General features: G+C 43.4%; 1 protein-coding gene across 2 annotated transcripts; it reads left to right on the top strand.

Moving 5' to 3' along the window:
- The first annotated feature begins 75,736 nt into the window (after positions 1 to 75,736).
- ATXN10 (ataxin 10) lies at positions 75,737 to 218,446 on the top strand. Of its 2 annotated transcripts, none has more exons than XM_040345790.1 (11): positions 75,737 to 75,912; positions 102,390 to 102,575; positions 108,288 to 108,370; positions 141,006 to 141,102; positions 143,633 to 143,797; positions 150,957 to 151,037; positions 153,563 to 153,728; positions 153,812 to 153,920; positions 156,713 to 156,882; positions 157,048 to 157,049; positions 161,223 to 161,235. In XM_040345790.1, the coding sequence occupies exons 1-11, from the start codon at positions 75,776 to 75,778 to the stop codon at positions 161,227 to 161,229; spliced, it is 1,203 nt and encodes a 400-aa protein (XP_040201724.1). In that variant the 5' UTR covers positions 75,737 to 75,775; the 3' UTR covers positions 161,230 to 161,235. The 2 variants fall into 2 exon arrangements, with proteins under 2 accessions (XP_040201724.1, XP_040201723.1); XM_040345789.1 differs by lacking the exons at positions 157,048 to 157,049; positions 161,223 to 161,235 and adding exons at positions 188,780 to 188,843; positions 217,948 to 218,446 and having other exon boundaries at positions 75,738 to 75,912.
- The last annotated feature ends 21,229 nt before the right edge of the window (positions 218,447 to 239,675 follow it).

The following is a 239,675-nucleotide window of genomic DNA, read 5'->3' as shown; positions in this document are numbered from 1 at the left end:
TGAGAACTGAGCAATGGCTGAGAGGCTGAGCCATGTGCCGATCCAGGCTTTTGGATTGATCCTGACCATATGGTCGTGATTGTTCCTCAGCCAGGCCTCAGCCCGCTGTCAGCTGAAAACAAGTCACAGGAGTGCAGAACGAACTGCACTCTTATGATCCACAGGAGAAGTACAGCCAAACAAGCTTTGGCTGTACTTCAGCTTTCAGGCCTAGGTTCCTTCCTTCCAGTTAGAAGGAAGGATCTGGGAGTAATATGGGACTGTGGATCCAGTAAGAGGGGACAGCTACTCTATTACCTATTGAAACAAAAAAATGAAGCATTTAATTTTAAGTGGACCCAGCATTAGATATATTTTTGCTAGTGTATGCATATGTAATGTGTACGTGTATACTGTATATTATATCTCACAGAGGCCAAAGTATTCCCCCTGACAATGCGTTTCTCTTCATCTTTGGGCATCATCCAGAGCCACCATCTCTTTCCTGGAATAAATGGTCAGTTTGAAGATGACACATTTGAGCAAATATAGGTGGCTGTGCAGTTCTTGGCTTTATTCACAAATTGTCTGACACAATTTAAACTTCGCTGTAGCCTCCCAGTATGTGACTTGCTACAATGTTACAATATCGCAGTTTGATCACTGGGGGGAGAGGAGACTGAGGAAATGCTTCCTCCTTCCTGCAGTTGAGGCCGCGTACACACGATCAGTCAAAACCAATGAAAACGGACTGAAGGACCGTTTCATCGGTCCAAACCGATCGTGTGTGGGCCCCATCGGTCAGTTATCCTTTGTTCAAAAAAAAGAGAACTTGCTTTAAAATTTGACCGATGGACGCCTAACCGATGGGTCAAAACCGATCGTTAGTATGCAAAAGCATCGGTCAAAAGGCCGCACATGCTCAGAATCAAGTCGACGCATGCTTGGAAGCATTAAACTTCGGTTTTTTTTAGCACGTCGTGTGTTTTACATCACCGCGTTCTGACACGATCGTTTTTTTAACCAATGGTGTGTAGGCACATCAGACCATCAGTCAGCTTCATCGGTTAACCGATGAAATGGTCCTTCAGTCCGTTTTTATCGGTTTTGACTGATCGTGTGTACGCGGCCTGAATGATGGCATCAACTTAGCCTAAGCAAAGTCTAGTCAGCATTTTTATTGATACTGGTTTTGTATATTGTCACATGAAAGATATTAATGCAGACTTGTAAAGTACCGGTAATTGAAAAGTCTAATTTAAGTGAACCTATAAACCCCCATCCCTCAAACGCCTCAACCCCTCTCACACACACCACAAAAATGCTTCAATGGTTGTCATCATCACTTTTTGTACCCTGGTATGTTTTACAAATGTACCTTCAGAGAGTCATGAAGGATTTATCTTTTAACAATAAAAAACAATGATAACTGTGCAGAAATGTATGTTGGACATATTACAGCATGTAAAACACAGAAATTAATTATATCTGTTTGGTTTAAATATGACACTTCCAGAAAACCCTTTTACTGACTTTTTCAAAAACCGTGTTGACATCCCCTCCTCCTTCATAGCATTTTTAATATTTTTTTACTGATTTTTTTTTTTTTACAAAAGTACAAATGAGCTTTAAAGTAGAAGCCACTATTTTGCCGATTAAGGATTTTATTTTATTTTCGTGAGTATAATTTATGTCCATTAAATAACATTTTTGTAACGCTTCCGCATTGTGTTTTTCTAATACATAATTGTGTATTACTTTTGTATGTTATTTCACACAGGATACTTTTGTAAATTGGATGTTTCTTTTTGGAAGTTGAGATATTCCAGTGATGGCATTAAATAAAGAACACCGGTTGTTTGATTACTGAATGTAGAGTCATAGCAATGCATTTATTCACAATAAAGCAAGTACATTTGTAGTGCTACCTCCATATAAGCTACTGGATAGGATGGTTTCTCTTTCTGGGAGGCAACTATCTAGACAGAGGTGCTCTCTCTCGTACTCCCTCTGTGCTATAAGGAAGAACTTTTCTGGGCAGTTTAATATAAATTATCTCTCTACTCCTCCTACTGTACAGTTAATATCTGGATCTGTAGTGTAAGGAGTCTATGCATCCCATTATATAGCTATTGTTCCAAACTACAACTCCCAGGAGTCTCAGCTCTCTGCATAGAAGTCTATGGCCCGGATTCAGAAAGAAGATACGACGGCGTATCTCCTGATACGCCGTCATATTTCTGAGTCCGGCCGTCGTATCTATGCGCCTGATTCATAGAATCAGGTTACGCATAGATATCCCTAAGATCCGACAGGTGTAAGTGACTTACACCGTCGGATCTTAGGCTGCAATCTCGCGCTGGCCGCTAGGTGGCGCTTCCGTTTGTATACGCGAGGAATATGCAAATGAGGAGTTACTCCGATTCAGAAACTAACGACCGCCCGACGCTTTTTTTTACGTCATTTGCGTTCAGCTTTTTCCAGCGTATAGTTACCCCTGCTATATGAGGGGTATGTGCGGCGTATCCTATGTTACGTATGGCCGCCGTTCCTGCGCCGAGTTTTGAATTTTTTACGTCGTTTGCGTAAGTCGTTTGCGAATACGGATGGACATAGTTTACGTTCACGTCGAAACCAATGACGTCCTAGCAACGTCATTTAGAGCAAAGCACGCTGGGAAATTTTACGGACGGCGCATGCGCAGTTCGTTCGGCGCGGGGAAGCACCTGATTTAAATTTTACACGCCCCCTAACCGCGGAATTTGAATTCCGCCGGGGGATTTACGATACGCCGCCGCAAGTTTACAGGCAAGTGCTTTCTGAATAAAGCACTTGCCTCAAAAACTTGCGGCGGCGTAACGTAAATGAGATCTAAAGATCCGCTCACCTATCTGAATCTGGCCCTATGGGTTTGTCTCCTTCTCCTATTGCTGTAGCCAGCACCTGACTACATATCCCCCCCCCCCTAACACTCTTGGGTAACCAAAGAGGAACCAAAGTCTTTTAAGCACATAGCATCCATACCATCAAATTAACTGGAACAAGTTACTTAAGATGAACATCAATTAGCATGTACATAGACCTAAATAATTCTCATTGACACCTGAGATCAACAAGAGAACCTCCAATCAATTAGTGGGGGGGTCGAGGTTATCCTGTGTATTGGGCATTGATGTAGGAATGGCACACCTGGGCGTGTCAGGGGGTGAGTGCATCATTAGTATATCGCGTCATGTAGATGACCTATTCTGAGCTTTCTCCCAAGGTTTGATAAACCAGTCTGTTTGAGAGCTGAATAGCTCGCTTGGTTCGTGCTTCCTGCGATACACTAAGTTCAGCATCATCTATTTCTGTTGTTACCTCTGTGTAGCCTTGATCAGTTTCTTCTTTTGGTGACATTATGAGGTCCTCTGGGGCCTCTAATGGCTTACTTAAAGGCGTAAGCTCTGGCAACCAAGATCTGGGGACCACCAAGTTTGTTTCTTTGGTTAGACCATATGAAGTATTCTCTTTGGGAAGAGAGGGCCACAGCCAGTCTATGCCTATCTCTTGCTCCTCACCGTCTATGTTTAGAACAGTGTCTTGAGACTGAGTTAGTGGGTGGGGTCTGCAAGAAACCTTCTAGTAGGGCTACCATCAGCTTGTGAGGACTTCCGAATTGCTTCTGCTATGGGCAAGAGATGATTCCAGTTTTTGTTGCATTGACTTCAGGCATTGGAGGCCCCCATAGCTTTTACATATGCTGTTTTCAAATTCTATCCTAACCAATCTACATATCCTTAGTGAGGTGTTATTGATGTCTGATCTAACAAAATACCAAAGGCCAGATCAACAGGTAGTCTTGACTTTGGAGATGGCCCATGGGTATGACTTTGGTTAGTAAAGCCTTGCACTAAATACACCTTAGGCAGGAGTGACAGTAGCCCTCAAATTCAGCTCAAATACAAGGCCAAAAGAAGCCTCTGTCTCTGACTAGCCTGAAAGTCCTCTTTAGGCCTAGGTGACCATGGTCATCATGTAAAACTGTTAATACAATCTCTGTGTTTTTCCGGTAGGAACCACTTCAGTAGACCACCCTGTCTCTCAACTGCAATCGATTCCACACTCTGTGGACTAATATGGGAAATAATTCTGCGCTGCCCTTCAGATAAGCAGCTAACACAGCAAATAGACAAATAGCAAGGAAATTAAATGAAAAAAGTATAGAGCTAATCAAATAACTTAATAACCATAAACATGAATAAACAAAAAATGCTGATGTGATAAACATAAAACATAAAACAGTGGTATACAATAGTGATGCACTGATGAATACACAATTAAATGTCTATAATATGAAGAGACACAATAGTAGTGCACAAATAGACAATTGAATGTCTTGTGACAAAACTCCATTGTATGAAAAAGTTTAAAACTCTGTGAAGACTTCAAGCAGAAACACATGTTGAAGGTAAACAAATGGTGAAGTGAAGAAAACCACCACCGATAGGCAGAAAGCTTATCAGAACGTTTGAACCCGAGACCCTATAGGTCAAACAGGCTTTATGTGGTAAAACCACAGTTGGAACTGGACAATCTTGTACACTCCAAATGGCTGAACCAGGGATAACTGGACATCAGCAGGGTGGAAATAGCCACAGAGGGGAAGGTTGTCCTTACAGGATAGTCTCGTGAAGAGTAGTGGTCCAGGAAGTCCCATGGTTTTGTGGAAGGATGTATATCAAAAAATAGGAGAAATGGGCCACATAGTGTAACTCTGTATTAAGTTTAAAGGTTTAATGTAGTAGGAACACTTACATTTAAGAAGACATTAAAATTAAGGCAAGAACATCTAAGGCCCCGTACACACGACCAAACATGTATGCTGAAACTGGTCCGCGGGCCAGTTTCAGCATACATGTTCGGTCGTGTGTAGGCGCGAGCGGGCCGAATTCCAGCAAACATTTGCCCGCCGGGCCTTTTCCCAGCGGGCAAATATTCCTGGACGTGTTTTAAAACCGTCCGCTGGAATCCTGCCTGCTCGGACATGTACGGTCGTCAGTACAGACCTACCGTACATGTCCGAGCGCCCGCCGTCCATCGCATGCGTCGAATGACTTTGACGCATGCGTGGAAGCCTTTAAATGGCAGGCCCGCCCACGTCTCCGCGTCATCGTCGCGGCGACGACGCGGACACGCCCCGCGTATTGTTTACGCGCGGACTTCTGTACGATGGTTAGTACAACCATCGTACAGAAGCCCTCTGGCAGGCATGTACGGTGAAAACGGTCCGACGGACCGGTTTCATCGTACATGTTTGCTCGTGTGTACCGGGCCTAAAGGATTAATTTCAGTAAGGAGCCGCTGGATAATTTGGGGATCGACGTATTAAGTTACCAAGTTCTCTTGTCTAGGGGTCAGTGGCGGCCCGCCCCCCCTCCTGTAGGCACAAAAAAAAAATATATATATATGTATATATATTTTTTTTTTCAGTGGCCCCTTTAAGAAACTTGAAAAAAAAATTCCTTTACTTAAAATTTTTTTGAGCGCCGGCCACCATTGCCCTATGAAGCGCCACGTCAATGCAATCTTTAGATTGCATACATGGTGCTTCATATGCGGACTTTTCAATCCCCGCCTATCGAGCGCATTGCAAAGCGCTGATGAGCTTTCCGTCCCCGTGACAGTGCTTCTATGGGCGCTGGGAGGCGGGAGCATTGTTACTTCCGGCCATTCGTCTTTCAGACGAAAAGCGGAAGTGACGTCACGCGGCAGCTCACATCACTTCATACAACCTGAGCGGAACAGCTAGGTAAGCCGATGGATGCCTGGGTAGTGTCACGTCACGGCTGATGACTTTGGGGGCGATCAAGCCAATCCTGCACTGCTTGATCCCCATCCACCTCGGAGCCTGTTATTGTAGTTAGACTGCTGGGACTTGTAGTTCTCTGGCTGATGCCACTTCACACTGCAGCCCACTGATTACTTCCTGGTCTCCCCTTGTTTGGAACTTATTTCCTAACCCTTATGGGACTAATCTCCCTCATATTTATATATGCTGCTTGTCGCTTGCATTATTCGACTTACTTACGAATCTGACCAGCTTGTATCTGTTGTGGTGCGTGCCTTTGGATTGATCCATCAGCTGTTTTACCATCAGGACCGCCTGTAAAATCTGGATACTTTACTTATTTACCATAATCAGTTCCTCCTACCAGTCTCCACATTTAACCCTATCCATTATCATGGATGAAAATCTATAGCTCCTGAAGAAGCACTCAACTGCGAAACATGTAGAGCTTATGTGAAAAATTCACCAATACTTACGTTAGCCATCAACAAGTGTTGATGTCTTCATTTGGATCAGTATTGGTTTTGATATTTCTGTTTTGTTAAATTATTACAAAAATATTCTGTGATAATTATTGTCTTTTTAATGTAATTTTTGAATGCCTACTGTAATGTTGATTCAATAGCCCATTTTTGGGATTGCATCAATAAAAAATGTATTCTGTGTTAACGACTAGTGCCTGGAAAGTCCAATTTTTCCTCCAACAAAAAACCCTCCTATTACAATTTGGGACATGGCACTGTACTATTCTAGGACACCCATAGCCCATCCTATGGTTTGTGTACTTTTATTTTCTTGAATTCTGAATTTTAGTAAATCAACCACTATTAGTCTGATTTACTTTACTCCTTCGCTTTGTCCAGCAAGCCATAAAGCCCAGAAGTCATACTTTGATATCCTGAGCTGTGTGTACCTTGGCTTTTCATACTAGTACAACTAATGTCCTATAGATGGCACTGTTGCCCTGAATGCTGCTTGCATACATTTTTCTAAGACAATCCTGGTGACACCTTAAAGAATGTATTTGTATCTTTTTTCATGAACAAAATTATAATTACTTTTTAAAGAACTCATTTATTATAAACAATAATGTTTTTTTTTTCTTTTTCTTAAAGCCTCACTTTTTCTAATGTAAAAAATATTTCAGAACCAAAAGATGTCTGTGGCTATTAAGTAGCTGGTAGAACTTTTGTAACAAATTGAGTCATTTCACTGACTTGTATTGTTTCTAAAATTAGGAAAAAACTGTTTTAGTTAAAATGAGTAGCACGCAATTAAAAACATTAAATTGTGATCTTTTTGGTAAATCGCCATATTGAATTTACTGTATTACTTACCTTTATTATTATTACTTACTTACTTATTACTATTACTTACTTATTTTATTACTTGCCTATATTACTGACCTTTTAGCAACTTTAAGTCTGCCTGAATATATTTCTGACTTGCCATATTAGATATGAAAGCACAAATAGAAAAAGATGTATCTGATACTAAGTCCACTATAGGTTAGCCTTCAAGTGCCTCTTTGGTTGCAATAGGTAAAGGAGTCCCTGCTCAATCCTACTGGATTCACATTTCCTTACTATTTAAGAACTGCACAGGCACTGAGCCTCTACTGACAGAAATATGTAGGCTACTATTGCTGGTATTCATTTACAAATGCTTGTTGCTTGGTAGTCATGCTGATCCAATGTCTCAGGCCTCGTACACACGACCGAGTTACTCGTCGGGCGAAACACATCATTTTCCTCGTCGGGTTCCTTGTTAGGCTTGTCGAGGAACTCGACAAGCTTGCTTTGCGTACACACAGTCAAGACAAAATCTCCTCGTTCTCAAACGCGGTGACTACAACACATACAACGGCAGGGGAAGTTCGATTCCACTTGCACAACTCTTGGGGCTGCTTATGCTAATCTCATGTGTTTGCGTGTTAAGTAAAAGTTTTGTAAGAGACTATTTGCACTTTTTAGTCTGTTACAGCTTTAAAAATGTGTTCTCTCCATTACAAATGCTACTTTTACTCCCGTCTCATACTTTATTATGAGCAAGCGCGGGTTTCTTAGCATACACACGCTCGAGTTTCTCGTCGGAAACCAGCCCGACGAGGAACTCGACGAGCCAATTTGACCGTCGAGGAAAAAGAGAATTTGCTCTCTTTTTGGCTCGACGAGTTCCTCGACAGTTTCCTCTATGAAAAATGTACACACGACCAGTTTCCTCTGCAAAAAAACTCTCCCACCAAGTTTCTTGATGGATTCTGCCTAGGAAACTGGTCGTGTGTACGAGGCCTCAGTCACTGATCTGGAACAAGTGAGTTACATGGTCCTTTATACCCATAAGAACCAGATATTTTTCTTCACTCGGCACCCAAGTGTAGCACCAGGCGAACGAAAGGAAGGTAAAAACAGCCGGTGGGACTGCCATAAAGGTGATGGTTTTGCCTTGACTTAGTTGTTTTCCATGAGGAGTGTTAAATATTGGTTTTAATAGTTTTATGCTGTGTTGAGCCCTGATGAAGGAGAATTGATGTTGCCTCTGAAATGTGTTGGCTGCTTTATATGACTTTTTTTACCATTTAAAATGATCTTTTATCTGATTTTGGTCTGGTGGTCCTTTCTATATTTCTATGCAGGCACAATTTGACTGTCTGTAGGCCCGATAAACACAGACCTATATGCTCAGCAACTAACAGAGATCCGATTTCTAGCCCGTCCCCCAACTTAAATCGCCCTCAGGCTGGTGGACCAAAGCTGTCTGTGACAAGAGATGATCTCTGACCATTTTGACAAACGCTCATCTCACCTCTATGGTTTCTCTAAGATCCAGTTTACACAACTGTTGGCTTCAGGTCACCAATTAACAATACAAAACAGCTGACTATCATGGAAAACGTGAGCAAACCAACATCTAGAGAAACTAGATGTTAGCGTTTGAATGCTTAAAATACTGCTGAGTCCATTTTCAGTCTAATATTCTAGAAGGCCAATTCCCGCTGCAACATGAACTGCTTATTAAAGAGTGCCAAACATGCAGCGGTATACAAACTGGAAGTGTCTGTTTGAACATACTTAAGATTGTATAGACTCCGGAGATGTAGTCTCCTGTTTATCAAGCCATTGCTCTGGCCACAAACCTTCCTTCTTAAACCCCATTTAATGCCCAGTATATGCTTTGGATTTGTTTAAATGCGATGGACCCAATAGGCACCTCCCCTTTTCAGCACCTCGACCAGCCAAGCCACATAAATCCTAAGTACGATATTCCAGTTTGTTACCCATAAATCCCAGCTAGTGCCTTGGAGACCATTACGGTGTCTCTACGATGTCTGATTATTGTATGTCCCTGAACCAAATTTGACGATGTTTGGTTCGTTGACCTAGAAAGGAATGTGGACCAGGCTCTAGAGTTACAGGCTAATTGCCTATCATTAAGGGGAAATAAGCCCAAAATAAGTTTGGATGAAGGTTGTACAGACTAAGATATTTCAACAACTTTGTTTATTTTTATGTTCTTAGAAAGTCTCTTTTCCTAGATTTTGGCTCATTGCCCGTTACGTCCACCATAACCTTGTTTAAAGATTTACTTATTTATTTCAATTATAGAATGCTGACTTTTCTACAGTGCCTTATGAAGTACATATAACCATTCACATTAGTCCCTGCTGCCAAATGAGCATACAATTTTATGTCCCAACTACAGTATATGATCACTTACAGTCCCATTAACTTCTACCACGTTTCAAGCTCACACATTAAGATGCTGTCTAGGGTCAAATCCATGTTTCTGTGCTACTGAACCTTCAGCCTGAGCCTCAAACACATTTTTTTGACATATGAATCTGAAAATAACACAGTACTTCTGTGGCCTTGTGTATTAACAATCCTCAAACCTGCCCCTTGTCAAAACATTTTTGGACCCCCCCCTATGAAGCCTTTGGAAGCCACATTCTAAATACAGGAAGTTATCAGCACATTGTATTGTTCTCCTGTGGCCTCATACTTGTTACCTAATTCCTGGATATTGCTTTACCTGGTTTCAGATACCTGCTGTTAAACCAGGTTGCCTACCCTTTAAATTCCTGCTTGCTACCATGGGCCTGTTAACCTATGGTTAGGCAATCATCTTCTCAATCAGCCCTGTACTTATCCCACCTATGTGGTAACTACCAGTAACCATCTTCTCAACCAGGGCTGTACATACCCTGCCAGTGAGGTATCTCTAATGTCCAGCCTTACCAGTCATGCTCCAACGAGCTATCCACCCCTTGTTTATTGAACAGTGGCAAACTGACGCACCTGTAAGGGCCTTGTTGGCCTTTAGGCCTAAGTTGACAGCCCAGGCTATCCCTCATGCATTTGGGTGTGGGGTGTAAAATACTGAAAATTACATAAGGACAGCGATACATGACAAGCAATTCCACAGCTTTCTCAAAGGCCGTCACAATAACAGAGGCAGGGTGAACAAATCCCCTGAGGGTCAGGAGGCCCGAGCATGAGAAAATATTTGTGAATGGGGCTGAGGCCTCTTCATCGTGTGAATGCAGAGGCTTAAAGATTAGTAGCCATCTCCAAACAAGAAGCTTGTAGCCCCAACAACAAGCGTATCATCTTTCTGTCAACAGCCGTCACTGCGATTTCCTTCTCCAGTCACCCTGAGCTGTGACCTCCGCTTTGTGAGGGTCATGCTCTGACAGGGATTAACACCGACTACTGAGCATTGGAGCAGACCAGACGAAATAAACAGTGGAGGGCATAGGACAAGGGGGACTAACTACTGCTGCAAGCTAAACAGCTCCAGTCAAATAGAATAGCAGCATATTGTTCTTCTTTACTGGTCAAAACTCTTATTTTTACTGGAATGCCTCCTGCAGGACTAAATATGTTCCTTTCTTCTTTTTTTTTTTTTTTTTGCCTAGATATTTATGGTCTTATTCAGAGATTTATTTAGAGATTGCCATTTTAACATTTTGCTAAACCTCTGTGTATAAGTACTGCTTGGACTGTTAGTGCAAAAAAAAGTGCATTTTTTTTTTGTTTTCTTATTTTCTTTTTTTTTTTTTATAATATTAAATTGTGTTTTTTTATTTTTTTACATTTTGATCACTTTTATTGCTGTCACAAGGAATGTAAACATCCCTTGTGACAGCAATAGGTGGTGACAGGTACTCTTTATGGAGGGATCGGGGTCTAAAAGACCTCCGAGCCCTCCTTTGCACTTCAAAGTATTCAGATCGCCGAAAACGGCGATTCTGAATACTGTGTACTTTTTTAAATCCGGCGTCATTGGCAGCCGAGAAACCCGGAAGTGACGTCATGACGCCGCTTCCGTGGTTTCAATGCGGAGACTGAATCAAAGCCATTTACGGCTTAGTGTCAGTCTCCGCCTGAACACAGAACGCGGCGGATGGAGGATCGGGTCTCCCGGTGGGACGGGAGACCCGGTCAGAGCGGCGAAAGGCGGCGGGAGGGGGGGGATGTCCCCTCCCGCTCCTCCGGCATAACAACCGAGCGGCTTTTAGCCGCATCGGTTGTTATGTTTGGATAGCCGATCGCCCGCTCTAAACAACGGTACCGGGATGATGCCTGCGGCTATAACCCCCGAACGCCGAGGACGCATATATGCGTCCCGTCGGCGTGAAAGGGTTAAGAGGTACGTGCTGACAAAAAAAAATGTTTTAAAGGGTGAACCTCGTTAATCGCGTGATAAAAAAATTGACGGCGTTAAAATGGGTTTGTGTTAACGCCGTTAATAACGCGTTTAACTGACAGCACTAATATATATATATATAGATAAGAGCCTGGTCAAACCCCAATCATCTGAACCATATAGACACAAATCATATTTGATAAGAAAAGATTTATTGTTAGAAAAATAGGGTCTAAATATTTAACAAATGCTAAAACCAATCATGTTTCTATTCTAACGTGATTGGTTTTAGCATTTGTTAAATATTTAGACCCTATTTTTGTAACAATAAATCTTTTCTTATCAAATATGATTTTTGTCTATATGGTTCAGATGATTGGGGTTGGACCAGGCTCTTATATATATATATATATATATATATATATATATATATATATATATATATATACTATACCTATCCATCATGCATCATTAAAATCCCACACCACATTCTGTCATAGGAAACATTTCTAAACCTTACTTATTGAGGGATTCGGATGCAGATTTTTTTTTTGTCTTTAATCAGTGTTTGCTCTATAACATATCTATATAGGACTAAATGTAGATGTTGTAGGAGCATAAAGGTTTTGGCTGTAATTTACGAAAAAAGATGGGTCTCTTGGCTTTATAGCTGTCCCAAAATAGCCATTAAAATAGGATGTGCCCTTTCTACTTATTTCACGATTGGTAGGCGGACTTGGCAAGGTGGACCCTCTTATGCCCCGTACACACAATCGGAAATTCCGACAGCAAAAAGTCCGATGTGAGCTTTTGAACGGAAATTCTGACCATGTGTATGCTCCATTGGACTTTTGCTGTCGGAATTTCCGCCAGCAAAAGATTGAGAGCTGGTTTTAAATTTTTAAGACGGAAAATATTCCTATCTGAAAATCTGATCGTCTGTAGCAATTCGGACACGCAAATTTCCTACGCATGCTCTGAAACAATTTGACGCATGCTCGGAAGCATTGAACTTAATTTTCTCGGCTCGTCGTAGTGTTGTACGTCACCACGTTCTTGATGGACGAAAGTCCAGAGAACTTTTGTGTGACTGTGTGTATGCAAGCCAAGCTTGAGCAGAATTCGGTCGGAAAAACCATCCAAGGATTTTCCAACGGAAAATCCGATTGTGTGTACGGGGCATTACTCTTTGTTCTCCATTAAGATTGAGCCCCTGGCAACTGCTCTTCAGTCTTCTCTTGAGGTGGTCAAAATGGGAAGAGGACATCCCGCATTTGCAGGGTGAGGGCTGAGAGAATATGTGGGACTATCCCTTCACCCATCTTGTATTGGCTAGGGATAGACTTATATACATTTCATGTTTTTGCAAATGATTTACTTTATAACAGCCAAACTGGCCACTATTTATCCTTCTATCCTTCTTGACAGAGTGCTCGCGGTGCTTGTATGCCTCAGCTGCCATTGGCCATATCTTCTGGCCAGAGTTTTTTTTCTCAGAAAATAGGTGCAGGAACTTAACCACGACCCCGTTCAGATTTCAAAAACAGTAGAAGGGTCTTAAAGGGGCATCAAATACCAGGATTGCATTATATACAGAGTGCAGAGTTCAGGGGGTTACACACAGAGTGCAGAGCTGTCACTTGTAAACACAGAAACCAGACTTCTGTGTTTACAAGTCACTGTGGTAAGCAGGCACCAAAGGGTCTGAGCCAGAGGTGGTGGAACTGAGTTCCCCCTGAAAAAAAGCCCTGCTTCTGGCACTTCCAGGTGGTCCAGGAGTTCTGGTCGATTGTATTACTGATACTGTAGCATTGTCATTAACATATATCCTTTGGGATTAATGAAGGGGGTTGCGCTTGAAAGGGCTCTGAGAACCCTACTAAGTATTCTCCTGTTCTGTGCTCACAAAGCCATAATTCTCCACTGGGAAAAGGCAAACATACCCACTCTGAGCTTCTGGAAAAGTCTGCTGAATAAAATGAAACTATTTTTACAAAGGGGCTTATTTAAGTACACGTGGCCAAAAACTTTGATAAGATTTGGCATTATTGGCTTTCCACCCCTTCCACCAATGCCTAGGTGTACCCATGTTTTTGATAACTGTCTGAATGCTGCTGTATCCTAAATGTGAATGTTTTGGGTCCTTCTATATACCATAGACCTTATTTTGTTTTGTGGCCCCCTGCTTTCACCATCATATACTGTTTACATGTTCCTGCAATCCTGAAATTCTAAGATCTGGAATACAAATTTAGTTATCTATAGTTAATTTTTTTTCATAAACAGACGAAGGAGGACTAGAATCTCTTTCATGTTTTTATTGCCAATTCCGATTGAGGTTTTTTTTTTCTCTCCTGGTGGCAAACTTGCCACTAATGAGGTGGATGAAGAAGCCACCCCCCTTCCACGCTGAGACATTGTATTCTCCTGCCGCTGTCAAAATACATTGGTCAGTGGCTGCAACTGATTGACTGATAGGATCATGACCACCGGCCACACGCGATCACGGGCACGAGAGGAAGAACAGGTACGTGTGTGTGTGTAAACACACACATCCCTGTTCTGTGAGGAGAGGAGAGTAGATGCAGATTGTGAGTTCCGACTTACTAGTAACAACAATCTGTCATCTCTTATAGTGAGTCCCCTCCCCCCACAGTTAGAACACACACTAGGGAACACAGTTAACCCCTTGATCACCCCCTAGTGTTAACCCCTTCCCTGCAATGACATTTATACAGTAATCAGTGCATTTAAATAGCACTGATCGCTGTATAAATGCTAATGGTCCAAAAAATTTGTCAAAAGTGACTGATGTGTCCGCCATAATGTTGCAGATCGCCGGCATTACTAGTAAAAAAATTATAATAAAAATACCATAAATCTATCCCCTATTTTGTAGATGCTATAACTTTTGCACAAACCAATTAATATACGCTTATTGCAATTTTTATTACCAAAAATATGTAGTAGAATACATATCGGCCTAAACTGAGAAAAAAAAATTGCTCTTTTTAAAGAAAATTGAGGATAAACAAAAAGTACTTTTTTGTTTATAGCGCAAAAAAATTAAAACCGCAGAGATGATCAAATACCACCAAAAATAAGCTCTATTTGTGGGGATAAAAAGGATGTCAATTTTGTTTGGGTACAGCGTTGCACAACCGCGCAATTGTCAGTTAAAGTGACGCAGTGCCTTATCGCAAAAAATGGCCTGGTCATTGAGCAGCCAAATTTCTCGGGGCTCAAGTGGTTAACCAACCAGAATTCACTGTAAAACCAGACCAATGCAGCATATATTCTGATGGGTTACTGTGGTTAAGAATTTGCACTGAAGATATTTCTAAACTCTTACATTGAGCTTCCCTTTTTTGCTATTTTTTGTTCTAAATATAACACATTTTTGTTGTTTGTATCTATGGAGGAGAAGCACTGTCACCTTAGGCTGCTTGCTCCTGATTTGGACTAGAGAACATATCCCACCTTTATCATTTCATAACATACTGGAGGTCTGTAGTCCACAGAGGTGAACTGGGCAGGACTGGTAACAGGACTTGGGATTTCAGTGCAGCAGAGCCTGCCTTGTCAGCTCACTATAGTAAGTAAGAGGCTCAATGGATTTCTGGCAGATCAACTGGTATTTTCCATTCTTGCAGTGTTTTAAAGGGACAAAACAGGGAAAATGGGCATGCACTGCAGAGATGTACAATACTGTACCTGTATACTGTACATTTTTTAAATATACACAGACATACATTGTAACACATTGATAAGCCTATTAATAAAAAGCTGTTAACCATCATATTAAAGACAAAAAAGAAGACCATTATTTCCCGTGTTTCTATTTTCAATTGATTTCCTTCACCTAATTGCAAAAATAACACAGACACCACAAATCCAAAGGATAATTTTAATGCTACATTTATACATTGCTACATTTATAGTTGATCTTTGATTCATCACATACCAGGAAACAAACTGTATATACTATATGCACTGTACATATAATGTATATTTTATTTTTGCAACAATGACATTTTGAGTAAAATTCCAGGACGTCCTGAGGTTTTCTGCACAATATCTGCACATGGTTACATTTTATTCACAGCCAAGTTTAACAGTTTTTCTGTGGTTGAAGCAAAACAAGGCATAAATCTGAGCAAATCCTAGGATACAGTTTTATTAGATGCAAGTGAAATGTGTTAATGCCATAGACATCTTGAATTACAAATGCAGAGGACCACGCACTATGTTGGTTTACAGTGACAGCCTGTTGGTGAGGGTGGAAAGAAAACTGCGTGGGCAGCAAAGGTGTGAAATAGGATGTAAAGGTCATTCAGCATGTATTCAACTCAGATTGTTGTGCTGGGAAGGCATCATTTTTAAAAACAGTTGTCCGCCAATGGCAGCCCCTCTGCACCAATGGCAGCCCCTCTGCACCAATGGCAGCCCCTTTAAAGCCTAGACAGTCCACATCATATTCTGTTTCTACCAGAATCATTGGTTGTTTCTGGTCTTAAAGACTGCAGATACAGTCAGGTCCATAAATAGCGGGACATCGACACAATTCTAATCTTGTTGTCTCTATACACCACCACAATGGATTTAAAATGAAACAAACAAGATGTGCTTTAACTGCAGACTTTTAGCTCTTTGAGGGTATTTACATCCAAATCAGGTGAACAGTGTAGGAATTACAACAGTTTGTATCTGTGCCTCCCACTTTTTAAGGGACCAAAAGTAATGGGACAGATTAACAATAATAAATCAAACTTTCACTTTTTAATACTTGGTTGCAAATCCTTTGCAGTCAATTGCAGCCTGAAGTCTGGAATGCATAGACATCACCAGACGTTGGGTTTCATCCCTGGTGATGCTGGTGATGCCCACGCCATGACACTACCACCACCATGCTTCACGGATGAGGTGGTATGCTTTGGATCATGAGCAGTTTCCTTTCCTTCTCCATACTCTTCTCTTGCCATCTCTCTGGTATTAGTTGATCTCGGTCTCATCTGTCCATAGGCTGTTGTTCTTGAACTGTGTAGGCTTTTTTAGATGTTGTTTGGCAAACTCTAATCTGGCCTTTCTGTTTTTTTAGGCTCGCCAATGGTTTACATCTTGTAGTGAACCCTCTGTATTCACTCTGGTGAAGTCTTCTCTTGATTGTTGACTTTGACACACATACACCTACCTCCTGGAGAGTGTTTGTGATCTGGCCAACTGTTGTGAAGGGTGTTTTGCTCACCAGGGAAATCCACCACAGTTGTTTTCCGTGGTCTTCCGGGTCTTTTGGTGTTGCTGAGCTCACCGGTGCGTTATTTCTTTTTAAGGATGTTCCAAACAGTTGATTTGGCCACACCTAATGTTTTTACTATGTCTCTGATGTTTTTTTTTGTTCAGCCTAATGATGGCTTGCTTCACTAACAGTGACAGCTCTTTGGATCTCATATTGAGAGTTGACAGCAACAGATTGCATATGCAAATGACAGACTTGAAATGAACTCTGGACCTTTTATCTGCTCCTTGTGAATGGGATAATGAGGGAATAAACACACACCTGGCCATGGAATGTCATGGACATGCAATAATGTCTGGCAGCTTACCTTCTTCTCATGTCTCCATCAGAGGCCTGACTCTCTTCTGGCTGCCTTTTTATCACCTCTCCTTCCTGTATGGCCCCACCCCAGGCCACCCCAGGAAGTCTATATTAACTGTTGCACTGCAGGTCTGCTTTGCTGTTAAACCGTGTTGTTAGCTTAAGTTCCTGTCTGCAGTGTGCTACGTTTACCTTCCTGTGTACCGTTTTTGGCTCGTCCCTGACTTTTCCTGTTTGCCTGTGACCCTGACTTTTTGCCTGTCCCTCAGTTACCCTTGTCTGCCTGTTGCCCTGACCTCGGCTTACCCATCACTATCGCTTGTTCTGGTTGCTGCTTCCCCTCTCTCCCTGCGGAGCATGACCTAGGGGATCCCAGGGGTCGCGACCTGGATCCAGCTGCGGCGAAGGCCATTCTCACCACTAGAGGCTCTGGTGAACACAAAGTTGGATCTTAGACTCCGCGCCCTGGGGAATCTTGGGTTCATGCTTCCTCTCTGATTTCAGCAGTCGGCTATAGGGTTCACTACCCTGTGGTGCATCCCTGACCCCAACAGGGTGCACTTGTCACCTGGCCACATGTGACCTGACATGGAACAGCTGAGCAGCCAATTGTCCCATTACTTTTGGTCCCTTAAAAAGTGGGAGGCACATATACAAACTGTTGTAATTTCTACACCATTCACCTGATTTGGATGTAAATACCCTCAAATTAAAGCTGAAAGTCTGCAGTTAAACACGTCTTGTTCGTTTCATTTCAAATCCATGGTGGTGGTGTATAGAGCCAAAAAGATTAGAATTCTGCTGTTTTCAGTCTAAAAAGCCTATGTGTGAGCAAGGAGATTCCAAAACCAGGAGCTCTGTAAATATCAGTACTATATGGACAGGAATACAGATCCTTTTGTCAGATCCCAAATATGTATTTTTCAGTTGTGGATTATGCAATTTGCCTACATTTGGGTTTAAAGTATATATAAAGCCAAAACATATTTTTTTTTTCATTTAGGATCAAGCAGGGAAGGGTCAAAACTCCAGTCAGTTTTTTTCTTTTTAGCTATTGTTGGCACATTGAGAGATTTAATTACTTAATTGCCACATGGGGCCCTGGGGACCTCTGGGCCCTTTAATAAAAAAAATTATATATAAAAAAAAGGAATACAAAGAAAAAAGAAAAAGAAAAAAAAAATTGTATACATTTTTTTTATATAAAAAAAGGGGGTTGCCATCCGGGGCCCTGGGGACCTCCGGGACGCTGGGGACCTCTGGGCCCTTTAATAATAATAAAAAAAAAATATATATATATATATATATATATATATATATATATATATATATATATATATACAGTATATATATATAAAAATTAAAAAAACATTTATAAAAAAAGGGGGGGGGTTGCCACATGGGGCCCTGGGGACCTCTGGGCCCATTAATAATATATATATATATATATATATATATATATATATATATATATATATATATATATATATATATATATATAAAGAAAAGGAACAAAAAGAAAAAAAAGAAGTAAAAAAATATATAAAATAAAATGTAATTTTTTTTATATAAAAAAAGGGGGTTGCCATCCATGGCCCTGGGAACCTCCAGGCCCCTGGGGACCTCTGGGCCCTTTAATAAAAAAAAAAAAAAAAAAATATATATATATATATATATATGTATGTATGTATATATATATATATATATATATATATATATATATATATATATATATATATATATATATATATATAAATAAATATTTTTTTATAAAAAAAAGGGAGGTTGTCATCCGGGGCCCTGGGGACCATGGGCCCTTTAATAATAATAAAAAAAATATATATTAATTTTTTTTTTTATAAAAAAAAGGGGGGTTGCCATCCAGGGCCCTGGGGACCTCCGGACCCCTTACAAAAAAAATAAAAAAAGGGAGGTTGCCATCCGGGCCCCTGGGGACCTCCGGGCCCCTTACAGGTGTACTGCCTGTACCCCCCCCGATGGCAGCCCTTGCTCCAGGGAGACTCTGCAAGTCAATCAAAACACCCTGTAAATGAAAGTCTATTGGTCAAGATCTTCTAGTTTGGCTGTTGCAAGAAAGTAAGCATTGACAAGGAAGCTAGTAAGCAATTTAGCAACCCCATAAGTTATTACTGCTGTATTAGGCCCCTTTCATTGGCACCTGCCGACATCCGATCCGATCCTGTCTGCTAAAAACAGACAAATGGGGATCTGTTCCTCATCCATCTTGCAGATCAGATGTCAGATGGAAATGAACAGTGGCCCGTGTCCGTGTCTGCTTTGCATCAGCAGAGCAGACACAAACCTGTCACCTGCCTGCTCAGCTGGGATTATCAGCTAGGGATCATCAGTGTGAAAGGGCCCTTATGCTTTATAGATTATGAGTTTATTAATTCTGGGCTCCGTAATAAATGCATACTTTCCCATGTTTGTGTCCTTAAAAATTCTGTAAGTAAAGGAAAATACTCGTTGACAAAAAAAAAAAAATCCAGTGTGCTTCTTACTTCCTGTTTGATCTGACAACTCTGCCTATCATGTTCTAAAATCGTAAAGTAGCTGGAGTTCTGCTGCATTACAGAACTCCTCCCCTGTCTAATCTCCATAACATAAAGGGTAGATATTTTGTGGTCCAGCAAATCAGAACTCGCATGGCTGACAATGTAGCTTGGGATTTCAGTGCACAAGAGTCAGCGTTGTCAGATTACAACAGGAGGTTAGGATAAGGTGACCAGATTTTTAAACTGAAATCCGGGGACATATTTTTTTTTTTACTAGTAATGGCGGCAATCAACGACTCTCTGCCCATCACCGCCACCGCCTGCTTCACAGTCTGTCAAGTCTTACTCTCTGGCCTTGTCTTCCGCCAGGGAAGGTAAGGAGATAAGCAGGCAGGCGGCTGGCTGGGACTTGAGCCAAGGCAGAAGAACATGCGAGCGGAGCTGAATGGGCATGCACCTGAAACTGAAGAAATATTCCCTCCGCTCCGACCAACACATGATCATCAGAAAGGGGCACAGATAATGGAAAAAATACACCCCCCTAAGCTGGTAGAAGCTAGTAGAAGCGGTGGAGCAGGGGGGTGTAATTCAGATATTTTTTTTAATTCTGCACTGACTGTCTTTGAAATTGCCCCAGCCCCTGTTCAAATCCAATCCGGGGACTTAACCAGGGACAGACTTGGTCTGGGGACAGTGTGGTCAATCCGGGGACTGTCCCTGGAAACCGGGGATGTCTGGTCACCCTAGGTTAGGAGCTCACTGAACTTCTGGAATCAAGAAAAAAAAATTATTATTGTCTTAAACCCATCACTCCATGGTGAGAATTGCTAAGTTTCAGGTCTAACACCACCTTTAGGAATTTGAAGTACCCCTAATGTGAATAAAATCACTGACTCTTGGTATTGTCTGTTGGGAGGTGTGTTGGTATCCCCCTCTATTAAAGCATGGATTATCTTTAAAGCATCTTTTATCAATGTAAAAAATATTATTATTTTACATATTTTTTTGTTTTACTCCTTCCATTGCAGCCAGCGCTGAGGAAATCACACATCATTTCATATCCAATCTCCCGGCTTCTATGTTCCAAATTGCAGGTCCCGCACACATACTTTCCTTCTCTAATTGGCTTCCATAAAGCATGTACTGGCTGGTTTTACAGAAAGACTGAAGGCGAAATGACAATTCAGACAATTTCCTGCAGGCAGAAGCAGCCTATTGTCATTCCTATTGCAAAATATGATCTATAGGAAAAAAAGACTATTCAGCCCTTTCACATTTCTGCAACCTTATGTAACTAAAAGAAGAAATGAAAACACATTTTCAAAGCGGTATTACTTACACTGGTCATGATATACAGTACCTAACAGTGGTTAATTACATTTCAATGGATTTGTTCTGTAATGTTGAAGATGTTCTGCCACTCAACCAATTGGCTTCCTGAGTTCCAATGATGCAAGTACAGGAAAATACCTGGTGACCGTGCCAGAAATCCAATAAACTCCTAACGTCCTAGCTAGGCTGACAACACAGTGTCCTGCCTGCTGAACTACAGAACTCCATCTATTACCACCCCATGTCCCACTACACATAGATACAATACATTGATTTATTTCCCAAAAAATGAATGCAGCTGTCTTATGCCGCGTACGTACGACTGCTTTTCGGGTTCTAAAAAAATGACGTTTTTTTTAACGTCATTAAAAACGATTGTGTGTGGGCTTTAACGAACGTGAAAAACCTGCGCATGCTCAGAAGCAAGTTATGAGACGGGAGCGCTCGTTCTGGTAAAACTACCATTCGTAATGGAGTAAGCACATTCATTAAGCTGTAACAGACAGAAAAGCGCGAATCATCTTTTACTGAAAAGGAAATCAGCTAAAGCAGCCCAAAGGGTGGCGTCATCTGAATGGAACTTCCCCTTTATAGTGGCGTCGTACACCAGGCGGATCCGTTGCAGCTCCGCCAGCTCAGCGGGAGATCTCTCCGTGGATCTCTGCTGAGCCGGGGGATGACAGGTCCCTCTTCGCTCACTGAGCAGGGAGGGGCTTGTCCAGCGCCGCTGTCTCGTATGGAGAGATCTGATGAAAACAGACAGCATATCTGTTTTCATCAGATCTCATCCGATCCGCCATGGGTGGATGGCGACGTATCGCCATCCGTCTGATTTTAGCGGATCAGGTTGGATGTCAGCGGACATGTCACCGCTGACGTCTGATGCTACATATGGAGCGGCCGTTCAGGTCTGCCAACAAAACTGACAGGCAGAGTTGAATGGTCCGACCTTGTAAAAGGGGCCTATAAAAGTTTTTTGGGTGTACAGATCTGAGAACATACAGCAGGTATGGTACATAAGATAATGCCTGCGAGGACTGCAATTCACAGAATTTAAGCATAACTGTTAAAGAAGATTTAAACACTGCCACTAAAATCTAATATATGCTTAAGGTAAAATTCAAGCCTAAACCTACCTAGTCTTGAAAATGTTCCCTTCCCACTCCTAACATATGCTGGCTAAGATGTGGAAAAAAGATGTAAAAATATACTATTTTCAGCCCACTCATGATCTTGTTGCCTTGTGTCAGGCTGTCAGCCAGTTGTGGCTGCAGGGGAGAGGAGATAACACTTGACAGCAGCTGGGAACTCCCTGAGTGGTGATACCACCAATATACTCTCATGTTCCAGCCATTGTCAGTACTCCCTCTTCTTCCCTGCAGCCACTGCTGGTTGGCAGGGGAGCCAGATTATGTGACCAAAGCAGAGCAGTCTCAAAATAGTTAAGTATATACACAGGGTAGCCAGCATCGGTGCTAGGAGGGGGTAGGAAAAATGTTTAGTACTAGTTAGGTTTAAGTTGCAATTCTACTTTAACATGATAATATCAGTAGGAAAGACTTTTTTTTTTTTTTTTTTTTTTTTAGTTTTTGTGACAATAGAAGCTGGTTCTACTCATATAAGGATCCTTGCGCACTTTGTGTTATGAGGTGATAACGCTCTGTCTCCCTAAATCTCCTGCTTTAACATCATCTTAATACATGTTCCCCCAAGGAAACTGTTAGTTTCTGTGCTGATAAACAATGCACAGGCATATTTCACTGTAGTCAATTATTAAATATTGTATTATATTCTGTGAAAAAACAATTGCAATTAACGAAGAAATATGTCCTGTAAAAATACACATGCATTCTGTTATTACTGTAGTGCATGTGGACATGGGCAGGCTATATAACGACTGCAAGACTCTTCAGCAGAATTTAGATGTAACAAAACAGAACATTTTGCTATCTACAGTACATGACATTTAGACCTGCCAGTGCTCAAAAGCCTTAGGCTCTGTTCACACCTAGGCGATTTGAATCGTGGATGGAATCGCCGCGATTCTGCCCGCTATTCCAGAATTGGGCAAAACACGGGACGCATTTACGATGCCATTATTTTTTACTGGCACCCCAATTGTTATGGAATTTTTCAGCGATTGTTGAGTGCCAAAATGTTCTACAATCGTGGCAAAAGTCGCAACGCCAAACGCTCGTTTACATGAGCTTTTTTGGAATGATTTTGGAGCGAAGGGAGGCCCATTCAAATGAATGGTGCTGCTCCAAAAACGCTCCACTAAAAGACACAGAAGTGCTTAAAAAAACACACTCCAGCAGTTTTTCGCTGCGCTACGCCAGGGTTGCCAACTTTCAGTAAATTTACGAACAGTTTGTAAAATCTGTACTTGTTGCATCTGTCCTTGAATTTCGATGCACGTCCGTAACTGACGTTCATGGACAGATGCAACAATTATGGATTTTATAAACTGTTTGTAAATTTACTGGAAGTTGGCAACCCTGCGCTACGCTCAGGTGTAAATGGAGCTTTACACTAATCTCTACTTAGACGGTTTATCAGCAGCACTCCCTATGCTTTCCCTATTGCAACAAAAGTGCATTGTCAATATGGCTACTATTATCTTTTATAGTGAGGGGTCTGGCTTATCCAAAAGCCTAAGGCCTCGTACACACGATAGGTTAAACAGAGGACAACGGTCTGATGGACCGTTTTCATCGGTCAAAACCGATCGTGTGTGGGCCCCATAGGTTATTTAACGATCGGTTAAAAAAAAGCCAACTTGCTTTAAATTTAACCGATGGATTCCTAACCGATTGGTCAAAACCGATCGTTAGTAGGCACAACCATTGGTTAAAAATCCACGCATGCTCAGAATCAAATCGACGCATGCTTGGAAGCATTAAACTTTGTTTTTTTCAGCACGTCGTTGTGTTTTACGTCACCGCGTTCTGACACGATCGTTTTTTTAACCGATGGTGTGTAGGCGTGACGAACCATCAGTCAGCTTTATCGGTTAACCGATGACAACGGTCCATCAGACCGTTCTCATCGGATGGACTGATCGTGTGTACGCGGCTTTAGGCCCCTTTCAGATGGGCATTCTGATCAGTTCCGCCTATTAGTTTTTCAGGAGGACCTGATCGGAAGATCCATTAATCCCTATGGAGAGGTGGGTGATAATCGTCTTGTGTCCATTTACACCTGCTTACCACCAGGTCCGACCAGGCCCATTAAAATAAAAATATAGAGGATTCCCTTTTAGGCAGAGTGGATCGAAGATAGCCAGACAGCAGAGTTTGTTTACTCTCAGCCACTCATAGAGGAGAGCAGACTCTGTCCATATCCACGTTGCAGATACTTGGCAGACACGGATGTGTCATCCGCCCGCTCTGCTCCAATCAGCAGGGGATCAGCTCACAGATCCCCTTCTGATTGCAAAGGAATCTGCCCTGTGTGAAAGTAGCCTAAATCCTCTTCTAAGCCAGCTGACCTAAGTTCAAAGCCCAGGCAGTGCATTACTTCTTCTATGGTAAATTCCCCCATTATTTGGATGGGTCTGCGAACACTAAGGCCCGGATTCAGAAACATCTGCCTATCTTTAGGCGGGCGTAGCGTATCTCAAATACGCTACGCCGCCGTAACTTTGAGAGGCAGGTCCTGTATTCCGAAAAAACTTGCGCCTAAAGTTACGGCGGCGTATCGTATATTGGCCGGCGTAAGCCCGCGTAATTCAAAATAGGCTGGTAGGGGGCGTGTTGTATGCTAATTAGCCGTGACCCCACGTAATTGACGTTCTTAACGAACGGCGCATGCGCTGTCCGTGAAAATATCCCAGTGCGCATGCTCCAAATTACGCCGCAAATAGTCAATGCTTTAGACGTGAACGTAACTTACGCACAGCCCTATTCGCGTACGACTTACGCAAACGACGTAAACGCAAAATTCGACGCTGGCCCGACGTCCATACTTTTTTTTTTTTTTTTTTTTTTTTTTTTTTTACACTTCAGACTCCGACCTCATAGAGTATGCGTATATACGCTCATGTTCTGTTTGCCAGCCCTTAGCGTCTCTAATTTTGGTTTCGCATCATTAGTGTAACTCTTTACCATTTATTTGCTTTATTTATTTATTTATTCATTTTTTTCGATATTTATATTATTATTATTTTTTTTTTTTTTTTTTTTTTTTTTCCTTTTTTTAATAATATGTAATTTGAAAGTTACATTTGTATCCTCTTCCCCACCCCTCCCCCCCCTTCCCTATCCCCTCCCTTCATCCCCCTATCTCACCATAATTAATCTCGAGTTAATCTCTGATGCCACCGAGGTTTCCCTCTTTTTTTTTTTTTTTGAGGTGTTATCTTAGCTCTCTTCCCTTAATTTTTCAGCATAGCTCCAAGATTTCTTAAAAATCCGCCAGTTATCCCATTTCTTATCTTGTGCTATGTTATTGCCTTCCAATCCCTCTCTCAGTTCTTCCATTCTATATGTTTCTTCCACTGAGTCAATCCATTCCCACATAGAAGGGCAGTCCACCTCCTGCCATTTTCTTGGTATTAGCCTCTTGGCTGCATTCAGTAGGTGTGGCTCCAAGCTTTTTCTGTATTTTTTAATTCCTTCCTCTCCCCCATGGAACAGTACCACCCAGGGGTCCATCTTGATTTTCATCTTTGTGATTTCTTCTATGCACCCCAGGATTTTTTCCCAGTATTCCACAACTTTTGGGCACTTCCACCATAGGTGGGCCATGTTTCCCGGTTGACCACATCCCCTCCAACAGTCTCCCATTTGTCCATCTCTAAATTTAGATAGTTTGTCTGGTGTCATATACCACCCAGTGATGCATTTATAACTCATCTCCGCGGTACGACTGTCTACCGCCGAGGAGTGTACCAGAGTCAACATTTTATCTATTGTGACCCTATCTCTTTGTGACCCAAGTTCCCTCTCCCATTTTTCAACGAATGGAGGAATCATTCGCCCGTCCACTTTCAGCAAGATCTTGTATAGTTTTGAAATAGATCCCTTAACCCTCTCCGTTGTACATATTTTTTCTAGTTCGGTCAGTTGTTCCCCTGACCTTATTGGGTGTGGCAGAGTATGAATAAAGTGGTCTAGCTGCTGATACCTCCACTCGTTAATTTCTATATCATTTTTTCTCTTTTTTAATTCTTGTAGTGACATTAGGTGCCCGTCTTTAATTACATCTCTTAATTGGATAGTATCCTTTTTTATCCAATTTCCTCCAATCTGTGTTTTACCCGGTGCAAAATAATCATTATTTTTTAATGCTAATAAGGGTGAGTTATATTCCTTTTCTAATTTTTTATATAATGTGTCCCAAATTTTTAGTGCGTTTTTTGTTATCTCATGTGTATTCTTATCAAGTGCCCTAAATTGGGGCGGGTTCCAAATGATCTTGTCCAACCTTGTTTTTGACAGTTCGTTTTCAATTTTGACCCACCTTTTTTCTTTACTGGCTCTGGCCCACTCCACCACCCTCGCCATCATCACTGCGTCGTAATAAGTTTTAATATCTGGTACCGCTAGTCCCCCTTTTTTTTTGGGTTGTCTTAGGGTCTGGAGAGAAATTCTATGTTTCCTGTCTTTCCAAATAAAATTCATAATCTGTTTCTTTAAAGCTGAGAGAAGTATTCCAGGCAAACTTATAGGTATCATCTGAAACCTGTAAGTAATTTTTGGAAGTATAACCATTTTACAATAGTTAATTCGTCCTATCCAAGATAATGGTCTATTTTTCACCTTCCCTATTTCTTTCTTAATTTCATTTAACAGGGGGATAAAGTTTATCTCGTACATTTTTTTTGTTGATTTTGCTAAATAAATACCCAGATACTTAAGTTCTTTTACCCACGAAAATCGGTGCTTCATTCTGAGATCCTTCTCTTCCCGCCTGTTTATATTTATGTTCAGGATTTCGGTTTTGGCTTTGTTGATTTTAAAATTTGATATTTCTCCATACTGCGTACATAAGTCTAGTAGCTTTGGGATTGAAATTTTGGGGTTTGTCAGATAGAAGAGGACATCATCTGCGAACGCAGAGAGTTTGTATTCTTCCTCTCCTATTTGAACTCCTACGATATCGGGGCAGTTACGCACCCTGGCCAACAGAGGTTCTAAGGAGAGCACGAACAGAAGTGGCGATAGGGGACACCCCTGCCTTGTTCCATTTTTCATTTTTAATGCTTGGGAGAGACTGCCATTTATTCTTATTTTTGCCCAAGGTTCCTGATATAGCGTCGCAATCCATCCCCTCATCCTTTGGCCGAATCCCATTTCCTCCAGGGTGCGTAACATGAGTCCCCAGTCTACTCTGTCAAATGCCTTTTCTGCATCTATAGACAAGAGTAGACCTGGGGACCCCGTCGCTTTCATTTTCTGGATTGTCAGTAATGCTCTCACGCCATTATCCCTCCCCTCTCTTCCTTGGATAAAGCCTGTCTGATCTGGGTGTATCAGGTTTGTCATTTCCCGTTTGACTCTCTCGGCCAGGACCTTTGCGAACAATTTAATATCGTTGTTCAACAAGGATATTGGTCGATACCCTGCACAGTCCCTCCTGTCCTTCCCCTCTTTATGGATAACCGTAATGGTTGCCTCTGAGGCCTCTCTACTTAGGTTAAAGTCTTTACCCAGTCCATTAAAATATTGACATAATTTTGGAATAAGAATCTTCTTACACTTTTTGTAATATAAAATGGTAAAGCCATCGGGGCCAGGGCTTTTACCTGAGGCTGAGCCTACAAGTGCCAGCTCAATCTCCTTTTCCGTTATTGGCCTATCTATTATAGATGCATCACTTTCACTTATTTTTGATAGCCCTGCTTCCTTCAGGAATTTTGTAATTTTGTTTATTTTTTCCCCTGTCTGTCCGTCCTTTTGTTCCACCGCGTACAGTTTTTCGTAATATACTCTGAAGGTTTCTGCTATATCTTTTGTTGTATGCATCTCCTCTCCCTTGCCATTTTTGATTTTATCTATATAATTTTTTGATTTCTTTTTCTGCACCATCCGTGCTAAGTGTTTATTTGTTTTATTCCCCCACAGGTATCTTTCCCTAGCTATTAAATTGAAGTCTCTTCTAGTTTCTTGGTCTAATAGTTCTTTTAGTTCGTTGCGTTTATTAACCAAGTCCATATACACTTCTCGTTGCTTTGCCATTTTCTTATGTTTTTGTTCAAGCACGCAGATCTCTTCTATCAATTTTTCTTTTTTACGACTTTTTTCTTTCTTTTTCCTTGCCCCCTCTGAGATCAGGACCCCTCTTATCACAACTTTGTGTGCATCCCACAAAGTTGCTACTGAAACTTCCTCTGATTCGTTTAGCCTGAAATACTCCTCCAGCTCCTTTTGGACCCTTGTTAGACTAGTCTCATCTACCAACAGATGTTCATTCAATCTCCAATTTTGGGATGGCCCCTGATTTCCTGGGATCTCTATTGAGATGCTAACTGGGGCGTGGTCAGATATCGTCATGGTCTCTATTTTCGTCTCGACCACTATTTCTAACGTTCTATGATCTACCAATATGTGGTCGATCCTTGAATAGGTTCCATGCACCGGGGAATAGAATGTATAGTCACGTTGATCTGGATTAAAGACCCTCCACACATCTATCAGTTGACTCCTGTATAGAGTGTCTTTTAACTTTCTTAACTGAGCACTCTGTGCACCCGGTGTCTGGGACGTCTTATCTATTTTTGGGTTCATACATACATTGAAGTCACCTCCCATGATTATTCTCCCCCTCCCAAAATCTGTTAGCTTCCCTAATATTCCCAGGAGAAATTTTATTGGTAGAGAATTTGGGGCGTATATGTTTACTATGGTACACTCCATTTCTTCCAGTTTTCCCCTTAAAAAGAGGAATCTCCCCTCAGGGTCAGTCAGTCTCTCCGTTAATACGAACCGTGTCCTTTTTGAGATACCAATTGCAATTCCTCTAGCTCTTTTGGAGATGGTATCTCCATAGTACCAAGTCGGGAAGTCTAGGGAGTATAGTCTAACATTTGATCCTAAAGTAATGTGGGTTTCCTGTAAAAAGGCGATATCTACTTTATATCTTTTCAGTTCCTTAAGGACTTTGTGTCTCTTAATTGGGCTGTTAAGACCTTTCACATTGTACGATAAACATTTAATTGGTGGCATCTTTGATTTTTCTCTTTCTTTCTTTTCTGATTATTCTGGTGAGATAGTCCCCATCTCCCCCCCCCCCCCCCCCCATCCACCTCCCCCCCCCTCCCCCCCAACCTCCCCTTTAGGCCAATTAATGACCTCTGGACCATCCTCTATGTCTGGCCCAGTTCCCTCTAGGTGGGGTCCTGGGATTGCCCCCCCCCGATCTGATCGTAAAGCGGGGGGGTGGGATGAATATATCCCCTACCACCGCTGATCTCAATATAAGGAGAGAAAAAAAAAAAAAAAAAAAAAAAGAAAAAAAAAACATGGAACAAAGCAAAATTGGGGAATAAGCTATTATAGTTTAACTCATCATTTTCCTCCCTTATCCTTTACTCCTCTATCCCCATCCCGGTAGATCAGGTAACTGAATATCTAGCTTTTTACAGAACTCTTCCAGGTCCTCCGGAAATCTCAGTGTTGCTGATCTTCCATCTTTTGTGCCGACCAGACAAGCCGGAAAACCCCAGGTATATTTGATGTTTAAATCTATCATCCGCTTTAAGAGTGGTTTTAACAGTCGTCTCCTTGCCAGGGTCTCAAGTGATAAGTCGGAGAATATCTGTAACTCTATCCCTTCGAAGACTATCGGGGATTGTCCTCTTAGTTTCTTCCACACTATTTCTTTGTCCTCATAGAGTCGGAATCTAATTATAACGTCTCTTGTTCGCTCTGAACTCGCTCTCTGTGGGTTCCCAACTCTATGGACCCTTTCGATCCTTATCGGGTCCTCTATTGATTTTTCCAGCAGTGGGTTAAATATCTTCTGCATTATTTGCCTGAGGTCTTCTCCCCTCTCTTCTGGGATTGACCTTATCCTCAGGTTTTGTCTCCGACTTCTGTTTTCCTGATCTTCTATCTTATATAGGATAAGTCTCTGTTGTAGTTGTGTTTGACCTATTTGGTCCTTTAGTGTTTTTACTTCTTGTTCCTGCTTCTCTGTTCGATCTTCGATTGTTTCTATTCTACCGAGCAGGTGACCCAGGTCTGTTCGCAAGTTCTGTATTTCCCCTTTAATTCCACTCTTGATCGCTATTTCCAATTTTTGCAACATCTCTGCCAATACTCCTTTTGATACGGTCTGCGAATCTGTATGTTGTTCCTCGGTCCTACTACTTTCATGTCCCTGCTCTATAATTCCTTCATCTCTTGACTCCATAGATGTCTCACTGATGTTTCCCCCATGGGGTTTTCCAGTATCCAGCTTCTTATCTTTGTTTGCTTGTTGTTGCTTTGTTGTTCCCTGGGTACCCTGAGTTCGTGGGCTTTCCCCTTTAGTCATAAATGGTCTAATTGAGCTAGTTGTAGTTGTATTACTTGGGGTTGTCTGGTGTCCCCCCTTTGTGGACCTGCTTGTCATTCTGCTCATGTTATTGTCCCTTCTTCTGATTCTCTTCCCCAGGTTGATCTTCTTCTGTCTCCTCTGCCGTTACCGTTGCCGCAATAGTTACCTGACTCCCCCTCTCTGGGTTTTGCCCCAGTTGTCCCCTCCTTCCGTGGTATTGGGCTATCTGAAGTAGGGTACTCTTCCCTTCCCCCCCTTTCTTCCTTCCCCTGGTTTGAACACGGTGGGTACGTTTTCTTTCCCTTTTTTTTTCTCCTATAATTGTATAGGACAGGGGAAGCTCAATTTAGATTTCCTTCCATCCAGGATAGAGATGGAGAAGAAAAAAAAAAAAAAAAAAAAAAAAATTAAAAAAAAAAAAAAAAATTTAAAAAAAAAAAAAAAAAAGGAAGTATAAAGAAAAGAAAGGAGATAATCCCAGAAGAGAGGGGAAACCACAGAAAGAGGAAAAGAAAAAATACACCCGTGGGGGATGTATGCTATCGCTAGCTAACCCCTTCAGGCGCACGGTAAATTAAAATTCTTTTCCGTTCCCTGTTACACGGTATTTTCTTGGTAATATGCCTGTGTCGGTCAGCTTGGTGGTATAGTAATATAGTGATATATTATGACCAAGAGCAGCTCATGTTTACTAGTACACGTCTGTAATTCCTTTCGAGTAAACTAGTTGTCTGAACGCCGTTCAGGCCCTTAGTCCTCCCTTTTTTTTCTTTTTTTTTTTTCTTCGCCACTACCATGCACTTCCTGACACCCCCGTATCGTTTTATGTTTCCCTTTGGTGGTCCTTCTTACGGCCTGTAATCAATGTCTATGTTTAGCGTATTTAGAATGGTTCAGAAGGTCAGTTTACTAGGTGTCAAATTCCCGGGAAAAAAAAATAAATAAACAAATAAACAAAAAAAAACACACACACCAAAGGAACTCACAGAAAAGGGCCACATAGGGTTTACCAGACAATCCTTTAGGGTTCCGTGCACTCTGAGTCTATATCCTCGCCTAGGCCTTTATCATTTTTGCCTATGCCAGGGGAGTAATCCCCTCTATTTTTCTTCCTGTAGAGGTATATTACTACCCTCTCTCTACTGAGGGAAAGGGGCCCCTGAAAGGCCAGGAATGTGCCCGCAGTATTTCCTGTGCTTATCCAGTTTTTGAGGGTCGCTTGACTGTAATGTCCTGGAATGGAGGTTTTTATCTGTTAAGGGGGGGGGTGCCACTCTCCCATGCACTCTTTATGCCATATTTGCCTATAACTCAGTACCTCAGCCCTTCTGGATAAGGCGGACGGATGTGCAATCCCACGTACATTCCTATATACTCAGGTTCAGATTTTAATCAGATGGCACATTCGGTACCGAGTGGGGAATTAGTATAGAAGGTTTCAAAATTATCCAGACCAATCTGTAAGCATTGTGATTACTAGTCAGAAGGGACTAGAGATTTGATGCTTATAATCTCTTTATACATTGCTTGCTAACAAAGATTGAGCACTTCTGGGAAATTGATCCGTTTTTTAAAGGTGGCTTAGAGTACTCACAGGTTTGAGGAAAAAAAAAAGAAAATGACTTTGCGTGTGTGCTGCTATGAGATGTGTAGCGGTAACAGTAATAATAAATCTGATCCGACCTTATCACATGCGGTGGTGGGTGCTGGTAGATGTCATCCTCTCTTACACTCCCGCCGGTTTTTGCCTCCCTTCAAGCGTTCCACTTCTTACCTCTTCTCCCTTCCATCTTAGCTTCCTTACCCGCTATGGGTCCTGGTGCAGGCACCTAGCTCAGCGTGATGGGAGATGTAATGAGGAGCAGATTTAGCCCCTCTGTGAGAGCCGTTACCGTCCTCCACGCTACCGCGCTACACCAGTCTCTGGGGCCAGCTTCCGGACGACGGCGTGCAGCGAGTGGCGTGCGGTGAATGGACAGCGGTGTCCAGCGTCTCTCATCGGCGGGCGTGGAGCATCCTCATCCCCGGCAGCTTCCCAGGTCTACACTCCACCTACGAGCGCGCCTCCTCCTCACATGCGCGCGCGCACCATGTTCTACAGAACAATAATTCTAAGGCCACGATTCACCCCGACGTCCATACTTAACAATGGCTACGCCTCATATAGCAGAGGTAACTTTACGCCGGAAAAAGCCTTACGTAAACGACGTAAAAAATGCGCCGGGCGCACGTACGTTTCTGAATCGGCGTATCTAGCTCATTTGCATATTCTACACGGAAATCAACGGAAGCGCCACCTAGCGGCCAGCGTAAATATGCACCCTAAGATACGACGGCGTAGGAGACTTACGCCGCTCCTATCTAGGCAACATTGAGGCGTATCTGATTCTATGAATCAAGCACCGAGATGCGATGGCCCGCATTCGGAGTTACGACGGCGTATCTGGAGATACGCCGACGTAACTCCTTTCTGAATCCGGGCCTGAATGTAGAATTTGCTTGCAAGATAGCAGTCCAGATTAACTTCAGTCAAATGGCAAAATTTCAATTAAATGTCCCAGCTTTCATCAGAGGACAAGTTCCCAATTTTGCTCATCCCTTTTTTAAAAACATAAAAAAAGGAAAATTGACCCCCAAACCATTTAGTTTCCTTTTAAAAAGACTAAAGTGGTTGGATTTCTGTGACATCCTTTTCAAGCCTCTTCACGGGTGAAGGGCACAGCTCTGCAGATCAGTGGATAAAGCCCTGGGTACAGTACCATCCTTGTTACTCAGAATTCTGTATTGTCTACCACCTCCTCTGTATCACACAGACATTCCTCAGCTGGTGCAGCTCTCTCACAGAACAGAGGGGGATTCGTGTGTTTCTGCGGCTGTACGAAGGCGTGGAGCATAACTGGATGGACCTATGTCTGTGAAAGGGGACCTTTGTGTTTTGCCTTGGTGTTACTTTACAAAGGATTCTATTACCAGGAAGATTTTTTATCGGTTGCAAAGATGGCTGATTCAACGGCATTGTCTGGAATTACAACCATGTAGACAGTGATGATATCACAATTCGCTGTCAGATAAGCTAAAATTCTCTATGATAGGTGAATATAACCTTTTAAGATGGAACAATGGTTTAATTAAAAAGAAAAGTATTGTTTTCAAGTCTAGAGATGCTAAAAGCGCACCGATGGGAAAATAACAACTTGAAATATATGATGTAGTCTGTCACCAGCAATAACACAGCAGTTTTTGTTTTTCTGTCCCCACTGTAAAATAGTTTTATATCCTATTGATCCTGCCAGCAAATCATTTTTTCCCCCCACTTTTTGTTACAGGGGTTGGGACAAAGCATTTAACATTACAGGGGGTGTTTGCAAGGGTCAGCTGTTATTCCTGTGGATTAAAAAAAAATTCTTCCAAAAGAAATCAAGATTTGTTGCTGTAACTGCTTGAAAAGTGTAAGCTAGGAACTTTGTGCCCAACTGGTGTCTGCGGCTGATATATGGAAATGCCGTCCAAACCCCACGAACGAAAAGGCCCGGGACGCCATTGCTGCAGAACTGGATCTATTGGCCTCAGAAAGGGCAGAGAAAGCCTTCGCTGACTTTTTAGCATCCCTCTATAGCAAACCCACTCCCTTTCCTCTTGACTTAGAAAAAACTTTTTTTGTGATCTCCACCTCCTTCCTTTATCCTCAGAGGCCCGCATGGCCCTTAATGCAGATGTTACTGCCCTGGGGGTGGCCCAGGCCATTAAGATCATCCACCCATCGAGTGCTCCAGGTCTGGACGGTTTCTCTGGCTTGTATTACCCCATATTATCATCTTTTCTGCTCTCCCATCTAACGGTATACTTTAACAGTATGAAGCAGGGAGACTTGCCTTCCCCCGACTCCCTACGAGCGCATATTTCCATGATACCCAAATCAAACGAAGAAACCCATAACACCAGGCATTCCATCCAATTTCCTTACTTAACAAAGACATGAAACTCTTAGGGAAAATTCTGTGGTCCCGTATTAATAAATATTTGCGATCTCTGATTCATAGAGACCAGGTAGGCTTCGTGCCAGGACGTCAAGCTGGGGACAACGTTCAAAAAGTGGTCCATCTGATTTCTCTGATGCAACATTACTAAATCCCAGATTTCCTCCTCCCGCTTGACATATATAAATCTTTCAACTCCTTTTCCTGAGATTACCTGCGATACGTATTACAATGTAGGGGCTTTTGTGGACCCAATCCTCACCTGGTTAGCGGTCCTTTATTTGTCCCCCTCAACCTCAGTCCACTACTCAGGCGGCTTCTCTCCACCATTCTCTATACACAGATGAACGAGGCAGGGCTGCCCCCTGTCCCCAGTCCTCTTTATCATTGCCCTTGAATACCTAGCGATTGTTCTGCGAGCAGACCCCAACATTAACAAAATGTTGTTAATGTCAAGTAAATTTGTTCACTGATGATGCCCCCCTCACCTGACAAATCTTCAGGCCCTCCTAACTTGTTTTGCGGCCATTTCCAGCCTCTAAATCAACCCACACAAAACGACCGATCCGAACATTTCACTCCCCGATTCCTTGGCCTCATACCTGCAATCAACTTTCCCATATCGGAGGGAGAGCTCTTCCCTGGATTACTTGGGCATTAAACTGACTCCCTCCTATTCTTCCCTTTTTGGCACCAACTTTTATCCCCTTCTTCGTTCCATTACGACGCTCATGTCCTCTTGGCACTTCCCTACGTTATCATGGATTGGCCGCATCCACGCAGTCAAGATGACCATTCTTCCAAAGATCCTATACTTTTTCCGGACTCTAAAGGTCCGGGTCCCATCGTTTTACCTACGCTTGCTCCAGAACAGACTCCTGTCTTTAATTTGGGCCATTTTGCGGTACAAATTGCTCCACTCACCATGCTCCAGGCTATGATGTTAATTCCTTACTGTGCACTGGTACCGGTTTCCGCTCTACTGTGACTTCTGCCTAAAATGTGTCTCCCTTCAGTCAGTTTCTTATTGGCACATAGTCTAAGACTCTGGGACTCGGTACGGTGCTCAGGCAGGCTCATGTCACAGTTCCTCCCCCTTCTTCCCCTCATTCACAGCTCTATGCTCCCCTTGGGACTTGAGCAACCCCATGCCTTCTCATGGTGGCCTGTGCACAGGTTCTTGCAGGTTTGCCACTTTCTTGGTTTTGCGTACCTTTCCTATGTGGTCCTCAATCCAAGAATCCCATGAGGCCCCTTTGGTAGAATTTTTCCCGCTACATTCAATTGTGACACTGGGTAAGCTCTCTTAGGTGCCATGACACCTTCCCATACCAGAAGGCGGCCTTTGAACATATGTGTTTGCACTCACCAGGAGCCCCAGGCTCATCTCTATGCTGTATTCCTCCCTTAATTCCAGTGGAACCCCAGCCTCACCCTGCTACGTGCCCAAATGGGCCCCCATTTACCTAGCGGATTGGAACAAAGCCTGGTCCGGCATAGCCAAGTGCTCTTTCAAAACAACCACTCTAGAGTTGGCCTACAAAGTCCTCTTCCGCTGGTACTGGGTCCTGACCTTATTGCCAAATCAAACCCATCATACAGTGACAGATGTTTTCGGGGTTGTGGCCAACAAGGAGACGAAATCCATATTTTGTGGTCCTGCCCCCGCCTGGTGGAATTCTGGTCGAGGGTCTTCAGACTCTTGCATACTCATTTTCATATACCTCTCTGCAAAGACGCCAAATTATCACTGCCCGATCCCGGGCCTGTTTTCTTACCAACAGAAATTGTCCGCCTACCTATTCATTGCTGCCAAGTGCGTGATTGCCAGGGCCTGGAAAAAAACTGCCGTCTCATTTGCAGAGATGAAGAGCATCCTGACGACCCTAGTGATGAAATAAGAAAATTACCAGTATCCTCCACAATTCCCACACTAAGGGGCATATCCACAAAAAGCCGGCGCAACTTAAAAAATCCCATTTAAGTTACACTGCCTTAAAATTTCTACCTAAGTGCCCGATCCACAAAGCACTTACCTAGAAATTTCAGGCTGTGTAACTTAAATCCGGCCGGCGTAAGGCGTTCCTCTTCATCAGGGGGCGATTCCCATTTAAATGAGGCGCGCTCCCGCGCCGGCCGTACTGCGCATGCGCGAAGTTACGTTACGCCGAGTTTTGTGGACCGCGCCGGGTAAAAAAAAGTTGCGTCGGGAAAAAAAAAAAAATTTGACAGCGTCGCTCGGCATGCATTCCTGAGGGAGAACTCCATGCCAATTTTCAAAGAAAAAACCGGCATGGGTCCCCCCCCAGGAGCATACCAGGCCCTTAGGTCTGGTATGGGTTGTAAGGAGACCCCCCCTACGCCGAAAAATCGACGTAGGGGGTCCCCCTACAATCCATACCAGACCCGTATCCAAAGCACGCTACCCGGCCGGCCAGGAATGGGAGTGGGGACGAGCGAGCGCCCCCCCCTCCTGAGCCGTACCAGGCCGCATGCCCTCAACATGGGGGGGTTGGGTGCTCTGGGGCAGGGGGGCGCACTGCGGGCCCCCCCACCCCAGAGCACCCTGTCCCCATGTTGATGAGGACAGGACCTCTTCCCGACAACCCTGGCCGTTGGTTGTCGGGGTCTGCGGGCGGGAGCTTATCGGAATCTGGGAGTCCCCTCAAATAAGGGGGCCCCCAGGTACATCGTACCCCTACCCATTCACCTGGAGGCAAAGTGATAGTTATTAAACACACGACACAAGGGTTTTTAAAATCATTTATTAGTCTGCTCCGGAGGCCCCCCCTGTCTTCTTTAGCTCTAATACCAGGGGGGGCTTCTTCTTCCGCTCTCCGGGGGGGGCTTCTCCGCTCTCCGGGGGGGGCTTCTTCTTCCGCTCTCCGGGGGGGTCTTCTCCGCTCTCCGGGGGTCTTCTTCTATCTTCGCCGCTCTCCGCTGTTGACTCGGCGCACCCCGGTTCTTCTCCAGCTGTCCGGTGCCTTCTCCTTCAGCGCTGGCTGCCTGCTATCTTCGTGTGTTAGCTCAATTACTAGCAGGCAGCCAGCACGGTCTTCTGTGACGTCATCTTCTTCTCTTCTCTTCTTCTCCCTTCTTCCGATGTTGACCCAACGCCTCTTCTCGCTGCAATGATGGAAGCGCGCCTTGCATCCGATTTATATAGGCCTCACCATCCCATCATGCTCCGGTAGGTACCCACGTGGTGGGTGCCTACCCACGTGGGTACCTACCGGAGCATGATGGGACGGTGAGGCCTATATAAATCGGATGCAAGGCGCGCTTCCATCATTGCAGCGAGAAGAGGCGTTGGGTCAACATCGGAAGAAGGGAGAAGAAGAGAAGAGAAGAAGATGACGTCACAGAAGACCGTGCTGGCTGCCTGCTAGTAATTGAGCTAACACACGAAGATAGCAGGCAGCCAGCGCTGAAGGAGAAGGCACCGGACAGCTGGAGAAGAACCGGGGTGCGCCGAGTCAACAGCGGAGAGCGGCGAAGATAGAAGAAGACCCCCGGAGAGCGGAGAAGACCCCCGGAGAGCGGAAGAAGAAGCCCCCCCCGGAGAGCGGAGAAGCCCCCCCGGAGAGCGGAAGAAGAAGCCCCCCCTGGTATTAGAGCTAAAGAAGACAGGGGGGCCTCCGGAGCAGACTAATAAATTATTTTAAAAACCCTTGTGTCGTGTGTTTAATAACTATCACTTTGCCTCCAGGTGAATGGGTAGGGGTACGATGTACCCCATATCCATTCACTTAGGGTGGGGGGCCGGTATCTGGGGGCCCCCTTATTTGAGGGGACTCCCAGATTCCGATAAGCCCCCGCCCGCAGACCCCGACAACCAACGGCCAGGGTTGTCGGGAAAAGGTCCTGTCCTCGTCAACATGGGAACAGGGTGCTCTGGGGTGGGAGGGCCCGCAGTGCGCCCCCCTGCCCCAGAGCACCCAACCCCCCCATGTTGAGGGCATGCGGCCTGGTATGGCTCAGGAGGGGGGGGGGGGCGCTCGCTCGTCCCCACTCCCATTCCTAGCCGGCCGGGTAGCGTGCTTTGGATACGGGTCTGGTATGGATTGTAGGGGGACCCCTACATCGATTTTTCGGCGTAGGGGGGGGTCTCCTTACAACCCATACCAGACCTAAGGGCCTGGTATGCTCCTGGGGGGGAACCCATGCCGGTTTTGATTTTACAAATTGCCGTGGAGTTCTCCCTCAGGAATGCATACCAAATGCCGATGCTAGAATTGGCGGGAATCCAAGTCGGATCCCCGTCACCTCTATGACGCGCTCGCTTGAATGTGCTTTTACATGGTGTTACTAACTTTACACTTTGTAAAAGCAGCCCTAATTTTACACTTGCAAACTAAAACTTACGGCGAAAAAACGAAGCTGAAAAGCTTCGTGGATCGCCGTAAGTGATAATTTGCATACCCGAAGCGGCATTTCGACTCAAAATGCCCCCAGCGGCGGATGCGGTACTGCATCCTAAGATCTGACAGTGTAAGTCCCTTACACATGTCGGATCTTCTGCCTAACTTTGGAAAACTGATTCTGTGGATCAGTTCCAAAGTTAGAACCAGGGATACGACGGCGTACGCCGGCGTATCCCTTTTGAGGATATGGCCCCAAATTTCTTAAGGTGTGGGCCCTGTGGTGGTTCTCTGCTCTTCCAACCCTGCATCCATCCAGCTTGGGCCTTCCCACCTGATGCAATCCACTCCCCATCCTGGGGGATCCCTCATTCCTCTTCTTACTTCTCTTATTCAACTTCCCCCCCCCCTTTTTTCTCCTTTCTTCTTTTTTCTCTTCTTTTTTAAGTGGACTAGTCCATGCTCTGTTCCCATCGCCTGGACCTGAGGGCCCAGGCTCCCTGTGTTGTCCCATGGCTTTGATTGGGAGGACATTCTAGTTTGCTATAATGCATCCATGAGTATGTTCTGTTTGCAGCTCTCCATGGCTCTTAATAATGCTTACTGTTTGTATCCCCTGCGTGGGATTTCTATGGATGTATCTGTTTAATTGCCTTAATTAAGAAAAATATTGTACCGTAAAAGTGTAAGCTAGAGTGGGGCTTTATTTTGTTGTCATCCACTTAAAGTCCTTTCAAAACTACCCTGTCTACAGTATGACAACGCTGCTGGGCAAATTTAACTGCAGAACAAGCAGTGCTGTCAAGTGGAAATGACTGGAAGGATCAACAAGTAATAAAAAGCAGTATATAGTGCCACACAGTCTTAAAATTGGCAACAATATTGGTATGGGAGCAGCAAAAGTGAAAAGAAGCAGTATGAAGTTCTCTTTCTTTAAAATTGGTGGAAATATTAGTAGAACAACTGGCAAAATCTACTGGGCTATAAGGCTTTGCTGGATTGCTTATAGACCCCTTTCACACTGGGGCCGCGGCTGCGTCAGGACTAAAGTGGCACTCATTTTAGCGGCGCTATTTGGCCATTAGTGGGGCGCTTTTAACCCCAAAGAAGTGGTTAAAAACTCCCATGTTCATTTTTAGACAACTGTCCGGAATATCACCCAAAAGTTCACCGACTGCGGGCTTCCTGATGATTATGCTTTCTTTTTACTTCATGTTACCACAATCCCAACAAAACAATACCAAAAATCAATCATGCGACATTTGTTGAATGCTGCTAAATCATGCATCCCCCTACTTCGGAAGAAGCAAACACACCTCCCTCTATTGGGACTTGGTTGCCCAAGGTAGAAGATATAAATAAATTGGAGGACTTGATCCTTATGGTGCAGAACAAGCAGGGAAAGCACTCTAAAACATGGAGGCTATGGAACGTGTTTATTCTAACTGACGAAGGAGTGTCTCTGCTCGGCTCATAGATGGGTCTCTAGCGAACGATTGTGGAAGTTTCTCGCCCACCGAGTTCACCCCTCTCCCCCATCGCCCCCCCCCCCCCCCGCTCCTTTTGATCCTTTCCATACTCATTTTCTCCTAACCACCCTCTTCTATTTTCTTTTCCTTACTTTATTAGAACTATTTTTTCCTTTTTTTCTGTTCTTTGGAACACACAATAAACTGACGGGATGGGGCAGTTTAGGCCTCGTCCTGTGGCGATTTTGCACTGTTTTACACCCAACAAAATGAGAAGAAGACGTTTTTCTTTTGTGGACATGCCTTTTATTGTATTACTAAATCAGATGTTGATACTTCATTTCATTGACCCTATTGTTGGAAACACTGTACATTATCTGTGTGGATTTGTGCACAATCACTTTATGTTGTTACTGTAATTAAAATTTGTTCTCCCTGAGTTCCAAACAAATACAAATTATATTTGAAAAACTCCTGTGTTGCTGCGCTTCCAAAGCTTTTTTTCAGGCGCTTCGGAAGCGCTGCCCATTCTTTCCAATGGGCAGGGTGTTTTTGGAGTGCTAAATACAGCACTTCCAAACCGCCCCAAAGATGCTGCTTGCTGGACTTTTTGGAACGTCCCGCAAGCACACCACCCCAGTGTAAAAAGTCACACTAGAATGAATGGTAGGCAGTTTTCAGGCGCTTAGCAGAGGTTATTTCCAGCGCTAAAATGCCTGAAAACCACCCCAGTGTGAAACAGGCCTTAGGCAATGTACACACGGTCGGACAAAACCTTTGAGAATGGACCGAGGTTCAGTTTCATTGGTCCAAACCGACCGTGTGTATAGCCTATCGGTCTGTTGTCCTTCGGTCCAAAATTTTAAAACATGCTTTAAAATCGAACCGATAGGCCGCTGCCCGATCGGTCCAAACCGATGGTTAGTACAGAAAGCATCGGTTCAAAACCCGCGCATGCTCAGAATCAAGTCGACGCATGCTTGGAAGCATTGAACTTCATTTTATTCAGCACGTCGTGTGTTTGACGTCACCGCGTTCTGACCCGATCGGTTTTTGGAACGATGGTGTGTACGCACATCAGACCGTCAGGTCACTTCAGCGGTGAACCGATGGAAATGGCCCGTCGGACCATTCTAATCGGTTTGGAACGACCGTGTGTACGCGGCCTTAATCTTGTTGGAATAGAGCAAATGCTAAAAAGATTAAATTTATAGTTTCACAAGCAAGTTTTACCTATAGATATCCACTAGAGGGCGAACTACTGTATACTTGTGATACTGTATATGATCATTAAAATATTGCACAGCTGTATGAAAAGGCATGAAATTCACATTAATATTTGCTTTCAGTTAAAGGGTTATCCCACTTTCGTGGGGAAAAAAATTGCAAATAAAGAAAAAAATAATATAGCTTATACAATTGCGACACAAGTCATACTGTAATCGAATGTTATTAAAAATGATCTTTCTATTTTAATCTGCAGCTCTGTAATTTTCTGTAAAATGCAATGCAATATGGCTACCTGGAGGTATTCTGTACACAGAATGTGTACTGAATACGCCCCAGAAAAATAATTTCCTGCTTGTGTGATTGGCTCACTGATTTCCCCAGAAGTCTGCCCTAAGATACAAGTCAGATTTCAGGCATCCCCTGCAACAAAAACCAAATTTTTGGTGAGATACACCCAATAGGAAATCACATCCAAAGGGATGCAGGCTTAGCACCTTTCCTCATTAGTTCCCTGCAGGTGCACAGCTGATTGATAATTATGAAAAACACTCCCATTAGATTCACTTTCCCACATGGACACAGACAAATACACAGGGATTTCTTCAGAATGACAAAAGAAAATCTGTAACAAAGTTTGTAAAAATCCCTGCAATGTACAGTACATACTGAAGATCACCCAGAGGGGAATGTTTTTTTCTAACAATAGTGGAGTTACTCTTTAAATGTTATAACAGAAGCTAAAAAAAGAAAAAAATATAAAACACATAACTTCTTTTTAGAGGAATTCTGCCTTTGCAAAACACCTGTGTAATTAAAATGATTTGGCAGGGGACATGCTAAGTGAGGAGTCATGTTTCAGGGAAATGGCTACAAAAAAGGAAGCTTTATTTAAAGCTTTATTTATGAAATGAGGTAGTGTAAACTTGTTAATAAGTATTCGGAAAAACTGAACCCTGGACACAAAAACGTATTATTAAGCTCAGGTATCAGTCCCGATATCAGCTGCGATTTCAGAGACATCTATGCAGGTTTCTCCACAGATGTCAATGTAAATCGCAGCCCGAAATCGCAAAAAAGTAGTACAGAAACTACTTTTTGAAATCGGTGAAGCGCCGCAGATGCGGCGTTGCACCGATTAGGACAGTGCCATTGACGGCAATTGCTGGCAAATGCCACCGATTTGATATGCGATTGTTATGGTCTGGGGCTGCATGAGTGCTGCCGACACTGGGGAGCTACAGTTCATTGAGGGAACCATGAACGCCATGAATGCCAACATGTACTGTGACATACTGAAGCAGAGCATGATATTCCAACACAATAAGACCCCAAACACACCTCCAAGACGACCACTGCCTTGCTAAAGAAGCTGAGGGTAAAGGTGATGGATTGGCCAAGCATGTCTCCAGACCTAAACACTATTGAGCATCTGTGGGGCATCCTCAAACGGAAGGTGGAGGAGCGCAAGGTCTCTAACATCCACCAGCTCCGTGATGTCCTCATGGAGGAGTGGAAGAGGACTCCAGTGGCAACCTGTGAAGCTCTGGTGAACTCCATGCCCAGGAGGAATAAGGCAGTGCTGGAAAATAATGTTGGCCACACAAAATATTGACACTTTGGGCCCAATTTGGACATTTTCACTTTGAGGGTGTACTCATTTTTGTTACCAGCAGTTTAGACAATAATGGCTGTGTGTTGAGTTATTTTGAGGGGACAGCACATTTACACTGTTATACAAGATGTACACTCACTACTTTACATTGTAGCAAAGTGTAATTTCTTCAGTGTTGTCACATGAAAAGATATAATAAAATATTTACAAAAATGTGAGGGGTGTACTCACTTTTGTGAGATACTATATATATATCTCTCTATATATATACACAGTATGGGCCAGATTCACGTAGGACTTACGCCGACGTATCTCGACATACGCCGTGTAAGTGTAAATGTGCGCCGTCGTATCTGTGTGCTGTACCCACAGAACTAGATACGCCTGAAAATAGGCTTCTCCCGACCGACGTAACTTTCCTCCGCCGGCGTATCGTAGGCGCATATTTACGCTGAACGCATCTGGCGCACCCATTGATTTCCTATGCAAATGAGGGAGATACGCCGATTCCCGAACATACGCGCGTCCGGCGCAGGCTACACGCGGTGTAGGGGTAACTTTACACCAGACTTTCACAAGTGAGATGGAGAGTAGCTGCAGCAGTACCGTGACGGACAAGCTGAGCAACCACACTTGCAGGACAACACATCTGTATGCCAATATGCCAGGGGCAGCCGTGGTCCTAGCACTACTTCTGCGTCCACAGGCACGTAGGAGGGCACGGGAGAGGATATACCGCACGCGCATGAACGTCTTTGGCATGGGTGATTCGGAGGTGTATCGCATCTTCAGATTCAGCTCTGATGCCATCTTGGAAATAGCCACAGCCCTGCATGATGACATCACCAGCAAGACAAAACTCTCACAAGCAGTGGAGCCACTGGTCAAGGTACTGGCAACACTGCATTTCCTTGCAAGTGGATCTTTTCAAAGAACAAGTGGAGTCGTGGCTGGGATGTCACAATCCTCCATGAGCAGATGCGTGCACCAGGTTGTCCCCGCAATCCTCAGACGCATGTCCCACCACTTCATCAAACCCACCCATGAGCATCTGCGGCAGAGGGCAAGGCAGGATTTCTACACAATTGCAGGATTCCCACGCACTGTGGGGGCCATTGATTGCACACATGTGCCACAGAGCACATATACCGCAATCGGAAGCATTGGCATTCCATCAACGTACAGGTGATAGCCGATGCCCAATGTCTAATATGGCATGTCCGTGCCAAACACCCCGGGTCCAGCCACGACAGCTACATATACCATCAAAGCAACATCCCAACAGAATTTGAACAGAACGTGTACGGGGACAGCTGGCTGGTTGGTGAGTGACATGGGTGTTAGGCATGACTGTCTGACCCCATGATGCACACATCACGAGGGGCACGTGCACGACTAACATCCTCCTGTCTTTTCCCTTCCAGGTGACTCTGCATATGCACTTGGGCCCCATCTCCTGACTCCATACCGGGATCCCCAAACCAGAGGAGAGAGAAGATACAATGATGCACACATACGTACCCGTGCAGTGGTGGAACGCACATTTGGCCTCCTGAAGTCCCGTTTCCGATGCCTGGATAATTCCGTGGGGACCCTGTTGTATTCCCCGAACTTCGTGTGCCAGATCATCGGTGCATGTTGTGTGCTGCACAACTACGCCATGAGAAGGGCCTGGAGATTGACATACGTGATGACCTGACCCCCGAACCACACAGTCCCCCCCTGTTCGAGGCTACCCCGTCTGCTGAGGGAACAGCAGTCAGGAGTTGCCTTGTGGAACGCATGTTTGCAAGTTAAACACACACATTCATCATGGCACAAGGAGAATGCATGCATGCACACCACTGTGGTCCCTAGCTCACACACACCACATCCACATCACATTGGATTAGCCCAAGTCCAAAATGCAGGACTTGGGAGCAGCAACGCCGCGCCAAGGCCCCAATTATTTCGCTGTCCATTCATACCACACTCACACGGTCGTAGGGATAATGTCTCCCCGACGACCCAGGGTGACACACCTTACTGGCAGGTATGTCACCCCCACATTCACACACCAGTCACACTGTAGCCTGCACTACTGACCCTGTGCAGTTTTTTTAAAAAAAAGGCTCTTCACCAGAGCATATATATGAAAAAAAAAGGCTCTTCACCAGAGCATATATATATATATATATATATATATATATATATATATATATGTATATATATATATATATAAAAAAGGCTCTTCACCAGAGCATATATATATAAAAAAAAAAGGCTCTTAACCAGAGCATATATATATATATATATAAAAAAAAAGAAAAGGCTCTTCACCAGAGCATATATATAAATAAAAAAAAGGCTCTTCACCAGAGCATATATATAAATAACAAAGGGAATCAATTGGCATGGCGTGGGCTACGCCTGGTGGCCCGGGTCCTCAGTTGCCTGGGGGGAGCCTCAGGTGGGGGTGGGGGGGGTGGGGCATCCGGAGCAGGCTCATCCTCAGGTCTGCCAGGTGCTGGCTGCCTGCCCTCCAACGCCAGGGCTTTTAAAGATTCCAAGCACAGTCCTTGCAGCAGCAAATAATGGGCTGAGCTACACAGGGACACCATGAACAATGCACACTTTCAGTACAGGCTGACTGCAAGAGGGACAGCAGCAACACACAGTCACTGGGATCTCACACACTGGTCTGTACTCACTAATGTCTTTGGATAATTGAATGCCTCTTTCCCAGTGATGTATCATCCATGGGTGCAGTGTGGTCAGGGCTAAATCTCTTTAATCAGCAGGAAGCATGAGCTTTGCAAATTGCAGAGTTATAGCTCTGACTCAGCACAAGGTGTGTCAGACCACTGCAGAGAGGCCACTGCTTTCACACGGAGAACAAGAGTCCTTTTCTGCAGCATAAGGCATGAAAAAGGCTCCTGCTTAGATTGCCATGTGGATGACCCAGCTCTGCTTGTTGAAGTCAACAATGCTCACATAGCATGGTCCATGCAGGTGCACACTAGTATGATATGGCGTCACTTAAAAAAGAAGCAGGATTTCACTCGTCTGTCTTGACAGCCTCAAGGAACATTTTAATTTTATTTTATTTCAGGTACTTATATAGCGCCGTCAATTTAAGCAGCGCTTTACATAAGCATTGAACATTCACATCAGTCCCTGCCCTCAAGGAGCTTACAACCTAAGGTCCCTAACTCACATTCATACTAGGGCCAATTAAGACAGGATCCTAATAACCCACCAGCATGTTTTTAGAGTACAACATTGATGGCACAGGTGGAGGTCAGCGTTGGCTGCCTATTGCCCAAGGCAAGTGTAATCTGGCAAGCATAAGATTATATTCACCCTGGCCCTTCTGTGGGTGGGTCACCGTGGGTGGCTTGCTCCTGTGGGTGGGTGGCTGGCTGGCAACCTGGCCCTGCTGTGGGTCACAGGTGGGTCATTGTGGGTGGCTGGCTGCCACCCTGGCCCTGCTGTGGGTCACCATGGGTGACTGGTTGGCACCCTGGCCCTGCTGTGGGTCACTGTGGGTGGCTGGTTGCCTCCCTGCGGCTCTGCTGTGGGTGGCTGGCTGCCACACTGGCCCTGCTGTGGGTCACTGTGGGTGTCTGGCTGGCACCCTGGCCCTGCTGTGGGTAGCTGGCTGGCACCTGGTCCCTGGCCATGCTGTGGGTCACTGTGGGTGTCTGGCTGGCACCCTGGCCCTGCTGTGGGTAGCTGGTTGGCACCTGGTCCTGCTGTAGGTGGCTGGGCTAGCACCCTGCCCTGGCCTTGCTGTGGGTAGCTGGCTGGCACCTGGTCCCTGGCCCTGCTGCTGGTCACTGTGGGTGACTGGGCTGGCACCCTGCCCTGCTGTGTGTAACTGACTGGCACTTGGTCCTGCTGTGGGTAGCTGGCTGACACCTGGTTCCTGGCCCTGCTGTAGGTGGCTGGGCTGGCAGCTGGTCCCTGGCCCAGCTGTGGGTAGCTGGCTGGCACCCAAACCCTGCATTGGGTCACTGTGGGTGGCTAGGCTGACACCTGGTCCCTGGCCCTGCTGTGGGTGGCTGGTCTGGCACCTGGTCTCTGCTGTGGGTCACTGTGGGTGGCTGGGCTGGCACCTGGTCCCTTGCTCTGCTGTGGGTGGCTGGGTTGGCAACTGGACCCTGGCCCTGCTGTGGGTGGCTGGGCTGGCAGATGGTCCCTGGCCCTGCTGTGGGTGTGTCACGATCTGGAGTCAGGCTCAGAGGCCAGTAGCTATAGCAGCAGAACAGGTCACCCTGGCTGATGACACGGGGTCACCTGAGGTGCGGAATCTAAGCGCTAACCGGTATTCACCAGAGCTTCTGAAGGTGAAGATGGATTTTGCTGCGTGTTAGCGCCAGGTCGCGGTCCTCAGGATTGCCCCACCAGGAGGTGAGAAAGCCGGGGTACAATAGCAGATAAGCAGGTGAGGATCAAACAGAAGCGTAGTCGATAACAAGCCAAGGGGTCGGTAATAAGTATTTGTAGGTTGGGATCAGGCAGAAGCGTAGTCGATAGCAAGCCAAGTGGTCGGTAACGAGCAGTAGCAAATATGGACGGCAGCAGGGAAGACAGGAGCGAGATATAGGCTGGAGATAGCACAATATTCTGGCAAGGAGGAAGTGCAGAGACATGGCTTATATCAGGAAGTTCGTGGGAGGAGCAAGGGGTTCAAGGTTCAAGACAATCAAGACACAAGGCAGGAATGTTCAATGGATCAGATGGGTTTGTCCAGCAGATCAGACAGGGAGCTGTCCAGCATCCCAGATAGCTCACTGAGAAGGTTCACTGCCAGACATAGCTGAGGTCCCAGGTTCAAATCCAGGTCCTGACAGTACTCCCCTCCTCCCAGGACGTCCACTGGACGTCTTAGGGCCTGGTTTGTGAGGGAACCTCTGGTGGAATTCTCTTGTTAATCTAGGAGCATGAACGTTCTGCTCAGGCTCCCAAGAATTTTCTTCTGTCCCGTATCCTTCCCATTGAACCAGATATTGCAATTTGTTCCTATAGATCCTGGAATCAAGAATTTTCTCCACCACGTATTCTTCCTCACCCTGTACCTCAACAGGTGGAGGGGGTGGAAGTGTTCTTCCAGAAAAAGTATTTTCGTGAAAAGGTTTAAGTAGCGAAATGTGAAACACAGGGTGAATCTTCATACTTGCTGGAAGTTTTAGGCGAAAGGCAACTGGGTTGATCTGGGCCAAGATCTGGAAAGGTCCCACAAACTTTTGTCCCAACTTTGCAGATGGAACATGAACCTTCAGATTTTTAGTAGATAACCAAACTTGATCACCCACATGAAAGGTAGGAAGTGCTCTGCGATGTCTATCTGCAGCCTTCTTGTAACTTTCCTGAGCTTCCCTCAAAGTCTCGATCAATTTTCCCTGGATCTCCTGTAAAGCAGTTAATCTGTTGGTAACAGCAGGAATTGGAGTTGAGATAGGGAGATCGGGGATAAAAGCTGGATGAAGCCCGGTATTTAGGAAAAAAGGGGTCTGAGAGGTGGAGCTATGTTTAGAATTGTTATAAGCAAACTCCGCTGTAGGAAGATAGTCCACCCAGTCATCCTGAAGATAACTAACAAAACATCGGAGGTACTGCTCTAACGTTTGATTGGTCCTCTCGGTCTGACCATTAGACTGAGGATGAAAAGCAGAAGATAGATTAATTGTTACTCCTAAAGCTGAGCAAAAGCTTTTCCAAAATTTTGAAGTGAACTGTACTCCTCGGTCAGAAACTACATCTTCTGGAATTCCATGTAGTCTAAAGACTTCTCGAACCATCAACTCTGCAGTTTGTTCTGCAGAGGGTACCCCCTTCACTGGTATGAAGTGAGCCATCTTAGTGAAGCGGTCAATAACAACCAAGATAGTGGTCATTTCTTTAGAGGGGGGTAAATCAACCACAAAGTCCATAGAAATTGATCCCCATGGTCTTGATGGGACAGGGAGTGGCTGGAGCAACCCCAAAGGAGAAGCTCGGGGTGTCTTATTGCGAGCACAGACCAGGCACGAGGCTACATAACTTTTGACATCTCTTTTGTACCCAGGCCACCAAAAGGAACGGGATAAAAGTTCCTCCGTCTTAGAAACTCCAAAATGTCCAGCAAGTTTGGAGTCATGAACCAACTTGAGGACTTCAACCCGAGCAACTTCAGGTACATAGAGGCGATGTGCTTGAGTCCAGAAGCCATTCTTGTAATCAAGGATGATGTTCATAGGAGGATCTTTGAGGAGTGGGTCATTCTCATACCCTTCCTTGAGAAGACTCAAGAATGCTTTAGAACTTGTGACACCTAGAAAGTTCTTTTGAGGCAGGACTGTGTATTCAGAGTTGTCTTCCTGGAGAGGCCCAGACAACATTCGTGATAAGGCATCAGCCTTACCATTCCTTGACCCAGGTCGATATGAGATAATAAAATTGAACCTGGAAAAGAATAATGACCAACGTGCTTGTCTAGAAGACAATCTCTTGGCAGAACGAATGAATTCCAGATTCTTATGATCAGTGAGAACGGTTACAGGATGCTTAGCGCCTTCCAGCAAATGCCTCCATTCAGAAAATGCTTCTTTAATTGCTAGCAACTCCTTATTCCCAATGTCATAATTTCTTTCGGCTGAAGACATTACACGAGAAAAGTAAGCACAAGGATGTAGCTGCATCTTTTCACCATGTCGTTGGGAGAGGATAGCTCCCACGGCAGAGTTTGAAGCATCCACTTCCACTATAAAAGGTAATTCAGGATTGGGATGTACCAATACTGGTGCAGAAGTAAAAAGAGTTTTTAACTTTCCAAAAGCAGCCTGTGCCTCAGATGACCACACAAAGGGCACCCCTTTCTTTGTTAGCTGGGTAATTGGAGCTATCACCTTAGAGAAGTTCCTTATAAATTTTCGGTAAAAGTTGGCAAACCCGACAAATCGTTGGATTTCCTTAATGTTTCCGGGGGCAGGCCAATCTACCACTGCTTTAATCTTCTCAGGATCCATGCCCACACCATCTGGAGAAATAATATACCCTAAGAACTGGATCTGGGTTTGTTCAAACTCACATTTCTCCAATTTGATGTAAAGTCGATTCTGCCTTAATCTTTCAAAGACAATGCAAACATGCTTGCGGTGCTCTTCCAGGTTATCAGAAAAGATAAGGATGTCATCCAGATAAGCTATGACAAATTGGTCCAACAGATCTCGAAAAACATCATTTATGAAGTGCTGAAAGGTCGCAGGGGCATTGCAGAGACCAAAAGGCATGACCAAGGACTCAAAATGCCCATATCTGGTTCTAAAGGCGGTTTTCCATTCATCTCCTGAACGAATACGGACCAGGTTATATGCCCCCCGTAGGTCAAGTTTTGTAAACACTTTGGCAGAACGAAGTCTTTCCAACATTTCCGAGATCAAGGGGAGTGGATAACGGTTTTTAATTGTGACCTTATTCATGTGCCTGTAATCAATGCATGGACGCAAGGTGGAGTCTTTCTTTTCAACAAAGAATAGAGCTGCTCCTGCAGGAGATGTTGAGTGTCTAATAAAACCCTTTTCTAAATTTTCATCAAGCCACTCCCTGAGCACTTTTAATTCAGGTTCTGAGAGATTAAAAAGGCGGCCAAAAGGTATTTCGGCCCCTGGAAGCAGCTCAATGGGGCAATCGTATGGGCGATGAGGAGGTAATTGATCTGCATTTTTCTTATCACAGACATCCCGAAATGCATGGTATTGTGGAGGCAAGTCGTCATATGACTGGGTAGTTACCACACCAACTTGCAATTCCTTGACCAGCGGAGAACTTGTTTGATAAGATTCCCTACAGTGTTCCTTGCAGTGGGAGGATGTGAAATCTATGGTCCGTGCTCCCCAGTTGATAGAGGGATTGTGAGTGGAGAACCATGGAATGCCCAAAATGATGGGAAATTTGGGTGATGTGATCAACTGAAAGCTGATGGTCTCACGATGATCCGCCTCAAACTGGATTACCAAAGGAACGGTTTTATGGGTAACAGGTCCTGAGGATAAGGGTGAACCATCAACTGTCTCCATCTCAATAGGAGAAGATGTATTTATGGCTTGAATGTTATTGTGGTGGGCAAACTCTATATCCATAAAGTTTCCTCCAGCCCCAGAGTCCAGCATAGCAGAGCAGGGGATTTCACGGCCCTCAGAAATTAGCTTAATGGGCATGACAAAATGAGTTAATAAAGAATTAACCTTATTTGCTTCCTGAATCAAAGGAGAGACGGACTGAGAAATTGAGTTTATTTGTTCAGATACTGTAATATCTGTTGCTGCAATTGTTCTTTTAAATTTATTGGGACAATTAACTGCATAATGTCCGGAGTCTCCACAATAAAGACATAAGTTCTCTGAACGTCGTCTTTCTTTCTCCTGAGTAGTAATAGATCTTTTAAGAGCATCCACCTGCATAGGTTCAGGAGTGTCAGAATCAGGAGTAAATCTTGAAACCTTAGGAGGATACTGAGTAGTAGAAAAACGCATGCCACCATTACTGCCTAAGATTCCCAGTCTCTCCTTTCTCCTTTCAGTAAGTCTTTGATCAATTCGAATACACAATTTAATAAAAGCCTCAAGGTCGTCAGGACTTTCTACTCTGGCAAGCTCATCTTTTACTTGTTCCGCGAGTCCTTGACGGAACTGACTCTTTTGTGCTGCTGGATTCCAATTGGTATCTGAGATCCAGCGTCGAAATTCAGTTGTGTACTCTGCAACAGAGCGTCTACCCTGCCGTAAATTGTGCAATTTTGCCTCAGCAGTAGTGCAGCGGTTAGGATCATCGAAAACTTGGTTCATCGCAGTCACAAAAGAATTGAAATCATCCAGGACGACATCATCTTTCTCCACATAAGGGGAGGCCCAGGCTAAAGCTTCCTCAGTCAGGAGGTTGATAATAAACAGCACCTTTTTCCTGTCCGAAGTAAATGCAGCAGGTTGCATCTGAAAGTATATGCGACATTGATTAAGGAACCCTCTATAATGGCGGCGGTCTCCGTTAAACTTAAGTGGTAGGGGCATTCGTGTATTAGTATCTACGGCAGCAGTGTCTCGAGCACGAAAGTCACGCAATTGTTTATTCATATCAAGGATTTCCTCTTGTAGTGCTTTCACTTCAATTTGTAACTCAGAACATTTTTCCTGGTAGTTAACAGCAAACGTCTGCAACTCAGCGATTTGCACCCTGAGAGGAGCTACAGCAGCTGCTACAACGGCCTCCATGATTTGGGCCAGAATATTCTGTCACGATCTGGAGTCAGGCTCAGAGGCCAGTAGCTATAGCAGCAGAACAGGTCACCCTGGCTGATGACACGGGGTCACCTGAGGTGCGGAATCTAAGCGCTAACCGGTATTCACCAGAGCTTCTGAAGGTGAAGATGGATTTTGCTGCGTGTTAGCGCCAGGTCGCGGTCCTCAGGATTGCCCCACCAGGAGGTGAGAAAGCCGGGGTACAATAGCAGATAAGCAGGTGAGGATCAAACAGAAGCGTAGTCGATAACAAGCCAAGGGGTCGGTAATAAGTATTTGTAGGTTGGGATCAGGCAGAAGCGTAGTCGATAGCAAGCCAAGTGGTCGGTAACGAGCAGTAGCAAATATGGACGGCAGCAGGGAAGACAGGAGCGAGATATAGGCTGGAGATAGCACAATATTCTGGCAAGGAGGAAGTGCAGAGACATGGCTTATATCAGGAAGTTCGTGGGAGGAGCAAGGGGTTCAAGGTTCAAGACAATCAAGACACAAGGCAGGAATGTTCAATGGATCAGATGGGTTTGTCCAGCAGATCAGACAGGGAGCTGTCCAGCATCCCAGATAGCTCAGTGAGAAGGTTCACTGCCAGACATAGCTGAGGTCCCAGGTTCAAATCCAGGTCCTGACAGGGTGGCTGGCCTGGGACCTGTTCTTTGGCCCTGCTATGGGTGGCTGGGCTGGCACCTGGCTGCGCGCTGCTGGGGCCCGACTGAGCCCGAAAAAGCTGCCGCTGCGTGCCAGGCTGAGATAATGAGCAGCCAATGGCTAGACCGGCCCAGACCTCAGTGACTACCAGCAGGCAGTGCCAGTGGTCCCTCTTCTGTGGCCGGGCCCTTTTCTGTGGCCAGGCCCTCGGACCACTAATTTCCAAGCAGGCTGCCGGACGCATGGATTTCAATGTGTTTTTTTTTTAAAGCACGTTATTAGAACACATGGCTTCAATATGGGTGGGCTCGAGTCGCAGAGCACTGTGCCCGAGCCCATCCACTTGTGTGACATTAGTAAATTAATAGGCAGGCAGGCAGACACAGGCAGTCAATCAGATTCCCCCAGACAAATAAGTGTCTGGTAAAAGAAATCTATTGAATAGCAGATTTTTATTTTTATTTAGGCATTCTGTAACAGCCCTATGAAAGCTGAGATTTCACTGGTCAAATACAGCGCTGTTACAGAATGCAGAAAAAAGTACACTGTGTTCTATATAGCTACCAACAGTCTTGATTTTATTAAACAATAAAAGCAGTGCAGCGCAACCTAAATGTAAATATAAACACTAATATATAATGTCCATGAGAAGAAACCATCCACAAGTGATTGTGAAAAGGCACAATGAAAATGACGGCACGCAATGTGGATCAAACGTGGCCAGAAATCCCTCAACCGCACACAGAGTGGCCTCTCACCTCACTGATTCGACCTATAATAAGTCACATGGCATGTAACTCATTCCCAGTATAACTACTTAGAACATCCAATCGATCAGCATACCAAAGGTGTCGATCAAGGTCCTGAGCTTTGTCTTCAACATGCATATGAAACATAAATTAAGACAATCTAGTGCTCTCTGTATAAGGAGTGTTTAATTGTAAGATAAAACAAAAGTGAAACTACTCACAAAGACGGCACTCAGACGTGAAACAATTGCAACAGCGATGGCTGTGGGTGACGTCTGTCGTGACTCCTCCCCCTCGTACGCGTTACGTCCGTAGCTGGGACTTCATCAGCGCGAGGTAGGATGACACAAAACGTGATTTTATTAAAACCAGTCCTTATTTTGGTTAAATTAGTAAGCTATGAGAACTAATGAAAGTGCCATATATAATCTATATAATAAAAGACTAGAACCTGAACCATTCTCTGATTATATAGATTATACAGTATATGGCACCTTCATTAGTTCTCATGCCGCGTACACACGACCATTTTTAATGTTTTAGAAAAAACAAAGTTTTTTTCGACGTGATTCTTGTCAAGCCTGCCTTGCATACACACGATCGTGAAAAAAAAAATGCTTGAGCACAGCGCGGTGACGTACAACACGTACGACGGCACTATAAAGGGGAAGTTCCATTCAGATGGCGCCACCCTTGGGGCTGCTTTTGCTGATTTTGTGTTAGTAAAAGTTTGGTGAGAGACGATTCGCGCTTTTCAGTCTTCGTGCTTTTCAGTCTGTTACAGAGTGACGAATGTGCTATCTCCATTACGATCGCTAGTTTTACCAGAACGATCGCTCCTGTCTCATAACTTGCTTCTGAGCATGCGCGTTTTTTTCACATCGTTAAAGCCTACACACAACCGTTTTTCATGACGTGAAAAACGACAACGTGAAAAACGACAACGTGAAAAACGACGCGAAAAAATAAAGCATGTTTTAAAATTTTAATGCCCATTTTTCACGTCATTTAAAATGCTCTGGAGCCTACACACTGTCATTTTTAATGACCATTTAAAAAAAATGTAATTTTTCACGTCATGAAAAACGGTCATGTGTACGCGGCATCAAAGTTTACTAATTTAACCAGCATAAGGACTTGTTTTAGCATATGTAAATGGCATTCAAACCACACACGTAAAGGTATCACCATGAATGTGCTCCTAAGTAGAACACAAAGAATAAAACTGACCACGATGAGATAGATGTGCTTCCATGCCCTGGTTTGGTCAATTTAAAATAAGAAAGCAGGTGCACTAACAGAATCACCAGGTATTTCACACAAAGGAAGCAATGCAAAGAGAACAGCATACGTTTTAATACAAGTACTGTACATGACAACATCAAAAATATGAAATGTTGGGGTAACATACTTTAATCTGTCTCTGATGCCGCATACACACGACCGTTTTTCATGATGAGAAAAATGCAATTTTTTAAATTGGTCGTGAAAAACGGTCGTGTGTAGGCTCCAGAGCATTTTTCTCAACAAGAAAAATGGCCATTAAAAATTTAGAACCTGCTCTATTTTTTCTCGTCATTTTTCATGTTGTGAAAAACGGTCGTATGTACGATTTAACGAGGGGGGGGGGGAAACGGGCATGCTCAGACGCAAGTTATGAGATGGTAAATTACCATAATCAGCCCAAAGGGTGGCGCCATTTGAATGAAATTTCCCCTTTATAGTGCCGTCGTATGTGTTGTACGCAGGGCTTTTTTTCTCAAACAATAGGTGCTGGAACTCAACCACGACCCCCCAACACCCCTCCACCCACACATACATCCTCCAAATCACATAAAATAGTGGGAGTGGTCAGATTTCAGAAACAGTAGAAGGGTCTTAAAGGGGCATTAAATACCAGGATTGCATTACATAGAGAGTGCAGAGTTTAGAGGGGGGGGGGGGGGTTACACACAGAGTGCAGAGATGTCACTTGTAAACACAAAAACAAGACTTCTGTGTTTACAGGTGATTGTGGTGAGCAGGCAACTAAGGGTCTGAGCCAGAGGTGGTGGAACTGAGTTCCACCAAGTTCCCCCTGGAAAAAAGCCCTGGTTGTACGTCACCGCGCTTTGCTCGAGCATTTTTTACCATGATCGTGTGTTTGCAAGGCAGGCTTGAGAGGAATCACTGAGGCTCCATACACACTGTCGGACAAAACCGATGAGAATGGACCGAGGTTCAGTTTCATCGGTCCAAACCGACGGTGTGTATAGGCCATCGGTCTGTTGTCCTTCGGTCCAAAATTTTAAAACATGCTTCAAAACTGAACCGATGGACCGCTGCCCAATCGGTCCAAACCGATGGTTAGTACAGAAAAGCATCGGTTCAAAACCCGCGCATGCTCAGAATCAAGTCGACACATGGTTGGAAGCATTGAAATTCGTTTTATTCAGCACGTTGTGTGTTTGACGTCACCGCGTTCTGACCCGATTGGTTTTTGGAACGATGGTGTGTACACACATCAGGCCACTTCAGCGGTGAACCGATGAAAACGGTCCGTCGGACCATTCTCATCGGTTTTGTCCAACCGTGTGTACGGGGCCTTAGAGAAAAATTTGGGGGCAGATCCACGTACATCGGCGCATTTTTGCGTTCGGCGTTGCGTAACTAAGATACACTACGCCGCCGTAACTTACTTTTTTTTTGGAATCCTCAAAGAATTTGCGCCATAAGTTACGACGGCGTAGTGTATCTTTGGCGGCGTAAGGGCGCGCAATTCAAATGCATGTGATGGGGGCGTGTTTTATGTAAATACGTTGTGACCCTTGTAAACAAAGTTTTTTTTGAACGGCGCATGCGCCGTCTGTGGGGGTATCCCAGTGCGCATGCTCGAAATTAAACCGGAACAAGCCAATGTTTACGACGGTGACGTCATTCTACACAAATCCCTATTCACAAACGACTTACGGAAACGACGTAAAAAATTCAAAATTCGACGCAGAAACGACGGCCATACTTAACATTGAGTACGCCTCATAATAGCAGGGGTAACTATACACCGGAAAAAGCCGAACGCAAACAAAACTAGCTAATTTGCATACTCGATGCGGAATTTGACGGAAACGCCACCTAGCGGCCGGCGGAAAAATGCACATAAGATCCAATGGCGTACTAAGACGTACGCCTGTCGGATCGATCCCAGATGCAGTCGTATCTTGTTTTGTAGATACAAAACAAAGATATGACGCGGGAACTTTAAAATTACGCGGCGTATCAATAGATACGCCGGCGTAATTCTTTTGTGGATCTGCCCCTTTGTTTTTTCCATGACATGAATAACGGTCATGTGTACGTACGCGGCATTAGGCTCTAGTGGCAGTAGCCATTGCCTGATGTGCCACATACCAGTTTAGGGATAAAAAAATTCAATTATTTTGGAACTAATAAGCAGCATATCACAGCAGCCTCCATCAAAGCCTAAACATCCGGGTGACACCTTTTTGCTTGAGTTCTAATCTGTGCTGCTCTAACCCTACACTAGATGTTCCTGCAAAGTCTATGAGAGCTCCAAAAATTCCTTTTGATTTGATTTAAGTATCTTTCTACTGGCTAAAGTGCCCGAGAGTGTTTTGTCAGGAGCATTTTTGGAATATCCCAGTGACTGTACATACTCCTTAATGTACTTTTCACAAGCGCAACACTTATGGTGTAGACAGGTATTCCCAGAAACGCTACAAGCCTGTCATCTTCTTGATGTGAAGTGGAGGAAGTGAGACATGTATCTAGTCATTAAACCCTCCGGGATGTAATGTAGAACTTGTTGGTGAAGATGAGTACAGCTGCTGGTTTCAAGAATTTCTCTCCGTCTGTTCACAGCATGAATACTTGCTAACTTAAAGGGCAGCTCTGGCCAACTACTGTATGCAAAATACCCTTTTACTTCAATTCACATTTTTTTTAAGTCATAAAAAAATATCAGTACTGCTTCTGTAATGACCCAAAACACACTTTACATGATATTGTCACAGGGCAGCTGAAACCTAAAATCAGACTTGCAGTGGGAGTGGCTAAAGAGAGGCAAACTCTTTTTTCTAAAGCAAACATTTAAAGGGAAACACTTGTTTTTTTAATTTTTTTATTGTTTCATTTTAGATATGTAAAAGCAGCTTAATCTATGTGTTTTAATACCTTATGTGCATAGTTTGTTAGTATATATGGACATATGGGCAGCCATATTTGCTCATTACAAATGCAGGCTTTGCTTCATACTCCCTCCTGTGCTTTATTGCCTTTTTACTCAGTGCAAGTCTTGTACACACGAGCAGAATTCCCGTCAGAAAAAAGTTGGATGTTTTTTCCGACGGAATTCTGCTCAAGCCTGCCTTGCATACACACGGTCACACAAAAGTTTGGTGAACTTTTGACTGCCAAGAACACAGTGACGTAAAAGACTACGACGAGCCGAGAAAATTAAGTTCTATGGTTTTGAACATGCGTCGATTTGTTTCCATCTGAATTTTGCACGTCGTAATTTGTACACACGATAGGAAATTCCGATCTGATTTTTCTTCTGACGGGAAAATAGAAAACCTGCTCTCTATCTTTTTCCAGCAGTTTTTCCATTGGAAAAAGTCTGATGGAGCATACACACGGTCGGGATTACCGACCAAAAGTTCTCATCTGACTTTTTCCAATGGGAAAACTGATCGTGTGTACGGGGCATAAGGGTCTGACCTGACTGAAAAGAATAAACTGAGCTTATTGTAGTAGTCCTTAAAGCCAAATTCAAGGACATTTTCTCATTCAGTGGGGCTGCACCTGACTGCAAAGGTTAACTGCTCACTTAGGTCAAGGGGGCATGGAAAAGTAGATTTACCCGATCCTCTGTTCTTCTGCACTGCTAAACCAGTCCCCACAGTGTCTTCACTCCATGCTCCTGCAGTCTAATGCCTTGTACACGCGATCAGAATTTACGATGGAAAAAGTCAGATGGACTTTTTCCATCGGAAATTCCTACCGTGTGTGTGCCCCAACGGAGAAATTCCGATGAATTCCGTCGGAGTTTAAATATAGAACATGTTCTATTTAACTCCTATGGAATTCCGTCGGAATTCCGATGTGCTTTTGGCCGGGCTAAAGCCTGATCGTGTGTACAGGACATTAGGGTTTGATGTCATAAAAACCAATTCAGGGTCCTGCACTGGACGTGAGAATGGTGAGGGACAGTCCACTACCATCTGGTGGGAGAGCAGAGGATCAGGTAAGTAAAAGTTGGTTGACGGTTAAAAGAGGCACATCTAAGTAGGCAGGCATCTAGGGTAAAGTTGTCCACATAGACCATCGTCTGTAACGCCGGCTCTCACCGCTGTCAGTCTGCAATTGTGACCAGGAAGTCTACCGTGCAGTAGAGGGATCTAAAAACAAAGCTTGTACCGCTTGTGGAGCACAGCGTGGAAGGTAGGATGTCGATGGCGGTGCGGGGGATGGTCTATGTGGACAGCTTTACCCTGGATGCCTGCATACTTAGATGAGCCTCTTTTAATCATCAACCATGTGAGATGCTGAATGTTGTACCTTCATTAAATGCAACCATATTGCTACACTTAGAGGCACCTCTCTTCTCTTTTATACTCAGTTGTGACATGACACTACTTGTATATCAAGACATCACTTGTATATCATGTCAAAATGTATTAAAAAATGTTGCTTGTCTTGCAAAACGCTCTCAAACCAAGTTACTCTCAAACCAAGGTTTTACTGTATTGCAGTAAGGTGTAAATGTAGAATATCTAAATATTAGGCTGACTGCTTCCACACACTGTAGGGCTTCCACAATCATTCTGGTAGGCTGAGTAATTAGATACTAAAATATTACTCCATAATAGTCAAGTCCAAACACAAGTTTATTCCAATGTGAAAATATTTTTCAATGCGTTCCAGCGGTTGTACCTCTTAAGCCGCGTACACACGATCAGTCCATCCGATGAGAACAGTCTGATGGACCGTTTTCATCGGTTAACCGATGAAGCTGACTGATGGTCCATCGCGCCTACACACCATCGGTTAAAAAAACGATCGTGTCAGAACGTGGTGACGTAAAACACAACGACGTGCTGAAAAAAACGAAGTTAAATGCGTCGACTTGATTCTGAGCATGCGTGGATTTTTAACCAATGGTTGTGCGTACTAACGATTGGTTTTGACCTATCGGTTAGGAATCCATCGGTTAAATTGAAAGCAAGTTGGCTTTTTTTTAACCGATGGTTAAATAACCTATGGGGCCCACACCCGATCGGTTTTGACCGATGAAAACGGTCCATCAGACCGTTGTCCTCTGTTTAACCTATTGTGTGTACGAGGCCTAACCCCTTTATCAGAGCTAACACGTAACATGAAAAATTATAACACACAAAGAGCTAAAAAAAAAACGACGAAAGCTAAAGAGCAATGACATAAGAAATCAGTAAGAACAACATGATTTCAACAAATTCAAATATCAGTGATAATGATATTAATGGTAATACTGTACAAGTGGCACTAAAACTGGTGTTGCTATTACAATGATTAATGGTCATTGTATGATATTCTACAATAATCTTATTACAGAGTTTGTAATACATAGAAATTTAATTTACTGAAAATAATAATCTGTAAGTATGATAATGAAGATATGATAATGAGTGCTTACCCCTGTAGGAGCCGCCTGGTATGATTAATTCTATGTTCTTTGCCTTGACTCTGATGCCACGTACACACGGTCGTTTTTCGGCATTAAAAAAACGTTGTTTTTTAGCATGTCCAAAAAACAATGTTTTTCCAACTTCATCATTAAAAACGATGTTGCCCACACACCATCATTTTTGAAAAATGATGAACAAAGCGCGGTGACGTACACCAGGTACGACGGCACTCTAAAGGGGACGTTCTATCCGCCTTTGGGCTGCTTTGAGCTGATTCCTTGTTAGTAAAAGACGATTCACGCTTTTTTGTCTGTTACAGCGCGATGAATGTGCTTACTCCATTATGAATGGTAGTTTTACCAGAACGAGCGCTCCCGTCTCATAACTTGCTTCTGGGCATGCGCGGGTTTAAAACATCGTTTTTGACCACACACGACCATTTTTAACACGAAAAACTACATTTTAAAAAACGACGTGAAAAAATGCAGCATGTTCGATTTTTTTTTGTCGTTTTTCAGAAGCCGAAAAACGATGTGAAGCCCACACACGATCATTTTAAATGACGTTTTTAAAAACGTCGTTTTTTTTTCATGCCGAAAAACGACTGTGTGTACGCGGCATGAGAACTGTTTCATCTTCTCTGCAGCATCTCATTACCTAACCAGGTAATTCAAACACCTATGAGCACAAGTATTAGTATACTACCCACAACTATATTAGCTTATAGGAAATAGGCACCAGGCAACTTAGTTGTGACTACAGAAAGTAAATTATCACAAGGTAAAATAAACTGCAATGCACAAAAATAAATGAACAGTTAACCAAGTCCATTTGATTGCAATAAAGTAACTGATGTTTATTAGGTATAATAGATAGAGTGATGTGGGCTGAGGATGAATTCACTAGTGCAGAAAATGTTCTTATTGGGATCATCCTATATAAGTATTTTTGAAAGAAAGGAGAGAAACACTGCAAATATGCAGTGCGGGACATTTGCTTCCAAGAACATAGAATGACAAAAAAAATTATAATAAAAATATATTTTTATTCAATTAATACACGGGTAAAAAATACTCTATAGAATTAAACCACATTGTTGTGTATAGTACAAACTTGTCACATAATTCTATTTATTTCTTTGGTATGCTTGATCTGGTGATGCGTTTCACCGACTTTCGCTTCTTCAAAAACCATACAAGCAATTATTATATGTGACTTCAGTACCTGCATCCTTAGTAAAAACATAAAATGATGTAGATGGTGTATACTATACATGTATACATATGCTGCCGAGTTCTGGATTTGTAAATATGCACCTACTGGCCCATGGGAGCACAGCACCAAAATAATGTAAAGATAGGATTTACTGTATGTGCGAGAGATCCTATTATATCTGGTGCTAAATGTTCCAGAGACAATCTTATGCCGCGTACACACGATAGTTTTTCGGGTTGTAAAAAAATAAGTTTTTCAGGCTCTAGAAAAAACAACGTTATTTTCAACTTGATCATTAAAACGGCCTTGCCTACACACGATGAAAAAAAAAATGCTCTAGCAAAGCGTGGTGACATACAACACGTACAACGGCACTATAAAGCAGAAGTTCCATTCGGATGAGGCCACCCTTGGGGCTGCTTTAGCTGATTTCGTGTTAGTAAAACACGATTCGCGCTTTTCTGTCTGTTACAGCGTGATTAATGTGCTTACTCCATTACTAATGGTAGTTTTACCAGAACGAGCGCTCCCGTCTCATAACTTGCTTCTGGGCATGCGTGGGTTTTTCACATCGTTAAAGCCCACACATGACCATTTTTTACAACCCGAAAAGTGACGTTTAAAACGTTGTGAAAAAATAGAGCATGTTCGAAAAAAAAATTGCCCGTTTTTCAGAACCCGAAAAATGCTCTGAAGCCCACACACGATTGTTTTAAATGACATTTTTAAAAACGTCGTTTTTTACAACCCGAAAAACGATCGTGTGTACGTGGCATTAGAGTTGAATTCCCATCTCATTAGTATACTGCTCTACACGACTGCTGTCTACATCATACCAAAGATGACTGAGTCATCTTTGGCATGATGTAGACCAGTGTTTCTCAACACCAGTCCTCAAGACGCCCCAACAGGTCATGTTTTCAGGCTTTCCATTATTTTGCACAGGTGGTTTGATCAGTTTAACTGCCTTAGTAATTACCACAGCTGTTTCATCTGAGGGTAATACTGAAAACATGACCTGTTGGGGCGCCTTGAGAACTTGAGTGAAGAAACACTGATGTAGACAGCGGTCATGTAGAGCAGTATTTATAATAGTATAGTATAATAGTAGAATAGTCATGTATAGCAGTATTTATAATAGGATTTCTTGGACATATATCCTATCTTTACATTATTTTGGTGCTATGCTCCCATGGGCCGGTAGGCGCATATATACAGATCTGGAACTTGGCAGAATATGTGTGTAGCACCCTCTAGTGTGCTAGAAAAATAGTGTATGTTTTTTTTGTTAGAGTAGGTACATTTCCAGGCTTGGCTGCAGGGTGTGTCCTGAACTGGGTTGGGAGTGATGCAGAGCTGGGTGACTCTTTAAGGGAGCTTCCCAGTCTGGGGAGGGGGTGACCTGGGGCATGGGTGCGGAGGTGTCCTGGACAGGTGGCATGGGATCAAGAAAGGACAGTGGGAGAGCACTACCAAGCAAAGTCTCCAGGAAAGGAACAGCAGGTCGCAGCTAAGAGGGCTAGTGATTGACACACAGTCAGGAGATCTGGGTGGCACACCTGAGAGGACTGGGAGATTGAAGTCTGAGATGGGTGCAGAGCCAGAAGAGTTGACAGGGGTGTCATAAATTTAGGCCAACCTGTATTTTGCTACATTTCTTTGGTGAAAATAACCCAAATCAGTGTTGATTATTTAGTCTGTAGGAAAGTTATAGAGACCATAAAATATGATATATATATATATATATATATATATATACACACACATATATATGAAAATGTATCAATCCTGATGTTCTTTCTTAAGGCCTGAAAATGGCAGGACAGTACAAATTTCCCCCAAATTACCCCTTTTTGGAAAGTAGACAGTCCAAAGTATTTATTAAAGGGCATGGCAAGTTTTTTGAAGTTGTATTTTTTCAGCAAATATTTTGAGAATATTAAGAAATTAAAATATATTTTTTTCACAATTTTTTTTGTTTACATACTGTCACTTGTGTGGCGAGGACACTGACTGCTGACAGTATGTAACAATTACTATTTTTTTTACATTGTTTTTTATGATTATTATTTTTTTTGACCAAAGCAATACAGTGTTACCTGTATACATACATACATGTTTTCTATTATTTTGTGTATGTTGTTGTAACTATACAAAGATTTTGACTGATGTGTTGAGTTGCTCCGAGTTCAATTGGTGTATCAGACTGTTTCTGGCAGTGGATTTGAGACAAACTCTTTACATCAGATTTGAGTGTAAATACCGTGAATTATTTCTTCATGTTACACAGCATGGGAGCTGGGCTAGCACCTGACTAGTGTGTGTGGGGATTAACCAGAGACTCACTCACCTGGTGCAGCTTTTCTTGTTTCATGAGTGTCACCTGAGTAACATTGTACTACTCTGGCGAAGTGATCTGGATTTTTTTTATATATATATATATTATTATTGTTTTTACTGAATGAAATTGATTCATTCAGTGTGTATTTTGTGATTAGCTGTGATTGGCCACAGCAACTCACATGGTACAGATGGACTGTGATTGGCTCTGTCTGTACCATGTGATCACTGTGACTAATTACAGCTAGCAACACAACTGTACATAATGAATTGCATCAATCAAAGCCATTCATTGTTTATAATTGTCATGTAATCTGCTGTGATTGGTCACAGCAATCATATGGTACCGGCAGTGGGCTGGTACAATGATCAGTCATCGGCTGTGTCAGGTGGACACAGCCGATGACAGATCACACCAAAGTGGGGCTAGTGGAGCGCGCAAATCGCGTTTCGGGGGGATGTCATATAAGACGTCCACCCTGAACAACAAAGGTCCCGACCAGCTATCAGTTGACAACAGATAAGCCGGGAAGTTGTTAATGCACTTACAAGTTGAAGCCAAACTCCAGCTAATACTTTATAAGCAGTTACAGCAAACAGTTTTTTTCTATTGGAATAAAGGTTTTACATAAATTTTAAAAAAGCTGATCATTAAAAGCACCCCTGCAAGTTTTAAATTGGTCTCATCTATGTACTGATACATTCTGCTGGAGAACTTGATCTTTAAAAAAAAAAACAGACTTACTGGCTGGATCATCAGACACAAATAGAAAAAATAAAGCCGAAAAAATAAAATAAATGCAGCTATCTCATCTAAGAATTGTTAAGTTGCAATATAATAAATGTTTCTTTTTGGGTTTAATACTACTTTAATCTGGAACACTATGGTACTGAGCAAAATTAACCTAGTATCAGCAGCACTGATAAAGAACAGCATACATAGTGAACCATATAACCAGTGAACAGCATAAACAGTAAAGAGTCTCATAGTACCCCGCTGCAACAATTGATCAAAAAGTGTCCCAGAGTGCACTGTGTATATACCCCTGGTAGTAGGTAAATGTATATTTTCCTGGAAAAGGGGTACTCTTGGGAGGCAGTTATACAGTATCTGGTACCTGACTTGCAAATTTCAGCTGGCTAACAGTGGGGCCGGGTCTGTATGGTGGTGCACGTATTACTGTCCCTTTTTGTCTGCATGCAGAATAGTTTTGGAGTAAACAGGCAGTCTCCTGATGCACTGAACTGCTAAACAGTGATGATGTAAGCATAGCCACTCACCAGTATTGGCACCCAGTGAACTTTGTCCTGGGCAATTGACTGACTGTCTCAGTCCTCTGCAATACGGGCCTTAAATGCTCAGTCCCAGCACTCCTTTCCAGCACTCTGGTGCTCAGTAACACAGTCTCTGCACACACAGCACACAGGACTCTCCAGCTCTAGTCCCCACACAGCAAGACCCCTGTATCTCTCTCAGAGCCTGCGAAAAACTCTCTGCTCTCCCCTCTTCCCACAGGGTTTTCTGGGCATTGTAGTTTGCAGCCTCATTCACTCCACAGCACAGTGTTTCCACTGAAGCTACAATTCCCACAGTTCAGTGCAGCTGTGCCATCAGATCTCCTTAAGCCAAGGTATTGCCGAACTGTAGACAGCCCCAGGCAGGAGGTGGAATAGAAAGAGCAGGCATTGGATCACATACAGTCTGCTCTGCAGCGGTTCATTTCTCAGTCATCTAGTAGACAGCCAAGTACCCGGCTACATGAGTACAATTATTATTTTGCCCATTATCATATCATACTAAGGACTGCAATATATTACATTTTTGCTCTTTTTTTTAGATATGCTGTAAACCCTCCATACATCCAGTGAGATGAACATCCTCAGATGATACAAAGGGATGAACCAAATCTCCCTACATAGGTTTTACATGTATATCTGCTGTCTTCACATTTATATACTGTTTAGAATGTTCAGATTTTGTTCAGAGATTTTCTCTTCCTGTTTAACACGGAGTGTGATGTCTGGGCATACAGCCAAGATCGCTAACATTGCTGATTGGAGGAAAGGCACACACCCCCTCTCATCATAGGCAGAGATTCTCAGAGGTGTTTTGTAATAGGACCTGCTCCCTGTTAACCCCCCCCCGGCGATATTCCCGAGTCTGACTCGGGGGTTACATTTTTTTGCTGCGATCGGTAACCCCGAGTCAGACTCGGGCTCGCCTCGCAGCATCCATAGGCAGGGTTTACTTACCTTGTCCCTGGATCCAGCGAGGCCACCGCGCTGTGTGAGTGAGCGGGTGCTCGCTCTATTCACAAGTGCCTCTGTGTGCCGCCGATCTCCGTTCCCTGCGACGTTACGACGCACGGGAGTGGAGAACGGCGCCAAATTTAAAAAGGTAAACACACACCTTACATACAGTACTGTAATCTATAAGATTACAGTATACTGTATGTAAAAAATACACACCCCCTTGTCCCTAGTGGTCTGCCCAGTGTCCTACATGTTCTTTTATATAATAAAAACTGTTCTTTCTGCCTGCAAACTGTAGATTGTCCATAGCAACCAAAAGTGTCTTTTTATGTCAAAAATGGTTTTAGAGCAGCTAGAAAACAGCGATAATAAATTATAATCACTTGCAGAATTGTGCGATAGCGATTTGTGGGGAAATTCGTCATAAAAAAATAAAAATAATGACAGCAACAATTCTGCAACTGAGCAAATTTCAGTGATTTTGAGTTGATTACATTATTGAATAATTTTTATTATAATTATATTATTATTTGTTAGAATTATTTATAATTATTTATTATTTTATAATTTATAATTTTGTTTTTAAAAAAAAATCATACCCGGGATGCCTACTAAACTCCTGTTTGGTCAGATTTAAGTGAGTTATTCCTAAAAATTACAGGCCTACAGTATAAAACGCCAAATTTCCTTGCAAATAATGGTACCGCTTTCAGCACCTAAAATCGGAAATAATCATACCGCCAGGGAGGTTAATCTATTTTAGCAACCTCCACTGACAGAAATGTCAGGCTGCTTTTATCTGATGTGTCCGAGAATTTGTCAGGAATTATCAGGCCGATAACAGAGGAATGGTTCAGGAGAGAGCTATGGGACTTAGCTCTTTGAAGAGAGATAACAAAATACTGAAGCTACCGTATTTATCGGGCAATTGCGCACCCCCGAACTTGAAGAAAAATTCCTGAAAAAAAAAAAATACTTACAGTTTGGAAGCCCCTCGTCGGTGTCTTGCCCGTCGTCCATCGCGTCCTGCCCGTCGTCCATCGCGTCAATTGGCAGCCTCGTCCGGTCCGGCGTCCCTCTGCGGCCATCGTGGTGTCCTCCCCGCTCGATCCCCGCTTCCCGCGCTGAGTTTGAACCACTGCGCCGGCATATACCGAGCACAGTACACTCGGGTATAGTCGGGCAGGCTCGGCTCCTCTCACGTAAAGGACGTAACGGACTCACAGGACGTGACCGAGAGAGGAGCTGAGCCTTCCTGACTATACCCGAGTGTACTGCGCTCGTTATATGCCGGCGCAGTGGTTCAGGAAGCGGGTATCGGCGTATATCGCGCACCCGCGATTTTGCCCTGATTTTCAGGGCAAAAAAGTGCGCGGTATACGCTGATAAATACGGTATATGTGCCCAGCTCAAATGTCATGAATCGGGTTTACATCCACTTTAGGGGCTTGTGTTGACAGTCTTTGGGCTTGTGTCAATAGCATCCACTTAGAGCCGGTTTACACTGGGGCGACTCGCCAGGCGACTCAGCCGCCTGACAAGTCGCGTCCCGTTCTATTCAATAGAACCGTTCTAATAGGAGCGACGCAAGTCGCTCCGACTTAGAAAAAGGTTCTTGTACGACTTCGGGGGTGACTCGGGGCGACTTGCATTGACTTCTATACAGAAGTCATTTTGCAAGTTGCCTCTGAAGTTGTCTTCAGGTCGCCTTGCCGAGTCGCCCCCAAAGTCGTGCCGCCCCTGTGTAAACCGGTCTTAAGATTATTCTGAATTCACAATTACAATGTTTTTATTTATTTTTGTTATTATACAATTACAATAAATTTTCCGGTGCAGGTGACCTGCAGTTGTCCTTCTGACCTGCATTGGAACTACTTCAAGTAGGTTTTGCATTTCCATAGATTTGTACCGTAATGCAAAACCCAGGTGAAGTGCACCAAAGCCTGTCTACATTGGCTCTTATGGTGCTTTGTACTGTAGCAATGTGGGGGGTCGACTAGAGGAACCACAGAGCACAGTCAGGGGCCAGGAGATAAACACTTCCAGTTTCTTATGTTACAGCCGCTTTTAGTGGCATAGCCATCAGCAGAGGATAGAATTTTCTTAATTTCTTTCTTCTTTGCAGGGGCTACATTTATTAGCAGTTTTGTTTTAGGGAAAGAGTCTCCTTAATGGATAAATATATTTTTCTCTTTTGTTCACTAAAAGTCTTTTACATTTTTTTACCGGCGCTGACATGACAAAAATGTAGGGCTAAAATCTGTGGGGATTTTCCCTGTGACTGCATCTCATTATCTCTCACCCCATCTCACCTTTAAAATAAAAAAACACCCTGCAATCATTTTAGATATTTTAGCAAAGTGCAATTAATCTCCAGAGGGCCTACAGTTGTGCGGGCTATTGATGGCGGTGGGAGAATGACTGACAGGCCTTCAGGCTGTTTCTGTAGCTCCTGTCAGTTATCTTTTGGTCGTTGTCCGTATGTTTTAAGTTGGTTTACAAAGCAGGTTTTGAGTTACCAAACCCTATAATTTTCACACGTGAGGGGAAAATCTTACCATGCCTTTGTAAAGAAACTCTATAGTATCCTATAGTTGCAGTGTCTGCCTTACTCAGTAAAAAGAAATTCATAAAAGACAACTTTACTTTTAACGTTTTTTTTTTCCATTTATTGCTTTTGACTGCCCCAATCACCATTTAATAAAAAAAAAAAAATTCTCAAAAAAAAAACTGCTTTTTTTGCAATACTCACCATTAGTCTGGAGCTGTCCCCTGCAGTAATACATTTTTTTCACTAGATGTCACCAATCTTCCAGGTTAAATGGTGGGCAGCTCCATTCCACTCACTCCCTCCCAGCTTAGGCAATTATGGACTGGCACCCTGTGGGGGTGTCATCAAGCCAGTCTGGGTTTAGAATGCTAGTGCGCTGAATGGCACTCACGTCCCTTGGAAGAAAGGTATGTAAAAGTTTACATCAAACTAGAGTTTGGTCTTGAATAATTACCTTCAGCCCTGTCTGGAGATCTTCATTCATCTGCCACGCCCCTGCCCTTCGTTATAGTGGTCCCCTCCTAATAAACTGCAATCTTACGAATACATAGTTGCCAACATTCTCCCAAAAATTTTAGGGACACTTTTTTGTCTGTTGGTGGAGTATTATTTTAATTAGGGATGGGGCATTAATTTGTAGGTGTGGTCTAGTCAGAGTGAAAAAATTTGCTACATCAAAAATGGGTATGGTTTAAAGGAGTTGTAAAGGCAGAAGTTTTTTTTTATCGCAATGCATTCTTTACATTAAGATAAAAAACTTTCTGTGTGTAGCTGCCTACCCAACACCCCCCAACTACTTACCTAAGCCCTATCTCTCTCAAGCAATGTCCACGAGTGTCCAAGCCATCTGGGTCACGCCTCCTGATTGGCTGAGACACAGCATTGGCGTCATTGGCTCCCACGGCTGTGAATCAAAGTTAGTCAGACAATCAGGGGAGAGAGGGGCAATGCCAGGTCAGGGCTCCATGTCTGAATGGATACACGGAGCTGTGACTCAGCTCGGGTGCCCCCATAGATAGCTTACAAAAGAAAGGTACAGCGCTAATTAATATGTGAAAGTTCAAAATGTGTGAACAAATGAAAAAAGATGAATACCAAATGAATGAATATTCAATAATGTGAAGTGATAATAAAAATATATAACAGTCCATAAAGTGTCCAATAGTGAAAAAACGAGATTGATAATCTTCCACCAAGAGAAAGCACCAGTGTGGTAAAAATCCAATCTGCTTACCAGATCCACTGACCGTTTATTACAGCGGTCAGTTGAGCCCAGAGATATTTATAGTCCTCTCAAGCAGACTAATATCCAGCAGGTGAAAAGAGGAAGAATCAAATCGTCAGCTTCAAACTCCAATGAATAAGAAATGAACGCTCATATGATTAAGGAAAAAAAGAAGAAGAACAGAGATGCTCCATGGTGAAGTACTGCGAGTAAAAAGGTCTTTAATGTAAAGTATTGCACTTACAATTCAGTAGAAGTAGAATGGCTTGTAAATAAACACAACACGGTCAATCGAATCCTAGCAGCTGTTCTCCGTGTGTGTGACCGCACACGCTGTGTTTATTTACAAGCCATTCTACTTCACATTATTGAATATTCATTCATTTGGTATTCATCTTTTTTCATTTGTTCACACATTTTGAACTTTCACATATTAATTAGCGCTGTACCTTTCTTTTGTATGTTATTTTTTTGCTTTAGGTATTTTGAGCAATAGGTACCAGCTGCTTTGTCACTTCATCACATTTCAATATATTTTTTTCACTAGATAGCGCAGTGTTTTTCCTAGGGTTTTTTCCCAAGGTCTTTTCCCCATAGATAGCTGCTGACTGAGGGGGCCCTTGATAGGAGGGGCCAGGAGCAGCAAAGAGGGACCCGAGAAGAGGAGATCCCAGGCTGCTCTGTGCAAAACCAACTGTACAGAGGAGGTAAGTATAACATATTGTTATTTAAAAAACAAAACAAAAGCAAGACTTTACAATCACTTTAAACTATGCTAAATATTGGGCGTGATTTAAAGGGGGTGTGGTTAAATAGAGCTTGAGATGAAAGAGAGAAAGAAAGAAAGAAAGAAAGAAAGAAAGAAAGAAAGAAAGAAAGAAAGAAAGAAAGAAAGAAAGAAAGAAAGAAAGAAAGAAAGAAAGAAAGAAAGAAAGAGGGAGAGAGAAAGGAAGGTAGGGAGAAAGAGGAATGGAGGGAGAGAGAATGAAAGAAAGAAAGAAAGAAAGAAGCAAAGAAAGAAATAAAGAGGAAGAGAGAAAGGAAGGCAGGGGAAAGAGGGATGGAGGGAGAGAGAAGGAAAGAAAGAAAGAAAGAAAGAAAGAAAGAAAGAAAGAAAGAAAGAAAGAAAGAAAGAAGGAAAGAAAGAAAGAGGGATGGAGGGACAGCAGACCCAGATCCTTTATATTAGGATCCTGTAATATAATATAGTAATGGATATAAATCCATTGCAACCTGGCATGCAGCTGTAGCACTCTCATGTATAGGTGCTAGGATTAGGTGAATATATGTTAGGATTAGGTAAATGTAGTTATGGCTCACTGTAACTAGTGCATACCTCCCATATTTTTGAGATGGGAATGAGGGACACCTATCAGCAAAATAATGTAGGCATAGGACACGCCCCTGGCACACCTCTTAAAGGGGAATTGTACAAAAAAAAAAACAGGATTGGTTAAACCCACAAGCACTTTTTCTACCACTACTATTCCTTTATATTGGCTTTTGGAATTTACATACGCAGCAATTTAGAAATCAGATTAAAGGTTTAGCAATGCGGAAACACTTTTTGATAGATAAAAAGTGAATTTTATATACATCTATATAGATCAGACCAAAATGAGGGACAAATAAGGAGGAATGAGGGACAGAGGGACATTGCTCCAAATCAGGGACAGTCCCTCAAAATCAGGGACAGTTGGGAGCTATGCCTATGCTCTGCTGTTTTAACTGTAACCATTCGTGCTGCATGAATGCCAACTTCCTCTTGTGCTGCAGAGGATATTTTATTTTATTTATTGCTATATCTACATACTGTATTCATTTTGATATCTACAACCCACTGTTCACTCTAATGGCTCATTCACAGGAGTGGTGAACAATGCACCCACAACCACCCCCCCCCCCCCCTGTAGGTCGGTCGGTTCAATCACCTCCCCGCCCCTGGTCGGTTACCAGCCCTGCACTTACATCATCGTTGGCACTGACAGCACTTCACTCAAGGCGACGGCGGCGGCTTACCCTGCATCATGGCGGCTGTGTGTCTCCTCCTAGGCCAATAGGATCGCTACTCCTTTCGGCCAATCAGGAAATGGGTCTCAAGACCCGCTTCTGGATTGTCCAGGAGGAGAATCAGTGTGACAATAGCAAATATTAATTTCCTATTGTCACAGAACTGGGTGGTCTCGGGGAGCAGTGCTCTGCGCCCCAAGCTCACCCTTTTTTTAACCCTATTAGAGGCTCTGGCTCTAACCATCTGCTTAAAAAAATAAAAACCCTATTGGAATCCATGCATCTGGTGCCCGACATGTAGATTAGGGGACCGGACGCATGGATAGGGGGGCGGCGCCCCTGCACCCCTAATGGACAGGCCACCACTGTAACAGATATATGACTGTTAAGTGTGTCTGACATCCCCCTACCCATTGCAGAGTAGTGAATCAGTTGCAAGATGAGCAACAATACCAACACCCAACATTGGTGTCAGTGGACTCAGTAATAACCCCCAACATTTTCGTCAATAGACACAATAATACCCCCCCAACATTGGTGTCAGTGTCAGTGTACACATTATTATACAACATTGGTGTCAGTGAGTGCAATAATAACCCTCAACATTGATGGCATTGTAGGCAATAATAACCCGCAACATTGGTGTCAGTGGATGCAATAAAAACCCACAACATTGGTGTCAGTGTGTGCAATAATAATCCTCAACATTGGTGTCATTGTATACAATAATAATCCTCAACATTGGTGTCAGTGGATGCAATAAAAACCCACAACATTGGTGTCAGTGTGTGCAATAATAATCCTCAACATTGGTGTCATTGTATACAATAATAATCCTCAACATTGGTGTCAGTGGATGCAATAAAAACCCACAACAATGGTGTTAATGAGTGCAATAATAATCCTCAACATTGGTGTCATTGTATGCAATAATAACCCGCAACATTGGTGTCAGTAGACACAATAATAGCCCCCAACATTGGTGTCCATGGACGCAGTAATAGCCCCCAACATTGGTGTCCATGGGTGCAGTAATAACCCCCAACAATTGTGTCAGTAGGTGCAATAATAACCTCCAATATTGGTGTCAGTGTATGCAATAATAACCCCCAACATTGGTGTCAGTAGACACAATAATAGCTCCCAACATTGGTGTCCTTGGACGCAGTAATAACCCCCAACAGTTGTGTCAGTAGGCGCAATAATAACCTCCAGTATTGGTGTCAGTGAGTGCAATAATAACCCTCAAAATTTGTGTCAGTGGATGCAATTTTCATTTCGGATAGAGTACGGGGGGGTATAACCAGTGACAAACAATCCACCCCAGCCGCCACCCCCTATCCTGACACCGGTAGGTCGGCACCCCCCTCCACTAGGTCGGTCAGTTAGTTGTCGGGCCCCACACTTACACCATCACGCGGGCAATGCTCTGGGCGGCGGCATCTCTCCAGGCTGCGGGCGGCTGCTTTCTCAGTTTCCCTGCGTCTCCTCCTTCCTTCTTCTGGCAGCCAATCCGATCAGATCTCCTTTCGGCCAATCTGGTGACGGGTCTCAGACCCGCTTCATGATTGGCTGGGAGGATAATCAGTGTTACAATAGTGAAAATGCATTCACTATTGTCACACAACTGGGAGGGGTTCAGGCGCAGTGCTCTGCACCCTGAGCCCACCCTTTTTTGAAGCCTATTAGAGCCTCTGGCTCCAATCACGTGCTTCAAACAAAAAAAGAAAATCCTGATTGGAATCCATGTGTCCAGAATCCTGGCGTGTGACCAGAACTAGAGTTCCCATTGCACGATTCCCCCTCTATTAGTGTTCTGCTGACAAAATGTGGGATTTTCTTTTACTTTCAATGATAACAGTTAATAGGAAAAACAGAGAGGGTGAATCTCCCTAATTAGGGCACAGACAGTGAGTGATAGGAACTGGAGGCACTGGACAGAGAGGAGGGATCAGCAGCACCAGCGGGGGACCCGAGGAGGTTCGGGGCTGTTCTGTGCAATTCTATTGCACAAAACAGGTAAGTATAGAGATGTTTGTTACTCAACCCCTTGAGTAGGCAGGGCAGGGCGGCCTCTCTGTGCCAGGTCACGTACCTAGTATGTGATCTGACACTTCCAGATCTGGGGTGTGAGTATGCCACCAGCAACCCACCCCCGCTGTGATCACACATAGCGGGAGCCCAGTGGTGGGTACAACGGACTTGATGTCCACCGATTAGCCAGTACACACGCAGAACGACAATCTTCCTATATAAACAAGGCAGATTGTCGTTCTGTAAGAAGCAATGGTATTGATCCAGGAACGTGTATCATTGCCTTGCCTTAGTCAAAGTCACATAGTGAGAAAGCACAGGCTAGGAACATAGTTAACCCTTTAATCGCCCCTGATGCTAAAGTGGAGGTTCACCCTTAAAAAAAAATCTGACATCACATGGAGTCGAGCCATCCTACCGACAGAATGTCGGTGTTTTTTTTTTCTCAGCACATACCTCGTTATCACGATTTTCACCCCCCGGCAATCCCGCGGGACTGGGCGTTCCCAAGCACTGCCTGTGATTGACAGGCTTCCGAACGGCGCATACTGCGCGTCACAGGTTGCCGACAGAACCCGAACGTCGGTGCGCAGGCACGGTATACAGTAGAGCTGCACCGACGTTCGGGTTTTTTCGGCAACCTGTGACGCGCAGTAGGCGCCGTTCGGAAGCCTGTCAATCACAGGCAGTGCTTGGGAACGCCCAGACCCGCGGGATTGCCGGGGGGGTGAAAATCGTGATAACGAGGTATATGCTGAGAAAAAAAAAACACTGGCATTCTGTCGGTAGGATGGCTCGACTCCGTGTGATGTCAGAAATTTTTTTGAGGGTGAACCTCCACTTTAACCCCTGCCCAGCCAGTGTCATTAGACAGTGCATATTTTTTAGCACTGATCACTGTATTAGTCTCACTGGTCCCAAAAAAGTGTCAAAAGTGTCAGTTAGGTGTCCGATTTCTCTGCCGCAATATCACAGTCCTGCTATAAGTTACTGATCCCTGCCATTAGTAGTAAACAATATAGAAAAATAGGTTGTAGACCCTATAACTTTTGCACAAACCAATCAATATACGCTGATTGGGATTTTTTTTTTACCAAAAACATGTAGCAGAATACATATTGACCTATATTTATGAAGAAATTCGATTTTTTTTTCTTTTATTGAGTATGTTTCATAGCAGAAAAAAAAAAAAATATATATATATATATATATATTATATATATATATATTTTTTAATTGTTGGCATTTTTTTGTTTATAGCGCAAAAAAAAAAACAGAGGTGATCAAATACCACCAAAAGAAAGCTCTATTTTTGGGGAAAAATTACAAAACTTTTATGGGGGTACAGCATTGCACGACCGCGCAATTGTCAGTTAAAGTGACATATCCCAAAAATCAGTGAGTATTCCTGATTTTATATGAAATATTTCACAATGCTGTATTGTGCTGTTGTGTTTCCAGGGAGAAGGGACGCAGAAAGCCCTTCTGGAATCTGGATAGCAGAGATCATGTCTGCTCTAACACAGAACACTCCACTCCTTCTCCCCCATCTGATCTCTGTACATAGCAATGTACATTGTAGGTGCAACCAACCCTACTGCTGTCACAGCACATAAACACAGCCACGTGCGCGCGGCTTGACAAGGAAGTCCTTCCTCCAATCAGAACACAGGGAGTCAAGGATCGCGGCTACCCAATCATATACTCTCTCCGCATGTGCTGAGCTCCAATAGCGTGTCAGATTGCATCGTGTGACTCCTGGTTGCCATAGCAGCATGCGAGGGTGGGCCTTTGGGCAAGATGGCGGCGCCCATGGAGCATCTGACAGCCGTGTGGAGAGAGCTGGAGACATGGGAGATAGGCTGTACGGACGGGGTAGAGCCGGATGTGGACAGGGTGAGGCGGGTCACCGAGCTCTTTAAGGAGGCTAAACACAGGTGAGGGTTTTCTAGATGAGGCAGGTTAGCGTTCAGATTCGGTGCAGGCAGCGCTGTATTAGAGGCCTGTTGAGATCTGCTCTTCCCAAATATTGCATTGCTGCATTTCTGGTTATAGTGTGCTGTGCGAGTCGCAAACAACAAAGCAGGAAGTGTATACTTTATTCGCCTCAATACTGGGCACTTCCACCCCCTTCCTGCCCAAGCCATTTTTCAGCGCTGTCACACTTTGAATGACAATTGCGCCGTCATGCAACACTGTACACAAATTAATTTGTAATGATTTTCTTTACACAAACAGAGCTTTCTTTTGGTGGTATTTAATTGCTGCTGTTTTTTTTATTTTTTTTACAAAAAAAAAGATAGACATTTTTGAATAATAATAAAAAAAGTTTTTCTTTGTTTTTGTAAATAAGTAATATTTCCCCTTCACTGATGTGCGCTGAGGAGGCGACGCTTATGGACACTGATTAGGTGGCACTATTATGCCGCACTGAAGGGGATTGATGGGCACTAAAAGGTAGAGCTGCAGGATTAATCGCGGAGAGAATCGCCATCTCGATTCTCCCTGCCCGCGATCTCCCCGCCGGATGACCCACGATTTTCGGGTGCGGCCATAAATTATTCTCACCTGTCCCATGTGTCCCGGAAGTCGCTTACATTCCCCATCACCACCATCCTCCAATCTGCAGCAGGAACGTCATCATCCGCCGCTGCGCCGCATGGCATGGCGGGATATGTAGTCCCGCCTCTGTTGTTAGTGAAGGGGGAGGTCTCCTTGTAGAACTACCAATCCCAGGATTCCTAGCGGGCCTGGTTCTAGACAGGGAGCGGAGCAGAGAATGCTGACCGGAGCCGGGGAGATGAGGGCAGGTGCTGGGGGAGCCCGGCCGGAGCTTTACCGCTGGAGGAGGCAGAAGACGGGGGGGGGGGGGGGGGCACCAAGGTGAGGGCCGGCGGAGGGGTTCCGTGTAACCCGGAGCCTGAGAGAGAGAACCATTGTACTACCTGCCTGGGGGCCTGAGCGAGAGTATACATATATGGATAGGGGTGACAACATGGGCAATGGCGACAACATGGGCAATATTGACAAGAACAGGGTTTACTACCGCTTTAAATAAAAAAAAATTGAGAATCGTGAGAGAATCGTGATCTTCATTTTATGCAAAAGAATCGCGATTCTAATTTTTCCCAGAATCGTGCAGCCCTACTAAAAGGCAGAACTGACTGGCACCTGTAATGGGCACTGATTTGTGTCGCTGATAGGGCTTTACTGTAATCGGTGCCCTGATTACATGCCTTTTTCTCCGCTGTGAGGAGATGCCGCTGATCGGCTCTCCTCGCTGCACACTCTGTCACTGTGAGGCGATGAGAGCAGATTACCATGACTTTCTGTATTCACGTGTGACAGGCTGTGATTGGACACAGCCGATCACATGGTTAAAGAGCCGCGTCCGCAGCTCTTTACAGAGATCTGCCGTGTCCTAGCAACACGGTGCAATTTGGGTAAAAGATAGGGGGCGCTAATAATTAATAAAAATAAAAATGAAAATCATAGGACTGCACTCCTTAAAGCGGGAGTTCACCCATTTGTGTTTTTTTTTCCTCTTTGCCCCATAGCTGGATGCTTGTTTTTGTTAAGTGGGAATTGGCTATTTGTTTTAAAATATGAGCAGTACTTACCCGTTTTCGAGATGCATCCTCTCCCTCGCTTACGGGTATGGGTCTTCGGGAGCGGGCGTTCCTTCTTGATTGACAGTCTTCCGAGAGGCTTCCGACGGTCGCATCCATCGTGTCACTAGTAGCCGAAAGAAGCCGAACGTCGGTGCGGCTCTATACTGCGCCTGCGCACCGACGTTCGGCTTCTTTCGGAAAATCGTGACGCGATGGATGCGACCGTCGGAAGCCTCTCGGAAGACTGTCAATCAAGAAGGAACGCCCAGTCCCGCAGCCCATACCCGGAAGCGGCGGAGAAGATGCATCTCGTAAACGGGTACGGATCATATATTAAAACAAATAGCCGATTCCCCTAGACAAAACGAGCATGAAGCTAAGGGGAAAATGTGTAAGCTATGGGTGAACCTCCGCTTTAAGTCACTAATCCTTCTTAAATATGCAAATGTGCACAAAACATTATCAAACAACATATGATTAAAAAATATTGTGAAATATCAATTAGTGCAAATAATATTCAGTCCCAATCTTAAAGGAGTTGTAAAGGAAAACATTTTTTGCCTAAAATTAATGTCTGCAAGGTAGACAGACAGAATAGTGTAATGATTCTGTTAAAAAACGAGTAAATACCTATTAAATTCCTTCATCTATATCACCTCCGGCGTTCTAGTTTCTGTTTTCTTTCACTTCCTGGTTTGCATCGCTCGTTCATGTAAGAACTACATTTCCCAGTATGAATTGCGGCACGCCCAGTAATTCACACCTCCTTGAAGTCTCTAAGGCCTTGTACAGACGGGCAAACATGTACGGTCCGCCGGACCGTTTTCAGCGTACATGTCTGCCCGGGGATTTCTGTATGATGGCTGTACACACCATCATACAGAAATCCGCGCGTACTCGATACGCGGCGACGAGGCCGCGCCGTCGCCGCGACGATGACGCGTCGACGTGCGCGGCCCTGCCAGTTCAATGCTTCCACGCATGCGTCAAAGTCATTCGACGCATGCGAGGGATGGCGGCCGCTCGGACATGTACGGTAGGTCTGTACAGACGACCGAACATGTCCGACGGGCAGGATTCCAGCGGGCATGTTTTAAAACATGTTCAGAAATATTTGCCCGCTGGAAAAAGGCCCGGCGGGCAACTGTACGCTGGAATCCTGTCCGCTCAGGCCTACACACGACCGAACATGTCTGCTGAAACTGGTCCGCGGACCAGTTTCAGCAGACATGTTCGGTCGTGTGTACGGGGCCTAACACGTAGAGAGCGTCCTGCCACACAGGTGAAGTTCCCAGGAGGGGGTGAGCACGTTACTGACCACCGCAGTAAAGCCTCCCTTCACGGTGGTCAGTAAAATCAGACAAGCAGGAAGTGAACAGAACAGAGAAGAAATAGAGCAACTTCTGAGCAAAAACGAACAATGAGGAAATGAAAAGAGGAATGTCTGCAGGTAATGGATGCTTATTATGAAAAAAAAAACATTTCTTTACAACCCCTTTTAAGCACAAAAAAATATTATGATAATAAAGTCCATAAAACACCAAACGTCCATTCCGTGCTTGCTGTGATATACTAATAGAGAAGTGATCCTTCACCAAACTTGAATAAACACCCAAAGTGACTGGATAGGTAATCTGCTTACCAGAGCACATTGACTCCTTTACTCAAAAAGAGAGTCAGTGAGAGCTTATGCAGGATAATGCCTGCTCACATAGGCTGAAATGGAGACTGGAGGCTGAAATGTAAACATATGAGATCATCTCTCATTAAAATGATAGACTAATAATTTCTCTGTAAGTGGGCAAACATACAAAAAATTAGCAGGGGATAAAGACTTTTTTTTCTCCCCCCAAACTGTACTCCCGAGTATGGGGATGCCACACGTGAGACTTTTTCACATTCTTGCCACATAAAGGGGCTCACAATTCAAGGAGCACCTTTGGGCTTTTAAGGAGCATAAATTGTGCATCTAATTACTTGACTGTCTGTGGCTTTTTCTGAGTCCTTGAAGTGCTAGGGCAGAAGAAAGGCCCACAAAATTACCACATTTCAGAAAGTACCACCCTAAGGTATTTTCAGAAAGGCATAATGAGTCTTTTGGTAATGTGTTTTTTTTTTTTTTTTACACAAAGATATTTCTAACTCGCAGCATAGGCATACTTGGAATTGGCCCCCAAAACCCATTCTGCTACGGCTCCCGAGTGTGGAGATACCACATGTGACAGTTTTTCACAGCTTATCCACATAGAGAGGTCCAAAATGCAAAGAAACACCTTTAGGCATTCTAGTGGCATAAATTACGCATCTAACTTCCTGATTATCGTACCTATCATTTTTTTGAAGCCCGCTCACAAAATTACCACATTTTTGATAGCAAGCACCCCACGTTATTTTCTAAGAAGCGTGGTGAAATTTTTGAAGACTTCATTTTTTTTTTTTACCGCAAGTTTTTCAAAATGCAGGATGAAAATTATTTTTTTACACATTGTCAATTAAAGTGAAAATAAAAAATGTAGCGCCAACCTATGTGAAAAAATGTGTCCACAAAGTGGCCCCAAATGGACAGACACCCTATAGGGAAATATGTCCAAAAACTTCACTGGGTACACGGTGGAAAGAAAGATCATATATACCACGAACAGAAAAATGACATTCACGGTTAAATATGAATGAGTGAAAATACAAAGGTAAATAAAGCAATTAATTAATTAATAAGTCATGTAAAAGTGTGTGACCACAGATACAATTAATAAGTGAAAAAGTCCCATGTATATGTGTGGGGGTGGTTCCTTATGATACATTCATAGCTTGTGGCTGTGTTCAAATATTCCCCTCAGTTGAAAAACAACACCTCTTCACACGGAAAGGCAAGAACCTCTTCTCATGGACATTCCTTGGTAAGTTAAAAGATAAATACTCTTACCGACTCCCGTTGACCCACATCTCACCATACGGTGGGTAGGTCTCCAAGGCTTATATGGGCTCAGATACCCTCCAACAGCACCGATGAAGGAAGAAATCCTGATTCAGATGTTCCGGAAGGAGATGGAAGTACTGGCCCCAGGAGCGTCCGTGAGATGGTGTGGAATGAACACTCCAAGTTTCAGAGGGAAAAAAGGGAAAAAGAACACCTCCTCATAGTGTAGAAAATTTAATAAAATCTCTCAAAAGATATAAAAATATTCCACAGCAGGGAGAGAATCCAAACAGTACAAATGTATATATAAAAATCCCGAAAGATAAAAAGTTCCACACTTAGATCACCACAGCAGGTCACATCACCACAGCAAATCAAGAAAATCCAAGATCAATAGTGTAGTGGAAATGATTGGAGTCCAGTGTACCCGACCGGTTTCGTCCTCATAGACTTCTACTGGGGCATGGAACTGGACTCCCTCACCTCCCCACGCCTATAAATAACCCCCATAATTGCCTACCTGTTGTCCATGCATGCCACGCCATTCACATCCGGCGTGCGTTCCACAGCCTGTGTGTTCCCCTTCCTGCGCTCCACGCAGCGGAAGTATGCCACGATGGTCCGACGGATTGTAAGGGGTAATTAAAGTGGTTCTAAAGGCATCATTTTTATTTTTAACCCTGATGCATTTTCTTTATCGTACATCACGGGACACAGAGCTGCATAGCCATTACATGTGGGTGATGGACACTGGTGTAATCAATTAAACAGGAAGTTCCCTCCCTATATAACCCCTACCCTACTTGGAGTTCCTCAGTTTTTTCATCAGTGTCTAAGGTGTTGGTCACGAGTTAACATGTGCTCTTAGGAGCTCCACTGGAGGGATCCATGCTGGATGTAAAAAGCCTCCATAAATCCGGATCCGTCCAAGGTGCTTCATAGCCAAAGTGGACGGTACCCGGGCCTCGGTACGAAGAACGAGGTTTAGCCTATAATGCCTCTCTGCGGAGGGCTGGATCCTGGGTTCCAGAACTTTGTGCCTTCTAAGGACCAAATGTTTTTTCTGCTGCCAGGGTGCTATATAGGTCCAGGGGTGTGGTGTTCCTGCCATGGACCCCGGTCCCTGAAGGTCTAGGACTATACCCACGGTGAAGGGGGAAGATTGGGCCTCTTGCTTGGCAATACCCTGCAGCGTGGAAAGGTAAGAGAGGGACCTACGGGACTTGGTTCGACAGTAGGTCTTCTGTAGGGGACTATGGGTCTCGCCTATATTATGTTTTTATGCATGGGCAATGTAAACCACAATGTCTTTTGAGACGGGATGGCTCAGGGCACCCATATACCTCCCCTAGCCGGCATGTAGCCTGGGCCACTATGTCTGTTCAGACAGGATGGCTGTAGTACCCATATATCCCCCCTTGAAGGGGCTGGTACATTAAAAAAAAAAAAAAAAAAATGCCCTTAATCCTATGCAAAGCATTGTCTTCCATGAGTAGCTGCAAGTCTTATCTGTTTTTCCACTACTATGGGCAGTAAAAGACATGCCTGATGTTTTCGCTTACCATGCTTTCCAAAGACGGAAGCTTAAGTGTTAGCTGGTCTATTGTGCGTCCCACTTCCTCAGCTTCAGGCTCTACCATGTCGCACGTGCTCACCGGCTCAGTGCAGTCGCAGAGAGGGCTCTTCAAAAAGGCCCAGACGTCAGAGCTCTGTAAAGCTAGGGGGACACAAACGCAAGCACCTTGTGTGAGTTGGATACAGATTCATCTAAGACGCCTACTCCGCATCTAGCTGTGCAGATTAGCAGGCATTGTTGCTGCCAGACTATGTTCAGCTGTTGATGCACCTGGGTTAAGCTCCTCTGCTTTTAGCTTAGGACTTTGGTCTTCCCAGTGAATAAGGTCAGGGGTAGGAATATAAAAAGGAATCGCCACCTGAACCTGGTGGCCCCTTATTCTCCCCTGTAGAGACAGCTCACAGATTGAGCCATCAGACCTGTCAGGCAATCAATGCAGCCTCCCCCAACATTGCAGCCACTCTGCATGTGTTTTGTTTTTTGCATCACATTTGTTGTTCTACAAGAGGTTAACTGCTATGTTCGCAGCATCCTCACAAGAAGCAAAAAAAAAAAAAAAAAGCAGGGTGTGTCCCTTTTCCTGCTTTAATCCTTAAACAAAGGGATTAGAAGAGCTGGGGATGAAGGTTCACTGTCAGAGGACAGGAGACAGGAGCTGCAGCCTAACGAGGAGAAGCTATCAATAGCCCTACAGGTTCTGATTGCACCTGCAGTCTTTTTAGAGATTCATGCTGCATATAATTTCCCTCTGCCTACTCAACCAAAGCCTCTATCTTCTCCTTAGAGTGTAAAGAGAGGTTTTCCTATAGGTGGCTAGTAAGACCTCCATATGGTCCTCAGCCTGGTGTCGGCTTCAGGCTAACCAAATGCACATCTGAGGGATGCACAGTTGCTGGTACACATTGCTAACGTCTCTTAATTGAGGAAACGCACATCTACAGAGGATAACTTCCTTTTTACCAGTCCGCATGTTGCATAAGATACATGAGTTTGGAATGCATGTGGGATAAAAACAAGTAACAAAGCATGTTTTATTGTGGATCGCATAAGGATACATGTTTCTGTCTGTATGGTGTTGCATGTTTGTTAGAGTTGCATAGAAATGCTTGAGTGCATAAAGATGCTAGTTACCTGATCACTCAAGTCCTGGATTACCCAAGGATATTTGGTCACACAGAGAGACTTGTTTCCACAGAAAGGCCTAAAATCGCATAAAGACGTTTTTATGTATAAAAATGCTGGATCACACACACATGGTTACCTGATCACCCAAATCCTTGATTACCCAAGGATGTTTGGTCACACAGAAGTGGTTTGTTTCCACAGAAAGGCCTAAAATCGCATAAAGACGTTTGTATGTATAAAAATGCTGGATCACACACACATGGTTACCTGATCACCCAAATCCTTGATTACCCAAGGATGTTTGGTCACACAGAAGTGGTTTGTTTCCACAGAAATGCCTAAAATCGCATAAAGTTGCTTGGATGCAAAAAAGATGCTGCATCACACATGGTTACCTGATCATCTGCGTCCTGGATTACCCAAGGATATTTGGTCACACAGAGAGGCTTGTTTCCACAGAAGTGCCTAAGTTCGCATAAAGATGCTTGTATGCATAAAAATGCTGGAATCACACATGATTACTTGATCACCCAAGTCCTTGATTCCCCAAGGATATTTGGTCACACAAAGAGGCTTGTTTCCACAGAAATGCCTAGAATCGCATAAAGAGGCTTGAAGGCATAAAAATGCTGAATCACACATAATTACCCGATCACCCAAGTCCTTGATTACTCGAGGATATTTTGGTCGCACAGAGAGGCTTGTTTCTACAAGAATGCCTAAAGATCGCTTAAAGATGCTTGAATGCAAAAAGAAGCTTGATCACACATGGTTGTCGAATCAACAGCGTCCTGGATTACCCAAGGATACTTGATCACATAGAGAGGCTTGTTTCACAGAAATGCCTAAAGTCGCATTAAGATGCTTGAGTGCATAAGGATGCTGGATCGCACAGGGGTGCTTGGTCACACAAGAGTCCTTGGTCACACAAGGGTTCTTGTCCGCACAGTAGTGCTTAAAATGCATAAGATGTTGATTGCATGGAAGATGCTAAATCGCATAAGGATGCATGATTACTTTAAAGTTGCACATGGCGGCCTAATTAAGCAATACAGGATTCCTTGTGTTTGCATAGAAATACGTGTCTGCATGGGTTCATGTTGCACATTGTTGCATAACACGTTTATATCGCATGCTTGCTTGCAAGATGCTTGTTCCAGAGCACACATGCTATATGCATGTTTTTCTTAAAACATATTTATATGAATTCATGCTTCCAGGAACACACGCTGCCATGTACACACACTTCCATTGAGGCATATGGCTTTAACACTTGCCACATACACACATGGGGAGCCAGTTGCATATGTGTTTATTTACTTGGGTCTGCAGAGGTTGTCTGCGTTTCGCAGGGGAACAGCACTATCTCCAGTTGGTGGTCTTGCCCTTTTGGGTTAGCCTCCGTGCCTGGGTTGTCAGGGTGCTAGGGCCCGCCTCTAGCAGGTCTGTAGGCCCAGGGTATAGCAGTAATGGCATACCGAAGCAAACTCCTGCTGATGGGTCAGTCAGTAGCATGGCTGGACCTAAGGGTGTCCAGCATGGTCAAGTATCTGGAACTCTAAAGATACATTCTTTCATTTGACAAGAAGCTGGGTATGTTTGGCAGTCCAAAAAGGAGAGTTTTTTTTTTTGGCCTCAGACAAGACCATCGCTATAAGAAAACTGGTCTATGTGGTCACGGCAAGGAACAGTTCCTTACTTTTGGCCTTTTGATTAAGGCACTAGGGAAGATGCTGGCTTCATTCAAGACAGTTCCCTATACTAACTTTTATTCAGGGCTGTTATAAACAGTATTTTGTCGGCCTAGAAAGAGTGGATCTTGACCTAGCATTATCCAAAGAACCAGGTCCCAGAGATATGCTGGAATTCCTCTTGGTGATTCTTAACTAAAAGGGTTTGCCAGGTCAGGAAGAGACCATGGCCCAGGGGAAGTAGTCAAGCTCCAAGGGAGCCTTATCTGTCAGCTAGAGCTACCGATGGAGCATCTGGCTTAGGGGCCTGAACGTTCAGGTGGCAGGTTGGTTCTGTCAGAGTACAATCAGACTATGCCATACTAGTGATTTACTTAATTTACCAAGGAGGAGCTTGTGCCTTGCCTATTGACATTCGTCATTTCATGAAATGCAGAATTGGCAGGCGATTCGCTGGAGCCGTCAACAAGTGTCTCCGGGAGAATGACCTCTACACCCCGACTGTTTTCCTGACCAAATGTCACAGAAATAGTACCCTGTACATAAGATGTATTGGCGTCCAGGCTCAACAAGAGATTGAACAGCTTGGGGTCAAGGATAAAGGATCCACCCGCATGCGGGGCAGATGTGTTTGTAATCCGAGGGGGGGGACCAGTTGTCACTGGTTGTGTCTCTCCCCCCAGTGCCGCGACTTTTGTGGCTTCTATGCAACATTTAGAGGAGAACGGAAGCTGGCCTGATTACTCCGGCATAACCCTGACGACCTCTCGGTGCAGGAACAGTAAGGGTGGTAGTAGAGGACCCACAGTCCCTTACATCTTGTCCAGGCCTACTTTGCAGGGGGTATTACATTCTGCCTTGCAACAGGTGAATTAATGGTCTGGCTATTATAGACCACATTCTCGAGGATCGGGGCTTTCAGAATCAGCGGCAATTCCCTTGATTCATACAAGAGAGCTGGCCTCCAGGATATACTACGGTCTGGAAGGCCCATGTTCCTGGTGTGAAACCAGATGGTGGCATCCGTGGAAGTTTGTCAAAGGTAAAATTCCTGCCTTCCTACATTTGGAAAGGAGACGGAGCTAGCCTTAAGTTATATCAAGGATCCGATCTCGGCCTTGCTTCCAAAGGTCGATTACTTCACACTCTTTGGTCCGGGCTGTTATGCACGTCACCCCTTGTATAAGTCCACCAGTTGGGTCGCCCTTGTGCTCGGAGGATTGGCTCTAGTTTTGTCGGCTTACAGGGTCAGCTCCTTGGGCCGATGCACCATATTTCTCTTCATCCTTTAACAAGGAATTGGTGTTCTTGGTTGTGGTAGCCTCCAAGAGTTTCAGTATTGGCAACTTTCTTGGTATAGAGCCATACTCAATTATTCTTACAAGTAGAGTGATTTTCATCCTCACCCAACCTTATTTACTAGAAGGATCTAGTATTCATTTGAATCTAGATATTCTTACCTTCCCTTTTTTCAAAACCTTGTTTCACGGAAGGAAAGGTTATTGCTTTTCTCTCAATTGAGATGAGAGCAGTTAAATACCTATCTGAAGGTTTCAGATATAGAAAGCTGACGTTTTTATTGGGCTGCCAGAAGACCCTAGATGGGCAGGCAGTGTTCAGGTCAGCTATTAAAATGGTTACACTCTCTCTCTCGTTGGAGTAAGAAGGGTCTAGGCCTATCTGAAGCGGCTGCTCGGATACGGAAAACTGATGTTGTTGCGCTACCAGGAGGTAAAATCAACTGTTTTTAAGGTTGATTCATCAGGTTATTATTCAGGCTTGTGGTTAGAGTAGGATTCCCCCTGTTTTTTTTTTGTGGGGGTGCTCCCTACCAGGATGGTAAGCGCTTTATGCACAATGCATTTCCAAGCCTTTATGACGCAGATTTTCAAGGCCGCAACTTGGTCATCTGTGCTTACGTTCACTAACTCCTATCAGGTGAACATAAGACGGCAAGAGGATGCAGCTTTTTGGCGCAGTATGCTGCAGGCAGCATTATAGGTCCTCACGTCTGATGGCGGTCTGCGTTGTTGGTGTCTCCCTCCCCTCAGTAAGCATTGCTTTGGGACATCCCACATGTAATGGCTATGCAGCTCTGTGTCCCGTGATGTACGATAAAGAAAATAGGATTTTTATAACAGCTTACCTGTAAAATCCTTTTCTTGGAGTACATCACGGGACTCAGAGCTCCCACCCCTCTTGTTTGGGGATATTGGGACACTTATTGCTTTGCTACAAAAACTGAGGAACTCCCAGTAGGGGAGGGGTTATATAGGGAGGGAACTTCCTGTTTAATTGATTACACCAGTGTCCATCACCTGAAGGTAGACTCTATAACCCACATGTAATGGCTATGCAGCTCTGTGTCCCGTGATGTACTCCAAGAAAAGGATTTTACAGGTAAGCTGTTATAAAAATCCTATTTTTTGTACTAAGGTATAACAGCTCTGATCCAGCAGTGCTGCTGTCTCTCCCTTTTTTTCACAGGACGCAGAGGCAGCAGCTCATGCTACTGTCAGTCAAACCTTGTGAGGAGGGATTGGGTAGCGTGGCTGAGCTGCGCTGTGTGGGCCAGATTCATAAAGGACTTACGACGGCGCAGCGCCATTTGTACGCCGTCGTAAGTCCTAATCTGGCCCGTCGTATCTATGCGACTGATTCTTAGAATCAGTTACGCATAGATATCCTTTAGATCCGACAGGCGTAAGTCTCTTACGCCGTCGGATCTAAACTGCAATTTTTTTCCCCCGCTAGGTGGCGCTTCCGTCGATTTCCACGTCGAGTATGCAAATTAGCTAGATACGCGAATTCCCGAACGTATGCGCGGCCGACGCAGTAAAGTTACGACGTTCACGTTAGGCTTTTCCTGGCGTATAGTTGCCCCTGCTATATGAGGCGCAGCCAATGTTAAGTATGGCCGTCGTTCCCGCGTCAACATTTTTAAAAGTTACGTTGTTTGCGTAAGTCGTCCGTGAATAGGGCTGGACGTCATTTATGTTCACGTCGAAACCAATGACGTCCTTGCGACGTCATTTGGAGCAATGCACACTGGTATATTTTAGGGACGGCGCATGTGCAGTTCGTTCGGCGCGGGGAGCGCTTCATTTAAATGATACACGCCCCCTACCCGCCGAATTTGAATTCCGCCGGGTGATTTACGCTACGCCGCCGCAACTTTACAGGCAAGTGCTTTGTGAATAAAGCACTTGCCTGAAAAACTTGCGGCGGCGTAACGTAAATCGGATACGTTACGCCGCCGCACAGATAGGCCTGCTGTACCTGAATCTGGCCCTGTGTGTCTAAGGATGCACACAGCCCGACCCGGGCGCATGCTTTTACCAGTGCCCTCATAACACACAGCTTGCTATGGGAGCACTCAGAGAAGATGAGGCGCAGAGAGCGTTGGTTGCTTGAGCCCAAAAAAGGATATAAAGGGCTGCTCTGTGCAATACCGTTTATTATACTATAATAAATATTTGTTTATAATATTTTTTATTATACTTTGGTTTAAACCCCAGAACACATTCTGCTACTCCACCCGAGTATGGGACCACCACATCTGTGAGACTTTTTCACACCCTAGCCACATAGAGTAAAAATCCAAGGAGCACATTCAGACATTCTAGGGGCATAATTTATGCATTTAATTTCCAGACTACTATTACATTTATGGACACTGTGACTGGTTCTAAAGTTTTTTTTTTTTTTTTCCTAGAATAAAAAATTGATTTATACTTGCCTGCTCTGTGTTTGCACAGAGCGGTCCCGTACTTCCTCTTTTGGGGTCCCCCGCTGGCGCTCTCTTCTTTTACCCTCTTCCGCATGCCCCCATAGAAAGCTTGCTCCTGTGGGGGCACTCATGTGAGCACGCTTTTGTGCTGGGCTGGGTGCATGCATACACACATACAGCGAGGCTTGGCCATGTCCCTGCTCCCTTCTAGCAGGATTTAGAAATCTCTTCAGAGTGCTTAGTGCTCTTCTTGATGCTGAACTTGGCTGAAAGGTTCAGATCTTCAGCCTGAACTACATTAGAGACAATTTAATGGGGGAAAAAGACCCCTCCTCACTACTACATTGAACATTTGTTATTTTTATAGTTTACACAGAGTGTAGTACAATCTTGTAATGGGGGAGACTTGGCTGAATGACAGGATCCTTCTTACTCTTTAGAGATCATGTTACATTCAGTGTAAAGCATGCACGGGTATTTCTGAAAGGAGGAGGGGGCAATTCAGCCCGAATTTTTTTTTTTTTTTTTTTAACCATTCCAGCGTTGGAAGTTCAGGAAGAGGACTGGGCACCCTGCAGAGAAGATTTCTACAGGATCCAGCTGTCTTCACGATGTAGATAATGCTTAATTACAAGGTCACTATAGCTATAGAGAAAAAGATTTTGCTAAACTTTAGCTTTAAATAACCATGATGGATGCTTAATATATTGTACTTTATATGCATTTTTATTATAGCAAATTGATATAATACCCTTGTCCTTGACGTATTTTAATAATCTTTGTAGAATGCATAAAGTTATACATTTGTTTGATTAAATTATTTTTTTTTTCATTTATTGTAGCTCTTATGAAGGAGAATTTGTGTATAACCGTTGAAGTTTGCCAAATCTTGATAGACCCATTTTATTGTTACAAATTAATATCTGGGCTGACCCCTTCAGCTTGACACTTGCATTCTTTTGCTCCATATAAACTATATTTCTCTTATGACCGCATTTCGTTTTTTTTTTTTGGAAATCCATGCTAACCCAGGAGGAATTAACTCCATGGAGGCATTGTCCCCAGTGGGGGTTAAACCCAGATTTGTAGTATAAGGCTAGTGTGTTCGCCACAAAGCACCGGGCTGCCCTATTAAGAAAAATAACAAAATACATGGATGTGGTACCAGATCACCAGTTTGGTGGGTCCATGCTGTTTTAGCAGTAAGCTTTTTATAAAATATTCTAAAACAAACTTTGATCTGTCAGTGTTCTTGGCATCACTTGAGAAGCAATTAGCCTTTACTGCCTAGTAGCTGCTGCTTATTTTTATATACTTTTCATTGGGCAAAGTTTCCCTCTCCTGCTTTACTAATTTGAAATAATTGAGTGTTGCGTGCTGGGCAGTGGCAAACCACTAATGCCTTCAACGGAGTGTTTTAGCGCAGAAACGAACAAAAGTGCTTCCAAAGTGTGGGATTTTGGGCTCGTGGCTCAGGTGGGGAAAAATACCCATGACCTTACTTTTCCGATTTCTGAATGCACTTCGGAATGTATTTTTACTGCAGCCATTCTGTAAATAGGAATTAAGCTGTGCCATGTGCTTTCTTCATCTCCGTTCACCATATACAATCCTGTCTAGATGATTGTGTGGTTGTTTTGTAGCTTGACTGCCCAACATTGCATAGTTTCTGCATTACAGTGTCTTGTGACAAGGAATGTTTTTTTAAAGTGGATCCATTAACTTCTTTGTTACTGGGACTTTGCAATTGTGGGGTCCTGTGTTCAGTGGCTACCAGGGACATTATCTGTATGAAGTTTGTGTGGCTTCCCTCTGGATGTTGTGGACCTCCCCAGGTCTAAAAAAAATACTGGAAGGTAAATTGGCTCCCGCTCTTAACCACTTCTCTACTTTGGGTGTTTTTCAGATTTGGTGTTTACAAGACTAAAACATTTTTTTTTGCTAGAAAATTACTTAAAACCCACAAACATTATATATTTATTTTTTTCTAACACCCTAGAGAATAAAATGGCGATCATTGCAATACTTTTTGTCACACCATATTTGCGCAGCGGTCCTACAAGCGCACTTTTTTTGGAAAAAAATCACTTTTTTGAATTAAAAAATAAGACAGCAATAAATTTGGCCCAATTTTTTTATATATTGTGAAAGATAATGTTACGCCGAGTAAAATGGTACCCAACATGTCACGCTTACAAATTGCGCCCGCTCGTGGCATGGCGTCAAACTTTTACCCTTAAAAATCTCGATAAGCGACGTTTAAAAAATTCTATAGGTTGCATTTTTTGAGTTACAGAGTAGGTCTAGGGCTATAATTATTGCTCTCACTCTAACGATCGCGGCTATACCTCACTTGTGTCGTTTGAACACCGTTTTCATATGCGGGCGCTACTTGCGTATGCGTTCGCTTCTGCGCACGAGCTCGTCGGGACGGGGCGCTTTAAATTTTTTTTTTTTTTTTCTTATTTATTTTTCTTATTTTTTACACTGGGAAAAAAAAAATATCACTTTTATTCTTATTACAAGGAATGTAAACATCCCTTGTAATAGAAAAAAGCATGACAGGTCCTCTTAAATATGAGATCTGGGGTCAAAAAGACCTCACATCTCATAATTGGACTAAAATGCAAAAGAAAAAAATGTTTCTTTAAGAGGCTGGGCGGGACTGACGTTTTGACGTCACTTCCGCCCAGCAGAGCTATGGGGACGGGCGAAGGAGATTTTTCCTTCAGTCTCGTCCCCAGTCAGCAGCCGAACGCACCCGATCTCCTCCGCCGCTACCGACGGCTCCGGTAAGCGGCGGAGGGCGCGGGAGGGGGGGGCCCCCTCTCCCGCCGCCGATAACGGCGATCTTGCGGCGCATCCGCCGCGGAGACCGTTATCAGAACCGCTGACACTAAAGATGGATACCTCGGTTGTGGCAGCAGCTGCTGCCGTTACCGAGATATCCATCTTTAAAGATAGGCAGTATAAAGACGTACGGCGGTTTGGAAGTGGTTAAAGCTGATCTCTAGGCAGGGGGAGGGGGCCTAGACCTAAAGAGTTTGCTTTTCTGCTGTCAGCAAGATCTGTTCCAAAGTGTATTAGGCGAACCTTCTTCTTCTTCTTTTTTTTTTTTTTGTATTGGACAGAATAGGTTTGGGTTACGTTAAAGGAGTTGTAAGGGCAGAATGTTTCTTTTTTTATCCTAATGTATTCTATGCATTAGGATAAAAAAAACTGTGTGTAGAAGCCACCCCAGCACTCCCCTAATTACTTACCTGAGCCCCATCTCTCTCCAGCGATGTCCAGGAATATCTAAGCCATCCGTGACACTCCTCCTGATTTGGCTGAGACACAGCAGCAGTGCCATTGGCTCCTGCGGCTGCCAATCAGGGAAGAGAGTGGGTTGGGCCGGGTCGAGGCTCCATGTTTGAATAGACACACAGAGCTGTAGCTCGGCTCCAGTGTCCCCATAGGAAGCTGCTGACTGTGGGGGCACTCGATAGCAGGGAGGGGCCAGGAGCAGCAAAGAGGGACCCGAGAAGAGGAGGATCCGGGCTGCTCTGTGCAAAACCAACTGCACAGAGGATTAAAAAAAAAAGAAAAAGCAAGACTTTACAATCACTTTAAAGTGGTAGTTAAGTCATTACTACCACTTTTACCTACAGGTAAGCCTATAATAAGGCTTACCTGTAGGTATAAAGAATATCTCCTAAACCTGTACGGTTTAGGAGATATTCCCCTCGCAATGCACCGCTGATTGCAGCAGCGCATGCGCAGCGGGGAGCCTCGGCTAAAGGGCCGGCAGCCGCCGGACCTTGCTGGATTGAAGTCTCCCGCGTGCATTGGCGGGAGTGACGATATCGCCGCTCCAGCCAATCACAGCGATGGAGCGGCGATGCCCGGAAGACACGCCGACGCAAGATGACATCTCGCTCGGCGTGGCCTAGGTAAGTTCTCTACACCTCGTTCCGAGGTAAGTATTTTTTTTTTTTTCACAAGAAAAATGTTTATTCAAATTTTTACAATACAAGCGATGCAGAAGCACAGTTAGTCACAGAGAAAGCATTACTCAGAATTTCACCAGTTAAATGTGTTGCTGGTATGAACAGAGGAGAGGCGGTGACAGGCTAGCATACACCCATACAATGAGATACCAATTTGGGAGCACGAAATCACAGCAAGGTTACCTAAAGGAGGTTCCGGAGGGGGGGGGGGAAGCAGGAGGAGTGTATAACAGGGGGGTGAGGAGAAGGGGGGGAGGGAAAGGGGGGGGGAAGGACCTCATCCGAGCAGTCAAACACACCTTGAACATACAGCATATAGCTTCTAGGAAATCATAACAGAGGGCCATTTCCATCACTGTCCCCAGTAAACTCTGTGCCCCAGGCATCTATCCACCCCGACCATATCTTATCAAATTTAGTAGGACAGTTTCGATTAGCAAAGGTGATCTTGTACAGTGGCAGCACCGAGTTCAATACCGAGCACCATGAGGACACCGTGGGAGGTGCAGCACTCTTCCAGTGGAGGAATATCTCCCTACGGGCATAAAAAGTAGCATACCCGAGGAATAATTTTGTGTATTTACCCCGCACCCCAGGGCCGAAGACATTCAGCAGCATTGATTTAGGGCTAGCTCCCAGGCCCAGATCGGTAATCCGGTCAACGGCGTCAGCCACTCCCGACCAATAACCTCCAAGGCGGGGGCAGGACCAGACCATGTGAAAGAAGGATGCAGCCCCTAGATTACATCTGGGGCAGGCCACCGGGACGTTAGGATTCATAATTGTCAACAGTTTCGGGGTGAAGTAGGCCCTGTGGAGGAATTTGACCTGCATAAATCGGTCTCTAGCCGAAATCATAGTTGTAACGAAGGAAGAGACACATGTCTCCCATTCGTCCTCTGACAGATCAGGAATGTCCATCTTCCATTTTTCCAAAGTTTTTTCAAGTTTCTTTGTAGGAGCTATGGACAAGCGGAGATACAAGGAGGACAGGGGCTTGTCTATGACCTTAGCGTTAAGAAACCCCTCCACAGAGTCTGATTCCATCGTGAGAAGTGGTGGGAACTGTTTCCCATAGGCATGTCGTAGCTGATAATATCGGAACAGCATCCATCCCGGTAATGAATAGGCGTCCTGGAGATCGGAGAAAGAGCGCAACCTACCCCCCCTAACAATGTGCCTCAGTTTCACTATACCCTTTCCCGCCCAGACCTGTGGATCCGGAACTGAATTCATGTGCGGCAGATTAGGATTACCCCACAGGGGGATGTGAGGTGAGAACTTCTCGGGGGAGCCAAAACGGGTCCTAGCCCTGTGCCATACCGTAATGGTTGTACGCATCAAGTCTGTGATGCCAGGGTGGGACCTCGCCCCCCTGAACACCACATTACTAAGGGAGGCATACGACCCCATTATAGCTGCTTCCAGAGTCACTGCCGGGTTATCGCGGGGTTGGGAGAACCACCACCTGACCGTCACCAGGACAGCCCCCCAGAAGTAAACCTGAAAGTCCGGTAGGGACAATCCCCCCCGATCTATGGAAAGCTGAAGGGTGGAGACAGCCAGCCGCGGGGGCCCCCCATTCCAGATAAAGGAGGATATTATGCTTTTAATCTTGGCAAAAAACGCGGCGGGGGGAATCAGAGGGGAATTTCGAAAGAAGTAAAGAAATTTAGGCAAATATACCATCTTAATCAGATTTACTCTACCCACCGGTGAAAGGGGGAGAGTCCTCCAGGTTGTACATTTCTGCGAAAAGTTTTTCAGCAGTGGTTGGAGGTTCAGCTCATAGTATGAGGACAGCGGAGTCCCGATCCTTACTCCCAGATATTTAAATTCAGGTGTCCAGTTTAGGGGGGTGCCCGTCGGCGGGTGAGGGCCCGACGCGTGTAGTGAGAAGAGGAGTGATTTCTCCCAATTAACCTTAATGCCCGAAAAGGAGCCGAAGACATCCACTATCTGGAGCGCGGGTGGGAGGGAGGAAGTATCCTTGAGGAAAAGGAGGGTGTCATCGGCATAACGGGATATTTTATCCACGACCACACCTATCCTAATCCCCTCCACCGAGGGGTCAGATCTGATGCGAGCCGCCATGGGCTCCATGGCTAGCGCAAACAGACCAGGGGAAAGTGGGCAGCCCTGTCTGGTACCCCTAGACAGAGGAAAAGATGATGACAGCGAGTTATTGGTGCGTATCCGGGCTGTAGGATTGCGGTATAGCATCTGAACCCACCCAATAAAACGGGGGCCAAACCCAAATTTACGGAAGACGGCCCAGAGGTAGCGCCACTCGACCGAGTCGAAAGCCTTCTCGGCGTCTAAGGAGGCCACAACCCCCGTACCGTCCCCACCTGCCCTAGAGAGATGGGTGAGGAGGCGACGGATATTAATATCGGTTCCCCTGCCCGGCATAAAGCCAGACTGATCTGCATGGACCAATGCGGTGATCACAGTGTTCAGTCGTCCAGCCAGCACTTTGGCCAAGAGTTTGGCATCCACATTAAGGAGAGATATTGGTCGGTACGAGGAACACTGTTCAGGGGGCTTACCCGGTTTAAGAATGACAACAATTACCGCCTCAGCCATCGTCGGGGGAAGAGAGTCCCCCTCTGTGGCTTTTTGGAGCACAAGTTTAAATGATGGGAGAATTTCCTCTGCATATATTTTAAAGAATTCGGCAGGGATGCCATCCGGGCCCGGCGTTTTGCCATTCTGCAAGGATGCTACCGCCCGCTGAAGCTCCTCCAATGTGATAGGGCCATCCAGCGCCTCCCTGTACGTGGAGGTCAGGCACGGGAGCTCCGTCCCATTGAGGTAGGCCGCAAGCTCTGCATCCGTACATACCATCCGAGAGCTGTAGAGCTCCTGATAGAAAGATGCAAATCTGGCATTGATAGCGGTGGGATCGGTCAAGGCCGTCCCATCAGAGTCGCATATAGCCGAAATAGTCACTGGAGAGGAGCTTTCCCGCGCCAGCCATGCCAACATACTACCTGTCTTCTCCCCATGTTCAAATATTCTTTGGGACTGGTGTAGGAACTGAGTTTTTGTGGCCGCTGTGCGGAGCAAGAGAACATCCCTCAACGCTGCCTGAAAATCTGAATAGACCTCGGGGGACCCAGTAGTGGAGTATTCAAGTTCGAGTGCTGCCACCCTCCCCTCAGCTCTCAGGGTGTCCTCCCTCAGGTCTCTCCGGACCCCACGAATGTGGGACTGCAAACTGCCTCTAGTAAAAGCCTTAAATGCATCCCAAGACGTGGTCAGGGCTATAGAGTGGTCCAGATCCTGCCAATAACGTATTGCCTCTGATCTATACGGCTCCGAGATCCTCGAGTCCGACAGCCAGAACCTGGACAACCTCCACAAGCTCTCCCCCGGTGCATTGGAAACACATAGTTTCAACGCAAGTGGCGCGTGGTCAGATATGCCACGGGGGAGAATAGAGACATCCCGAACTCTGGAAAGAACAGACCCCCCAGCATAGGCAAGGTCTATGCGTGAAAGGGTCTTATGCGAGGCCGAGTGACAAGTGTAGGCTCGCTGGGAAGGGTTGCGCCATCTCCACACATCAGTTAGGTTGGAAGCCTCCGCCCAAGAGAACAGCTCTGAAGATGAGCCCGCTACGGGTGAAAGTCTGTCCATCCCAGAGTCCGGAACCAGATTAAAGTCCCCCAGTATCACCACATTGTCTGTGGCAAAGGCAGCAATCTTAGAAATCAACTGGTTAAGTAAGCGCATGGAGGCTGGGGGGGGCAGGTACAGTCCCACCACCACCAGCTCCAACCTATCCACAATGGCATGTAACATAACAAAACGGCCGTCCGGATCAATCTCCAGCGCTAGCAGTCGGAACGGCAAGGATTTATGCACAAGAATGCTGACCCCTCTAGAGTAATTGGTATGCGTGGAGTGGTATAGATGTCCCACCCAAGGTTTCCGAAGACTCAAGAGCTTACCGCCCGTCAAGTGAGTCTCCTGCAATATGCAGATTTGGGGGCGATATGGTTTAAGAAATTGAAACACCAATGATCTCTTCACAGAGGAATTTAGCCCCCTGGTGTTCCATGATATTATATTGCATTCAGCCATAATCACTTAGTGCTACAGTTCCAGACCCGGATACATTCTCCAGAGTTGGATGCAGAGTCCGGGCCACTGCACAGGTCAGGACAGAGCATCTCAGGTAATCTATGACATTCATATAAACATCGCTTGTGAAAAAACAGTACAAAAACAAGGTATACCAAAACATTCCCACCCCACCCCCCCACCCCCCACCCCGCCAGCCCCAGCCCCAAGCTTGGGGAGGCTTAGGATCCCAACTCAGAACCCAGGCGAACACGCCTGCAATGGGGAAACGCGTGCGGAATGGCATCCACAGTCCAGCAGTCAGATGGTGCACATTAAGTCTCTTGCCGGAGACCGGATTAGATATGTGGGTGCAGTCTCCCGGCAGCCGCCGGGGGCAGTAAAACTTGAACTGTAACGTTGCATGAGCAGCCAGAGGTGCCAGCCTTGGCCAAAGGAGAGGAGACAAAAAGGGGGAGGGGGGGTGGTACAGTAAAGGATCAGCAGTCACGTGGCCCTCCAATCAGGGTACCCCATCCACCCACAGGAAGAACTGATGGCCCCCTAACCCCTACAGCCCATAAAGTAAAACATCAGTGAACGCATGAGACAGTCCGGGGGGGGGGGGGCACAGAACATGTACAGGCCATCATGTAAAGGAGGCATGTCTATAAGGCAGCAAATGGCTATGGCTCATGTAAAAGAACAAACAATGTGACTCTTCGGTAGTAGTGGTACTTATCTGCGAGGTAGCGTGTCGATCCACATGGAAGCCTCCTCAGGAGAAGTAAAGAATCTAACCGATTCACCATCCTCTACCTGCAGTCTGGCCGGGAACAGCATGCTGTACTTAATATGCTTGGCTCGGAGTCTGGCCCTCACCGCATCATATGATTTCCGTTGTTTCTGCGTTTCCAGCGAGTAGTCCGGGAAGATCAGGAGTTTGGCGTTCTCAAATCGCAGTTCACCTTGGGATCTCGCCTCCTTCATTACCGTATCGCGATCACGGAAGTGAAGTAACTTGAAAATAAAAGTGCGGGGTGGTGCTCCCTGTGGCCCCCTAGTGGATGGTATACGATGGGCTCGTTCCACTGTAAAAAATGGGGAAAAGCGTGCAGCGGGGAGGATAAGTTGCAGCAAACGCTCAGCAAAGGCGGTGGGATCCGTACCCTCAGCCCCCTCCGGAAGACCCAGCACCCGCAAGTTATTTCGCCTGTTACGGTTCTCGGCGTCCTCGGCTCGGGCCTCCAGTGCCTTAACTTTAGTTTTTAACACATGCATATCACTTCCCTGGTCATGTACCGTGTCTTCAGTCTGAGAGACCCTCTGCTCCACTTCAGCCATGCGACCCCGGAGTGTATCAAAGTCCTTCCTTATAAACTCCACATGGGTCTGAATGTGGTCTACCTTGCCTGTCAGGGTAGTGATCGCCAGCATCACAGCCTTAAAATCGGCCGCCGTAGCTGGCAGCCGCTCCGGATCGTCGGCCTGGTTCTCCATCTGGGCAGGATGTTTAGGCGAGGCCCCGGCTGCGGCCTTGTCCGCGGTTCCCGTTTTCGCGGACTTTTTGCCCCGATTCTGGTAGCCTTTTCTCATACCCCAGGGCCAGGAGTACCACCGAAGGCTGGGGGAACACAAGGGGGTCTTTTTAGGCAACTCTGCACCCTATAAAGGCCGGATTTAGAGCCGATCTGCAGGAGCTCAGACACTAGATGTCTGCTCCCATTGCCATCCGGACACGCCCCCCCCGAGGTAAGTATTTAATAATGACCTAGTATGCGGTGCATACTAGCTCATTATGGCTTTTGCCTTTCAGGTGGGAAAATAAAATAAAATCATTGCGGGTATACAACCGCTTTAAGCAGGTAATCGATTATGTGATTTACTTTCTTACAACCACAGGTTGCAGAAAAGAAAATCCCTCAATTACCCCCAAATAACAGTCAGTGTTATTGTTATTATTAATAATAATATTATTACACAAGATTTGTATAGCACCAACAGTTTGTGCACTGCTTTACAATATAAAGGGAGACAATACAGCAACAATAGAATTAAATACAAGATAGTTAGGAGGGCCCTGCGAGCCTACAATCTAATAGGGTGGGGCTGGTGGAACAAAAGGTTGAGGGATGAACTGATGGGAGAAATAGAAGATTTGGTTATTAGCCGAAGCCAGGATAGTCTTCCCTGTCCTAAAAGTGGACACAGTAGGAGATTTTTTTTTTTTTTTTTTTAAATCCCATGGCGTGTGAAACACACCCAAAAACTCCACCCGGTGCCAAAAAAGTGCACACACAAAGAGTGACACAAAACATGCAACGGGTGTTTACACTTGTCCTCCACTAGGAAGGACCTTACGCTGATCCCCCAGGGCGTAAGGCTGCAGACGGGGACTGAGGTACTCACTTGGTCCATCTGGCTGAAACCAGACGGACCCCGTTCTCTGGAAGGTCTGCTGAAACAGACCCACCCAAGTACAAAGTGGGACTCCCCCGAAGGGAGACCCCATGAGAGCAGGCGAACTAAGCCAGAAGGCCATGTCCACCCACTCACAAGACGTTCAGGGCAGGACCGAGGACCTACACCCTACTGATCACACAGTGACAAAACGTGTAAGGCAACCAACAAAAAAAGACATAAAAGTGACGCACACAGGGTTAAATAAAAAGAAAGTGGGGAGAAGGAAGATGAGGGAGAGTGAAAGTGACCATTGTGCAATACGATGGCTGGCCCTCTGGCCAGGAATCAAAAATTTCTCTGGTCCCAGCCAAAAGGCCCGGCCCTAGAGGCAGTTGTGATAAAAGTGTGTGTGGTGACGTGACCAAGGTGCCAATACTCAAAGTGCCCTCTCAAACACTTGTGCAAATACAGTATGGCACCCCTGGACTGCCACTCCAGGGGCGGTGTATCCCTTGGTTAATCAGATAAGCGGACTACATGATTAATACAGTATCCCAACCTGGATAAAGGACAATTTACCATTCGTTCCACTTTGGTGGTACTCATGGGCCCAGTCTGTGCTTATTTTAATTTATAACAACGTTGTTATTGTGGTGATAGGTGGAGGGTTGATACATTTTACTGTGATTGTCTAATGATGATCTGAGTCCAATAAAATGTGATGCTTTTTTGATACTGCATACTGTCAAGGATCACTTTATACCAACTTCTTCAGGAAATTCTCTCACCGTTTCTTATACAGCGATTGGATTTTGGACTCAAAGGACAGGTTTAGAGTCCAGGATTACACCTAGCACCCTGGCATGAGGAGAGGGACTGATGGTTGTATTATTGATTGAGAAGTCGGGGGAGGGGGCATGGGCGGAGGGGAATATTATGAGCTCCATTTTAGAAAGACTGAGTTTGAGGAAGTGGTGTGACATCCATGCTGATATGTCTGTTAGTAATGCAAGAAAAGGCTAAAGGAGTGAGGAGTGGAGAGATAGGTTTGGGTATCGTCAGCATAGAGATGGTACTGGAAGCCATGAGAGTTTATCAAGTGACTAAGGGAGGATGTTTAGATGGAGAAGTGGAGGGGTCCGAGGACATAACCTTGGGGGACACCTACAGAAAGAGCAAGTGGAGAGGGGGAGACGGAGTTAGAGGTTCCCCCAAAGGCATGCTGAGAGTGGAGTTTTATTTTTTATTTTGAGGAGGGGATTTTCAAAATTTTCAAAGGCTGCAGAGAGGTCTAGAAGTAATGCCGCGTACACACGGTCGTTTTTCGGCATGAAAAAAAACTACGTTTTTAAAAACGTCATTTAAAATCATCGTGTGTGGGCTTCACATCATTTTTCGGCTTCTGAAAAACAACAAAAAAAAAAATTCGAACATGCTGCATTTTTTAACGTCGTTTTTTAAAATGTAGTTTTTCGGGTTGTAAAAAAATGATCGCGTGTTGGCTAAAACAAAGTTTTAAACCCGCGCATGCCCAGAAGCGAGTTATGAGACGGGAGCGCTCGTTCTGGTAAAACTACCATTCATAATGGAGTAAGCACATTCATCACGCTGTAACAGCTGTAAAAGCTGATTCCTTTTACTAAAAAGGAATCAGCTAAAAGCAGCCCAAAGGCGAAAAGAACTTCCCCTTCAGAGTGCCGTCGTACGTGTTGTACGTCACCGCGCTTTGTTCATATTTTTTCAAAAACGATGGTGTGTGGGCAACATCGTTTTTAATGAGGAAGTTGGAAGTTTTTTTTCATGCCGAAAAACGACCATGTGTAAGCGGCATAAGTGTATGAAGCAGTGGCCATTGGTTTTATTAGTTAGTAAATCATTAGTGAGTTTTAGTAGCCAGATTGTAAGGGGTCAAGAAGGTTGTTGTCAGTGTTGATTGATTGGGAATCCTTCCCACGGAGCTATTGTGTTCTTCCAGCAGGCAGAGCGTGCGGGGAGCCGTCCCTGCCGGGAGAACACAGTGATTACTGCTAGCAGCTATAGCCCCTGGCAATAATCGCTTGCTAAAAATGAGGCTTGCTCGTTGTACCCAAGTCAATCAGTCTGCCTGTAGATGGATCAAACTTTGTTTGGTCCCTGCTGAACCGGCTGAGTTTTGATCCATCTGTGGCCAGCTTTAGGCTCTCAAGTTTTTATTACTGTCCATGTCCCCTTAATTCGCCACTATGTGTGTGCTGATGGCTTTTGTTCGCTGAGATAAAGTGAGAGGAATCCAAAATTTCAGAACAAATTGTATGGGAAAAATCTTCAAATGAAGACAAGTGTATAAGAGAGGAACCCCCCCCCCCTCACTTTTGAGAGATTTTCTTTAATTTCCTGTTGTGTTTCTTGGAAATGGAGTAAAGGTTATATGAATAGACTTTTTGCCAGCTTGGATAAACAGTTTTTCTTAATCATACAGTACTGGAGACAAGCTCTTTTAAATCTTTGCCATTGATTTTATGCTGCCACCTTTAGGTATGGACACTGGCAAACAAAGTTGTTTCTGACTTATGATTCTGATTACGTCGAAAGATTTAAGATTTTGTTTGGTGTTTCACACAAAGAAATTCGTTGGTTCCAGTTCCTGAATATCCTCTCCATTAAGGGGAAGGTATGCCTTTTTGTAATGTGCAAAGAGGTGAATTTTCACCTTTAAATAGTCTATGTAGTCATGGCCTAATGTGAGCTAATGTAATCTGTCTTTTTTAGCAATACACATACTGTGTTCCACTTTCCAGTCCTAACACACTGCCCAAACCCTGAGACCCGTTCTGATGCTCAGCGGTCTGTTCTGTGTGCATGGTTCCATTCTTTGTAGTAGGTATGCTGCCTTCCCCTTGACCCTGGATGCTACCTTGAGCACATTGCTCTGAGAAACTACAGAGAGAGCATCCGTGGAGATGTGCTCCTGAGCTGGACTTTATGCATCCATAGACCCACACAGTGTGGCTTGGCCACACTTCCCTGCTCACAGGATTTGACTGACCGTAGCAGGAGCCAATGATTCCTGCTGATCTCAGAGTCGCCTGTGAGGCCAGGGAGAGGAAGCACCACTGCTGTAGTTTGGCACAGCACTGGATCTGTGAAAATGGTCAGGTAAGTGTTTAGGGTGAGCGGTTTTTTTTTTTTTTTTTTTTTTTTTTTTTTACTATAATCCAGGGCAATTCGGGTAAAAAAAATAACATTTTGCTTTTAGAACTACCTTAAACTTCAACTTTATTTACATCCAGGAACGAACACTTTTTTTTTTTTCTTTTTCTTCCAGAGAGAATGCTGATGAGAAGATTTTCACATTGCTATTAAAGATTCTGTCCAGAACATTGGGTGAAATCCAGGCTAAAAGTGCTACATCTGACTCTTCTCCAGAGTGTTGGCTTGATTTGTCCACGGAATGCTTCCGCTGTCTAAGGAATTCTTGTGTGCAATGTACCCGAAATCAGAACACCATCAGGTAAATATGCTTACCTGATGGCCATTGAGTGTGATTCTTCATAGTAGCAGAACTGTTTACTTACTCCATATTACTACAGACTATGAAATTCATATCATCCATCCAGATATCCTTGACCTTTTTTTTGTGTTTTATAGAATGAAGTAATTAACCCTGTGGAAGATCATTGAAACTTACTAGAGAATATATTTTAACGTTTTATTTTATTAAAACCCAAAGCTTTTTGTGTTTAACTTCAGCCATAATATGGAAGGTTAGAACTACAGGCCAGTCAGCCTAACATCAATCGTCGGTAAATTATTGGAGGGGATGACAAGGGACTATATCCAAAAATTTACTGAAGAATAAAATATCATGACTAGTTATCCACATGGGTTTACAAAAGCTTGATCTTGCCAGACCAATCTGTTAACATTCTATGAGGAAGTGAGCCGCCATCTAGGCAGGGGAAGGCCTGTGAATTTAGTGTACCTGGATTTTGCAAAGGCGTTCGATACAGTCTCACATAAGCTCTTAATCTACAAGCTGAGGTTTGCAGGTGTGGACCATAAGGTTTGTTCTTGGGTAAAAAAACTGGTTACAGGGGCATGTCCGAAGGGTAGTGATAAATATTGTGTACTCAGACTGGTCTGGAGTGGTAAATGAGGTGCCCCAGGGTTCTGTCTTGGGACCAATTCTATTCAATTTATTCATAAATGCTATAAAGGATGGGATAAATAGCTCAATCTCAGTTTTTGCGGACCACACAAAATTAAGCAGGGCAAAAACGTCACATTCTGATATAGAAATTTTATAGAAAGACCTGAACAAAGTAATAGAGTGGGTATATCATGGAGAATGAAGTTTAATGTTGAAAAACATAAGTTAATGCACTTGGGGACAAAAAATAAATGCAAACTGCTCACTAGGGGGAGAACCACTGAGGGAATCAGGGATGGCGAAAGATCTAGGGTACCTGGAGATGACAGATTGAACAATAGCATGCAATGTCAAACTGCAGCTACCAAAGCCAGCAGAAAATTTGGCATGCATTAAAAAAAAAAAAAAAAAAAGGGATATACTCCAGAAATAGAATGATAATCCTACCACTTTATAAAACTGGTTAGACGACATCTGGGGTATTCCGTCCAGTTCTGGTCACCAGTCCTCAGAAGGGATGTGCTGGAACGGGAGAGGGAGTCCAAAGAAGGGCAACAAAACTAATAAAGGGACTGGAGGACCTCAATTACAAGGAACGACTGCAAACGCTAAATTTTTTCTTGCTGGAGAAACAACGCTTGAGACAAGATATGATAGCGATTTACAAATACTTCAATGGCAATCCCAGCATAGGAAAAAAACGATTCATTCTCAAGGAGTGTAAGAGGACACAGGGCCACACAGTGAAATTGGAGGAGAAGCGGTTTAACCTTAAAGGAGTTGTAAAGGAAAACATTTTTTTGCCTAAAATTTATTGTCTGCAAGGTAGACAGACAGAATAGTGTAATGATTCTGTTAAAAAACGAGTAAATACCTATTAAATTCCTTCATCTATATCACCTCCGGCGTTCTAGTTTCTGTTCTCTCATTCACTTCCTGGTTTGCATCGCTCGTTCATGTAAGAACTACATTTCCCAGTATGAATTGTGACACGCCCAGTAATTCACACCTCCTTGAAGTCTCTAATACGTAGAGAGCGTCCTGCCACACAGATGTAGTTCCCAGGAGGGGGTGAGCACGTTACTGACCACCGCAGTAAAGCCTCCCGTCACGGTGGTCAGTAAAATCAGACAAGCAGGAAGTGAACAGAACAGAGAAGAAATAGAGCAACTTCTGAGCAAAAACGAACAATGAGGAAGTGAAAAGAGGAATGTCTGCAGGTAAAGGATGCTTATTATGAAAAAAAAAATTTCCTTTACAACCCCTTTAAACTGTACAGGGGTTTTTTCACTGTCAGGCACTAATGTGGAATTCTTTCAAAATTGGTGGTGGCTGCCGGGAGTATTGATACTTTAATAATTATAAACACTGACACGTGCAGCTACACAGGTTGAACTGGATGGACTATTGTCTTTACTCGACCTTACCTACTATGAGATTATGAAAATTATTTTCGAGACATTTTTGGAGGTGTGATAGGTAGAGTGTTGAGGCATACCCCGGCTCAAGTACACAATAGACAATAGTATAAGTTATACTTCCTAACAAAACAGGAAAGCATAAATTTAACAAAACAGTTGCTCAAGTCTAGTCTACCTAGTAAGAGTAGAATGCCAGAAGGAGATGCAACATAATTTGGAAAACCTTTCATGGTACAATAAGAGGAGGCCCAGATAAGATATGGCAGATCCAGGCAGAACAGATGTTTTTCCTACTGGCAAAGTGTTGTACACACTTTGCCAGTAGGAAAAACATCTGTTCTGTCTGGATCTGCCATATCTTATCTGAGCCTCCTCTTATTGTAGGGTAGCTATAAAGTGATATTCTGTATATCTTCCTTTAATAAATTTAACGTGCTGGGATAAATTTACCTAGGTGGAAGTTAAGGCTACAGACATCTCCTTAGTAAAGGCCAGTCTATCCATAGGTCCCACACTTTATTGAATTTTCTTGGACAGCCGCAAAAGAGGCAAGTTGTTTTGTAAAGGGGGACAACCAAGATTATTAGGGCTTCCTAATGGAAATCTTACAAGGCCTCTAGCCTAGACTATGTCAACACTATAGCTTTCTTAGTGTAAAAGAGCAACAGTAGTTAAAGACTAGATAAATTGAGTGATCTCCGGCCAAAAGTCATGTACCCGTGGGTATGTCCATGACGTGTAGAAAATCAGCAGAATTACTTCTCTGCCCATCTCTGCATCTCTGCCCAATTGAAGTTTGACAAAAAAGTGTCTACACAGGTTAAGGGTCTAACAAAATTGTACATTTTACGTGTCTTATGGAATGTTTTTAATTCAGTCTTATTGCTTGTATAAAAATCCCTTCCTGGAATATGGCATTCAGACTTGTCCTCCTGCCTTAGTCACAGCTAAAGCTCTTCAATCAGCAGCACGCATGCAAGTGTTGCTGATTGCAGAAATGTTGTTGCGACTAAGGCAGGGGAGTATGTCGGACTGATGCAGATAGATCACTCGTTTCACACTACTATTGGCACATCAGAATGATGGGCAGCCCCACTGACCAATAGGAATGTGCCAGAGACAGGAAGGGGTAGAAAACTTTCAACACCATCAAGAAATGGCAATACCTGAAGATAATTTTTTTTTTAAAGACGAGTCAATTTTAAAAGCACTAATACTCTTGCAGAAATTGAGTCTTCAAATTTCAGTAACTTTGCTATGTGGGCTGATGTTCAATTTGTTTGAATTAAAAGGGTTGTAAATCCTTTTTTTTTTTTTTCACCTTAATGTATCCTATGCATTACGGTGAAAAACTTCTGACCCGCCCCCCCCCCCCCCTGTTTTACTCACCTGATCCTGTTCGTTCCCATGGCGGAGACGCTCTCTACCTCTCTGCCCCTTGTCTCAGCTTTTGATTGGAAAGATTGATAGCAGCACAGCCACATTCTGTGTCTATGGATGCAAATGCTGGACTCGGGAGCTTGCCCGCACGGTAACCCCCAGGGAGAGCGCTTCTCCTAGGGGTTTTTTCGATGCGGGAGGAGCTGAGATCGCCGCTGGGGGACCCCAGAACAGATGGATCGGGCCACTCTGTGCAAAAGGAACTGCACAGTGGAGGCAAGTATGACATGTTTGTTATTTACAACCCCTTTAAAGCGGATCTCCACTCTAAAGTGGAGTCCCGCTGATCGGCACCCTCCCCCCCTCCGGTGTCACATTTGACACCTTTCAGGGGGGAGGGGGGTGCAGATACCTGTCTACAGACAGGTATCTGCACCCACTTCCGGCCCTACGATACGGGCAAAAGACTGTTTTTTTCCTCGCTTCCCGTCCGTCCCCCTTTGTATGCTGGGAACACTCGGCTCCCAGCACACAGCGGGAGCCAATCGGCGGGCGCAGCGCGACTCGCGCATGCGCCGTAGGGAACCGGGCAGTGAAGCCGGAGCGCTTCACTTCCTGGTTCCCTCACCGTGGATGGAGGGGGGAGCAGCAGGGTGACGAACGATCGGCTCGTCATCTGCTGCGATCGGCGCTGGACTCCAGGACAGGTAAGTGTCCTTATATTAAAAGTCAGCAGCTGCAGTATTTGTAGCTGCTGGCTTTTAATATATTTTTTTAGTGGCACATCCGCTTTAAGGAAGGGACAGAATTGCATTTGTATATCTTCCAATCTAGTAATCTTGGGAAAATTCTACAGATTAACTATTTTCTTTTGTGTGTGTGTGTTTCTTTTTTTTTTGTTTGTTCTCGTTCAGATTTGCTCCTTAAGCTATGTAGCCTTCCGGTCGTTTTACAGGTTAAAGGAAAGTCCTGAGTAAGCATGATCTCTGCTGCCAGGACCTTGGCATATAGAGCCCTGTGCCAAATACTTGTATGTTCTTGTGGTTTCACTGTGTGGGGCTGAAGTCTCTCCCTTTAATTATGTCCAGAAAACTTGCATAATGTTACCACAAAGCTTTGGGAGCTGCACAGCAGATGTCACTGCAAAGATTGGAGGGCCTCGTTCTTCGTATTACCAGGAAACCTTCTGCTATGAGCCGACATCGAAAAAAGTACTCCAAGCACTGTTCTAATGTATAGTGATCACATAATGTAAACCTGCATGCAGTTTCAGAGACAACGCTGTCGGTGAATGAAAAACGGATGGTTGGAAAACATCTGTTTTGACATTGCACAAGGATACAGGCATAGGAACCCATCTCTTTATTCAGCCATTGGCAATCATGGTGCACCTGTTATCCAGGAGAGTAAATGGTTGGTTTGGCATGAGGCCTTTACAATGTCAGAAATCGGGGGCTCAAAATCAGGGGCATTGTTTAATTTAGGACCTGTTCGTTCCATTGCATTTCACAACTTTTCTGTTTACTGTGGTTGCAAAAGTAAAAAAAAAAAAAAAGATTGTGATGGGTATGGGCTATAATAACGTGTTTTGCGGCATTAATCTCATGCGAGGTGGGCCCTAAATCAGACTGTCTTTACTGTTAGTGGGGTTCTGGTGTTTGTTGACATCAAGGAACACTTGGAAGTACGGTATTATCTTGTGTGTGTGGCTTCCTCTCCTCTTCCCTAGTGTTTTGTATCGGTGGAAGCCACTATATTTCTCTCAGTACCAACAAAATGAAATTAAAAGGGCTTCCAGGCTCCACAAGGTGCCTGTACTTTGGAAACATTCTTTGTTTCGCCACCTGAAGTGAACAAGAATATTTTTATCGATCTGATTAAGAGAGTCTTGTAATGGTTTTTGGAAGGTTCTTGACCAAGCCATAGAAATGACAGCCTATTAAATTCACCCCATCTATTTCTTATTTCCAAAATATCAAGTACTTTGCTGCCTTTGGCAACATAATCTAGTCACTGTGGACTCTCTGTTGGAAAGCTCTCTCATCCAGATATGGAGGAATTGGGATTTTGTAGTAGTGGACTGCGGAGAGCGTTCTGCCAATTATGATGTTCATACCAAGTCCCAAATTCTAAAAGTAGTGGTAGGTCTGGGGGCAATGGGTGGACTGTCTGGGAAATGTGACACAGTCTTTTGCTTTTGTCATGGAATAACTTGTTATTCATTTTGTAAAAGCTCTCTTTTTCTTTCTCTTTTTTTGTATGTTTATAACAGAAATGTGGGATTGATCGAGGAGACGGTCTCGCTTATCAAAGTGCTTAGTTCTTCAAGCAATTGTTCAGAGTCGTTTTTAGTGGGTATGTACTTTGACTGGAAATATTTTGGTTGTGGTGGAAATATTAAAATGACAGTAAACTCGGCCATCCAAATCCTGAAAATGATTATAGCCAGTATATATTCTTTAAAAAAAAAAAATGTTATTACAAAATTTCTAAAACCTAGAAATACAGTTAAAATATCACAGGAAATCTGCTATCTATATTAAGCTAATCACAACAACAAAGGCACCAAAAACCTATCTCAATGTGTAGTATAAGCTCCAAAAGTTTACAGCAGCCATTTTCCAGGCAGGCTTGGCGTGAGTTGATGTAGTTTGTTCAAGCTCTACATGTTTCACGCCACATTGCTTCCTCCGGAGCTTTTGGAAAGCTCTCTTTTCTGTTTGGATCTAAGGCGGTCTTCGTCAAACATAAATTTATACGTCAGGTTTCTACCAAAAATGGAAATGTCTTTGTATAATATTTGGTGGAGGGGCCGAAACCCACATTTCAGAACATCAACAGTGACGTCATCGATATTAAAAATACGATTTTCAAGCTAATTATGGGGCTGAGTACACTTTCTTAAGGGCTAATTAAAAAAAAAAATTATGGCCGAGGGTTTACTTTAAGCTCCTGAGGAAGTGCTGTGGCATTAAATAAATTAGAGTATCTGAACTTCCACCTCAGATGTAGAACTCCGTGTACTTAAAGGAGTTTAAAGGCAGAAGGTTTTTTATCTTAATGCATTCTATGCATTTAGATGGGGGGAACCCTGTGTGTAGCAGCCCCCCTAACACTTACCTGATGCCCATGAATGTCAATCAAAGTCAGCTAGCCAATCGGGAGAGAGGGGGCGGAGCTGGTCAGGGCTCTGTGTCTGAATGGACACACAGAGCTATGACTCAGCTTGGGTGCCCTCATAGCAAGCTGCTTTCTTTGGGGCACTAAACAGGAGGGAGGGGCCAGGATCGCAAAAGAGGGACCCTAAAAGAGGAGGATCTGGGCTGCTCTGTGCAAATCGACTGCAACAGAGCAGGTAAGTATAACATGTTTGTTATTTTTATAGGAAAAAAAAAACGAGCCTTTATAATCACTTTAAGTGAACTCCCTACCATTTTTCCCAATGAGTTGGATGTCCTAAAATTTGGGCTGAGTTTCTGGCTTTGACTAGGCTAGACAAATACGATACAATGAAAGATATTTACTAGAAACCTGACGTATAAATTGTTTGACCAAGACTGCCCTAGATCCAAACAGGAAAGAGAGCTTTTCTGAAAGCTCCTGAGGAAGCACTGTGGCGCGAAATATGTAGAGCTTGAACAAGCTACATCAACTCACGCCAAGCCTGCCTGGATACTGGCAGCTGTAAACTCCTGGCACTTATACTACACATTGGGAAAGGTTTTTGGTGCCATTGTTGGTGTGATTAGATCAATTTAGATTTACTGGGATATGTTAAATGTATTTCTGTTTTAGAAATTTCTGTAATAAATTTATGAATTTTTAAAGAATCTGGTATATTTTGGTGCCTATAAAGTCCATGTTTTTTCAAGTATTCAATTTAGACTAGTACAGGATGTGGTACTTTGCTACTGTTAGGCCTCGTACAGACGGGCAAACATGTACGATGAAAACGGTCCGCCCGGAGATTTCTGTATGATGGCTGTACACACCATCATACAGAAATCCGCGCGTACACGATACGCGGCCCTGGCACTTCAATGCTTCCACGCATGCGTCAAAGTCATTCGACGCATGCGAGGGATGGCGGCCGCTCGGACATGTACGGTAAGTCTGTACAGACGACCGAACATGTCCGACGGACAGGATTCCAGCGGGCATGTTTCTAAGCAAGTTTAGAAACATTTGCCCGCTCGAAAACGGTCTGGCGGGCAAATGTACGCTGGAATCCTGTCCGCTCGGCTGTACAGACGACCGAACATGTCTGCTGAAACTGGTCCACGGACCAGTTTCAGCAAACATGTTCGGTCGTGTGTACGGGGCCTTACCCGCATCCACAGCACTATCTTCTGTTGATGCAAACATACCTAATTCTTACAATTATTCAGTTTTATTCATTATCCCCCTCGGTTGTTTCTTAATTATTTATTCTGGCTTATTACGGTTTTCATGCTTCCCAGCTTGAAGTCTGCACCATTTTATCTATTGTCTTTTGCCTCTAAGTTGTATTTTACCTATGCCCTTTCTGTCGTTAATGGTATTCGTATTATTAACATGGGGTGTTTCAGGAAGTTGTGGATGAGCCTGTACTATCTGGGGATTGCAATGCAGTACCTCTGAGAGGGGGTGATGCAGGCATATAGGGCTGCAACTAACGATTATTTTCATAATCGATTAGTTGGCCGATTATTGTTTAGATTAATCGGATAATCACCTTAAAAAAAAAAAAATATTAAAATCTTTAAATTTTTTTGGGCCAATTTGTTGTTGGGCAGATTACAAAACACAAATTGCCGCAAAAACACATTGCATGCTTTTCTGCAGCTTCTCCATTAAAGTATATTGAACAAAAAAAAAAAAAAATAGCACCGTTTTTGCGTTAAAAAGTCCTTGCCCTTTCCAAATATGCAGCAGCTGAAAAAAAAATCATGGATGTGAACGTGTCCCATAGGAAAACATGTAAATGAACTGTAGTGTGTTTCTGCAAAAAACAGAGGTGTGAACCCAGGCCTGAGATGTTTAGTAACATAATGGGGTTTAAAAAACAAAAATAAGTACAAAAAGAGCAAATAATCGCTACTGTAAGGCATTTATTTTTTTACTGTGGGACAGTGAAAGTAATATTTACAGTAGCGATTTTGCTTTTTTTGTATTATAAAGGGCTAATTTTAGTTGTTTTAACCCCATTATGTTACTGACCGATTAATCGATTATGAAAATTGTAATCGATTAATTTCATAATCGATTAGTTGTCGATTAATCGGTTCGTTGTTTCGGCCCTACAGGCATAGCATCTTCCTGAATGGACTGACGGCCCACAGAGCATGCCATCAACATAAGTGTGCGCAGGGGGTGTGCCTGGGCACACCCTGATCGCCCCATGCAGTGCGCATTCCCCCTGCTGATATTTCACCAAAGCCCCGCCAATGAGCCTCCTAGAACAATTGTGAAACATATTAAAAAAATAAAACAAAGAAATAAAAACGACTGGCACGTCCACTGTCCTACTACATTTTAATATGATTCTTACATTTGTTTATAAGAATGTGTGTGTGTGTGTGTGTGTGTGTGTGTATGTATGTATGTATGTATATATATATATATATATATATATATATATATATATGTATATATATATATATATATATATATATATATATATATAAATATAAATTATATTTTTTTAATATAATGTACATGCATGTGTTTGAGCTTTAGGGTGCACATCCTAATGCAATAGGCTGTGTAATCCTATGGCCGTGGATCACCACAAATATGCGCCAGTGACGTCATTGAGGTGAATATCGCCAGATTTCTACGTAATGGCAAAGTTTAGGCTAAATGTAAATTTCACACCATGTATATTGTTTCCAAATAATTTTAATGGAGGAAGGTAATAATGTGGCGTTTACTACCACTTTAAGCCAGTCATACACGTGGCTTGATGGAGAGCGTGATTGTGTAGACAGGGCCCCAGTGCACTGTATTGCCCGGAGGCCTTTTATGCTGTTAAGATGGCACTGTCTGCATGGCTAGTTTTATTCTTTCTACAATGAAATGTAGGCATGCTGTCATGAGGAGAGAGCAAAGTGACTGAAAGATGAACTTATCGGTCTGTTGCTTCTACTTTCGCCATCCAGACACAGGTTAGGGGGAGAAACAAGACCAGTAAGTGTTGCTTGGCATCATAGAAAAAATTGGGTCTTCTCTGCCATATAGGACTGTGCTGCATGGCAGAGCTGTGTAATATTTAGAACTGGAGTTTGGCTGTAATAATGAAGCGTGTATTTATTTATTTTTTTGAAAAAGAATAGAAATATTGCACAAAACCACAACCCTTTCCCTTTGAAATATGTACTTTTTTTTTTTTTTGTAATTGTCTTTCAAGTCCTTTTTGTTTGTTCTTGTTTTTTTCTGTTTCAAATATTTTATTGTTTTTTTTATAATTATCAACATAATTCTTGTTCTTGTTTTTATGTAATTTTTTTTTTCTTCAAGTAGATTCTAAATTGTGCATTCACGTTATGTAGTTACATCACTGGTGTGCATAATGTTCAGAAACAACTGCATAGAACTTGTATGTGTTTTGCTCCAAAGTTTGCAGGCTGATCGTGTTTTCCTACTCTGTATCTCTCTCTCCCAGTGAATAGTTAGGTCAGGTGGTGTTCGGTGACTGCTACAACCAGTGATGAAATACAATTTTTCCATCCCCCTGTGGACCGCTTATATTGCGGCCTTGTAATTACCAGAGGAAGTTCAGTATGTACCATAGGACGGAGGATGCTGGGAAGTGCTGTGTGCAGTCGTTGGCAATACATGTAGATCTGCGGTCATAAGCAAGTATATACTCCCGTCTTGGTCCTACTGAGGCGAGCAGCAGCATTATCATTAAAGAGGCAGTGATTTATTAACTATAGAAAATTAAAACCAGCTTTTCACTGTTCCCCGCTCCTAATAGCTGTTTCTTTTAACTTAAATCTTTCGTTCCCCTTTCAAATACTGTTTAGTTTAGGCAGTGTCTGCAGAACAAAGACAAATTAAAGGACAGCTTCGAAAACAAAAAAGAAAAGAAAAATCCCTAAAGCCAAACTCTAGGCAAACCGCTAAATATACAGAAGTAATACATATAGGAGCTGTTTACCTACCAAAGGATTTGTATTTGTGTTCATCCAGTGCAGAGATATAAACCTCTCTGCCACACAGCACATCCCTCTCTGTCAGGAGATTTGTTTTTTTTCTTCTGCAGTTCAGTAACACTTAGGCCTTATGTACACCATGGCTGCGGCAAATTTGCGCCATGGCTGCATGCATGTCGTAGACAGCGGCGCAGGCACACTGAAAGTGCAGTTTTTTCTAATGGCATAACCAGGATTAATGCTGTATTCCTGCATCATCACCGCTCCGGCCAATCGCAGCCCTGGAGTGGCGAAAACAAGAAGTATGCGCGAGGGGAGATGGCGGCGAACGGGGAGGACTTCGGGGGCTTCGATCTCCGGTATCAGAAAGACAGGTATTTGCACCCATTTCCGGCCACACAGTCTCGGGTAAACTGCGGGCATGACGTCACCTCCCCCCCCCCCCCCCCCCACTCGGCTCCCAGGACACAGCGGGAGCCAATCGGCAGGCGTAGCGCGACTCGTGCATGCGCCGTAGGGAACCGGGCAGTGAAACCGGAGCGCTTCACTTCCTGGTTCCCTCACCGAGGATGACGGGGGGGGGGGCAGCAGCGTGACGGACGATCGCTCGTTCTTTGCTGCCGACGGCGCTGGACTCCAGGACAGGTAAGTATCCTAATATTAAAAGTCAGCAGCTGCAGTATTTGTAGCTGCTGGCTTTTAATATTTTTTTTTCAGCGGACATCCACTTTAAAGAATTTATTGGGATTGTTTTTGCTCTCCTCCGCTATGTGTCTTTTGTGTTCTATCTTAGCCGCCTTAATTGCACCCTTACATTTCTTGTGGCATTCTTTATAAAGTCTGAATGCTGATGATCCCTCAACTGTGTATACAGTGCCTTGCAAAAGTATTTGGCCCCCTTGAACTTTGCGACCTTTTGCCACATTTCAGGCTTCAAACATAAAGATATAAAACTGTAATTTTTTTTTGAAGAATCAACAACAAGTGGGACACAATCCATGAAGTGCAATGAAATTTATTGGATTATTCAAACTTTTTTAACAAATAAAAAACTGAAAAATTGGGCGTGCAAAATTATTCAGCCCCTTTACTTTCAGTGCAGCAAACTCTCTCCAGAAGTTCAGTGAGGATCTCTGAATGATCCAATGTTGACCTAAATGACTAATGATGATAAATAGAATCCACCTGTGTGTAATCAAGTCTCCATATAAATGCACCTGCACTGTGATAGTCTCAGAGGTCCGTTTAAAGCGCAGAGAGCATCATGAAGAACAAGGAACATACCGGGCAGGTCAGAGATACTGTTGTGGAGAAGTTTAAAGCCGGATTTGGATACAAAAAGATTTCCCAAGCTTTAAACATCCCAAGGTGCACTGTGCAAGCGATTAATATTGAAATGGAAGGAGTATCAGACCACTGCAAATCTACGAAGACCTGGCCGTCCCTCTAAACTTTCAGCTCATACAAGGAGAAGACTGATCAGAGATGCAGCCAAGAGGCCCATGATCACTCTGGATGAACTGCAGAGATCTACAGCTGAGGTGGGAGACTCTATCCATAGGACAACAATCAGTTGTATACTGCACAAATCTGGCCTTTATGGAAAAAGTGGCAAGAAGAAAGCCATTTCTTAAAGATATCCATAAAAAGTGTCGTTTAAAGTTTGCCACAAGTCACCTGGGAGACACACCAAACATGTGGAAGAAGGTGCTCTGGTCAGATGAAACCAAAATCGAACTTTTTGGCAACAATGCAAAACGTTATGTTTGGCGTAAAAGCAACACAGCTCATCACCCTGAACACACCATCCCCACTGTCAAACATGGTGGTGGCAGCATCATGGTTTGGGCCTGCTTTTCTTCAGCAGGGACAGGGAAGATGGTTAAAATTAATGGGAAGATGGATGGAGCCAAATACAGGACCATTCTGGAAGAAAACCTGATGGAGTCTGCAAAAGACCTGAGACTGGGACGGAGATTTGTCTTCCAACAAGACAATGATCCAAAACATAAAAGCAAAATCTACAATGGAATGGTTCACAAATAAACATATCCAGGTGTTAGAATGGCCAAGTCAAAGTCCAGACCTGAATCCAATCGAGAATCTATGGAAAGAACTGAAAACTACTGTTCACAAACGCTCTCCATCCAACCTCACTGAGCTCAAGCTGTTTTGCAAGGAGGAATGGGCAAAAATGTCAGTCTCTCGATGTGCAAAACTGATAGAGACATACCCCAAGCGACTTACAGCTGTAATCGCAGCAAAAGGTGACGCTACAAAGTATTAACTTAAGGGGGCTGAATAATTTTGCACGCCCAATTTTTCAGTTTTTTATTTGTTAAAGTTTGAAATATCCAATACATTTCGTTCTACTTCATGATTGTGTCCCACTTGTTGATTCTTCAAAAAAAAATACAGTTTTATATCTTTATGTTTGAAGCCTGAAATGTGGCAAAAGGTCGCAAAGTTCAAGGGGCCCGAATACTTTCGCAAGGCACTGTATATTTGAATGCCTTCCAGGACTTTTGTTTGCTCTAAATGTATTACCCAATGGGATGCACTGGCTAGTACCCTTATTTAATATGCTCTTAAACCCATCTCTCCTCCGTGTTCTTTTTTTCCTACGATGTTATCCCAATTCATGCCTTCTAGCAAGGTTCGTAGTTTTAGTGAAGTTGACTCTTTTTTGAAATTCAGTGTCTTTGTATTCCCCTTATGTTTCCTATTTGTGTGATTTATACTGAAGCCAATAGACCTGTGATCACTGTTTCTTGAATTGCCCCGTATTTTCCCATCCATGATCAGGTCTGTATTGTTGGTAATCGATTTAGATGTAGTAACTCTTTATTTCTAGTTGGTGCGTCTACCATTTGACCCATGGAATTGTCCTGCAAGACATTTAGGAACTAGCGAGCCTTTGACTCATGGGTGGTTCCCTCGGCCTAGTCTGTCTGGATAATTAAAATCCCCCATTATGATAACACTTCCCATCATTGCTGCTAATACAGATTGTGATAGGAGGTTTGTCTTCCCCTCGTATGTATGCAGTTTAAATGCAAATACGCATGTAAATATGCAGTTCATGGCAAATAGGCATATACGTATGTATGTAAGCAAGCAGTTTTATGCAAACAAACATGTATGTATGTATGCAGTTCACATGCAAGCATGCGTTTTTAAGCTTTAAGTTTTCAAGCATGCATTATATAAGTTTGCAAGCATGATATACTATGCTGCACCTGGCCAAGAACACATGAATCCAATGCAGCCTCTATGTTACTTCAGTGCAGCCTGAAAGTAAGCTCCTACAGATCAAATGCATGCTATTCTGGAGACACAACTCCTTAAAGCGCAGGTTCTGCTGGGAAACGTTTTTCTTTTTCCTGACTACTCTGCTGCTGTTCAAATACACATTTCTTCACTTACTAGTGCCGATCTTGCAGCCGCCACGATCGCGCTTTGCCAGCAAAGGATATTTTATAAAATGTTGTCATGAACATTGCCATCTTCATTGAGGGCACCTTGAAGCCCTCCTGTATTTCTTCCGGGATGCGGCGAATGCTGATGTCCCAGCATTCACCGCGTAATCCCGCGCATGCGCAGTGTTGACGGCGAGTCGCGCCGTCAACACTGCACAGTTGCCATCACAACGGCCGGCGGCGTCCTGAACAGGACACGCCCCGCTGTGATGTTACACTAGTTCGTCATGTGACAGCACAGCTAGCGTGAGACTACACGCGCAGCTAGTTCAGTTGATGTGCTGTGATTGGCCCACACGTCACTGCAAGAACACCAGGCAAAAAGCGCCCACAATGCACAGCGCCGTCGGGGAAAATAGAGACACGCCCACTCCCCGCTGGGATGAAAACCCGGAAGCACAGCAAAGTACAGGTAAGGGACCATTGAAAAAAAAAATTGACAACGCTATGATGCTTAAATGGGATGGAGTTTAAGGATGCTGAAAAGTTCATTTTAAGGGTGAACCTCCGCTTTAATGTGCACTAATACCCGTACAGGGGTGTATAGACAGTTGAACAAGCCCCCTGGATTAAGCAGTAAGTGTACCTTTATGCAAATTATGCACTAATACATAATTGTAAAGGAAAAAATTAAGCGTTGACTGCGCTAACTCCTAAACAAATTTTTGTTCTACCACTCTTATTTAAAGCAGTGAAAAAAAAAAATATTAACTGTTACTGTGAAGGATTCTCAAAGGATACCCTCCATTATCCTATTCAGTGATAAACAATTAATATGTGTACCTAAATATCAAACACCAAAAAATGCACCTAAAAACCTAAAATATATACTACAGTCCGTATAAAAATAAATAAATATGTATATAAACCAAATATACAGTGCTAATGAAAACCCAGTAAATAAACCAACGTTGTATTTGGTGTAAAAATTTTGGCATGTGTTCCCCTATGATCTCCTGTATTGGCGTGCGTTCCAAACCTCGCTAGAAGGCAAGAAGTGATGTAGTAATTCTCCCAGCATCCTCTACGCGTTTCACAAATAGTATTGCGTCATCAGGATCTGATTGAAGTTCATGATTCTCAAAAGAACTGTTCAGAACCTTCAAATATGCTCCAACAGCACATCTAGCACATCAGTGACCACCACCTTGCAGACACTGGCAAAAAAACGGAGGTGCTTCCTGTATAGAAGGGGTTATATAGCAGAGGACTTCCTGTTTGCTCTGCCAGTGTCCATTCACCTATAGGTGGCGCATAACCCAGTTAGTTAATCATGTAGTCTGCTCTGTGTTCTGTGCTATACAATAAAGAAAGGTAAGTGTATATTTGGCTTTCACAAGTGTGCCTTCTCCTGGACATTTTTATATAGTGACCGGGTCACCTTTAACACCAGGCACAGAAACATTAATTTATACATATTCGTCAATAGTCTCAAAGGATATAAATCTATTTGTGCATCATATGCCTTCATAAACCCAGGTATTACCTTGTAAAAGCAGCTGTGAGATCACCACACTTTTGCACATGCCTGTACAGAGAGCAGAGCTGTGGGGGGGGACCTAGCTTGTCCCCATAGGGGTGGATACAGGGCCAGTCACCCTGCACAAGGAGAGAAAAGAGCAATGACCTGACTAATTCACAAAGGGCACAAAGATTCACTTATGTGTATTGTATTTAGACAATATTTAACCTGTTTTTAGCTACAAAGGCATATACAGCTTTGGCCAAAAGTTTTGAGAATGACACAAATATAAATTTTCACAAAGTCGTTTTTAGATCCCTTTTCTCAGATCTTGCTATGGTATACTGAAGTATAATTACAAGCATTTCATAAGTGACAATTACATGAAGTTTATGGAAAGAGTCAATATTTGCAGTGTTGACCCCTCTTTTTGCAAGACCTCTGCAATTCACCCTGAAATGCTGTCACTCGACTTCTGGGCCACATCCTGACTAATGGCAGCCCATTCTTGCATGAACAGTGTTTGGCGTTTGCCAGAATGTGTTTTTTTTGGACCCAAAATGTTGATGTTTTGTTCCCCAAGCCACTTGGTTATCGCCTTTGCCCTTATGGCAAGGTGCTCCATCATTCTGAAAAAGGCAATGTTCCTCACCAAACTGTTCTTGGATGTCTGGGAGAATTTTCTGAGGATGTTTTTGTATAGTAAGGGAAAGAAATTATCAGTCTAATTGTAATGCTAGGTTTATATTACAGTGAGAGACAGAATAACAACAAAAATATCCAGAAAAACGCATTTCAAAAAAGTTATAAATTGATTTGTATTTTAATGAGTGAAATAAGTATTTGATCCCATATGAATCAGCAAGATTTCTGGCTCCCAGGTGTCTTCTATATAGGCAATTTATGGAAAAACACAGTGGAGTAAAGTGGCCGCACACCCAATGGATGGCAAAGAAAGGATAATTCCCCCAGGGTTTTTTTTTTTAGCAGCAAAATTATTGTAAATCTCAATAAATTTGTTTAAAAAATTTTTTATTGTACAAATGTTAAAATGCATAAGATTTAAAAAAAGGGGATACTATCCGTGGCTGGATTATTGCACTAATAACCGATTTATGTTCTATGATTTGTGTATTTTAACATTTGGACAATACAAATATTTTTTTACACAAATTGATTGTGATTTACAATAATTTTGCTGCTGAAAACCCCTGGGGGAATTATCCTTTCTTTGCTTCTATACGGGTAGAAAACTGAGATTAGGAGCTCTCTCTTAAAGGGAGTGCTCCTAATTGCAGCGTGTTACCTGTATAAAAGACAACTGTCCACAGAGGCAATCAATCAGATTCCAATCTCTCTGCCATGGCCAAGACCAAAGAGCTGTCCAAGGATGTCAGGGACAAGGTTGTAGACCTACAAAAGGCTGGATTGGGCTACAAGACCATCGCCAAGCAGCTTGGTGAGAGAGTGACAACAGTTGGTGCGATTATTTGCAAATGGAAGAAACACAAAATAACTGACAATCTCCCTCAGTCTGAGGCTCCATGCAAGATCTCACCTGGAGTTTCAGTGATCATGAGAATAGTGAGGAATCGGCCTAGAACAACACCTGAGAATCTTGTCCATGATCTCTAGGCAGCTGGGCCCCCATGCTCAAGAAAGCACTTGTACAGGCCCATCTGAAGTTTTCTAATGAAAATCTGAATGATTCAAAGGCGAACTGGGTGAAAGTGTTGTGGTCAGATGAGACCAAAATCTAGATCTTTGGCATCAACTCAACTCACTGTGTTTTGAGGAGGAGTGCTGCCTATGTATGACCCCAAGAACACTATCCCCACAGTCCAACATGGAGGTGGAAACATTATTCTTTGGGGGAGTTCTCCTGCTAAGGGGACAGGACAACTTTACCGCATCAAATGGACGATGGACAGGGGCATGTATGGTCAAATCTTTGGTGAGAACCTCCTTCCCTCAGCCAGGGCATTGAAAATTAGGCTTGTATGGGTATTCCAGCATGACAATGACCCAAAACACACGGCCAAGGCAACAAAGGAGTGGCTCAAGAAGACGCACAATAGAGGCCTGAAGTGGCCTAGCCAGTCTCCAGACCTTAATCCCATAGAAAATATGTGGAGAGAGCTAAAGGTACGAGTTACCAAACGTCGGCCTTGAAATTTTAATAACTTGGAGAGGATCTGTGAAGAGAAGTGGGACAAAATCCCTCCTGAGATGTGTGCAAACCTGTTGGCCAACTATAATAAATGTCTAACCTCTGTGATTGCCAACAAGGGTTTTGCCACCAAGTACTAAGTCATGTTTTGTGAAGGGGTCTAATACTTATTTCACTCATTAAAATGCAAATCAATTTATAACTTTTTTCACATCGTTTTTTGGGGGGGATTTACTTGTTGTTTTGTCTCTCACTGTTAAAATAAACCTACCATTTAAAATTATAGACTGACCATTTATTTTGTTCGTGGGCAAATGTACTAAATCAGCAGGGGGTCACATACTTTTTTTCCCTCACTGTACTACTGTTTTTTTTTTTAAATATGGCCCATTGCTTTGGCTGAGAAGCAACCCCACACATGTATGGTCTCAGGATATTTTACTGTTGGCATGACACATGACTGATGGTAGCACACAACTTTTCTTCTCCAGACAAGGTTTTTTTTACGGATGCCCCAAACAATCAGAAAGGGGATTCATCAGAAAATTACTTTACCCCAGTCCTTAGCAGTCCAATCCCTGTACCTTTTGCAGAATATCAGTCTGTCCTTGTTTTTCCTGGAGGGGTGTAGCTTCTTTGCTGTCCTTCTTGACACTAGGCCATCCTCAAAGTCTTTGCCTCACTGTGTTTGCAGATGCACTTACCCCCTGCCTGCTGCCATTCAAGCTCTGCACTGGTGATGCCCCGATCTCGCAGATGAATCAACTGTAGGAGACGGTCCTGGTGCTTGCTGGACTTTCTTGGGTGCCCAGAATCCTTTTTCACACGTGCAGTGGAAATGTTTTTTTATGGGATTAAGTTCATTTTCATGGCAAAGAGGGACTTAATTGCAATTCATCTGATCACTCTTGATAACATTCTGAAGCATATGCAAATTTCCATCATAAAAACTGAGGCAGCAGACTTCTATGTGTCATTCTCAAAACTTTTGGCCACGCCAGTATGTATTATAGGTGACTTTTCGTTTTTTTAAATTATGTGTAAGCTCAAACTAATGGCCAAGAGTGCAAGAAAATTGTGACCTTAAAGACTGCGCCAGAGTGAAATGTATCTTCTGTGAATGATGATTTTGCGGGTTTTCAGCGCCATTCAAACTGGTTGTACTCCTGGTGAACTCACAATAGTTGATGTAAACTGGCGCCACTTCTAAAGGCTTAAGCCCCAAACTCAGCAACTTCTAAAGGCCTCATCCACTTGATCCAGTTCAGCATGGTACAGTGGACAAACTCCCTGGTCTAATTTATCACAGGCCTCCACTTTACCTAACCAGTTTGCCAAGAATAGGCAACAAGTTGAATTTCAGTCCTTTAAATCCATTTCCATATCGGAATGCGTCCACAACCGATTTTATGTCCATTTCTCAATTTCTTTTATGAATCTTTTTTTTTTTTTTGCTTTTTGCTTTAACTTTAGAATTGCTGTACAAGTAGCCAGGTCAGCTCCACTGTTTTAGAATACAAGGCTATAATTACTCTGTCAAAAGCCTATTTATATTATTTTTTTAAGGAACAGAAATTATGGGAGTGTGACAAATATATTACACTCATCAAAATTTAATATAAGTCTAACCGTTTTTTTTTACTGTTTATTCTCTTGAGTTATTGATGTTGTTTTTGGCTTTTCAAATGGACTTGGCTATTTCACCTTCTCTAGTAGCTCGGAAAATAAAGACATAAAGGTTTTTTTTTTTTTCATTCTGTGTTTGAAGCCATGCTCCATTCAAGTGCAAAAATGCAATGTTTGAAGTTGAACTCTAACCTTACCTTTCTAGTTTTCCACAGTTATACAGGCTTCTCTCCTGTAGTTCGCATTAGAAGCTACACCAAGTCAGACCCTGCCTAATGTCCTGGCTGGAGGATGTCAAGTATCATTTAGACCTTTTTCTCCCCAACCTGAAGCAGTGATGCTTTCAGGGAGCGCTGTACAATATATTGTTGACCTCCCCCTACCAGCCATGATCTTTCTTATTAAACAGAACAAAAAACTTCCAAGAAAAGCTTGCCTTGCAAGATTCCCAGCACTATTTGCTTCCATGTGAAAGGAGAAGCAAGCTTGTTGCCCAATCTGCTTCCTCAGTTACCACCTTAAGGTATTGAACATAGATCTGTCATGTAGGACCCTGACAAAATAATTGGATGCCTAAGGTGGGGTTGAATATCCTCATTATATGAGGGGTCATTGTGGCACTGAAGGAAAGAACATTTGACTGTAAAAGTACAGTTGACATTTTTGTGTAAAAAACACATCAGTATTTCAGACTCAGCACGGCACATTTCTAAGGCAAGATATACATTAAGGCCCATAACCTAATGCTCTGGGATGGTGGGTCGGCAAGCCCAGATTGCGGGTTGCCAGCCCACCATCCCAGAGCATCAGAGTGGATGGAGCCGGTGCCGTAGAAAGCAGGAGCCGCATAAGCCAATGCTTTTACTGTAGTGTCATCTCCTGTCCCTGTGCCTTTTGGTATCGCTCCACCTGGGACAGGAACCTGAAAGACAAAAAAGATCAGTTTTTTTTAAACGTCACATCGTTTTCTAATGGACATATGTTGTATTAACCATCATAGTTTTGCAATGGGCATATTAGCACTTAAAAAAAAGTGCTTTCGCACTGATCTGAATGTGTAGCGCAGTTCACTTGTGGCTTTCCTATGGGTTATATGCACTGAGCTACAGATTTGAGTGGTGCACCAAAATGAAAATTCTGGCCTGAAACCGAAAATTCAGGATGCACTTAGCCGAAAACCGAAATGAACAGTTTCTAATATATATATATAATTGTATTCTATTTATCGTCTTCTTTTTTTTTTTTATCTTTTTTTTAATTTTAACTTTAAAAATATAACAGAGTCAACAGTACCTCTACAATGAGGTAAATCTATGCACGTATCTGAACCTAAAAACCTGGGGGGACATAGGGGAATGAATAGAGGGTTAGGGAAGGGGACGAAAACACACAAGGTTACATTTCCAGGGGGTGTCCCCCTAGCTAGTCTAAGAGTGAGCCTGACCCAAGCCGAAGGCCAGCATCGTACACTCCAGGGCACTTCCCAGGCCAGCGGCCACCGAGGACACGAACAGCCTCACCCCCAGAGGAAGGGGGCAACAAAGCCTCCATCATACCTCCATCTAGGGGAAAAGCCCCTCCAGCAGCCCCCCAGGCTAGGGCCCCACCAAGGCATTATGAATATCGGTCTTTTTAATAGTTTTAAGTGTTGCTTTTCGGCAGCTGATTATTAATGTGTGTGTGTGTGTGTATATGTAATTATATATAAAATCTCAGTGCATCCCAACAGACTTATATGATATAATGTGGGTTTGAATGCAGTTTTGGTGCGCTTTGAGAAAGTGCACCACACCTGCAAGATATAATAGAAGTCTATGTCAAAGCGTATCTAAACTGCGGGTAAACTGCAGTGCGTCAGTGTAAAAACAGTCTTATAGGGGGCTCAGGACAGTAGGGACTTATTTACAGTTGCGGTTTGGGGAGCAGTAAAGCCCCCATAGTTCAGATTCGATTTTACCACACACCCCTAACCACTGGTGTAGCATGTGGCCTCCCTGTCACATTCTGTTTTATACTTGGACAGGAGGGGTGGTGGGGGCAGCATATACAGGAACCGTTCCTCTACTCTTCCTCCTCCTGCCACCATTCAGCTCCTGCAAGAGGAAAATGTTCATTAGGCTATTCAAAATAAAATAAACATTTTGAGATTCTAAACCACTCCATTTTTATTGTGGCCCAGTTACCAAATCACTTAAGTGGCCCTCGCTCTTCGAAAGGTTGAGCACCCATTCCCTATGCAAAGTATAGATAACTGTAAGCTCATAAGGAATAGAAAGGGTCAAATAAACAAAAATACAAAGGTTTATTTCAGGCAGCACCTTTCTGCACTGGTTCCCGGGACTGGAGGGAAGTATAATGCATATAAATTAATTTCTTCATCTATTAGGGGACACAAGGTTCATCCTCTCACTCCCTTCAAGCTCCAGGTTTTGGTTGTGTCTTAGGAGAATGGAGATCTTCTGTCTGAGAGAAGCAAGCTCCTTTTATAAGTGACATCTTCTACTTCTATCAATATACACTTGTTCTGTAATCTAGATTCTTAATTTACTGTAAAGCCAGAGCTCATTGATTCAGTTTTCTGGATTGGCTGATCCTGGACCTGCCATACCAAAGATGTGGGGCTGGCCTTTAATGTGACCCTAGGCCACTGGACTCTGTGAGCGTTCATCTGGTGTACTGTGTTAGTCAGCCACAGAGTGCTTTACAGGTCCAGGGCCATGGTGCACCAATTGGCAGGTGGAAACCTGTGCCTGAATCCTCCCTTCGGAGCATGCTTACTAAAGGGGCAAAGACTATCTAATAAGGGCTTGTTCCCCTGGATCCTGCCTGGCTCTCTCTATCTTGACTGCAATGATACAGGGTGTCACAAAAGCTTGCTGGGAGTAGAAGGGGTTTTATCTTGCTGACAATGCAGCTTTGTTGCTAGAGTCCAATCTCCTGTAGGCAGAATAAAAACCCTGTTGTCTTGCCCCCACATCTGGTGATCTTTACACCTGGAGTTGTTACTTTAAGAAAATTGCTTACTCGCCCCATACATGAAAAAGGTGATGAGCATGAAAGCCACAAACCCACTCATGCTGGGATTTAATAGTCAGGTTTAGGAAAGCATCCCCTAATCTGTGGAGTGGAAATGTTACAATGATTTCCAGCTCGGGATGGCCAGACTGCACACATAGAATGATTGTCCATTCCTTTGGCTTTTTATAATGCTTTAAAAATAGACTTTTTAGGTCACCCAAAAGAATCCTGTGGATCCAGACAAAAGGTTTATTTACCAAACCCTAAACAACGGAGAGTCTCAAATACAGAATCTTCAAGTTAGATGCTGAAATAAAATTTAAAGCCTTTCAGTTTAGTAAAACTGTTACAAAGGAGATTCTAAACGGAGCATATGATGAAAAAAGAATGCATAGCCAAAGTTTACCTGCAGTGAAATGTGAAAACATTTATTAGATCGAGAGGTATAGGCAGTTCAATTTATGTGTAAACCTTGCTTTTTTTTATTTTTTTATTGCGTTTTATACAGTACATAGAACAACAAACCACACAACGTGGAATCAATCGGCCACAAAATGTAAATCTTGCTTTTCCTGTAGAAGTCAGGGATCTGTTGCATTGCAAAGTTCTGTAACCTTTACACTGATGGCTTGATTTAGGATTGCACAGTTGCTAGTGTGTGATGGGAGTAAACAGTGTCCTGGATTGTGTATCCTCAGCCCCAGGTTCATACAGGGAGTTACAGACCTTCTGTTATGGTGCTGGAGAGTTCAATGGGCTACAAGTATGGTGACATCGCCACTGTGCTGGCGGCACAATCTGCTGAGTCCCTCTTTTCCTGGCTGCAGATGGGACTTGTAAATAGGTGATGTGGCTGTCCAAGCAGAGCAACATACAGCAATGCGGAAATTAAATACTGCCAAGGCCAAAAAAATATTGGCACCCCTGCAGTTCTGTCACATAATGCACCATTTTTCCCCAAAAAATATTGCAATTAGAAATGTTTAGGCATTCTTATGTTTATTTCTTTTGTTTGTATGACACAAAAAAGTGGAGAAATAAAAAGCCAAATCTGACACATTCCATGCAAAAGTCCAAATATGGACTGGAAAAAATTGACACTCTTAATTTAATATCTGTTAGCACACCCATTGGAAAAAATAACTGAAATCAACCACTTCCTGTAACGATCAATGACTTTCTTACACTTCTCTACTAGAGTTTTGGACCACTCTTCTTTCACCAACTGCCTCTTGTTGGAAGGGTTCTTTTTGCCAACTGCTGTTTTGAGATCTCGCTACAGGTGCTCTATGGCAGTGGTCATCAACCCTGCCCCACAGGGCCCACTAACAGGCCAGGTATGCAAGATAACTGAAATACATCACAGGTGATATAATTTGCTGCTCAGTGATTGCAGTATTCTAGACTGCATCTCCCCATGGTAATACATAAAACCTGGCCTGTTAGTGGGCCCTGTAGGGCAGGGTTGATGACCACTGCTCTATGGCAGTGGTCATCAGCCCTGTCCTCAGGGCCCACTAACAGGCCAGGTTTTATGTATTACCTTGGGGAGATGCAGGCTAGAATACTGCAATTACTGAGCAGCAAATGACATCACCTGTGGTGTATTTCAGTTATCTTGCAAACCTGGCCTGTTAGTGGGCCCTGAGGATTGGGTTGATGACCGCTGCTCTATGGGATTTGGATCGGGACTCATTGCTGGCCAGTTCAGTACTATCCAGGGCCTTGTCTTAAACCATTTCTGGGTGCTTTTTGATGTGTGCTTTGGGTCAGTGTCCTGCTGTAAGACCCATGATCTCTGATGGAGACCCAACTTTCTGACACTGGGCCATACATTGCACCCCAACATTCTTTGGTAGCCTTCAGATTTCATATTGTCATGCACACAGTCAAGACATCCAGTGCCTAAAGCAGCAAAGCAACCCCAAAACATTAGTGAACCTCCTCCCATGTGTGACTGTAGGGACTGTATTCTTTTCTTTAAAGGCCTTGTTAATTTTTCTGAAAACAGTAGCATGATGGACTTTACCAAAAAGCTGTAATTTTGTTTGTGCACAGCACATTCTCCCAAAATGACTTTGCTTCCTCAGGTAAGTTTTGGCAAACTCTTTTGATACATTTTTGTCTTTCGTCCAGGGAGATTGGCTGCAGCGCCATGGAATGTAAACTTCTTGACAATTTTGCGCGCAGTGGACACAGGAACATTACAATCTCTGGAGATTGTCCCTGCTTTTCCATAATTGTTCTCAAATCCTCAGACTTTTCTTTTACGGCTCTTTTTCCTCCATGCTCTGTGTGGCATACAGAGACACACAATTGAGAGTTGGAGTAAATCTTTTACCATTTTAACTGATTGCCAGTGTGATTTCTATATTGTCAGCACCTGTTAATTGATGCACTTGAGTTTAATTACAAATTACAGGAGCATCACAAACTTGAAACGCAATAATTACTATTTTGGGAAGGTCCCAATCTTTTTGTCTAGTCCATTTTTGGAGTCTTGCGTGGGATGGGTCAGATTTGGCTTTTTTTTTTTTTTTTTCTCCCACTTTTTTTGTGTCATACCAATACAAGCAAAAAAAAATAAACATGAGAATGCCTAAACTTTTGTAACTGCAACAATTTTCTGGGTGAAGTGGTGCATTATCTGACAGAAATGCAGAGGTACCAGTAATTCTGACTTTAAGGCCCCGTACTCACGACCAAACATTTCTGCTGAAACTGGTCCGCAGACCAGTTTCAGCAGACATGTTTGGCCGTGTGTAGGCCCGAGCGGACCATTTTCGGGCGGATCGGACAGGTTTCCAGCGGACAACTGTTTCCTGGACTTGCTTTAAAACAGTCCGCTGGAAACCTGTCCCCCCGACATGTACGGTCGTCTGTACAGACCTACCGTACATGTCCGGCCGGCCGCCCGCCATCCCTCGCATGCGTCGAAAGACTTCGACGCATGCGTGGAAGCATTTTAAAGGCAGGCCGCCCACGTCGCCGCGTCACTTTTTGCGGCGACACCGCGTCATCGACGCGGCGACACCGCGGACACGCCCCGCGTATTGTTTACGCGCGGACCTCTGTTCGATGGTGTGTACAGCCATCGAACAGAAGCCCTAGGGCAGACATGTCCGATGAAAACGGTCCGTGGACCGGTTTCATCGGTCATGTCTGCTCGTGAGTACTTGGCCTAACAGTGACCTGTAGGAAGAAGCACCCTACGATTCTGGTTTGGGATGCTGGTGTTTGCAACAATGCCTCATGAATATGGGTACAACCCATATTCATGAAGCTACGCTGAATATGGGTATAACATGAAACTGCTTCTAAAAGGTGAATCGTGCCTTTAAGGCCGCGTACACACGGTCGGACAAAACTGATGAGAATGGACCGAGGTTCAGTTTCATCGGTCCAAACCGACCGTGTGTATAGCCCATCGGTCTGTTGTCCTTCTGTCCAAAATTTTAAAACGTGCTTTAAAATCGAACCGATGGCCCGCTGCCCGATCGGTCCAAACCGATGGTTAGTACAGAAAGCATCGGTTCAAAACTCGCCCATGCTCAGAATCAAGTCGACCCATGCTTGGAAGCATTGAACTTTGTTCTATTCAGCACGTCGTGTGTTTGACGTCACCGCGTTCTGACCCGATCGTTTTTTGGAACGATGGTGTGTACGCACATCAGACCATCAGGCCACTTCAGCGGTGAACCGATGGAAATGGCCTGTCGGACCATTCTCATCCTTTTGGAACGACCGTGTGTACGCGGCCTTAGTAGTTCTCGGTTCTTGGTTGAGAACTGACCATTGAACTATTGATTGGATAGTAATAGTGCAGAAGCATTCTGAAAAATCACTGTTTTCCTTTTTCTGTTTGCATGTTCACAATATTAGACTGACATAATTGTGCAAAGAAATAGAACCATGGTTGGCTCGAACTTCTGTCCATTTCTCTCCAGTGTGATTGTTCCGGAGCAGAGGAGTGCAGGAAGCTAATATAAAGGCTGATTCTGGCACTTTAATAGGTGTATTTAATGTTTTTGAATGTTTTTGAAATCAATTCAATATTAGATTGTTTAATTTGCCAGTAGTTAGCTTTAAATTGAACTTTTTTTTAATGTGTGAATTGCACATCATCATTTTCAATCTGAATTTCCCTTTAATTCTGTTCATGGATGACTTTTTGAGTCTGTGTCCAGAAAGTTCACTGAAAAGTGATGTATCAGTTATTCTTCCAGCACGTGGGTGGAAAACCACACATCGATCTAAAATCTCAAACATGCTGTCAAGGTATGGAAACCTCTCCATCTATTTATACATGTTGTAAAATTGAGGATTAGCCCAGCTACGGTAGTAATTTTCCTTTATGAGGCGTGATGGACAGCACAGTGGCTTCCTGTAAGTGGCGGTGTCGGTGGGATTAGCACAATTGATGGGTTCGCCATGCGGAAATCCTTCCTACTCCCCCGGAGTTCCATGCTGTGGGTCAGTCATACATCAATCTCAGAATTTTCCTAGTGGGTGGCAGCAAAGCTGATAGCGGTTTTTCTCAGTGAAATGGCTGTATGCTTGTTATAGACAAATACTAGGACAAAAAAGAAGTTAAAATGGGGTAAAAAATGTCATATTGATCACTGTGCTTTTCAACCACCAAAGAGCCCTTAAATTTTTCCGCAATTGGTACGCAACAGTGCCATTTTATTTTAAAAAACACCCCAACACACTTCCAATGCAGTACAATACTGTGCGTTGTGATACAAAAAAAAATCTACAGGTATGATTTTAGGTCCATTGTGGTGTCGTATGAAAAATAAACATTTATTCTCTCTTCCATGCTGCAGCATTGATGAGTTCTTCTGCCAGAACTGAGCAATTTCATGACCGCTAATTCGCTCAGTTTTCGGTCCTTTCTGAGCAGAAAACGGTGACTGTCAGTCATCGCTCTCTGTTTTGCCCCTCCAGCACTCACTGGAGCTCCAGGCTGGAAAGGGGGCGAGAGCAGGATGGCTCAGGCTCTGTGCTGCGCCGAGAACCAGAGACAGTTACTGATTAGGCATCTGGGTGGATCCCAACAAGATTGTCAGGATCGTTCCAGAGCCTAAGCCGCTGTCAATTGATTTAGGGTACCAGGAGAACACAAGTAAGTACACTCCTGTAACCCACAGGAGAAGTATGGCTGAAAATCTTTGGACATACTTCTCTTTTAATACAACAGATGAAACTTGCTTGGGGTTGTGACTTAGAGAGGGGTAAGCATGGCGCCCTTATGACAGTGCTGCTTGCAGTACTGACATAAGGTTGTGAACTCATTCAGAATCGGATTTTGCTGTAATTGGCCTTTTCATTCTGGATCGAAATGGACAATATTAAAGAAAAACGATAACTCAGAAGTGCCGTTCAAAAATAAAATGTTGTATTGGAGCAGACATTTTCGTGTACCCATAAAAGAAGCAGTTGTGTGTGCGTGTTTTTTTTTTGTTTGCAAAGTTTGGAGTTTGTAATACTCCTTCTTTTTTTTTTTTTGGCTAACTCCAGTGTTTTAAATAGCAAGCATTAGGTTCCTTTGTCACCTCCTCTAACTAACCGCTGGTATAAAGAGAAAAACAAAACAAAAAAACTCTCCAGATGCCTATATTACTTAAAGTGGTTGTAAAGGCAGAAGGTTTTTTATCTTAATGCATTTTGTGCATTGACATAAAAAACCTTCGGTCTGCAGTAGCCGCTCCAGCACCCCTTAATACGTACCTGAGCCCCATCTATATCCAGTGATGTCCACGAGAGCTTATCAGTCTGCTACTTTTTCTTCACTGTCCAGTCACAGACTGGGGGAGGGACATGACCGTAAGGGTTACTTAAAGAGGAAGTAAACCCCAATGGGTTTTACTTCCTCTTTCATTTACTGCAAAGCCTGCAATGTAATCACATACTAGCCTATTACAAGGCATACCCCACGTTTAAGTACACAACAGGACCAGAGCATGTATGTAAAACGAAAATGTACTTAAAGTGAAACAATACCCTTTTTCACTTCTAGGGTGTAGTGGGGGGTCAGGGACTGTAGTGGGGGTGTCAAGAGCTGTAGTTGAGGTCTCAGGGGCTGTAGTGGGGGTGTCAGGAGCACACTGGAACAGGGTGGGGTATGCTTTCGGAGCTTCAGCTCCTTCTACTGCGGCTGCAAAATGTCCGTACAGTACTTGTAAGGCACTTTACATACACTCGCAGGTATGTCCTTACTCGCGAGTGTATGTAAAGTGAGTGTACTTAAAGCGGGGTATGCCTGTATGTGGCACTTACCTGCAAAGGAAGCCCGCACTGTCCACGCTGCAGAACATATCCATCTTCCTTCCTGGGCCGTGGACTCTGGCTCTGTTACTGACCGGAATTGTGTGACGTCATTCCCGCGAATGCACGTGGAAGCTGACGGTCACGGCACGATCGTGCCCTTTCTTCAGTGCGCATGGTAAATCTCTTCTAAACCGTAAAGCTTTGGAAAATATTTTCAGTACCTACAGGTAAGCCTTATTATAGGCTTACCTGTAGGGAAAATTGGTCTGTAAGGGTTTACAACCACTTTAACTGTATCAGATCAAGATCAGGTCTATTGCTCTTCCAGACAGGGTTGCTCTGTGTGGCAGAGCTTTGTAAATTTTAGGACTGGACAGACAGAAAAGTACCGTATTTATCGGCGTATACCGCGCACTATTTTGCCCTGAAAATCAGGGCAAAATCGTGGGTGCGCGATATACGCCGATACCCGCTTTCCCGCCACGAGTTTGAATACTGCGCCCGCATATAGCGAGCGCAGTACACTCGTGAATCTTCGGGCAGTCTCGGCGCCTCTCGTACTGATGTCCTGAGCTTACAGGACGTCAGTGCGAGAGGCGCCCGAGCCTGACCGAAGATTCACGAGTGTACTGCGCTCGCTATATGCGGGCGCAGTATTCAAAGTCGTGGCGGAAAACGAGCGGGAGGACGCCGAAGATGGACACCGGACCCGCCGAAGATGGACACCGGACCCGCCGAAGATGGACGCCCGACCCGCCGAAGAGGACACCCGACGAGGCCGCAGAAGGACGCCGGACCCGACGAGGCCGCAGAAGGACGCCGGACCCGACGAGGCCGCAGATGGACGCCGCGCAAGACACCAAAACTGTAAGTACAAAAAAACAAAAAATCTTTTTTTCCCACAGGATTGGCTGCCACTTTGGGGGTGCGCGGTATACGCCAGAGCGCGTTATACCGCAATAAATACGGTATATAATTTGGCAGGTACAGTGAGGGGGAAAAGTATTTGATCCCCTGCTGATTTTGGACCACTGACAAAGAAATGATCAGTCTATAATTTTAATGTTAGTTTTTTTCTAACAGTGAGAGACAGCAAATCAACAACAATTTCCAGGAAAACGCATTTCAAAAAAGTTATAAATTGATTTGCATTTTAATGAGTGAAATAAGTATTTGTTTTCCTATCAATCAGCAAGATTTCTGGCTTTCAGGTGTCTTCTATACAGGTAACAAGCTTAGATTAGGAGAACTCTCTTAAAGGGAGTAAAGATACCTGTACACAGAACAAATCAATCAGATTCCAATCTCTCCACCATGGCCAAGACCAAAGTGCTGTCCAAGGATGTCAGGGACAAAATGGTAGGCTGGAAGGCTTGATTGGGGTACAAGACCATCACCAAGCAGCTTGGTGAGAGGGTGACAACAGTTGATGCAATTATTCGCAAATGGAAGAAACGCAAAATAACTGTCACGCTCCCTAGGTCTGGTTCTCCATGCAAGATCTTACCTCGTGGAGTTTCAATGATGAGAATGGTGAGGAATTAGCCCATAGCAACAATATTGTCAATAATCTCAAGGCAGCTGGGACCATAGTCACCAAGAAAACAATTGGTAACACACCAAGTCGTAAAGGACTGAAATCCTGCCGCACCTGCAAGGTCACCCTGCTCAAGAAAGCACATGTACAGGCCCGTCTGAAGTTTGCTAATGAACATCTGAATGATTCAGAGAAGAAATGGGTGAAAGTGTTGTGGTCAGATGAGACCAAAATCAAGTTCTTTGGCATCAACTCAACTCGCCATGTTTGGAGGAGAACGAATGCCACCTATGACCCCCAAGAACACCATCCCCACAGTCAAACATGGAGGTGGAAACATTATGCTTTGGGGGTGTTTTTCTGCTAAGGGGACTGGATAACTTCACCGCATTAAAGAAACGATGGACGGGTCATGTCCCGTCTAATCTCGGGTGAGAACCTCCTTTCCTCAGCCAGGGCATTGAAAATGGGTCGTGGATGGGTATTCCAGCATGACAATGACCCAAAACAAACAGCCAAGGCAACAAAGACGTGGCTCAAGAAGAAGTGGCTCACCCTCCAGACCATAGGAAATAAGGAGGCAGCTGAAGGTTCAAGTTGCCAAACGTCAGCCTTGAAACCTTAAAGACTTGGAGAGAATCTGAAAAGAGAAGTGGGAAAAAATCCTTCCGGAGATGTGTGCAAATCTGGTGGCCGACTACGACAAACGTTTGACCTCAATTTTATAACTTTTTTTAAATGCGTTTTTCTGGATATTTTTGTTGTTCAATTAAAATAACCCCCCCCCCCCCCCCATTAAAATTATTGACTGATAATTTTTTTTGTCAGTGGGCAAAAATGTACAAAGTCAGCTGGGGATCAAATACTTTTTTCCCCCTCACTGTAGCCGATTTAAAAGGACAATTCAGTTGGGCTTTAGGAAACCTGTCCAGAACAAAATATGTAGGTTGTCATTGTTGAACCTACTGAAAACCCTACATGCTTGGTTGTCATGCTTGTTGAGTGGCTTCAATACTTGCTGAGCCACTAACCCAGGACAAGCATGCAGATCAAGCGTTCGGACTTTGCTCCAGCTTCACTTGTTCAATGCCCTGGATCAGCGATTCTACTGAAGCCATTGGATCAGCATGTTATGTAATAAGCATTATTCTTAAGGTCCTCACCAGTCACAGCCCACCTTTTTCTCTCAGGACAGGATGGGTGGAAATGCTTTGCTCCAGAGCCAGGAATAAAACCCCACTTATGGACCTTTGTGTACAGCAAACTGCATGTTAGGTCATGTGCATCATCGTTGGTGTGAAATTCAATCGTTTTGGGGAGGCGGGTCATGTTATTTTAATTTCAAATACAAGAAAATAAAAACTGTGTGTGGTAGACGCACCTAATTTTATCCTTCTGGTAAACCATGACCAAAATTATAGGATGACAGCAGAGAAAAAAAACTGTATGTATTTAAAGGGTCACTAAAGGAATTTTTTTTTTTAGCTAAATAGCTTCCTTTACCTTACTGCAGTCCTGGTTTCATGTCCTCATTGTTCGTTTTTGCTTTCATGTTGCTGTAAATCTCTCTCTGTTCTGGACACTTCCTGGTTGCCTGTTTCCTGATAACCACAGTACTGGGAGATTTCTCACGGTGGTCACTAATCAAGGAGGTGTGAGTAAAACTAAACTGGATTGGTGCTGAGGAGTTTTAGACAAAGTATCACTGCTCTCTATTGGCTGACTGCCCTCTAGTGGCTCTCTGTACATCAGAGAACCAGCAAACAACAGCAAAAACGAAACTACACTGCAGGCACATTATATGATTGTTTTTTTTATCTATTTTTAATCATTTTTAAAAGGAATCAGTTAACTATTATGTCTCTATGTCCTGTAAACAGTCATTTCAGCTAAAAAAATGTTTTCCTTTAGTGACCCTTTAATGGACAATAATCCCATTAAAAACAGATTATACGCTTTAATGTAATTACAATGAAACAAAACAAAGTGCTGGACCTCAGGTCTCCCCGCGCTTCAGACTGGCTGAAGTTTTTGTCCCCCAGGAGAAGATGACATACAATAGTGCTGCCAACACATTTCTTGCCATGTAATTAATGAGTACCATACCCCAGGGTACCCCGAGCATAACTTCAGTCTTCCTGTCAGACTTGCACAACTGTACAGGATCCTCTCCTTTACTGAAAATGCTTATTCTGATTTCACTGCACACCATGAGCTTCTCACAGCGTGCATTAGAAGCTGCAGCAAGGCAGACGGGGCCTGACGCATTTCCTGGTTGGGGGATGTACAGCATCATCTCTTTCCTCCTCAGCCTGACTGTACCTGGTCTACCTCTTTCATTTTATTGAATTTCAGTTCTTTCAGTCATCGTTCTCCGCATCAAATGTGGGTGTTACCTAGGGTAAAATTGGACATGATACTGAGCATGCGCGCGCATGCACCGTTCGTTAAAAACGTCAATCACGTCGGGTCACGATACATTAACATAAAACACGCCCACACTAGCCTACGTTGAATTACGCAGGCTTACGCCGGCACAGTTACACTACGCCGCTGTAACTTTGGCCGCAAGTTCTTTGAGAATACGGGACCTGCCTCACTAAGTTACGGCGGCGTAGTGTATCTGAGATACGCTACGCCCGCCTATAGATAGACGCTTTTTTGAGAATATGACCCTAGATGTGGTGGCTGCATTTGTTTTATTTTTTATATATTTTTTTCTCTGTTTTTACTTGGTGGTCTGGCAAGTAACACCCTTCCTGTATTGGAGTGCCCACGCTCTGGATGAAGGTGCAATAAGAACACTTTTGGAAAAAGGCATTGCCAGTCTGGTGGAAGGGGAGTGTTAGATGGACTAGCAGATTTAGATGCATTAACAAATTGAAGTTGAACTCCAAATAACACTTTTTAAGCATTTACAGCAAACTTTTTTTTTTTTCCTTTTGGGATAAACAAATGAATAATCAATAAATGGCTGACCACTTTAAGCACCCCTGTCAGTGTTTTTAAAGGCTTGTCTTCATCCTCTAACTGCTACATTTGCAAAATAGCTTGATCTGTTAAAAAGCAACAGACTTATGCCCTGTACACACAAGCGGAATTTCCGTCGGAAAAAAGTTGGATGGTTTTTCCGACGGAATTCCGCTCAAGCTTGGCTTGCAGACACACAGTCACACAAGTTATCTGAACTTTTGAGCTTTAAGAACACGGTGACGTACAACACTACGACTAGGCGAGAAAAAGAAGTTCAATGCTTCCGAGCATGCGTTAAATTGTTTCCGAGCATGCGTGTGTTTTTTTTCCCGTCGAATTCCATACAGACCAACTGATAGGAATTTTTTTCGTCCAAAAAATTGAGAACCTGCTCTCAAACTTTGGCTTGCAGAAATTCCGACAGCAAAAGACTGATGGAGCATACACACAGTCAGAATTTCCAATGAAAAGCTCACATCAGACTTTTTTTTTACAGAATAGGGAAGTGCAAACTAGTATATTATGGCATAAACCTCCTGGGGGCACATTAAAAAGAAAAGAATTTGTAGAGTTTACTACTGCTTTAACAGATTAGAAAAAAAGACGCGGAGCCCGCCAAGATTCTGTTTTCATAATTCTTATACATACAGAGGTGAATGAGTACTTCTTTTAGGCTTGGTTCACACTTGTGCGTGGTGCGAGATCGCATGTGATTCGCACCACATGTGATCCTATTCATGTCCGAACTGTCAGTTCTCTGTGCGATATGCAAACCGATCTGGGGGTGTCATTAACATTGTATTGACACTCCCACCAGTTCGCATATGGCAGTGTGAACTGCCTTGCGAGTTGGATTTGCAGGGTTCCCGCATTGCACAAGTGTGAACCAGGACCTAAACTGCTTTTATTACTTGTTCAGAACAACCTGTAAATATTTTAAAAGAGAAGTATGTTTTGTTTTTGTTTTTTTGATTCATACATACCTAGGTGGATGCAGCTTCAGTCTGATGCTGCATCTGTCCCCCGAAGCCTCTAAGGCCCCGTACTCACGACCAAACATGTCTGCTGAAACTGGTCCGCAGGCCAGTTTCAGCAGACATGTTTGGTCGTGTGTGGGCGCGAGCGGGCCGAATTCCAGCAAACATTTGCCCGCCGGGCCTTTTCCCAGCAGACAAATATTCCTGGACTTGTTTTAAAACAGTCCGCTGGAATTCTGCCCGCTCGGACATGTACGGTCGTCAGTACAGACCTACCGTACATGTCCAGGCGCCCGCCGTCCCTCGCATGCGTCGAATGACTTCGACGCATGCGTGGAAGCATTTTAAAGGCGGGCCGCCCACGTCGCTGTGTCATTGTCGCGGCGACACCGCGTCATCGACGCGGCGACACCTCGGACACGCCCCGCGTATTGTTTACGCGCGGACTTCTGTACGATGGTGTGTACAACCATCGTACAGAAGCCCTCTGGCAGACATGTATGGTGAAAACGGTCCGACGGACCGCTTTCACCATACATGTTTGGTCGTGAGTACCTGGCCTTACACGGCAAACCAAGCGATTGAACACCGCCGATTGCTCGGTTCTCACAGCTCCCAAGCAGAGAGCCGATGACTGTCAGTCACAGCTCCCTGCTCTGCTCCTCCACGCTCACTGGACCGGTGGACTGTGGAGGGGACACGAGCGCCCGACTTAGGCTTGCTGAGAGGCTGAGCCAGGTGTTGGTCCAGGGATGTGGGCGGATCCCGTCTCCATGGTCGTAATGACGCTGAGCCTGGACCGACTCTGTGACATCAGCAGAGAGCGGATGGGTCACAGGGATGCAAAACGAACTCCTGTGATCCAAGCCTGGCTGTACTTCTCCTTTTTAAAGTGTCATTAAACCCAGACTATGAAAAACTCTCCTTACATGCTATATAACAGTGTTCGTACTCACAAAACCACCAAAGCATTTGAAATATACCTGTTTTATCCTGCCTTCTTTTTTTCCTCCCATAATCTGTGTCCCCAATGCAGCCTTATGCCACATACACACGACCAGTTTTCCCGTTGGGGAAAACTGCCATGACAGCTTTTGGCCGGGAAAACTGGCCTGGTTTATGCTCCTTGTTTTCTTTTTTCCTGCCGGAATTCCTGACGGTCTTTTTCCCAGCAGTTTTCCTATGGGAAACACTGTGGTGGAGCATACACACAGCCGGGATTCCCGGCCAAAGCTCTCATGGCAGTTTTCCTGCCAGGAAAACCGGCCATGTGTAGGGGGGAAAAAGCTGTACTTTTTACCGCTGGGAAAACTAATTGTGTGTACGGGGCATGAGATTGTGTAGGCCAGCTGGTGTCCTCTACTGAGCTTGCTCCGTCTAATTTTCCTTCTAGGCTCTTTATTTCCTATTTTTTCTCTTGTGTACAACCCACATGAGCATAGCGTCGCACATTGAGGCCTATACAAAGCATTGCGCTGCAGGCGTAAGGTACTTAGAGGATTAAAGAAAAAAACTAAATACAGAAGCAAGATATACTGTATCTGATTTAGGTGAATGAATAATGAAAATTGACACTTCTTTAGTTTAGTTTCACTTTTAATGTGCATAATCTAAGCACAGGTTCAATAAAATTCCTATTGCAAGAATACTTAAAGTGGTTGTAAACCCACATTTTTTACTTTTGCCTACAGGTAAGCCTATAATGAGGCTTACCTGTAGGTATAAAGAATATCGCCTAAACCTGTACGGTTTAGGAGATATTCCCCTCGCAATGCACCGCTGATTGCAGAGGCGCATGCGCAGGGGGGATCCTCGGCTGAAGGGCCGGCCCCGCCGACCCATGCCGGAAAGGAAATCTCCCGCGCGCATGTGCGGGAGTGACGTCATCGCCGCTCCAGCCAATCTCAGCGCTGGAGCGGCGATACCCGGAAGACACGCTCGGCTCGGACCAGGTAAGTTCCCTACCTCGTTACGAGGTAAGTATTTCATAATGAGCTAATATACGGTGCATACTAGCTCATTGTGGCTTTTGCCTTGCAGGTGTAAAAAAAAAAAATGTATATGCGGGTTTACAACCGCTTTAATGCAGCAGCCCCCCCCAATTCTTATCTAAGCCCCATCTCTCTCCAGTGATATCCACGAGTGCCTCGGCCGTCCAGGACTCTCCTCCCGATTAGCTGGGACACAGCAAGGGCGCCATTGGCTCCTGCTGCTGCTGTCATTTAAAGTCAGTTAATCAAGAGAGTGAGGGGGCGGGGCTGAACCAGGGATCTGTGTCTGAATGAACACGGGGAGCTACAGCGCGGCTCTGGTGCCCCCTTACAAATCTGCTTGCAGTGGGGGCACTCAACAGGAGGGAGGGACCAGGAGAGCTGAAGAGGGACCCGAGATGAGGAGGATTTGTGTTGCTCTGTGCAAAACCACTGCACAGAGCTGGTAAGTATAACATGTTTGTTATTTTTAAAGAAAAAAAAAAAGAGACTTTACAATCACTTTAAAGGGCAACTACAGGCACAATAGACTTACCGGTACTAGGAATTGAGTAGTTATACATTCTGTTACCCCTGTCTTCTGACATGCATGCTTTCTTTTACACATCTGCTTATTTAGATGGCAGAGGAAGAACAGAGGGAGCTGTACTTCCGTCCCATTCTGATGTAGGTGATGCAGGTCTCATTAATCTCAGCTCTATAGTTGTCTCCACCTCCCTCTCCCAGGCTTTGTTTTGTGAATGGCCAGGAGAGGAAGAAGCGGAGACACAACCGTAACACTGTGGTCTATGAGAGCCAGCCAAAGGGGAGCAGTATTTGCCTTGGCCTATATACAGGCAGGTTTGCCTAATGTAGAAGAAAGCCTGCATGTCGTGGTGGCAGTTGCTTTTGGGTGACAGCATGATTTATACTGTTGTTGAATATGTCACATTGCTTCTTTGTTATTCTAGTCAATTGAAAAAAAAAAAAAAAAAAAACGCATGTGCCGATATGCTCTGTATTTGTTGCCTCTAATGTCTGGTAATAAAAACAAAAAAAAAACATGATTTTTACTGTAACTGCATGAACCTTGGTAAGTTTGTACTCGGAGTTAGACTTTTAACGTTTATTTGACAGAGAAATGTTCCCAATGTGTTTTTTTGGCAAGCTCAAATGAAGAATTAGATGCAATGTGTAAAATTGTAAAAAGGTTTATTAGGGAATGTCACGTACACCAAACGGGAATAGGGAGTATAAATAGGATATGAGTTGCGGTAAAGACAACGGACATTATAAAATATTTTCATATAATTAACAGCATGCTGTACTTCCGTCCCATTCAGAAATGGGAACATTTCTCTGTCGCCATATCCGGGGTGAGCAGCAATTTCTCTCTACCACATGTGTTTTGTCCCTTTTTTTTAACGTTTATTTGTACCTTGGTGAAGACTTCTGAAATTACAGAAGCAGGAAATCACATTTCTGGTGGCATTCTGTACATCAGCAGAACACTTCCAGGTTGCCATGTTGCATTTCATTTGTTTACATTACACAAAAATTACAGCGACTGTATATTAAAATACAACAGTCAGGTTTAATAAAATTCAATTTAAAAATTGCTGATGGAGCAGTGTTAATGCGGAGCTCCACCCAAACGGCGAAGCTCCGCTTGTTTGCCTCCTCTTCCCTCCTCCACTGCCACAATTGGCAACTTTGGGGGGGGGGGGTACCTGGTTTTGATAGGTTCCCATTTCCGAATGACTCCCTCATCCTTCCCCCACCTGGCCATTCACAAACTGCAGCGCGCTTCACGCATATAAAGTAGGTGAATGGCTGTGAAGCTGCAAGGCTTTACTGCTAGTTTCCCTTAGCCGAAATGGCGGTTGCAGCCCCCGAGAGCCGATTGAAAAATCAGCTCGGGTGAAGACACCACTGGATTCGTGGTCAGGTAAGTGTCCTAATATTAAAAGTCAGCAGCTACAGTATTGGTAGCTGTCGACTTTTATTTTTTTCTGAAGGAGCCTGGAGCTCCTCTTTTAAATGCTGTATTTTTTTTTTTTTTCACAGAATTGAAGTTTGCCTTTAATGAAAATTAAGTTTTATTTTACCAGTTTCCAATAAGCAAAATATTTTGTTCTTCATCCATTGATTTTAAAAGATTAGACTTATTGTCTCAAATCCAATGGCGTCCAAGCTTTAAAGGCCTACAGCTGTAAGCCTGGGTTTCACACCTAAAAATTTCGACTGGCCTGAATGAAAAAATTTCCCAAAGAAGCTTTTTGAAAACTGGTTCTTGGTGTGGGCGTGTAACTGCATCAGACTTTTTATTCCCTTGTTTTAATGAAATAATTTGCCTGTTGCCTTTTCAGCATTCCGCTGTGGCCTTCAGTTCCTTGGCAATGTCGCAGGAGGGAACCAGGGTTCCCAGAATAGAATCTGGAATCACGCTTTTCCACAGCTCTTCCTGTAAGTCTGAACAAGCCCGTTTTCCATCTAGCGCACTAAATCCCTGTCTTATAATTAGCAATTTTGTGGCGGGCGCAACTTGTAATCCAAGTGTTCCTCTATTGATAAGATTTATTTGCTTTCTATGTTTTGGAGGTGAGCCATAGAACAAGCACAAGTGATCTTGATAATGATAAGTATTATCTGTATCCTGCTGTGGTTCAATATGGGCAGACTAAACATTAGGCGTATGATATGAATAGACCAAGTATGATAAAATTCAGGAGAGAACTAGTTGTAACTGTGATATCTGTGTATTTCATGAACTTTTCTGTACCTGCCATTGTTTCTGTTTATGCAAATTAATGGGAAGTAAAGTGTGTATCAAACTTTTTTTATTTATTTTTTATTCGTAGCGTAAGTAAAGTTTTTAAGATCCTTGTCAAGTTTTGTTTTTTGCTGTCGATGTCCTATTAGGGAGATTTCTCCTCACTTCCTGTCCAAGAGATAAATCTGAAAGTAAGAAGAGCTCATTCCAAAGTAAAGCGATATACCGTCTTATGCCTAGTACACACGATCTGTTTTGCCGACGTAAACCGAGGGGAAAACCGGGAACCGGCTCGGCCCCTTTTTCCCTGTACACACGGCCGGTTTTCCCAACAGGAAAACTGCCAGGAGAACTTTGGTCAGGAAAACCGGCCGTGTGTATGCTCCCTCGCAGTGTTTCCCATAGGAAAAATGCGGGGAAAAAAACGATGCGATTCGCGGCGAGAAAAAAGAGAACGTGTTCTCATTTTTTAAACCACAGTTTTCCGATGGGAAAAAACGATTGTGTGTACCATGTCCTTAGAGCAGGTGTCCCAGTTGCAAGGTTTCACCTTCCGTTCCAGTGACAGCTCAAAAATGTTGGATTTCAGATCATTTTTTGTACTGGAGGCAATGGTCACCATGACCAACAGAATGGTAACTATCCCTAGTGGGGTAACAGAGCAATAAAAACCATACAGGTTCTAACCCTTTTCCTTCCCATTCTTACTAACCTACAGATAGTTTTTACTTTACACACACTTTAAAGGGGACCTGGTTTTTAGATGTTTACATAAACTTGTTGGGATGGAAAATGTAAGGCTTAATAGAAGAGCTGAAATACTTGCCCTTCTGGAGAAAATGCTACATCAGGCTACCCCCAGTTCTGACTACAAGTCTGTAGGCCCATACACGTGGGTATAGAATCTCTGCTCATGTAGAAGGTCAGATAATCGAAACTCTGATCACAAGACCAAGTGGGTCATCTGCCGCCAATACTGATACAAAATTTGAAGTAGCATTTTTCCAGGAAAGGTTGTTCCTTTTCTGTTACTCTTTGTCGATTCCAGAAAGACTGGTATCATACTCTTATGGTAGAGTAGACGTGTTACAAATCTGGCCATAATAATTAGACACCTGCAACCTGTAAACTAACAATCTATTTTAGGTCTTGGTGTATGAGTCCAGTTCTAAGACTGTGTTGTCTACATAAGCAGTCGGGAACCAGTCCGGAACCAATCAGTGTTGTTTCCGGTCCTGTGATCACCATGAAAGCCAACCATGCTGATTGCATGAGGTTTGTTTACAAACAGGCCTGTGGCTTCAGCTTTCGCACAGAGGGTTAAGCTGAGCCTTTTATAAAAAGGGCTTAACCCTGTAGCCTTGGTTTACACTGGCACGATTTTGTAATGTGATTTGACAGTTCAAAATTGCATTTAAATTCGCACCCCATTGCCAGCAATGAAACCATTCAAATCGTTGCGAGTCAAGTTGCGGTGACTTTGAAAAAAGTTACTTAGTAAGGTTGAACCAATAAAAAAAAAAAAAACAGCAAAGCATGCTCCAATTTGCTACAGCAGGGGAAAAAAGTCCTTCCTGATTCCCCTGGAGGCAATCGGATATTCCCTGGATCAACTTTCTCTATAAATGTAAGTACCCAGTTATATTGTTACAGGTTGCAGGCTCCTGCGCTACTTTTTGGGGGTTTCATTGTGACTTGCATAGACTTCTGTAAGCCACAATGAAATTGGAGGTGCAAATTGCACTGATCTGCAGCTTTGAAATCGTGCTGCAGTAACCAAATTTCAAAGCTGCGCTGGTGTAAACCAGGGCTTAGTGATGAGCAATCAAGGAAGCTTCTATTTTCAAACCAAATTTAGGAGTGTCCTTAGTTATCAGTTACTATAACTCTCTCTAGATATGTCAGTTTGACAGTGGGGTTTACATATATGCTGCTAAAGTTATTTGCAACTCCCATTTATCAAGCTTGTCCTTTGGTCCTTTAACCAATAGGTAAAGCTCCCAGTGTTTTTTTTATTTTTTTATATATGCTTTCTCTAAATACTTTTTTTAATACTAGTGTAGTTAGCATATGAGGAGGGCGGCTTTTTTTTTTTATTTGTTAGATTCATTAACATATGTTTGGCTATTAGTAGCACATGGACTAAAAATATTCATATAGGGCATAATGGAATTGATCTTAAATGTGATATGTTTTTAACAGCTACTTTTTTTTCTGTTACAGAAGCTGCCTTACACATGAAGATGAGAAAGTTGCCACATATGGTTCCATGGTGCTTTTCACTTGTATGGGGGAAGACAAAATGGCGGACCTTATGGTGTCTGCGAATCTCAGTGTTGCTGTTAACGTTATCACAGCCTACAACAAGTGGCCGAATGCTGAGTGGTTGTATGTGTTGCTTTTCCTTAATTGTCATCCCTTTTAACTTAAACAGCTGCTTTACGTTCCAAAATCGCTTTGTTGTAATCCTTTTGTCCCCCTACTCTATATGGCCAAAAGTATTTGGACAACCCTCCAAACTATTGGGTTTCTGAATGTTTCCATTGAAGGGTACTTAAAGCAGAAGTTCACCCGAAAAACTATTTTTAACATTAGTTTGAGGCTCATTTTGTGAAGGGGAATCGGGTGTTTTTTTAAAAATCGAAGCAGTACTTACCGTTTTAGAGATAGATCTTCTCCGCCGCTTCCGGGTATGGTCTTCGGGACTGGGCGTTCCTATTTTATTGACAGGCTTCCGACAGGCGCATAAATCGCGTCACGAGTAGCCGAAAGAAGCCGAACGTCGGGGCGGCTCTATACGGCGCCTGCGCACTGACGTTCGGCTACTTTCGGAAAATCCTGACGCGCTGTATGCGACTGTAGGAAGCCTATCAATCAAATAGGAATGCCCAGTCCCGCAGCCCATACCCGGAAGCGGCGGAGAAGATCTATCTCTAAAACGGTAAGTACTGCTTTGATTTAAAAAAAAAAACACCCGATTCCCCTTCACAAAATGAGCCTCAATCTAATGTTAAAAATGTTGTTTTTGGGTGAACCTCCACTTAAATGCTACAGCATACAAAGATAGGTTTGACAATTGTACACATGTAACCTTTTAGTAATCGTTTGGGGAAGGTCCTTTTCTGTTCCAAAATAACTGCCAATCTTTACAAAGCCAGCTCTATAAAGACATGGTATGATGAATTTAGTGTTTAGGAACCTGAGCAGCCTAGATAGAGCCCTGATCTCAACCAATACTGAACACCTTTTTGGTGGTTCCTTCCTCTGACTTCCACATCACTGTAGGACACAGAAATCCGTGTGGTGGAGGACTCGGAGAACAACAATTCTGCAAGTGTCTTTTTCTGAACAAGGCTTCAGCAGAGAATTTCTCTTATGAAGTTGCATTCAGCAACGCAGGTCGTGGTAGAGGAAACTATTTCATTTCTTCTTTTGCATAAAATTGGCTAAACCATAAAATTGGCTAAACCTTTGACGGGTTATTGAAAGTATGTAATTAGAATTTGGTGGCCATTAACATTCCAGCTCGGGAATAATAGCTGCAAATAATATAATGCAGATAAGGAAAATCTGTTTTGATAAAGCAGCTGTATGGACTAGATGCAAATCCAACCGTTGTTTCCCCTGTTACCGCTTCATGTTTTGTTTGGGTAGCTTGCCACAAAAGAATGTGACCCTAATCCCTTTTACGCCAGGGACCTCCACTTGGTCCTATGAAATGCCTCTACCAAGATTAAAAGGGAACGAGAAATTGCGTGCAAGCAGAGGTTTTATCTGAATGAATGGCTTGAAGAACAGAAAATCCTCCCACTTCAAAAACAAAAAAGAAAAGAGGGAGAGAAGGTTCTTGTTTCATGATCATTATAATCACAGCCATGGCCGGACGTCCAGATCCCACATCGTTTTCCTGGGAGCCAGAGCATGCCGGTCAGTTCTGTGCACTTGGCGAGCTTGTCATACAGATGTACAACCCCGCTAACGCCTCTCAGCCATTTTTGAAGTTAAGGTGTGGACAATGGTGGTATTGTACCAAACTGGATGCCGGCCTAAAAATCAAGTACTCACATGCTCCGTGTAAGTGCAGACAATGAGTTCTCTTAATCGTTCCTCTTCTCTTTGGTCTTCATCAGAGGTCTCTTTAGTCTTTGCTTTCATCTGTTTGTGTGGAATGTGATTCACAGTGTTTTAGCAGCTGCATTAAAGTGGAAGATATTTTTTTTCATCTGTACCCCTAATTAATGTGCCTTACTTTTTAAGTCATTGCGTGGAAGTTAATTGTTTTTTTATATCACGTTCGAAAATCTCAGCCCCGATTGGGGTAAAATTTATTTGGGCTGTATTTCCGGCAGCAAAAAACTATTTTGTTGATTTGGCAGAAGCCAGCATATGTACATTGGAGGTGGAATCTTCCAATGACACCAGCTTCTCTTTCAGAAGTGAATTTTAAAATTATTCTCTTCTTTTTTATTTTTTTAAAATAAGTAATTGGTTAACATGAACTGGTGACTTTTCTCTTCTGGACCTTGTCTTTACCCCGGCTGCGTTTTACTTCTGCTTTAGAGGATAAATTGTGTAGTTTTTAAAATATTAGCCTTTCAAATACCGTATATACAGGGATGCCAAGCAACTAAATGGTAACCTCCTCCTGTTTCCTTTCTATGTGCTGACCAGTGTATATATTACTTTGCCTGCTTGCTTTAGGCTGGGTTCACGCTGGTGCGATCACAGACATTACATGAAATGCGTGTGGCATGGCTGTGCAGATCACACGGCTAAAATTGCATTGCATTCACATCAAAATTGGGGCAGGACCATTTTTTGGATCCGCACTTGAATCGGATAGCAAAGGTGTTCACACCCATGAGATCCAATTGCTGTATAATTTCATAGTTTGCACAGCGATCTGCGAACCGATTTGGGGGTGTTATTAACAGCTTCAGCCCCGGAAGAATTCACCCCCTTCCTGGCCGCATGGCAAATTAAAGGGGACACACCTGTACGCCCATTTGCCCACCGCTACCATTGTACTGACATATATCGGCGTGCAGCGGTCGGCAAGTGGTTAACTTTACATTACATTACAGATGTCACTGCGAACCAGTATGCGACTCATAGTAATCACAGGATTTCTTGCATCACACCAGTGTGAACCGAGCCTTACTATAGCTACTTTAAGGAACACTGGCTGCAAAAAAGTGGGTTTGAACAATTAAAAAAAAAATTAATACTGGGTGCTAACATCATACAATATTTTCAAAGAATCCTGGGCTTACTAATAAGATAAGAGGAAAAGTGATGCCGCTTCTAAGTCCCATTTGGGTCGTACCTCCATCGAAAAGAGACGGGGGGTTCCTGGAGTAGCCAATTTTTGCAGTAGAGTTATCTGACTTTTCTTAAAGGGTAACTCCACTTTCGTGGGGGGAAAAATAGCAAATAATGAAAAAAAGAATATAGCGCCTATAATTGCGACACTAATAATTTTGTAATTGAATGTTATTAAAAATTACCTTTCATTTTCAATCTGCAGCCAATGTAATTTTCTGAGAATACATTGCAATATGGCTACCTAGAGTTTTCTGTACACAGAGGGCCAGATTCACGTAGGAGATACGTAACTGCAGTGGGAGCTGGAGTCTGGCTTCCGTTTGTTAGCGTATCTAAATCTGCTAGTCCCTTTACCACTAACCTTCCAGCAGATTAATTCTGCTGTCTGCTGTGCCCCCGGTTCTCCCTCTTCCAGAGTGGGGCACACTAATACAGGAGTTGTGTAAGACCTCGTACACACGATAGGATTGCCAGAGGACAACGGTCTGAAGGACCGTTCTAATCGGTCAAAACTGATCGTTAGTATGCAAAAGCATTGGTTAAAAACCCGTGCATGCTCAGAATCAAGTCAACGCATGCTTGGAAGCATTCAACTTCGGGTTTTTTTCAGCACGTCATTGTGTTTTACGTCTCCGCGTTCTGACCGTTGTCCTCTGGCAATCCTATCGTGTGTACGAGGTCTTACACACCTCTTGTATTAGTGTACCACACTTTGGAAGAGGGAGAACCGGGGGCACAGAAGACAGCAGAATTAATCTGCTGGAAGGGTAGTGGTAAAGGGACTGCTCAGAATCAAGTCGACGCATGCTTGGAAGCATTGAACTTCGTTTTTCTCAGCACGTCGTTGTGTTTTACGTCACCGCGTTCTGACACGATAGGTTCATTAACCGATGGTGTGTAGGCGCATCAGACCATCAGTCAGCTTCGTTGGTTAACCTATGACAACGGTCCTTCAGACCGTTGTCCTCTGGCAATCCTATCGTGTGTACGAGGCCTTACTGGTCAGATCATCAGGTGAAAAAAGCCTAAAACAAAAAGAAAAAACAAAAGCAGCCACCACATCCAAGGATTTGTATTCTGCAGTATATTACATCTTTGGTTTTGGGTTTGGTATCTCTTCAAGGAAAGAAAATGAGCATGGTAACGGGGTGTCCTTATTTGACCATCATTCCACTTTAAACCACGTCACTGGTTAGGCAGATTTGATTCTGTGACGGGTTCTCTTTAGGACTTCTTGCATAACTAAAGATTTATAGGACGTTCTTTTGTGCTTGTTACCAAAGTCCTCTACAGAATACAGCTTTTATTTTCATTATAATTTTCCATTAGTTGTTTATAGCCGAAACCGAGTTCAAAGCTTCCTGAAACCTCACAGGCGGCAGAACCTAGCATTTATCTATGAAAGAATATTAATCCTGGTGTATTAAATGGTAGATCAGAGCGGCTTATCTCCAGCTTCTGGACCACTTGTGCGTGTTTCCTCTGAGCCCCACCACAAGTGGCTTTTATATTCTAGTTACTTATTAAGCCACAAAATAAAATGTTGGCTTTGCAAACAATTCTGCTTCTTAGCTTCATATCGTTCCAGGACAATAAATCTGTACAAAGTGGCATAGTTAAATGAATGGGCTTTAAAATAAAGTGGCAGTTGCTTGTACACGGCACAGCAGGACAGATGTTTTGTGGACAGAATCGCTGGTGCTTTCGCTCCGGTCCACACCTGTACACTTTTTCTGCAGTTTGTTTTTTTTTCTTTAACACAAGCAGCGATTGGTAGCTTTCAGTTTGGCGTACTTGGCGCATGGCTTTTTGCCCTTGCTTTGATAGCTCTTCAGTTTCTGAATAGTGTTACTATTAAAGCTAAACTACTAAATACACAGATGAGATGCATACAAGGGAGCTGTTTTACCAGCCAAAGGATTTGTATTGCTGTCCACCCAGTCCTGAGATTCACACACCTCTGCTACACAGTAGAGTCAAGCGAATGGCACCACCTACAATTAACAGGGAATATTTTTACATTGGGGGACAACAGAGGGATAAGCTTATTGGTGTGGTTGCTACTCAGTCATTGTCCTGTCCCAGTGAAGCTCACATCTAAAAATACCCATTAAAGTGTTTGTAAATTTTAAAAAGCAAACATGTAATACTTGCATGCCCTGTGCAATGGTTTTCCACAGAGCTGCCCCAATCCTCCTCTTCTCTGGTACCCCGCCGGCGCTCCTGGATTTTTCTCCTGCTGATTGCTATGAGGGCACTTGTACAGGCTCGCGTCTAAGCTGGCTTTGAGTGTCCATTGACACACTGAGCGCAGCGTGGCTCCACCAATGCTCCCTCCTCACTGGCTGTGATTGACAGCAGCGGTAGTCAATGGCTGCTCAGTGGTAGTGCTTTTACTGCTCTTTATCACAATGCAAATCTGTGAGTAAGCTGACTCAGATATTCCAGTGTGCCAATGAGAGCTCCATCCAGTGGCTGATTTACAAATGTATTTAACACAAAAGCTAGATATGGAAGAGCAAGTTTGTAAAATGTAAGTCCCCTAATAAGATGGTTAAAACCAGTGGCTTTTACCAGCGGCTGGTACTCAAAAGTTTTGGGGGGGTGCAGCCACTGTGCCCATTGAATGCCGCCACTGTGCCCATTGAATGCCGCCACGCGCTCATTGAATGCCGCTACTGTAACACCACTGCAATGCATGAATCTATCCATTGGTCATAGAGACGGTGGCACCCGTGCACCCTTATGGACGCACCGCCACTGGATAAAATAAAGGTAAATGCTGTAATAACTAAAATATACTACAGTTTCTGTTCAGTGGTTACTGAAGACCTAATGACTTAAAGTGGAACTGAAGTATGCAGATACTCACAGAAACATTGCATGCCCCTTCTGCAATAAAGATGTGCCTGCTCGCTTCTGTTTTCTTATTGTAGGTTTAAAACTTCTTTAAGGATAAACTTTGTGCACAAAGACATTTGTTTAAATGTATTCCTTAGCAGCCAAAGGAGATAGAAATCCACTCGGTGTGTACCACGTATTTCCAAACCCAGATATTGCCTTGTAAAAGGAGAAGTGACATCATCGCTATGCTGTATCTAGCCTGTGCAGAGAGCAGAGTTGTGGGTGGGACCCTGTAGCTCCTCCGATTTACAGGCTGCTGATAATCAAAACTACAGCAGGCAGCCAATACAAGACTGGTCAAGCCGCACAAGAAAAGAGTGAAGTACTGACTGGTATTTTTTATAGGAAGCTCCTTCACAGGAGTAACATAGTTCAGAAATTGTTTCAAACTATATTACCGGAATGATATGAAAGATATACAGAAATGAACAGAAGAATCAAGTAAAATTATGCATGCCTCTTTTATTTAGACAATATTTGCTTAGCCTGAATCTCAGCATAAGACACAGATCTCACTACTGGAGACCATTACATTGCTAAGCTCTTAAAGGCATTGCACAATTTCAAATGTTTTCATTGTTTTAACTAGGTATTAGTGTAGTCCTATTCCCTGTGTTGTTACCCTTAATTTGTAATGATGAGCTCACATGTTGCTGAACTTTATAGTGCTATGGTTGATCAAGCCCCCTATGTACATGCATTACTTCAGCTAGCTTGTCCCTATGCACCAAAGAGACAAGACAACTTCCTGTTCTGGGTCACACAAAATCCAGCGCATTCCTTGCTACCCCTTTTGTGTTGCACCACAATTATAGCAGTGCTAAGGTGTTGAAACGCATAAACTCAAGTGAACGCTCTGTATATCTGTAAATGCTCTGCCAGCATCTGACAGATCTAATTACTTCGTAGCACTCACTTGCACCAGTGCTAGTCTGAGAGACCCAAGGACTGTGGGATATGTAGTTTCTTTACAGGAAGTGTCGGGTCTCAGACTACAGACAGAGGTCATGCATTAACCCGTTCAGTTCCATGCTGCATGCCTCATGTTTCAACACAAACTGAAACTGCTGATATAGGAATGTGAAGATTTATTCTACTACACAACAACAAATGACACAAAAAAAAAGACGACATTATTAATGGACATCTAATGTAGGATAAAAACACAAGGTGGCTGTAGGAACAATTCCTATGCCTTTTAAGCATCTGGTAATTGCTGAAATATCCATTTTGGGGGGACTAGCTCTTATGTTTGTTTGCAATCTTTACCCCGAATGACATTATTCTTTAAATGTCAATTATTTTGTTTTTCTTGCAGGCAGCTGATTGTTACAGACCGCTTCCTGAGGTACCCAGAGCTGCTGAAACAGATTTATGCCAGTCTGAGCCACTCTGACAGGTAACGCCATGCAAACCAGTGTAACATGATGCATGTATCCCACCACAATGTGCACCCTGTTTGCCTTCATTTAAAAATTGTGGTTTGAGAATTGGCACAAGTTTCCTAAGTACACGCTTCCATGCCTGTAATGGTTTTAAAATGGTTGCTAAACATTACATGTTGGCCACAAACTGGCATTGCTTTATGTCAGATTACAGGATCCAGGTTGGCGCCATTGCTGCATGTGAGGCTTAGCCGATTTAAAAGGCAACGCTAGCCCAATAGCTTCTGTAAATACAGAGTGAAGTCCAATATACAGGGAATTGCTCTTCTTTTGTAAGATAGGGAGCTCCCAAAACCAAGCTTTTAGCTCCGTGCTCATGCATCTGAACACTTTGATCTGTGGGCATTGTTTTGCATCACAGTAGCTAGCTCATAGGCTATTGTGGGGATGATATAGCACCTAAAGTTAATTTGAAAATCAGATTACCGCATATACTTGAGTATAAGCCGACCCGAATATGAGCCGAGGAACCAAATTTTACCATCAAAAACTGGGAAAACGTATTGACTCGAGTATAAGCCTAGGGTGTCCATCTGCATGCCTCACTGTGCCCATGCCTCACTGTGTCCATGACTAGACTGACGTTTAACATGGGAGTCTATGGAAGGGGTGCCCGGCTTTGAAAAATTGGTGCTCCCCAGCCGTAGGTCCCCCAGACAACAAACTTTGCACACTTGTAGAGAAGAAATGGGACTACATGTGTGCCAAATTCAGGGGACCTACGACTGGCTGGTACCGGGTCCCCAAAGTCACTGGAGAATTGACTGTTTTAACATGGGAGTCTATGGAAGGGGTGCCCGGCTTTGAAAAATCAGGGCTCCTCGGCCATAGGTCCCCCAGACAACAAACTTTGCACACATTGAGGAAGAGTGTGGCTACATGTGTGCCAAGTTTGGGGTCCAGGGGACCTATGGCTGTCCGGTATCGGGTCCTCAAAGTCCGGGAGATCAGGCGCAAAAAGGTGACTCGAGTATAAGCCGAGGAGGGTATTTTCAGGCACAAAAAATGTGCTGAAAAACTCGGCTTATACTCGAGTGTATATACGGTATTCGATCTAATTATATTTGTATTCTCCCATCAAAAAAGAAAATCTAATAAATATTCCACTCATTTCAACCGACGAATGGAAATTCTATAAAAAAAAAAAAACCCTGGTAAAATATCCAGTTGCTATTACAGATTACTTGACTTTGTTCCTATTTGTGTTTAGCGTCTATCCTATCACAATTATTATTTTAATATCAAACCCATTTCAATCCATGAAAATGTATTAAATTATTGATCAACTTCATTGATGATCGGTTGCCTTTGTGTGTTAAATTGCTTTCAATCACTCTAGTAGTTGTTTGTACATTGCTATGATAAGCCACCCAAATCTAAGTGTAAACCTCAGATAAAATGTACATTATTACAGCGATAAACTATAGCAGTGGTATTAGCAGGAATAATACTATCACAGAAAATGTGATACATTTTTGGAGAATGTTTGTTTACAGTGCATCCTGTTATCAATGATGCAACGTCTTCAAGGAGAAATTACATTTTCCCCAGGAATACTTTAGACTGGACCCTCTACTGTAGCCTTTATCAAGCAGGGTTTCATTGAACTATGTTGTTAAGGGTTCTTTCGGCCTAAGCAAACTGGGGTGCTTTCAGGTGTCCTCATTGGTGCCTTGGAAAAAATGCCTAGAAACTGCCAAAAATTGAATACAAGCCAGCAGGTGGATCAAGCCTGCCTATTCCTTACATAAAGCCACAGGTTTTCATTGTGCACTGTTACAACCTTCTAGCTGCCAGTGTCCTAACAGCCAATGACATCATCGGTTGATAAGGAGGACATTGGGCACCTACACAACATTCTTGTTTGCCCCTCCCCTGCCCCTCTCCACCAGCACTGGGGTCACATTAGCGGAGTGAGGGAGAGAAACTGAAGGAGAAGAGAAGAGAAACATTGGAATACTAGTCAGTGCCAGTGCGAAAAGGTGTTTCCTTTGGAAGAACAAATTACTGTTAATGTTTGGCGTCCTACGCAATTGGGTGTTTCTGCATTATGCAAAACAAATTATTTTGCCGAATTGTAAAAGGTGCCTTGACTTAAAGGTTGAGAAACACTGGTCTAGCTTAATAAACTTGGCATAGTCAGTAGAGTGGACTAGTGGAACCTCTCCTTTCATCTCTTGGGTAAATATCCATTGACACCCATAATTTGGGGACTTTCTGACTCTTTGTAAGGGAAGCATGGTTCTCTTTGACCACAAATATTAGATTGCATTCTTCTTCCCACTGATCACCATTGTAAAAGAGGCTTCCCATTAGCCATTAATGTGAGAGTCCACTTAGCCCACTGATATTTAATGTAAGGGAACCCTTCTTCACTGACCTCCAAAGTATTGGTGGCCCTTTTTCACAAATAACCAATGTAGGGGGCCTTATCCACTGGTCACAAAGTTAATGATATAAGATCTAATATTTTTTGTAGGGTTGTCCTTCTAGAGCTGATAATGACAAAGGTGAGTGACAAGAGTCTGCTTGGTGTGGAAGAGTTGGCCAGCTTGCAGAAAATAGCGGAATTCCTCTCTGGATGCTTCCAGAGTCAGTGCAGGGCTGTGCTGAAACTGGCGGGCCCCACACACTGTGATGAGCAGGTAAGGCCATTTTTGTAGTATTTGTTCACATCTGCCCTTGTATTTCTGTGCTCAGATCGTAGTTCATGATTCTGTTTCTGCAGGAAGCTGTTGTTGTAGTCAGACTCCTGGATGTCCTCTGTGAAATGACCTCGGACAGTGAACACCTTACCTGTTTACAGAGCTGCCCGGGGTTACTGGACACAGTTGTCGGTATGTAAATACAATACATGAAATTATAATGCAGCTCCCGATATACTAATATAAAACTGAATGATGTTTATAACCGGATCTGTTTCTTGTATTGGTTTGTATGTCTGGGTCCCTTTATCCAAGGCCGCTTTTTTTCTTTAAAGTTAATCTATCCTGGCTAAAATAGTATCTAAGGTAACAACAGTCCTGAAGTCCAGTACCTTGGGAGAGAAACTGGTGCATCTGTGCATTGTAACCAATCCGCTTCTAAATTCAGCTTGTTGAATTAAGTTTTGAAAATAAAAGGTAGAAGCTAATTGGTTACTATACATAGCTGCACTAGATTCAGTTTTTTTTATCAGTTTGTGCCGCGCTCCACAATTTTAAACTAATGGCATGCAATGTTTTAAACAATGTTGTGAATAAAAAAATAGTCCCAAAATATCATCGTGTGCCATTAAAACAAAATGTAATTGCAAACAGTCCACAGTGCTGCTATTCATATATTCCTCTTCAATCGCTATTTTGAGTTAATCCACCACTCAGTGCCAATGATACTTATGCCGCGTCCAGACGGTCGTTTTTTGTGATGAAATAAAACGTCGTTTTTAAAAACGTCATTTAAAATGACCGTGTGTGGGGAAAACGTTGTTTTATGTCTTCTGAAAAACGTCAAAAAAAAAATTCGAACATGCTTGAATTTTTTGTGTCGTTTTTCAAAACGTTGTTTTTTGTGTCAATTAAAATGATAGTGTGTGGGCAAAACGACGTTTTTAAACCCGCGCATGCTCAGAAGCAAGTTATGAAGCGAGCTTCAATGGAAAAGAGTGCTGAACGTAACCGCGCTTTGCTAGAGCATTTTGAAAAAACGATGGTGTGTAGGCAACGTCGTTTTTTAAAATGAAGTTTCAAAAACGTTGTTTTATTTCATGATTTAAAACGTTGTTTTATTTCATCACAAAAACGACCGTCTGTACGTACCATACACTCACATTTGACAAGTGCTGAAGCGCACCAAACTGTAACAGCATATACAATATATCTTGATGGAAATGTTTTGTGTTTTTTTTTTTTTTTTTTTAAGTTTTTGTTGTACTGTACAATGAAAAAAAGAAATAAAAAACGATTTGATTAAAAAAAAAACAATGTATCCAACCTCAACCCACTTTCCCGAGGGTATAGGTACCATGCTACCTCGTTCACAGAGCTTTGTGATGTCATCCAACTTCTCCCCTACATGTAACGCCACAGGGTCACATGGCTTCATCATGAGGATATGATGAAGTCACAATGCTCTCTATATATACCAAGTCTCCTGTTGCAGTGGTGTGTAACCAGGGCCGGATTCCAGACAAGGCCAACAAGGCCAGGCCTCGGGGCGGCAGTGGGTGCAGGGGCGGCACTGCGGCTGAGAGGAGAGCACACTTTCACTTTCATATCAGGAGTTCCCCCCTGTCATGCGGATGGTGAGAGGAGAAAAAACAGAGGGAAGAGGAGGTGAAATGGTTCTTGGCAGCAGCAACCCCCCTCCCAGTTCTCAATGTCATTATGTCATTTTCGGCAGTAGCACCCCCCCCCCCGCTTCTCAGTGTCCTGCCGAAAAAGTCCCCCGGTGGATAATGTCCCCCTCGTACTGCGGGGGCGGCATTGAAGGACCCGGCCTTGGGGCAGCAAAGGGAGTAAATCCGGGCATGGGTGTAACTATACTTTCAGGAAAGCTGACTGCTGTTGGATATGTTTATTCCCTAAAATCATTTGCATGTGATACGGGGAGGGAGAAACCAGTGAAGGCAAAACATAAGCCGATTGCACTTCAATTTTAAAAACTCAAGACATTTTTTTGGGTTTTGCTGTCTATGACCTAACTGGGGAGATTCTCTCACTTCCTGTCTCCAATGCTTCTAAAAGGAATGGGGTGGGGTATTGCACATAGCGGCTCCGAACCTTCTCTTCTGGGGTCCCCCACCCACACACTCTTCTCCCGCTGCTGCCTCCATGTCCAGTGAGGAGGGATTTTGATTTTGCCTGCCTTCTCTTTTCGAGAGATTTTTTTAGAATTTCCTGGCAGTTAGAACCTGACAGAGATTCAAATTTTTCCCCTGCTCAATATAAAACAAAAAAACAAAGGCTTGGACTCGAGCTGAGTTTTAAAGCTGAATTTCGGACTTTGAAACCTTAAATATATTGGCCCAGTAGCCTCAAAGACTATAATGCAATTTGCATGCACCAAATGCCTATGCAAAGTAAACATGATAGTGACATCATCACTGTACTACACATAGTTTGTGCAGAAAGCAGAGCTGTGGTAGGGCTGTGGTAGGTGCCCAGCAGCTCTACTCACTCCAGGCTGCCTGCAGGAAGCTGCATAAGGGTCTGGAAACCAGACCAGTCCTCCTGCACAAGGAAAGAGGGCAGCAGTGATCGGTCTTAATTACAGGAAGCTCCTATACAAAGGAAAAGTTTCACACTTGATTACTGCACCGATCTGAAAGATGTACACAATTCACACACAGATTCAAGGAAGAATAAACATGCCTCTTGCATTTACACAATATTTACTTATCCCAGATTTTTAGCTTTAAAGAATATATTTTCTAGATTTATTTTCTTTACTAGGCTAAAAGTTGCCTTACAAATGCTGGATTGTTGGTGGTGTTTTGTATTCATTAGTAGTATCTTTTCCCAATATTCTTCTCCAAATATTGCTGGATTGTCTCTACACTTCCACTAATATGTCTATAGTCATCTTCAGAATCTGTAAGCCAGCACATTTATTATTTGCAGGTTTATTTAGCACCTTTTGCTTTCTGCAGAAACACTACGAATGACGCATCTCGTTGGAAAACAAAGCACGAACATCTTCACCTCTACTCATACTGCAAGCCTGGGCAGTGACCTCACTCATGCCGCTGTGGGCTTTAAAGCTCATCTTGTTCGTCTGATTGCAAACCTGTGTTATAGAAACAAAGATAACCAGGACAAGGTAGGAGGCTTCTGCTGTTTATAGCTACAGAAACTTTGTTGAGGTCTGTGGGAAACTGTCCTGTTGCAAATCAATTGAGGGGTCATATCTAAAAAACAAAAACAAAATTTGCATATTTTTTTGCCTTATTTGCACTCCCAGGAAAAAATTTTCATGGCGGGAGAGATGTCTATTGTGTGGATGGGTTTTTTGATAAGAAAACTGTTGGCCAGCCTAAAAAAAAGTAGTTTCCACGTTCAGCAAACCTCAGTTCTTTTTTACTAGTTTCTTAGGCCCCTTTCGCACGGTCGAACCATTCAGGTCCGCCTGTCAGTTTTGTTGGCAGACCTGAACGGTCACTCCATTCATCTCTATGGAGCGTCGGATGTCAGCGGCGACATGTCCGCTGACATCTGACACAAGCCGATCCGCTAAAATCAGACGTATGGCGATACGTCACCATCCGTCCTTGGCGGATCAGGTGAGATCTGATGAAAACGGACATGCTGATCTCTCTATAGGAGACAGCGGCGCTGGACAAGCCCCTCCCCGCTCAGTGAGCAGAGAGGGACCTGTCATCTGCCGGCTCAGCAGGGTGATCTTCCTCTGAGCTGGCCGACTCCGTAGCGACGGATCCGCCTTGTATGGACAGCTTTTCTACAGCTATGCTGTGAAGACAAATCTATTTTTTGCTAGTTTATTTTTGTGTTGCCCAGTAGGACTGCTTTTGCATGTCTGTTGCCTGTTTCCTTCAATGGCCAACAAAGAAAATAGGATTTTTGTACACACCATAAAAAATTCTATTGAGGACACAGGTCCACCCCTCTGTGTTTGTCATCATGCTTGGTACTTGTGCCAATAAGCTGAAGCATGCTGGTAGTAGAGATGGAAGAAAGGGGCTTGTGCTGGCTTGCAGTTTTTGTTTGCCAGTGTCCAGTCCTTTAATGAGCAGCAGTAAAACCCAAAAGAGTTAAGACTTTCTAAAGATTGCACGGGGAGTTCAAAAAGGTTAACGATTAAAACCTCAATCGGGTTTTAATTGCGGGTTTCCCGATTTGGGGAGATATATCCTCGATTCCTGTCCTTAAGACCCAACAGGAAGCAAGAGTGAAAAGTACCTTTTTAGACAACTGCAAGACATTTTTTAGTAAAAAGGTATGGGGGTTTGAACCTCTTAGGCCATGTACACACGGTCGAACATGTCCGCTGAAACTGGTCCGCGGACCAGTTTCCGCGGACATGTCCGACCGCGTGTACGGCCTAGCGGACAGGTTTCCAGTGGACAAAAGTTTCTTAGCAAGCTAAGAAACTTGTCCGCTGGAAACATGTCCGTCGGACATTTCCGATGGTTAGTACACCTAATCGGACATGTCCGCTGGTTATGAAATTGATTCGACGCATGCGTGGAAGCATTGCACTTCCGTGTTTGAGAACGTCGGTGTCTTCTACGTCACCGCGTTCTCTGTCCCAAGGGGATTTTGGTCTGATGGTGTGTACACACATCAGACCAAAAGTTCCCAGGAGACATGTCCGATGAAAACGGTCCGCGGACCAGGGTGCATTGTTTTCAATCAGTCTGACTTGTATTGTGTTGAAACGTCATAAAGCAAAACATTTGTGTGCCACTGCAATGCTGAAAGAATTGTTTGCCTTTTTTTTTCTTCTCCCTTTATTTTCTATGTATGTCTATGTACTACAGCTTGCTGTAGGATGTTGGAATATGCTGTGTTTTTTTCTTTTTCTCATCCCTTGCCAATGGAGCTGGTTGGTGTGCATTAAAGCCATGCTCCTCTAACCCTCTTGTTTTGTACTGTTGGTGTAGTGTAAAGGGCTGTGCAAACTGTTGGCGCTATATAAATCCTGTATGATGATAATAATAATAAAGCCTGGTACGAGTCTCTATGGAACCGGTTCACATACTCTATCTCCACTGCAAATTTGCACAGGGGTACTGTGCATCCTTTGGTCTGTTTCAGGTCTGAATTTAGCCAAAAAATTCGGGCAGAAATCCAACCTGAAACGGTAACCGGGGATGCACCGGATCCCTGCTGTGAGCCGCATTCGGCAATAGTGTGAATCCAGCTTTACAGGTTTCACAGTAACAAACTTTTCATTATGGACACCTGTTCCAGTGACTCTCTTGGACAGGAATTCCCAGTACTTTGAAGCTCCTTTTGCCCAAAACTGACTTTTGGTGCAACCTGCAATCTTGTCCTAAAATGGAAGCTCTGTCCTTTAACCACTTCAATACCGAGCATTTTCATCCCCTTCTTGCCCAGGCCAATTTTCAGCTTTCAGCGCTGTCACCATTTGAATGATATTTGTGCGGTCATGCGCCGTTGTACCCAAATAAAATTTTGATATTTTTTCCCCCACAAATAGAGCTTTATTTTGGTGGTATTTGATTACCTCTGCGTTCTTTTTGCGCTATAAACAAAAAAAGACTGACAGTTTTGAAAAAAAAAACAATATTTTTTGCTATAATACATTTTTTATTCCTCAGTTGAGGCCAAGAAGTATTCTTCTACATATTTTTGGTAAAAAAATCGCAATAAGCGTATATTGATTGGTTTGCGCAAAAGTTATAGCGTCTAAAAAATAGGTGATAGATTTATGGCATTTTTATTATTATTATTATTTTTTACTACTAATGACGGCGATCTACGATTTTGTTTCTCATGACTGTGACATTGCGGCGGGCATATCGGACACTTTTGACACTATTTTGGGACCATTCACATTTATACAGCGATCAGTGCTATAAATGTGCACTAATTACTGTATAAATGTGACTGGCAGGGAAGGAGTTAACATTAGGGGGTGATCAAGGGGTTAATTGTGTGTCCTAGGGCAGGGCTCAAAATTTCAAGTCTTGAGCTACTAGCCAGGCCTTAAGAGTTACTCGCCACCAGTTGCCCCACCTAATTCATACACTGCCCTGTGCCTAATTGCACCCGTAAACACGCCCTCGTAGATTATCTCATGGAATGACAATGTTTTATGCAGAATCAAGTTACAAAATTAAATATTACCAACAACAACTTTAACAAAATGGGACAGGGCACTGGGGGCAGACCAGAGGGACAGGGCACTGGGGGCAGACCAGAGGGACAGGGCACTGGGGGCAGACCAGAGGGACAGGGCACTGGGGGCAGACCAGAGGGACAGGGCACTAGAACTGGGTCTCTTCCCCATTCTCTTGCTGTCTCCTCTGCAACTCCCATCCATCCTCTCTCTCTCCCATTCATCTCATCATCAGGAGCCTGTGTGTGCGGCTCCGCGCTTGCATGTCCCCACTTCCCCCTTTTATTCAGGCTGGCAGAGAGGAGAGGAGCTGCAGCACAGCGGGAGGGAGTATAATCCAGCGCTGAGATCCACACAACTGGACAGCCATTGACACCATAGCACAGCGCACACTGACAGCGCACAGCACACATTGAGACCAGTCTGCTCACAGTGCTCAGGCTAAACTGTTGGACACTTACATAGAGCACAAGGAGAAGAAAACTGCACAAACTAGAAGGCTGCCGCTCTCATGTCAGGGCAACTTTCAGTGAGCGCTGCACCGGAGTGGTCATTTTTGCAATCCTCCACCTCACTCATTACTTTCTGCTCTCCAGCTACATTGGTCAGGGCCCGGGGGAGGGGGGCAGGCTCAGAGAGGTCATACTGTTAGGTCCCATGGCTTAATGAGAATTGTAAGGAGAGCACCTGTGTACTGCTCTGCCTGTGCGCGGACTACTTTTCCCAAGCATGCACCTTTCCTCTTCGGCCGCCAATCTCATCGGGACTCTAAGTGTAGGCACAGATTAGAGGGAGATTGGTCATGCAGCCCTGTCATCACTCGCCCCCAGCTTAAATCCACTCGCCAAATGCTAGTAGGCGAGTGGAAATTTTGAGGGCTGTCCTAGGGGAGTGATTCTAACTGTAGGGGGGGGGGAATGATGAGAGGAGGTGACCGATCATTGTTCCTATATACAAGGAACATAAGATCAGTTCTCCTCTCCCCTGACATGACGTGGATCTGTGTGTTTACACACACAGATCCACGTCCCTGCTCTGTGAAGAGCAATCGCAGACGAAAATCGCACGTGCTCGCCACAATGCCGGGAAGAAAATACGTCATATGACGTCCGCCCGGAGGGAGGGAGAGTTCCTGCCGCCATCATTTTACAATATGGTGGTAGGCAAGTGGTTAAAAAATAATAATAATTGAGTATAAATAGCAATTTATTTTTTATTTTATTTTTATTTCAATCTTCACTGTTGAATCAAAATGCTTTGGAAAAAAACCTTAGGAACTTTTCCTTACAGGCACACGTCCAAGGTTCTGATCCGATTCTTCCATCCCTGCTAGTGAGCTATTAGTTGGCTCCGTGCAGTGAAACCAGGGTCTGGTTTGTAGATGTTGACCTACTGCTGATTGACTTAGTATTTTGGGTTCAGTATTTGGCAGACACCTGGAGAAACCAGCACTGTGTCAGGTGTATAGTAGGATGCATCTCACAGGTGCAGGTGGCTGATCTAGTCTATGATTTCGGGATGCATGCCAGCCTCAATGCAGGGTCACAAACCAAACTGACCTGAAAGCCTAATTCCCTGCGGAAGTCAAACACTGATTCAACGTTTACTCTCTACACAAAGCCTTTTTTGATGGAAATTTCATAATTGTTTGCTAGGGATTTATCACATCACATCCTCGTTTGTTGAATCGCAGCCTGCATCCGAATCTCCTTTCACCTCTGAAGGGTGCCTATCTCGTTGCTGCACACTGCTCGAGGGGCAGGAAAGGATAGGTAAATACACTGAGTGCTCTCATTCATTGATCTTCACGTAGGCCTTCAGAGACTTTGGGGAAAGCAGAAGCCTAGCCCGATTAATCAAATAATTTACAATGAAGCAATAAGAAAGAGAATATTTGTACAATGGCATTTTTCCCTCACTTAAGTTATATAAACTTCCTGATAGTTTTTTTTTTGTGCCTGTGGCGATAGAATTGCAGCTTTTGTTGATTTTCCATCTTCCTTCATATTTCTGCACATCCTTGTGATAGCGATGACATCATAGAGGTTCAGGTGGGTTCGATGCTCCCTGGGAGACTGACAACGGAGCTGTTGTAAGCTCATCCTGACTGAAGGAGGTCTTGGGGCACACCCAAAACATGCTGGAGGGATTATATCTTACTGGTGGCCTGGCATAGTTTTGGAATGTCTCATTCAGGGTTATGTGCATGATTTGTGGCAAGGAAAAGCTAATTCTGAGCTGGCATGGTCAGTCTGATGCCATGTGACCTCCCTCAATCAATGATAAGTGGTCTGAAGATGATCACGTGTAGAGCTTTTTAAATCCAGAGTAAGTGAAAGTAGGATATTTTTCAAGAAAGACATTTAATATTGGGTTTATGAAAGAACTTGAATATTAATACAAAAATTTAAATATGCAAGCCTAAAGAGAACCTGACCTGTTCGAAAAATGTTATTAAGGTAACCCCAGTGCTGAAGGGCATGAACCTTTAAATTGTCCAGCCCCAATTCGATTTTCTTAGTTTTAGGGTGGGAAAGAGTTGGAATTCCTGTCAGGTTTATACTGTATTTTGGACCATCGTTGGAAAGATTTACCCTCACTTCCAGTCTTTCCAACGATCGTTTACCTGACAGAAAGTGAAGAGAAATCTCAGATAGCAACACCAATAGAAACAAAGGGACTTTTGAATTACCTGTAATATTTGTTGAGTACAGTACACAAATTGGGCTTGGTCTTTGACTGGATTTTATGTTAACATCATAAGGTAACTGGGCTAGTGAAAACAGAACTGTTAGGACTCCCATTTAACCCCTCCCATTGACAGTCATCTTCAGTTTTTTTTTTTTTTTTTGCAAGCTATAAGAATTATTAGAGACAGAGGGGAAGGTTCTGTGTCCTGTATTGTACTCCACAATAGGATTTTACAGGTAAGTCAAAAAAGCTTTTTTTAATAGTACAGTACAAGTACAAGCAGACACTGGCTGGAAAAAGCGCCCAGAGGCGATTCAGTTCGCATGTGTAGCGCTATACAAGTCATTCATTCATTAATTCATTCAAGAAACAGACAAAGTATTAGATGACTGGGACATTGAAAAACAATACATAAAAAAGAGGGGTGGATAAAAGAGCAAACGAGGGACAAAAAAAAGGTAAAACAAAAAAGGTATAAGACCCTAATTAGACAGCTGCTATTAGCACCTTATGGCTGAAGCTGGTAAAACGTAGAAAACATGTAAGGGATGGATGGGGGAAGGAAAGCGCAGAGAGAGAGAAAGCAAATAGGGGGAAGTTACAGTGCGTAAAGAAGAGGTAAAGAGTTACACCACCCAATTCAGCTCCCACAGTCCCCGTATTGGGCCAATTTAGTTGGGTGACTGTAGAAATGTAATCTAGGTGTTTCATCCAGAGTTTTTAAAATCCAGACTGTTCAACTGGCCAGGATACTAGCCAGTTTTTACAAGCCACATTCAAACAGTAAAGAGAGACCTCTCTGTGGTGTTTAGGAGCAAGACAGAAAGATGGTTGGATGATGTCTTAATTAGGGTGAAAGGAGGAGGACCAATTTGGGCCTTCTCAGGACAACCTTATCATTTGTGCAACACCAGGAAAAGGGTTACAAGATAATGCTGCCAGCTCCGATACTCATTTAGCTGAAGAGATAGCGACAAGAAAAATACTTTGCGAGTGAGTTCAATAACAAAATATCCTGGATCGGTTAGAATGGATCCTGTGATGTCACTGAAGAATATCTAGGAGGATCTAAATGAGCTACTCCCTGCACAAAGACCTTCATCAAAGCATGAGAGGCCAATGGTTGCTGGAAGAGGATAACCAAGACTGAAATCTGCCCTTTGATGGTACTCAAGGCCAGGTGTTGATCTAGATCAAACTGGAGAAAGGCCAGGATGTGTCCTCCTCTCTAGGAAGACTTTATCTGCTTGGTTGATGCAAAAATAAGCCTTCCAGGTACAATGGTATGTTTTACGAGCAGTAGTCTTCCTAGCAAGAAGAGTCAGGATAAGCAAATCCAATAAGCTTCTGTCCCCCAGGACCTGCACTTCAACAGCTAGCAACTGAGAAGAAGGGTGGTAGATTCGACATTGAGACAGAAGATCTACACGATTTGGAAGAGTTTAAGGTAAATCTGCCAGAAGCCGGAGTATGTCTAAGTACCAAACCCTCCTGTGCTTGTTTGGTGCCACAAGAATCACTCGAATGCTCTTTGACACAGTCCTGTGGAACAGTCAAAAAAAGGAGTTTTAGTGCAGAAAAAGCATAGATTAGGTGAAACTGATCCCACAAAGTCACCAAAGCATCCACTGAAAAAGCTCAAAGATCTCTGGACCTGCCAACGAACCTGTTAAGTTTGTTGTTGAACTGGGAAACTAACAAGTCCACATATGGCATCCCCCATCTGTGACAAATGTCCTAAAAAAAACTCCAGGGACCCTCTCGTTTATCCAAAGGCTGAGGAAGTCGATGGGTCAATTTCCTACGATTGGAATGTGAACAGCTGTAAGAACTAGAATGTAGTTCTCTACCCAGGTCAGAATACATTCTGCTTCCTTCTGTCTGATTCTAAAGAAATACATTGCCCCTGAGGTCCAGCATAGGATGCAAATTGCCTTTGGCTTTCAGAACCATGTCTATGTTGGAGTAAAAACCCTGAAACCTCTCTCCTGCAGGACGCTGCAAGGTGGGCAATTGTTGAAGAGCAGCATGGAGGTCCTCCAAACTCTGTGGAGAAGGTACATTGGAAGACATGTATTGAGAAGGAAGGAGAGCGCAAAACCAGCCTGTACCTCCTGGGGACTACATGCCTGGCCCAGAGTTCCAGAAGGTCTTGATTCTCGGTATCCGAAAAAAGCCAGCAGACGTCCTCCCAACTTGAAGTGAGTGTCCCATTCCTGAGATGGGGGCTTGAAGTTGGGCTTGGTCTGCTTGGGATTCTAGGGCTGGTGGCAGGAGGAGGTGCAGGGCTTAGATTTGAAGAAAGAGGCTTGGGAATGATAAAATGATGAACTCCTTCTAAAACTGGAGGATAATGCCTTGTACACCCGATCGGAATTTCCGATGAAAAAACGTGGGCCCCATCGGACTTTTTTTCGTCTGACTTTAGAAATTTCCTATCAGAAATCCCGATAGTCTGTTTGGAACTCTGATGGACAAAAAACTATGCATGCTCAGAATCAAGTCAACGCATGCTGGGAAGCATTGAACTTAATTTTTCTCGGATCGTCGTAGTCTTTTACATCACTGTGTTTTGGACGGTCGGAATTTTTTTTTTATTTTTTTTTATTTTTTATTTATGTCAGGGAAATTGGCTCACGCACGAGCCGCAACAGTAACATCAGATCAGTACAGTCCGATAAAACAAAACAGTCATTTTGCAAAGGAACGTTAACATACAGAGACAAAACACGCGTGTCCCCGAATCTACAGCGTTTTAACTTCCCTTTAAAAGTACCCCATCGAGGTCAACTGATATCACTTTCCCCGATCGGGGTTTCAAAGTCGGGGGAGGTCCCTTGTCGGGTTGAACACGGGCGTCTCTCATCTTGAGCGTCCTGTGTGGATGGACAGTGCCAACTGTGGCATCGCGGGTCGTCCGGGCCAGTCCCTGTGTTTTTTTTTTTTTTTTAAATGAGTGAAAACTAGGTTAGAGAAGATGTAAAGAAGAAGAGAGAAAAGAGAGAGAGAGAGAGAAGAAGGCAGGGGAAAGCATTGAGGGATAGGGGGGGGGGGGGCGGTCGGAATTTGGCCTGACAGTGTGTATGCAAGACATTGAACGGAATTCCGACGGAACATTCCATCAGATTTGATCCCATCGGAAATTCCGATCGTGTGTACAGGGCATAAGGATTTGTTTGCAGGTGCCCTAGCTTTTTTTTGTTGCTAGGCAAAAGCGTGCTCTTACCACCCTTCACATCATTCCAGATCCAGATGTAATTATCGCGTTACAATGTGATATGTAAATGGTGTATATTTATCTTCCTGTGTGTAGCTATAGCTTTTGTAGGTTGTTTAGTGAATGGAAGGATGTTGTTTTTGTGACCAAAAAAATTATATAATATCTGATAAAAAAAAAAATAAAAATCTAGTTATTCACCAAAGAATTGTAACCTCTTTTGGTGTTTTTTACATGCCAGCTCTGAGTATAGCTGTCTGCCTGTATCTTCTGTATGGGAACTACAAGCTGTCTGCCATGGTGGAAGATGGTAGTTCATTCATGGCATGTGACCTCAGATTCCAGTGCGCGGTCAGGAGTGTGTAATGCACAGGGTGCAGGGCTCAGGAGTGTAAATATCTTGTAGAGTGTAGGCTCAGGAGTGCATATTGTATAGGGTGTAGGGCTCTATTCAGCAACCAGACAGAAATCACTTTGCTGGAAGAAGGTTAGTATGAGACGGGTTCTGATTGGCTAATACTGGTATTACACTCAGTGGTTTGCTTTTTGCAATGCTCAAATTACTTTTCCAGATGTCAAACAACTTTATTGACCACAGCAAATTCTCTTATGTTTTCAGTGTAATGTGGTAAACCAAAAGGAAGACCCTGGTTGCTATATGCAATAACAACTTCCCCTGATTCAGGCACTTTTAGGCCTGAGGCCTTTCATTTTTTCCCAGAACGTTCCCTGCTCACCTGCAGAGACCTCTTCCCCATCATGATGGATTGTGCACAGGTCACAGAATGATCTCTTGGGGGGGGGGGGGGGGTAGAAACATTATTGATTGAGATGTGAGCCTGTCTGCCAGCTTTACGGAAGCCCGGAAATATTCCTACCCTAGAGCTGTGTGTGCTGCGGTCGATTGTGAATCACGCCTTTTGTCTCCACGTTCCCTTTCACTTCCTGCACAAACTTCACACAGACTTTGTTATATAAAAGTTGGTTTTGCCAGTTTTGGAGGAGGTGGCGTGCAAGAATCAGCACGTTTCACTTTTTTCTTTATTTTTTTGGAAGGTAATTGCATATTGTGATTTATAAACCAACCTCTAAGCATTTCATCGGTTTTCTCGATCAGATAATGAGAAATAAAATTCTCTTGTAAAGTATATCATTAAATGAAATCCACTGGGTAACATTCTGTTGTATGTCAGGTAAAAAAAAAACAGTATAATCTGTCTCTTCAATACATGCACATTTTCCCATTTTTATCCCTTCAAAAATGCTAGAAGTATAGAAAATACCTGTTGATCTGCCAGAAATCCAGTGGGTTCCTAACTTCCTGTTTGTGCTGGCAATGCCGCGCCTTCGCTGGACTGAAATCCCAACAAGCATTGACAGCCCTGTGTTTAAAGCATACTGTATATCTGCTGCCTCCACTGTGGAAGCTATATATTTCTGCAATACTTTACTACCATGTTTCCCCGAAAATAAGCCCGGGTCTTATATTAATTTTGGACACCAAAAACTGTGCCTAGTAGTAATAGCTAAAATGCTTGTAAACTGCCAGAATCCTTGCCACTACAGCAATATACAATTCAAAAGGTGTATGTTTACCTTCCTATAGCATTGCTCAACACTTCCATGACTTGCCTGAGCTGTCTTCCTTGCACCGAGAACTGCAGAAGGGGGTCCGAGATCCCCCGCTGATAGGAGGGGGAGAGCAGTGAAGATGAATGGCGCATTCCATGACCCGCTCCGAGCAATGCAGAGGGAGGGGGGTCAAGATCCCCCACTGACAGTCAGGAGAAGGGGAGAGCAGCAGAGGTCAGATGAATGGCGCTTTTATTGCCCGCACTGAGCAATGCAGAGGAAGGGGGGGGTGGAGATCCCCCGCTAGCAGCCAGGAGAAGGTAAGGGGGAGAGCAGTGAAGATTAGCTGAGCAGCGCTTTCGTGGCCCGCTCTGAGCAATGCAAATGGAGGAGGGGTCGAGATCCCCCACTGACAGCCAGAAGAAGAGAAGGGGAGAGCAGCTGTAGATCATATAGCGGCACTAAAAGAAGGTACCTGATTAAAGCATACCCCAGCAAACACACACCTTTTACACTATACAACACTGCATTAGTGAGGATTCTTGCAGTTTTCAACCACTTTTAAACTAGGGCTTATATTGCAGCCCTCCCGAAAAGCCTGCTAGGTCTTATTATCGGGGTAGGTCTTATTTTCGGGGAACCACGGTAGGTAAACTGTTGAATCCCCACTATACAGTGCTTTGCAAAAGTATTCACCCCCTTGGCATTTTTCATTTTGTTGCCTTACAACCTGGGATTAACATGGATTGTTTGAGGATTTGCATTATTTCATTTACAGAACATGCCCACAACTTCGAAGATGTTTTTTTTTTTTTATTGTGAAGCAAACAACAAATAAGTAAAAATAACAGAAAAAGTCAATGTGCATAACTATTCACCCCCCTAAAGTCAATACTTTTGTAGAGCCACCTTTTGCTGCTATCACAGCTCCAAGTCGCTTTGGATAAGTCTCTGAGCTTGCTACATTTTACCACTGGGATTTTTGCCCATTCCTCCTTGCAAAACTGCTCAAACTCCTTCAAGTTGGATGGTTTGCGCTTGATATTAGCAATCTTTAAGTCTGACCACAGATTTTCTATTGGATTGAGGTCTGGGCTTTGACTATTTCATTCCAACACATTTACATGTTTCCCCTTAAACCACTGAAGTGTTGTTTTAGCAGTGTGTTTGGGGGTCATTGTCCTGCTGGAAGGTGTACCTCTGTCCTAGCCTCAAATCACACAGGGTGGTACAGGTTTTGCTTAAGTAAATCCCTGTATTTAGCGCCATCCACCTTTCTTTCAACTCCGACCAGTTTCCCAGTCCCATCTGCTGAATATGGTGTTCTTTGGGTGATGTGATGTGTTGGGTTTGCGCCAGACATAGCGTTTTCTTTGATGGCCAAAAAGTTCAATTTTAGTCTCATCAGACCAGAGCACCTTCCTCCATTCATTTTGGGATTCTCCCATATGCCTTTTTTACAATCTCAAAATATACCATTTTGATTTTTTGCTGAAAGTAATGGCTTTCTTCTGGCCACTCTGCCATAAAGCCCAAATCTATGGAGCGCACGGCTTATTGTCGTCCTATGTACAGAAACTCCAGTCTCTGCTGTGGAACTCTGCAGCTCCTCCAGGGTTACCTTAGGTCTCTGTGCTGCCTCTCTGATTAACGCCCTCCTTGCCCGGTCCGTGAGTTTTGGTGTGCGGCCGTCTCCTGGCAGGTTTTCTGTTGTGCCATGTTCTTTCCATTTGGTTATGATAGATTTCATGGTGCTCCTAGGGATCATCAAAGATTTGGAATATTTTACACCGTTGCTTTTTTTTTTTTTAATCTGTATGGCCGGGAGCCAGCTATACATTACAGCCGCGAGCAAGTTTAACCACCTCAGGCCCGCGCTATAGCCGAATGACGGCTACAGCGCGGACCTAAAAATCCAACTGGACGTCAATTGACATCTGCCCCTTTTGGCGTTCCCTGCGCGCGCTCCCGAGCGCGCAGCGGGGAAACTCTGTGTTGGCCGTGTCCCTTGGACACAGCCAATGACAGATCGCGGCGAACAGCCAATCAGAGTGGCTGTTTGCTATGCGATCTGTGCGGCCAATGAGAGGTAATCTCAAATGTAAACATTTGAGATCATCTCTCATTGCCGGCTCACACAGAGACAGCGTCTGTCTCTGGAGAGGAGACCGATCTGTGTCCCTTGTACATAGGGACACAGATCGGTCACCCATCCCCCCCCAGTCACCCCCCTCCACCTACAGTTAGAACACTATACAGGGAACATATTTAACCCCTTCCTCACCCCCTAGTGTTAACCCCTTCAATGCCAGTCACATTTATACAGTAATTAGTGCATATTTATAGCGCTGATCGCAGTATAAATGTGAATGGCGCCAAAAATGTGTCCGATGTGTCCGCCTGAATGTCACCATCCCAATAAAAATCGCAGTAAAAAAAAAAAAAAATAAAAAAAAAAAACAATTCTGTCCCCTATTTTGTAGGCGCTATAACTTTTGCGCAAACCAGTCGCTTATTGCTATTTTTTTTTTTTTTTTTTTACCAAAAATATGTAGAATACGTATCGGCCTAAACTGAGATTTTTTTTTTTTTTAAATTGGGCTATTTATAATAGCAACAAGTAAAAAATATTGTATTTTTTTTCAAAATTGTCGCTCCTTTTTGTTTATAGCGCAAAAAATAAAAACCGCACAGGCGATCAAATACCACCAAAAGAAAGCTCTACTTGTGGGGAAAAAAAAGACGTAAATTTTGTTTCGGAAGCCACGTCGCACGACTGCGCAATTGTCAGTTAAAGCGACGCAGTGCCGGAAGCTGAAATTTCACCTGGGCAGGAGGGGGGTATATGTGCCCAGTAAGCAAGTGGTTAAAGGGGTTGTAAAGGTAAACGTTTTTTTACCTTAATGCATCCTATGCATTAAGGTAAATAAACATCTGACAGCACCGAGCCCCCGTTTTACTTACCTCACCGTTCGAAAGTCCCAGGCGCGTGCTTGTCATCTTGTTCGGTTCACAGCCTGGCCGTTGATTGGCTAGGCTGGGCGGATTGATAGCAGCGCAGCCATTGGCTGGCGCTGCTGTCAATCACAGCGGATGACGCGGCGCGCCGGGGGGCGGGGCCGAGTGATACAGTCGGCGGCTATGGACGCCGCTGTATCACGGGAGCGCGCTCGCAAAAGCTTTCCACCATGCAAGGGAGCTCACATGAATGTGGAAAGCTTTTGCGAGGAGGAGCCGAGACAGCCGCCGAGGGACCCCAGAAGACAGGATTCGGGCCACTCTGTGCAAAACTAGCTGCACAGTGAAGGTAAGTATAACATGTTTGTTATTTAAAAAAAAAAATATTTCTGCCTTTTAGTGTTCCTTTAAGGTCTTTCATCCAGCAGAATCAACAAAAAAACTGGCTTGATTACTCAGCCCACACACTCAATGTGAATTTGGGAATCCTCCCTGCTGATTTATTGTATTCTGACAGCAGGGAGACTTTCCTGCCATCAGAATACACTCATCCGTGTTGCAGGCTATAGCCTGCAGTGCTGATTAAGCAGAGAAAGTCCGAGAGGGCGGTTGTACAGAAGTCGATTGGCACATACAAGGATAGAAACTTGGCCAGTCAGTTCTGAACTGGCCAAATTCTGATCCACATATGGCCAGCTTAACACACAGTTGGCTCCGGTAGAGAAAAAAAACGACAAGGGAGCACAGGAAACTCCAGTAGTACAGTAAATGCGAGCCCTCACACACCATCCAGAAGGATTGGTGGTATTTGATCACCTCATCACCTTATTTTTTGCGCTATAAACAAAAATAGTGCGACAATTTTGAAAAAAAAAAACAATATTTTTTTACTTTTTGCTATAATAAAAAAAAAAAAAAAAGATATAAAAAAAAGTATTTTCTCTCAGTTTAGGCCGATACGTATTATTCTACAATATTTTTGGTTAAAAAAAACGCAATAAGCGTTTAACGATTGGTTTGCGCAAAATGTATAGCACTTACAAAATAGGGGATAGATTTATGGCATTTTTATTAATATTTTTTTTTTTTTACTACTAATGTGTGTATGTTTTTCTAACTGTAGGGGGGCAGGGCTGGACGTGTGACGTCACTGATCACCTTTCCCTGTATCAGAGAACAGACAATCAGTGACATTGCCACTGTGAAGAACGGGAAGGTGTGTTTTACACACACCTCTCCCCGTTCTTCAGCTCCTGTGACCAATCGCGCGGTGATCGGGTCCATGGCTCCCGCGGAGTTTCGGCCCGCGCGACCCAAGGCTGGGCACTTAAAGGGGACGTACAGGTACGTGCCTGTGCCCAGCCGTGCCATTCTGCCGACGTAAACCGGAAACTGACTTGCATGGTGTGAACTAGAGCCAACTAGGCCATTGCAATACATGGAAAACACTGTGCATGCATTTTTAGTGCAGAAAAAATGCACACGAAACTGTACGGAATTGCGTCTGGTGTGAACTGGCCCTTACTGAGTATGCAGTTTCTTTATGTTCTGTGTTCCAGTTTAATGGCTAAGTTCACCTTTTGGAAAAAAAACAATAAATGCACTTTTTGTTTAAAAAAAAAGTGCATTTATTGTTTTTCCCCTTAGGAGCCTGCAAAGCATTGCACCTGAGATCAGGGGATGAGAAATGCAATGTCAAGATCCTGCAGACAAGCCCTGCAGCTGTCAGACCTCCGATTACCATACGGCTTGTAAGTGAACTAGGAGAGTGCCTATCGGCGCCCATGCAGTCCATTGAGATCTACAAGCCATCAGCCGCAATGGCTGATGGTAATTCTAGTTCTCTTGCTCACAGATCAATGCGGATGAATGGCACAGCCATGTACACTGAGCCCTGCATGGCTGCACTGGTTTCAAAATGCAACCAGGGGGGGGGGGGATATCCCCCCCCTGCTGTCATTGGGTAAGGTGGGGTGAGGCGGGGGATCAGGGATGCAGGGGGCAGGTCTGGAACACCAAATTATGGGCGTAACATGCTCTGAAAAGTAAACTTATACTTCAGGCTGGTTCTATGACCACTGGCCCAGGTTTCCTGTTGAGTCACCCTTGCCTGAAGGGACTAAGATTGTGTCTCCCCACACTGTGTGCATCAATAGAAACGCACAGCCCTGTAGCCTAGGATAGCAAGGCACTCCTCACTTCTCCCTATTCTTCCCACTCCATTCTCCAACAGATTGGCTTGAAACTACACTGTCCACTGTAAACTCATTCCTGTGAAGACGGGATGTTCGGGGAAGTGGCCAGCAGTTTAAATAGTTGTAAATTGCAAGCGCTGGGTAAGAATGTTAACAAATTGCTTGCTGGGGAATGTTTCTTTTTTGTGCTCTGTTTAAAAAAAAAAACGCAGAGGAGTTAATACTACTTTAAGGAGGCCTATTTAAAAAGAAAATGGCTGAAGCGTGGCTAAATCTGACTAAGGAGTGTCTGTACTTCAAAATGAAAAGCTTAATCCCCAGATTACCTGGTATTCAGGTGCACCTTTGAAAAAAATGAGAGACAGACTGAAAGGTTCAAAAGTTGTGTTTTTTTTTCTTCCTATCTGATACTCTAACAAAAAACACTGGCTTGTTAAAGTACAAATTTATTCTAATTTGAATAAATACGTACAAATATTTAAAATAAAAGATATCCATAGCACAGAAATTGGCTTTACCATATGAAAAGTGACAGTTTTCCTATTTTGATCTGTATTTATCTTCCTCAAACTGGCACTGAAGGGTTTTTTTTTATTTTTTTTTAGAGGATCCCTGGAATATGTCCTCAAAAATGGCAGACAGAGGGCAAGGGACTAGTAAGCAGATTCGCCTTTGGCCTTCCTGCAGTTTATCCTTTTCCCCCTTATTGATTTCAAACTACTAACTACTACCTACAAAGCCATCCACAACTCTGCCCCCAGCTACATCACTGACCTAGTCTCTAAATACCAACCTAATCGTTCTCTTCGCTCTTCTCAAGACCTCCTACTCTCTAGCTCTCTCATCACCTGCTCCCATGCTCGTCTCCAGGACTTCTCCAGAGCCTCTCTAAGCCTATGGAACTCCTTACCCCAATCTATCCACCTATCTCCTTCTCTATTAGCTTTTAGAGGATCCCTGAAAACCCTCCTCTTCAGAGAAGCCTATCCTACCCACACCTAACAACTGTATTTGCATTTGAGTCCATCTGATCATCCCCCACAGCTACTACCCTTTGTTCCACTTGACCCTCCCTTCTAGATTGTAAGCTCTAACGAGCAGGGCCCTCTGATCCCTCCTGTATTGAATTGTATTGTGACTGTACTGTCTTCCCTGATGTAAAGCGCTGCGCAAACTGTTGGCGCTATATAAATCCTGTATAATAATAATAATAATAATAATAATAATAATTTACCATGTTTTCATCTGCACTGTGTTTGTGTGGAAACATCCATCTTGGCAGAGATGGGGCTTTGCCTCCTCATGTCAAAATCTCCAGCAAAGGGAACAGTGAGCATCACTGTGACATCACCAAACCTCACTCCAAAACTTTTCTTACTATCTCTGCAGAGCAGAAACAAGTAACAATCTCGAGTGAAGTGTGCTAAAAAGTCCTTGAAGATTATATATTAGAACTGGGGGAGATTTTATTTTACATCTTGCTAAAACTGAAGTTCCATGTAAAAGGATCAGGGTTGTTTCACGTATGAAGTGAGCAATCAAGATACAGAATAACTTCCTGAGAGCAAATTCTTTCCCGTTTTTCCTTTTGTCTGTTTTGCACATTTGTTGATTCACATGCTGCCAAGCACGTAAAGCGGAGCTGGCAGTAATTGAACGTTACCTGGATAAAATAGTATGTCTGCTTGTCTTTAGGGCATTCTCAGAATTGTGAGGAGTCATGTAGGTGCTCGCCTTGTTGCTGGGGGCCCCAGGGGAGCACGACAAGGGGAGCCATGGCTTGCACACATCATTAAACATCCTTTTGGAGACAAATTATGTCTTGGCTTACTGTATAAATCACAAGGGAATGAAGAAAAATGAATCCCTTGCACATCACACAGATTTTAATCTCTACAAGCCAGTGGAAGATTTAGTACGACACACTTTTAGGAAGTTGGTCTTCCTTTTTGAAGCTTTATCGGCCAAGACAAAACAGTGCCTCACTTGATTTTAGTGGAATCTCATTTATCAGTGTTTTAAAGAGAAACTGTCTGTATGTCATATAGCAAACAACTATGGGAATTATTTTCTTCCTCCTATTGCAGTTTAAAAAGTTGATTTGGTGAAAAAAATTACCCATTGCACCATGGGTACCATGGTGCAGCAGAGTGCAGTGTGTCAGTGGCAGGGGACTGTTGAAGAGCGTAGCTGCTTGTCAGAGCAATGTTTAGTGTGCAGGTGGTGGGAGTAGAAAGGGTTAGGTTGAGTGCAGAATGTAATGTGAGCAGATGGATGGGGGGCGTAGTACTGTGATCAGGAGGTGAGGTGGCCAGGAAGGGAAGTGCTAGGGGGAATGTTATGTACTATGAGCAAGGGGGATGAGGTTGCCAGAGGGGTGATGGGTTGGGGTGGGGGACTGGGAAGGATGTACTGTGAGCAGGAGATGAGGTGGCTAGAGAGGAATGTTCCGTGAACAGGAATGGGGTGGTCAGAGAACGATGTACTGTAAGCAGTGGTGAGGACAGGGAGGGTTGTACACAGGGAGGGTTGTACTCCCTATGACTAGGGAGGAATGTATTGTGAGCAGGAGGTGAGATGACCAGAGAGAGGTGTACTTTAAAGTGGTTATAAACCTCCGACATGAAATATAAACAGCATATCCCTCTATAGTGTGTACTTGTCTCAATTGAGAGCCCTAAGTGTTACTTTTGGCTACTGCTTTGTTCCTCTGCTATATGCATGAATCACTTCTGACAAGTTTTCCTGACACCAAGAGAAAAATGGTGACGGGGGTGGTGGGGGCGTCACCAGGAGATTGACAGCCTCAGTTTCTGTGAGCTGCATGGAGGTGGGGTGTCTCTTCCTTCCAAACAGCGTTTTTAGAGAAAACTACTGTGGGGATCTTCCTCCCGTTCTCGCTGCCACAATTTAAAGTGAGCGTGGCCGTGCAGGGCTCCGCCAACGTGGCCGCATCATTCATTCAAAGATTTCTGTTAATCGATGAACTACAAGTACAAACGGCCTTTGCAGCTGTCAGCTTGTAGTTCTCAATGAACCACCACGGCGCTGTGGTAGTTCATTGATTTTTCCTGTCAATGTAAAACTGCCTGCCCATACGCTGTACGGGCAGACAGATTTCACTGACAGTCTGCAGGAGTGCTGCATGGCATCAGTGATCAGCTGATTGCTGGTACATTGCTTTCCAGTCTCCTAAAACCTGCAAAAAAATGTCCATTTATTATTTGTTGTTAAAACTTATCCTTTAACCTTGTTCTATGTATTTTGTTAAATGACAAAGCATGTTTGAACTTTAGCGCTGGTGGTGTATGAGGATATAATTAATATTATATTTATTAAATTATAGCTGCTATTCATATTTATATGGGTTTACAAATGTTATTATTTATTTTTTTGGCTACCTGGTTGTAGGGGATATATTATTTTCAAAAGAAATTGTCATTTGTCCAGGAAAAGAGATGGATTCCTTTAACTCCTGAAGCAACAGATCTTATATTTTTACTGAGATGATGGCTGTTGGAGTCACTATTTGCATGCATCACAAGATAGCCACTTCTGCTTAGACAGACTTTTAAGACCTGAGAGGTCCACTTTAATTTGACAAAAGTCAAGTCTTTTGATGTGGGTCTCATAATCACCAAGCCATTAAAAAAGATCCAAAGGCAGTTGCCTTATTCACACTTTTCTTTATCGTACATCACGGGACACAGAGCGGCATATTCATTACTATATGGAGTACCTTCAGGTGATGGACACTGGCAATCTCAAACAGGAAATGCCCCTCCCTATATAACCCCCTCCCATAGGAGGAGTACCTCAGTTTTTACGCCAGTGTCTTAGGTGTTGGTCATGGTTTAGCTTGCCTCCGCATCCTTGGGATTAGGTGAGCTAACCGGTTCTGTCCAAAGGCCTCAGCGCTAAAGTGGTCAGTAACCGGACCCCAAACCCTTGGGGTATAGCCCATAATGCTTTTCTTTTTAGAGAGCTGGACCCTGGGCCCAGAACCTAGAAACCTTTGGGGGCCTAATGTTTCTGTTGCCAGAGTGCTATATGGGCCCAGGACAGTGGATCCTTCATAGAAACCCAGGGCCTGAAGGTCTAGACAGCCCCACGGAGATGGGGGAAGATTGGGCCTCTTGCTTGGCAAAGTCCTGCGGCATGGAGCAGGTAAGTGAGGGGAAACTTGCGGAACTTGGTTCTTAGCAGGTTTTTCTGGGGGGTCACAGGGGACATGCCTAAAGTTATGCGCTGCATCTGGCAAAGTAAGTCACATATCTTAATGATAGGATGGCTCTATGTGTTATTTCCCCATAAGAGGTGACCTCCCTGGTAGTATTGAAAAGCATTGAGTGGGGCTGTGTGTGTGTGTGTTCAGAGAGCTGTGCTTGCCTGCAAGCCTCCAGGCGATGCTGCATGGTTCTTCCTCCTTAGCCTGGATGACAGGCAAACGCTGGCCTCCTCGTGGGCTCCCTAAACCCCCAACCCCCCCCCCCGTCGGCGGGCGCGCGCGCGTCCCCGTGTTATAGGCGCAATTTCGCGCCGTTAGCTGAGGGGGGAAGGGCGGGTCAGTTGGTTTAAGGAAGGGGCGGCCCTTCCTTTCGTTCCATCAGCTCAGTCTATGCTGGAACTGAGGAGGAAGAGACCAGAGCGGCAGACTGTCTTCAAGCCTAGAAATAGGCTGTTCTTTTCTATCTCAGTAGTTTTTTCTTGGCAATACTACTAAGGGGGACAGAATGTTTTTTCTTTCTTGGGTTTAAAAAAAAAAAAAAAGATCCATTAAAGGGAGAAAAGGCATTTTTTATCCCCCAAACAGGTTTTTGGGCGATAATTGTTTATAGTTCCAAAACACCGATAAGTTAGCGGGCGTACCTCGGTATTGTACCATGGCATCCGGGTCAGAGGGTACAAGAGGTGGGGATTCCCCCAGAGAGTCTGAGGTCTCGGAAAAAATTATGCCGCTGCTTTCCCGAGAGGGAGCCTTGGGGCCATCGGGATCTGGGGCTGGAGCTGGCTCGGGTCAGTCCAACCCTAGAATGGTCACGGACGAGGTATTGTCCACCTCCTTAAAGGAGATGGAAAAAAGAATGGAAAAAATGATAACCATGGCTCTGCGGGGCAGAAAACGGAATAGATCTCCGTCGCCCGAGCGTGGACCCTCTGAGGAGGAGGTCCTTTCCGCAGGGGAATTGGAAGACCTCTTGGACAAGGACCAAGCAGGTTCGGGGATCGAGGATCCGGATACAGAGGAGTCTGGGGCAGTCTCCCAAAGGGAGAGCTGGTGGGTTCAAGCCTTAACGGACTTGGTCCATGGTGCTTTCAACTTGCCAGTACCAGATCTCCAAGTATCGACTGTTTCAGCTTTGGGCTCACTAAGGGCGCCTCAAAACAACGCAGTTTTTCCGATCCATCCTCTGCTAGAGGAAGTTTTGTTTCAAGATTGGATCAAGCCAGATAGAATCTTTTTACCACCTAAAAGATTCTCGGCCTTATATCCTATGGAAGAGAAATTTTCCAAGAGATGGGCGACCCCTGCGGTGGACGCAGCCATCTCATGTGTTAACAAATCTTTAACATGCCCTGTAGAAAACATACAGGTGTTCAAAGATCCGGTGTGGCTGCGATTGGGGTTGCACAAGCATTATCGGATCAAACTAAGCAGATGCTTAAACTTATTCCTGCCCAGCAGGCAGAAGAATTTTCGGATGTCCCTAGGGCCATACGCTTTACGGTAGATGCGATTAAGGATTCTATCCAGCAAGCGTCACGCTTATCGTTATCCCTTATCCATATGAGAAGACTCTTATGGTTAAAGAGCTGGGAGGCTGAGCCCCCATGCAAAAAGCTCCTGGTAGGGTTCCCCTTCCATGGAGGACGACTCTTCGGAGAAGACCTGGATAAATACATTCAGACCATTTCAAGTGGCAAAAGTACTCTTTTGCCAACCAAGAAGAAGTTTCAGGGGCCTGCGTTTAAACGACAGCACTCCCCTGGGCAGGGGCCCTCTAATGCCAAACAGTATCGACGGCCTCCTGCAAGATCAAACTTTAACTTCAACAGCAGATCGCAGGGACAGGCTGCTAGAGGCAAGAAGCAGTGGTTTCGCAAACCAGCAAAACCAGCCCCCAAGCCGACCTTATGAAGGGGCGCCCCCACCCACGAAGGTGGGGGGAAGGCTGCGTCTCTTTTCAGAGGTTTGGGAAGCCAGCATTCCCGACAAGTGGGTACGGTCTTCCGTGGCCACGGGCTACAAATTAGACTTCCTAAGGTTTCCTCCTCCTCATTTCCAGGAGTCAAGGATTCCAAACGATCCGGAGAAGGGAGCCGCATTAATGACGGCATTAAATCATCTACTCTCCCAGGAAGTAATAATAGAGGTACCAGTCCTAGAACAAGGGCTGGGTTTCTACTCCAACCTATTCATCATCCCAAAGTCCAATGGAGATGTCAGGCCAATTTTGGACCTAAAGATGGTAAATGCATACCTAAAGGTCCGCTCATTCCGGATGGAATCCGTGCGGTCAGCAGCTGCCACACTCCAAAAGGACGACTTCATGGCTTCCATAGACATAAAGGATGCCTACCTTCATGTTCCAATCTATCAGCCACATCAAAGATATCTACGCTTTATGGTGGCTTCGCGTCATTTCCAGTTCGTGGCGCTTCCCTTTGGGTTGGCTACGGCCCCCCGGGTATTAACGAAGGTCCTAGCCCCAATCCTAGCCAAGCTAAGGATCCAAGGGGTCACGATCCTAGCGTACCTGGACGACCTCCTAGTCATAGATCACTCGTCTCCTGGCTTGGAACGAGCAGTGGCCCTCACGGTCCAATACCTCGAGAGGTTCGGCTGGGTCCTAAATCGAGAAAAGTCAGCATTCCAGCCCACAAGGCAGTTGGAATATCTCGGCATGAGGTTAGACACAGAACAACAAAGGGTGTTTCTACCTCTGATGAAGGTCAAAGCCATCAAGGAATTAATCCTACTGGTTTTAAGCAAAAAGGAACCGACTATTCGCCTATGTATGCGGTTACTAGGCAAGATGGTGGCCACATTCGAGGCGGTACCGTACGCCCAGAGCCACACTCGCATCCTGCAGGCAGCCATCCTGTCAGCATGGAGCAGGAGGCCACAGGCCTTGGATATCCCTTTGCCGCTCTCATCAAAAGTCTGTGTTGGTGGTTAGACCCTCAGAATCTAGTGAAGGGGAAGTCTTTCAGCCCAGTGGCTTGGAAGATAGTAACCACAGACGCCAGCCTGACGGGCTGGGGAGCAATTTTGGATGGTTGCACTCGCCAGGGTACTTGGGCAAAGCCAGAGAGGCAGTTGCCCATCAACATCTTGGAGCTCAGAGCTGCTCGACTAGCCCTCAGGGCTTGGACGTCCAAATTGCAGGGGTTCCCGGTGAGAATTCAATCAGACAATGCCACGGCCGTGGCATACATAAATCACCAAGGGGGAACCAAGAGTCAAGCCGCTCAGAGAGAGGTGAGCTTGATTCTCCTATGGGCAGAGGCTCATGTGCCCTGCATATCGGCAATATTCATTCCAGGAGTGGACAACCTTCAGGCGGACTTCTTAAGTCGCCAGACTCTGTTGCCGGGGGAATGGTCTCTACATCCACAAATCTTTCAAGCACTCTGCCAAAGATGGGGAGTGCCGGACGTGGATGTCATGGCATCGAGACTCAACAAGAAGCTAGACAGGTTCATATCCCGCTCAAGGGATCCGATGGCCTGCGGAACCGATGCGCTGGTTTGCCCTTGGCATCAGTTCAAACTTCTTTATGCTTTTCCCCCGCTCCAGTTACTACCCCGCCTGCTGCGCAGGATCAGGGTGGAGCACATACCAGTCATCCTGGTAGCTCCAGCATGGCCCAGAAGGGCATGGTATTCACTAATCCTAAAGATGGTAGTGGGAGACCCTTGGACTCTTCCTCTACGGCCAGACCTGCTATCGCAAGGTCCGATCCTCCACCCTGCCTTACGGCATCTAAATTTGACGGCCTGGAAGCTGAATCCCTGATTCTCAGGGGTAGAGGTCTGTCTCAGAAAGTAATCTCTACCCTAATCAGAGCCAGGAAACCGGTCTCTAGGGTGATTTACTACAGGGTCTGGAAGGCCTATGTAGGCTGGTGTGAGTCCAAGCTATGGCTTTCTCGCAAGTTTACCATCGATAGAGTATTAAGTTTTCTCCAGCTAGGAGTGGATAAAGGACTGGCATTAAGCACAATCAAAGGACAGATTTCAGCTTTGTCAGTGTGGTTTCAGCGGCCGCTGGCCACCCACTCGCTAGTTAAGACCTTCCTTCAAGGGGTCTTACGTATTAATCCTCCAGTTAAATCCCCACTTTGCCCGTGGGATTTAAATCTTGTTCTGTCAGGTTTACAGAAACAACCGTTTGAGCCGTTGGCTGAAATTCCTTTGGTTTTACTGACAAGGAAGTTAGTATTTTTGGTCGCCATAGTTTCCGCCAGAAGAGTATCGGAACTGGCGGCCTTATCCTGTAAGGAACCATATCTTATTTTTCATAAGGACAAGGTCGTTCTCCGCCCTCATTCTTCCTTCCTACCGAAGGTTATATCCAGTTTTCATCTAAACCAGGATTTGGTATTACCATCCTTCTTCCCTAAACCTACTTCCAGAAAGGAAGGGTTGCTGCATACCTTGGATATTGTCAGGGCCATGAAGGCCTATCTTAAAGCTACAGAGAAGATCCGGAAAACAGATGTGTTGTTCATTTTACCGGATGGGCCCAAGAAGGGGCAGGCAGCTGCAAAATCCACCATCTCAAGGTGGATTAGGCAGTTAATCACTCAGGCCTACGGCTTGAAAGGGTTGCCTCCTCCGGTATCATTAAAGGCTCATTCTACTAGGGCCATGGGCGCCTCCTGGGCAGCACACCACCAGATCTCTATGGCTCAAGTTTGCAAGGCGGCAACCTGGTCTTCTGTCCACACGTTTACAAAATTCTACCAGTTGGACGTAAGAAGGAATACTGATACAGCCTTTGGGCAGGCAGTGCTGCAGGCTGCAGTTTGAGACCCTCGGATTCCGGGGGCTCCCCTTTTTTGAGTTAAATTTAAAATTTAAAATTATTTTTCTCAACTAAGTTGGATTTATTATGATTTGAGTATATCTCTAAATTAAATCCTTTTGTCTTGGAGATGTTCTCCCTCCCCTCATTGTAAGCATTGCTTTGGGACATCCCATATAGTAATGAATATGCCGCTCTGTGTCCCGTGATGTACGATAAAGAAAAAGAGATTTTTAATACAGCTTACCTGTAAAATCTTTTTCTTGGAGTACATCACGGGACACAGAGCTCCCACCCCTCTTTTGGGGACCATTTTGGGAGGCATACTGCTTGCTACAAAACTGAGGTACTCCTCCTATGGGAGGGGGTTATATAGGGAGGGGCATTTCCTGTTTGAGATTGCCAGTGTCCATCACCTGAAGGTACTCCATATAGTAATGAATATGCCGCTCTGTGTCCCGTGATGTACTCCAAGAAAAAGATTTTACAGGTAAGCTGTATTAAAAATCTCTTTTTTTCCACAATTTCTTCTCTACAAAACTGCATTTTCTTTTTTTAAACACACCTGTTTTGATAGAGACATTTTAAAGTGGAGCGGAAACTGCTTGATCAATTTCTAAATAAATAACCTCTTGCCTAATTTTGACTTCTAGTCTACATCGGGCAACACATCACAGGAGAGTGAGATTCTTTTCATGTTTGCACTAGAGATTGACAGCACAGATCCTGATGGCTGCTACCTTTTGGAAAGCAAGTCTGTGCAGTGATGTGCTTTTGACTGAAGAAATGATTGTGCCTAATGCATCTAATGTAATCTTCTAAGCTGCCCAAGTAATAAAAATATTTGTTCTTCATTATCGGAAGCATATTTTCATTGGCGGCACCTGCCCATTGGGCTCTCGGGAGATGCTTGCTAACCGGGGTTTTCGCAGGAATGCGCACAGCAGCAGTGGCATTGGCATGATTTAAGGTGATTGCGACGCTCACACTTAAATCTGCTGGTTAAAAGAAATAGGATTTCTTGGCTCAATGCTCCAGTTTAGTGAGGAATGGGGAGGAGATGAAAGGATTAGATACTCCTTGTACTGCTTATCTCTGGAGGGGGGGAATGGCTACTGGAGCAGGCTTTTTTAAACTTGCCTATAGTTCCCCATCAGAGTGACCAGCTTGGCAGGGTGGGGCTCATCATTTAAAGAGTTGTCATCCAATTTGGCTGTAGATGGCGGAAACGGGTAAATTTCTACTTCCAAAGGGTCAGTTTACCAAAAACATATTCTTTACTAATGGGAAGTCCTTCTTTTCTCTTTTTTTTTTTCTCTTTCCTTGTATTTTACAAATCCAACCCTCCACTGGAGTCTCGTTCTTTGTACAAAATGTGGGCGGACGTGGGAACTGAGTTGCAAAGATCTTGCTGTCGTGTTTGCCAAGGAATGTGTAATGCCATTCTGGTGATCCAGCTTAGTGCCATCTACTGAAATCTAAAATCTCTAGTGTAGCCCTCTTTGAGGAGGATTGAGAAATAGCCCCCAAACAGGAAATTACACCTAACCTGTAGGTGAATAGGAGAGTCAGGCCTAGTACACACGAGAGGATCGATCCGCGGAAACGGTCCGGGGGACCGTTTCCGCGGATAAATCCTCTGGCGGATTTTGATCTCATGGTTGTACTAACCATGAGATCAAAATCCCAGCGGAATTCCCTCCGCGGTGACGTGTCGCGCCATCGCCGCGATGATGACGCGGCGACGTGCGCGACGCTGTCATATAAGGAATTCCACGCATGCGTCGAATCATTACGACGCATGCAAGGGATGCAATTGGACAGATTGATCCGCTGAGTCTGTACAGACAAGCGGATCAATCCGCTGGAATGGATTCCAGCGGATAGATTTCTTAGCATGCTAAGAAATCTTGATCCGCTGGAAATCCATCCCCGGGGGAAAAAATCAGCGGAAAAATATCCGCTGGATCGTACACACCAGGGGATCTATCCGCTGAAACAGATCCGCGGATAAATTTCAGCGGATCGATCCTCTCGTGTGTACGGGGCCTCAGAACTTTCTCTAGGGGGAAGAAGTGGGATTAATAATAAAGTTGGCAATGCCTCCACCCAGGACAGGGCGTCTGTAAACAGGGGGGAATTCCCTTCCTGGGAAATTAACCTGTAATCTATTCAAAGTAATTAGGATCAGATGAACTATTGCAACCAGCATATAACATTAACTGTAAGTTAATAGATGCACACCAGTAGGGAAATCCATACAAGCTTTTTTAAGAAAAGATTATATATCAGTACACACATCCAACTTGTATCATCAAAAAAGAGTCCAACAAGAGTCCTGGTTGAATTGTGCACATATGCTGGGGTAAATAAAGTTAATAACAGAGATACCTCCCAGATGACTGTTGCAGCAAAGTCCAATTGCAGGGGTCCTTGAATATGATCATTATGTGGCGTCCGTCCTGGTATCGGAAACCTGTAGACAAGATCAGCAATGATTGGGAGATCCTCCAACTGTTGTCTAACCAGCCTGGAACATAGCTTCTCTTCAGCAGAAATGTAGGTGTGGCACTGGAACTCAGTCAGCCTATCTACTCTGTCTTCACCCCTAGTAGTTTCTATTCTGTAATGTACCTGGACCTCTAACTATCAGACATGGCTTTTGGATGTGAAAGTTGGCTTTTAACCTAACTCTAAAAGTAGCTAAGAAATTCCAGACCAGAAGGGACAGGATTAACTAAAATAACAGGAGCTGCATATAAACGCTATTGCAATAAACAGGTCCACCTACTCATATACTGGATGATGACCTCTACACATTTACAGCTGCACAGACCTAGCTATCTAGCGCTGTGCATGTGAGATAATTACAATAGGATAGTGATACTTCTGTCACCAGTCTTTAAATATGTACAGTAAATTGTGTATATATATATATATATATATATATATATATATATATATATATATATATATATATATATATATATATATATATATATATATATATATATATATATATATATATATATAGTTGTGCTCATAAGTTTACATACCTATTTTTCAGAGAATATGAATGATAACACAAACTTTTCTTTCACTCTTGGTTAGTGTTTGGCTGAATCAATTTATTATCAATCAACTTTGTTTACCCTGTTCAAAAGTGTATTGCCATTAATGTATAACATCAATGACAGCTTGAAGTCTTTTGTGGTATTTGTGGATGAGGCTCTTTATCTTCTCAGATGGTAAAGCTGCCAATTCCTCTTGGCAAAAAGCCTCCAGTTCCTGTAAATTCTTGGGCTGTCTTGCATGAACTGCACATTTTGAGATCTCCCCCGAGTGGCAATGATATTGAGGTCAGGAGACCTAGATGGCCACTCCAGAACCTTCACTTTATTCTGCTGTAGCCAATGACAGGTCGACTTGGCCTTGACATTTGTGTTGAAATGTCCAAGTACATCCCATGCGTAGCTTTCTGGCTGATGAATGCAAATGCTCCTCCAGTATTTTTTGATAACATACTGCATTCATATCTTGCCATAAATTTTGACCAAATTTCCTGTGCCTTTGTAGCTCACACATCCCCAAAACATCAGCGACCCACCTCCGTGTTTCACAGTAGGAATGGTGTACCTCTCCTCATAGGCCTTGTTGACTCCTCTCCAAATGTAGCGTTTATTGTTGTGGCCAAAAACCTCAATTATGGTCTCATCACTCCAAATGACTTTGTGCCTGAAGTTTTGAGGCTTGTCTCTGTGCTGTTTGCCGTTTTGTAAGCTGGATACATTTGCATAGTAATGGCTTTCCTCTGGTGACTTGACCATGCGGCCCATCTTTCTTCAAGTGCCTCCTTATTGTGCATCTTGAAACAGCCACACCACATGTTTTCAGAGTCCTGTATTTCACCTGAAGTTATTTGTGGGTTTTTCTTTGCATCCCGAACAATTTTCCTGGCAGTTGTGACTGAAATTTTAGTTGGTCTACCTGCATGTGCGTTGGTTTCAACAGAACCCCTAGTTTTCCACTTCTTGATTAGAGTTTGAACACTGCTGATTGGCTTTCTCAATTCCTTTGGATATCTTTTTATATCCCTTTCCTGTTTTATACAGTTCAACTACCTTTTCCTGCAGATTCTTTGACAATTCTTTTGCTTTCCCCATGTCTCAGAATCCAGAAACATCAGTGCAGCACTGGATGAAAGATGCAAGGGTCTGTCAGGAGTCCAGAAACTCATTGACCTTTTATACACACACTAATTGCTAGCAAAAGGATCACAGGTGAGGATGGTTACCTTTTTAATAGCCGTTAAAACCCCTTTGTGTCAACTTGTGTGCATGTTAGCAGGCCAAAATCACCAGGGTATGTAAACTTTTGATCAGGGTCATTTGGTTTTAGTTTATGTTGTCATTGTGATTTTAAAAGAGTAAACACAGTTGATTGATAATAAATGGCTTCAGCCAAACACTGACCATAAATGAAAGAAATGTTATTGTGTTATCATTCATATTCTTTGAAAAATGGCCAATAAATCATAAATTCTGGCAGAGTATGCAAACTTATAAACTTATAAGAACTGTGTGTATTAAGAATGTATGTGTGTGTGTGTGTGTGTTATACACACAATTATAACAGATAGAGACACACACACACACACACACACACAAAAGCTATGGGCAAGAATAGTAAACTATTAAACATTTGGAAAACTTGCCTAGTTATCTCTGTATTCTGGTCTGGGTTTAGCACTAGCTCTCCCATTGACAGAACATGTATCTTCTCTCCCCATTTCTGCTAAATGGCTGCTAAACAGCTCTGTCATATTAAGAGCAGTTATTTACAAATACAAACAGTAGAGAGCAGCAGATCAGTAGTATTTGTGAGACTTGTGCATTAGCCAGGTTTTTACCCATTTACCTTGTTTTTGTAGCAAATTCCTCTGCTCAGTTCCTGTTCACATAGGCGGTCTCCGAGAACTACATCTGCCAAGAGCACTTTTGCTACACATAGTCAAAAAAGCAGCACTGTTCTGCTGGTAAAGAAATCAATGGATGTATGTGGCTTGGGACAGAGAATTGTGGGGATATGCATAGTTCTGTATTTCAGCAGGCAGTGCTGTCAACATTTTCTGATTTGAGTGCAGCAAAGGCAATGTGTTGGCATCCTACTACAGGAAGTTAGGAGCACAACAGGTTATTTTTTGTACTTGTATCATTTCAAAAGGGATAAATCATAGTGACTTGTGTATGTACAAGATGCCCTGAATATGTTTATTTTTTTTTATATAGCCCTGACATAGTCCTAAGATTTAGAGACCAGTGCGCTTTACTTCCAAGAAAAATTCCTGAAAAAAGTGTCTTATACCCGCCCTGACCTTGAAGTGAACCAATGTTGATATTTTAATCTAGGGAGTGTTCCTTTGCTCAATTGTTAAAGAGTCTTGAAAGGCCAATAGTGCCGTAATTGGTGTGCACAATCTCCTAGCTAATTGAAAAGATGTGTAGCACTTCAAGCTCCTTCGACAAGGCCAGGATTGTTCGCTAGCAGAACATAGGGCGGAGGTGCCTTTCTTCATATAGCCCCCCACCTAACAGCACTTCACATTTTTGGTAGGGTGGCAGTCTTTTATTCAGGTATTTGGACAACACTTGAAAGTCACTTCCAAGCCTCCAAAGGTAAAAGTGATTCAAGCAGCTCTGCAGTGTGTCACTGTGCAGGGGGCGGAGTTAGATTGCTGGGTGTTCAGCGACACCAAAAGATGTCTCATTGACTCATCATGAGCTATGGTGCCTATCACTATCTGGGTGTACTGTGTTTATTTTAGCTGAACTTGATTGATTGTTCATAGAAAGGTAATAGGCATCGCTGAGACTGCAAGTTTATTAAGGTAGATCTAAACCCTATCACATATTTTCTATATTTTTTAACAGGTTATTAAAACTTCCAGCGCAATTTGCAATCATTTTTAAGTCTGCAGCTTTCATAAAAAGCGTTTTATGGTGATTCTGCCATGAAGATCCTTGCTAAGGCACCTCCTGTTATAGGGTGACAATGCTTTGTACCTGCCTCCCAGTTGTGTTCTTTCTTTGTAACTTTGTTACACAGAATACAAGCCACCATTTTAGTATCAAATCAGGTTGTTATGGTCCACTGTTGTCACCAACGGGAAACCAGACCTGCAGCCATTGCTGGAATGTATACAGATAGGAAATGTGGGAGATCAGCAGAACTGAGATGGGGAAAAAAGGTATTTAAACCAAAATGTCAATTGTTTGATACACAGTGCTTTGGGAAAATGGATGTCATTCAGTTAGGGTTTACATCTACTTTAAAGTAGAACCCTAACTAAACAAGTGAATGCATACTTCAATACCTAAAGTGGTTGTAAACCTCAAACATGAAATTTGAACAAAGCACATCCCTCTATAGTGTGTACTTGTCTCAATCCAGAGCACTAAGTGTCATGTCTGTCTGCTGCTTCCTTCCTCTACTATAAGCATGAATAATTTCTGACAAGTTTTCCTGACACCAAGAGAAAACAGGTGACAGGAGAGGGACCTCCAGCAGATTGACAGCATTAAGTCTGTTCCTGTGTGCTGTGGGGAGAGGGGTGTATCCCTCCCCTCCAATCAGCTCTCGGAGTTCTCCTCACTGAGCTCTTGGATGTCAAATTCATAGACGCCCTCTGATAAAAATAGTAGTGATGCATGACCGCACACCATAGAAGGATAAAACTCCAACTTCCTAATTTAAATGTATTAAATTCATTGGACATCAGCACAGCTATACAGTGGACCCTGGTTGACACATTTCACATCTACAGGCACTTATTCATAACATTACGATTAGGCGTCAGTGGACATGAAATGCATTAACCGGGTTCCTCTGTGTAGTTGTGTTATTGTCCAAGGGTTTTAATCGATTTAATAAATTAGTTTCTATTTTATCCTTTTATGGTGTGCAGTTGTCCATGCCTACTCTCTATCAGTCACGGTACTAGTTGAACCTGCACCCAGTCTGCCATAGGGACATTGGATTGGTGGACTGACCTGGAGAGGTGTTTGCTCTGTTGTCCATAGACCTCTCTGTTGTTTTGACAAAAATTATACCTGGACTGATCCCCTTTGGCTTTTCCCTCCAATCCTTTCATTTTACATAAACTACCGGAAAAGATTTCTATGGCTTGCATTATTAACCTGCTCTGTTGTGTTTTTTTTTTTTTTTTTACAGATCTATGAGTTGGATGGTATTCCACTTATTCTGGATAACTGCAGTATAGATGACAACAACCCCTGTATCCTTCCCAGAGAGTGTAGAGGTTGACTTTTTTTTAAAATTAGTGTTTTTTTTTTTATCTGCACAAGGGAAATTACTTACAGTAAGGCCCCTTTCACACTGACACGTTTTTCAGGCGGTGTAGCGGTAAAAATAGCGCTGCTATACCGCCTGAAAAAATTGTGCCCTGCAGTCTTCAGTGTGAAAGCCCGAAGGCTTTCACACTGAAGCAGTGCGCTAGCAGGACCGCTCCAAAAGTCTTGCTAGCCACATCTTTGGAGCGGTATAGGAGCAGGGTGTTTACTGCTCCTCTACCGCTCCTTCCCATCGAAATCAATGGGAAACTGCGGTAATGCCTCTGTAGAGGCGCATTGCCGGCGGTATTAACCCTTTTTCGGCTGCTAGCGGGGGTTAAAAGCGCACCGCTGGCGCCCGAATATCGCAGTAAATACGACGGTATAGCGGCGCTAAAAATCGCGCCGCTATACCGCCCCTGCCCTGTGTGAAAGAGGCCTTAATGTTATGTGTCCATTGTACTTCTGGCTGCATATTTAGTTGAAGTCTTCCATCCTCCAACCAAACCCCCTTCCCTCTCATTATTATCGTCTGGTGCCATGGTGGTTAGTAGAGCCAAGGGATCTGTCATATACAGTCATCAACAGTGTCTACTTTGTCCGCCCTTTGGCCCCTTTTACACGGATCAGTCTAAGTGCGGTGGCGGTATAGTGGCGCGATTTTTAGCACTGCCTTACTGTCGTTTTTACCTCTATATCCGCGGTTTCCCATTGATTTCAATGGAAAGGAGCACTAAACACCCCACTCTTATATCGGTCCAAAGATGCGGCTAGCAGGACTTTTGGAGCGATCCTGCTAGCGCACCGCTTCAGTGTGAAAGCCTTCGGGCTTCCACACTGAAGACTGCAGGGCACGATTTCTTCAGGCGGTATAGCAGCGCTATTTTTAGCTCTAAACCGCCTGAAAAACATGTCAGTGTGAAAGGGGCCTTTCTGTTCCCCACACCCCCCCCCCCCTATTCATAGAAGTTGTAATATAGCTTCTATGAATGAAAAACAATCTATGAAAAGAGGATGGGTGGATGAATGAAAGATTCACCTCCGTTAATGATTGTTTTTAGCATGTGGGCTGGCATCCATTGTGTAGCAGGAATGTCCCTAAACCAGGGATCTTCAAACTATGGCCCTCCAGCTGTTGCGGAACTTCAAGTCCCATGAGGCATTGTAAAACTCTGACATTCACAGACATGACTAGGCATAATGGGAATTGTAGTTCCTGAACAACTGGAGGTCCATAGTTTGAGGACCCCTGTACTAAACTGACAATCTCTATGCACTGCAGCAGGGCTATGATGTGGGGAGATGCACGAACATGATGTGCAGTGTGAAAAAACGCAGCATGTCTTCTGCATTTTTTTAGCAGTGCCCTGCAACCCATCTCTTTGCAGCGCTGTGGTGTAAATAGGGCACATAGAAAATGAATGCAGCTCACTGCACATTGTGTGAATGAGGCCTTAGCCCTGGTTCACACCAGTGCAACTTGTCATGTGACTTGACAGTTCAAAGTCGCATTACAAGTCGCACCTTATTTTTGGCAATGGAGCCATTCAAATTGCTGTGACACAGAAAAAGGTTCACATTGCGATTTCAGTGCGACTTACATTGAAATCTGTTAAATGAAATCACTCAGATGTCAGCCACACAAGAAATCGTAATGATTTCAATCAGCTTAGAAGTCGTACTGAAGTAGCGGGACTTCAAAGCCGCACTGATCTGAACCAGGGTTTACAACTGTGTAGATAACACATCAGCACACATGGAGTCTTGGTGTTGTTGGGTTGACCATCTCATAGACTTGCAGTGTGAGAACCAGCAGCAAAACAATTTGTGTTTCCAAAAAGCAGGAATCCGAGAATGTTTAAAGTGGATGTAAACCCAAACATTTATTTTTTTATGTCACAATGTAGAGTATAAGATTTCCTATCATCTGTGCCCAGTCTTGCCACACAGAGTTAATCCAGCTCTGAGCAATCCTCTTTTATTGTTCAGTGAAAATTAAGACTTCCAGATAAAACCCTGTCTAAATAAAAAGTCCTTTCCTCTCTCCTTGCTTTGAGTGACAGGTTATTTACATATCTAGCTTGGACATGTTTATCATATGTTATGTTATGTTTATCATAATATGAGGTGATCCACAGTATAAAAAGTGAGAAATCCACCCTCCCCCACATAAGACATCCTGGTAATATACAATGAACTGTGGATCACCTCATATTATGATAAACATAACATAACATATGATAAACATGTCCAAGCTAGATAGGTAAATAACCTGTCACTCAAAGCAAGGAGAGAGGAAAGGACTTTTTATTTAGATAAGGTTTTTATCTGGAAGTCTGTTAATTTTCACTGAACAATAAAAGAGGATTGCTCAGAGCTGGATTAACTCTGTGTGGCAAGACTGGGCACAGATGATAGGAAATCTTATACTCTACACTGTGACATAAAAAAAAACAAAAAACATTTTGGGGCAGATTCACAAAGCTCTGCCCCGGCGCAGCGTATCTGAGATACGCTACGCCGCCGTAACTTGCGTAGTGTATCTCTCGCGGTGTAACGGCGCCTAATTCAAATCGGTGAGTAGGGGGAGTGTTTCATTTAAATGAAGCGCGTCCCCGCGCCGAACGAACTGCGCATGCGCCGTCCCTAAATTTCCCGCCGTGCATTGCGCTAAATGACGTCGCAAGGACGTCATTGTTTTGACGTGGACGTAAATTACGTCCAGCCCGATTCACGGACGACTTACGCAAACAAAAACAATTTTTTTAAGCTTTAACTATACGCCGGAAAAAGACGACTAGAGACGACGTAAAATAATGCGACGGCCGCTCGTACATTCGTGGATCGTCGGAAATAGCTAATTTGCATACTCAACGCGGATTACGACGGGAACGCCACCCAGCGGACGCCGAAGAATTGCGGATCTAACCCAGATGCTGTCGTATCTTGTTTTGAGGATTCAAAACAAAGATACAACGCGGGAAATTTGAAAGCGCCGGCGTACCCGCTTTGTGGATCTGCCCTTTTGGGTTTACATCCACTTTAATGAACAATGTTACAATGTAATGATAAAATTTGTTTATGATATTTTTTATATATATTTTTTTATATTTAATAATATCAAGCTATGTGCCCTTTGTTGCCTCATTTTGAGCTGTAAAAGTACCTACACTGAAGATTTGATATATGTTCTGTGCAGCTGGGGGCAAGTTTATAATCGGCGCATTTTATATTTGAGGGGCGAGCCACTGCTAGATGGGATCTCAACTGTTTACAGAGCTGCAGAGGCTGGCTCAAACGGTACTTGCTTTTGAATTTGGCTGTTTATTACAAGCAGTTACTGCAGAGGCAATCATCGAGTCCTGTTTACATACTAGACATAAATGATGAATTTACATATTTCCTGATGCTCTTCCACAATTTATTTTCGCCCCGTGAAACTCCCGTCTGTGCCGAGGTAGCTCTAGCATACTTCTGTCTGGCATCTGCCCATATAATTGTGGCCTAGGAAAACCTCTGAACAAAGCAAACCCGAATCCAGTTGCTCTGCTTTACAACAATGGCATTTTGTTTTTCTGCCATGCCAGGAAACACAATATAAGGACCCATTTTATTTATTTTATTTTTGCTGTCTGTTTTGGCACCAAGATTGCAGAGCAAAGCAGGAAAAGCTTGTTGTGAAGAAAAGGGTAAAAAAAAATGTTCAGAATATTTTATTTATTTTTTTTCATGATGGGAATCCCTACAATATTCTTATTCTTGATTCTGTACTTTTATTCTACTATATGCTATAGGGTTGTACCGATACCGATACTAGTATCGGTATCGGGACCGATACAAGTACTCGCGCAAATGCTCCCGATGCTTCGCCCGATACTTTTTTCCAGAGAGAGAGCGGGCAGAGAGGGGCGGCGAGGGGGCAGAGAGCGGAGCAGAGCAGTCCTCAAAGATAAAGCCAAGACCTCCCATCCATCCCCCCCCCCCCCCCCGCCGCCGCCGTCTAGTTGATAAGCGCGGGGAACAATACAGCTTTCCTTTGAATAGCTGTGTGTTCCCCCGCTGCGCCTAGTCATATATAGCCCTTCCCCCGTTGAGGCGCACCATACACCGTGCGTCTTTCTTGCTTGACTTCGCCTATGCATGGACTGCGCTGCGATTGGCGAAGAGCTGTGTCTATCTAAGCAGACAGGCTTGTTATTGGCTGAGCCTATAGCCAGCTGTAGATTTTGGGTGAGGCCAGCGTGCTAAGAGAGCTGAGTGGGTGAGTGTGTGTTTACATTGCGGTGTCAGTGCTGGAAGAGGGTGGAGGGGGGATGAAGCTGTATATACCACAAGTGTAGGAGAATGGGATTAAAGTGACCCTGTTACCAAGATAACACGTCACAATGCAAAGGGGGAGGGGCAGGGCTTATGCACAACATGGACATTGAATTATATTGATCAGTGGAGGCTTCACTGCACCCCAGGTATAGATTTTATTGTATAGCCACATGGCTGCATTTGTGGGGAACATTGTTGCATTTGTGGGGACATGGCTGCATTTGGGGACACATTTAAAAAAAAGGATCGGTATTCGGTATCGGCGAGTACATGAAAAAAAGTATCGCTACTTGTACTCGGTCCTAAAAAAAGTGGGATCGGGACAACCCTAAATTATGCTATGTAAAGGATTACTTTTTCATACTGGGACCATTTAAGTGACTTGACATTCTGGGAACACCTAATCCCGAGGCAGTGACTCTAGAAAATAAGGACTCTAGAGCTCAACCCAGTCACTGTAAATCTGCTGATAGGGAAATGAGGAAAGGGCACGGTGTGGGCAATCTTTGTTTCTTTATTTAAACCTCTGTTGGGTTTTTACTCCTTGCTTATTATTATCAACAATTCTATGTTTTCTCCAGAGTGAACACCAAACAGAGGGGCATGCCTTTATGCTGTTCAAAATACAGAATAAGGAGTAAAATTGGTATTATTCTAAAAATCTAAAATGTATTAATTGCAGTTTACCAATCATTGGATGTGGTGGCTGCATTCATTTTTTATTTATTTTTTCAGATATTTTTCCTTTATTTTAACTAGGTGATCTTGCCAGTAAGTCTATTATTTTTCAACTTTCTTTAACAGATCATACTGTCTAGCAAATTGGCAGTTAGCCAGTTAAGACACATCATTTACCACTGCCCGGTGTGCTTACAATGGTTAGCATTTGTTAATTCATGTAAAACCTTTATCCCAAAAGGAAAAAAATAACTGTTGCAGTAACAGTTTAAAAAGTGTTACCTGGAGTTTGCTTTAATTCATTAGTCATGTCCATCTAACACCACCGTCTCCCAGGATTGACAATACTGCTGTCCAAAGGTGTCTCTGTTGCTCCTCTGTCCAGATTGGAGACACCCTAATGCCTGTACACACGAAAGGTTTTCCCGTCGGAATTCCTGTCAAGCCTTCCTTGCATACACATGGTCACACAAAAGTGGGGTGAACTTTTAAAGCGGAGTTCCGGCCACAATTTCACTTTTTAATATAAATACCCCTGTAATACACAAGCTTAATGTATTCTAGTAAAGTTAGTCTGTAAACTAAGGTCCATTTTGTTAGGTTGTTACAGCATTTAGACACTTTATAAAATAGAAATTGACTGGGGCCATCTTAAGTGTGGGCATCATGAAGCCAGACTGTATGACTTCCTGAATTTCAGCCTTGCTGATCTTGCACATGCTCAGTGCTGCACAAGCAGTGTGAGATCAGGTTTCAGCACCTGTGCTGTCCAAGTCGCATGATTCTTTGAGACTGGGGAGTGCACAGACTCCTGGAAAGTTACACCCACTACATTCCCAGGAGTCTGTGCGGTGTAGGTTAGGAAGCATTAAGCACCTAGGTGCAGGAGGTGGGAAGATTAACTATTCTGCCTAGCAACAAAACTTTGAAGGCATCTAAAAAAAAAAAAATGTTTTTCGTAAAGGACTAATGACATTTTTTTAAAACTACTGATGTAATGTTATATTTATGGGTGGAACTCCACTTTAACTGCCAAGAACTCGGTGACATAAAAGACTACGACGAACCAACAAAATTAAGTTCTATGCTTTCAAGCATGTGTCGAATTGTTTCCGAGCGTGCATTTTTTTTTTCCCATCGGAAAAGCATACAGACCAACGGTTTTCCCGCTAGGATTTTTCCTGACAGGAAAAAAGATTTTGCTCTCTTTTTTTTTTCCAGTAGTTTTCCTGTCGGAAAAACTGTGATGGAGCATACACACGATCGGAATTCCCGACCAAAGGCTCTCATCACAGTTTTCTGACAGGAAAACCGGTCGTGTATACGAGGCATAAGACAGGATGTATGTTACTGGCTGGATCACCGGTAGAAAATAAACGGGGGAAAAGCCTGAAAAAAAATACAGTGAGGGGGGAAAAAAGTATTTAATCCCCTGCTGAATTTGTCCACTGACAAAGAAATAATCAGTCTATAATTTTAATGGTAAGTTAAAAGAAGAACAAAAAAAATCCAGAAAAACACATTAAAACAATTTATAAATTGATTTGCATTTTAATGAGTGAAAAAAGTATTTGACCCTTCACAAAACATGACTTATTACATGCCAACAAGGGTTTTGTCACCATCACAGATGTCAGATATTTCTTTTAGTTGGCCACCAGGTTTGCACACATCTCAGGAGGGATTTTGTCCTCTCCAAGTCATTAAGGTTTTGAGGCTGTTTGGTAACTCGAACCTTCATCTCCCCCACGTATTTTCTATGGTCCTGGCTAGGGACCTCAATATGCTTCTTCTTGATCCACTCTTATGTTGCCTTGGCTTTTTGTTTTGGGTCATTGTCATGCTGGAACACCCATCCACGACCCACGAGGAGGTTCTCACCCACTGCAGGATTTCAGTCCTTCACGGTGTAGTGTGTTACCAATTTTTTTCTTGGTGACTATGGTCCCAGCTGCCTTGAGATCATTGACAAGATTCTCCCGTGTAATTCTGGGCTGATTCCTCGCCATTCTCATGATCATTGAAACTCTATGAGGTGAGATCTTGCATGGAGCCCCAGACCGAGGGAGATTGACAGTTATTTTGAGTTTCTTCCATTTGTGAATAATTGCATCAACTGTTGTCACCATCTCACCAAGCTGCTTGGCGATGGTCTTGTAGCCCATTCCAGCCTTGTGTAGGTCTACAATCTTGTTCCTAACATCCTTGGACAGCTCTTTGGTCTTGGCCATGGTGGAGAGATTGGAATCTGAATGAATGATTGCTTCTGTGGACAGATGTCTTTTATACAGGTAACAAGCTGAGATTAAGAGCACTCCCTTTAAGCGCCCGTTCGCATCAACGCGATTTGACACGGCAATGGCACTGTCCTAATCATTGTGATGCCGACTTTGCGCACTGCACCGATTTTCCAAAAGTAGTTCCTGCACTATTGGCGACTTCAGGGACGATTTCAAAAGCCATCTGTGCATGAACACGCACAGATGTCTTTGAAATCGCCCATGAACTCGCACTGAATTGCAGCTGAACTTGCACGATTTTACCGCCGCTTTCAGTGTGAACATACCATAATGCCGCGTACACACGATTGGTTTGTCTGATGAAAACGGTCTGATGGACCATTTTCATCAGACTAACCGATCGTGTGTGGGCCCCATCGGTTATTTATCCATCAGTTAAACTAGGAACTTTTTTTATAATTATCTGATGGTTAAAAAACCGATAGAAAAAAACGATCGTCTGTGGGCACGTCCATCGGTTAAAAATCCACGCATGCTCAGAATCAAGTCGACGCATGCTCGGAAGCATTGAACTTCATTTTTCTCAGCACGTCGTTGTGTTTTTCGCCACTGCGGTCTGAAATGATAGTTTTTTTTAACCGATGGTGTGTAGGCACGACTGATGAAAGTCGGCTTCATCGGATATCTGATGAAAAAATCCATCAGACCGTTTTCATCGGATGAACCGATCGTGTGTACAGGGCATAATAGTGCTCCTAATCTCAGCTTGTTGCCTGTATAGAAGACACCTGGGAGCCAGAACTTTTTTGAAATGTGTTTTTCTGGATATTTTTGTTGTTAACTTGTGTCTCATTGTTAAAATAACCCTACCATTAAAACTAGAGTAGACTGATCATTTTTGTAGGGTTATACCGATACTAGTATTGGTATCGATACCGAGCATTTGCATGAGTACTTGTACTCGTGCAAATTTTTCCGATGCTTGACCCATTACTTGGGCAGCCTCAGGGGCGATTGGTGCTGGGGTGGGGAGTTACAAGCACTGATCTCCCTGTATAGCTTTTCTGACAGCCGCTTATCTTCCTCTCCCTCTTACGGCTTTCAGGGAGATCGGTGCTTGTAACTGCCCCCAACACTGCACCGATCACCCCCGGCTATCACCCTCTGTGCTCCCCGTGTCCTCCTCCGGGCGGGTCTCTCTGCATCCCCCCTGGCTCTCCATGTCCTTCTGTATCCTCCCTGGCTCTCCGTGTCCTCCTCCAGGTCCCGATCTGTTTTGATCTTCTGTGTCATCCTCCAGGTCCTCCTGTGTCCTTTCTGGCTCCTCCCCCCCCCCCATGCCCTCCTCTGTTCCTCGTCCTCCGGGGCCCCCTGCATCCTTCCTGGCTTTTCAACTCCTCCTCTGGTCCCCCGCATATCCTCCTTTGCCCCCCCATCATCCTCTAGGTCCCCCCTGTGTCCTCCCTGGCCCTCTGGCTCCTACACCGGTCTGCCCCGGATCTTTCAGGATGGACAGCGGAGGAAGGAGCCAGTAAATCTGTAAAAAAAAATTGTAAAAAAAAAACTACTCGCACATGTGCCAAAGTCGCATGACATTAAAAAAAAAGTATCGGTAATCGGTATTGGCGAGTACTTGGGGAATAAAAGTATTGGTACTTGTAAAAGTGGTGTCGGTGGAGCCCTACATTTTTGTCAGTGGGCAAACGTACAAAATCAGCAGGGGGTCAAATACTTTTTTCCCTCACTGTAAGGATTGGTAAGCTGCTGTAAGGGAATACTTTATTATACGACCAATGTTAAAATTAAGTATTCCCTTAATTTAAGTATTCCCTTATACTGCAGTATATTACGTGTTTGGTAATAAAATTAAAAGCATAGCGATATGCAGTGTGTCACTTTTGCACGTGCGTTGATATTGGCATGCTGGGTAAAGGTTTTAAATATAGAAAAAAATGTACTCCCAACAATCTGGCATGAGCATTGCCACCATCCCTGATATATCAAAAAGGAAATTACCTCTAAAAATGGGATTTTGTGGGCAATGAAAAAAAGAAATTCAAAAATTGAAAAAATATAAATTTAATATAGAAAAAGTTACAAAAAATATAATATATACCAATACCACAATATACATATAAACCACACAGTGGTACATTAAAAACAATACATGGAATAGATGACAATGCATGTATACAAATGGTGGGCGGTGTCTGCATTTGAACCTCCAGAACCTGCAAAGAAGGGTTCCAAAGAATATTTGAATTCAAATGGTATTTCTACAGAGGATTGATGTATCATTATTTATCATTTGTTCCTTTTTCTGTATTAACTACATGTATTATTTGGCTGTGTTTTTTGCAATTTCAGAGATGCTGTCTTTCCCTGATGAAGACATTATTGTAAACTCACAAAGTCGAAACGCGTTAGATCAAGCTATCTGAATATTCTTTGGAACCCTTCTTTGGAGGTTCAAATGCAGACACCGCCCACTATTTGTATACATGCATTGTCATCTATTCCATGTATTTGTTTTTAATGTACCACTGTGTGGTTTGTATGTATATTGTGGTATTGGTATATATTATATATTTTTTGTAACTTTTTCTATATTAAATTTATATTTTTTCAATTTTTGAATTTCTTTTTTTCATTGCCCACAAAATCCCATTTTTAGAGGTAATTTCCTTTTTGAAGGTTTTAAATATATGTGTGCAATAATTATTAAAGAGGCATTTTGTATTTCTGCATATTGAAAAGAACTTTTCTTGTCAGGAAAAATTAAGAACCAGCTTTAAAATTTTTGTTGTCGGAAATTCCGACAGAAAAAGTCCAGATGGAGCCTACACACAGTCGGCATTTCGACCATGTGTACGCGGCATTAGAGAATTAGAAGATTCAAAATCTGGTATGCCAACAGTCTTACAGAACTGAAATTTTGGTTTAGAGAGGCGTTGGCATTTAACGTTTTTAGAGATAGACTCACTTTCTTGAGAAGATTATTCTGTCTCATCAGCCCATCTTCCAGAAGCCATAGAAGTTCTTGGTTGAAGCAGTAACCACACACAGCGGCCACCTTCTAAGACCAGCGTGGGGACCTCTTTAGTTTGTTGGCCCATTCAATTTGCAAGCTCCCTCTGTAACTCTGGGACTTGCATACTGTATGTGTTACACAACATATAGATATCTTGCATCTGTGTGATGCCCACACAGAGGTTAGTCTGGCCTCCCCTTTGGGTGGTCTGGTCACCACATCTGCATGCTCTACATCACTATGGTATACCACATCAGAGGTGTACCGAGGCCTAATATGTATCATTTCTGTCACCACACTGTAAAAAAAAAAAAAAAAACCTGTAGGATGGGTCATTCAGCTTAGCGGGAGATGACATCTGCAGCCCTGCTCATTAACTCCTGCTTGGTACTTTCGAGAGCTGTATCCTGAATTTATCCTGGACATGTGAAAAGTTATTTTTACAATTGTATTTAAAGAACTGTTCCAACCAAAACATATTATTTTCATATTTCATAGTAATAGATCAGGCTTTAAATATGGCTGGAGCTTCAGTGCTGTTGGGGATCCCAGCAGGGAGATCTCACCCACTGGCCAGGTGGTTCTTCATTTATGGCGAATCTACTAGTGGATGTTTGTGGTGACAGCCTGCTGAGCTAATACGCCACTACTAGCCTGTCCGGTCTGTTTTTGGGGCTGAGACTTTTGATTCCTTTTTAAGCCACAAAACCATAACCTGTCTGGTTATACTTTCTTGTTGCTTCCCGAAGCCCTACTTTTTATAAAGCTACGATGTCAAAGAACTGCACTGATGATAAGCGAAGCCTGAAACGGCTGTATTCAGTTTGTAATGCATGGCTCTGTACTTTCTAAACCAGGGGTCTCCAAACTTTCTAAACAAAGGGCCAGTTTACTGTCTTTCAGACTTTAGGAGGGCCGGGCTGGGGCCATTGGGAGTAGAAAATGTTCAGTGGGAGTAAACAATACCATATCTTTGGTGTCAGTGGGAGGACTAGTGCTCCATTGTTGGTGCCAATAGAAGGAATTGTACCCTTTTGATAGTGTCAGTTGGATGAATAGTGCCCCATTGGTGGTTTCAGCAACAAAAATGATTCCCCATTGTTGGTGTCAGTGATGGAATAGTGCCCCAAGGGCCGGATAAAGGCAAGCAAAGGGCCGCATCCGGCCCCAGGGCCACAGTTTGGAGACCCCTGTTCTAAACTATTGTTTCTGGATGTACACTTAGTCCAGAAGCATACCTCCCAACTTTCTGAGATAGGAATGAGGGACACCTATCAGCAAAAGTATGTAGGCATAGGACACACCCCTTGCCACGCCCCCTTAAAGGAGAATTGTACAAAAAAATAAGATTGGTTAAACCCACAAGTGCTTTTTTTACCACTACTTTTTCTTTATATTGGCTTTTGGAATTTACAAATGCAGCAATTTAGAAATCAGATGAAAGGTTTAGCACTGGGAAACACTTTTTGATAGATAAAAAGTGCACAAAATGAGGGACAGAGGGACATTGCTCCAAACCAGGGACAGTCCCTCAAAATCAGGGACAGTTGGGAGGTATGCAGAAGCTAAAAGGAAGGATTTGCATGGCTCTATGCATTATTCTAAAATGAGGAATATACATCTTAGTGTTTGGGTTTGTTATGGAAGGGAGACATGTAGATACCTTATTCTTTTCCAGAAGGTTTTACTCTATGCGCTGATTTTAGTGGGAAGCTTTTGGGTACTTTTAACCCACACCCCACCATAACTTGGTTATATTTTCTCACAAAAATAAAACTGACATCCCCTGCTTCCCTAGAGATGTGAATCTCCACTGTAGCCACTAGAGGGTGCTGTGCACATACAAAGTATGTAATGCTGGAATTCACATGACTTGCTTCCTTCCCAATGCCAGAAAAAAGCCACACCTCGCTTGCTGACACCTAATTTTTCTAGTTGGCAGGTTTTCTTGGTAACTCATTTGCAGATTGAGGACTTAGAGCTCAGGAGACACAAACATTTTCACTTGGATATATTTACAGTATGGTTTTGCAAATGTTGCTTTTTTTTGGGCTGAACCGGGCATTGATCTATATAGATTGTCTTTTCCTTCCATTTATCCAGTGTTAAACTAAAAACCTACACCCTACTGATTTGTATCATTCAATACAGCTACTTTTACAGCCCACCCTTAAATCTGAACCCCAGGATAAGCAAATATTGTCTAAATTCAAGGGGTATTCTTACTTGCTTCTTAGGCCCCGTACACACGGTCGAACATGTCCGCTGAAACTGGTCCGCGGACCAGTTTCCGTGGACATGTCCGACCGTGTGTACGGCCTAGCGGACAGGTTTCCAGCGGACAAAAGTTTCTTAGCAAGCTAAGAAACTTGTCCGCTGGAAACATGTCCCTCGGATATGTCCGATGGTTAGTACACCTAATCGGACATGTCCGCTGGTTATGACATGTAACCAGCGTCCCGGAATCCCGCGCATGCGTCGAATTGATACGACACATTCGTGGAAGCATTGCACTTCCGTGTTTGAGAACGTCAGTGTCTTCTACGTCACCGCGTTCTCTGTCCGTGGGGATTTTGGTCTGGCGGTGTGTACACACATCAGACCAAAAGCTCCCAGGAGACATGTCCGATGAAAACGTTCCGTGGACCGTTTTCATCGGACATGTCTCCTCGTGTGTACGGGGTCTCAGTGTGCTTTGTTTATTGCAGATCTGTGCAGTAATCCAGTGTGAAAGTTTCCCTCTATGCAAGAGCTTCCTGTAATAAAGACTGGTCAGTGCTGCGCTCTTCTTGTGCAGGGTGACTGGTCTCATCTCCGCCCCCTTGTTTAGTGTTTTATAGGAATCCTATAGTGGGTGGACTTGTTGGGCCATTCCCACAGCTTTGCTTTCTGCACAGGTTATATACAGCACAGTGAAGATACCCTTACTACTTTTAAAAGTTAAATCTGGGTGTGCACATGAAGTTGGTGCACACAACGGATTTGTATGCTTGGTGGCTTTTAAAGATATACCAGTATATTAAAAAAAATATATAAAATTCTACCCACAGTTTGGCTTTAAAGAACAAAAAAATAATGTTCTATGATATTTTTAATTCGATTAATGGCATTTATTGCCATGACTAGAATTCTCCCTTAGTAACTGAAGCCCATTGTGTCTTGGGTCCTACCTGCAAAACAACCATCATCTCTTTACAATAAATACTTCTCCCAGGTCTTCTAAGATCAAGTGATGTGTCGGTTGTGATTGGTGTCCAGCAGACGAAATCGACTGTTCTTCCTACCTTTATGGCAGGGAGTACAGGACTGGTATGATGGGGTTTCAATGGATTCCTCTCCAGGAAGGGTGGAAGCCATAATATCCACAGAGAAATGTGGGAGAAGGGGAATACTGCTCAAGGTTCTGAGTACTTCCTGATAAGGATGTGGCTTTGGCTTTACCTGGGGTGGTCAGAGGCTGGGAAGGCAGAGAACCCATGGTGCTTCTGTCCAGTGGGGGTGGCATCACAGGGGTGCTAAAGAATCACTATGGGTTTGGTATGCCACTGTGCGACACTTGCATTGGGTTATAGCACCCTTGCTTTTTTAATGCTTCTTAGGTCAGCTCTATGGCCAGCCTGGAGCATTTTGTTTTTATCTGTCCAAAAGGCCTGCCATGGGAGGGTGGAAGCCATAATCTCCACCAAGAAATGTATATTCACAGAGAAATGTGGGAGAAGGGGAATACTGCTCAAGGTTCCATGTACTTCCCGATAAGGATGTGGCTTTACCTGGGGTGGTCAGAGGCTGGAAAGGCAGAGAACCCATGGTGCTTCTGTCCAGTGGGGGTGGCATCCCAGAGGTGCTAAAGAATCAATATGGGTTTGGTACGCCACTGTGAGACACTTGCATTGGGTTATGGCACTCTTGCCTTTTTAATGCTTCTTAAATGCACCTTAAAAGTCTGCCCTAAAAAGGGGAACATCTTCTTGTTTTCATTATATTACTGGATGTGGCTTGGTATCTATAAGAATACACCCTTCCGACCACCCTTTTGTTTTTTATGCTTCTTAGGTCAGCTCTATGGGCAGCTTGGAGCATTTTCTTTTTATCGGTCCGAAAGGCCTGCCATGTCCTAGATACCGTACAGCACCAACCACAGCACTTCTTTTTACACAAAAGCACATTTCAGGGCGTGTTCACACTTTGTGTGGTGGTGACCAGTTGCTTTTTGTAATTGGATAAACACAGGTTTTGCTGGGGCACAATGGTGTGATCTGCAGTGCTGAAAAATGCAGCATACCTGCATTTTTGTTCACTGCATTGGGTGTCACTGCTTTGCAGCACGACACAACACATTGTGCTGTTGTGTGGAACCATACATGCAGTGTCCATATGTAAAACTTCAGATAAAGTTTCAAGACAAAAGTAATCAGCGCGGTTCATGAATATCGCTCCAATTCCTGCCAATGCTGCGATTTACCATGAGGGCCGGGGGAACCTAGCTTAAGTCCACAAAAACAGAGGGCACATGTCCAAAGGTCGGGGACAGGATCTGTAGTCTTTTTCCTCTCATAATGAGGGTCTCTCCTTCCAAATAGTTGGAGGATCAGATTCAGCTGTTCCCTAAGGACTGGGGTCTGAAAGGCTTGAGTCAGGTGAACCCAAAGTACCTTGCCCCTATCTGAAGCCACGTTTCCTAAGGCTAACTTATGAATTACGAGGCATTTCTTCTTTGAAGGAGCACCACAGCACCCCTCGTGAAATATTTTATGTTTGGTTTTCCAGCTTGTGCTTTTTTATATTTGATCACACACCATGGAGATTTGCTCTTTTAAAAAAAAAAAAAATATATATTTTTATAGTAGGGATAACCTCAGGTAAGAGACACCTGCTCTCTTTATGGAGAAGCGATAACATTTTCAGAACCCTTAACAGAAAGCATTCAACACATTGTTAAATTACAGCCTCTGCTTTGGCCATACTGAAAATACAAACCTCTCGCTTTGCCAGATTATGTCTGGTATGTGTGTGATGTGGCTGGCCGTTCACTCTATTCTTTATGAGGCCACCAAATGACTTTCAAACTGAACCACAGCCTGGGCTGGAAGTCCTCAATGTACAGTTCTGGTTAGCTATTCATTAAACGTCGTTTTCATCCCCAAATTGACTTTATTATAAGACAAAACCATAGAATGGGCTCTGCTCTCGCTCTCTGGATCTCCTGATCCTCTGTCGTAAGGAATATTTATATTGTCTTTTAGTCATTTGTGCCGTAGCTGTTTGCCCAGTTTTTTTTTATGAAATGCAGAGCAAGTCACTTCTGTGCCACTGTAGAGACACGTGAATGCTTTCAGACTGTTAAATGGAAAAAACAAAACCTGTGTTTCTGCGATGTCTGGGTGTGCTAAAATAGATAAACCCTAAATGGCATTTACACAGATCAGGCATAACTTTATTACCACTCACCTAATATTGAGTAGGTCCCCCTTTTGCCACCAAAATAGCCCTGATTCATGGAGGCATAGACACCACTAGACCTCTAAAAAATATATTGTGGTATAATTAAATTGGCACAGCAAACCATCAGTGGCGGATCCTTAAAGTCCTGTAAGTTGTAAGGTGGGGCCTTCATGGGTCAGGCTTGTTTTTCCAGCACACCCCAAAGATGCTTGATTTGGATTGAGATCTTGAGAATTTGAAGATCAAGTCAATACCTCGAACTTGTGTTTTTGCAGTGTGGCAGGTGGCATCATCCTGCTGAAAGAGGCCACTGCCATCAGGGAATACTGTTTCTGTGAAGGGGTGTACTTGGTCGGCAACAGTATTTAGGTAGGTGGTAAGTTTTAAAGTGGAGTTCCACCCTGACATGCCACATTTGCCATGTTATTTTTTTTGGGGGGGGGGGTACCTAGTTCTGCCTGTGCCGCCTAGGTGACTCCTCTTCTCCCCCTCCCTCCCTGAAATCTTCTGGGACACATCACAGGCCCCAGAAGATTTGCCCGGCCATTAAGGACGCACAGCGTGACTCGCACCCAGCTGTGAAGCCGCAAGCTGTCACAGCCGGGTGCCCATGCTTACAATGCCGGCGTCACAGACAGGCGGGGGAGAGAATAGAGGCTTCAGGCGGCCACATCGCTGGACTGTGGGACAGGTAAGTGTGTGTCTATTAAAAGTCAGAAGCTACACTTTTTGTAGCTACTTACTTTTAATAAACATGGGCCCAGCTGGAACTACCCTTTAAGTAAAATCCACATGAATGGCAGGACACAAGATGCCATTGTAACAAGATAATCAGTGTTATTCTCTTAACCTGTCAGTCTTCATAAAGTTATGGTTGATCGGTGCAGTTTGCTACTGAATGTGTATCATAAGCAATTGTCTTTTATTATAATTGTTTTATATATATCCTTTGTTGTAGATCAGTGCTGCTTATGTTATTATGTTGTTAATATAGTTTCAAAAGCAATGTTCAGCATTTTTTACATCCCGCCACGAACGTCTTTGTTCGGACACTTTCTGACAACACTCTTTCCTTGTCTCATGTCTCTTTCCTTGTCTCCAATTTTACCTGTACCTGTGATTCAAGAACAGGTACACAAGGCCAGTTCCACGTATAATCTACCCTCCTAGAATGTGATTTTGTATGATTTTTAAGTGTCGGCTAATTTCCTAAAATGTTACTTTAGAATACTTTTTCTTGGTACGTATTAACTCATTAGTATGGCAGAGTTCTCCTCTAAATACTGTGTATCCCAGCTAGCTGGGGGTCCTCTGTCCCTCTCTTTTGTGAACTTGAGAGGCTACCCTGTTGAATTGTTGATCAGTATTAGTTACGGGTTCCATTCTTAGACTTCATCCCTTCGGCCTTTTTTAATTCATGTGAACAGATAAGACCTAGGCAGGCAACACAAAAAGCATTCACTCCTTTTTGTAGAGTGGAGAGTCCCTTCTGAATACAGTCCAGTGTATAATCTCGAAGCTAAACTCGTTGTAATCCACTTGTTGTGGGACTTCAGGAACGTGAAGTGTCCTGGCGGAGAGGACTCTGTGTACAACGTTTGTTCTCCACTTGCAGACCTATTTGTGGGGAGTCACGCGTAACAATGGGCGAGGGTTTTTGTCCATCACTGATCATCGACCAGCTTTGCGCTAAGTGTGCCAAAAGCCAAGAAACCTTTCTATTTTTTTTTTTATTATGACAACAGTGAGGGATGGATGTGTGTTCGGATACAAGGGATGAGTGGTGTTAGGGAGGAATAGCTGTTTATTCTCAATTAATTCTCTTCTCACAGCCTGGGACTCGCTCTCTTTCCATTTTCACCTATCAAGTGGCTTATTTCTCTGCCTCAATGACTTGTTTGTTGAATTTCCTTTGCAAGCCCTCCTAGAAAACTTTTGCAATGTATTTTCTTGCGCCTGATGAAAAAAAAAAACGTAATTTTGAGTACGTTTTGTGTTATTTGAGTATTTTTATTATATATATTTAGTGTGAAATTCCTGTCTTTACCTGCTTTCTGGTCCTCAGTGACACAACAAGAAATCTATCTGAAGTGAGGGGAAATCCCTTCTTAAGCTGGCTATAGATGGATCAAATCTCATGCCAGTTCAGCAGGGACTGGCCGAAATTCGGTCAATCTGTGGGCAGGCTGATTGGATGACTTGGGTACAATCATCATGTCATATTTCTAGCATGCAATTATTGCCAGCAGCTACAGCAACCTGTGGCCGCAGGAAAGAAAATTGCATAATCTATGGCCTGCTTTAGACAGGTATAACTAGAATGTGTGTGTAAACCCTGATTGTTCAGCTAGCCTTATAAACAGTCTGATGTTAGTCAAATCTGAAATGGCCCTAACAAAGACAGTAAAGCAGTGCAGTGTTACTAATTTGTAAGCAGAACCTCCATATGTAAAAGCTCAAATATGGCTACCCCTAGGTTTTTTACATTAACATTATGTACATTAAAGAAACTTCCTCCAAAAAAGGCAAACATGGGGCAAAAGAGTAGTCACTAACATGGTCCATAGGCTCCCTGCAGCGGAACTTTTCTCCATTATTGGCCTACTATGCTTCCTATTGCCATGAACAGAAACAGCAGTTTCCCACCAGATTGCAAGGCTGCCACATGGGCTTCTGTTGACATGTTTAAGTTTTACCACGTAGATATTCAAGCCTCCTTTGGTGCCAGTTTTAGGTGTAAGGTGTTTTTTTTTTATTTTTTCGCTTGCTGTGTTCCCCACCTTTTAGGTGGATTGCTTTTTAGATGTCTTGGTAGTCAAGAGTAATACTGTGTACGACCAAGAAAATGATTTTACAGCTATGTCAAAAATCAAATTTTGCATCAAGGGATACAGGTCCCTCGCTGTTTTCTATGATTTGCTTCTTAGGACTTGCTGACGAAACTAAGGCATGCTGGGTGTGGGAGGGGTTACACTAGGCTGTCCTTAAAGTGGATGTAAACCCGAATGTTTTATTTATTTTTTGACTGGCACAATATATAGTATAGGATTTCAGATCATCTGTGCAAGTCTTGCCACAAAGAGTTAATCCAGCTCTGAGAAATCCTCTTATTTTCTTCAGTGAGATAAAACTGACAAACTGACAAAACACTGCTGTGAGTGACAGGTGATTTACAAGCCTGAGACCGGCATTATTTTTTAATTTCCACAACCACTCCTTTCTTCTGCAGCTCTCCCAGGATTGGCTGTTCCCCACCTCAGCATGATTTGGCATGCTGAAGTCATATGGTTCCTTTTCTGGGTTTTGACTGGATGTTAGTGATCATAGCAGAATTTAGTGTAAGAAATACACAGGAGAAAATGCATGCTGACAAGGGGAGTGTAGAGGAGGGCGGGGAGTCTACGGACATCACGACTCCAACCACCGAGCTCCAGACAACAGATCCACCCACCGAATCTGCAGTTTTTCAGGTCTCACAGACAGAGGGGAGACATTTGATAGGTAAGGATACATGCAGGCGGCATGTATATCCTTATACATAACCACTATGGCAGTAGTTTAGAAAGGATGAGAGTGGGTTTACGTCCACTTTAAAACTTTGTTTGCCAGTATCCAAATCATGCTAATAATTACATAGTTCGGTGTTCTGCATACACATGCGCTGAAGAGGAACATACAAAAGATGATCTTTTCAGTCTTTTGCTTCTCCTTCACTGTCCAGTCATAGACTTGGGGCAGAGCTGTGTAAATCTCAGGACTTGATGGACAGAAATACAAATCCTTTGGAATGTTCAATTGCTCCCATATTTTTTTTCCAACTGTTTGCCTAGAGTTCAGCTTTTAGCAAATCTACTGTTATTGGCAAAAGGGGAAGTATGCCTTCTATAGCTGCCCCCCTCTTTCAATACCATCCTACTATCTTACCCATATATTACAAATAGGTGAGAGTGATTGGGACCTTAGTTGTTCCCTCTCTTTTCTATGTTTTTTATAACCTTTACTACTTTACTACGTAGAGCCATTATATGATGATTTGTCACAGTGTATATGTTCAATATCTGCATTTCAATATTCTACTTTAATGAACCAATATATTATTACCTTCTTGTCTATATGTTACCACTACAAGGTCGGTTCACATATCTAAGATTTATTACTATGGTTGCTACCCTGAGATAAATATGTACTATCATGTACTCTCTAGATTTTATGTACTAAGACCCACAATCACTATACATTACCATGTGTGTTATGTTGGACTAATCATGTACTATTATGTAATATCTACATTGTTATCATTGAAACCCATGAGTATTACCACACTATCTTATTATGTATACGTCATGCCCTCTTTGTTTTAATAAAACAATTTTTACTATATTTTGGTTCATATAATTCAGTAATGTGCTTCAATCAAAGTCCCACCTTTTAGCCTTTCCATTCAAAAGGGGAAGTATGTAGGTAGACTTTCACTATCCGGTCAATATAGGGAAGTAAAGCTGTCTGCAGAATTGCAAACTTTGGATTACGTTTTCAGTCTCCTGATGCTATGCAGCTATATAGCACTGCAGGGGCTGATGGATAACAAGAGTCTGTCCATCTGGCAGCTAAAACATTTCCAAATTAATTATTTAATCTGTTTGTCTGCTTGGAGTTGCCCTTTAGAAAAGGAGAACTTACAAGGTCAATGTGACTTTAAAAGTAGATGACATTAAGCTATGGAAAATAGGGGGGGCTTAACCACAGGCTTCATCTGATGCATAGGACAAATCACACAATGTACCCACTCATAGGAAACATCAGGAGCCCGTCCACCACACAATAACAGGAGGCGTGCTTGTGAAGTGAGGAAAATATCCATTTTTATGAAGAGGCCGAATCCAACAATAACAAAATAAATAGACAAAATAATTAGAGGGAGAGGAAAACGTTCAGGCTGTATTTTTAGATCTTTGTTCTTCCAATATGTATATCAAATTTATGCGGCAGCTTCTAACCAACCTGAAATTAAAGGGAAACGCTTGTGCCCCCCGCTGGGCTGTTTTGTGTCTTTCAGGTCCTCATTAGGGTAAATGATGCTGAATATTTTTAAAAGATTCCAGTTGGATATAAGAACAGAGCCCATTTTAATGTGTGGGTTGAATTAGGTTAAAGGGACGCTATAGTTTTTATCTAATATACACTGCTCCAAATAAATGAAAGGAACACTTTTAATCGGAGTATGGCATCAAGTCAGGTAAACTCCTAGAATATTGATTTGATCAGTTGAGTAGCAGAGGGGGTTGTTAATCAGTTTCAGCTGCTTTCCTGTTAATGAATTTAACAACAGGTGCACTAGATGGTTAACAATAAGACGACCTCCAAAACAGGAATGGTTTTACAGGAGGAGGCCACTGACATTTTTTTCCCTACTCCATCTTTTCTGACAGTTTTTCACTAGTTTTGCATTTGGTTAGGGTCAGTTTCCCTACTGGTAATATGAGGCAATACCTGGACCCTATAGAGGTTGCTCAGGCAGTCCAACTCCTCCAAGATGGCACATCAATATGTATCATTGCCAGAAGGTTTGCTTTGTCTCCCAGCACAGTCTCAAGAGCATGGAGGAGATTCCAGGAGATGGGCAGTTACTCTAGGACAGGGCCGTAGAAGGTCTTCAATCCATCAGCAGGACCAGTATCTGCTCCTTTGTGCAAAGAGGAACAGGATGAGCACTGCCAGAGCCCTACAAAATGACCTCCAGCAGGCCACTGGTGTGGATGTCTCTGACCAAACAATCAAACATCAATCATGGGGGTGCTCTGAGGGGCCGACTTCCTCTAGTGGGCCCTGTGCTTACTGCCCGGGACCGTAGAGCTTGATTTGGCATTTGCCATTGAACTCCAGGAAAAGCACTGGTGCCCAGTGCTTTTCACAGATGAAAGCAGGTTCACCCCGTGCACATGTGACAGATGTGAAAGGGTCTGGAGAAGCCACGGAGATTGTTATGCTGCCTGTAACGTTCAGTTTGTTTAGTGGTGGGTCAGTGATGTCTCTAGGGAGACAAATCTATGGAGGGATGCACAGACCTACAGGCTAGACCAGTGGTGGGCAAACTACGGCCCGCGGGCCATATACGGCCCGGCGGACCTTTTAATCTGGCAGGCGCAGGCTACAGCATTGTAGTGGCTGGCTGCTGGGCGAATTACATTGTGCAACGTCTCCTCCTGGATAGTCAGTGGCTATCTGGAGAGAGGAGACGTTGCGCGATGTAATTCGCTAGCAGATGACGTCAACTCCTTTCCGCGCGCCTGTGAGGAGCGATCCATGCGCCGTGGATGTGAGCAGTGACTGGCGGCTGGCCCTCCTAGGTGCAGAAAAGATAAATTTCATAGTCATCCATCACATCGGGACTTTCATCTGTACTGATGGTGAGTGATTGTGAGTGATTGTTGCTATGCTCACAGACTGATGAATAACATCCATTATTCTATACTTCTCCTATCTGTTTTCTGTTTTATGTGGTGTCTGTTGCTTATTATGCTTTGTGCCCATTTTATCTTCTCTTTTTTTAGTTTCTGACATCATCAGCTGGTTTATGTAATTTTAGCAGAAAATGCACCAATATATTGCAAACCAAATGGGCACAAAGCATGACAAGCGACAGACACCACAGAAAACAGAAAATTGATAGAAGTATAGAATAATGGATGTTATTCATCAGTCTGTGAGCAGTCCATGTGCAAGCTTGCAACATTAATCATACAATGATTTGCATTTGTATAGCTCTCACATAAAATTGATGTATCTGATGACAGGTCCTCTTTGTGTACAATGCGTAGAGAATGATTGTGTTATAAGGATCAGGGGACAGACCTCATTGGTCCTCCCAGCCCCAAAGTCACACTTAAAAATTGTTAAAACGGGGAGGGTCATATGGCAATCATTGGTCACCCAGCCCCCACCCTTCTCATATTCTAGGTGCCCCCCCATAAGTGACAGGTCCTCTTCACCGGTGCCTATGGGCCTTCTCCTTCCTGTGAGTGGCAGGAGATCAGGCCGCCGAAAGCGAGGATTTCATTATCGCCCCTCATTAGGAGATTATATCTTTACATCTGGTGAGTCCTTGCCATGTATATTACAACCCTAATGGTTAGGATTGTAATATACATGGCATGGACTCACCTGTGTATTACACCAGGAGGATGGACCGTACCGTATATATATTTTTTACTTTTTAATACTTTTCTGTAATAAACACTGTACTTATACTTCTACATATTTTTTTTTATACTGTACCGCTGTACCCTATTGCCATGCGGTACATAGTGTTATAGACAGGTACACATGGCATAGTAGAGAGGTACATAGTGTTAAAGACAGGTACACATGGCGCTGTAGAGACGCATGCAGTGTCATAACCAGGGGCACATGGCATAGTAGAGACACTGTTCCCACTGAAATTGAAGGTACTATTTTATGAAAGAAATACATTGCATAAAAGTTTTGTAAAATAACTTTTTATGCTTTTCTACCTTAAATTTAATTTATATTAATTCACACATACACACCATCCATCTACTCTTGGTCCGGCCCTCGGGTCCAATGTATGAACCCATTGTGGCCCTTGAGTCAAAAAGTTTGCCCACCCCTGGGCTAGACAATGGCATCCTGACTGCCATTAGGTATCGATATGAAATCCTTGAACCCATTGTCAGACCCTACGCTGGTGCAGTGGGTTCTTGGTTCCTCATAGTGCAGGACAATGCCCGTCCTCATGTGGCGAGATTATGCAGTCAGCCTGATATAAATCCAATAATACATCTCTGGGACATTATGTTTTGGTCCATCCTACGCTGCCAGGTTGTACCTCAGTCTGTTCAGGAGCTTAGTGATGCCTTGGTCCAGATCTGGGAAATACCCCAGGAAATAATTTGTTGTCTCAGGAGCATGCACCCAAAGTTGTCAGGCATGCATACAAGCACATGGGGGCCATACAAAATACTGAGTACCATTTTGAGTTGCTGCAATGAAATTCAACAAAATGGGCTAGCCTGCTGCATAATTTTTTCACTTTGATTTTCACTTTGATTTTCGGGGTGTCTTTGAATTCAGCCTCTGCAGGTTGATCATTTTAATTTCCATCAAACAAATGTGGCATCTTTTCGTTCTTAAAGCGGGGCTCCACCGAAAAAAAAAAATATATTAAAAGCCAGCAGCTACAAATACTGCAGCTGATGACTTTTAATAAATGGACACTTACCTGTCCAGGGTGCCCACGATGTCAGTAGCCGAAGTCAAGCAAACGCTCGTCTCTTGGCTGCCCATGCCGCCATCCTCGGTGAGGGATTTAGGAAGTGAAGCTTTGCAGCTTCACTGCCCGGTTCCCTACTGCGCATGTGCGAGTCGCGCAGCACATCCTCACTGGTCCCTGCTGTGTTCTGGGACCTGTGTGGGGGGGGATGGGAAGGGGCGTGACTCCCGCAGGAGTCTAGTCCCAGAAGTGGGTGCAAATACCTGTATTATACAGGTATCTGCACCCCCTCCCCCCAAATGTGACATCGTAGGGGGGAAGCGGAGGTTCCGTTTTTGTGTGGACCTCCGCTTTAACACATTACCAAGTCCATATCAGTATAGATATATAGCATGCTATTTTTCCCTATTTAGATCTGATGTGCTTTCAAAGTGTTCCTTTAATTTTTTTGAACAGTGTATATTACAGTATATGGCCAACATCTTGTGGACACCTGACTATTGCACATAGTATATAGCCAAAAAGTATGTGGACACCCACCATGTAATTGAGTCCAGGTGTTTCCAGCAAAGGCTAGGCTACAGCATACAAAAACATTTTAGACAATTGTGCACTTCCAACGTTGTGGTCAAATTTTGTTTCAGGATGAATGTGCCCCTGAACACGAAACCAGCTTCATGAAGACATGATTTGGCTGGTTCAGTGTGGAGGAACTTGAGTGTTGAGTCTTGACCTCAACACTACTGAAAGCATATTAATTAGGCTAGTACCAATTGCTAGGCATGTTTCTTATCCGACATCGGTACCTGACCTCACCCATCCTCTTTTGGCTAAATGGGCACAACATTTTCACAGACTCACTCCAAAATCTGGTGGAAAGTCTTTCCAAAAGAACAGAAGCTGTTACTACTGCAAAGTATGGCAAAGTCGGATTAATGCCCAAGACTTTGGAATAGATTTTTAACCAACCAGACAGGTTTTTATAGCTGCAGAGGTGGGATGGGGTCAACTCTAGATTAGTGATTGTGAAGGCATAAGTTTTTTTTTTTTTTTTTTTAAACCTTACTGCATTCTATAGACACACAGAGCAGGGCTCTGAAGAAAGCACTCACAAGTGACCCAATAGCAAGTGACTTGCTATTGAGCCACTCAGCAAGGGGTTGTGGATCCAGGAGTGCTGGTGGGGGACCCCAGAAGGGGAGGCTTAGGGCTGCTCTGTGCAAAACCATTGCACAGAGCAGGTAAGTATAACTTTAAATTAACGTATGTAAGTATAACTTTAAATTTATTTTAATAAAATAAAAAAACAAAGTTTTAAAATCACTTGCTAATGGTTTGGGAATAGATCTTCAAAAAGCTAATACAGTGCCTTGAAAAATGTATTCATGCCCCTTGAAATTTTCCACATTTTGTCATGTTGCAACCAAAAACGTGAATGTATTTAATTGGGATTATATGTGATAGACCAACACAAAGTGGCACATAATTGTGAAGTGGAAGGAATATGATAAATGGTTTTCAATTATTTTACTCTGATACCCCCAACTAAAATTATTAAGTATTTTCTTGCGCATTTCTTTTTCGGCTTACATTTCTTGCACGATTCTCCCATCATTTATTAGAAAATTGTCTGTTTTTCAAAAAATTTCCAACATGCCCGGTTACTCCAATTTCGATGGCCACCCAAAAATCAAAAATGTGCTATTGCTGCAGCACACTAATGGTGTGAAATTCAAACAAATATTCTTAGATAAGATTTTCAAAATTCGACCCATGTATGGCCTACCTTCGTGAACAAGCAAGGAAAGCGTATGGTACAACTGCAAACCTACCAAGACATGGCTGTCCACCTAAACTGACAGGCCGGGCAAAGGGGAGCATTAATCAGAGAAGCAGCCAAGAGGCCCATGGTAACTCTGGAGGAAGAAAAAAGCCATGAGAAGTCCCATTTGCAGTTTGCGAGAAGCCATGTGGGGGACACAGCCAATGTGCAAGAAGGTGCTCTGGTCAGATGAGACCAAAATTATATTTAACTATTTAGCCTAAAAGCAAAATGCTATGTGGTGGAAAACTAACACTGCACATTAACCTGAACACACCATCGCCACCGTGAAACATGGTGGTGGCAGCATCATGTTGTGGGGGATGCTTTTCTTCAGAAGGGACAGGGAAGCTGGTCAGGGCCCAAATACAGGGCAATTTTAGAAGAAAACCTGTTAGTCTGAAAAAGACTTGAGACTGGGATGGTGGTTCAATGGAATGGTTTAGGTCAAGAATGGCTCAGTCAAAGTCCCGGCCTTAAATCCAGTAGAGAATCTGTTGCAAGTGTGGCAAGACTTAAAAATTGCTGTTTACAGACGCTCTCCATCCAATCTAACAGAGCTTGAGCCATTTTGCGAAGAAGCATGGACAAAAATGTCAGTCTCTAGATGTGCAAAGCTGGTAGAGACATCCCCAAAAAGACTTGTAGCTGTATTTGCAGTGAAAGGTGGTTAAAGAAAGTATTGACTAAATTCCAATGCATGCCCCACGTTTTATATATTTATTTGTAAAAAAAACTTTGAAAACCATTTATCAATTTCTTTCCACTTCACAATTACCATATTTATTGGGGTATAGCGCGCTCCCGCGTATAGTGCGCACCCCTAAAGTTGCAGCGGATTCCTGTGGAAAAAAGTTTTTTTGTACTTACAGTTTTGGTGTCTTGTGCGGCATCCATCGGCGGCCTCGTCGGGTCCGGCGTCCGTCTGCGGCTTCGGGTGTCCTCTTCGTCGGGTCCGGCGTCCTTCTGCGGCGTCCTCGCGTCCTCCCCCCTTTTTTCCGCGCCGAGTTTGAATACTGCGCCGACATATACAGAGCGCAGTACACTCGTGTATTGTCAGGCAGGCTAGGCAACTCTCGCGCTGACGTCCTGTACGTCCAGGACGTGAGCGCGGAAGGAGCCGAGACTGCCCAACTATATGTACTGCGCTCGGTATATGTCGGCACAGTATTCAAACTCGGCGCGGGAAAGCGGGTATCGACGTATAACGCGCACCCACGATTTTGCCCTGGTTTTCAGGGCAAAAAAGTGCGCGGTATACGCCGATAAATACGGTATGTGCCACTTTGTGTTGGTCTATCTCATAAAATCCCAATAAAATACATTTACGTTTTTGGTTGTAACATGACAAAATGTGGAAAATTTCAAGGGATATGAATACTTTCAAGGCACTATAGGTATTAATGTCTGATGTCCACAGACTTGTAGTCCTATATTTAAGGTGAGAATAATGGGGCTGTTATAAGCCGCAAAGGGTGTGGGGCCAAATCTTTGTCATTCTCCCCAAGTTAGAGTGAGGAGTTGCAATGTAAAATAAGAGGAGTTACAAAACATTCCGTAACTCAAATAGCATGAGGTCTTTTATACCTGTAGACTCTTGATTGCTGAACGCTGACGAGTTGGTATGTCCCTTACAAGCTGTACACATTTTCTCATAATAAACTTTTAATGAGATTTGTCCTAAAGGGTGGTGCCTTTTTAAGGAGGTACTTTGTGATACACTTGTGCCTAGAAACAAGTGGATTCGGCTTGGCCTGGCTGGTGTATATTTGGAAAGATGTTCATAAATCTACCTGCACAATTTTTTTACTGATTACAAATCTCTGGATTACTGGTTTTAAAAAGCAGGTCCGCCATTACGGTACACTGTGGGTATACAGACAATTCTGGCACCTGTCTGTCACTTACAGCTTAATGAAGTTAAAAAGCAGACATGTTTATAAACATTTAATCCTTTAACAATTCTGAACTTCTTACGACTACCAAAATACAGCAGCTAACCAGAAAGATCCCCTGCTCAGCAAAGCTTGCATTGTTTCGACATGTTGCTGTCTGTCCACATTCACTAGAAAAATGGTTGTAATCTTAATAACGCATTATTACTCTCCCTTTTTTTTTTTTTTTTTTCATAACCCCCTAGGGCCTAAAAAGTTTGTTCAGAAGTTTTGACTTTTTTTTTTTTTTGTATTTGAAGAAAAAAATATTAAGCTTAATATAAGGATTCATGTAATCCACTTGCTCTCAAAGTGCGGTTTCCTTTCTTTCTTTTAAAGGAAAACCCAATTTGTTTTAAAGTATATGTAGGCAATTTTTCTAGCTTTGGATAGCGTGGCGTTATAATTCTGGTCAGGTTTTTATTGCTGTCTATGTCACCCTTTCTATTTGTCATGGGAACCATTGTCTAAGGTCACCTTAAAAATTTTGTACCGATGCCACCAAAACAGCACCCTTCAATGGGGATCCCTGTTCTGGTGATGACAATCGAAGGGCTGGTTCACACCAGCATCGCACAGGAATTCAGTCTGCATTCCTGTGTGTTCCCCTGCAGTGTGATTTGGCAGCATATTCATTTGAATTGGGCTGCAAATCGCACCGGGACGCACAAAAAGCAATGCATGTACTACTTTAGAAAAATGTGCCGCACCAAATCAAGCGGTACTGTAATATCGCACAATCTTTTGCCTGCAAACACACTTTTCGCATTTGCAATCTGTGTTTGGGGTGCCTTTATCAATGTATTGGCATCTGCAGCAGATCGCAAAGGCAATGGGGTTGATTTCTAAATTTTTAAAAAAACTCTGCTTGTGCATAAATTAATTAAGTGAGAAGATTGATAAAAGCAGCAACTCCACCATGAGATATTCAACACAGTGTATTCAGAACACATTGAGCTGCGCTAAATAGAAATCTAATATTCAAATAAGGGAAATAATCTGCAACATATATTTAAAAATATATGAAAAAAAGTCGCTTTAAACAACGTTTTTTGCTACACACGGTCAATTTCTGTGAAGTAAAAAATGAAGTTTTGAAAAACGACACACAAAATTGAAGCATGCTTCAAATTTTTTTTGTCGTTTTTTACAAGACATAAAACAACGTTTTCCCCCACACACGGTCATTTAAAGTGACGTTTTTAAAAACGTAATTTTTTTTCATCACATAAAGTGATGGTGTGTACGGGGCATTCTATTCTTGAATTTAGGAATTTTGTCGTGCAAATAAAGTGAAAGTATCTTATATTCTCTTCCTTTCTTTATTTTATTCTTAACTCATTCATTATCAGTTCTGAACCAGTGGGCATTCTATGCCATTCGAAATCTCACCGAACACAATGAGAGAAACCAAGGGCTAATCGCCAACTTGGAACGTCAAGGGCCGGCTGATGCATCTGCTCTGGCGAATATGGGCTTAGAAGTGGAGGAACGTGATGGCAAGCTGGTTCTGAGGTCCATCAAGAAAATGTGAACAATGGAGGCACATTGGCATGGTACAGGACTGGCTATAGTAGCTTGATCCAAGCAAGCAAACCACAAGGAGTCATGGAGCGTTTCAATAACAAACACTTATAACTGTCAGAAGCCGTATTTATGGGACAAAGATTTCCAGCATGTTGAAAAATTGTTTAGCGAGTGTCAGTGTTCCCTTTCCTATGGAGAAAAGGGAGCATGTTTTCCTGGCACCTGGGCTATATACATCCATGGATCTGTAAGTTCCTGACAAGTGGAATTGGTAGATGTTTTCCTGCCTCTCATTAAATAAAGCTAAAGTTTCATTTGTTTAAATGTTGCCTTCTCTGGTCCATCATTAATATGTTAATGAAATGTTTAAATTAAACTTTTTTGTTTTATTTTATTATATTATTTTTATAATACAGCATTTAGGCTTGGTTCACACCTATGCATTTTTTTGTGCGTTTTCAGTTTTGCAGAAACACTACAGTCCATTTAATATAGTTTCCTATGGGTCACGTTCACATCTCTGCATTTTATGGAAAGGGCCATGGACTTTTTCCTGGTTTTTGGTTCCATAGACTTCAATGAATCAAAAACATGTATTGCAAAATGCACCTGGAATATGCAAACTGCAACCTGCATAGGTGTGAACCAGGCCTTCTATAGCGCCAACAGTTTGCGCAGCGATTTACAATACAATACATAATACACTGGGCTAGATTCAGAGAGATTTACGCCGGCGTATCAGTAGCACAATGCTTTGGAGACCAGGTCGTAAAGAAGGTACTAGACCCCCCTAAGAAACCCCCCACTTTTTGGGACAAAGACGTTTTTTTTGCATGTCGAAAATGTTTACCTTGCAGGGAAGTTGACAGACCGATGAGAGCTATTGAAAATATCACTTCCACATCTAACAATATGACATTCCCCATTAAGGAATTCATCACGTGCAACACTGCTTATGTAGTGTATGTCTTAGAATGTCCATGCAAGCTTATGTATGTAGGCCGCACAAAGAGGGAATTGAAAGTCAGGATAGGGGAACATATAGCTAACATTAAATCGGGTTATAAGGACCATAACGTTTCCTTGCACTTTAAAATCTTCCATGACCAGAATCCAGCAGGTTTGAAATTTTGGGGAGTTTGTCACCTAAAACCTTCCTGGAGGGGTTCGAATCGTGTAAGGGAGCTGTCAAAACTTGAAACTGAGTGGATCTTTTCTGTTGATACATTGGTGCCGAAAGGGTTAAATGTCGAGTTAGACATCAATTGTTTTATTAGCGATTATTAGTACCTTTTATTGTCTCCTAGATATATTTATGCCTATTATTGTCCCTAAAATGGTCCCTACTCCCCTGTGGGGCCTATACAAAATACTCATATATATATATATATACATATATCTATGTTCACTCGGTATATACATATTTCGTTATATATAATTATCATCGAAACATTATGGGACATATCCTCTCTGGGATTTTTATTTTATTTTATTTTGATTTGTATTCTTACTCCTCTGCTCAGTTGTTTCTCCAACCTTATGTTTTAGACATTTTGAAATTTTAAAATTAAATTTTTAACTTTTTCTAATATTGATATTTCATATAAATTTTATATTGCATTAATGTCGAGTGCAATGTTAAGACTTTTTGAGGTCATTATCCTCTCTATACATATATACATATTTATTCCTTTATATATAGAATTACTTACCAGTGTGTTTTATATATATTGGTTTTATGCATTTTTGCATCTGCTGTACTTTAACACACAGTCCTATATGCTAGGACCATGTCTTGACCTGCAAGAGTGAATGTGCACATAGTGACCATATTCAATAGTGAATGGCATCTGAAGGGTTAATGGAATCGATGTTATGTCTCCGATTTCCTGACCTACCATCTACAACTTTGATGAGCCTTCTTCTCGTCACTCATGGGTTAAAGCATGTGCGGACTATCTGTAATTTAAAGATATCGAATTGTTATTGTTATTTTTATTATGACCTTTTGTATATGAATGCCTGCTAGTTTGCTTAGTTGTCGAATTTGTGGTCTAGTGTCATGTACTTTTAATCACGTTGCAGCATTGTTGCGATCGTACGTGCAGGGTCCTCTATTAAGCGTTACGTGTCTATTGGTGTTTCCCCAATATTTTGACTCGGCTGACGTCTGCTCCATCTTCCGTCCCTTGATACACCAATGGGAACGGAGGTGTGTGCGCGCCTTATCCAATAGCCGTCGATCGGGAACTACATAGATACGTAATCTACGCCGAGTAGCCACGCCCTCTGTTGAAGTTCGGATGTGACGAAACGCGTCAGGGCGTGGCTACGACGGCGTATCCAGGAAGTTGTGAAGAGTGCGTTCCACCGCTGTACCATCCCTATCAGACCAGGTGTCCTCAGCAGCGTGCATCCAGCACAAGCGCGACCCCCTGTGTGTGGAGGAGAGCGGTGAAGTTGACTCTTTATTCTTATGCTCATTTACAAGTTTACTCATTGTACGTAGATAGGAAGCGGGGTGTGTTATTATACGGGATTTTATTTATTAAAGCGATATTACACTATTTGGTGCCATTTGTTTTTTCTATGAACCCCTGGTTGGAGTTTTTAAAAAAATCCCTTGCTGCTTCTGGAATGCGGTTGGAGGTCCGATCAGGATGATATATTTCAAGGCTTTTTTGTATTGATCTTCTGGTGAGTGTAAACCCCAGAGGGGAAGTGTGTCTCACGTTTTGGTGAAGATTGGAAATCGGTGGAGGGTGTACTACCATTCCTGGAAAACATTTCCCTTATTATCTTGAACTTTACCTAATTCACTGATCTATGGACTCTTTTCCAACATCTTATATCTATATGTTTTTATTTATGCATAGCGCTGTTTTATCATTATATAACCATTATTTACTGGTTTTATTTGATTGATTGATTCTCTGTTTATACTTTTAATAGATGTGCTTTATCTATTTTAAATATCTGCTGCAATATATATATATCACCTTCCGGGTTTTAACAGAGATTTGATTTATTTCTGTTAATTTTATATATATATACTTTTTTAGACTTAGTCCATTTCCTGTCCATCTTATATTAAAGTCCTTTTCTTGGCGCCGGGAAGTGCACTGTGTAGGTCCCCTTTGAGCGTTTTTTTGGTGCACTCTTTTTTAAGTATCAGTAGATACGCCGCCGTAACTCTGAATCTACGCCGTTGTACATTTAAGCGTATTCTGGAAACCAGATACGCTTAAATTAGGCTAAGATACGAGCGGCGTAAGTCTCCTACGCCGTCGTATCTTAGGGTGCATATTTACGCTGGCCGCTAGGTGGCGCTTCCGTAGATTTCAGCGTAGAATATGCAAATGAGCTAGATACGGCGATTCAGAAACGTACGTCCGCCCGGTGCATTTTTTTACGTCGTTTACGTTAGGCTTTTTCCGGCGTAAGGTTACTCCTGCTATGAGGCGTATCCAATGTTAAGTATGGACGTCGGGACAGCGTCGAATTTTGCGTCGTTTACGTCGTTTGCGTAAGTAGTTTGCGAATAGGGCTTTGCGTAAATTACATTCACGTCGAAAGCATTGACTATTTGCGACGTGATTAGGAGCACTGGGATACGTTCACGGACGGCGCATGTGCCATTTGTTAGAGACGTCATTTACGTGGGGTCATGTTTTTTATTTACATAAAACACGCCCACCTCTTGACAATTTGAATTTGGCGTGCTTACGCCGTCAGATTTATGCTACGCTGCCGCAACTTAGAGCAAGTGCTTTGTGAATACTGCACTTGCCTCTCTAAATTGCGGCGGCGTAGCGTAAATAACAAATGCACTACGCCCGCACAAAGTTACGTCGCCCTACCTGAATCTAGCCCACTGTGTTTCAGACCTAGCAATGTCATCACTGGGCCTCTGGCTTCTCTATCCAGGGCAGGCAGATCCTGGCTGGCAGGGTGCTGTATGTAGCTTTCTGGGTACATCACAGCACCCTGTCTCATTACTCCTTTCAAGAGCTGTCGGCCATAATGCAAGTGCAGATACTCCTCATTTAACGACTTACCCAATTTAATAACCACTCGGACATCATTGTATTATACAGTACAGTACAGAATTTTTGTTTTTCCTCAGAGTATCCAAATTAAAACATTATTCAGCTGGAGTTTTGTGTTTTTGACCTTTTTTTCACAATACAACCGTTAAAAATGTTTAAAATATTAATTACATGTGGCTCCTCGTTTAATGAACAATTTGTTTAATGACCTGGTCGCTGGAACGGAACCTGGTCATTAAGTGAGGAGTACCTGTGGTGGGCTGGCTCTTGGAAGAAGTTACACACATATCAAAATGCCTTGATGGGTGGATGCCAGCCATGAAGGAGTGGGTGTTCCTAGGCAGTATTACCCACATGAGAAGTTGAGCCTCCATGATTGAAAGAACTTGCATCCAATAAATCTAAGAGGCTGGGTGGAACAGAGCTAGATAATGCGGGACCGTCTTTAGCCAGGAAATGTAACAGGTTCAATCTGACCTACTGCAGCTTCTAATGTACATTGTGAAAAGCTCACAGTGTGCTGTGAAATCAGAGTAAGCAATTTCACTACAGGAGAGGAGCCTGTACAACTGTGCAAGACTGAAAGGAAGCACAGATTTCACCTTTTTAGGCTACTTTCACACTGTGACGCTTTACAGGCGTTATAGCTCTAAAAATAGTGCCTGTAAAGCACCTCTCCTGTCACTCCAGTGTGAAAGCCCAAGGGCAGGACGCTAAAAAAAACGTCCTGCAAGCAGAATCTTTGAGGTGCTTTATGAGCGGTGTATACAAATTAGCCTTTAGAACCACTTTAACCACTTAAGGACCACCTCCTGCACATTTACGTCGGCAGAATGGCACGGCTGTGCACAAGCATGTACCTGTACGTCCTCTTTAAGTGCCCAGCCGTAGGTCGTGGGTGCGCTGCCCGAAACTCCGCGGCCGCGGGACCCGCGGACCCGATCGCCGCTGGAGTCCCGCGATCGGTTTCCGGAGCTGAAGAACGAGGAGAGCTGTGTGTAAACGCAGCTTCCCCGTTCTTCACTGTGGTGCTGTCATTGATCGTGTGTTCCCTGATATAGGGAAGCACGATCAATGACGTCACATGCCCAGCCCCGCCCCCTACAGTTAGAAACACATATGAGGTCACACTTAACCCCTTCAGCGCCCCCTAGTGGTTAACTCCCAAACTGCAATTGTAATTTTCACAGTAAACAATGTATTGTTATAGCATTTTTTGCTGTGAAAATGACAATTGTCCCAAAAATGTGTCAAAATTGTCTGTGTCTGCCATAATGTCGCGGTCACGGAAAAAATGGCTGATCGCCGCCATTAGTAAAAAAAAAAATATTAATAAAAATGCAATAAAGCTATCCCCTATTTTGTAAACACTCGATAAACGCTATTGGGATATTTTTTTTACCAAAAATAGGCAGAAGAATACGTATCGGCCTAAACTGAGGAAAAAAAAGTTTTTTTATACATTTTTGGGGGATATTTATTATGATTATTATTTTCCTTCGATATTTATTATAGCAAAAAGGAAAAAATATTGCATTTTTTTTCAAAATTGACGCTCTATTTTTGTTTATAGCGCAAAAAATTAAAACCGCAGAGGTGATCAAATACCACCAAAAGAATACTCTATTTGTGGGAAAAAAAGGACGCCAATTTTGTTTGGGAGCCACGTCGCATGACCGCGCAATTGTCAGTTAAAGCGACGCAGTGCCGAATCGCAAAAACTGGCTGGGTCCTTTACCTGCATTATGGTCCGGGTCTTAAGTGGTTAAAGGTGCAGACTCCTGAGCTTCAAGCCATTGCTTCACTATTTGGCAAGAGATTGGCCTAGGGCAAGTACCTACATATCGGATGTCCTGATACTTTACTACCTGCATGCTTATTCTGGGGGAACAAGCAAAAACAAGACCGCCCTGGAGCTTATATTTTTAGCAGTACTGGCTCCTGCGATGAGTTGGCTGTGAGCTTCCTCACTGGTGCAGATGTCTCCCTGGGTTCTTCCTTGTTCAGGGTCCATGGTCAACTTGATTGGCAATACCTACTATGGTCAAGCAAATCGGCTGCATTTTAATATACAGGCTGTTAAAACAGTAATTTAAAGAGCCTGTTCTTTTACAGGTTGTTCTTTGAGTACAATAATACCACTGGCTGTAGACTTGCACTATAATCAGGCAAGCGGCAGCCTGAGAATCACCAGCAGGTGGCACTGCAGATGAATTCTGAAATCCTGGCCCCCAGAATAATAAACCGAGGTATATGTAAGCAACAAAGGGCCCCATTAGGCAGGTAAGGAGGGGGGGGGGGGCGTCCTGTGAAATAATATTTTTTTTAATTTCTATTGTATTTTTTAAACTCACTAAATGTTAACATTCTAGGTGCATTACAGGACTTTGACAACAAAATTCCAGCAAAACAGTTTTGATTGTGTAATCCTAAATTCTAGAGGAAAAAAAAGTGATAAAGAAAACAGACAGACATGCCAATAGTGAAATTTAGCTTCTTTTTTTTTTTTTCTTTTTTTTTTTAAATAGGTTGCTACCTGTCCAGTCTTGTCTACTACACATTATCTTAATGTAAGTAATTTTTACTGTGATGAGAAATGTCTCCTTAAGGCATTATGTATTGGTTTAATGAGTAAAAGATAATGCTGTTTTAAAAGATGAATGAAAAGGGGATTTATAAAATGTTAGATAAACAGTTATTTTACGCATTTCCCAGGCTGTCATGTTCCCTTAAGGTGACCCTGTTGCTAGACCATTTTTTTCAATTACAATTTTCCCATAAGAAGATGCATCTATTGTATTTTATGCATGTTATTTATCCATAGCAGCCTCCTTTGTGTGGACGTCCAAAAGTCCTGACACTGCTGCTGGGTACCGCCATCTTGGATGCAATGTCGGCAGCCCCATTAGACTCAGAGCTGCCACTCAAGTGATACTCTTTAGTATTAAACGAAAAAATAAAGTGTAGCGCGAGAACAAAGAAAAAAACCCTGTGAATGAGACTTTAAAAAGTGATACAAAAATATCAAATGTTCATGTAAACAGTAAGGTAAGTAAATTTGAGTCCGTGAAGAACTTCAATACATCAGATGATACAGTAGTGATATTGTGCAATACACAGTGATTGATAGATGATCCGCCACCAATTAATGAAAATGATGAGGCTTACCAGAGGGATCAGACCCAAGTAAGTGTATACTTATAGGGTCATTTAAGCTTAAAGCAGAGTTCCACCTAAAAATTGAACTTCCGCTTAACCCACTCCTCGCCCCCTTACATGCCACATTTGGCATGTAATTTTTTTGGGGGGGGAGTGGGGGTTTCAGGAGAAGGGGACTTCCTGTCCCACTTCCTCCTTCCGCCGAGGGGCTGGAAAGGCGATTAGCTTAATCGCCTTCTTGCAGCCCCTCCCTGTAGGCGAGCGCCTGTCCAATCGGACGGCGCCGCTCGCGCATGCGCAGTGGGTGCCCGGCCGTGAAGCCGAAAGCTGTCACTGCCGGGTGCCCACACTAGGAATGAAGACGCCGGCCGGAGCAGGTAAGTGTCTGTTTATTAAAAGCCAGCAGCTACACTTTTTGTAGCTGCTGACTTTTAATAAACGTAAAAAAAGTCTGGAACTCCCCTTTAAGTAATGTCAAGGATCAAGACAGACTCCAATGCTGGAAAATCAGTGGACCTCCTGGAGCATCCTTATGGATAATGAAGCGATTTCACAGAGACCAGTTGAATGGTGCTAGTAAATGCTCCCAAGTAATGATGTTAGAACATCCAAAGTTTTCAAATTGTGCAGATAAGGAAAAAAGAGGAAATTAAGGTGCACATAGCATGATTCTGTATTTGATGTTTAGCGGTATTTAATAAAAAGAAGGTTTTACACTCACATTTAAGAAGGAGAAAACAAGCGCTTAGAACAAGTCCGGCAGTGGGGTCAGAGGTTAGAGGAGAGCCGATCGGCGGCTCTCCCAACAAAGGGGGTCTGCGCTGATAATCAGTGCATTGATTATCAGTTTAGACCCATCAAGGATGCCTACTAGAGCCCACCAGAGATGCCAATCGGTGCCTGTCAGTGGCTCCTCATCAGTGCTGCCTATCAGTGCCTATCAGTGTTGCATATTAGTGCCTCATCATCAGTGCCCATCAGTGTTGCATATTAGTGCCTCATCAGTGAAGAAGAAAACTTTTTTTTTCAAAATTGTTATAATGGAAATTAAGAAGAATTTTTTTTAATTTTATTTAGCAAATAGAAAAAACCCAGAGGTGATCAAATACCACCAAAATAAAGCTCTATTTGTGGGGAAAAAATATATAAAAATGTAGTTTGGGTACAGCTTTTCATGACCGCGCAATTGTCATTCAAAATGTGAAAGCTGAAAATCGGCCTGGGTAAGGAAGGGGGTGAAAGTGCCCTGTATTGAAGGGGTTAAAGAGCCAAGCCAGGCAACAAGTGAAACTAATGCTGTCCAGGGAACCCACAAATTAGACTAAAGTAGATCTAAAGTGGCAAGGGGTTAGAACTGGTGTCAGGTGTTTATTGCTACAAAAACATACTTGGGGGACACACTCTAAAATGCGTTTAACCACTTCTGGAGCGCCACACGACTATATACGTCCTGACTTTGAAGAGGGATATCTCGGTTATGGCAGCAGCCGAGGTATCCATCTCTTCAGGCGGCGGTCCGGTTTACGATAATGGTGGTCTCTGCGGCGGATTCGCCACGAGATCATTGTTATCGGTGGCGGGAGAGTGGTCCCCCTCCCGCCGCTTACCGGAGCCGTCGGTAGTGGCAGGGGTAATCGGGTCCATCTTCCTGGGTATGGAATATGAGTGAGGGCAAAATGGCCCCCACCTGTCTCCATAGCAGGGCGGAAGTGACGTCAAAACGTCACTTCCGCCCATAGCTCTTATAGGACAAGGTTCTTTCAAATGAGCCCTCCTCATTTCCTGCCTGCAGGACATCCAGCTTTATCGAATTCTTTTCTCTCCAACCTGACTGCCCCTGGCCGCCCCTTTAATTCATTGGATTTCAGTTTTTTAATCATAAAGGTAACGCATGTGGCCGTAACCCAGGGCAATCTAGCCTGCCTAGAAACTCCCAGCTATTTCCAGACTGATACCAACCTATCAAAGCGTGTTGATATTTGCATATCTTCTGACAAGGGCCAGCCCATTACCTGCAGGAGGTCTCTTGGGAGGAACACTGAGGCATAGATGTTTTCAGGAAGCTGTATATAGCACCTTCCCTGCCCCCCCCCCCCCCCACCAGCAATGATCTGACTGCATTGCATAGAGAAGCACAGAGACTCTGCAATGACATCAATAAGGTATATAAAACGGAAAAGTTCAAACTTCAGCTTTAAATGCCATTGACTTGATCAATGATTGACTATGCAACTCAACCCTAGGGTGAGGACCACTGCCCTAGCATTTATAAAGATCCCAAGCCATAGAAGGAAATAATCATCATGGCCATAGAAACTGTTCTAGAACATTCTAGCTCCCACTAGTTGTATGTTAAAGTTTCTTATGCCGCGTACACACAATTATTTTTCGGGTTGTAAAAAACAGTTTTTTAAAAATGTCATTTAAAATGATCGTGTGTGGGCTTCAGAGCATTTTTCGGGTTCTAAAAAACGGCCAATTTTTTTTCCGAACATGCTGCATTTTTTAAGGACATTTTAAACTATGTCGTTTTTTGGGTTGTAAAAAATGATCGTGTGGGCTTTAATGACGTGAAAAACCTGCGCATGCTCAGAAGCAAGTTATGAGACGGGAGCGCTCGTTCTGGTAAAACTTCCGTTCGTAATGGAGTAAGCACATTCATCACGCTGTAACAGACAGAAAAGCGCGAATCGTCTTTTACTAACACGAAATCAGCTAAAGCAGCCCCAAGGGTGGTGCCATCCGAATGGAACTTCCCCTTTATAGTGCCGTCGTACGTGTTGTACGTCACCGCGCTTTGCTAGAGCATTTTTTTTTTTTGACGGTCCTGTGTAGGCAAGGCCGTTTTAATGATCGGGTTGAAAAAAACTTTGTTTTTTCTAGAGCCTGAAAAACTTAATTTTTTACAACCCGAAAAATGATCGTGTGTACGCGGCATTAGACTCAGATATTTTCTCCTCCCCCCCCCCCCCCTTAAAGTTTCCCAGAAAATCACATTGAGGGCCCTGCCGGGTCGCTGAAGTGCTACTTTCTCACTGTGATTAATTCTCTGGGACCCTTTTCTCCCTGCCTGCCTTCCCAAAACATTGACAAAACTCATTTCCAGTTCATTAATTCAAGAGACACTAAAGTATGGGGATCTCTTCAGTCTCCATATTGTTCGAGAGGCCGACATCTACGGAATGTAGCTCTGAATGAAGAGGGCATACGGAGGGGTGTACATCCAACAAAATCTCTGTGTCTCTCCGGGCTCATTTCATGTGAAATATACTCTGGCTACCTCACCAGTCTCTATAATCTTCCTTTACTTCACGGGGATGAATAGGAAAATTAAAGTCAAAGGAGCTACAAGTTTACACAGTTGTCATCGAGGATTTCACAGATTCGAACAGGAGAAATATTTTCAACTTTAAACTCTGAACCTGACCAAAGGGAGAAATCTTAAATATTCAGCATATATGTCATTTTTGTTTGAGCATTGATATGTCTGAAAGCAGCTTTCATATACATGAAACAAATGCCGAAGCTGTGAGTTTTTTTTTTTTTTCAAGGTTCATTTTTTTTGTTGTTCCAAACTCTGTCAAGTCTCAGAAATAAATGATTGCAGTTGATGAAGCCTCCGTGGTTTATCAAATGTGATTGTTCACAATAATGCTACACAAATGCTTACATACTTTAGAGCAGGGGTCTCCAAACTTTTTAAACAAAGGGCCATCTAATTGTCCTTCCAACTTTAGGGGTGCCGGAATGTGGCCAGTGGGAGTAGAAAATGTCCTGGCGTCGGTGGGGTATACAATGCCCCATCATTGGTATTAGAGGGTGGAATAGTGCCCCATCGTTGGTCTCAATGGGAGTAATTGTACCACATTGTTGGTATCGATAGGAGAAATTATACCACATTGCTGGTATCGATAGGAGTAATTATACCACATTATTGGTATTATTGGAGTACTTGAACCACATCATTGGTATCAATGAGAGCAATAGTGCCCCATCATTGACATCGGCTAATGTGTAAGGTAAAGTCTACAGGATTGGATATATCAGTTTGTAAATGGATAGAAAACTGGCTAAAAGACAGAATTCAGAGAGTTGTGGTTAATGATTCTTACTCTGACTGGTCTAAGGTTATCAGTGGTGTACCCCAAGGTTCAGTGCTGGGACCCTTACTTTTTAATATCTTTATAAATGATATTGGGTCTGAGATCAAAAGTAACATTTCTGTCTTTGCAGATGATACCAAGCTATGCAGTGGAATAACGTCCTTGCAGGATGTCTCCAATTTACAAGCCGACCTCAATGCTCTGTCTAATTGGACGACTAAGTGGCAGATGAGGTTTAATGTTGGTAAATGTAAAGTTATGCACTTGGGGGCTAAGAATATGCATGCATCATACATACTAGGGGGAGTACAACTGGGGGGATCTGTAGTGGAGAAGGATCTGGGGGTTTTGGTAGATCATAAGCTCAATAATAACATGCAATGCCAAGCTGTGGTTTCCAAAGCGAGCAAAGTCCTTTCTTGTATTAGGAGAGGTTTAGACTCCAGAGACAGAGATATAATTTTGCCCCTGTACAAATCATTAGTAAGACCTCATCTGGAATATGCAGTTCAGTTTTGGGCACCAGTTCTCAAAAAGGATATCGGAGAACTGGAGAAAGTGCAGAGAAGGGCAACCAAACTGATAAGAGGAATGGAGGAGCTCAGCTATGAGGAAAGATTAGAAGAACTAAATGTATTCACTCTTGAGAAGAGGAGAATTAGGGGGGATATGATCAACATGTACAAATATATAAGGGGTCCATACAGTGAACTTGGTGTTGAGTTATTCACTCTAAGGTCATTACTGAGAACAAGGGGTCATTCTTTACGTCTAGAGGAAAAGAGATTTCACCTCCAAATACGGAAAGGTTTCTTCACAGTAAGAGCTGTGAAAATGTGGAACAGACTCCCTCCAGAGGTGGTTCTGGCCAGCTCAGTAGATTGCTTTAAGAAAGGTCTGGATACTTTCCTAAATGTACAGAATATAACTGAGTACTAAGATTTGTAGGTAAAGTTGATCCGGGAAATATCCGATTGCCTCTCGGGGGATCAGGAAGGAATTGTTTCCCCTGCTGTAGCAAATTGGATCATGCTCTGCTGGGTTTTTTCCTCTGGATCAACTGTGGGTATAGAATTGGGTATATGGGATTGTATGATATTATTATTATTATTATTATTATTATTATTTTATTTTTTTATGGTTGAACTGGATGGACGTGTGTCTTTTTCTGACTAACTATGTAACAGTGGGAGTAATATTGCCCCATCCTTGGTATCAATGAGAATAATTGTACCACATCATTGTTAGAAATGGGAAGAATAGTTCCCCCTTGTTGGTGTCAGTGGGAGTAATAGTGCCCCATCATTGGTATAAATGGCAGTAATAGTGCCCCATTGTTTGTTTCAATGGGAGTAATAGTTCCCTATAGTTGCTTTCAATGGGAGTGATAGTGCCCCATCATTGGTATCAATGGGAATAATTGTACCAGGTCATTGGTAATAATGGGAAGAATAGTGTCCCATCATTGGTGTCAGTGGGAGGAGAAGTGCCCCATTGTTGGTGTCAGTGGGAGGAATAGAGCCCATCATTGGTGTCAGTGGAAGTAATAGTGCCCCATCATTGGCATCTGTGGGAGGAATAGAGCCCATCATTGGTGTCAGTGGAAGTAATAGTGCCCCATCATTGGTGTCTGTGGGAGAAATAGTGCTCCATCATTGATGTCAGTGCCACATTGTTGGTGTCAGTGTGATGAATAGTGCCCCTTCGTTGGTATCAATGGGAGGACTAGAGTCCCATCATTGGTGTCAGTGGGAGTAATAGTGCCTCATCATTGGTGTCTGTGAGAGGAATAGTGCCCCATCATTGGTCTCAGTGCCCCATCTTTTTTTTTAATCCTACCTAAAATATACTGACCTTAACCTTTGATATTGACCTTTGACTCTGTACCTGACATTGACCGTAACTAATCCTGACACTGACCTAGATCAAACCTTGATCTAGCTATTTTTTTCTCTTTTTTTTTTTTTACACACACACTTGTTTATTTACATTTTTCTACTCTTTCAAGGAGAGAAATATGCAATGGGATTGATTTACTAAGTAGACTGTTCACTTCGTAAAGTGCAGTTGCACTCTGCAAGTCCAGGTGTGCCAGAGATTAATAAATGAGCAGAAGCTCTGCTGACTTCCACCATCCAATCATGTGTAAGCAAAAATGTTTTTTTTTTTATTATTATTATTATTATTATTATTATTATTTATTTATTTTCCTTGCACATGATTGGAAATTCTTTACAAAGTGATGCTTAACCTCATTTACTAAGCTCTGGAGCAACTGCACTTGTAGAGAGTAATTGCCATTTGCAAAGTGCACAGTCTATTATCCTTTTAGTAAATCAACCCCAACGTGTACTGTATCTTACTCTCCATTTAGAAGAGAAAGCATTCGCAGGGGCAGGATTTACAGTGATTGATCACTGTGATGGCCAGTGAGAAGCTATTATAGCAATCAGGTGATTGTTGGTAAAGGACCCAAGGCTCTCAATGAAAGCCCAGTCCCTGTGCTGGGATCGTGCACAGGTACACATACAGTCAGGGCCGTCTTTACCATAGGACAAACAGGGGCAGCTGCCCAGGGCCCTGTCACTGTTGGGAGCCCAAAGCAACCCCCTTTGAAAAAAAAATATGTTTTTATTTTTATTTTTTTTAGGGGTCCAGAGGTTCCCAGGGCCCCAGATGGCAACCCCCCCCCCCATTTTTTTTTTTATTTATAAATAAAAAAATATATCCATTTTTTTTATATATTTATATTAAAGGGCCCCAGATGGCAATCCCCCTTTTTTTATTTATTTTTAAATAATTTTTTTTTTTTTTTTTAATATATTTTTATTTAATTTTTTATTAAAGGGCCATTTTTTTTTGAGGTCTGGGCCCCGGATGACAACCCCCCTTTTTTTTATATATTTCTTTATTTCTTTTATTTTTTATATATTTTTTATATATACAAAGGCATGGCAGCCCATTCAAATCAATGGGCTGCTGTGCCTGCACAAATGAGGGCCGCCAAAACACATACATGTGAACCAGCCAGGCCCAAAATAAGCTGGAGGGGGGCCCAAAAAAAATGTTTGCCCAGGGCCCAAACCATATTAAAGACGACCCTGCATACAGTGCCTTGAAAAGGTATTCCCACCCCTTGAAATTTTCCAAATTTTGTCATGTTACAACCAAAAACGTAAATGTTTTTTATTGGGATTTTATGTGAGAACAACACAAAGTGGCACATAATTGTGAAGTGGAAGGAAAATGATAAATGGTTTTCATTTTTTTTTTTACAAATTGATATTTGAAAAGTGTGATGTGCATTAGTAAATAGAGTCCACCTGTGTGTAATTTAATCTCAATATAAATACAGCTGTTCTGTGAAACCCTCAGAGGTTTGTTAGATAACTTTAGTAAACAAACAGCATCATGAAGGCAAAGGAATAGACTAGACAGGTCAGGAATAAAGTTGTGGAGAAGTTGTAAAGAAGGGTTAGGTTATTAAAAAAAAAAATATCCCAACCTTTGAACATCTCACAGAGCACTGTTCAATCCATCATCCAAAAATAAAAAGAGTATGGCACAACTGCAAACCTACCAAGACATGGCCGTCCACCTAAACTGACAGGCCAGGCAAGGAGAGCATTAATCAGAGAAAGCAGCCAAGAGGTCCATGGTAACTCTGGAGGAGCTGCAGAGATCCACAGCTCAGGTGAGAGAATCTGCCCACAGGACAACTATTAGTTGTGCACTCCACAAATCTGGCCTTTATGGAAAAGTGGCAAGAAGAAAGCCATTGTTGAAAGAAAGCCATAAGAAATCCCATTTGAAGTTTGCAAGACGTCATGTGGGGGACACAGCAAACATGTGGAAGAAGGTGCTCTTGTCAGATAAGACCAAAATGTAACTTTTTGGCCAAAAAGCAAAACCATATGTGTGGCAGAAAACTAACAATGTATATCACCCTGAACACACCATCCCCACTGTGAAACATGGTGGTGGCAGCATCATGTTGTGTTGATGTTAACGCTTTTCTTCAGCAGGGACAGGGAAGCTGGCCAGAGTTGATGTGAAGATGGATGGAGCCAAATACAGGGCAATCTTAGAAGAAAACCTGTTAGAGTCTCCAAAAGACTTAAGACTGGGGTGGAGGTTCACCTTCCAGCAGGACAACGACCCTAAACATACAGCCAGAGCTATAACGTAATGGTTTAGATCAAAGCATATTCATGTCTTAGAATGGCCCCGTCAAAGTCCAGGCTTAAATCCTATCGAGAATCTGTAGCAAGACTTGAAAATTGCTGTTCGCAGATGTTCTCCATCCAAGATAACAGAGCTTGAGCTATTTTGCAAGAATAGGCAAAAATATCACTCTAGATGTGCAAAGCTGGTAGAGACTAAGGCCTGGTTCACACCTATGCATTTTTATGGGCATTTTCAGTTGTGCAGAAACGCACTTTAGTCCATTTAACATGGTTTCCCATGGGCCACGTTCACATCTGTGCATTTTTTGGAAAGGGCCATGGACTTTTTCTGGCTTTTGGTTCCATAGACTTCAATTAATCAAAAACAAGTATTGCAAAATGCACCTGGAATATGCAAACTGCAATCTGCATAGGTGTGAACCAGGCCTTACCCCAAAAGACGTGCAGCTGTAATTGCAGCGAAAGGTGGTACAACTGGGGGGCTGAATACAAATGTATGCCAAACTTTTCAGATATTTATTTGTAAAATTGTAAAAAAAAATGAAAACCATTTATCGTTTTCCTTCTAATCACATAAAATCCACAGTAAAATACATTTACGTTTTTGGTTGTAACATGACCAAATGTGGAAAATTCTAAGGGGTATGAATACTTTTTCAAGGCACTGTATATGTGGCCTCATGGAAGAGGATCCACTTCATTGAGGCCGAAATATATGTGTACGGTCAGTGGGAAGGGGTTAAGTACAAATGTATTATTTGTAGCTATATCAATTTTCTATAGAGGGTCTTATGATCACAGTAAGGGCCTGTATGCTTTGTTTGAGTCAGATGGGTTGTGCATTCCCAAACAAGTCTATGGGAATGCCAAATTTGCTCGAAGCAGGTCAAACGCAAAGTTAGAGGACCAAATGCATCTGTCAACGATTTCTGCGTGATCTTAGATGTGCCTCAAACTGATGCCATTGCCACAAGCCCAAAGCCTGTTGGCAGAGGTCCTAAATAAATATGACATCGCTATCTATAAAAATTTGCAGCTAGACACAAATGATATCTAAGTTTCTTGTGGACTCAGACCAAAAAATTGAGCTAAAGCCAGTGTCACTTGTAGAGCTGTCCAAGGTTCTGATCGGAAACCGGCCTCTAATTTATATTCACACCTACAGTCTTCAGTTATCATGTAGTGCCTGATATCATTGCTTCATATTTATCAGTTGCTCTAGTTTATCCATTTTTGTTTTCGAAGACCAGTAATCGCATACAAAATAGCACAGAGGTCTGTCTTGCATCCCAGTGTTTCTTATCTCCCACGGTCTCTTTGTAGTTGCTTCCTGTCTACATCCACTCCAGCAGTAGCTGCATGTCATTCCTTATGCCTTGTACACACGACCAGTTTTCCTGTTGGGCCGTGTGTAGGGGAAAAAAGCTGCCGAGCCGATTCTCGGCTTTTCCCTTGGGTTTCCCGGCGGTAAAAAGTCAGCCGGGAAACTAGATTGTGTGTACCAGGCATTAGGGTGGTTTCCTGATGGTTACAACAGTAGACCAAGCCTACATAATGTGTGTTAAAACAGCCACTTGTATTCTCCATCAAAAGCCCATGTGACCGGATGACAACATAGGGACAAAATTGGGAGACAGCTACAGAGCGCTGTCCCCCTATACCAGGAAGTGCCTGAACAAAGACCTTCATGGACCACCAGGTACAAATTTAATGAAAGTTGCAGATTTAAAGTGATACTAAACCCTCACAGTAAAAATCCTAGTAGTGCTGCAGACCTCAGCACTTACCATGACTTCTTCCATCCATTGGAATCTTAGTTTTCCATTTTATTCCATGGCTGGTTTTGGTTGCCGTTTTAAAGCCTTTGAGATCATTTTAGCTGAGCAGCCCATCAGTTCCTGCACTTTATTTTATATGTTTTCCCTTCTCCAATCAACATTTTAATCAAAGTACGATGTTCTTCTGAACGATGTCTGGAACGACCCATTTTACTCAGATTTTCAGAGAGAAATGCACTATACCCAGCAGCATGTACAACATTTGCTGCCTTTGTCCTTACATAAGGGCCAACTGTTTGATACCGGTTTTTGCACAGACCTCACTAATTGAACCTCACACTGCTATTATTTTGAACACACCCCTTTCAATTGATTCAATTACACAGAATCAGCAGAATGCATGTCATGACTGTAGGGCCTGTTGGCTTTCCATGGCTCTACTACATCTACTAATACATTATTTGCTATGTAGAAAAATAATTTATACCAAAAACAGTACTTGATCTGGTTAGTGATGTTGGACTGATAATATTTTAAACACAACTGTACATATATGGCAGCTGTTTTACCTGCCAAAAGATTGGTATTTCTGTCCCTCTAATTCTGAGATTTACAAAACTCTGCCAAACAGCACAGCCCTGTCTGATAGGACAGAAGGCCTGATTTTTCTCTGCTGCATTTCTAAAACACTTACAGGTCTTGCCCCTCCCCCATCCTGAGACTAAACAGTGAAACGAGAAGCAGCATACTGAAAGACTTATCTGTGTCACTCTGCACTCTCAGCATCATTGGTTGGCTCTTTGTGCTTGTTCTTCCTCACCCAGGTTGAACTCCATATTTGAACTTGTTGTACAGTGCACTGCAAGACTCCTACTCCAGTAGATAATTTATTAAAAATAAATAACTCATCATTAATAGGAATAAAAACTCATCTCGGCCTGCAGTTCTCACCTCCACTCTGCCGCTTTCCCGCACAATACCTTTTCTCCACCCCAAGGTGTGGTCAATCTTCTAGGTTCAATGATTCAATTTACAAATACCGTACTGGTGACCCCACAATAGGGATAAAACTTTTTTGCGGAAGGGATTTTAATAAGACACGTGTCCACTCATTAAAATTAGAAGAAAAGAGGTTTAACCTTAAACTACGAAGAGTGTTTTTTACTGTAAGAGCAGCAGGGATGTGAAATTCTCTTCCACAGGCGTAGGTTTCAGCATGGAGCATCGATGGTTTCAAAAAACTATTAGATAAGCACCTGAACAACTACAACATACAGGAATATACGATGTAATACTGACATATAATCACACACATAGGTTGGACTTGATGGACTTGTGTCTTTTTTCAACCTGGAAAAATGAATACCTCAAAGAAATGGGATTTTAAGGGCAATGAAAATAATATACAAAAAAGTATAAGTAAATATAGAAAAATATAATATTTAATTTACTTTACAAAAGTTATGCAAAATTTTTTACAATTGTAACAATCGCTGTAACAAATTAGTTTGCATAATGTGTGTGTTTCTTTGAGGTATTCATTTTTCTATATACTCGGGATGGTGGCAATGCTCATGTCAGTTTGTTGGGAGTAAACCTTTTTCTTTTTTCAACCTTACCTACTATGTAACTATGAGTTCAGGACTTCATGGACCAGTTCCAAAATGGGGCATCACTATGCACATTATCATAATGCAGAGGACATCATTGAGGGTCCACCATGCTGAGAAAGAGGTGAAGAAGAGCGCTCCACTCGCTACGTGACCGGCCTGAAGACAGCTGGAAAAGTTATGAATAAAAAGAAAAAAATCACACAGGGGGTGAAGTGGGGGTGCCTAGAATTGGGCTTTAAAAGTTTCTCTAAAAGCAAACAGAATTTGCTGTAACCGCTTAAAAGGTGTTGGCTTTAATATGTCTTCTCTCCACAAGATGACAACAGTACAACGATTTCACTACAAAAGAAAGAGCGTTGTCACTCTGCTTAAGGACTTTGAAAATCAGCAGATTTATTGGCAGGATCATCAGGTAATACAAATGTCACATGAAGGTCTCCAAGAAACAATACATGTGTGTAACTACTATTGCATACTGCATACCTTCCTTTCCACAGTTACATAAAGCTATACAGAGCTGGTAGTGAAACACTTCTCAGTCTTTCCATGCGGTTTCAGTAGCAGTGGCAGCTTACACTTCATTTATAAATTTAAAGTAACAGGGAATAAAACCCTCACTCACCAAACATGCCATCCCAACCCAAACCAGGCTTCTTCCCCTCGGCTAAAGAAGTGGTCATGGAACGAGCAAAGAGCATAATAAGCTCAAGACGTTTCCCCTCCAAACCGGCAGCTGGTGTAACGCGAAGCGACCATAGCGCATATTTCTCGGGTATACCCAGAGGACCGCCATCATCACATCATAATGCGGCCACTGGATTCATCATTACTTATCATGAAAGACTGGCAGCTCCGCTCTCCAGATGTATCGCTTGGCAAACCCTAAAAACCACTTTTTGCTGGAGAAGCGCCATCCTCTTGCCATGCCGTGCAAGAGACCGGCGGGATAATGACATAAGTGAATTGCTGGTAATCGTCTGGTGGTCCCACCACAGACATTGGAATGCTAATATCTCTTTCCTCCATCGCCCACCTTGCTATGTCTGCCCTGCCGTCATTTCACGTCTTATGCTGGCTGAGGACATCTATCAGGCTCTTTATCTGTTCGCTTGTCAGGTTATGTAGATAGTCCTCCAGATCAGACAGTGGTTTCATGGAGGTCAGACAGTGGATTGCATCTAATTCTGATTTTATTCCAAGTAACTGCCGTGTTCCAACAATTCATCTTTCTCTCACAAATATATTATTTGAATTTAATTAGGCCTTGTCTGTCCACCCTTCAGATTCCTTCTTCTGATCGTTTAAGTGTTTCCCCCATATGTCTACTATCCTATTAAAGTGTATATCAACTTTTGCAGTTGAATTTCCTTTTTTAGTTGTTTCTTTTGAGCATGTTTATACATAATAAAAATCAATACATAATTAATAGTTAATTCAGGTAAACATAATTCTCCAGTTCCCTCCTTAACTACCTCAATACCGGGCACATTCACCCCCTTCCTTCCCAGACCAATTTTCAGCTTTCCGCTCTCGCACTTTTAATGACAATTACTCATGCTACACTGTACTCAAATTACATTTTTTATAATTTTGTTCACACAAATGGAGCTTTCTTTTGGTGGTATTTATTCACCACTGGGTTTTTTATTTTTTGCGATATAAACGAAAAAAGAGCAAACATTTTGAAAAAAAAAATACAGTATTTTCTACTTTCTGTTTTAAAATAAATCCCACAAAAAATCGAATTTCATCATAAATTTATGCCAGAATGTATTCTGCTACATGTCTTTGGTAAAAGAAAATCCCGATAAGTGTATGATAATGGGTTTGTGTGAAAGGTATAGAGTCTAGAAGCTCTGCTACGTATCATTGAAGATTGATTAATCCTGATGTACTGATGGCCTGTCTCATTTCTTGAGGCCCTAAAATGTCAAGACAGTACAGATACCCCCCAAATGACCCTTTTTTTTGTAAAGATGACAGTCCAAGGTATTTAGTAAGAGGCTTAGTGAGTTTTTTGAAGTTACAATTTTTTGCCCACAATAGTTTGGAAAAGCAGATTTTTTTTCTTTACAAAATTGCCATATTAAGTTAATAAGTTATTTCTTACAAATGGCATAAATAAACTTGCAATTACACCCCAAAATATATTCTGCTACACCTCCCGAGTATGGCGATTCCACATTTGTCAGACTTTTACACAGCCTGGCCACATATAGAGGTCCAACATGCAAGGAGCACCATCAGGTGTTCTAGGGGCATAAATTACACATTTTCCTGAGAACCTATCACATTTTTTAAGGCCCTGGAACACCAGGATAAAAGAGACACCCACAAAATGACCCCATGTTGGAAAGAAAGCACCCCAATGTGTATTCCAAAAAATCAAGCAATTTAAAAATATAGGCAGGTCAATTGAAATGATCAAAACAGAATACATGTCCGTCAAACAGCGATAACCAGACTGCTGTTGACAGTAGTTGTTGGTGTATCTATATCTGTTAGTACATCTAACACTCCCCTCCCTCCAGACTGACAATGCTGTGTAGCGCCCTGCTCCTGTTGAGTAGGGGCTATTTGTAAATTTAATTATCTGAGCTGTAGTTTAGCTCAGAATTTTATGGGAAATTATGGGTTTCTGTTCCAGCTCAGCTGCGTTGCGCA

The sequence above is a fragment of the Rana temporaria genome, chromosome 3, assembly GCF_905171775.1.
Source record: "Rana temporaria chromosome 3, aRanTem1.1, whole genome shotgun sequence".
NCBI classification, from domain to species: domain Eukaryota; kingdom Metazoa; phylum Chordata; class Amphibia; order Anura; family Ranidae; genus Rana; species Rana temporaria.
The sequence above is the reverse complement of the archived record's forward strand: the minus strand, read 5'-3'. Positions and strand labels throughout refer to the sequence as shown.

What these genes read in the sequence shown, in the direction of transcription:
- ATXN10 (XM_040345789.1), top strand. Translation starts at nt 75,776, where the DNA reads ATGGCGGCGCCCATGGAGCATCTGACAGCCGTGTGGAGAGAGCTGGAG. An exon ending in GCTTTTCCACAGCTCTTCCT is followed by an intron (nt 141,103 to 143,632) that starts GTAAGTCTGAAC and finishes TTTCTGTTACAG; the next exon opens with AAGCTGCCTTACACATGAAG. An exon ending in AGTCTGAGCCACTCTGACAG is followed by an intron (nt 151,038 to 153,562) that starts GTAACGCCATGC and finishes TATTTTTTGTAG; the next exon opens with GGTTGTCCTTCTAGAGCTGA.